Raw genomic sequence first — 204,438 nt, 5'->3', positions numbered from 1 at the left:
TCTCCACGTATTTTTTTTTTCTGGATTTTAGTTGCCCATTAACAAGTTTCTATCCAGTAGTCTGGGAACAAAATAAAGAATTAGGATAGACTAAAAATGGACTTTTTAAAATGGACTTTAAAATTGACTTTTTTTAAATCATAAATGCAAAATGGAAAATAGAAAAGTCAGCATTTGAATAATTGACCCAGCTTGTATTGCAATATTTTGTTATGAACAAACAAAACTATATCAGGTTGGAACCTCAGTATGGTTTTAATACTAACTAGGAGTATATGAAAATCACTGTGCCATTAGATTTAAAACTTCAACACATGCCCTTCAATCTGGAAGAATGTATTAAAGGAATGGTTAAATCAGGAACAGCTATTAATACAAACCAATTAGTTACTTCTTATAATATTATGTTATAAACACCTTGGAGAAGAAAATAAACATGATTCTAGCCCTTCTGTGCATTGTCATCAGGTTAATGGACAATAACAGTACCCAAGTAGGAAAAAGATAAAGTAAAGCAGGCATTTTGCCATTTATTCCCCCGAACACCTCCTTACAATTGGCCTCTTTTTTAAATGTAGCTAACTGGCATTTGTGAGTGGCACAAGACAGCCATTTAGCTGGCTAGGAGCAAAGATAAAATATCACGTAAAAACTTATCTTTGATAAATGTACACACTGTTCGGCTTGGAACAATAGCCATACAGGTCCTGTACAAGGGCATGCCTAAGCACAGGAAAGCACCTAGTCATCACTATATAGAAACGTAGATCCTTGGACTGCTATAAATCAACACCTTATTTATACATGGAGACAGCTAGTGTTGAGCTTTTTGTGACAAGTGTTTTACTTTATAAATGTTGCCAAAGGTCTAAAAAGCCAGAGGACATTGTGTTAGTTACAATGTGGAATGAAACAGGACATAAGAAAGAAAAGGATCTGAGATTTCTTAGTGCATGGTCAACTCACCTGCCACAAAACTTAGTGTTTATATGCCTATAACACCATTTATTGAAGCAACTAGAAGCATTCAAAAATAACGATGGCACTTTTACCATGCTCCTACAAGTACATATTACAGGCACTTCTACAGATGAGACTGAATCATAGGAAATAATTCTTGCTTCAGGTCATCCAGGAAGTCTGTTGCAAGGATGTGAGTAAAAGTACTCAAATCTCAGCATCCACTACCTGCAGTTTTCCACTTCCCAGCTCTGATAAGTGTCCTTCAGACTCAGAACCAGGGCCACTCACTCTCAGGCCCTTTATCACTCCAAAATAATTTTATAATCCTTGGGTCTAGTCTCAAGAGCCATTAATGGACTGATTGAATTGCTGAGCACCTGCTGTAAGATGTACCTTTTTTTTATGAAGTATAACACTCAGCACGTGTGAAATATTGCACCCAACTGGAACACAACCTGCCTGATAGAAAAGAGTTACTTTCTGTAGGATTTTGGCATCTCTTCAGTACCAGGCCACCAAAAATACCATTTGCTATCCCATACCAGGGTTAGGCAGGTGGTACACCAGGAAGACGGCATTAATAAATCTCCCAAGGAAATCTGGAAACAAAGTATTTCAAGGTGAAATAGAGCAAAGGTATTAGAAAGTAACCCAAACAAGTCCCTGGAGCTTTTCAGCAAAAACAGAGGGTACGTTCACCAGCATGAAAGCAATCTGGGAAGACAACATATACCCTCACTGCAGAGGCTAGATAAACATCTGCATCTCATTAAAGGATGCCAAAAAGATTTTATGATTTGTTAATTTGCTGAAGAACAAGGACACTTTTTTTTTTTTTTTTTTAAAAAAAAAAGGTTGTCCTCTGTAACCTTTCTTACCTGGCCTCATATGCCATAAACAAAAACATTTACTGGCTTCCCTATTTATTTTGCTTGAGATGAAAGTGGTTTCAAAGTAACAGACTAGCAGAAGGGTGTTTTGTTCTTATTGATGTGGTGATTCTTACAAAGGAAACATTTCTTCCAGGTACCCACAGAGTGTCAGGGTGGATCTTCACCAAGCTGTAGTGGTTCATTTTGAATTTGTGACAACAGAGGTTGAACAGAAAAGCAGTGTTGACTTCAGAGGGTCTCAGGCACACAGCAAGGCAGCAGGGAGAGCACCTGACCCTCTGTCAGGAGATTCAGACAGGAACTATTTTTTATTTTGACTAGATATGCCTTCCTAAAGGCATCACACCGGGAGGTCTGTTCTGTTACAGCTGGATTCTTCTATGTTTGCATATCTGACAGGAAACACCAACTCTGAAGATAATACCCAGCTGTCTTTTCTCTTCCCAGCATATTTTCATTGCCTGGAAAGACTGTCAAATTCAGGACAAACTTTCCAGCTTTCAGTTTGAATGAGGAATCTAGATTTCCAAGGAAGGCCAATTAAAGCAGTTTCATGTTCTGTGATGCATTTTTACACTTCCCTATAACCATAACAACTATTCTTGTGTATGCCACTCACTACTTTTTGCTCTCATTTTGAATGAAAGCTTTTTTTAGGCCAGTTTGTTAGATTCTGCTGGTCTCCCACAGCAAAGGTACAGTTTATTGATAAAAAAAAAAAAAGGTTTTTTTTTTTTTTTTTTGGCAAGGCATTGTATTTAACTCTGCCGTTAGGTACAATAACAACTGCTTCACTCTTTGTAAAGCACTGCTATATACTAGGCTCTTCACAGCTGAGGTAGCCATCTGCCCACAACCCACACATCGGATTGTGGCCTACCTCACTTGGTGATGTGCATCAGATAAGACTTACCAGCTCTCCTACCATGTCTATTCTATCCTTTGAACTCTGACAATTTCTGAAGAGTAGATATCAGAATTGGACACAGTATTTTAACAAAGCTTTACCTTTTTTTAAAAAAAATGAAATAAGATCCTTGCTGCTTTCGAGAAATTCTTTCTGAAATGCCTTGCTTTGACATAGCACTACGCTGGGAACGCATGAAGTGCTTTATTCTAAGCCTTCGCCCAGGAAGAGCTTTCTAAAGCAACCACCCATACTTTGGATATAACTGGCACTCTTTGCCTTACACTTGGTTTATGGACTTTAGCACTGGACTGTAGTGGAGTGATCTGTGACTTGTTATACCAATGACCTTACACCAGTAGTTATTATTCTGCTTATCCCTGTGTCAATCATAAACATTGTCAGTAACAATCCTTTAGTACAATCCTGATCATTTAGATCATTGAAGTGATACATGGACTGCTACAAACCATCCTACTCAGTATTATTCCCTTGTTCTAAAATCTGTGGCTTCATTTCATACCCAGTTGTTCAGACCAAGTTAACCGCATATATGTCTTTACAATTAGAATTGCTTTGGCAAAATCCAGATATTTTTCAACTATCTCTATTGGCTGAAGCTTTTATCCTGCCAAAAAGAAGCAAGCTTTATTTGACTGGACCTAATTCCATGAGACCATGCATCTACTGTTCAAAATAAAAGTTATATTCCCTTCCTGTAAATATTTCTTAATATTATCCCAGATAAATCATTCCCTCATTGCAACAAAATTCAGCGATAGAATAACTAGTCCATGGTTTGTTAGATCTAACACACTAACCAAAGCTTGTTCTTTTGAAATGTGGGAACTACCTCAGTATACAGACGAGTGTATCAAAATTTCAACATCAGCCATCTTCCAGTGGAATGAAAATAGGTTAAATAAACCAAACAACTAAAATTCAGAAGACATTATTGAGGTTTACTACAACCAAACAAATCTGACAATCATAAAGTTGAGAAGAAAAACAGCCCATTTGAATAGGCCTTAGGAGGTTGCACACAGTTGAGATAATGTTACTAAACTAAGAGGAAAACCAACAAAGATCTGACACCAGATGATATTTTTAAAAGCAACTGTCCTGAAAAAAGGCACTGTTACCATACTTCAGTGAGACACTAGAAAAAAGGGTGGGACACATTTTGGTAACAGCACAATCTGCCTCTTTGTTTCAGGTTCAGCAATCCAACTTCATTTTGCACCTTTCTGTTAGCACCTTAAGGAGCAAGCAGTCAGTCACTGAACCAGCTCAGCAAGAAGCTTCATTGGCACTATTTCTTCAGAGTGAGAGGAGTGAGAAAGCTCAGAACTGCACTGGTAAGGAATTAAATTTATTCTTAAGATTTTGGTGGTGTGAATTACAAGAGCATGCGATTATAACTTGTTCCTGGTGGAGATGATAGATTTCCTGAGGGACAATTCATGTTGGACAACAGAGAAACTGCTGGACTTAATTTGGTTTTAAGAATGTTAATGCTCAGTGATTACTCACTTTAAAACTCTTCATGAGCTACTTATGCTAAGCACCTGAATTTGAATACTTTATTCTATGCCATAAGACTTAATTTTGCTCAGTCATAAACTAGCTAGGTTTGTTTATCCTTACATTCAATGTAAATTTTGTTTACCCTCCAATGACATTCCTTGCTTTTCTGTACATTTCGTTATCCGAGTTATGCTAAAATGGAGGGCAAATTATTTAGAGAAACATCTTTTGATAAGAAATAAGGACTGAACCTGGAGTTAGATCTGTAGAAAACCAGGAGGCTGAGGTGCTAGTCAATCCATTTACTCACTTGTGTAGTGAATAATTTGCATAGTTAGTTGAATCTGTGGTTAGCTTACTCTAGAGCTTTCCTCAGCATTACTCTGGGAAAGTCTGGGATCTTCAGCAATTGCTCTGGTTGCTGAAAGCAGAAACCTGAAAAGTGACTCAGAAATCTCATAAGCATAGCTGGGTAGGGAGACATCATAGAGCAGACTGTAGAATTTTCCCCTCTGGTTTAGTTTGCAAACTGAGTCGATAAATAAGAGTCACAATAATGTATTACAGTGATTGCAATTCCTGTGTTTAATTGTAATGCCTTTTACTCCTTAGCAAATAATCCCATGTGGTTATGGAGGGAGTCAACAACACATTCATTTGTCAAATGCTGGCATAGAGGTGGTGACAGTTTGTGGGTGGGGATTAGCCTGTACAGAGACTGTGTGTAAACAGCTGGGGGGGCTTTGTTTCTTTTTGCTTTATTAACTGTTTACCAATTATTTGCCTGGTTATTGAAAATAACAAACACCAATGTAAGTTAAGATACTAAAATCTGAAGAGTTTACTTGCTTTGAAAGCTTCACATCAGTTCCAGCTGAACATATTCAAGTCCCCTGCAAATAATATCATGCTCTGGGTAACCCTGGAGGACAGGTTTGCCATAGCAGTTGATCCACATAACCTCATAAAACCAAACTCAAATTCGTTTGTGCTAATTTCCTGAGTAGACTGTGTAAATAAATACTGACCTAGATCACATTGTCATATTTCTCAGTTTCACAGATTACCTAGTCTACGTAGGCAATAGTAGTGTATTTAGCTCTGAAACATAGAAGAATGCATGCACATATACATAGATATTTTTAATCCAAAAAGAAAATGAACATACCAAAACACCATGAGAACCACATTAGAAAACAATAGTCAGGAATAAGAGCTTTATTCAACATAAACTTCTACCCCAAAAAATCTGATGTTAATTCAAATTGCACTTTAGTGATGCAGTTCAGTTGCAGTTTTAAATGTCTCAAAAATAAGGTGAACAGGAGAGTCAAAGTTCACATGTAAGAACTAAAAGATTTGGGGAATTCCAAGCCTTATGTACCACTGAGATACCTCAAAAGGTAAAATTAAATACCTTATTTTAGGGTAGTATCCAATTAAAAGGCTAACATCTGTTATTTTGTCCTGTTTACATTCATCACAATATTAGTCTTTGCTACCTTACCCTGCCACCCTAGGAAAAGCCAGCTCCCACTGTTGTTTCTCATGATGGAGAAGGTTAGTTGATGTGACCCAGATGCCACATGGGCACAGCTACAGAGAGCCTGTCTTCATCTTTGTTTCCTTGTTAATTAAGCTGCAATAAGTCACACACAAATATAGCACTGAAGACAAAAGCATCTCTTTGGCAGACTCTCGGCTGCTGCTCTTCCTCCATCCCACTCCTGGCTGTCCACCAAGCAGCTGCTTAGTATCTGGGATCAGAGTTTTTCTCTGCACAAGATGCCTGGTTTTACTGACTGCAGAGCTATTCTGGGAAACTGGCCAGCTTCTAAACCAGTCTCCTCACCATCACACAGACAGCCTCTGATTTGAGAAGTATTTTGAGCTAGAGCTAGCCTAAATAACTGTAAGCTGTAATGTGACCTAGGCTCCGGGTTAATCCAACTCAGTACTCGCCTGCTTTTCAGGCATCCTAACATCTTCCCACAGTACCCCCTCAAGCAAAGACAAGCTTCCCTGTATTTGTGGCTTTAGATTAAAATACATCAGTACAAAACGCCATGTTACGTATTCCCATACACACATGCAGAAACAGCAAACACTTAAAACCAACACAGCTGTGTTTGGTGGAGGCTCATACCCTGTTTGGATGCAAGTATAGAAAAATTTTTGCTGCTGCTGGTGACATTCTCATATATCACTGCTTGAGTTCAGGGCAAAACTTGGCTTTTGAGCCAGTCCAGTATCTTTGCAAGAGGCTAAGAGGAAGATGCATCGTTCTTCAGCCCATTCTTGGATATGGACAAATGAAAGTGAAAGAAAGATGGAAGAAATAGAAGGGGGAGAACACAGACAGAAGTAATTTAAGGACAAAAGAGGTGTAAACAAATAAAAGCAGAGAAGCTGAAAAGAACCTAATGAAAGTAGATGGAAGAAAGTGGAGAAGAATTCAAAGAGATTTGGAAGAAATCAGACTGAAGCAACATACTTTCTCTCTACAGCATCCAGGAAACAGTTTTTAGTGGTACATAACCACAACAGGAAACCACTTGCACCACTTTCATTCATTTTTCTAGGTATGACTAAGCACAAAACTATTTTACAACAGGTAAAACAACACTTGTTACTTAGTCTTCAGCTATGCTGAGTAGTTAAGCATATCTTTAGGCTATAATTTTGTTTAGAAGTATTAGTCCATAAAATATCTCATGCCAACATAGGAACAGGTAAATCTCCTTTCTAACTAATTTATAATCTAGTTTAGACTAACTCCAAACTGAAATAAATATGGGTGCAAAACATTAAAATTTTCTATTAAAAAGTCCACAGCTTTTAATTAATAATATTTTTACCACAAACTCTGAAATTCTGAAATAACTATTACATTCTAAAATCCCTTACTGATAAAATCCATTGATTTACACATAATATAAAATTAACTCTGTAGAGAAATATGTATGTACACATTACTAACAGCTTTGTAGAACAGATGCTGTTATTGTCCCCTTCTGGGAGATGCCAAATGTTAGTGAAATATCTGCCGACCATGGACTTTTCTCCTTAAGTAGCTTATACAGTCCTTTAACTAGACACCATGGATAACCTAGAGGCACTCCTGTCCCCATTTTCTGTGTTCTGGGAGTGAAAGGACAGACTGTGTCACCAAGAGAGCAGTGAGAGTGCAGGTGATGTACACTGATGATCCCCAGAGTCCACAGCACAATATCCTTTTGGCACCCACTTGTAGGGATGGGAGGTTGGCCTTTGCACTCCCAGTTTCTGCAATTTGCACAGCTGGCTCAGTCTATTCCTCTGTGATTAACAGGGGAGAGCACCATTCAGAGGCAGATTTTAAGAAATAAATCACTAGTGTGACTGATGCACAGCCCCTACATGCAGTTTTGTTTCTAGAGCATCTTTGCCTTCTCTGTAACTCTGACCCTCACACACATCCGTGGGGTTGCTTATAACCCAGACTATATAATCAGCCTGCTGTTTGCATGGGCCAGGAAGAGGAAAGACAATGCCTCTCCCCCACTCTGTCCTGTTCACATGCAGCAAACACATCAAAATGGCAAATCCACTTCACAAAAGAAAATACTGATTTATTTTTACATAAAATAATCATTAAACTAGGTACAGTCCTAACATATTTCAAAAGGTGCATATATAACCTCAATAGGTTTTTATACAGAATATAAGTTTTGAATATATTTATATAGTGGAAAACACCCTCAGAAGTAAGTTTGTTGTGATCTGAAAGACGAAGCCACCAGGAATACATTTGATTCTTCGTATGGCCTTTGACTTGTTTTATTTGTGTTTTGCTCTGAAAAGATGAGTTGTAATTTCTCCAGGCAAGAACAGACATTGAACATTTCAGAGACTGGAAAGTCATGTGTGTCTTGATTAGGCTTTCTTTTTAAACTGCAAGAAAAGATAAGGAAGAAAACTTGAAACTGAAGCAAGTTCCGATAGAGGATGAACACTGGCTCACACACATGCACACAGTAACTTTGTGCAGCTGAACATCCTGTTGTTGCACACAAGTTTCAGCAAAGCAATCACTGTCCTTCCATGTTATTTTTTCCCCCGATTGTTTTCTTGTCCCATGGTATCATCTGAAAATGTCTATAATGCTAAATGCACCATTTATGCTGGACATGGTTTTGGTCTTGCTTTAGGTCTGAATCCGAGATTAAGTGTCCCAAGAAACACAAAGGGAACTTCTCATGTTTTGAGACAGGAGACAAACACAATACAGGGCAATAACATGAATGATCACCACCCTTGTTGGTCATTTCCTGTAATAGGTGATTATCAATAAGGTAAATTCAGTTTAAACTTAGTTGTTTCACTTAGTCTGGCAGATGCAGAACTGCACATTCCTAATGCAAAGGGACCTCAAGAGTGCTCTTCCGTACAGGCCCTCATCAGGATAATGAGAGAGTAGTATAGGCAATCCATGACATTTAATGTATATATGAAACAGTTCCAATCACAGCTAGAGAATGTTCAAAATATTCACACACCTCACAAACCCATTTCCTCTGCTTTTCCTGTAAGAAAAAAACGCTGAATTGTAGAGTCCTTTACCTTCAGATAGTCTTGATAATAAAATACCACTACTAACAAAAAAAAAAAAAAGCAAAGGAAGCAATGCTAACAAAAAAATGTTATGACCTAGTGAGCTTTTCATGGGCTGGCAGCCAGCTGTAAGTTAATGTCTCAGTATTTCCTGTGTGCTCTTTAGCAGCTCAGTGTAAGAGTAATTGGAGAAGGAGAAAGAGTAGCATGGGGGAGAAGAGAAAAAATTCAGAGGATCTGAGTTATCTGTTAAAAGAAACAGAAATGTAATGAATAACCTGTGTAATCATTCCAAAATAAGTCCACGTTCAGAAATGCATTTAACAACAATTTCACTTTCATAAATTTGAAAGTAAATTATATTGATCTGGTCTAAGGAACTCTTTTTTTCCCTCAGAAGGGATACTGCAGGGAACCATTCAGATATAATATCACGCTATAAATTCATAGCCTATGTTAATGTACATATGTGGACCTGTACTTTGTAGCAGGACAAAATTTAAAATTATTGCTGTTATACTTCCAAGTGATTCTGTAGTTGCTGTGTCTTAGTTAATGACCATGGCAACACTGATAATTTGGAGGCTTGGGCCTGATGCATCAGTCCATTTTCCATTGTTCACTAATTGTCACTTAGTTCAACAGAAGCAGACCAGGGTAAGACAGGAGTGAGAACACGGAAGCAGCCGCAGCTTTTGCCTGCTGCAAATCAGCATATCAGGCTTATGCTGTTGTATTTCAGATGCTTCTCTGGATTATTGTGATACGTATTTAATTACTGGATATTTTGCTTCCATGCATGCCAACTTGGCTGGTCTGCCTTCATACTGGCAGCCTGGGTAGCCAGTTGCCCCCCTCACATTCATTTCTAGATGTTCACCAGCACGGTTTTGCTTGAAATTAGACCAAGAACAGACAGGACGGCAAGGCCCAGCACAGGGGAGATTTCCTCTCCTTCCTCCTCTCTTATCTGTGCCCATGAAATATTTATTTGATGAAGCAGCACTGCCTGCTTAACCAATCAAATCTTTCAGAGTTATTTATGAGGGATGACAGAGGGGGTTACATTGGAGAGGAAAACTGATAGACAGCGAAAGTATATTACCATACCAAGATAGCATGCAAAATTATTCTTTGATTATTGAGAAGGGACAGGCCTCTCCTGGCATACATAAACACGTTCCATTATCTGCCGCACCTTCATTGTCCTCCATGCAAGACTAAAGGCTGCTGAGGCAGGGGAATATTATTGCTAATTTGCATTTATTCAGCTTATAAAAGTGCATCTACTAAAGCTCAGAGGTCACAGAAGAATACTTATTTACAAGTCCCTTGGCAGAAATATTTTCTTTTTCATACTATGCACTTCACTGGTAAGCAGTAACAATAGAAGATTTAAACATTTAATCACTTTGAGCATTTAAACCTCTTCCTAATAATTACACTAGCTCAGATACCAGCCAGGTCACTTCCACAGGCTTTCTTGTACTGCTAGATCCAGATCCCCAGCCTCGCCTTGCTCCAGCAGCATCTAGATTTCAGAGGGCATCAAGCAGTCCCCTCTCCCCCCACCCATCTCTTCTGTGTAGCACATAGCTGCTCTCTGGCCCTTCCACCTCTCATCACCCCAGGCCTGGATAGGAACTCAAAAAATCGGGGTTGCTGCAGAGAGCTCTAAAACAGTACTGCAAGTGATGGGTACAGACGTAAAGCCTCAGAATGGGCTCCACTGAGCCCTGCTGGGACACAGAAAATTTTTCATGGTTTGCCAGGAGAGGTAGGTACTTTTGGACAAGAGTCAGGCTTCCTCTACAAGAAATGGAAATGATCAGCTTGGAATGGAGAGGCCCAGGAGTGCAAGTCTCTCATCCCCATTGCCTCACGTGGTGAATGCACTGAGCATCAGCCTTGGAGGCTGTGCTGGTCCACCCATGGGTCTTCAAAAGCCAACACCAAGAAGCAGGTAGCTCCTCCGTGAGCCAGCGCCCATAAGTCAGAAGAGCAAGGCAGTGAGCTCAGGGCAACATGAAGCTCCTGAGGGACAGTGGCACTTGTGTAAGGGTTGGTAGCCCCATTGCTCTGGCCTTGCCAGGACACCTCTGCAGCACCAGCAGGTAGCAAGCCTGACCCTGTACCTTTATGGGTACAACCCAGCCCTCCCAACCACTGGCTCAGGCAACACTGCAGGTCCATCCCTAAAGAACAAGTGCTGGGATTGATGCTGGGGTATCAGCAGCTCTTCCCGCCAGCAACTGCTTGGCACCAGGGCCTCAGAGGGGGGTCACCCAGCATGGTTTCTTCTCCATGGTTTCAAGCTCATTGGCCTGCCAGACCTGTGATGTGCAAGGGAAAGGTGATAATGTATGAGGTTGAAAAGCTATTTGCAGTGTGCATCTGCAGAGAGCATCCTGCTGTGCTGCATCAGGCATGAAAGTCTGGTGGGGAGTTGCATCTCTCTCCTCCTCTGAAGAAAAGCTCCATGGAAATAGCAGGTTAAAAGCTTTTTGTTTTTCCTTCCTGCCATTAATGGCTATTTCGTTTAGCTATTCACCCAAGGTAGACGTCTTTCATGTAACTTAACATACTGCCTAAAAATAATCTGCAAAGCCCATTTCCTTGATGGGTTGATTTAAGGCCCCCATTCAGGGGCAGAGCGTGCCCGTTCATACTTCCACTGCTATGGGCAGTATTTGCTCCCAGGATAACTAGCTTGGGCACAGCACTGCTGATGGGCTTGCTGGGAACGACGTGCCACACTTCCAGCCAGCCAGCCCCTCTAGCCCTTTTCCACCCGACCACCCTGTCACTCATACCTTCCTGGCTGCACCAGATGTCGTGCAGGCGTACCCTTGGACAGCACAGTACCAACCAGTTTGGAAACGATCACTTCAGACTAAGCAGCCAGAAACTGTTTGCTTCAGTTGTGTCCTGGGGACACAGTGACAGCCTTCCTTGCACATGCTGCTGGAGAAACCCCGGTGATGGATGGACCAAGTCAAGAGGTCTGCAGCCACCACCTCAACACAGTGTGCAATAATGCAAGTCAGTTTACCTCTGTGCCCCTGCAAAATTGGAAAGCTCACCCAAGAAACACAGCAGTTTCCCGTGCTCATACACTGAAAGCACCCCGGATTCACCAAGAAGCAGCACGACAGCACTAAGTACGGCTGCTTTGCTAGGTTGGGAAAATCTATTTCTGCATTACCTCCTTCATTTATAGTACTTTGAACATAAAGCACCTACCTATATATTTATAATTAGAACTGCTCAGATATCTAGTTAATATCAGGAATCTGTCTGGAGGTAGCTGGGATCACGCATCTCCACTGTTAATCAGCCGATGACTTTGGCGAGGCTGACATTTTCCTGGCTATTTTTAGAGCATGACTCAGACGCTGTGCTACCGAGCCTGCAGGATCCCTGTAGGCTGATACCACTGCCTCTCAGAGCTGCACCGAAGCATCATGCAAGAAGGGAAAGGAAGTCAAAGAGGGCAAAGGCTTTGTTCACACACCTTCAGGGCTTTCTTGGGGAAAAGTAAACACGGAAAGCAAGGCGTTACGGCAAGGTAGTGGGGTACTAGCAACTGGAAGGGAAACCTTTCTATGTGGCTGTAACAGAAATGTTTTCATAATGCATCAGTGACCTGGTAGAAGCAAAATGGAGCCTTGTGAATGCTGTTTCCAGAAGTGACTGAAAACCCAGAAAAGAAAATGTTGAATTTTCACCCAGTCCTATGGGTAATTGAATCCCCTGCATCCTGTGTGTAGGGGAGTCCACTGCTTGTCTCATCTCATTCCTCACCTGGCCTCCCTGAGAGCTGCTGCCATGGCGAGAAGCCCCCCACACTTTGTTCAGCAGGGTCCAAGAATAGAGGAGCTATTGGGTGTGGGGAGAGGGAAAGCAGGTGCTGGAGAAGGCTGTCTTGTGAACTGGCTTGTTCTCATGCACAGCTTTGGTATGCATCACTTCAGAAAGGGCTGATTGGGATGCCCTTAGCAGATAGGTTTTGTGCAGGTTTACATCACTGTGCACTCTCCAGGACCTGCCTGTTGGAGCAGCACACAGCTGGAGTAGAAGCAGTTCCTTTGCATGGGGTTTCCTCTCCAGAAAAAAATGGTCAGTACCTGAGCCTCCATCAATCAGCTTTAATGAGCTGAAAGTAGTTAAAAACTTCCCAAGAATCCAGTCCCTGCCTCCTGAAGTTCCTGGGTTTTATTTTTAGTTATTTCCCTTTCTGATAGCAGATAGGAGAAGTACATTTGGTCTGAAGTGCAATGGAAACTCTGGCTTTGTACTGGGAAGAAGTCGTCTGAGCAGTCACCCATTGCTTGGCACAAATGCCCCAAGCATGTGTCTGTCACCTTCCCATCTCTCATTCCCCAACTCTCATTCTTGCTCGGCCTGCTAATCTCTCATCTGGGTTTTGCTGGGCTGGGTATTACACATCAATGTATTAACTGGGGTTTGAAATTAAGAAAAATGCTTTTAACTACAGCTCTGTAGCAGATAATAATCAAAATTAGTCATTTACTTAGTGCCATGGTGCCACCAGCTGCCCTGACTGCCTGCAAATTGGTGACACCTGCACCAAGCAGAGGCAGCTCTAAGCCCTCACAGCCAACCTGCCTGCTAGGAGTGGAGGCACCAACAGGAGGAGGGCTGCTAAAAACCCCATCCCTCTTGCTGCCCTGCCAGAGCCCTTCCAGCCTGCCCTGACATTTTATGGGAGTTGAGGCTTCAGGGCCAACTCCCCTATTGCTCAGATTCCCATCTGGTTTATCCTCCCTAGAAGCCATTTTCCTCCATTTATTACCTTGTTTCTTAGATGTCTTTTAATCTTACTGCCTGAACAAGATCCCTGCCAGTGCTCCTGCCCCAAACATGAGTCTGAGAACATGGGTGGGAGCTGGCTGAGCCCGCAGCAGAGGCAGCCCACCTCTGAAGTCAGTCGTACTACATCGATTTACATCAGAGTGAGACATAAAACATTCATAACGCATGTAACTGGGCACCACAGCAAAGTGCATGAATCACAGCAAGCATTTCTTCAGGACCCCACCAGCCAAGAAACAAGCAGTAGAAAGACTTAAGTGTAAGGAGCTTGTGTTTTGGTTTGGTTTCGTCTTATGAAGATTTAAGTTCTAATTAGTAAAGCTACAATGTTATTTGTGGGCCAGTCATCCTAAGCAGCAGTGAAATCCACAGATCGATAGGGCACTGCATTATAGTATTGCCTTTCATTGCTCTTAGGTTTCATCTCTTTCATGCCCTCATTTCAGACAGGAGTGAATAACTACATGATTGCTTTCTACAACAGGATTTTACGCATCTCCTGTACAAGCTTCCTCTACAAACCATACAACAAGTTTTCATATCCACCCTTAATGGCAGTGGTAGGGTGGGGGAAGTGCTTTGTGGCCTACAAAGCTTGCAGCTCTCAGGGTGCTTTTCACAGAAAGCTTCAGGTTTTCTGAGTTCTGACAAGAGGTGCCCAGAGCACTGCAGACACAAGACTTCACACTAGCTAATGTGAATCCTGGTGCTATTTCCAGCACCAGGGGCTCCTAAAAACAGGCCACAGGAGGCACAGCCCTGAAAGTACAGTGATCACCTTCCCTAATATTCATTGCCAGCATGCCTGTTGTATTATGCTTATCGTACAGAACAAACTTCCCCTGCCATCACATTGCCCAGTAACCTTGGTTTCCAGTACTCTGAGCAAGCACACAAGCAGATGATAAATGGAGCTGGGTGACACCCATTAGTGCAGGAGACAGGTGGCTACCAGGTCTGAACTTCTGTAGACATGAACTGAAAAGAGATTGCAGACTTGCCACAGCAAAAAAAAAAAAAAAAAAAAAAAAAAAAAGCTTTCCTGTCAAAGAAAGCCATAAACCAAGAAAAACAACCCATGCACAGGATATGCCTGATACCCTTCAAGCTCATTCATATATGAGCTCCAAATACAGCATAATCATCTCTTCTGCTTCCCTTTTTTTTTTTTATGTGATGAACAAAAACCAGGATAGGGTTGTGAGCATAACCAACAGAGAAAGGTATTGCTATGGAAAATAACCTCATTTATGACCAGAAAGAGAACATCTGAAAGCTTACACTAAAAGGAGAGACAAAAGCAACAGCAAAATGCACCAAAGTAACCGTGCTGCCCTGTGCCAGTGACCTGCTGCAAGCTCTCTGATAGGAGACCTCAGAGGGACAGGCAGAGAGGGCTCCTGCCCTCAGGTTTGATGTACTACCTAAAGTGCTTTCAGATGGCTGCTCCCAGCAGACTAAAAGGGACTGGGAAAGGCTTTGGGAGGCCCACACAGTGCCTGACAAGCCCTGTCGGACAGGTTTGAATGAGGCTTGTGGCAGAGGAGACAAGCAGAAAGTTCCTTCACCAACCCCATCCCAGCTCACACAAATGGCCCCAGGTCATTAATTCCCAGATTCCCAGCTCCACTGGTTTCCATAAAAAAAAATCAGATAAGCCCCCAAAGCCACATACAGTATGCACAGCACTGCATCCTCCTCCAGAAAGCTCAGTACCAAAGATCTTTATAAAAAAAAAAATAAGTGTTTTTACATTTGGCCTTGCAAAGGGAGCTTTTTTTCTATTAAAAAAAATAAAAAGAAAAGGAAGGTCAATGTCACCTTCCTGAAAAGGGTTAAACGGAAGCAGGAATGCTGTTTGAGCTTGAACAACCTTCATACAAGCTCTGAACTACAGTTTGTGCATGTCCTATTTGGCAGCAGAGGACCATGAACCTTACAAAGGATGCAACAAAGTGAGGGAGAAAGGAGAAACCAGAACGACCATATTTACTGCAAAGTATTTTAAGACAAAAGAAAAGCATTCAAGTCCCTGGCTACCAGCAAGCTTTACAAAATCTGAAGAGAAAGACTAATCTCTAATTCCATCCAAAGAAGAGAATGGACAGAAAAGATAATATAACCTAATAACAGCAAGAATAATGGTACTTAGGAAGGTTTCTGGCATTACAATCAAGGGCTGACAAGAGCAAGCTGACACTGTATTTCTAGAAAGAAAAAAAATCATATTTACACACCGCACGGTTTACATTTAATGTGCCTTTTGTGCAAAGTCAGACTTCACATCCTGGAGACGGCCAAGTGCAGTTCTGAATTGCTCTGCTTAACCTCTCAGACACATGAGGAGCGAGATGCAGTAGCGTGGATTTGCTCCTTTGCTGGCCAGACCTACTCTCCAGGGAGATGATCTCACAGCTGCATAAAATTATCTCCAGCACAAAAGAGAGAATCTCTCACGGTCAGATGGAGCTGCTTCACCACTTATGAAGCCTGACAAAACAGGCGTGCAAAGCTCAAGCAATAGCTATCAAAACACCAGGCAATTTACTGCTTACGTGCCCCTCATCTGAGGGTGCTCTCAGTCAGTGACAGCTTCTCTTGAGTGAACACACAGCAATAATATGTTTGCCTGAGGTTCTATGGACCACAAATTGAGGTGGATTTGACATCCTCAGGGCCTTATAATGCTGCTATGCCCATGACAAGCAGTGTCCTGGCTCTCACACCTGCGCCCCAGGACCCTTCCTCTGCAGGGGCTCCCAGGGACAAGGCAGCCAGCAGGGAGTTCCCACCCACAGGTATTTGGGGAAAAAAGTCACATTTTAGTAAGTAGCATGCCCTGAGCCCAGGTGAGACCAAGGGCACTAGGTAGCAGCACACCAGAAGTGCACAAAGAGCAACTTGGGTTGGTTGCTCCAACAGGTGACAACCTACCAAGAAAAAAAAGCACGGCTTCCTACCAGCCAAAGCACAAGCGAGTCCTTCATTGTCATCCCGGAGAACCTCTCCCTGGTGCTGCGCTCAGCCCTTTTCTTCCCCCAGAACAGAGGCAAAAGGAGCCCCTACAACAAGCAAATTCCTTCTGCAGTGTCACTGGGGCTGCTTTATACCTTCAGCCCACAGGTCCTGCAGACGCCTTCCCCCTCCACACACACCAGCAGCACAGCTGACCCGTGCTGGCCATTGCTAACGATGCCTCGCATGCACCTGCATCGGGGAGCCCTGCCAGCTGCTTCTGTTTAGGACCCCACTGAGTGTAGGCAAGGAGAAAAGTTTTTTTTCCCAGTGCTGATGAGCTGTTTCAGAGCACTTTTCTAGCTGAAAGGCTGTGAAATTCAGTGTCTGTCCTCCATAACAAATCCCCCTTCTCTATGCCTTTGGGGCGATTATTACACACAAATAAACAGAAAATCCCAAACCACCACTCTCATCAAAATAACACATTCTTGTGTGATTTTTCTCATTCTTTTCTGGGGTATTTTTCTGGCTCTGAGACCCAAGCCACACTGAGAACAGGACACCAGAGGTACAATGAAGTACTCCACGTGCTGAGGCTGTGCTGACAGCTTGTGTTTTACCTCGTGGGCTTGAAACTTGGCCTGAGCATGGGGCAGATGCTGGGTGAAGGTGGCACTGACGTGCACCTGAATTTTGGCTGGGTTGTGCCGAGGTGAAGGTGTCTGCGATGGCTGCGGCTCGGCACACGGTGCGCGGGGCTGGGAGATGCATTTGCAGGGCGAGGGAGCCTCCTGTTGGGGAAGAGCACTCCTGTTTCGCAGGGACGGGGACGTGCCTGTGTGAGGAGCTCCTCGCAGGGAGAACGGGGCTGAGCGAGGCCTGATGTATTTGGGGCTTTTACCGCCCAATTTTTTCAGCACTTCTCTGTCTCTAAGGCTGCAGCCCCACACGGCGCTGCCTCCCCTCTGCCTCCAGAAGCTGAGGGCTTGCAGGAAACATCAAATACCACAGGCCTTGCCCCCAGCCTGCGTACACTGCAGCCCTGGGCACTGCCGTGCCTGCACGCCGAGCCTTCCTCTTTCTGGCCACGCCACGAAATTCCAGAGGGGCCCACGGGGCTTGGAGAAAGGCGGCGAGGATGTGCCGGTGTCCTGTCCACACAAAACATGACCGAGCGAGCCTGGCCCCTGCAGCCGGGACGTGCAGGATATCTGGAAAACCAGGAGCAACTCAGAGGGGGCGACTGCTTTGGTGCTGTGCCTTCATGGGCATCTGCTCAGAGTCAGATGCAGGCCAGGGCTGTGGGCCAGCGCCAGCACGGCTGCCCCAAGCAGGGCAGGGGAACAACCTCGCCTGAGCTCCGGGCTCTGACAGATGAGCTCTGGGGCTCGGCCAACACGTCTGAGGCGTTACCACTCCCAGCTGTCTGCTCTGTCTCTCTGCCAGGAGCTACCATGCTCCTAGCTAGAGCAGGAGGACAGCTGCCTGGGCTTCAGCTGCCGCTGCTGGCCTCCCTGCACAAGCCTCTCCTTGCGACCTGTCGGGGCAGGCCGGACTGTGAAGGCAGGGTGCTGAGGGGCAGATGTCCATCCAGCAGCATGGCCAGAGGAGCGTGGCGGTGGCCTGCAGCACAGGGTGGCCCAGGCACGTGAGGGTGGTGATGTGTCCCCTGCTTCAGCTGTGGCCAGGGCTTGCTCATTTTGCATGGGGCGCAGAGGCTGAGGAACGAGTGTGCTGCAAAATTGCACCCTCCCTGACTGAGCACTGGCTTCTTGTGGCTGATCTATGGTAGGTATGAATGCACCAACCCATCTGATTTCTTTTGGACCGTAAATCCTCTTATTCCCTATGGGCCTCCCCCAGACCTGCTCACCCCATGTGGCATTGCTGCTTTCTCGGAGCTGTTTTCCTGGGAATCCCCAAGACTCGGTGCAGGAAATGCAGCGTCCCTTAGGGCACCCTCAGATGTGCAGCACAAAGCGTGCTTGCTTTCCTAGCACATTTTGGGTATCATGGGACAGGAGGGACCCTGGGTTGGCTGGCACAGTACAAATCTGGATAATTTCTTTTGAGTCCTGAGTCCTCTCAACTGGCTGTGACAGGTCTGAAGGTCACCTCCTGCAATCACAGGAGCGAGAACAATTTGACTTTGGAGGAAAAAAAAAAAAAGCACAGAGCAGCATAGCTTTATTGCTGCACTTTGACTAGAGACGGAGCCCATACGCAGTGGCGAAGAGTGATGTCACCCCAGCCGTAAGTATGTGCCTGCATCCTGGAATTAATTGCCGCACGCCCCTCGTTATTTATAGCCCTGCTGCCATTCCCAGCAGCCGCGCACTGGCTTACTTCTGCTGCGATACCCGAGCATGCTGTGCCCACACGATCTGCAGCACTGGCAGCAGCTGCGTTGTGTGTGCAGATCCTACAGCAACTCGCTCTGCTGCCTGCCGAGGGAACCGGGCCTGCTCCCTCCTGTGGCCGCCCGGCAAGTACGTGTTCATAGGGAGAAAAGCACAGACCGGGATCCTGGGCTGGTGATACCTCAAATTGCCCTCCGCTCCCAGCCCAGGGGCACCTTTGGGGACGAGTGGGACAGGGAAGAGCAGCCGGACGACTCCTTGCTTGGGCGGTTCAATGCTTTCTGTGGCACGGCAGAGCCGTCGCACCTTAAAGCTATTTTAGCACATGCTGCCCAGGGCCAAGGGTGACCCCAGCTCTTCCTCCAGGATGCGGAGGTGCTCACCTCCCGCACAGCCACCGCTTTCTGACCAAAAGCAGCTGAAGGACGGGGAGAGCAAGGGCAGCAGCTGCGGCTGGAGGCCAGGCTGCAGCTCGGGTCCCTCCTGGCCGGAGCTTCTGCTTTGCATCGGTGCCAAAGGCAGCAGCAGCCATGTTCAGTGAGAAACAATCAGCGACTTTGACGCATCAGGAAATGCCAGCTTTACTGTCTGTTAGAAAATACGTATGACACAGTAATCAGATTCGTTTTATTAAAAAACTTGCAATAAAATTCCTCAGAATTCACAATCTTAACTTTGATAGTTGCAATATTTTACTAGTACATAATAACACAGTCTCACATATTTACATTATAATCTTCTATATAACAAAAATAGCCGTGTTGTACTACTGAATAACGCTTCAAATATTAGCCTTAACATTTTGGTACTTCCCCCAGCTGAGTCACTGTCCATGCTCTTTAGCATTTACAGTATATAACAAAGCAAGATGAAAAAAAAAGTGTGTGCCCCATGATTTCAGGCAAATCCCTTTAAGGTGGTAGCTCTCTGACTCCCACATTTTTCAAGAGATAAAGTGCATTGAAAGGGAAGATGTACACATTACAAAGTATCAGCAAAGAGTTAAACTATATGTGCAATGCTGTACAGAAAGTAATGCTAGAAAAAAAGGCTTGCTTCACAAACTGCTACTGCTCTGTTTTGGCAGCAAATTCACAGGTAGCAGGGATAAAAAGCTAAGGAAAAGAACTGCCTATGCAAATGCTACAGTATGATTTTGCCCTGGTCTTTCTCTAGGTGTTTCCTACACCAAAGTGTAGCAACCTGAAGAAAGGAACTTTATTTTATTCGTGGAGCTGAAGGGTAGTTCCCACCGTCACAAACAGCACAACACGGTCAGGCTACAGAAAGCGCCGGCAGTACCAGCAAGAGCTTCAGCCAAGAACAGGCCCCGGTCCTGACGGACCTGCAGACAACAGAAGATGCAGCGTGCCAGTGAGTTCACACGTGTGTATGTGTGCATGTATGCAACAACCCTGCCACATCCCCCCAGCTTCATCGGGCTGCCAGCCCCACTGGGCAGGGACAGGGCTGAAGCAGAGCCGCTCCTGGTGTCCACAGCTGGACCAACAGCAGCCTGGGAGAATTTCACTGATACAGAACATTGTTTCCTAACTGGAAATTATTTTGGTAAGCTGTATGCTGATGCATATGGCATTTATTTTGTTCTTTTTTTTTTTTTTTCCTTCCCTTTTTAATATTGGCATTTGCTGGTATGGCTGTGCAGTGTGTGAGAGAAGACATTGTTGGAAAAACTTTGGAGCCATCACTGGAAAACAATATTTCTGCTATGTTCATGAACTGTGTACAAATGGGACATTGTATTTTATTTTATTTTATTTTTTTGGTTTGCTTATAAACTACTCTAAATAAAAATAATTCTCTTCTGGAAATGGATGGAATGTATATTTGGACAAGTACAAAACCATTTTAAATGCTCGCTAAATACAAGGAACATCTTGCTATAAAAATAACAGACCCTCCCACCCCCTGTCCCCTCTTTACATTTCTAGTTACAAAATGGTACAGTCATTTCAGGTTCCTAAACATGAAACAAGAAGTGAGGGTGGTATTACGTACATACAAAACATTTAGATATTGACATCTATAATAACCTAATAACCGTATACATTCAGAGCAACCAAGCGCCTTGATCTTGTTATTTTTAACACTAAACAGGACTGAAAAATCAGGAAATAAAAAGGGAAAATGCTGTTTCTTCTTTTTGTCTTTTTTTTTTTTTTTTTTTTTTTTTTTTTGGCATTCACTCCAGAAAGAACAAACTTCCACCAATTCACAATTAAAATAGTTGGGAGGGGCAAGATTAATTTCAGATGGAAAACTCATCCGTTGACTTTCCATTCAAACTCCACAACGCCTTTCATTCCTCTCATCTCCTCTGTTTCTCTCTTTGAAATACAGCTTGTGCTCAGAAAGCTTTTATTTATTAATTTTAATTTTTATTTTTTTTTTTTCTCCACAGAACAGAAGTGCCAGGGAAGATAAAGCGCTGGGAGCTGCTCCTGCCTGGTGGGTGGCAGCTGCGCAGCAGAGGGCACCCTTGGCCCTCGCTCGGCGCCCCCAGCTGCTGCACCCGCAGTCAAAAGCCCACCTGGCTCCTCTGCCAGCTGCGGAGCTATCAATTAGTTCAGGTAAGGGCTTATCTGAAGGAAAGGACTGCTTGTCTTCGATCAATTGTCCCTATTCAAAAAGTCTGCTAAAACACCTCCACCTTCATTTTCCCTTTCCCCTAAAATATTTCCTTATGTTGGTGTTTGCTGCTGCTTGAACTGAATTGATTTCTATCTGTCAGACCGGTTGCCCCATATATGCTCAAACGCTGCATCTGTAAACCAAACGAGCCTGTTTGCACTCAGTGCTCCTCAGTGAAGCAGCAGCCCTGCTTACGAAGTGGTTGGGTTCCCCTGAATCTGCCCGAAGCCCAGGGCCTGCCTCTTCCTCAGCCCCCACACTGAGCCGTACTGCAGGACATTTATCCGTGAGCCCTTCTACGCTACCAGGGTGATGCACGGGGCGCACCCGAAGGCGCTGATCCTCTGCACTGCGGCTGCCTCCCTCCGGCTGGGCGCTACACGAGGTCAGTGTGAAGTTACCAGAGAGGTGCGAGGGTAGGATCTGCACAGCCTTAGTTTGATCCCACTGTTTCCCTTCCCTGCAGCCAAGGCTCACGTTAGCGCAATCCTTCGTGCCTGGGGCTGGCAAGGAACAGGCTGGTTTTCTCTGCCGCTTCAGTCCTGCAAAACGGATGCATCACAAGAGCAAACCAAGTCCTCCTGCTTCTGTTTGGACTCGTCCTGGCCCACAGCTTTAGCAGACCAGTAACTTTCAACCTACAACTGGGCTCTACAAGAACAATGGGTTAAAAAAAAAAAAAATCTCCATTATTGCTAGTGAATTAGAAGGCCATAAATGACTATCAGTTTTCTTGGTTTGCACAGACTGTAAACTCGCACTCCTGGCTTATTTCACACTCTATGCTCATCAGCTTTCTATGGACAATGACCAGGAAGGAACAAGCCTCTTACAAACACAACCTGGGAGCTGCCCGCTGCCCAGGCTGAAAGGCATCTCCTGCTGCTGAACATAACCTGTGTCGTTGTTTCAGTACAGACCAATCATCAGAACAAGGGCTTGCAGCCTAGAGATTATCCATGAAGGCTCGTGCCCTCATCTTTGCCCATTAAGCACTGAATCCCCTCAAGGGGCTGCAGCATACATTCAAAGGAAAAAGTTTGTAAGGCAAAAAAATGGAAAATTCATATGATGACTGCACTCCAGGTTTAACCAGAATGGGAAATGTAACATGTTTTACAGAAAATCTGTCACTGTGTACTGATGACTAAAAGCACGTAGAGGTGTTAAGTGATCTGCAGATACCTGCCATGGCAATTCTTCTGTATGCAAACATCTTCTGAGCTCAACATTTTTCAAGTTGGACAAGTGTTTCTTTTTATTTAGCAAAGGGGAAAAGAGGGTGGATTAACAGGTGCAACAACAAAGACTTCGGATCACAAAATGCATATTCCTTGTGAAACATTGAATTCTGAGCTAGATCTGTCTCCAGTGCTTGGGTTCATTTTGTTAACAAAGTAAGGAGGTATCACAAACCGGGCATTCAACAAGAGACAAAGTATGGACTTTCTTGCAACAGCATTCTCTGGATCTGACCCAGACATCACTAAATTAAAGCAGTGAGATCCTAGGGACCTCTCATAGTATACGATCTCAGTATTTTTTTTCAAGTTACTTCTATAAAGCCTTTTTCTTTATTGCCTGCTTCTCTCACATATGGAAACACTCTAAAAATGGCAGCAGCTTCTGTTTTCACTACAATGCAGTTTCCATAGCTGTATCAATGTACTTGTATATGTGTATGTGGAATCTTAATTCTATAGACTGCTTAAAGAACAAACTGCACGCTACCATTGTCCCTGTCCTGTTTTTGAGGCTTTGATGCAGTTGGGAAAAAAACAAACCTCAAACTCTCAGCAAGTGCCAGACCTGTGCCTGCAGCAGAATGGGTGAGCTGAGGAAGGGAAGCAGCAGAGCTGGTGCCTTGCACATCCACACGCACACATGAGGTTGGTTTTGAGCACAAAACTCTGCCCATGCAACTTTTTACATCTTCTACCTATTGAACGGGCCTTTGGGAAAGCAGTTCAATGAAACCCATGAAAACCAAAGGGAACTCAGGCTCTGCCTGTCCAGCTTTCCTCCTGCAACCCAGCCAGAGTGAAGACAAGCTGGCGCTTTTTCCGCACTGTGCTCACCAACGGGAAATAAGAGAAAAGAGCCTCAGGTGACAGGAACAGGAAGAGTTTACAGAGACACACAATGAGCCTAGTGACAAGAACATTTCTCAGAGCTGTGCTTCCTTCTGGCCACCAGCCCCATGCAGGAGGCGTCCCCCATCCCAGCTGTGCTGTCCGGGCAGCGGCTGCTGCAGCAAAGCCATCCACATCACGGCACGAGTGTGCAGAATTACGCACCTGAACATTTTTTTTTTTTTTTCCCCTCCTGGCTGCATGCTAAAGGCTGCTCTCTGTTCTGAGCAGGCAGGGCTGTGCCCACAGCATCTGAATCCCACCTATTTAATGCCAGAGCCCTGGTGTGGCGGGCAGCAGTACAGAGGAATCACAAAACGTTCAGGAAGGGACCAATCGTGCCCAAACCTGCTGATGAGGAGATTTAGTTTTACCCTAAGAGGAATCACAGGGGAAGGATTCACATAGGCAAAACTGCATGGGCATGAGGGTCTGCAGAGTTAAGGCTTTCGCATGTGTTACAAACATACCTCTGGGGTCTTAATATTCATGAAGCACCTCAAATTGCCAAGGCATTTCACAGGTTATGTATACAAAGGACATTTGAGCCAGGACCTGCCTTAGGAAAACATTTCCATTTGACCCAGTCTTAAATATGCTATAGAAGACCTGTTGAAAATAACGTGATTTCAGAGCAAGTCCAACATTAGCCTTAAGTGCTTTTCTGAACAAGGACGGATTAAAACATTTACTTAAGTGCTTTCCTAAGTTCTGCCCTCAGCGCTGTGTAACCTGGCCTTGCACTTGTTATCACATAACAGCACTCACAGCTACACAACACCTGAGGAGAGAGACAGAAACATCTTTCCTGAGCAAAACTGCAGAATTTGGAAAACAAAAGCTGAAAGTCTCCTGACCCAGATTTGCTAGGATGACTCTTCTGAAAGACCATAATATGGTGGTGCACAAAATCATCTCACCCAGCCTAGCACTCCGTCCCTGGCCAGCCTTGGCCCCTTAAGGACCAGGTCTAGGATGGGATACTTACAGCAACAGCATGCAGAGTGTGATCCCTCCCCAAAACCCCTTCCCAGCTTCTAGAGATATGGGGAGGGTCGTAGTTACAGTCTGTGTGCTGTCCTGTTGCGCACAGCTCCCTTTAAGGATTTTGCCTGCAAACGACCCACTTCAGCATCACCTCCTGCCTTGCTTTTTTTTTTTGCTTTTTTTTTTTTTTTTTTTTTCCCTCCAGCCTCTTGTGCAAACTCAGACCTCGCTTGCTCTGCTGTGCTGTGGGGGACTCCGTCAGTTTGTCCATTAAGTTAATTCAGCTTGTAAAACAAAATGAAGACTTTGTGACAGGTCCTCTGCAACCCAAATGATTCAGCCAGGAGTTCTGTTTTCGTGCTGGGTGCTGCGGGCGGATGTTAGAGGATCACTGACAACTTGGACATCGTGTTCGTGATGTTCCTGTGACATGTAGCACCCAGGCTCCAGCGCTAGGGAAGAAACTGTGCCGGTGTGTGTTCTTTCCGTAGGGAGCCCTGACTGGGTATATAACCAGCTTCTCTTTCCCCTGAAGTCACTCGCAATGAATTTCCCTCCTATGTGGAGGGCCAGTATGAGGTATAAGCACCACTTAAATCCTACTTCAGCATTACTTCCAGAGCTTAAGTGGAGCTGATGTGATCGGTACCTTGTCTGAACTCTTGTGAAGGGGTAAATTTCAGCATCGGTTCCCCTGACAGTGTGGGCCTTTCCCAGGGTGGCAGGGAACAGAGGAGGTATTAAAGAATAAGGAAAATGTGATAACAGAACCACAACTATTGGCGAGAGTGACTCAGCCGCGCCCTCCGGAACAGTCTCTAACTTCCTTTTTACAACAGATTTCCAGCTGCTTGCATCTCTTTAATTAAAAAGAGATGTTCTTTTGAATGGCATATAAAAATGTAACAGCACATGTCTGGATCATGGTTTCGAAGCCTCAAACATACCCCGCAATTTAGGGACTGAGAACATCACAAAAAACAAGCTATAAAATGAACTGAACCAAAAGTATGGAGGATAATTCTTCCTTCTTCCTGTAATAAAAATGCAAGTTGTCCAAAATGTTGGGGATGGTTCTAACTGCATTTGTTCCTGAACAAGCTCTGATAAAATGAATTTTGGGTGGGAGCTGTTTTCCACAGCTAATGAATAAATCCACAAGGAAGATTAAATATAGCAAGAACGCTAACAGTTGCGTTTTGAGATGCTGCTGTGACTCAAGCGGAGATGTTTGACCTCTCCATGAAATTTCGATATAAGACAAATCATTGATTCTGCTGACCTACTCGGGAGCCAGTAATGTGATTCAAATCATCTGACTATCAACAGAAAGCATTTACTCTTGTAAAACAGTTAGCTAAGAGTGCTTTTTCACAGTTGAATATTTTGAAAAATGAAATCATAGGTTGAACAAGTAAAAAAAAGCTTTTTTTCCTGGAAAGCATAATTCAGTATGGACTAATAATAATCACAGATCATTATTATTTAGACATTTTGATTTGCGTTACTTCTCCTTATTTACAAATTCCTTCCTCCCTACCCAAAATGTTTTGGTATACATACTTATATAAATTGCAAGTATTCTGTTATGCTTGCAGCAATGTTAACAGGGACTGTGGACGGCAATGAACCACCTGAACTCTTGTGTTGGGTAACAAGCAGGCAAAAGCTGCAGTTAAAAAAAAAAAAAAAAAAAAAAAAAAAAAAAAAAAAGGAGAAACGCAGAAAGAAAAAAACAAAACCAAAAACAAAGCGGTAAGTAAACATTTCATCCAGCTGCCTCCTGCTTCATCAACAACTTCTGACACTGATATCAGCATCTCCAGACCCCTTCTAAGAACATTTTTTTTGTCTGCATAATGCACAGCTGTTAACAAGCACCCTCTGGAAATCCCTCAGACACTCTTCCATCTGATCTACTGGTCAGATCTGGTCTGCAAAATTAAGCAAAGATGCGATGCTACACTAGATCTTTTCCTGCTGTAGCCCTGTAACTTGAAGGAAGGCTGTCAATGTACTGACCGCTACTGGTAGTATACATCTAGCATAGGGTGAAGCTTAATGCTTTTCTTTCCTTCCCTCCACACTGCACCATACTTGTCTCAAATAGAGCTCTATGTAAAAGTCAACATAATGCTGTTTTAAACCAAATCTCTGCAATCTTTGTTATTTCAGAGCTCTCTTACAGATAAAGGCCTTCAGAATACACAGTTTCAAAGGCTCCACTTAATGAAAGCAGGCTTCACATTATTACAGGGTGCTGGTGCACCATCCTTCTGAAGCCCTGTGTACTTCATGAAGAAGCAACAGGCAATGACACGTCCTGGAGTTGGATCACGAAGTGACCAGTGAACAGGAATTCAGGTTTCTGGATTGAACTCTTGAAAAAGCTGGGCGTCAGTCAACAAAAACGGGTGTGTCTATCCATAACAAACTATAAACAAACAAATGTAACAAACGTACGTCTTTCCCCCCCCGAAAAAAAAAGGAAACAAAAACCCGAGCGAACAAGTGTAGAAAACACTCAAGCTGTCATTTCAGTTGCGTATTTATGAGCCATGAAGAGTTACATGACTGCTCTCAAGCACGTGGGTAAACTGGAAGTGTTCATCTCCCATGTGAACAAACCAAACGTATGTAAGATGACGGAACTGCATCCAGGCAGACACAACTGTTGCTATTGCTTTTCGTGACCATCTCAGAATGGAGTGTGCAGGAGTGACAGTGCTCTGGAGGCATGTGCATGACTGGTCCAAATCCTAGGAAGCTGACTCGGTCCCTCCCTGTGACCCTCCCCTGTAGTTTAGTGTCGGAGCTCTGTTTGTTTTTCAAGACTTCACCTCTTCGCAGTCTTGATCAGTAGAAAGCTCCACATCGGAGAGTCCAACCTCCATTGCCATAATCAGTGAAATATCTGAATCACTGCTGACTGCTGGCTCCTGTTCATCTGTGAGGGTAGAAAAGACAGGAAAAAGGCATTATGTTCGCATCTTGCTTACATGTCAAAGGATTACCATTTTTCAGGTTTGCAGATAGGACCCAAAGGCAGATCGAGGTTTCTCCACAGCTGAGGTTGTGCTCAGTTTCCAAACTTTGCTCTTACTCAATATCTAAAACATTTCAAAAACATCACAAATTTGACCCCATCTGTAGAGAGAAACATGATGACAAGGAGCCTGGATGAGTAGTACTTTCTGCCCTTCCTCATCCTCCCAGGGCTCTCCGTTCAGGCCTTTCATCCCCATGACTTTCCTCTCACACACCTGCACACTTCCCTCACCTTCTTCCCCCTCCCCGACCTGCCATCATCCTACTCTCTCCCCCAGAGGCAACAAGGTAAGGACAAAGTCATGGGCACAGTGGAATGGGTTGGTCATCAGGAAAATTTCTAATCAGAAAAAAATCTGCCCAGACCCTCACTAGGTGATAAATTATGTTCTCAGAGGCTTTCACAAGGTTGCTAGGCAAATTGCTGGAAGGACCAACATGGGGATCATTAGTTCTGTCCCAGCACATGAGACCAGGCCACCTCTGATGCCTTCTCTCTCATTTTCAGGCCCCTTTTCTGCCCACCCTCTGCTTTGATTTCCAGGCACCTTGCAGGTTCCTGATCCAGTCCAAACGGACCTACCTTAATCCGCCACGATCCCAAATACAGAAAGAATCAGATTATTGACTTTTGTGAAACTGAAAATCCCATCAAAACTAGAAGTGTGGGAGGAATAACTTATTTTTGTTTTGATCCTGCAGCGCTTACTCTGTATGTATTTAGTAGCAGATAAAAGCAACAGATTTTAAAGGACTAAAAGCTAATTTTATTTCAAGAACACTCAAGAGAAGCAGAGTGCATTGGATCTCTGGGGAGATTTTCAAAGGCACAAAAATCACCTGGGTGGCTGAGTCCCTGAGAGAAGAAGTTGATGGTTTCTGTGTTCAAGCGGTTTAATTACAACGATGGTACTTACACCGTAACAATACAAGGTATTAAAATCTGTGGCAGTTTTTCCTTTGCATATTTATTTTTCAGACAATAGAAGCAGAGCTTGACTGATGCTAAAAAGTCTAGAAGTTGAATATCTAAAAAATAACAAATATGAAAGATTACAGGGAAGCCAGGAAAACAATAACTCCTCACAGTTTATGTATTTACTTGAAGTTAAGTGAGCACAATTAGTCTTCTCTCAAGAGCTACATGATTTTTAAGTCAGTTCCAGAGAAAAAGCATTTATTTATTTGTGCTGTGATTAGACCTCATGTTCTGGAGAGAAAGCTTCAGTGAGGTCTGCATTATTTAAACTGAAAGAACCAGTGTGTTCCTTTAGAACCCTCCCCATTTTTCACCCTGGATTATTTTTATACTTTCTTGATTGCAAGATAAATAATTAATACACACAGCCTCTCTATAACTGTGCATTTTTTCCCCCATCAATATGGCAGTAGCAAAACGCTTCAAGGCATTGCTTCAGACTATAAATATTTCTCCTGGGGGTGGAGTAGGTCCTTACAAACAATGGTACGTCACGCAGACCTCAGTGGGCTCCAATGACATGGAACTGTTGGGTGAACTGCTAGACCCAAGAGTGCAGAAGTGCAACACCACAGCCTAGAGCACCGAGTGCAGTGGTCACAGCTCCCTGAGCCAGAACCATCTGGTTCCAGACCACTGGAACCAGCAGTGATGAACTAGAATTTGTCAGTATAACTAATACAATTCTTAAAAAACAATGACAATAGTGGTTTAAATGTTGACCCAAGAGAAAGTTGACATTCTCCTGACAGCGTCCCCAAGGCATGGCAATGTTAAATAGCTGCTCAGAGTGTTTAGAGAGAAAGGTGATTCTCATCTGAATGAGAGCTGTGCAGGAAAGAATGGGCTGAATGGTGGGAGCGAGCCACGTGCATGCTGAATGGGCAGTCCGAGTGGCCAACACCAAGTGTCAGAGAGCCAAGGGAGAAGTGTTTGTGGTGCTGAAATGTTATTACAAGATCTGCCATTCCTTCCAGGGCTGCACAGCAGAAAAAGATCTCAACTGCCTTCAAAATGGACAGAACAAAGCAGATCTACAGCTTGCCTACCAACTTTCTAACCCACCTACGTACAGAAGCACAAGCTTTTCAAAATAGCAAACTTGAATTTTACATTAAAAACTTTATATAATTACAGCAATTCTTCCTTCTTAGTCCTACAGGCTCTGCAGTTTATTTTCTTTGCGACTGAAGTGCAGGTCAGTAAGAAAAACGAACAAAGGATCCTAAACATGTCCATGTGCTGGCATTGCTTCTCCAGTTCTGCAGAAGCGCCCAGAAATGTGGACGCTCCATCTCCCTCGCTTGCTAACAGTACAGTTGTTCAACATCCTAAAGCTGCAGCCCGCTGCTTCAGCAGAGCGAGGAGAAAAACTTGGACATCACCACTCCTCACTCCTTTCCCTTCTGCAGAATCAACGCTGACATTTCTTTGGCAGATGCAGGCAAGACAAGGAAATTAATGCATCCCTCAGCATTACGTGCTCGGTCCTGTAAATAGAGTCCTACTACCGACCGCAACACACACATGATGGATCTCAGGGAGGCTGCTGAGGTTACACCATCTGCTGGGATCTTTGGGTGCAGATCTGGCTGCAAGTCTTCAAACTGCTCTGCTCTGCCTCCCCCACACAGCACAGGCTTTCTAGACCGGTGAGAGGGTTTTTGTTGGCCAGCTGCTCAGTAAAGTGAGCCAGCACAGTTAGGGACCTTTGTTAAAGGTAAGCAAACTGCAAGTGCCAGGAGCTTGGCCTGCATTTTGCATCCCTGGCTTTTAGCTCCCATTTACATTGACAAAGCTTACACAGTCGCACGGCTTCTCCAGAGCATGCCTGCCTCACTGCTGAGAACTTTTATCACATTTTTACTAGTTTTGTAAAATTTATTGTCTGTCTTAGAGCTCTGAAGTAAGGTGAGGATCTCAACTTTTTCAGTGAAGGTCTCAGCTTTTGCTTAAAAATAAATAAATCTTGAGAAGCAAAAAGGAATTTATTTATTTATTTTTTAATTCCAAATATTTACACATTTTTATTTTGTATCACTTGTAATTTTGGATGTTTAATATTGACAGCCCTGCCTAATAACAAATACTATATAATACTTCCACCGTGTTTTATAGCATTTCATGCCACAGGCATAAAGCCTTTTGCTTAATGAAGCAAAAGGCACATCCCAATCTGCTTCTCAGCCTGAGTGCTAGCGCCTACAGCCAGCAACTGTAGACCTCCCTGCCACATTCCTCTCGTGTCAGCGAAACGCAATACACCACAGCATGCTGCCTACTTCCAGACAGACTTTTTCCACTTACTTACATGCCTTGACACACATTCATTTGAGAGAGGCACAATAAAGCAAACTCTTTCTCTAGTCAGTGTTACTTCAAACTTATTTTTGCTAACATGGGAAGAATGTTACCCCATGGATGTGGAACTGCCCTATGCAACAGTAGTAAAGCCTCACTTGCTGCAAAGTTCATTAAGGAATGTTTATATTGGAGTATAACTGCAATCGAACAAGGATGAAAATAGCTAATTACCCGGGTGCTTTAAAACAGTAAGACTTCACACTAGTGATGGTTATCTACTGCTGCTGCTACTCCTAACGCTGAGTAAGTGTGTAGCTGTCACAGACTAATGAATATGCCAAAAGAAAAAAGTTAGGCTGTAGTTTCTAAGAATTTGACACTGTTTGCAAGAGTCTTGGGAAGGACTTAAGCATTCAGCACTGAGTGAAAAGTGCATTTACAAAAATGCCACATGCTGCACGTAAACATACAGGCATTAGCACAAACCGAGATGTAATTGTAATGACCTAAGCAAGGATGAGGAGTAAAACTGTGGTGGGTTTTGCACTCACTGAGGCCCCACTCCTGTTCCCCACTGTGCTCCTTCCAAGGAGGCTGCATCTGACTGCACTCTGACATCCCTAGGACATGGGCTGTGCAGTGGGGCTCTCCTAAAATTGCTCTTCCTTGCCCCAGATGCTGAGATTCCCTACATGCTCACAGGGCTGGTAAAGCTGCAGAACCCGCTGGCTGGGCTGAGAGGTCTGCAATCAATCTGCATCCAGGAAATCGACAGAAAAAAAAATACAATAAAATGTTATTCAGCTAAAGCTGCTCAGCATTGAATGCTTGTAAGGTTTGCCTAAGATGACAGACTTCTTTCCTCCTCTAGACCTCCAGGTAGCTCTCTGCTATTACATCCTTTGGGGAGTAAGGGAAGTATTGATTATTACATGTCAAATGAGAGCTGTCACCAAATGTGTAATTCATCTACTGAAAGTGTAACTAAAGGCAGCAATCTCCTATTCTTGTGGATTAAAAACATGGGCCACAGCAATGAACTATTCAGCTGGGAGTCAGCCTCCCTTCCCTCATCTATTATCAGCGCTCCGTGAACTAATTCAGCATACTAAGAGCTCAGTCTTGCGCTGCATGCAATTAAACCACTGCACAGAGCGGTGCAGCTGCTAATGATTTTCTTCATCTTATGTCAGGAACCAGAGAGCACGAAAAAGCTGCTATCGTGCTACTGACTGAGGTGTAACCTATTTGCCTATCTTTAAAGCTCAGCATTTAGCTCAGTCTTATTTCTCCCCAGACCCTCCATTCCTGACAGTAGATGCCCAGCTTTGAGGAGAAATGAACAATTATTGATTTCTTCATCTAATTAAATACTTTGAAAAAAATACATTATTAGTTATTACCTCATCTCTAGGTGGCTGAAATTGCAGAACAGACAATGGGACTCCAAAACCTGGTTCTGACAATAAATATACGGCAAAAAATTGGCTTTATTTCATTACTCATTTCACACTTTCACTACTGTGAAATATATCCAATTTCATACCACTTCATCTTCTGAAGGTAGAACCAAGCCAATTCACACAATCTTGGGTGACAGGTATGCCCTCAGGTATAGAAAAATATCTAAAATTTACGTGGTGGCATAAACCTTATCCTAGTCCAGTGCTCGCTTCTATTAAAAAAACATTGTCCCCAGTCAGATGTGTCTCGAAGCATTTTGCTCCAGAAGAAAACAGGAATGTGACCATCAGCTGGAGCTCTGAGGACACGAGAAGAAAATACATCCAGGGTCAGTAGAGGCATCAATAAGGGACCTTTACAAAAACAGATTCTGGTCAGGACAACGCCACAGTGACCTGCCAAGGCAAGCAGTGTTTTTCAGACTTTGCTTCCAGTGTAACAACCCGAACACGCTATCCATCACATTTGAGTTATGACAGGAGAGAGGAGACATTTCTAGAGCCCTCATTTTTCTTTGCCCAAGCACGCACTTCACTATTACAGAGCTTATTGCTCCCCCTCAGCGCGACCTTGCCACAGCATCGCTTTGCTGCTTATGATCCACAAGAAAAAGAGCACGGTCCTATTAAGTTAGCACCTCAAATGGCAACTAGTTCCACAACAGTACCAATCATACTTCTTTTATTGCTACAACCGTCTTCTGTAAAAACACTATTGATTCTTAAAATTATTCTCGAATTAATCATCCAACACTTTTTATTGGATCATTTTATAAAATAAGTGCCAAATTCCTTCCATATCATCCTGATAATCATAACACTTTAGATCAGGCCATAACAGCACCAACAAAACAACTGAAATAAAAGGCACTAAAAATGCCTATAAAATCTCTAATGCAAAAGAAGCAGTGGGAATATGTTTGAGTGGAGAGGGTTATAAAAAACCTGTTACTAACACGGTTCTTTTGTACACAGAGGCTAATAAAATGGATGAAGAAGTCTGGCTGGCTGCAGCTGAGAACATAGTCCTGGGGAAGTGTTTTATTGGTATTCCCTAGCACTGCAGACAAACTTGTCTGCACAGCAAGGGGAAAAGTACTTGAGCATAGTAAGTCTTTTTGGAAGAAAAGGTTAGAGTCTGTTCCACAGACAACAAGCCAGAGCTCTGTGACTGTACTAATGGCAACATTGCTTCATCCTGAGGATAATGCAGACAGCATCTGAAGAACATTGCGAAGACTATCCAAATATCAGCACACCAGAAAGAACCAAACGCTGTGACCTGGCAAGATTCAGTAAGAAATCGTTTCAAGAATGTGTTTAACTGGATCTAAGCAGCTGAGGGCCTTCATAGGTGGGCCTGGACATGACATAAAACACAAATATCATTTGCAAAGCCAATTTGTGTTGTGTTAATGAGTGAAAGGGTAACAAGCTTTCTTTAATCTTTCCATAGGAGATACATCTTTGGAGAAAATACAGCATCTTTTCATGGAAAACAGCCAAAGATGCAGTTCCTCATCTTCAAACACCCTGTGGTATGAAGGGGTAGCATCGCCATCATTCTAGAAATGAGCTACTGAGAGGGAGAAGCGTCACTGTTCAAAGTATTCACCAACTCTGGGTGCCCAAACGAAACATGCTACAACTGATTTTCAGCTACAGCATTAACCTGCACATTGTATGCCCCAGGCATATCTTCTGCGACCTTCAGGTACAGCTGTAAGTACTCAGCACTTCTGGAAATCATATCCAGGTATCTCAAGTCAAGCATCAAAACAAACAAAAAAAAGGTGGGCGGCACGTTATTAGTAATGTAACCAATTTTCTGAAGCCTAAATTTGGAACATGTTATACTTTGGCAATAAACTTTAATACCAGTTACCTGAGGAGACATCTTGTGCGTTGGCAAGACCAGGAAACTCACTTTAATAAACAGCATGGAAAGTGTCACCACCCAAATGTTCTATCCAAAAAGGGTAAATAAATAAATAAATAAATACAGATGATATAAAACACATGGAACAGATAGCAAACACATTTGCTTCCTAGCTCAGCAAACAGGGCAGAACATATACCAGATGTTATTGCATGGTGACACTTGGACCTGATAGGCTGGAAGATATATATTTTTTTCATTTTATTAATGTATATACATTTTAATGAGCACATACTACCTCTCTGGAATTTTGTCTGTGAATCAATATACAAGTCTTTGAAATTCACAGCACATAGTAAAATCATTTTAGGAGTCAACACTTTGATTTGTCTTCTGCCTATAAGAAACTGGCTGACATTTTGGGAACTCTTGATCAGCTGTCTCAGGGGGGAGCTGCCAGCCCTCTTTGTGGTACAATGAACATGCCTCTTCCAAGTATGGCATGAGAAAACCTAGAATTTTTGCTTCTGGTATGCTTTCCTCTTTCTCCTTACTCTTATGGGTCATGCTCATTATGTTCCTGCCCTTGGACCAGCAGGGAAACTCCTTCTGTGGTCTAGTTACCGCAATATCATTTTCTCTCTCCCCATGCCTTGGGTCTTTCCTCTTGTCGCTTGGAAACTCAGTCAAAATATAATAAGAGAAATTATCTGAATAGTTGATGCAGTCATCACACTAAGGTCCCTTGCACTGCCCTCTATTCTCTCATACCAGCTAATCCCCATGTTTGATTGCCAGACAAGACCCATGCTGCTTCCTTTGCAGCAGGGTGTCCAGCCTCTTAAACCTTTTTCAAAGCTGCTTTTCCCTTCCTCCTTGAACCCTCCTGCTGTCTGGAAGGTGAGAGCAGCAGTGGGATGCTGCTGCACGCCCTTCTTACCATTTACCACCAGACACTGTCAGTGCCAACATGCCACACCAGCTGTAACTCTGGTCAGGAGAGCATGTTCATCTGATGACCACGGTAAATTTTAGAAATAAATGTTAAAAATAATTATTATTTAGAACACATGAAATTATTCAGGCATTGATTCAAAATCAGAAAATAAGATCTCTCATAAAAAAGATTCAGAAATACCAAAGAACTGTGCTGCAACCACATGGCAGTTTTGATCTTAAGGACCTTAGTGATTTAAAGGTTTTCAATCGTGAAAGATTTTAGCTGCTTTTGGTAACATCCTGACATCTCCTACACTTCTCTAAGAATCTTAAGAAACATTAAATTAAATTTTCCATTTCACGTTAAACAAAAAGCCTAATTCAACTCTTGACCAAATTACAATAAGTCTCTTAGGCTCAGACTGAACTATACTCCCTATTATCACACACTCCCAAGCACTGCTATGAATACATCATGTGCAGGCATTATTCTTTGATCATTTCTGTTACTCTTCTGTTTCATTTCTCTGCATGCAGACCTAGTTTCTGAGGTAGCTGAACTATAGCTTTGTGTACCGGCAGCATGGCAGATCCGAGCAGCGAGGCCCAGCTCCCCTGCCTTAGTTTGCCCTCCTGACATCTACCCTGAAGTCAGCCCTGCCATTCCTTTGGTTGGCCAGGAAGTTAATTTACAAAAAATGGCTGAAAAATAACTTAAAGAAAGGTTTTCTAGGTTAGCAGCTGAAGAGGCTGGCTCAGTCACAGGGCAAGTATTGCAGCCAACTTCAGGAGAGAAGCATCCTGAGGTAGAGACGGGAAGGGGCGCTCCCTGCCTTTCAACATCTGCAGGCTGTCCCTGCTGCACCACGATGCTGAACCTATAAACTGCCAGGTGAGCCCTGGAGACCACTTTTTTACTTCGTTTCTTGGCAGCTGCTGAATGACCAGGGCTCCTTGGTGATGCTGCAAAACAAACAGCATTAAGTGATGAAGTTAAAAATGATCATGCTTGTTCATGTCAATAGGACGTAAGAAATATTGCAAGGACTTTTCCAGTAGCTGAGGTGAGAAGTGTGTAACACCAGCACTTGTTACATGCTCTACGTCCTATTGGCAGGCTGGCATAATAAAGGGACGTTACATACAAGAAGCATAATCACACAATCTAACTGTATATCACAGTTTCCGTGGGCTATATACTGGTGACTGCTGCTGTCACTGAACTTTTCTGTTTATATTTTAAGAGCACATGTCAGCAGTGCACTCTGCTTCCTGCAAGCCTGAAAGCAGAAGGAAATTACAGTCTGACTCAGACGCATAATGCACTAGATTCAATGAACAAGCACCTAATGGTAAGAGAAACTTCAGTTCTGTTCTTTTCTTAACGAGCACAAGGAGGAAACATCCTTTCAGAATGATATAGAGACATCCTGGCCAACGCCACACAAATCCCACACCACAGAGGTATTGCAGTCCCCCCAGGCACAATACAACATCAAAGCAGAAGGCTCACTGTGAGCTAGGGGTTTCCAAAACCTTTTTCTTGGTCTGATCGTGACCTCTCCTTGGGGAACTCCTTGGCAGCTGTGGCTGCACAGAGCTGAGGTCGTTCCTTCTCATTGCTGGTCCCTACTGAGCACACCTGCACAGCAGCTCTGCTGTGCTCTGCTGCTCTGTGCCCTGCTCCTGGCTGGAAGGAGTGAGGGAAGGGATGCTCGCCCCACGGGCACCCTCCTCCCTGCTGCAGCAGCTGAAGAGCCTGTCCCAGAGCACCTGTAGAGATGGGTGTTGGCTGGGGCTCCGCAGCATCTGCTGGTCCAGACGGACCTGGGGGAAATTGCAGCCTATTGCTACGAGCTGTGCCCAATGGTTTCGGCACTGCTGGATCCTGCAAAGACAGCCAGAGCCATGGCACGCCTGGGAATGCCACCTCTGGCACTCAGGGGAACGCGTGAAGCAGGGTTTAGTGCCTGGAGAAGCAAACCAAAAGCACAAGACTACGGCATCAAAGGGGGCCTGCAGAGCCAGATCTGGTGAGGCTGTTTTAAGCGAGATCAGTTTATTGCAGCTTTTCTTCAAGGACGCCAGAAGCTTCTCACTCTCACTTCAGCTCATGTACAAGGTGGCTACTAGCCAGCAAAAATCTGCATGGGGGCAATTAATTGTGAGAACCTGTTGTCAAACGTAGGCTGCTGTGACAAGCAGAAAAAAAAACATTTCTGCTTAATCACCATGAACTGCTTCCTCAACAACAAGTATGCACACAGCTGTAAGAGAAAACGACAGCTTGCTTTAAAGTGAACTCCTGTTAATTCTTGAATGAGGGGGTTCAACAAGCTCATGTGAGTCTGGCTGAGCTTGCTCACCATGGCATCACGTGTGCAATTTTCAAATCTGCCTCTTTAAATACCATTTACTGCATAAGCTCTCCAAAACGTGAGGCCACTAGCAAACCATCACACTGATGAATCATAGACTGAACTTTCAAGAGCAGTTACAACAAACAGCCCTGTGCAAAGGCATCACAAAAATGGCTGTGCATGTATATTAGAAGATTTAATGAGAAAACACACACAAGGAGATTGCTGAAAAGCCCAGCGGTGGTGGGGTTACTTGAACAAAATGCATGCACATCATCTTTCCTACTGTCTCTCCTGCCTTCTTTCCAACAGGTTCCACCTGGGATCTCAGGACATTTCCAGGATAAAGGGACAAGTCATTACCCCAGCACTTCTCAGGCTCTTGAATTTTGTGTGTGTCAGTACAGATTGCTTTCTCACCATCCATGTTGGTGATGATGATCCTTGGCTGAAATTTCAATCCGTTAGAAATGTCCATAATAAAAACTCCACCCAGGGATGTCTTCTCATTAAATATGAAAAAATCCACATGGTAATGAAGGCAAAAGAGAAAAAAAAGCACCAACAAAACACAGTCATGGTGGAAGAACCAATGTATGGGATGTCATCTTTACTCCTACGCAAAATACAGCTTTTAGCAGTGTAAGTTGTACCTTAAGGGGAAAGAGTCTTCTTTCCTGCCTAGTATAAGGGAACAACACGCCTGAGAATGGGGCTGGCTCTGCTGCAGCAACAGCTCCAGTGCCTAAGGCAGGGCACAGCTGTGGGACTGCTCTGCCTGCCAAGTCTGGGCAGATTAGGATGGCATTCAGTGGGCATCTGCCCACAAGGTCCAGCACCTCTGCCTACCCAAGGGCTGCCAACAAACAGCAGACACACACAGGGACTGTAACGTTTTGTGTCACGCTTCCTCTGCTGCTGCCTTTTCCTCTGACACCACGCAGTGAAAGCAGTGTTTTGCCTTCCACCAGCCACACGTGGACTTGCAGGATTTGACCATCTCCAGTCCCCACCATGTGCTCATGCCCCTGTAGGACTGTCAGACACATGCCCCCAAAACACTGGGACACATTTGACCAAAGTATTTTGCTCAGGTTAAAGATCAATTCTGTAAGTCCATAAAAATGGAGAACACATCACAGGAACAGCACAACAACCCAGGGAAAATATGTTCTTGAACTCTACAGGACAGTCTAACCTGATTTGAATTGGACAGCTCAATTATATGTTTTGTTAGAGGCCATGGCTTATCTACTTACTGTAGCTCAAAAGATAAACATTGATTTAAGTGCACTTTGGCTGTGCAAGAAATCTCTTGAGAAAAAAACAGAACAGAACCATGGAGCCTCAACTGCACAGTGTCTCGGTGACTCTGTAAGAGGTCCCCTGTCTAAAAGCAATGAGAGCGCTTTCCAGTCTCACCAGCTTCAGAGAGTGGTTGAGGTTGGGAGGACCTCTGGAGGGTGTCTGGCCCAGCTCCCTGCCCCACCATGTGCTGGAAGACGTAGTCATTTCTGAAGACAGGGCATCAGCAGGAATGCCACGTCCTGCAGCTAGCTCTGATACAGGCATTGGAACAAATTAAGAACCTGAACAGACGACTACAGCCATACCCCACAGCTGTACTATTTCTGCAATGCTGCGGTGGGCTCACAGGTAAACAGACGTTCTTCTGAATACATGGGGAGGCCAATCCAATTGATTAACCAAGTGCTTTTGCCTGCATAGAACACTAAAGAATTAATAGGATGATCGATTAAATAAAACATGAACATTCAGCCTTCCATACAGAAGAAACAATTTCATCCATTTATATGTGCATTCTTAATGAAGAAAAATAACGTGACAAGCAAAAGTGTCAGCCCTTAATTTCATTTAAATTGCAGTAGTTTTTTTAAAAATAAATTCTAGATGTTTTCAAAGTAACATATTCTTCTAATTTGAATTTCCTTCCTACAAGTTTCTTACAGCCTTTATACACTTTTGAGGCCCTAAGGACTACTTAAATACTCCACCAGAAAGCTTTAATATTCAGTTTCACAGAATCCTTAGATAGGGAAATTTTACCCTAACTGAGAACAGTCTAAGCTTCATTTCTAGTGCGCTGTGTTCAGATGCATTCTTGATAGGTGCATGTATCCCGTCCTCCCTCGTGCACACACGGAGAGCACAGCCCTGTCCTTCACTGAACACTGGCAAATACTGCAGATGAGTCAGTACCAACTGCTGGAGCTTCCATAAATGTCTCCTTTAAAGCAATGTGAAATGCTTCACTGCTTTCAGATTTTTCATCTTCTCTGGAGTCTAAGTGACGATGTTGTTTTAATAAAATAATAGCAAGAAAGGGCAGATAGCACAGAAATCATGCTTCAAAACAGCTACAGTAGAACAACTTTTTTTTTTTTTTTTTTTTTTTAATGTGGAATATTTCTCTTAACTTAAAGACGAAGCCTTCGGAGACTTACTCTGCAAGGGACGTCCTGGGTAGTTGAGCCTACTCTCCACTATTGTAGTGGCTGCACAATATAATCCCTTTCAGATTTGCTAGGAATTAGTATCATTCACTGTATGAGCTCCCCAGCCTCTTACTTCATGTCTTTGTCAGTGCAGAACTGCAGCCAGATGTCAGTTAAAAGCTATCACACCTACTTTTCAAAAGAACCCGTCATGTAACATCAACCCACAGAGATTAAACTTTTTTTTTTTTTTACATCCTCTGATGACAGATGAGTTCAGCTGCTAACACTCCTTTCTTTTAAACCTAACAAACCTATCAAACCCTGAAACACATATTAGATTCTGGTGTAATTATACAGTTTTTGAACAGAAATTATTCCAGCTCTGATCCTTCCTGCTGCCTACTCAATAGTTTTGCTATCAGCAAGTTTCCACCCATGGCTGTGGCCGTCTCTGCTCTGACTGAGAACTGAATTTGACCCTGGTCACAGACCGCATTCTCCCCAACAAAATGTGAACTTTTGCACTCCATACTTCCCAGAACGAGAGCTTTCCACTGTTCAGATGGTTTACATACCATGAAGGTCCCTGTGTGCCACAGGGCACTTGTAAGCAGTACATGACTTGTGCCAGGCCGTGGGCTGCCACTTAGCATGGGATGCAAAATGGCTCAAATTGTTGTGGACACCTATGGACTGACAGGCAGGGTATGACACTCTCAGCGGTGGTTTAATCTATAAATCTTGTATAACTGAGACTGAGTACTAGTAGGATGAGAATAGTAGACTTACATAGCTGAAAACAGTCCAGAGTATCCAGCAGAAATGCTTGCCAGGACTGCCTGTCAGCCTAAATAATTGAATCTCATTTAATTTGTATATACAGAGCTGTCTTTGGAAGAAATGTGGCTCTTTCCATTAGTTTAGGAATCAGGAAAAAAAAGGTATGGAGACTGTATCAAACCTACTATTTTTGGACAAGTAAAATCTAAGGCCTGTCGTGTCTCCTTTAAGGTGCTTTCACAGTTTGCTTATAGGATTTAGCAATATTTTTGATGTAACCAAAAGCATTCTATAAGGAAAGAAAACCAAGCATATTTAAATTCATCACAGGCACATGAAGCGTGGATTAAAATATGGCTAAGAGATGTAGAGAACCACCATCTACTTGGAAAAGAAACATCCAAAACGTTCTCTTCTCTTAGCATGGTTAGTGTACCAGATAACATCCCGACAAGCTAGGCTGTGTATATTAATGCACTTTCATATAAAAGTGTACGAGTACAGAACAACAACTGAGAAAAGTGTTCATAAAGAAAAAGGTCAACAGTTTCATTTCTTTGACAACATGTTTGTTTTTTCCTATTAAAAAATAAATCTTTGATCTGCCAGGCCAGGCCTGCTATATTCGAATCTTGTCTGAAAATGCATCCACAAAAAATCACTTATTTAAAGAAAAAAGTCAGCCTTTACATAAACTGAAACCAAACTAACGAGCATATTGAGTTAAAGATTTTTAATTAATTTAATTAACCCCCTTTCTCCTTCCTGCCTATCTCCCTTTCCTAACCCAAATGAGCCTTTACGAACAAGGATATGGCACAATTTAACTTGATCTGACTCCCTGACATGTGTGGCCAACTGTTTTTTCTAATCACCCTGAAGCAAGGGTACAAGCAAACTCCCTCTCCTTTTTCAACCAGCTCCTCTTTGCTTTCCTTGCTCTCCATTCACACAAATAGCATCACAACAAAGCTAGCTCTGCTTAGCTGCTTCCAAAATGCAAGATGTGACAATTAAAACCCAGAGAGAGGCAACCATGCCAATAAGCAGCAAGACTAACACGATCTCACCCAAATGCCACTAGATCCAGCCTCAAGGGCACCTCAGTCCTGGCACCCAGGTTGACTTGTCAGTGGCCAAGTGTCCCTGAAGGCCTGGGGCTGGCTAGCAGGAAACCCAGTAGGAAAATCAATAGGAAACTGGTCTTAGGTTACATAAACCTAGGGCCATTTAAAATTTTCCTTCAAATAAGCTTGCAGTCACAATGTAGTTTCAGGTGAGCAGCTTCTGGCATCAGAACCCTCCTTCCTTGTTTTCATCATGGATTTTTACTGAAATGCTCAAGAGAACAAGAAAAAGGCCAAGACAGAGACATCCATTTCTGGAGTTTCTTCTTTGACCAGTGGAAGGGAAGGTCAATTTAAGTTCTGACAAATTGCAGCTGGAATATTACAATAAAATACGGTCATCAGGTCACTTGGAGATCAAGACCTCCCTAACTCTTCACAAGTACATCTTCAAATTGGAACAGAGCAATTTTCAAACGCTGTTTCCCTGTATGAACATATTTTGTCCATTTCGATCTTGCTGTGAATATATACTCCTATTCCAGCTTCTTTTGAGTTGTGAGAGTTCACACTCTTCAGAGATGTAGAAGAAAGAGATACGCACTGATAGGTACCAGGAAAAGTTAAAATACCAAAGCTGTCTTAAAACCTGGAAACCAACCATAGAACTTCAAAGAATTCAAATGCCTCTGCACTGATTCATTAGTTCTCTTGGGAACACTACTGCAATCAGAGTCAACATTTCATGAAATTAAGTTCAGTTTTAACCCCTTCTGCCCTTCTTTTCCATCCAAATTCTTCAATTTCAACTCCACTCTTCCAGTGGTGGTTCCAGAAGACTATTTAGACCTTGGGAGTTTTGTTTTGTAAACTAAAGGTAAAATATTGTGACATTATTTACGTAGTCTGAAAAGAGGACTGGTAGAAGCTGAATATGAATTTACAGTGTATTTTCTGTTTCTCCAAGAAAAGTGAACTTGCATGTTTCAATCATAATCACAAAGAAACTTTAGGATTCATTTAAGAAAGACAGAAGAAAAAATTACTGCACACAATGTAATTGTTTCCACCCTGTGGAATATGCAGCCATTATGGTAGTTTAACAAGGCACTTTTGAGGGTGAACAACTGAAAATATAGTCTTCCTATCACAGCTTTTCTGAAAAAGTGTTTCTTTTAAAGTGTACCTTTAGGCTGCAGGCTGCTCAGCATCTGGGAATGCACATTACATCTCCCAGAGCAGGTTGCAAAGGGTCATTTTTCTAAAGTATCCTACTCTGAGACTATTTTGGCCTTACAGACTGATAGCTTTTCATGCGTAGAAAGACAATTTTCTGGTGCCACTACCTTTTCAAAAAGCAATTATAAAGAAGTAATAAAGTTTAGCGATGTCTCATCTTCAATATCCCTTGCACATGAGGCAAAACCTGAAGCAAGGTTTGTCATATGTACCTGACATCACATTTGGAGGCTGCCTTCCAAAGAAATGTTAGCAGCTGAAAATATTGCCATATTTACCTAACTGCAAAAGGAACTGGCAGATCTGAAACCTTTTTCGGGTGATTTTTTTTTTCACTGAGATGTTGCAATCTAATAAAGCTATTTTAGCTAAGTGCTTTTCATATTCTGCTATGCTTCTCTGACTTTGCTAGTATTATCTTTGTTCTACACATTTTCAATGCATTCTCCTTGAAGGAATATGGCTCTTCACTGTCTTACAGCACTATGGTACCGAGATAGTGGCAAACATAACAGAAATTCACCACAGAGATCTGCAGATAAGTTGTTTTGCACGTTAATATCTGTATTAACATAGGCTCTAATTATTGTCAAAACAGAGTGTATGTTCTTGTCTGCTCTCTGAGTGCCTCAGATAGATATGTTTGATATGAATTACAGTGAAAAGAACAGTCACGGGTCTGCACTTGCAAAAGACAGTCACAATAACATACCGAGTTGAGTGGATATTCCATCATATATTCTGTGGGTATTCTGGAAGCCCAGATATTCATTAATGCAGCTCTGATGCCCCTGTGCACTATGCTGAGTACAGCCTGAGTATATTCCTCAGGATATTGACCTGGTCAGTGGAGTGGCAAAAATGGCATCTAGTTGGGCTAAAAAACAAGTGTGTGGGTCCTATTTTCAGCATCTGAGAATGTGAAGGCCTACCCACCTCCCTCATCTCCCCAGACTCTGAGGCAGGAGAAAATCCATTCCTAATACTCAGGTCAGTAGCTGGGATATTTCCTTTTGGATGTTGGGCTTCGCCTGTTACCTACATTTCTTCTGGTCATTCATGTTCTCCAAGAACACCCATAAGCCAGTTTCTCCACCTGGCCTATCAGTTTCAAAGCACCAGCTTCAGGAGCTATCTTCGGTCAAAATTGCCCACGCCCGGCACATGAAGATGAGTCAAGTTCCTAAAGATTTAGTGAGAACTCTCTCACCTAGGTGAACTGACTGGTTGCTGGGGTCACCACCCTCAAGCATCTCTGAAGCACCCTGAATTCAGCTGGAATTGGAGGTAAGTAACAAAAGAACGAGCTGTCTCAAAACCACGCTAGGACATGACTGGTCTCCTTCCATGAGCAAATATGACTACCTTTTCTTTTTTGCTGTTCCTACAAGAATCTGGAGAAAACTTAAAGAACATCACTTTTGGATGTTTCTTGCAGGCCAGATATCTCCTGAAAGATTATTTATCTGTCAAACAAAACCACACAGGCATACACACAGCTCTTTCACTTACTCTGTTTCTAAAGGCAACTCATACCTGCTGGTTACAACACATGAAATGCATGTGTAAGCACGCTTGTGATCCCTTAAATGCTTGTGAGAAACCAGATGGTTTCCAGGTGCAAAATGATTTTCTTCCATGTTCACTGACTAGCCTAGATGAATAAGGAGAAAAAAAAAAACAAACAAAAAAACAATGCCTAGAAATAGCACAACAGTAGAGCTTTTGCCTGGCTTACTTCTTCATTTGAGTCACCTTCAAACTTGTCGTGACACTATGAGAGTGCTGAAGCTAATGTATGCTCCATTATGAAGCGATGCAAGCAGCATCAAAGATGACTGCGGCAAATACGGCACTACTTTCTACGAGCAACTCCAGTATGCTCGTAGAAACTCAGCCTCACACTTTCACCCTCCCATAGGCACAGCTGGCTTTTCACTGTCATTCTTTCCCCGCTAAATTTATTAGATTTGTTTGCTTTCTGTATGTGCTATTACCCATGAATTTTTCAGAAGTGGCTCCATCCTTTACTATCTGTATATATAATGACTGCTACAGTAGACCCTGACAGGGGCTTCTGGGGTCTGTGCAGTACACTCAAACATTAATTTTGCTTTGCTTATCTGCCTGAAACAACGGCAGCAACCAGCAGGACTGACCCTGGAAGCTTGCCTTTTCTCTGCCTGCCCAGCTACACGGCTGCTGCTTGGTCTGACTTCTTAATTCTTACTTTCAGGTGCTGATCCCAGCTTGTCCCTTGTGTCTCCCATTTGTCTTTGTTCCTGAATTGATCAGAAAAAAGATTGAGAATCTCTGAAGCACATTGTAACTTAAAAAGCTCTTCCTGATGACTTCAGTGGAGGCTTTTGTGTAAAAACTGATGAGAACAAAAACTCCACAGACATTAGAGATGTGAGATTGAATCCCAAATAATCAAGCAGCTTGCAAGTAAAATGCCGAACATCTCTTGCAAGGCAAGGCTTTCATTCTCCAAGAATAAATCAAAGAGAACAACTAGTATTAAGTCATCTCTCTGCAGTTCAGATTTGTATTTGACTCTACATTGTTTGTCGATTTTTCTTTAAACACGTTGTTGTTCAATGCTTTATCTAGATGCCTGCCTGAGACAGTAAAGTATAAATAAAGACGTAAGCTACCTCACCCCGATCCCAGCCCTCAGATCCCCTTTTCCCCTGTACATATATAATGCACGAGCAGAACAATTGGAAATGGTATTTCTAGGGACATATTTGTGTGCCATCACAATTTTTACAATGACACTTTTCCTTACTAATTGAGTTTCATCATAATAGATAATAAATCCCTTATGTCTTTCATATTCAGAGACTATTAACAAGATGCTTGTACACTCTGGTGTGATTATTCAAATGAAATTTGAAACTTCTTGTTTACTTTGCCTATTTGGTTATTCTGATTTCTGGGCAAAACAGACAGCTGTGTAGGGTCTAGCTGTACTTCTGAGATGCTGAGCTTGTTTTTGGCAATAGCATTATTATAGCTGGCTTATTCGGACCTCTCTTCTCTTGTACTCCACATTTCTTTCCTCCCGTTGTACTGGCACAACTACTTCTGCATCAGGGAACTGATCCAAATGGAAAATAACCCAGGAAAAAAAGGTTAGCTTCTGGATTGGGCTCGCAACATAGCCGCACAGCAGAAGGGTAACACAGAGGCAGGAATAAGTAATCTGTGACAGAGAGAGGCAAGCTGGTAGCTGCCACAGCAACGGTATGCAGAGACATATAAATGGGAGCCTTCACTACTGCAGTACGTTATTTATTTCTTAGGCTCCCCAGCCTTGGCTGCACGGCTGCCACAGAACTGTTTTTGCGATGATTTAAAAACTTGTTGCCCCAGAATTTCATAGACCTCACGATGGGATGCTGATTTTTCTCACAATTATGTCTAAAGCACTAGGCAAAGACCATCACCCTCTTCCAGAAACCAAGTCTAGGCCAGCATCTTCCTCTACCGCTGCCCCGTGGCTTTCTGCAGGAGAGAAGCACAAGTCTTGTAGGCTGAGATGGAGTCACTATCACATGTACTTACTGTACACCCTGATAACGCCACAGGGACAGCTCAGCGTGTTTAAGGGGAATAAGACACATTTGATAAAAAACATAGTTTCCTGCTTGCTCTATATCCAATGACAATGCATATAGCAGATGTGAAACAGAAAACCAAACAAAAAACACCAACAATGAAAAAAAAAGATTTTAAATTGGTCCTTGTTTCACAGCACTTTGAACATCTTTCTGCTATTTGCTGTACAGAAACACTTTGAATTTCATGTCTCAACATATGGAAAAGAAGAGCAGTTTTATAACCAAAAAACTATCCACTCACACAGCCTAGCAGGAGCCTTTAAGGTATACGTAACAATGCAGAAAACATTTTTAATGCCTGCTATGTTTCAACCAGTGACCCTTTCAAACCACTGCTGGCCTTCCAAACCACCAGTGCTATGCTGGCACTGGTGCGAGTCTCAAAATGAATGTGGGACCTCAGCTCACTGGAATTTTCAGTCCATGATAACTATGTAGTGCAACATCCGCACAAGCTTTTAATAGAGCCACCAGGACTTATGTCATACCTCAGACACATGGGACCCAATCTGCTCAGTCTTTAACTAGGTCCCACCAGTATTCTGTCTCCAGGACCATGTTAGGTGCTAATGCAAGTGTTAATAACTTTCCGTATTAACTACTGTCTAGGGACTTTTCCCACCTTTTCCTCCCCCTTTACTTCTGCTTAAAAAAACCCCTATTAATAGCAAAGAAGAACAGTCAAGTGGTGACAAGACAACAGTGGATCAGACTCTTATCATGCACTTTCATCCTCTTCCAAAGGTTGATTATTCTTCACAAAGACATTTTAGACATACACAGATCAAAATAATTACTTGAGAAGCTATATTAATAGATTTAATGAAGAGCTATCGAAGACACTTGAAAGTGTCCTAACAGTCATGACAAGCTACTTGTTGGCAGGGTTTTAAGGAAGGAACAAAATGGGAGGCAGAAAAGGAACTGCTGATATTCCCTGCACTGCCAATGCTGTTCTACAGCCTGCCAAACTCAGCAGACTTTGCAGGTAATGAGACACCTTTGGGGAGAGTTTGTGGTTTTTCATATTAAAACCTCTGCCCATCTTTGCAGTACAATTATTTATGAATTTTACTCCAGCTACAGAGATAGTACTGGTGGGATTTCTGAGGCCTCATGCAGTAATGACAGGACATCACACTGAAGAGAGGATAAAAGCTTGTCTAAATTGAAAATCTAGGGGTATTTACCAACACAGAGCAAAGACTCAGTCAGTGCCTATTATCTACTGCAGAGATTATAAAATACTACATGGACTGAGGGACATTAATGATCATAGATGCTATAAAAGATTAAAAAAAATCTACTTTTTCTCTTGCAAGCATCACACAACTTTTAAAGCATTTAGACGCTACTTTCCCAGTGAACTACATTTTTAAACCATATCATTCAACCCCGGCTGAGCCTGACCCAAATAATATTGCTAAGTATCAAATCCCAAATCCACCTTCCACTCTGCCAAAGCTGGTGCAGCTCAGAACTTCTCAAGTTCAGACCTTAGCCAAGTTAAGCCTTAGTCTAGCTCACACTCACGATGTCTGTAAAGCAGGAAATTCCACCCGTGCTGGATTTTTCAAAGATGTCATATTGACATTTTGTATAACTCAGTACTAAAAAATTGGGCAGCACAAATTGCTATGATGCATTACTGGGGAAAAATATTATCTTCTTTCGTACCATCTTGAAAGTTGAAAATTAATAGACTCATAGAATCATCAAATGGTTTGAGTTGGAAGGGACCTTATACACCATCCAGTTCTATCTCCCCTGCCATGGGCAGGGACACCTCCCACCAGACCAGGTTGCTCAAAGCCCACCCAGCCTGGCCTTGAACACCTGCAGGGATGGGGCATCCACAGCCTGTGCCAGGGCCTCACCCTCACAGTAAAGAACTTCTTCCTTATACATCATCTATGTCTACCTTCTTTTAGTTTAAAACCATTATCCCTTGTCCTGTTACTACATACCCAAGGGTCTCTCTCCATCTTTCTTGTAGGTGCCCTTTATATAGTGAAAGGCTGCAAGAAGTTCTCCCCAGTCTTCTTTTCTCTCGGCCAAACAACCATAACTCTCTCAGCCTCTCTCCATAGGAGAGGTGTTCCAGCCCTCTGGTAATTTTTGTTGCCCTCCTCTGGACCTGCTCTAATAGGTCAAAGCAGGAAACTCTGCTGAGATGAACTCTTATGTATTTCACTCATTTTTTCATGCTCCTTTTTTCCCCCCAATTCCAGTTTTTCATTTTTCCCATCCATCCATTTTCAGCAACTGATTACAGAAATACCACATTTTAAGACGCTATCCCAGGATCCTGCATGAAATCCCACCACAAGGCAGTCACTAAGACTACGTACTGAACAGCCTTTGACCTGTAGACATGCCCATGAGGGCTTGGATCTCGGTAGAAGCCAGCTGAGAGGTACTGCTTGTCCATTTTTTTAGTGCTCAGTGCTATTACACAGGAGAAGCTTGGTTTAGCAAGGAACTCTAGGGACAGGCCCCCCCACGTGAAGACCATCCAGATGTTTGCAGCACACCACATTGCCAAGGGTCCTTTGGAAGCCATCATCTGTTCAGGAGCACGGGGAGAAAAAGGGAGGGAGAGAAGAGGAAATATCTGCTGGGCACACTCACAGACATAAAAAGAAAAGCACCGTCTGAGTTCCAGAAATTAAAAACCATTCCCACTGAAGTAGGTGGGAGCTTTGCCACCAGATTTCAATGGAGACAGAATTTCACCCGATGTGAACAGTATTCTGAAAATATCCTCCCTCCGGACACACTGTGGGAGCCCTTCTGGCTCTGAATGCTCGCTGGAAAGGGAAATTAAAACCAAACCAAGAAAACAATACCAGAATGATTAATCAACAAACCAAAAGGATGCAACAGCAATTAAGCAAAAAGTATTGCAGAAATGGGTGGGAAGAGGCAGCAAGTCCCTTATATCATGGACCACTGAACTTTGCCAGGAAAAAGAAGGGATGCAAAGATGGGTGTTTGTGGTGCTGGGCACAGGCTGCCACGTCAAGACTGCATGGGAGGCAGTCTACAGAGATTCAGAAATGAGGGAAAAAAAATTAGCACAGATTCAGCCTTGGAGTATGTTTCTGTCACCAATGCTATGTAAAGAGGCCAGAATCTAGTAACTTCAGCAAAAATTCCTAGGAGCAATCAGCGTCAGCACGTATGAATTCCCAGGCAGGATAGTTCACAGAAAGGGCATGCTTAGCAAGCTCTGCACTTGTGTAACTATGAGGATTCTGGAAATAAGAAATACAAAGCCTGAATACAATATGCAGCCGCAATGCTTATTAGGTCCCAACTATATGACAGCGATGACCCAGCTATTTAGGCTACAGCTGCCCTCTGATTTAGTTAGTATTTGGTTTCATACCACAACTAGATGGTGGTTCTGGATGCTCGCTTTCACTGGCTTAGAGTTCAGGCTGCCTGAGATGCTAAGCTCTACTTTTCAGAGTGCCTGAACAGCCTCAAAGCCACATATGCCAGCTAGAGGTACAAATTCCCAGCACTGATGGTTGGAAGCTGGGGGCTGATTCCAAGGAGCTCATCTTTACTGTGAGCTCCACTACAAAAAGAGACCAAATGGCTCTGTTGCTGGGAACTACTGCAAATTGCACCACTTTGGATGTGGTGATGACAGCATGTAAACTTCCACACCTACAACTGACTGATATTCAAGTTCTGTATTCCACTGTGAGATGAGAAATCCAGACGAAGATTCCTGGCTACAACATACCAATGATGTGTGAGTGAGCTCTGGGAGCTCTGTGGTTTGTTGCCTCATTACCTGAGCGTCGGGACAGACCCTCTGGCCTTGGTGCAAGTTTCTCATCCATGGACTCTGCTGTCAGCCCTCAGGATTGCCTGGTGTTAGGGACTGTTGCCCAGTGTCATCAAAGGCAAGGAAAAAAGGGAGGGCACGAAGGCAAAATAAAGCATCTGTAGCCCTGTTGTGCTCCTCTGGCTCAAAGCAACTTTTTCAACCAGTTACTTAGCTGGCAACATGGAAAATGAAGAACAAATGTGTTTGGACGGACACTAACACTTTTGCAAACTCTCAAAACAAACCTGGAGGGGGAGAGCACGGCTGGAGAGTTACTGAGCCCTTGTGTTCCCTGGCTGCCTCAACACCATTGTTACCACTGACGACAAACCAAAAGAACTGCTTCTTGACATGCCAAGATCCTGGGATGAAAGGCATGAACTGCCCCTAACGTTGGACTTTAGACCGGGCTGCTGGCTTTTCTCAATTTGGGACATACAGCTGCGGGTGTAAAGGACACACCATGGCCTTTCTTCCCTACCTCAGTACTGGACCTCGTAAAGAACAGTGGGACAAGGGTAGTTATCTGCCAGGGGAGCTGCTGGCCTCAGGAACATTGGGACCAGAGTCTATCTCAGCCTTTAGTAGCATTGTGGCAAAATCTTTCTCTCACAGTTTAAATCAGCCTCAAATGTATTTAAAAACAATTACTGGAAGGAACAAAATAACATCTTGTTTTGAACAGCCCTTGCCAGCACCCAAGGAGGCTTGAGAAAGTCATATCCCACCAGCTGACAGGCTGGCCACAGATCACAGCTGGGTCTATAACCTTGTTGCTCACACCCTTTGCTGGATCCAATATTTTGACCATAAAAGGACCCAAACTGAAACAAGTACCTAATCCACAAAAGACGAGTTTAAAAATCCACTCCTGGGTCACTTATGCCTAAGGTCACAAGTCCGGTATTTCCAGAAGTTATTTTCACTGCCATGACAGTGGCTGCAACATGCAGGAAAATATGATCATTTCAGCCTAGCCCTCTCATGTCTCTCCAATCTTTTACACATCACATTTTTTTTGGTGTCACACCCAGAGTCGGAGTAGTACGTAAAAATGCTTGAAAGTATTGTTTTTTTTCCAGGAGCTGTGTTGGTTACATATACAAGCCTGTATTTTATCACACTCTCCTACCTCCCTTCAAGTATATCTGATGATTTTCTACAATATTCTTGTCAATACTAATGCACCAACTGGTATCAAACAGGTATGTATTTTCTACTGATCTGCTATTTTACCTAAAAGCGAGAATTTTAAACAATCCTCACTCAAAACAACTGACAACCATTCTTTTCAAACTGTCAGAAGTAGATTTTCAACAATGAACATCAGAAACATTAGAAACAGAGCCATGTAGACATTTTGAGGGTTACTAGCTCAAATGGCACCTCTTGAACAAGCAAAAACTACACTGAAAACCTCCAAATTTCTCCTTTTTAGTACAAATCGGCAGCATTATGTCACCATACTCAAGTTTTCAAGTACAGGACCATCAATCTTTATGAAATGAGAAATTCAAGTATGAATAAATAATCAGACAAGCTTCAGCTGGCGTAAGAAGATAAAGAGAAAGGCAAGAACAGAATTCAACATTCTTTTTTTCTTGACCAAAGGCAGTGGAAGTGATTGCTGAGTTTACTATTTATTTTATCATATGCAGGTAATAAATTCCATATGGTCATGTAGCCCGGTGAAGAAAGGCAGGCCAAAGGACATGTAAACAATACCTGAAGGTGACCATAACTTTGTACTTCTTTGTACTGAATGAAATAGCTTGTTCTTCTGTCCATGTGGGGCACTCCAACTAGAGTTTGTTATCCTACACACAGATTCGGACACAGGCTGGGAGTGTTTGCAGTGCAGCAGAATGACAGGGTATTTACATCTACTTACCTTGTAGATTTCCACTTGGCTTAAGGTAAGGTCACTGCTCCAGTAAAAAAGGCCTCAAAGGCCATTTTCCCCCATTAAATATCGGTTTGTGATTCAGGTTTCTAATAATTTCTGTCAGTGCAAATTCTGCCAGAAAGAGGAACTTACTGCTTGTTGTGAAGTTACTCTCCCCAGCCTGGGGAAAGGAGTCTACATCTTGGATGACTTGTAGCACTCCCACAGTCCGTACCGGGGGATCCAGAGCAACAGAGCTCTCGTTCACTGTTATATCGCTGGCTCCTGTTATCTGGTTGGTTGGAGGTCCTCCTATGGATGCTTCCAAGTCCGGAGGTATATCATCCATGCAATCCGCGTTTGGCTAATGGGAAGAGAAAGAAGAAAATTGAGCTTTGATTTTATAAAAACACTTCATTTACTTGCTCCTACTTTTTTAAGCTTTTTCATTTTCTCTTAAACCCACTGCTCCTATTGTCATTTTCTTGATTCCCATGGAACTGCTTATGAACAAGTACTGAAAATGGCAACATAAGATGAATAAACACGCACTGTTTGCTTGCTTAAAACCTATTAATGCAATCTGTTGGAAGAGAGATCCAAAGCATGCATTGGAAATATGCAGTGCTAGACTGTCACTTACAATCTCTAAATATCCTTATTTATACTTCTTAAAGGTTTTGGGAGCATGTAAATTGAAAAAATAGTTCACTTATTGGTATGATCTGCTCAACACAGGCAGATTGCTGAGTCAGATTACAAATGTAAACACAGACAGTAGCTGGAGGGGGATGATTATCATTTATCTCAATATACATTTTATTGAGCTGATATCAGAGCTTTCAGAAATAGGAATTCACGGAACTGCCTGTGGGCGCATCTATGTGTGGGGTGCGAAAATAGAAGCTAAAACTGTTGATAAGACAGTATTTTAACATGAAAAGATCTTTTTCTTTGCTAATGCTGTATTTCCTGCATAAATAAAATGATGAGAAAAGAAACAAACAAACAATATTGGAAAATGGAAGAGTTTTATTTAGATCAGACTCCTTCTCGGTTTGCGATTCAGACATTATGGATACAAGTACTCTGTAATTTCTCCTTTCTTGCAGTTTTATAGTGAACATGACTACCCCTACAGAACGAGCCAAGCTTTTCAAGTCAGGTGCCTGCCTTTCTATTGAGCTTACGGGGAAGCAATGAGAGGGTGTTTTAGTGGGCACCTTTTACACTGCATCCTTAATGTCAAAGCACATATCTGGGGAGAACACTGAGCATTCAAGTGGGCAGGGAGGACTGTTTGTCCAGCAAGACAACTACAGTCAAGCTGGGTGATTAAGAAGTCAACTAATTTCTACCCCTGATTTCTCTAGGCCTGTTTAAAAGTCTGATGCTCCCCTTCACAGAGCAGTGACTTCTATGGAGCTCCCCATAAACACTGGTGTAAAACAGGAGTAAAAGGTTCTTTTTGCTCTCAGAGGAAACAGATTCTTGTGCCATTATCCCGCACAGCTGGGTCTAGTTCTCCCCAAGGCATGGAGAAAACTTTTTTGCGTAACTATTTCAAGATCTGGACTTGAAGTTTTAATGTACCATAACAAAAAGCAAGGATAATTCAGAAACGAGGATACTGTTTGGCAGGTCCAAAATGGCAAAGGGGCATTGCAAGGTTGAGCTGCAATGACGTAGATACATTGTTAAGCTAGGAAACATAAATGTATGTTGTTCACATTTATCATTATTGTCCAGGAGTCAGAAGGCTAATCTGGATCAGTCAGTTGGGCTTCCTCTAATTTCAATAGTCTGAGATAATTTTGCTGTGTGATTCATCCCGCCCTATGGTAAGTGCTATGAATTGCCCTTTCTACCTTCCTACTGCTCACCACTAAACAGAGAGGGGCTTAAGCTGCTAGGCTGGAAATCCAGCATCTGGATGGCTAAAGTCAGACGTGATGAACCTGCTCTGTGGATCTGATTTTTACTACACTCAGGTGTCTCACTTGTTAAGGCATTTCTGAAAATTTTCAGAACCTGTCTGTCTCCAACAGCAGCCATCTAGAAAGTAAGCAAAATATACAGCAAAGACATAAACAGAGGCTTAGCTTTAAGCACAAGGGTAATCCCTTTGAACTCTGGAGGTTACCATATGCTTGCATTTTTTGCAGAAGTAGGACCTTACTGTGTTTTCTCTTTTCCCATATATTCCCTGTCTGATTGCTGCCATCTCCTGAGTATTTTTTTTACAAATGTTCCTAATGAAAAAGACGTGAACTTTACACAATCCTCATATGACTTGTATCCACAAGCTGAAGTTTGGGATAAAAATTACAATTGCCATTGTCTGGCTCCAACCTAATCCCCAGGCAGCGAGAGCTCCTCACAACCGGGATAAAGGCACATCCAGCTACACGTGACTTTAATGAAACCCACCAAACTTGTACTTTTCTGAGTGAAAACACCAATTATTTATCTATAGGCCTTGGATCCAAATCATTCATTAGATCTACCGTTCTTTCCCTCACCCTCAGCTATTATAACAAATGCCTTCAGAATTTCATTTTAAAATTACATTTGACTTTGAGGGCAGTCTATCTTAAAGAAAAAAGACCTGCTTTTTTATTTTGTACTCTAAGAAAAATTATTTTGAATTTTTTTTCAGGGGATCAGTTGTCTGTCCTTTGCTCTGATTCCAGTTATTCCTAGAATGGGGCTTTATCGCTAACTTTTAAATGTTTAAAAATAATTGAAAGCCAAACCAAACATAAAAAAAGATGCTAAAATAACGTTACTTGATATAATTAATCCCTTTACTCCTGAATCATTTTAGTTGGAAAAATATCGCAAATTAGGCAGCATACTATAAAACTAACAATATAAAATACTGATCGAAAAAACTACATTAAGTTTTTTGCTGTCAGGGTGACCCAGATACATTTGCTAAGTTTAATTATATTGGTTTCACTCATTCCCTGCATGTAAGTGCTTTGAGGGCACAATTCCACTAAAGTCAAGGGAAGGCTTTGTATTGACTTCTGAGCGCTTGGCTAAGGCTCTTAGTGAATAGCTTCAAGTCATCCAATCTGCTGCCAAAAATGCAGCTGTCTGCTTATCCAGCAGATATTTGCAGAAAAGAGGGAGAAGCAGAAGGAAACTATTTTATGCGATATGATCTTCCCAAAAGCAATGTAGGTCTTTGAAAGTGAAAGTCACTTGCACTGATAATTCACTTCAAATATTACAGCCAAAAGAGGTAAAGTCTGTGAGCTGGATTCACCAGCACAGAGACGGTGGAAAAGGTTACTCCAAACGTTTGCTGATAGATATTCAGTTAATTATCCTCTGGAGCTGCAGAGTGCCACGGTGAAAGGCTGGGATGTTAGGGTGCTCAGCTACCGTGAAAATCAGTGCAGACAGTTTAGTGCCTCACTGCAGCCTGCAGATCCTGGTTTTAGAGCAGATAATCTGAAGTCGTTGTTACAAATTAAATGGAGAGTTTAGATGTGAAGTGAATTGAAATATTTAGAAATTTCTTTTTTAACCAATCATTTCCTGGAAAATCCCAGGTCTTTCTGCTAAATGAAGCACAATCTATCTACAGTTGCACAAGCCAGCTCTTTAACGAGAACTATAGGACAAGCATTCAGCTGGCAGTAGAAAAACTAATAGTCCTGCTGATGGTAAGATTTCCTCATTCCTCCCATTGTAAAATCTGCAAAGATCCTTGGCAAATTGGTGCTCAAGCTTCCCATCAGAGACTGCTGCCTGCCTAAGGCTTCTTTTCTCTGTGTGGAAATTTCAGCTAAGATGGCTCAGCAAGGCTCAAGAATGTGGTTAGGGAATGGCATTCTGCTTTATCCACTCTACAGAAGCGTTTGCCACCTCTTGCTGAGAAGCCCTAGAGCTTTACAGCTTCTTCCCGGGAAATGTCTTTTCCCACAACAGCCCACTGACATCTGGCTAAATTATGAGCCTCTGAAAAAATCAGTTCATGTGTGCTGATGGAGCCTGGTGGCTTATTAGGGACTGGCAACTGCAGTCTCCAAGGAGAACAGGGCTTTGTGTGGTGCCGGGAAGCTGGCTGTGCCACCAGAAACCACTGCACAGGACCAACACCCTCCCGAGCTGCCCTAAGCTGCTGCCATGGGGCAAGGAGAAGGGTGAGGATGCTCAGTGTCTGTGCAGGTGGAGAAGAGGTCCTGTGAGATGAGCAGGGAGCAGAAGCATGGGCAGTGACACCAGGCAGGAGGGGGCTATGCAGAGAAGCAGCAGGGACAGGAGACAAGGTAGGAGAAGCAGCAGCGGAAGTTAAAGCAGATTTTAAAAAGAGAAAGCAGAGAGAACAGAGCAGGAACTGATAGCAGTACAAGAATTTTAAACCCCCAAGCTACCTGATGCTCTCAGACTCCTGTTCCCTTTGCTGTCATTCAGAGGAAACCCTTGACATGAAGGCTACCATATGTTCCCAGTTCCCATGGACAACCATTCCTACTGTAATTCACCTCAAGGGGTAAAGCTAACACGCAGCTCTTCCCTCTCCCTCCCTAACTTTAACCAATGCCTCATGCACGTGGCAGCCAGTATGCTTTCTCCAAATGATGGAGCGGGCTGTTTTCAGTTTGTCATCTTAGAACATGCTAGGAAAATTTTTACAGAAATTAATAAAATAAAATCCTTTGAACAAACTTGGCTAGTGGAACATTAACACTAAAAATCAAACACTTGGATGTTAAGACAGACCAGTGCTGAGGCTGACTCTGAAATCTTAATTTGACCCAGTTGTGTATGTGGGTTACAACACTATCCTTAATTACAAGATCAGCACAGCTATTTCCACTGAATCTCCGTGTGGAAAGTTCGCACTGAGGAAGCAGAATGGATCCCCCTTCTGCCACACAGCACAGAGACAACATCGGGGCTGTGAGAGCTAAAACGAAGGCTGAGGAAACTGAATGATGCTTTAACTCCTAATCATGGCAGTTAGATTCTATACCTGCTGCTACAGAGCTGTTGATGTATAGTAAAGCCAGTCTTGCAAATCAAAACTTCTGCACAATGTCTGTAGGCATGTTTTTCCTCCCCTTGATGTACCCAGCCTCAGACAACCTGTTTGATTTGCATACATGCTTAGCCTTCAGCAGCTGCCAGTTAAGTCTGAGAGCCATATTCTGGATGTAAATACTGATAGATGGTACTAAACTTGCTGGAAGACCTTAACATCTAGACTAGATGATCTCCAGAGGTCCCTTCCAACCTCAGCCATTCTGTGATTCTGCAATCTATTTTACTTTATACAGCTCTCTCATATGTGAGCTGGCATGTCACCATCTGTAACTGGGGCGGGCATTTATAGCACCTGTTCATGTACTGACCAGGGTTTCAGTACTGAACTTCACTAGCACATGGCACGCCTCACGTGCTGTGAGAAGTGACTCACTTCTTCCTGGAGAAGCCCCTGTTCTCTGGTGATAAGTGCTGGTAGGAAACTACAGCAGACAGGACATACACGATCTGGATAGAAACAAGCAACCTAAAAAGATTTATTTTTAACAAGTTCTAACCACACCTAATTGTATCAAGTACAAAGAGCTTAACCATTTCTCTTTTAGCATGGGGTCTGCCACGTGCTTAGTTACCGGTAGACATCTTCCTAATTGGAATTAGTAGCACAGAGCTTGCTACAGATAGACTTTAAGACAAATCTGACAGAAAAGAGATTTGGCTCCCTAAAATGAGCAATTAGCTGTTCTCACCTGGTATATCAGGGAAATTTTTATCTGTAGACCTTCTGCTTCGATATTTGAATTGAGTGTGGAATTAAAAAAACAAAACAAAACAAACAAACAACAACAAAAAAAAATCCAAAAAACACAAACCAGCCCTGATTTAAAACACAAACAAAAGCTGTACAAAACAATGTATAAATCTGAAACACCAGTAAGCAATCCCTTCTCGATAAGCTGGGCCGGCTTATGTTAGGGACACACAAACCCCAACACCCAACACACATCCTTTCTTGCTAATAGAAGTGGGATGCAGGAGAAAGGTAGAGTCACACATTTCAGCTTGTATTACCCTTAGGAAATTAATTAACAAATCAATAATGTGGCAGGAAGAGAAGAATGGGAACAGACAGGCAAAGGACTGGGGATGCAACCAAGTGGCTGGTGTTTCCCTTCTGCCCCAACCAGATCCTCTGCAACATGCTTACCGGGATCCCTAGAGCTTTTAAAATATTCATTTTACACATAGGGCAGGTACGATGGTCTAGCAGCCAGGGGTCTACACAGGACTTGTGAAAAAGATGCCTGCAATGAGAAACAAGACATTTTAATTCAAATCCACCACAGCACAATTTATCACTTAGTACCAGACACTTCTGTATTCAGTGAAGTGCAAGCATTTCAAATGGTGTGGTTTGTGACCTCTGCAAGGACGGCAAGTCCATATCCTATGCAGACAAAGCTTTAAAATGATTTCTGCAGCATGTCAAGTGCATATACACAGTATTACTCAATTGAGTTTGGAAAAGAAGATGTACACATAAAAAGAATTAGGAAAAATAAACAAAATGCAGTAGCAAAACCCATATTCTTTAAATGTTAAAGACTGTCAGTAAACAGAACCTACTTGCTGGTGAAATCACATTACTGTTTCCTGATGGTTCTGCAGACAAATGGGATTACACTTTACACAAAGGTGAAGCCATTGGAGTTCTGCTTTTATTTTTAAGGATGCACGCATAAGGAAAGCAAGTAAAAAAAATTAAAAAAAAAAAAAAAAGAAAAAAAATGAAAAAGCTACTCTTCATTTAAATGGAAAAATCAGGGTAACATTTTTAAAGTTGAAATCCTACATAATTTCAACAATTTATATTTCAATATAAATCCTAAATAAAATTGAAATCCCTGACCTTCCCTTCTTTAGAATTTGCCCGTCAAAGTGAGCTCCTAAACAACTCCAGCCCTTAAGGGGTTGTTGCTAATCCCATGCTCCATCTGAAGTGACCACCGAGGAACTACCTGAGCCATGTGGCTGCTGGGCCAGTTTTCTTACACATTGTCCAGGCAGAGGAACTGAAAACTCACCTATCTTGGCCTGACACAAGGTGAGACTGAACATAGAAGTATTCAGTGTGCAAACCTGACTGACAGCTGTATTTTCTCTTATGAGCATATTCTGTTATCCTGTGGTTATAGAGGGGGAATGTTGCAAAAATGCAGGAATGTGGGGCTCAGGATTTAAGAAGTGTTGGTGAAGAGGTCAAATAAAGCAGCTAAGGCTCAGCCTAAGGCAGAGAAGTTCCTCTCTCTTGCTTCTTTCTCTTTTCCTTAATCCACAGGTGGCATAAATGGGCTTACAGTAGTGCACCATTGGCTTATCTTGTAGGCAATGCACCTGCTCTCTACTTTTGTGTTCTGTGGCTTGGAATAGTTTGCTTTTGGCTGGCTCCCCTCCTTCTGAAGAAAAGGGAAAATTTCCTACCATATTCATAGCCTCAGAAACTATACTAATACGTAGGAAAATTAGTAATAAATAAATAAATACATAAATAAGTAGTATTTTAAAACATTTTTTAAAAATAAATCTTTTCTAAACAATGAATAACCTAAGCAAAATGGAAATAGGGTATTGTATTCTGGAAAATGAAGGTTTATACACACAAACTTGCCCCGAAAGGTGCACACTCAGACTTCTTTTGAAACAACATATAGATCAGCTCTGACTTTCCTAAGGGAACAGGTGTCCCACATTTTACTTGGCAGAGCCTGAAAGTCACATTTCAGTCTGCTTGAACTTTCACATTTGAGTCATCTCCAGCCTCCGTTTCCCTGTGCTGTCACTGACCCATTTGCACTGCTTGCACAGCCAAGCCATGCAAACCCAGCAGGTAACAGCAGGTGGGCACAGCTCACAGCAGCCCAACGCTCCACCTGGAGCGGGCATATCGCAGCATATGCCAGCCTCCACTAGGAAATGCAATCTCTGAGCGAGCCAGAATCACAGTTAATGTACCAAAATAATTTTAAATATTTAAGTGGTACATATTCAGCTGAATGGGCTGGCTGCTGTACTCTGTCACAGCATCTCTCACATAACAAGATACACATAGCCTTTCAACTTTGGATGGAAGATACTGAGGTGCACTTTTATCGATATCGATTTGCAACCCCAGCTCTTACTAATGTGGTATCAGCCCACATACTAGTTGGCTGGCATACTAGCTGGCTTCAGTCCTAAATAGCGTTAGAAATTCAAAGCCAAAACGAAGTGAAATCTCAGAATTTTATTCTTTTCACTTGAATATTTTTCTCACTACTTCTAGAAGAAGCAGATTCTTTGAGAAACAAAGCTACGTGGCAAATTGTGACATTGCTGTACTTGGTCTGACTTCACACAACTCTGGGAAAGGGCAGATCTGTTCTTGGAAGTTTGACCTACTCTAATTATATTGGTTGGCTGTGATACCAAACTTTGTCACACCACATCTGATCCTGCATGTCAACATGATTGATGCAAACGAAGTATTGTGATATTTTAAGTTCAAACCACTACTCTACTAAGGCTACTACAGTTCACAACCCTCCTCAAAACAAGGCTTGTCTGACCTGAGAAAAACACAGTGCACTAAATTTCCATCTCTGTCCTGCATAACCCTTCCTTTTATCTCAGGAGGCACATATTCAGCACATCATCAGGCAAGCATTTTGGATAGGTGAAAGTACAATGATGTGCAATTTTACATTTAGAAGTCTAACCAACAGAAACTGAATTTGTTAGTTCATGAAGAGTACTGAAAGTCAATGTCTTCCTTTTCAGCTATTTGAAATAACTACACAATTCTTACACAAAGAAAACTAATTGCTATCATCTACTCACATCCATAAACAAATATGCTTAACTGCAAACATGTGAAGCTCATTGTGCCAAAATCCAAAAATATGAAAAAATTGATACCAAAATCTGTTTCAGATAAAAAAAAACGTAGCTTCTATCAAGCCAGGTTACTGTACATTAGAAGGTCCCCTCTTGTTTTCAAATTGTAGCTTTGCAAGCCTCAGTCAAGTTGTGGTTCATATTACAGTGTTTCATCATGCTTGTTAATCACCAAAAGCTTGGAATTTTCATGGCTTAAAGACTTCAAAAACTGAAGGTTAGCATTTTTAAAGTTGGCTTCAAAAAACAATCCTGTAAAGACCCTACCACTGCTGAGTAATTTAAATACATGACAGATCACATCACTTGGCACTTCCCAATACTACGCTGCCACAGTGTATTATGGCTCTATTAATTTTAGATTTAATATGTACAATGAAAGGATGTTGATTATTAGACAAAAATCAACACAAAAATGGAATGCTACTGAAAATCAGATAAAGATTTCAATTTTAAAAGTTTTGTACCACATTATACAATTAGAGAGCTCATATTATCTATTTCCATACATGTAAGCATTTTGTATGGAAAAGCAGCGTTGCAGGTTTTGCAGATTAGGATTTGAAGGTTTATTTTACTCTTTATTAGTTATAACACTATCTACATGGCTTTCAACAAATCCTTGACTGATCAATGTTCTGATAAGCTTACCATCTAAATTCAGCTAAAATAAGGGTCAGCACAAAACAAGATGAGAGTGCAACAACGATATTTCAGTCACACACTAAGACAAAGATGTAAAAAAATCAACTGAAAAAAAAATCCTTCTCTCTCTACATTTCTGACTGATTCAAGTTTTAAAAGGAAGGAGAGGGTAGAAGCACCACAGATGAGTTCAGAAGTAATGATCCATGCAGGGAGACAGCAAGAAAGATGTTTCAGACACAAGCTTGGAACATGGCTTTGATGAAAGTCATAGCTGAAGAAAATATGTGCTTTTTTTTTTTTTTTTTCCTGTTGTGTGCAACCACATGCATTGCAAAACTATGTTGATTTGGATGGGTTGAAAAGTTTCTCAAAAGAACTGTAATTGATTAGTTGAGAAAGAGGAAGGCAAGAAGAGAGATGTTGTAACAATCCTCATACAAGACAAAGTTTTCCATAAGCAGAAAGGAAACAAACTGTTCTTCACCTCTCCTAGGGATAACAGACACGATGATGTGTTCAAACTGCAGCAAGTGAGATTCAGGTTACACAATAGGAAAAGCTTCACCGCTGTCAGGGTGGCAAAGCACTGCAATAAATTATCAGGGGAATTTGCAAAGTCTTCATCCTCAGAGGCTGCAGAGTGTGTTGGAAAAATAACTCCCAAGAATGACACGTGCACAGCCAATGCCCCCGCACCATGGGGGTGGTGGCCTCTTGGGATCCCTCCTGCACTGCTCTGTGGCTGTTACTGCACAGGGCTGTGTAAAGCTCAGAGTCACAAAGTAAGGAAAAGAATCTCAAAATCCCAGAGCATTTCATTTGGTGTTATCTAATTAGCACTCAATATTTTTTTTAACGGGAGATTACATTTGTCTGAAATGCATTTCAATATTCTTTAAAGCTGCAATTTTAAACATACAACAAAAAAATATTTATTTTGGGCTCAGCCCAAAAATAATAATAATAATTTTATCTTTGTAAAACTCTTGTAAAACTTTTGACTTGCTAACAATTATGAGAAGCTTTTTTTTTTTCCAGGGTAAGGGGAACTGCTCTCCTCCCACCTTCCAGTCCTAGTTCCAACTTTCTGAACTGCACGCAAACAAACCTAGCAGTCACACTTTTTTTTTTTTTCTCCAGAAGAAAAATGCAAGCTTAGACAAAAGGAGGCAAAAGCAGAAAGAAAAATACATTCTCAGGGACCCAGACTAAAAGCATCTGTTGCTTGGATTAGAGATGGGACAGCAGCATAGGACTGAAAAGAGTTTTGGTACGAGGCTGAGCAGTACTGTAGTACCTTACAAGAAGGTTTGGGCTTTAGAGGATGTATATATGCTACTATTTATTTGTTTTTAAGGCAGATTAAGGAAGGACAAAGGAATACGATGATGAGGGTAAGTGGGAAAATGGAATAAAAGGGAAGAAGTGTTGTGATGAAATGACTTTCACAGGAGGCCAATGAAAAGAGAGGGAAGGAGTGGAGCACTCTGTGAAATCACAGTTGTTCAGTGGAGGTTCAGAGGAGCTGTGCAAGCTCAAACAGAGTCAGAATGACCATTTGTTGGTGACAGAAATGGAACAATCTGAAAAAGAGGTTATGAAGAAACAAAGTTCTCAGTAGAGATGACGTTGAAAGAATTGTCTTGCCTCTCTGTGGAAGTTTAGTAAAGTTAGGAGAAGTTAAGGAAAAGACAGAAAAAGGGTCTGCCTCTATCAGGAACTTCTCCAAAGAACGTGCAGAAAAGATGAAGGAATTTTGAAGCTGGAGATGGAGAACAAGCGGAAGGAAGTAGGGCTATAGCAAGATGTGTCACTATGGGAACAGTGAACTTGTTTACATTTGATGTTGTGTCAGCGCCCTCATAGATAACTTCAGTGATGCTTGCTACCATTAAACATAAAACCAGCTGCAAGCCAACACTTCCCTCACCATCAAGTGTCAGTATATGTTTATTTAATACACTCTGTAGAGTGAAGTTTATTAATATGGTCAGCTGGGGGAGATGGCTTCCAAAGATGAAAGCATGGAAGAAGCACAAGTTAACTAGAATTCTCCTCCCCGCCCTCCAGCATGGGCTATATTCACAACAGGCTACCCCAGTGCCAGCTCTCTGCCAACTGCAAAAAGAGGAGCTTTGGGGAAACAGCTTAAGTGCTAGTAAACATCTGTCTATATGACTTCAGAGCTCATATGCTGAAATACTGGCCGGTGGATTCTGGTACCAGTTTCTTAGTTAGACTCAGGACTCAGCAGCCTTAAAAAACAACAACAAAACAAACAAACAAACAAAAAACCTGAAAACGTACAGGGCTTCATGCTGAGTGTGTCTGCTAGCAGTGGTTTTCCCAGCACAGCCTGTGGGATAAAGCATCCTCTTTCATTTGCAGATCTTGGAGCACATTTGGCTATGCAGGTAAAAAGTTCTACATCTTGAGCAGCTCCTGGATAGACGACAAACTAAGGTCAGCCAGCACTCATGTCATGGTGTTGGCTTCTGTAAGGCTCAGTGAAATGCCAGCCTCTCATTACAGAGGGCTGACTAATGCAGTTCCCTTACTAAAAACTACAAACGGTTTAACTGAGGATGCTGGAGGAAGAAACCTACAGTGTCTGTAGGTCTTTATCAAGATATAACGATATAACACTCTCCTACTCACTTAACAGACACGGAAAGTGCTTTTGTTTGTTTGTTTGTTTTTTATGAGAAAAGTCTGACAGCAGCAGAAAGAAATCAGTTTCGGAAGTCCAACCCCACGTGAATTAATGTTTAAGATACTGCCCTCACAATCTGGGCAACAGGAAAGCCTGTTGAAGTCTGTGAAGTAGTGGCTTGAGAAAGATCTTTTAGTTTTTATAATTCAAAACTGCTTAGGCTCAAACTGTGAGTATTTTACAAGACAGATCTGCTGCTGCTAACCTTTTAGCATGAGTCATTTTCTAGGCGACCTTTTAAGTCAGCCAAGAACTGAACATCACCTGTTAACTATGTGTTTCCTATTCACTCTGCTTGACTCAACACTGTGCATGACAAAATCTGACTGGAGCCTCACTGAATTATGAGGAGAGACACAAATGAAAGCTAGAGAGTAGACTTTTTTTTGCTGTTGTATAACTGCCTCTGAAAACTGCCTGTCTCTATCATGTACAATTTCCAAACTTTATTATGCTTCTATGAAAACAGGCTTGATGCCAATGCAAGGTTCACATTTTCTGATAATTTCTCATTTTTGTCTGTATTTCTGCTTCATGAAGTGTGTGTTTGCAGAAAAACAAGAGTTCATATGCAATTTGTCATTGTGGGGGATTTAGAGTAGGTCAAATTTATGATTAATCTGTTGCTTTTTGTTTGCCATTTAGTGATGGCGGTAAACAGATTAATGAGTCATATGAATGAACAGAAATGGACAGCTTGTAACATTCAAATATCTACGAGGGAAAAACATAGCAGGAAAAGAAACAAATATTTCAGTTTCTCAAGCCAATGAACATGTATCCAATAGAAGAAACTCCATAAAAATCTATGCTCTATATATACTGCGTTTGAGATCACTCTTTCTAGGGTAAAAAGCACTTGCCCTTGCTCTCTTGGGAGAACCACTGTTCCTAGGAAATTTCCTAAGAAATTGATTTATTTAGAGAAATATTTTGTTAGCTAACACTCCATGGATGACAATAAAATGACACAGAGAGGTGAATACAGCTGTTATAGGTGGCAAAAGGCTGCACTCCTGCATGACATCACTGTGAGTGTGCGTGCAGCACTGGGCATGGTCACGTGAAGGGAAGAAATTAGAAAGAACAACTGTAATAAGCTCTTGTCACCTCTATGTCCTCTATGTCCTACATGCCTATGAATATTTTCATGGCAGCAATAGATAACATGGTCTTTTTCACATTCCCTTTTGGTTTATTGTTTCTACTCCACTTTATTTATTTATTTATATTTTTTGATAGAAGTCATCCCTCTCCTGACACCTGGTCACGACACAGGACAGCAAATGTACTGCTAGTTTCTTTCCATGGGGAGCAGTTAGCCCACTCTATCTCTGGCGCTCAGCCCAGGACTCACCTTGAAGTCAGTGGCAAGTTCTTCTAAAGGCGTTATTTTAGATTAATATTAAACTGTTGAGAAAAATAGAAGAATCAAACTCTTCAGTTTAAAAATCTTACTGATAACTTTGTTAGATATCCAGATCAGACAAAAATTCTGACCATCATGCTAAACTCAGGTTTTCACCACCACTAATGCTACCTTAAATTCAAGTAGATTAAACAGGCATTTCAGATGTCTTTATAGAATAGATCTGGAATAAATCAAAACAATAAACTTTAATTTTTTCCACCAAGCTCTCAGACAATCTCAGAGAGATACTCTGAGAACAGAGCCTATCTTTTGAAGTAGAGACTCTATCAGAGCTTAAAGCATCTTCAGCCTTTAACTTACCTGCAAGGTAAAATTCTGACAACATCATTGGGTTTGTAGCCTTCAATACAAACAGCACAGTTATCAAAGTCTGGCTCAGTTTCCTATAGGAAAGAGAACATTCATCATTTTCATTTTTTTATTTTGTTAGCTAATCTCTTCATACAAGAGCTTATGTGACAAAATAAAACAGTCACTGATGCATGCTGCAAAATCAATCATACATTTCAAGAAAAGCAAGTCAGACTTTTCAACACGCATCCAGTCTGAAAAGCACACAGATTTAGGTAGCATGTTTGCACTTTCAGGATTTTTTGCATCTTCAGATAATTTCACCTCTTCCTCTCCCTACTCCATTCCATCCATAAATTGCTTACCAGTATTGCTCCACCACCTGGAGGACACACACAAGCTTAATAAGCAATTGCCATTTCTCTTTTGCCTCTTTGTCCCAGTGGTCTGAAGGAATACTCCATGCAGACATTCATTTGGTAATGAGCAATTTGAAAAATTACCTTATCACCTTTCCTGATTGTTCTGACTTGCAGCTTGCTGATTGCTTTCTTTGCAGCATCTCCAAGCCGGCGCTGTAATAGAAAATTGGTTCTTAAGCAAAGAGTATCTCTTCATGCAGAATTCATCGCTTTTTTTCCACTAGATTTCTTAATAATTTGAAGCAACTGCACATGAAACAGGACAGTGCTGTATAAATGTAAACAGATGAGGTCAGTCACGCTGTTACTCAGAGTAAGCGCACAGTAGGTATTCTAGGCTTGTTGGTAACCCAGGGCTGATGAGGCAAAGCTATGCTAATGGAGTTCCAGAGGAGACTGCATGAGCCCATTGTGATGACTATGGCACCTATACTATTTAAGTCAGTATAAGTTCATGTAACAAGTCTGCTGCTTGGGAATCCTACTTTTTGCTTCTCCTTTTTTTTAATTATACTTGTAAAAAACGCATTAATAAACAAGGCCTGGGCTGGTAAGCAGAACAAACGCTACACTTAAGATTCAGGAGGTCTTTATACCAGGTCTGGCTCATGATCACCAGCAAAATTTAAGTGCTGCAACTGAGGTGATAACTTGTTAACCACGAAAAACATGAATCATCTCTGCTGTTTTGTTTTCCTGCAATACAGAGCTTGCTTACTTTACAGGAGTAATGCAAGGAAAAAAAGGAGGCTAAAACATCTGCAGTTTCTTACAGATAAAGCACTACGTAGTCCTGCAGTAACATCCTATCCATACATAACCATTCACTTCTTTTCCTCTCTATCTTCCCCTCCAGCAGCCTGTGAATTGCTTACCATGTGACATTTCCGATTGTTCTCACATATTTCCCAAACACTGTTACTGTGCTGACAGGGTCACTGCCACTCAGGACTAAAGCAGGTAACAACAGCCTGATGTAAAACACCCTGTCCTCCACCCTGTGGAGCTACCTCTGCAGCCCGTGCTGTGGAGCCTGTGCCTGTATCAGAGCAGACACAGACTCTCAGGACTTGACTGCTCACTTGTGCTAACGCAACAAGGAGAGCTGGAGACAGACTCACAAGCTGTAAAGGTCTCCCAGAGGTTATGTGCTTCCACCCCCTGCTCAAGGCTGGGTCAACTTCAAAGTCAGAGCTGTGTCCAGTCAAGTCCTGGCTATCTCCAGGAAGGGAGATTTCACAACGTCTGGAGATAATTTGTTCCAGTGCTTCACCGCTCTCACAGCTTTTTTAATTATCATCATATAAAGGGGATTTCCCTTGTTGCAGTCTGTGACTGTTATACTTTCTCTGTGCACCGCTGAGAAGAGCCCGACGCTGCCTCATGCTGCCAAGGGCCGCAGGCAGAGCCCCTCTGCCTCCTCTCCACCCAGCTTAGTAAGCCCAGTTCCCTCCACCTCTTCTCGTTTACTGCATGCTCCTGTCCCCAGACCATATTGGTGACCTCTCCCATTGGGCTCTCTCCCATTTCTTCTTATCTTACAGAGGATCACACAGCAACACCTACCCTGACGCCTTCCTGTCAGTTTTATAACCGTTTATGACACAGTGCACCCCGAGGTGCCACCGATGACAAACTCTTCTTTTCACCTCCCCTGCACCCCGTCCATGTTTCCAGCCATGTGCTGTTAGTTAGGAGGGAGATTCGGGAGCTCTGGTGACTCCGAAGACGTTCAACTTTTTGGGCCGGGAACATTGCCTGTGCCAGAGTTCAGAGGGGCCTGTCAGCGGGAAGGGCTTCCAGCTGGAGGGGGGGAGAGCACGGAGCCAAAACTGGAAGGAAGCTGGATGCTGTTTGTAAATTGGGAGCTAATCATCACCCAGATATGATTAATAAATTACCACGTTGTTCTTTGGGTTCAATTAAAATCGCCAAATTTAATTTAGAGGCTAAGCTTATTAGATTGGAGACATGGAAGACTGACAAAACATGTGCAATACTGACAGCAGTGAGCAATTTCAGGGCTGGCTAAAGAGGTGAAAATGATCTTGGCTATCATATGAGATTCACATACGAGCATTCCGGCACAGCTAATTATTACATGTAGGGGAGTTTTTTGTAGTTGCACAACATCTTTTCTGTGGTACATTTTTGCTCACAGTCTCCCTTCAATAAACAGATCAGACAAGAGCTGGAAACATTTCTTGCCAGCTATTTGTTTCTTTAATGTAAATCAAAGAAAGACTGATAACATGCAGTGAGACAAGAGCCATTGCGTCCTCCTTCAGGAATTGCTTGTGATTCCTTTTTATCATTATTATTACTTAAACTAATGAAATGTCTCAGCTCTTTTTTTTTTGCACATTCTTCAAGGGCATAGGACAAGATTAAAGACTCATGTACATCTTTGATCTGCTTGTTTTCATGTTTGTTTTCTCTTGTCTAGCTTAAATAGACAAGTTCATGACTTAAATGCAAATGAGAATTATTTAATTTTTGAAAAAACAGGAATATCTTGGAGTAAAGTCATACTTTCAAGGATTCTTCTATCTGAATGAAAGGCATGCTATCACTAACCAATCATTGTCCCTAGAAGATAAGAGGCATTACAATAGTTTAGGGGTTTAAAGTGAAGCTTAGAGATTTATAATCATAAATCCCATAATCTCATTACCAAGGCAGCAACATTCAATACTGGACTGGAAGGAGTTAAGCATATAAGATGCAGTGGTCTTGTGGAGATGGCATTACTATTTAAAAAGAAAGGACAGTAGCATGGAAAGCATCACTTGTCTGTTCCTGAGGAAGGAAATGACAGCAGGTGTTGTGGAAGAGAAATTACAAGTGCTCCTCTCTTAATGGCCTTACTAAACTATTACTCTTGGAGGAAGGAGATCACCTTGTGCCTCGAGAAGAACGAGCTATACCATCAGGATGAGGTATCAGACACATTTCCTGTACCGGTACCGCAGATCAAGTTAGCAGACTTCATCATGGGAAGCATCTTCCCAAGCCCGCTTCAAAAATTTCATCTCTCTCTTCAATGGCCCATACCCTCACGCAAAGCCATGACCACCAGTCTTCTTTCTCAGAGAACTGCTTGACCCTCCATACAATGCCTGTCACATACTAAACCAGATCCTTCCCTAGAGGTTATTGGTACCCTAAACCAGGATGCACAGGACCTTCCACAAGCCCTAGTGGGACAACTTCCTGCTTTGGCTTTTGCCATCCTGCAAAAAGCATGAAGCCCACCTGGTTTCAAAATGTTTTTAGAGGAAACTACTTAACAAGAAGCTAATGGGAAGAAACAACATGGAAGAAATCCGGCCAACAGGTCTGGACCTTAAACATCTCCCTCTTGCTGTCTTCCTATCTTGTGGTTCACGGACAACAGAAAGATTTTTTTATTTTTTATTTTTTTTTAAGTCTGTGTCCTGGCTGTTACAGGGCTGAGACAACAAGTCACAGTTTGCTGAATTACCCTGTCATGTAATTCCAAAGCACCTTCGCTCTCTACAGGTACCTCAAGGGAGGCTGTAGCGAGGTGGGGGTTGGCCTGTTCTCCCACGTGCCTGGTGACAGGACGAGGGGGAATGGGCTTAAGTTGAGCCAGGGGAGTTTTAGGTTAGATGTTAGGAAGAACTTCTTCACTGAAAGGGTTGTGAGGCACTGGAACAGGCTGCCCAGGGAAGTGGTGGAGTCACCATCCCTGGAAGTCTTCAAAAGACGTTTAGATGTAGAGCTTAGGGATATGGTTTAGTGGGGACTGCTAGCGTTAGGTCAGAGGTTGGACTCGATGATCTTGAGGTCTCTTCCAACCTAGAAATTCTGTGATTCTGTGATTCTGTGATTCAATTAGCTCCGTAACCTGATGTTGCTTGATGCAAACAAGTCCCACAGTCTTTTGTGGACATACTCTCACATTTTCAGGAGGACTCCAGGAACATGTTGCTGAGGAAGCATGTTGGCTATGCTTTCCTTTCACAAATTCATCATCATAATATCAAAAGGGCATAACATCAGGGCAGCCACCTACTTGCTGGCCATCTTCTTAGGTGAGAAAAGAGGAGAAAAAGTTGTTTTTTTCAGCCGTGTGAATATTACTACCTACCTTTCACTTTCATATGTAACCACAGAGTTGTCTGTGCTAAAGACACTCCTAAAAATTGAACACATCAATCAAAAAAAATATAATCAAAATTGAAATGTAACCATATTTTCTATGACTGTAGGAAGCATGACTGTATCTGTAGCTGACACACTAGCTACAGGTGCACAAGCCCATATTGGAACAACAGTTTTGGAATCCACTGCAGAAATTCCCCACTAAGTTAACATCTACATGAACAGATCAGGGCACGTAGTAGGAAGCCTTGCAGACCTGGTTCTCCATACGCTTAAACCAAGCACCTAGCTGAAGTGAGCTGAGTCTCCCTTCTGGCGCATGAACCTAGATTTTGCACATGTGGTGAAAGAGTGATGGGTGAAGATGTACAAGGTGTATGTCCAGGTTTCACTTCACTGGGGAATCACAGGAGGAATCCAGGAGATTCTTCAGTCCTTCTAGCTGCCTGTCTCGTTAGCAGGACCCACCACTTTCTAGATGGACAATTAAGTTAGCTCTTTCTGGAATTACTGCCTGATCAGCAACTTAAGCTGTGTATAAGATGGGAAGTGGACCTAGAAAGGAGGGTGACAATATAGGAAAAGACAAGGAGGCAGATGTGGTTATGAGGCTTGACCAAAGGATGCACCATATTTTGCAGGAAAGCAAGACATCATTAAAGTGGGTCAGCTTGGAAGAGGCTTGGAAGATGACTTAGGGAGAGGCTTGGAATGACCAATGAAAGATGATCAGAAACCTTGCTCAGCCGTGCTGCAACACCCCTCCTACTTGCAGATAATGACTTTTTTCTGCAGATTGTATTTAGCAGTCAGCCACCCTGTCCCATTCCCTCAGCATAGTGCCAAGACTACGAATTCACAGGAGCCTGAACTGCTCTGGGTAGCAGCCTGGCTATAAAACAGCCTCGGGAAGGGCATGCATGATGGAGGTAAACAGAGGTAAGCAGAGGATCTGCTTTGACACAGACAACACTGACCCTCACAAGACCTTGCTTTAAAACTGCAGGATTTAAAATCATTCAGATGTCAAAATGAATTTAACCTCCTTTTTATTTTTAGAACAGAAATCTAATAAATCAGTTTTTTGCAGTTAGAGAGATGGGCAGTAAGCGCAGTAAGACTTTACTGCGCCATGGGGTAGCAACCGATAGCACTACTTTCACTAAATAGGCCAGCTGGGTCCCTCTTCATCTGAAGCTGTTTGTACAAACATTTCAACCTCACCCATCAGATAAACTTTATCCAGAGTTTATCAAATATAAATAGAAGGAAGCATCTTTCCTAAAGTTGGCCAGCAATGAAGGTCCTTAAAACACCTGCAAGGCTTTCCAACAAGTAAGCTCAATACCTTTACTCAGACACATAAAAGTTAGAATGGCAAAAGCTTTTGAGCAAAATGACAAAAGAACCATGTTCTAAACTATATCCCCAAAAAGCAATAAAAAATGTTTCTCTTGTATTTATCTGAATATCCAAGGACTTTGTCCTCCCATCCTTGTGCTACAAGAAAATGTGTCAAAGAAAAAAAAAGCAGAACTTTAGAGCAAGCAGAGAGAACCCTCATGGAAAGGGCAAGAGCAAGTTGAGCTCTTCTGACAGCTACTTACATTACTCTAGTCCATAGCGAGGACTAAAAAGCTCACTAGCACAAATGGTTGAGATTTATCCAAATGTATCATACACCATTTTTCTTAACAAAAGTAAGAGCTAATTAGAGGAGATGTCAGGCAAAATCATGTGAATAAACTACATAAAGAAATTCTCGTTTGCCCTGTATCATTAATACAGCTTTGGCAAAAAATGACTAATAAATAATTGCCTAGGAGGCCTATTTTCTTATTCTTCTCCAGAACAGAATTGGTATTAATTACAAAGTTATTAAAATCTTTGCACAGGACAATTGGTTGTGCACAAATTAATCTCATTCAAACCTTGGAAAGAAAAGACTGAATAGGAAGTCTGCTTGAACACATAAACCAGTCCATTCCAAACTACCACATATTACCTGAAGGGAGCTTCTTATTTTGCTGGGTTTCATGTTTATGTATGTCTATTTACTCTGCTAATCTGCCTGCACAATTACTTGATTGAAAGCACGCTTACGGTACTCACGTACATAAATTAGGCACACATGTGCTTTTGCAGCCAAAGCATCTAAAAATTATCACAGCCGCTACAGTCACAGTGATTCTGCTGCCAGTGATGTTCAAATTCCAGCTGGGATAGTCTCATTCTTACTATCCAAAATTTCATGGTGTACATTTAAAAGTAAAATATATTCTTTCTGTGTGTAAATACAGAGCAGCTGCTCTCTATCTCAGAAGACGCCTGAATTTCAATGGGGGTAGCGAGGGATCCCTATACGTTCAGGATATTTTAAAGTGCAGCAGTACTTTCCTCTACAAGATGATTAACACTCTGTTTTACTTCTTTCTGCAGAGCAAGCAAGCCAGCCCTCCCCCTGCCCCAACAGGAATTTATTAAGGGTCCAGAAACATCTCTGAATTAAAACCCATTATTTTTCCTGCAGTAAAACGGTTATCTCCTCAGATTTCATACACTGATAATATTTTCTACTGTACCATTAGAATGAAATGTAGAAGCCTCAGCTTCACAGTTCTGCTGATGCCAAGATAGTTGGATCCAGTCCAGAAAAGATTAAATTTGTTATTAACATTGCTATTATTATTCACTGCTGAACAACCATAAAGATGCATGGTGCTTTATAAATCGAGAGGGCCTCAGGACCCAGCACCCATTCCCACAGAATGCTGCTGACTTCTCTTCAGCTCTCTAAGTTTCTGTCTCTTCTGTGGAGCGGAGGGACACGGACAAGATGCCAAAACCAAAAGCAAAGATTTACTAATATTAGTGGCTATCACTACAGCATTAATTAATTGTCCCATTCAGGGACAATTGTCAAATGAACAGGAACACTCCCTTTCAAGCTCAAGGCCCTTCTGAAGAAGCATGAAAATGAAAACACTTCCTGTTCTTTTTAATCTCTCTGCTTACTGTGAGCCCTTGTTTCCCACACAGACATTCACATACCACACTATATTTTTCACATAATTTTGATCTTACGGATTGCTAGTTAATTTATATACATTTCTATGTCACTTGGCTGTGTGTACCAGAGGAATCTTTTTGGTAATAAACATCATGACTCTTTCTGGCTGTTTCCTGTGTGTTTTGTGCAAGCAAAAAAAAAAAAACAACCAACAACCCATAATACATACACTTTATAGTCATTAATTTCTTTTTTCCTCAGCCCCGTCTGTATTGATAGAAGTCCTGGCTTTTCCCATACACAAGCATTTTTAAACCTCCCTTCTTTTCACTATTTCTTCTTCTTTTTTTTCTTTTTCTTTTTAAGCTACACATTTATTTTCCCCAAATTTTACTTTAAAGTTATTTAAAGCTGAATCCCACAAGAGCCATTCCAGCCCTTCTTACCTGATTTCTGTCTCTGGCATTTGCGTAGCGGAATCGCTGGATGTAGTAGAAGACCAGCCATGCCAGCGAAATGATCATCAGCACAATGAAGGAGATGGAGACGAACACCACGGAGGTCCGGCTGACGTACTTCTGCAAGTTGCGTGTCCCGATGGTTATGTACATCATCACAGTGATGTTCCTCTCCAGGAGGCTCACTATCTCTTTTCCTTTGGGTTCAGGAATCATTATTGCTACAACATCATCTAGGCCTGTCGTATAGGAGAGAGAAAAGAAGCTTTAATTAGAACAGGTGAGTATAATAAAATAAAATGGTAAGACGATGAGGCAAGTGGAAAATAAAAAGCAAATCAGTATCAAAAAGTTCCATTTTCTCCTCCTGATTTTCATCCAAAGGTAAGTTGGATGAATCCGGTGAAGTTTTCAACTGGAACCAGTTACACAGTGTGTTTCTATAAACTCACCTCTGTGAGTTAATTAAAATATGTTTCACGGTTTGACAAACACAGGTTCCCAGTTCTGCTGAGGCTCACATAGAAGAATATTGCTGTAACCACTGCAGAAAGGGAGATGTGTTGTAGCCAGCATCCTTCCCTCCAACACCCCAAGCACTTATCATAGCCCATTTTGCATGGCCACGGCTCTGACAGAGTCAGAGAAGCCCCTCCAAACCCCTGCTCAGTCCAAGAACTCTTTCAGTCACAGATCCCCACATGGTTTCATGCTGAATGCACCAAAGCATTGCTGTTTTCACCCAGGACAAGTGATGGGAGAAGGCTGCAGGGACAAGAGCTGAGCCCACACTGAAAGTCAACAGCCTCATTTTGATTCACACACACAAAAAAATGTTACTGCAGCACAAATCAGCCCCTGGCATAGCTGAGGTGGCAAACAGCCATATACTTATCAGCCCCATACAGCTGAAGTGGCAAAGGAGTGCCCATCAATAGGATGGGGCAGGGACTTCCTACCATCCTGTTACCCCTTCTGAAGCCACAGGCTGAGAAGCCAGGCCCTTCAGTGATCTATCAAGCCTTGACTCTGCGTCAGTTTTGCTTTGTGTACAATGCTGTTTTCATTTTATTTGCATTACATGCTATTGAAACTATTTTCCTTTCTTTTATGTGCCCTGTGTAAGCAACACATACAGTCTGAAATTCTCTGGGATGGGGCAGCTTATTAGATGTCTCTTCTAGCTTTATATGTAAGCTCACTCCTTTATGGTTTAATATTAGGGATATTTTTCTTTCACTTCAAAAAAAAAAAAAAAAAAAAAAAAGCGTATACCATTTTTACAGCTAACCCATGTTTTGCAGTGGTCAAATCCTCAATTGTACCAAGCAGCTAAGGACAAAGAAAATAGACTTTAATGTAGAAACACGCCAGATATGATAGCATACACAACAATCATGAACTGGAATTTAGAAAAGAAGGTACAAACTGGGGGTCTTTCAAGTCAGAGAGATGATGCTAAGGTGAGTGTTTCATCAGCTGAAATCCCAGGAGATCAGTTGGCATGTCGTAAACCCCAGTGCTACCTGCATTTTGACTGTGGCAGGAGGACAAAAATCTGCCTGCATTGCCACACTCACTGAGGTGGGACAGGATTGCCTGGCCACGAACAGAGACTGCATTTCTGACAGCATCCTCCTCCAGGCTGAGACCCAACCCAGCCTCCCCCAGAGCAGCACTGTGCCCCAGGTCCTGTGGTCTGGCTCAGATGTTTCTCCACCAAATCCCCCGGGAGGTATAAACCAGCTTTTCAAAGGCATTTAGGTACCAAGAGCTTGCAGGAGGAGTCTAAGAATTTCAGACTTATTGAAGTGGACAGGCGGGTGGCATTCAGTGGAAAATGCTAACTGTGCTGGAATTTCTCTCCAGTTCTGCTGGGTGCCTGGATTGCCTGGAAGTACTGAAATAGCTGTGACAGACTGTTGCTACTCACACACAAAATATGCCGCAAAGCTGGGAACCAAACCCTCCTTTCTCAAGTCTTGGAGCAGAAGTGCAAATTGCACCACATTTACGATGGGAAGTCTCCTGAGAGGAATACTTCCCCGATTATGAATAGGCCAGTCAATGAGCTGGGTGGAATCACTGGTTTAGCTGCGTCAAAAGAATTTTAGATAGCCGTGATAGGAAATTTAACCCTCCTGGAGATACTTGGCTGTAAAGCTTTTATCATTTTCAGATATTTTTTTTTTTTTGGGGGGGGGTCTAAGTAAGGGTTCACCTTCAGCAGGGAAAATAAACCTGCCTTTGCAACACTTCTGATTATTACCAAGGGCTAATGCAAACATTACCCTAACAGCCTAGGGAGAATCTGCCAAGTCTCAAAGTGGCTGAGAAGGGCACTGATGATGTGCCATGCCAGTCAATTTACTAGAGTCAATAAGATAAATTGTCTGGAGCAGTGCTTATGTTTTTCACAACTGTTCAAATGCCTTATTTTGTTCTCTTTCCCTTCTTAAAGAAAAATAACAATTTCAAATCACTCAATGAGAAAAGCAAAGCAACCACCTCACACACAACCACAAAGAACCCCCAGTGAAAAATCCCACAACCAGAAATACTGAAATGAATTCCATCTCTCCTCTCAAAAGCCACCACTCTAATCACTCACTTGTCCAGTATGGCCACCTAACAGTATTTGCAGTACGAGCTGGGACACCGTATGAAAGATGTTACCTGAAAGCCCATACAAATGGGAGAGACAGACAAAAATATTTCCACTAGAAAATACAGGTCCTATCTTAACTGCTTACTTACCTTCAATCTAAAATGTCTTTAAAAACATGCTTTTAGTATCTTTAATTATGTCTAATACAGCTGAATATAGCTCGGTATATTTCTGGACAACCAGATATAATGGACAAAGGCCAGATATGACATGCTACAAATGAAGAATTACATTCAACTGATTCAACTGATTATGGAATTAATCTTTTTTGTAATAATAAAACAAGGATCCCACAGCGTCTCATCTTCTTTCTTTAATATTAAAGTAATGAAAAAGAGGGAGAAAAAAATTATGATCTCCTGGATAAATTTAACCTCATTCCTGTTCTTCATCACCTGCGCTTTCTGATAAAGCTATAGAGCAGCTTTCTGTCTTCAACTCATGATGGAAACATCACTGGGGTCGAACAGGAGTGCAACCACATGCCTACCTTCTCTCTCTCTCTCTCACGGTTAGGATGATCTATTGACACCTTTGGCCTAGGGCCTTTTACAAGATATTACAAAATGCAAGATACTAAGAAAAGACATGGCCAAGTGTATATGCTAAACAAGAAATGCAAAGTCAGAAGACAGCTATTGCAAGAGGCAAGCAGCTGCTGTTATTTATTCAAATACTTAATATATTCAAATTGCAGGCTATCTGGTTATTTTCTTGCAAAACATTACCATTTGTAATGAAGCATTCTTGGAAAAAATAACCAAATCAGCAACAAATAATAATCTGGATGGTGTTTTTATTTTTAGCCCTTTAGTGAGTTTATGATAATTTCTCCAAGGCATTACAGAGAGTGCTATTCAATCAATCAAGCCATTAATCTAATTTTTTAATCTCAAATATGACCAATATTGTGAAGAAAAAAAAGTAATTTACTTCCCTTTCTTCCCTCACATAACAAAATGTCCGTAGTACCTTGTTTTCAGTATCTAATGACACATGGGATGCTCTGACATAGAAGAAAACTATACACATGAAAGAGAAGAAATAATATTAGAGATACATTTCTATGCCCATGTACACATTTATTCAATGGACTTCAAGTATCTGGTAATATGTGCTAAAGATTCTCTTGTGAGTTAAATGCTAACTGTGCCTTTCATTGCACACATCCACAATGGTAACTGCACTTTGTGGCACTCGTTACCTAACACATTTCTTTTCTTTTTCTGGCCAAGATTAATGCAGAGGTTGAAATTAATTTTCAAATAGTTGTCAGGATGAATCAAAGGCTCATAAACCAGAGGTATTCAGGCTGTAGTGAATGGATTTTCTTCCTCTCTGGCTTAAGAAACATTAAACATGTCAATGCTCTCTCCTTACATGCCAATAACAAAACAAATAAAATAGAACTTGCCTGCATTTGGGATGTTTTAACTCACCTCAACTTGCTGAAGCACATTCACCTAACCAAATGTTTCTGGCTGGAGAAGACGTGCAGCTATTCAGGTTCCGTGCTCAGCACCCCATGCACTCGGCAGGACCGCTGTTGGCACGATACCCCTGGGGGCCTGATGGGCCTGGGCACTGCTGGCTCCAGCAGGACGGTGCTGAAGTGCCATGTACTGGCCCAGCTTATTTCCCTGTCACTGGGACAAACTGGTAACCCTGTGACTAATCCATCAATGGCAGAACAGCCCTACCAAGCTGCGTCTGCTTTGTTCACTTAACAAGAGTTGCTCTGGCAATGACACTGAATCACCCAGGCACTACACCATCCTGCGAGGCTCATCCTGAACTCTTCCTCACCCCAGCCTGCAGGCCAAGGAGCAGCAGCTTGCCATGGGCCAATGACAGGAGGAACCACACAGCAAGGAGAGAGGGAGAGGGAGCCTGCAGCAAGCTCCAGCCATCCTCTGCCACCTGCACATGATGGTGCACAGCAGAGGAGCAAGGCAGCGATGAAGTCTGTGTTTTCAATGGCAAGATGTGCAGCTAAGAAAAATACCTGGAAGAGCCTCTCCAAACCTTCCTTCTCCCCACAGCACTTGGCTGCAAAATACAGTTCAGCTGGGATGCTTTTTATGCCAAGTTGCAAACTTTTTCAAGTGTAACAATATATTCAGTGGTGACAGGGAAAAGAAAGACCTCAGTTCTGTAACAGTGGCTTCTGTAGCACTTACATTTCAAGAAATGGACAGATTTCATGAACAGAAGATGAATGTAAGATTTTCTACCTTTGCTACCACAGGCTTTGCTGAGAAACATATGACATTTCTTGATTCCCCTCTGAGAGCTTCAGGGTGATACTAAAACCAGTCCTCTACTCATCTAATTAGCAGTCAGGCCCAGCTGGGGGATGGCTGCTTCTTTAATGCTTTGTCAAGTTTTGATTGAAGCTCTGAGAAGTGGCATGTTTCTGACACATCCTGGAAGATACAATTCTTCATGCTTGGCAACAGCCAGAAGTCAGTCAGAAAAGTAATTAATTGAATTATTTGAATAGAATTCCAATTTGGGAGGGACATAACTCTTCTCCAAGATATCCTATCAATGTGTAAATATGGATTTCTCTTACGTCGTACATCAAAATCCAAATATCTGAAGTATTTCCTTTTACAGATTTTATACCTGCAAACCTGAACAATGTGACAGCCTGGAAGTGCCCAGCTCTGGAGCACCCTCCCAGGGCTCAGCATGAGTCTGAGGGTTCTGGCAGCCCCATGCAGCTCGAGCCATTTCGGCTGTCATGCTTCCCACGAGCTCAGCAGTGCTTGCTCTCTGCACAAGGACTTCATGTGCTGCCAACCATGGGCTTGCTTTCCTGCCATACTCCTGTTGCTGGTGGCATCTGTGTGAATGGATTTTACAATACATTCTGGATTATGTGTAACATTTTAAAGCAAACGTAAAGCAAAGCATGGACTTTATGTTTAAAGAACAGTATTGTTTGTTTCTCCAGAACAATAAACAGCTCAGCCTAGTATCAAAGAGAATGATAACCCATGGTAACAGTGCTGTAGTGACTGTCTGAGCATATAACCAAGACTGGTCTGTTGGATTAGTATAAGACACCACCTTTTGCTACTGACTTTGTTCTCTTTGAAAATAACATTGCTTTACAATCTCGTTTGGTTTCTTCACAGTTAAATTACACGGGAAATAGTATGCATGTTAATGGGATGGCATTTCAATGGAATGTTAACACTAAATAAATTTTACTAATATTTTCTTAGTTGCAACAAGAGTAACAAGTCTCAGAGACCATCCAGTGAGAGTTCAATCCTAGCTTTTCTGTTCTTTATGGTACAATTATAAATTGATCAGAATATCAGCTGATCCCTGTTTTCGTTTTCCTTTAACAATAAACATAGGCTGAAATTACATTTTGTAATTGGAAACCAAAGCAATATTTTTGGAAAAAAAAAACTACACTCATTTCTGTGCTTCAGCTGTTTCAGAAAAGCAGCAGCACAGATAATGTCCCAGAATTTTACGAAGGCTAACCGTGAAGCATTACCTATAAGAAATCAAACTGGGTAAAAGGATAATTCCCTGCAGGAACTCTCTTTTATGGGGCATTCAAGGCATTGGTCTCAAATTGAAGTATCAGAAAATGGGACTACAGAAAAAAATGGCAAAGAGAAGAGCAAGACCCAGTAAGTAGCAGTAATACTCAGGCGTATATCATAAGTGGAATGACTACAAACTGTGATCTACAACCTCTTGCATAAAGCTGTCTCAGTGCCAGAGGACTAGAAAGGACACCAATTTCTAATGAGGTTTCGTAACAGAAATGGACAACTACGGACCAAGTACTGCAAAGTTATTCAGTGAGGTTTCTCACCAAAGGCTCTTAAAGAAGAGAGGCAGTTCTGAATAAAATGGGAAGGCCCTCACATGCAAAAACAAGGGGTTAAGAGACAGTGTCTTGGTGTTGCGAAATGGAGAGCTACCAAATGGCAGAGACACCCAGGAACCACATAATGCTGCAGGCTGGGGAGCCAGGACTAAACATTCACCCCGCTTATACACTTCTCCAGACAGCTACTGCTGTTTTCTTTTATTAGAAACAGGACCACGGGCCAGACGGTCCTGGGTCTGGGTGTGTTTCAGGTACGGAGGCAGTGGGGTGGGCTGGGGGCTGGGTACTACCTGTGAGCATTTAGTGTTCAGCTGCTGCTGGGGCCCAGGAACACCGGAGCAAAGCAGAAAGCAGCAGCAGCAAGACAGGATGCAAGGCTGACCTGGGGCTGCATCACGCCTTATGCTGCATGCAACCCCGTTTTGGTGGACATGCATGAAAACACGAGTTTTCACCCTATGCTCTATTTTCCTAATTACTCTAGAGCCCTTGCTTTGCAGTGATGTGGGTGCTTTCATCTCCTCCCACCCCCATTCTACATTGGTTTCCTATCTCTCCGTTTAAAAGCAGATGGCTATTCCTTCAACTTATCCTCTGCCTCGTTTCTTGCTTCCTCTTGGCACTGCTGGGGCCTTCCTTGGTCCCTCACCCATCTCCCAAAACATTTAACTGTAAATCAGGGCTCCTTAAAAGGCTAAGGAAAAGGGAGTGCCTGCTGGAAAGAGAAGTGACACTTTTTCCTTCCAGCCTTTCCTTTTCCCTGTTACCAGAAGAAGAAAGTTTGACACAAACTCTTCTTTTTTTCCTTAGACAATCTGGTCACGAATCACTTTTCACTGCAGAAGTACAAGTATCTAATAGGATAGTTAAGTGACCTGTAAAGAAAAAAGACCCGCTGATGTTAATGACTGGCTACAGTATTTAAATAACTGATAGGAAAGTTTTCGCTTTCATCCTGAGGTGAACAACAATAACCTCCAGCCGAGCTGCTCTCGCTTCATTTCTTTTGATGCTAAAACCAGGAGAGGCAAGATGCTTCTGGCTGTGATCTTTCCAGCAAAAAGCAGTCGCAGCCACTGTTTATTACTGTTTAGGGACAAAGAAATTTCTGTTCATGTTTTTGTAATCAATGCTGATCTTGCCAAGGCTGTAAGAGCTCAGAATATATTGACTTCCTCTAATTTTATGCAGAAACTGCAGCAAAGGAAAAAGAAGTAAAGAGCTATAAAACTTACAAAATCAAACAGCATGACAGTTGCATTTTTCCTGGGCTCGGTTCCCTTAGCGTCAGCTCATCAGTCTGCTGATATATCCAACGCTAATGAATCAACGTGTTGTTCTTTATTCACACTTAATTACAGAAAAAGGGGTGGTTCTCCGAGAGGTTTCCCCAGACCCCAGCCCAAATCAAGGCACATGCTTTCAAGACTTTGCTATCGTGGCCAGGAAAGTGTTTCATTATAGCTGCTAATCATTTGCACTGAAGATGTCTCCAGAAATCCCTGCTGTTTTCCAGACGTTGTATGGTTTTAATGACACGTGTCACTTGCTATAAGTTCTCTGTTCTGGGACTTGCCTTGCAATGCTTTGTGTTTTTTTCATGTGCAAGGTGGCCAGACAGAATCCTTCAGGCAAGGTCTTACAGCTAGGATAGGCTCCAACTCATAGCAAAACACGCTGCAGGGATAATTTATTAGCAAAACACAACCTTTTCAGGGTTGTTGCAAAACACGCCCACTACCAAAGAGAATCTGCTTTGCTATCTCCGGTGGACTTACGCCAAAAGCAAATATGTCTTGAATAGCATCTGAAGTAGTCAGGATGGAGCACAGTGCAAACACAAGCCAGTCACTGTGCCTGGCGCTCTCAGAGCAGGTATAAATATACAGATGGGGAAGCTAGAGCAAACACGTCGAGTGACTAGACAAAGGCTCCCTGAAGATAAGTGCAGAGCATCCAGATCCCAGCCACATCCCAGACACTCTGCCAGGAAGGAAAGACGAGTAAGCAGAACAGCTGGGGCTGCTCCCATCCTCCTGGGCACTGCCCTGCCTGCCCCTGGTGCCCCCTCCTCCAACAGCAGGGCACTTCGGCAGGAGCTGGTGGATGCTGCCGTCGTCCTGCCCCTTCATGGGGACACACATGCTGAGTTTGTTGCCTTACCCTGCATTTGTGACCGCTCAAGGCCACATCACACTGCACAGGGATGTGCCAGAGGCTGGGAGGGGTGTGAGTTGGTGAAACATGGCCAGAAGTGCAGCTTCCCACTGCAAACACTCGGCCAGCCACCTCCAGCACAGCTAGCTGCAGCACGGACCTGGAATTCCTCTTTCTTTGACCCCATACCTTGACAGTATGTGAGCACATTTGGTAAAAATGAAACCTATGGGCATGCAAAGATCCGTGGAGTACTGAGATAAAACGGGGGAAACAAATAAACGGTGCTGGAAGTAACTGGAGCTGCTGATAGCATAATTAACTAATCTATGTGGAATTATGTCCTGCTAATAGAGTTACGTTCTGCTTGTGCTTTGCGAACTTCATGAGCAAAGACTATTGAAAACACATGTAAAATTGGGAAATAACCACGAGACTATACACAGACAAAAGTAGCCATTACTATGCAGATTAATAACAGCTTTTCTTCTAAATTTAGAGACAGAATCAGTGATTTTTTGGATGCAGTGACCAATCCTGCTCATTTACTCCTAACATCAGAGATGTTAAAAAAATTACTAGTGCCATATGCAAAATAAACAAAATTTGACCCTGGAGAATAAAATATCATTAGAAACTTTCTAAACCTTTAAAAAGGAGAAAAAAGAAAGAGGGAAGAAGGGGGAGGGAAGCGGGAAGAGGGAGAGAGACATGTCTGCAAAAAATCCCATTTCAGCTGAAATGCCTGAGTTCTAAAATGATGTTTCAAGCTATTTTAATATGTCTGAAAATACCTCTTCAGTCCATGAGGCCTCTTCTACAACTCTGGCTGAAAACTATTCATTATAGGAAATAGATGTGGGGGACCAGATGAGTGTTTTTTAATCGCTGTCTCTCATCACTGGTCCCCATGACCAGGACTACATCAGCTCCCAGTTGAAGTCCAGCACATTTTCTGCCTGCACTGTCAAACCTGACCATCAGAGCAGCTTTACAGGACACCCCTCCTTCTGCAGAGAAGACAAAATTGCACAAAAGCAGCCCTCAGGATCCCTTGCCTACTAATCCGACACAGAAACCCCCCAAACCAAGACACTGAAACAACTGTGATCGAAGCCACATGCTCAGTTGGCTCCAAGTGGGCTGGAGCTGTTTGCCATTTTAAAAGCACAGGTGACTGAAAGAGCAAAGAGCTAGGAAACAACACTGTAAATTTGGTGCGGTTCTGAGCATCACTGCTGGGCAAGTTCCAGTTCAAATGACCCCTAATCAGCTGGGCAAGGAACAGGTTCGTAGCAGCAATCCTGGAACTTTGTGAAATTGCCGCAGGGGATTTTCTCTCTCCTTACTCAGATAAAAGTTCCCCAGAGGTGTAAAAGCACTAACTGCTTTCATCACTCTGTGCAGGGTGATGGGATTAAAAATAACTGATAAGAACAGTGAATGAAAATGGAGCAAAAGAATAAAATGTTGGAAATGACTGGTAAAAGTGGAACAAAAGGACAAATAAACCAAATCTGAGCCAGACTATCGCTGACACATTGCCAAAGCCTCCAAAAGCAGTTGAACATCTCTCAGTATCATTGGATTTTTGTGGGAGTTTTGCAGACTTCTGTGATAGGAGCCCTTAGTCATCTCTTTGAATGAGCCCCGTCTCACTCATTCGCTCCTCATATGGAAGCCGTTCCATACCTTCGGACATACTTTTCCATATAGGGGATGGATAGGTTTGATTTATAGTGGCAGGTTTGCCAACACTTTTTCTAGTTGCTGCCATCTTAAAGACAAACTTTCCCAGGAAGAAAAAGTCTTCAGTCATTATGCTCAGTGTAAGTCACGGAGCCTTCATCTTTGTCACCTCACGTTAGTGTCACTGGGCTGACCGATGCCACGAGTCTTTGTGCCTCCTGCAAAGGCGGGTGTCTAGCTTTCATGGAGAATTAGCCCACATTTCTTTTTAATCCGTGTCAACAAAATCATTCTGAAAACTACAAAACAACATTGAAGCTTCCTTATTTCTCAGTTCAAGTACTCCTTGCCCACCCTTGGCCAAACATGTGCTCCTAGGGACCCAGCAAGTTTGACGTGGGACCTGCGCAGCGACCTTCCTGCAGGCCAGCCATGGGAGGCAGACCGACAGGGCACCAGGTCCCAGGGCAGGCCCCCCTGTACGCTGTTCCCTGTCAAATCTCAGCTCACTGGGCTGCTGTGGCCTCAGACACTTCCCAAAACACCAGCTGTATTGCACTGCTGATGTGGCAGCCAGTGCACTCTCCCATCAGACCTCCTGAAGGCTGGACAGAAGTTGAAAAACCCCTCAGAAAGTTCAATGTCACCATGGAGGAAGATCTCCTCTCAGACTTGGTGTTGATGCCATGGGTGGCAAGGAGCCACACCAAGAAAGGGCCTGACAAGGAGCCAGCTGCGTACCTCTTCTGCGGAGCAGGGGAAGGAAAGGAGGGGAAACGTGCAATGCTGTCAGCTGCCTCCCTCGAAATGTCCCCTGACGCAGTCGCAGCGTTTTCCACTGGCCCCAGCCCGGTCAAGGCCATAAACCAATTAGGGGGGGGATTTGTAACCCCTGGCTATTTATGAGCTATTTTAAAAAGTCTGCAAATTTCTGGATGAAGTAAACAAAAATCAAACACACACCTCAAAATAGAGAGGGACATGTCTTATTTTGTTTTACGTCAGATAGAATCAAGAGCAATAAAGTCTGCCTTGTTTTTGCTGGAGAGATGTTGTTTGCTTGAGAGCCTTGCAGAAGAAACCTGCCACCCTGCTGAATCTTTGGACCTTTCTTTTTGGGTGTTATGGTTAAAGGCGTCTAAAAACAAGGGACCTGTTTCCATATACTGAAATCAGAAAGGTAGAACTAGTAAAAATAAAACAAAAATCATGGCTAAGACATATTATTCAGACTGAATGAAATTCACATCCCTCCTCAAGAAATCAATTTTTATTTCATTAGTCTCCCTAATACCATTAGTTTTGCAATTCTCCAGCTGTCCATACAATCCCTTAGGTAAACAACACTTAAAATGTCTAATGTAAAAGGAAAAAAAAAAAAAACACACAACAAGCAGAAGATAAATGTTAGGTCTTTCCTACATTATGAACAGGCATAAGCTTAAATAAAATTGGATTTCGAATTGATATAGTTTAATTCTCTAGGGCAAACCAGTTTAGAATCATTTGTAAGAATATCAACTTCTGAGAACGTAAGAGTACAACAAACTTCCAGTGCTGCTTCATACATCGGGGATAAGGTCTCACAGGCAACAAACTCCATTTTTAACGATGGTATCGGGGTTTTCTGAAGACACAACTCATTTGGTTTGGTTTACATGATAAAAAAAGAACATGAATAGAGATGTAATTGAGAACAACTGACACAAAATTGAGAACAAGACATCTAAAAACATCGATGGGGGAAGGGGATGTTTGCTTAAATGGACTCCTGGATTATTTTTACTGGTTGTTGTTTGGTTATTCCTACCCCGACTAAGCTATCTGGAAGTTGCTAATACTTCTCTGACTGATTCAACTGCCAGCTCTGTAGCCTAGCATAGGGCTGATTTAGCCATGTCTGTGTCTGTTCAATCTAAATAAGTCACCAACCCAAGCCCTGCCTCACATAGCCGAAGAACATGAAGCAGAAGCTAAAATTCTCCGCTTACCACCTTGTCTGCTGAGCTCTGTCTATGCCAGTCTTTAGCAGTACACTGATGAGTTGAACTAAACTGTCTGGTGCCACAGATTCTGCTTTTCTGCATTTGACCCTGTCTAGAAACGATCTTCTAATTCTACCAAAAGGCTGGATGTCATTCCCTGTAGCTGTAACACTGCGGTCCTCTCCAGTGGCTGTAATATATCAGGTAAACTTTATCAGCTGAGAGTAGGGCAAGGTGTCCAAGTCACAGGGAAAGTCAATAGCAGAGCTGGGAACACAGCTCTGGCTTCCCAGCTCACCCACGTGCAGGTCTGTGAATCGCTTTCTTCCACATAAGCACATGGCAGAGCAGCTCGACCTACCAAGGACTTACACTGCAAAATAAGGAACATTTTCTGATACCTCAGCTCCTGAATTTACCTTGTGTGATTCCCAGAACATAACTATCAATGTTCCTGAACAAAATGCAGCCACAAGCCACGCAGAGCTTGTTTCTTATAGGAAATAGTGTAACAAAGCAGACTGACTGCAGGAGAAATGTGCCACAGCTCACCTGATGATCTGGGCGATACACACTGCCAGCATTTGCCTACAACCAAGGTGCTGTTTCTAGGAACCAGGAAGCCAGGCTAGACAAACAATTGAGAGGGGAGAAAAATAGAAATAGAAAAAGAAACAACAACAACAACAACAAGAGGCTGAAATGCGGAAAGCAGTTATTCTGACTGGACAGCCAACCAAAGAAATAAAAGCACCACATCAGGATGGAGTTCAAGGACAACCTTGTGGCAAAGAAGTATGATCCTGGGATTTATAAACAGGAAATAGTAAGCAGAAGCAAAGAGCCACTGAGAGTAAAATAAGAATAATGTGACTGTTCACAGCTGCAGGGAGGCCTGAAGCATGTGCGAGCTCCATTTATTGAAAACAGGACCAGGAGGTGACTTGATTATATGTATCCATTAACGTATCTGTGCACGTGCCCTCAGTGACAGAAAATAATGGGTAGCAATAGGGCCTTTGTCTACCCAGAAAAAAGGCAGAGAGTCAACAGCTGGAGTCTTAAGGTGTGCTTTTCAAATCATAAATAAATCACAAAATGTTCAACTGTGAGAGTGATTAAACAGGGAGAAATGATTTATTTATTTACTGAGCATGTCCTCTGAGCTGAATAATGTGTTCAGCTAGTACATGAGAAACTGACTACCACTTGATGATCTGTACTAAACAGATCAGATTATAAAAATCTAAAAACTCCTCTGCAATTTTCTAAACATGTACCCCAGCTTCTCAGAAGGTTGGCAACCTTGAGGTGGCAAGCTTATGAGGTCTAGTTTCAAACACACTCAGCTACTGCAAGAAGAAAATTTGACAAAATATGAACATTTCTGGGTTTCTTTCCACATGGACCAAAGTCCAAGGAAGCACTGAGGAAGTACTTGGATTCAGGGCAGTCACCGACACCTGCCATTGGAACTGTAAGCCCCAATGGCTTTTGGGCTTAAAGTAACCTGAGTGCTGAGATGAGCCTATTTGACAGGAAGTTCCCCAAAAATTGCCATTCTCATGCAGCAGTCTCACTACAGAATTCATAATAGTCATAGAGCTGGTCCTCCTTGGCTCCGGAGGCAAGACCAGAGGCACAACAAGCAGCGTGCTACCAAACACGTACACCCTCTTGTAAGGTGATGTTCCAACTCCAGCACACAGCAGAAATCCTGATTCAGAAGAAACAAAACAAACTGAAAAGAGAAAAAAAACAACTCTACAACTGAAATACAGGAGAAGTGTTTTTTCAGGCTTGAACTAGACAAATGAACCATGTGAACCGGGGAATAGTTGGCAGTGGTAACGAAACCTCAAGCTCTGCAAGATACACCCGCCCTTAGCTAAAACTACACATCAGGCCTGAAAATGTTTGGAATAAGCAGGCCTCCTCACAGGAGAAAAAAGAAAAACAACCCTCAACAGCATGTGAAAGTCTAAATGTCCCAGAGAAAAATATTTATCCTTCTATAGAGGCAAAATGTTTCTCTATCCTGATCTCACATGGAGAAAGTTGTGGGAATGCTTTCTAATGCAATACAGAGAAACAATTATGCTCCGGGACCTTACACTTGTTAAATTTATGTGGAGCTTGGATACATAGCTTCTTTTAAAAATCTTTATAATGCACGCCTTGCTATGACAGTAATATAAGCATCTCAAAAGCACACTTATAATACATGAAAAGCAAACATCTTAGAAACCTGTTTTCCCCCATTACAACCAGGGAAGACAGCTATGCATTACCATTCAGAAGTCACGCACCTTTTCCCTGCAATGAAATGAAAGCTAAATCCCTCGTTGGCTTATAATGATGCAGGACCAGACCTTTAGTATGTAAGGCCAATTATGTCAGGTACTGAAAAGAAGGAAAAACATAAACTGCTACTGAAAAACAAACAAACAAACAAAAGATGGGCATTATTATTTATGCACTGCCCTTTAGACAACAGGTTTTAACAGACTGGCTTACAGGCCTTATTTTCCTAGCACAGGATATGAGCAATTCCTATTGATTATGTATGGAAGTTACAGACATCCTGGAGAAAGGGAACAGGGCCCCAAATGTCCTGGCAGGTGCAAGAGCAAAACATTTTCTTAACACGCTACAGAACGTCTCGGCGTTTTACAGCTTGTCATTGTTAGTGAAGCAGAGCTGCAGGCTTCACGAAATGCCATTTTAAACAGTGGCTGAACGCATCACTACCAGATACTACCTGGCTAAAACAACTCCACAATCTCATTTCAGAGATGTTATTCCCAAAGAGTTACTTAGAAGAAGTTATGATTATTGAAGAATAAACCCCCCACAGACAAAGAAATCCCTCTTCATCTGCTCAGGGTATTATCCTTTTTCAGCTGTCAAACACGGGCATGATGAGAAGAAAAGGGTTATAGCTCTGATGTGCCTTTCAGATACAATGTCTCTATTTCTCTTTAAAGACACCATTATTTTTATGTCACCATTATCAAATCCTGTGTTTCGTAACTGAATGATACAGAGAAATTAATCTTCTTTATGCTTATACGCAATGCTTCTTAGCCTTTCAAGTATCCTGACTGGAAATGCAGGCTTAAGAAAACACATGGTTCACATCGAGGGAGCTCTCTGACCATGCCAGGTTATGCAGCATCTACACACAACTACATTTTTCTGGTGGTATGTGCCACATTAGGCAATGAAAATCTCATGTTTCTTAAAACCGCTATTTATAACATGAGGGTAGTGAAGAGTAATCTCCCTCGTATCAGCCAACAATTTTATTTCGGGCATTTTTCTTTGCGAACAGCTTTAGTACATTTCTTCCGGAATCGCCTTTATACATCTATATTCTCGGGATATTTACTGCAATAAGGCTGCAAACAAAATAGAGAAATAAAGCATCGTGTCCTGCCCCATGGGGAGTACTCCAGATTGACCAGGCAGTTGTTGTATCACCCCTATCTGCTCTCCAGGGAGCATCCTGGTTTCATGAGGAGAGTCACCATCACACAAAGGGAAGGCCTGCACCTCGTGTCGTACTTGAAAAGCTGTAAGATTTCCAAAGAACATAGACATTTTGTCTGTACTTGATCTGGAAACGTAAAACAAAGTTTTGCAGTAATCCTCTGGGCCTAGGAAAAACCTCAGCATTATTCTTACAGTGAATGCAGCAGAAGGCTCAAAAATATGGGTCTGGGGCTTTTATGACACACAGGAGCACAGCGTGAATGCAAAGCAGGCAGAACTGGGTAACACGTATGCAAGGAATGACAGAAGGAAAGGGCAGCAGAAACAAAGAGCACGCAGCCTCTTTGCATCAAAGCTGCGCCTGCATCAGGTGCCAAAGCTCATGGAAGGGAAAAATGATTTCCCAAGAGACTCTGTTCCCAAAGGATGGTAATTCTGAGAATACAATGACGTACATTGCTTTTTTTTTTAAATGCAAACTCGCTGCATTATGTACACATTTAACAATAATAATGCTGCTGTCTTTGTGCTTGGGTGTTTAAATCTCTGTGTCATGAGACAGCAGCACTGTTATCCCATGGTTTTCCTCCTAAATTTTCTGATTCTGCTTATGTTCAGCATGGCTTTAAAGTAGCACTTCAGTTCCTTATTTCTTGTAAATGTTTTAGAAGTCTTAGTGTTTAGGGCAGTACCTCTCACATTGCCACTTGCTTTGAGTTAAGTTTGAATAAATCCCCTCTCACTTCTCGTTTTGTTTCTGCTCACCCTGTCTTGAAGTAATTCAAGGGCAGCAATTCAGCAAATTTAATGTTATTTATGACACAAAATGAAGGAAGTTCAGAAATAAAACAGGGAAATACCAAAATTTGAAAAGAATGTAGTCAGTAAGTAACACACTATGTTACTAAGCCACAATTTATGTAAAATTACCCCCAGAAGGTGAGCCTGGTAGCCTCAGACATCGGTACGTTAAATGTCAACATGCATAGTTCTTCTACTCCAAAAATATACTTGAAACATTGAAATTTGTACAGCCACTTCCAGAAGTCAGAATAGAAAGAACAAAAGGACCCCCAGACAAATGAAGGTCTTCTCCAATCCAGTCTTTTAGTGGTTATTTTTTTTTAACACTCTTTTAACACACACAGCACTGAAATAACCAACAAAGTGCATGCACAAAGACTTCAGATTTGTTAGTAAATTCTTCTAGACTTCCTTTCCTCCTTGCTGATGGGCTGCTGTTTAGCTATATGAAGCACTGTCAGGTTACTAACAACCTAAGACGGAGCATCATGCATAAGGAGAAATGGTTTCAGACAGTTGTACATCACATGTGCAAGCAAAACAAAGTACACCTAGCTCAGTAAGTGCCATGCCTTTTTAAAATCCTGGTGCATTTTGAAAAGTATTTAAACCACTACAGAAAGGGCACTGGTGTGGTGAGGAAGAGCACTCATGTTAACAAAAACACAAACCAACCTTGTGCCCTGTAAGGACAACAGTTATAGTCGCTTCTGCCTTAAAATGTAGAGAGATGGCCTAAATGACTTTCTGAGGTCTACTTTCAATGCTATTTTTACAAGATTCTCTCAGTTACTACTTTGTAGCACTTACAGGCATCATGGTAATTCCTAAAAATATTCAGCTGGTATGTACTTGCAAAAAAAAAAAAAAAGTAGAAAACCATAGAAACAATGCATTCTGCATTTTACAGATCAGTTGCTTGCGATTTTCATCTCAAAATCTGAACGTGGCAATTTAAATCTTAGAAGAAAGACAAGAAAAACACAGAGAAGTTAAACCTAATACTCTAAACATAGGTTGGATGAGTCCATGCCCAGAAACAGAATTAAAAGGGTGCTCAGGTGTGCTCCCATTGAAATCAATGAGTAGTCTGATTTAAAATCCTAACATGGAATTAATGTCACCTCAACCCAGTTGGTAACAAGCTAGCCATCTCAAGGCTCTTCTTGCAGTTCAAAAAGATGAAATATTCGCCCTTTGCAAATATCCTGCTCTCTTCTTCAATGATAAATGGATCTCACCTGACTCATTCAGATTTGTGGCCTTGCTTTCAGGCAAACTGGGTTTAAAAAAAAAAAAAAAAAAAAAAAAGGATGAATCCCCTCCAAGGCAATTCACTTTCATTAACCAAAATCTGCAGAAGATAGAGGAACTTGATCTCCACACACCAAAGGCTGCTCCTAACCACAAAGCTGTTCATTTCAGTTTACAGTAATTTGTAAAAAGTGGTTATAGAAAGCCCTTAGGGAAGAAGAATGACCACCTTAGTCAGCAACATACTTGTTTACAAGGAGTGAGAGAAAGACCATGAGTGGAATAGTTTTCTTTTTTCTTTCTCTCTTTTTTTTTTTTTTTTTTTTTAAATCTCCTTAATCAGAGGTCATAGCAGAAGTGCATGTTGTTAAAAAGACAGTCTTTGTCAAGGATCCAAAAGGGAGGTCACTAGGCAATTATCTCAGTAAGCTGCAATGACCTGGAGGTTTGAAATCTCTCAGTCCTTTATATTTTCATTCCCCATATGTGTGGAGGTTCAGAGATATCCAGAAACTCCCAAAAAACGCTTGCAAAAACTTAAGGTACTCTTCAGTTGACTCTGTGCGGTATCTTCAGACTTGTTCTAGTAGAACATATTGTGGGGTAGCTTTTAAATCAGTTCGATGTCAGGCAGATTAGCACAAAACAGAGCAGCACAAATAGACAAACAAAGCTGACTTCTACCTAACGCCAGAGAAAGGGGCAGATGAGTTATCCCAAAAAATACAGTCCCATTTCTGACTGGAAGCAGTAGCCTATGCAAGTTGATGATCGCTGCATAAAGCTTGACTAAGAGTACTACCGAAAATGCTAAAGAGCAGAATGACCCTCAAAAAAAAAAAAAAAAAAAAAAAGGGAATTCAGTTCACCTACCACATTGAAGATCTACATCTAGCGATTGGTTATTCCCATGTGTGATTTAGCTGTGGAAAAAAACAAAAGTAACACCTGGGCCAAATAATGCAAAACAACTTCCCTGGATCAATGGTATTACTTCAGATTAGTTCCTCTTTAACTTGGAGCAACCTGCGGTTCACTACAGCTTTTATTACAATGTAAAGTTTGTAGAAATGTCCATTTCTCCAAGCTCTTGGGAAGAAGTCATTATAGAATGAATTAAAATTCTCATATCGCTATTTTCATGTGGGGGGCCTACAGCATCAGTTGAAAATAAGGCAAACAGCAGCAGGTTGTACGCAGGCAAGGCCTCCTGTAGTTATTAACACACGCTGCTAACACACGCTGCTCAGCTGGAGCGCAGGGAGTTAAGACATTCAGTTCTGAAATTCTCTTATCACTACTCCTGAGTGGAAAAGCAAATCCGAAAAGGTTGCATAGATTTGATAAAGGTTTTTTTTTTTTTTTTTTGTGGTTTAGGAACAGAGGACTGGTGTATTATTAACGTGCTTAACCACTGAGATATTACCGATTCCCCATCTTGTTTCTCACTCAGCTATACTTCAGCATTAAATGCAGCATTCTGCACTTGGCTGGAAATACCTGTGTGCAGTAACAAGACATCTGGATTACAGCAAATGCTGCCCTTTTCAGTTTCCTTGTTTATTAAACCCTCAACAGTTTATGTATGTTATGTGAACTCTTCCTAGGGGATTTGGTCTTAAATTATGCATGACTTAACATTTCTAGTCACTAACACAATACTTTCTACATCTTGCAGTAGTTGCTTAATTCCGTAACTCCCCTAAAACCAACTCGGTTACATTAGAAAGCATCAGTTTTACCCCTCGCCGCCCTATATTTTCTTCATTTTTAGACATAAACAGTTGGAAAATTGAACTGTATCTTTCAAAAGCCACCACTTAAAAAAAAAAAGTTATGTGAGCAAATAATAAGTATTTACATACTCATGACATGCAGATCATTAATCTTCAAAATGTCTTTGCTTGGTGTACAGCATTAGCCAAATGCTCCGCTGGCAAAACCTGACTGGTTTTGTTGGAGTTACACGAGTCCAGTTTGAAGAAGCTGGAGAAATTGACCCAAAAAAGGCACAAATCTGGAACTGTAAAGAAAGAAGACTTTTGTAGTCCTGTATCTTGGGCCAATGGAGGCTGATGGTAGGCTTCAAAACGAAACAAAATTGCTGCCTGAACTGCAGATGGCCAAGCAGGCACTTTGTTTTGGTGGGGTCTTCAGAGCAGCTTGCTGAATCAGAGGCAATGAGGGCTGGGGGTGCAGCTGGAGACCTCATGGCACTGTCTGAGGTTTCTCTCCATGCTGAGCCCCTCAGAATGACAGCTGCTGACTTCGAAAGAAACTGATTGACTATGATAACAAAAGAAGGGTGAAAGGGCTACACTTATAACAGGGCAGGAATACAGTCATACATAGTAGAGTCATACATAGGGTGGGCCAGGAAAAAAAAAAAGGAAAAAAGTGAATTCAGGATGAAAAAAAAAAGAAGACTGAAGGACCTTGACTGCTCTAGCTGCCAATGTCTGCCATCCTTTGGAAAAAAACTGCAGAGGTGATGTAGGACCACCACCTTTGAGAGCAGACAGAGAAGGCTCAGTTGTGACACACTTAGCTACTTACCTAGAAGCTAAAAATCCACCTGTATCAAGTCAGTTTCCCAAGGGGCCTCTTTAGTGACTGTGGCAGCTCCCAGATTACTCAGAGCCCTGGAAAATCCTGAAAGCCATCACATTCATAAATGGATACCCTGCCCTCTCCTTCCCCACCAGAATCACAGCTGTACCCAGAGTTTTGTGCTACCAAGTCCTTCCTTTTGAAAGAAAGGCCACGTGGCACCTCTCAATCTATTGCCTTCAGGATCTTCTGAACTCCACGGTGAGAAGTACCATGCAATTTATACACTCACCATGGGCAGAAATACCCAGACGCAAGTTACACAGGTGTGTGGGACAGGCCAATTCCCTACAGCGGTTAGGACAAGTTTGGCAGGTCCAGCTAAGTAAACACAGCACTCCCAAATAAAGTACACGCACTGTGACCCTGTGACTCCACGCTGAGGTTTCCTGTTATCCTGGCAAGATTGTCTAGTCCCTGGCTTGTCCTCTGTGCTGTTATTAGTTCAGCCCTGTCTCTACTGGCTGAAACCTCAACTCTGTGATGGCAAAAGACATTCTTATACCATTTAACTCAGAGACTATACTGAAAGGCAGCTCCAGAAAAGGCAAGGTATCTATAGTTTTAATGCTTATTACCAGGCTCTGATTACCTCTCAGTTTCCCCATAGCACTTGCTGCAGCCTGGGAGCTGCACATTGTCTTAATTTCGTTAAGCTTTTACCTCCCGACACTTGCTACGTGTTAGCTAACATAATTTGTTTTCCCCTTGTGAGGAGGCTTCCTGAAAGCTGGAGCTGCAGTCTGGCTTCACCCTGTGCAAATAGGCTGCAGTAATCTATATAGATAAAGCACTCAGGGTCCGCACCAGGGTGCCCTTGTGATGCGCTCCTCAGCTGCGGCAGTAATATGGATAAGAGACAGCAAAGCCTCTGACAACGCACAGATTCATTCACTCTAATTAGACTTAGATCTTCCCTGCCCTCCTTCGTATCTTGGAAAGAAAGACGGGCAAGTACAGGAGGCTTCAGTATTCAGACATTACACAAACTATCAGCACCACATACACTGATACTCAGGATTCATATCAAGACCTCCAGACCAATGGACTTAACTGAAACAAGGGAAAGCCGATGTAATAAGCATGTTTTCTTTACAAGACGTATTCCCACCTCTCCCCTAAGTCAGGATGAAAGACTTGTTACATAGCTTCCATGTGCATGGTTGCATAGGCTGAGAAACAATCATCGTTTATGGAGAAAGAAAAGAAGTTAAAAGTAGCACACAAGCTCATTTCAGAAGAAACACACACACAAGACAGGTGACAGAACTGTGAATCTAAATACATAGGCTTTGGTCAGCATTAAAAGGTAATGAAGAAGAGTAATCACAGAATTATAAGCTGGTCAAAGGAGGAATGTCATAGTGATAAAGCACGGCTCTTTTTTTTTTTTTTTTTTTTTTTTTTTTCCCATAAGAGAAATTAAGGAGAAAAACTAACGGGATGAACGTGTTGGCTGCTCTTGCCAAATTCCACAGACATCAGCCCGAAATTTAATCCCACGAATCGCTAAAAGGAAAATGTTTGCTTCAAACAGCTTACTCTTAGAAGTGCTCCCCCCTCCTGCCCTGAGCCTGCTCCTGAATGAACTGCTGTCGCTCAGCCCCCTCCCGGAACCAACACAACAGATTAACTGTTAGATAATCTGATTTGGGGAGGGGGGGAAGGCTACCCAGCAGCCATGCCACACGCTGCTAAGAGCACACGGTGTAAAAAGTCACAAATACAAGGCTGCACACCCTGGTCCTCCTACTGCCTTGCACCAAGTTTGGAAGCATTTCTTCTCCAGCCAAAAAAGGCAAAAGGATTTCATATGGCGACAGCTCTTTGCCTGGGATACCACGTAGCACACGGATGCTGCTCTCCGATTTATGAGATTATTCTACAACGATAAGCACTGCAAGTTAAAAAAAACAGCCATTTTTCCTTTAATTGCATAAAACTACTGAACGTATGTTTTTTATGTCCTAAAGTAGACTGCTAAACCCCAGCATGTCGTCTTTTTTATTTTGCCTTCAGCAGTTTTTTATTAATTAAGTCTATTCTTCTCTATCTTTGCAGTGATCCTTTCCATTTGGTTTTACTTCTTGGTGTCAAGTCAATGTAAACGGCTGTTGCTGAATTAGAGATCTGCTTTTCTCCATCTAAAGAAGTGATTTAAATCATAAAGAACCTTCCAGGAAAGAAACAGGCAACGGAGCATAGCAGCTGCTGCTTTTCCAGAGCAGCTGGACAGCAACAAGCTGAAAACATCACAGCATTACACTGGCTTTTCAAAATTAGGACATGAATTTGCTTTCTGTGATTTATCCCTTTACACACTACACTGGTGCAAAGAATCTTGATTTGCTTTGTCGGGGCCTCCACAACAAAACCATTGTTTTATGTGACTAAGTGTTTTATAAGCATTGTAAAGGACTCTAAGGTTTATGCTCTTAAGTGCAAAAGGGAAAGGAGATATATGCAGAGGTACGAGGAAATACATGATGCTGAAATTCATATCCCAGACTATCCCATGACACCTTTCAGAACAGGGGAAATTTTTTATGGATTTAAGCAGTCATTAGAGAGCTATTTAAATCAAACTTTTAGCCTAGTGACTTTTCTTTTAACAACTTGGTTTTCATAATACTGAACTAAGGGTAAGGGCCACTACTTTTAGCTCCCCAAATGTCCTATTTATCACTTTCCCTTACCTGTAGGCAATTTCTTTCTAGGCTTTCTTTTCTAGGTTGTTCTGTTTCACTTTTTAACTGTGTGGAATATCTGCATTATACTATTGAAATTTTTTTTCAAAGGACTGCCTTCGTTGCTACTTCGCACTTGAGCTGTCAGTAAGAGGCTCTGCCCAATTTTCTCTCTGTCATGGGAACTCAAGCACTGATGTCTTCACAGTCCTATATCCCGGCGCTCCAGCTTTAGGAGATCCCTATAGCCAGGAGATACATTGCTATGCAGGTACACAGGAGCCTGCACTGCATGTGCAGGGTGACACTTGCCTCTCCCTGGGCAGCAACATTCACTTGCATATGTGACGTGGGCTCTCCATGCAACAAACCTGCGTGCTCAAAGTCTCCCAAATACCTAGGAAGGCCCTAAATTGGCCAATAGGGACTGTGCAGGTGAGGGAATTTCACTCTGTAAGCATGTTTATCACCCTAGGAACAAAGACAAGGCTTAGCACAGCTACCTTAGCAATTAGTTAAAGGAATGAGATCTGCTCTGAGTGGGCTTGGAAAGGGTATTTGAGGCCTACTCTTTGCAAATTTCATTGCTACACATGGACTGTGGGTTGCAGAGCACCTTCTCCCCAAGCATGCTTCCTTACAGTGGCATGAAATCCACTTAAAACAATAAAAGAATCCACACCTTATATCTTCACTGCAATCTCTTTTTCCTTTGTTTAGGCTGTAACATCACATGCTGGATGGTATGGAAGGCGTCTCAGAATGGAATCACCGAAGTTTTTGAAAAACCGACAAAACAGCTGGCTACACTGTCTAGTACAGAGGAATTTCTAAGTAGAGCCTAAGGAATTGATTTAGTGTATACATCGGACCACTATACTACAGCTGAACAGCACTGGTATCCTGTTCTGTTCATGATGAGCCCAGATGTGTGAAATAAGATAAAATGGAGCTGCAGGAGAAATGACCTTCAAGCTGCAGTACAAAACAACCGCCCGCCAGCACATCATCCGTGCAACATATGTATGGAAAGCCTAGAGAGGGAGGTGAACAGGTGCACATTTGGCACTCATTAAGAGTTACTGCCTACAATTAGTCAGAATCCTTGACCATTAATCCCAGAAAGACCCTGTTACAGAAGACGTTCAGTCATTTGGCCAGATGTTTCTTACACAGCTTTTAAGAGGAACTGCTCTATGTCTGTATCGTAAATATTTGACTGTCTTAGTCATTCAACAATGGAACTTTATTTAGCCAACAGCTTGTTAACAAAAAGACAAACAAACATACAGCTTCCTAGGGATGTTTTGGTTCTTTGCCATACAAAAATTACAGGCAACATTCAATGAAACAATACTGTTTCAGAATTATTATTATTATTTTTTTGGAAAGCCATTAATTTATACTGCCATAAAATAGCTCTGAAATCATAGTAACATTCTCTTTAGTTCTTTTTAGTTCTAGCTAAAGTTGCGTGAATCATTTTCAGTCTGATGCCTTTACTGATTTAGAAATGTACTCTTGCAATTATGTCAGGCAACTAAATAGCTCTTTAAAAATTAACACAATCTCCCCCCAACCCATGTAGCACGTATTTTTACTAGCTATACCACTAACCATTTCAAACAAGCAAAGAAAAAGATTCAGAAAGTGGAAGCAGATATTATACTAAATGGAAAAAAAGTCTCTAACAATGCTTCACAGAGTTCAAAGTCTGTAAGAGACTCGTTTCCAATTTTGAAAGGAAAAACAAAGCAGATCCCATTCTTTTTGGAACAAAAATGCATCAACTTCAATGGAAACAGAATCGAGTTCCACGTGTACAAATTTCTTCCAGTGCAGTTCAGCTAGCAGAAGCCTGGCTGTTTTCTCCATAAGTATGCACTTCAGTTGTTCCTGGCTGCAAAGAACTTTCAGAAATTCATGCACTTCTGTGTTGTTAAAACACAAAATCCAAAGCCAAGTCTTTGGATCCGAACACAACAAACCTCTGAGGACTATGTTTGTTATCTAAGCAAAACAAAAAGATGACAACCAACAGGGCAAGATTTCCAAAGGTACCCCCAACAAAATAAATAAATAATATTAAAAAAAGTCCCAAACAGTCTTTCTTATGGTCAAATGTCTTCTGTAGTAAAGATGTTCTTAGGACATTTTAGACTTATCTGTAGACCCCCCAAAATTTTAGCTGGCTTTCTGATCCAACCTTTTCTTGGTTATGAGAGATTTTTTATGCTAATTTCAGCCTAAAATAGGAGAAAACTTGCATAAACCTCTATTGCATATCTACCATTTCACATATCATGCCTCAGGCATGCATGTTCAGGCATTCTGTACTTTATGATCCATGTCTATGTTGCCATTGCCAAAAACCAGAGGTTGCGCTTTGACTCCCCCGCTTCTGTGTGTGTATGTGTGTGGCCTTCAAGGTTTCCCACAGCAGTTTTTCTTCAAAACATTAGCATACAACTTCTCAGATACTGGTTAAGGAACAGCATTTTTTTCAGTTTGTAAAGTGGTAAATCAGCCAAAACACTCACAACAAAAAATTAGCACTGCCACAGATAAAAAAAAAAAAAAATGCCATCCTCTCTTCTTTTAAGCTACAGAGATTTACTGCATGTGATTCTTCATTCCTCATATAAAGTTACCTTTCCTTTTTAACATGCTATAAAAATCATTTCAATGCAGAGGCTCCTTGTACATAATGTAAACCAATGAAGAAGCAAAAACAGATAGCAAAGAAGTGTGTCCCTTTAATGAGCTCTCAGGGAAAAGTGTTCAAGGCCCTCGCTCTGAGGGCACAGGTTCAGAAGAACAGAGAATTTGGGAGCAGCCTGGTTAGCTTGTCAACCTAATTCTTCAGTTTCCTCCTCCTGTCTATACTGAAGGCAGCTGGACTGAAGGATTTGGACAGCACGTTGTACCAAATGTCTTACCATCACCTTTTGTGGATCCTCCTCATAAGGTACTTCAGTTAATAAATGCATGAGGGAGGAGAAAAAAAAAAGGAAGGAAGGGTGTTGTTTCTTGTGTGCCCAGTAAATCTACAAAGAGCGTGTGTCAATAAATTAAATTTTGTTAAAGTCAGGAAGTGGAAGGGTGGCAGAAGTTCAAAGGTAGAACAGCTGCATTTTGTTACAGACTTGCAAAAGATGCATTCAGTGACATTTTTCATCACCCCATCCTGCACTGTATTACACTATGCTCTCTAAAAACAGACACTGAAAATATTCTATGGTTTTCTGTGTTTCACTTTTTGAATCTTCTTACTGTGCTATTTAGGAATATGGTAATTATTAGGCCCACCACTACCTACAGTGTGGAAAGCCCAAGCACTACACCCAGGAAAGCCTTTCCCAAGTTGGTTTGATAGATAACCTTGATGTTAGGTCAATTTGGCCACTATCGATAGACCTGTTCTGCTCCATAACTGCACATGTATTTGGTGCAGTTTTCAATTGCAATCCTGTATTAAAGTAGACAGTCCAATTATTCTTTCCCATAACAAACAGTTTTCAAGGAAAAGCTTCTGATGTAGGCTGAAAATACCAAACCAATCAGCTTCCATTTAAATCATAATGTTGCAGCTAAACAGAGCATAAGGTTGTCACTCAAACTTTGGGCCTAATCCTGCCACCTCTGCTGTGCTCTGTCAGGAACCTGACAGGATGAATAACTGTTGAGCATGAAGCAGGTGGCAAAATATGACATTTTATGACTAATAAGTAAGAATTTCTTCTACCTTTGTGCTTCTCAGCCTACCACTATTGTTAACTAGAAATGGAAGATAGTTCTGTACGCTTCTATTTTCTTGGACTTACCACACAAACAACAGAAGTCAGCTTTCCAACATTCAGTAAACAACGAACAAAGAGAGGCTGAACACTTCCCATTTCTCCACCTACGTTCATCCCTCCATCCTGTTATGGGCAAGGTTGACTTAACAGGCCTGTTTTCTCTGCTGGGACTAAGCATAAACCAAACATTTCAGTGCTATCCAGGCCTGCAGTCCATTTACAAAGCAAGGCTGCTTGGTAGGGATACAGCTTACTGCACCCATGAAAGACTACAGGAGAAAGAAAACCTTCGCACATTTGGTGGGCATTACTGTACCAACAAGCTGACAGCACGCAATCCCTAACCCAGCTACTGGTACAAATTACACTGCATTACCTTACATCAGAATGACATTCCATATTAATGGAAAACACAGGCATATTCAAGTGAAAACAGCAATTTTTCTCCTAAAGAGTTTTCAAGTATTGGTAATTTTGCTTTTGTTTGATGTTAATGTGCGTACTGCATTTAAACACGAGTAACTTCGTTACAGCTCATCTCAGAAAATTGGTCAGAACTTCTATCACCATCATTAGAGCTGTCTGCTCACAACAGCACTCTGCACTCCTCTCTAAAAAGTAAGAGAAATCTGGTACAAGGATTCTTGGATCTAATAAAGAAAATCAGAGACATCAACCAAAAATTTGTTTCCTGTAGAGTAAGTCACCCACATTAATATAGAATTAAAAAAATCTGTATGTTTATTTATGTTAAAATATTAACTAAACTTTGCTGGAGAATAAAAAACAAGACCTATGAAAATTTTGACAGTGTTCTGCCATTTCCATGCATTTTCCTAAAGAAACCAATCCACATCTGTTGTATGTAAAAGAAAACAATTATGGGAACTGTACTATAATTCTAATGGTAACTACTCACAATTGACATATTATACTCCATATTAAATATTAAAAAAAATAATGGTTCAACACAGAACAATGGTTCTCTGGTGGCAGAATATCTTGCCTGAATCTTGAATCACAATGTATTTCGTTTTCAGTTATGACTTTCCTTCCATGATCACTCTTTAGACTAATAGATAAGTCAGGATACCATCAGAAATGCTACCTTACAGCAAGAAATAAAAACCTTTCAGGTCATTTTTTTTTTCCAGTTGCTCTATTTTTTTTTCCCATTTTAACATAGCATAAAAATACAAGGCATCATAGTGACACAGCAAAGCACAAAGTCTCTTAAGAAATTTTCTAAAAGACTTCTCTGTCATAAAGGAAGCTCTTTTGAAATGAATGCTGTGTTGGAAAGGCTGGTCCCAGCAGCACAACAGAGATTTGAAGTATGCATAGTTATTGCCTTTCTCTCTATTACCATCATTAAGTATCACAGGTTTCTATATGCAGGCACACAAAGCAGGGAATGAGGAAAAAATGAAGACAAATAAGGGAATAAATCAAGAGAAAGGGAACTATAGGCTGGTAAAAAAAAAAAAAAAAAAAAAAAAGTAAAAAAAAGAGCCCAGCTTCTTTTCATGGAACCTTACTTTTTTATATTCATCATGTGCATATATTCACAAGAAGAATTCACCATCCTTCATGCAGGATGCTTATTACCAGTAACTGTGCTTTTGGAGTCAATGGCTTCTGCACTTAAAGCACACTTACAGATCTTTCCAGAATCGTGTATTGTATAGTTAGTGGTGCTTGCTCCCAGGTCTGGATGTATGCAACACTTCTTAGTGAAAAGCAGTACAAAATGAAAGTCTTGGGGAATTCAGGTACTCTTTCCTTTTTTTTTTTTTTTTTCTTCTTATGAGAGCTATGGATGAATAATTCATTAATAATCCACTGGGGAAGAAGAGGAAGAAAAAAAAAATCTTGTACCTTTTCTCTAACAAGTATAAAGTGTGAAAGAGTAAGTTTGCAGAGCAAAAACAACAGCTCATCTTTCAAAGAACACATCCATCCACAGCACAGCAGAACTGTAATAAGTTATTGGTTGACAAAGAGACTATTTCACACTTAATTTGAAAGTTTCATTTCCACAGTGTAAGAGATGGCTTAAAAAAGAAAAGCTTCAAAGAAACACATGAAATGACTGAGAGGAAAATGACAAGGCTGACAATACAGTACAGCTACAGTCTTAAATTTCTCTTAAGACTCTGTAGCGAGCATAGTTAATTTTATGAGCTGGAATCACATTGTGGAAAAAGAATGAAAAACTTGACTGTACCCACAATTTCCGTGTACTGGGCTTGATTAACTTCTCATATACATAGCTGGAAAACCTGACTGCAATGGGAGGCCTGATCGGGGTTGAAAAACTCATGAAAATATTTAACAAGTTGGTGGTTTTGCTTTCTCCCTCCTCACTTTTGTGTATGCCCATGCTTTCTACCTGCAAACATCATCACAAATCAAGCTAGAAGACACACAGCTCTGCAAGTCTTTCCTGAAATATAGCATCATTTGCTTAGCCTCCTGCTTCAGAAGCTGTGCATTCTTGCACCTTGTTGAAGCTCTGTGTAGGACAGCTGACAAAGCACTCAGTGGGTGCAGGACACTGCTGGTGGGGGATGCTGCAGCAACCTCTTACAGTGCCGAGGGCACAGGGTTGGTCCAGAGGTAGTGATGGGGCAGACGGGAAGCCATCCATCTTTCCCCTGAAAACAAGTCCTCACATTAAAGTTGATCTGAATGTCAGGCAGCTAAATGGAAGTGCCAAAGGGCTGAGAGGACACTATGTTCAGGAGGGAAAAAATTAAGTGATTATGTATGAACCTCATCTCTCTTTAAAAGATGTTTCTGGAGCATAGAGCTTTTTCTGGGCAGAAAGAAGAAAATAAGCCTTAAGAAAAAATGAGAAAGCTTAAATGACTACACTTTCAAGTCTTGCACGAGAAAGTGACAAAGGAACAACCTATAGCACTTTTTTCTCTCAGCTTGTGGGTGGGAAAGGGAAGCTTAACTGATAGAATTTGAATGCTGAGTGCTGAAAATACTACACTTTCAAAGACCTGGAGGCCTCAAGTCAAATATGTGAGGACAGAGTAGGTAACGTAGATAAAAGAAATTTTTGAAAAGGATACTTACAATAAAATTCATACCAGGATACTGAAATATGGTGCGTAGGGAAGAGGGGAACATCAAAGAAAAGGCTTTTCACTTTTTCTCCTTTTGCTTTCTGACACCCTCAGTTGTTTTCCATGCATAAGCAATGCTATGCACACAGATACATATTTAGACAAATAAGAGTAATAATCTTATTCAAATGTATGTAAAAAAAAATTGTATCTATTCCCTTTTAAAAAAAATAAATCAAATAAACTTAACTATATGGGAATCAGAACTCTTAATGTATTTTAAGGAGGATTATGTAGTATCACAACTATTTCTTCTGTTTGGGGAGATTTTTCAGCCCTAAAAACTCAGAAGACCGACTGTCCCAACAGTTTTGTCCTCTGCAACACAAATGCTACTTTACAAAAGTCATATTACTATAGTTTCCCTCAGCAGCGATGAGGATGAAAACAGGCTTCTGTAAAGCACTGAAATTGAAAGTTCAAAACTGATGTGAACAGAGTAAAACATACATGAAACAAAATAACAAAACGACAACAAAACAGAAGGAATCCAGAAGGAAAACATCCTCTAAGCAACACTTAAATTTCTCAACACTTAGATTTCTCCATGTGGAAACTGGACAGCTGAATGTTTACTTAACCTATCTGCATGCTTCCCTACCATTAGTATTCATGGTTTGTTTTTTCTTTCATATGTCTAATTGCAACATAAACTTCTCAGGCATGTCTTCGTTCTGTCTCTCTCCTCCTTCCAGCTCAGACTAATGCTCATAAAACTCATGTGAATAAATTCTTAGATGATGAGATAGGAACATATATCACAGGTCTTCTCACCCTACAGCACTGATCAGCAGCAAGCAGACAGATAATACTAATGTTTTAGTAGTGCTAGACTTCATCTCCAGACATCTCCTCTTACGGGCTGTAAATGAGTCTTAATAACTTCACCTTGTCAAGGACAGACACAGAATTTGTAAATGATATTTACTCATGACCGAAATATTAGCCAAGGAAAAAAACTTGAACTTTACAAACGACAGAGTGGAGTGGCAGTGGCACAGAGCTCCTCTGCAAGCGTTTCTCAAAGCAGGGAAGCAAAGGTAACCAGCGAAAAGGATATGCACAGATATAGACTTAGGAAAAGAAAAAAAATGACACCAGGGCCTTGCATAAGCATATTTGGGAGCATAAGCACAAGCATTGCACTAGCTACATCCAGAATGATTGATATGTTTGACAAGAGCCAACAAAGATGCTGGCTGCAGAGGGCTGGACCCAGATGCAGATTTGGGGATTTCTGGAGAGCTCCCAGCCGCTCAGCAACCTCCCATGCAGCTGTCCTGTGCCCACTTACCTCCTAGGTTTGTGGCTGCTAGCACACAACGGTCCTGGATGTGGCACTTGGTGAGGCACTGAGGCACCTGCTCCTGGGCATATCCTGCAGCACCTGGCTGCGAACAGCCGGGGCCACTCACAGAACTAAATGGGTCTATTTTCTTCCTCACTTCTAGATGCCAGAGTAGGAGGACTCTGCTCCCTGTGTGATGGTAGCCCTTGGTGACAGAAAGCACTATTTTTGTGAAAAAGCTGCAAAGCTTCAGGTATGTTATTTTGTAATCAATGGAATAACAAGAAAAAAATACCGAAGAGGTAAAGGGGGACATTAAGGGACATGGCTGTGCTAAGCAGGAAATTTATTTTTACCACCAGCAGAAACAACGCTTAAACAACGTACTCAGTGGTCATCTTTCTTGACAAAGCTTAAAACAGTAACTCAGACGTACTGACCACACATAGCAGTCCTTCACTTGATACCTGGGAGCCGGCTCTGGGCACACTGACAGCCCGCCAGAGACAGCACCAGGCCAGGGCAGGGCAGAGCACAGCGAGCTGTAGCCCGCGGGGACGTGCAGCCAAGCACGGGACCTCCCGTCGTGGCAGCTCCGCACCACGCAGCTGCTGGCCAGCAAGCTGATGTGCTCCCAAACCGTTCTGCCTATGGCCAGTAGTTTAAATGCATGAACTTTTTATTGAAATTCACAATCCTGGCACTCGCTTCTCAGTAGCTTATGCAGATCTCGCTTCCCACTGCAGCATACATATGCTAGATTTCTTTCCATTTGGATTTTTTTTTTTTTATTTTTTTAAGCATGGCCTAGTTAGTGACATCATTGCTAATGACTCCCCAGTCATAGCTCTGCCGCATCTATTTTCTTTACCTCTATTTTTGGCTTTATATTTCCTTGAAAATATCTCCTTATGCCAAGACCAATCTACTTCAAAACAGTTTTGAACCATCAACTCGGTTCATATAAGCCACATAGGGTCTTGACAAATATGTGAGCTTACAGACTGCGAGCCCTTTGGAGGAGATGAATTTTGCCAACAAACCTTCCCCACGGAACAGCAGGCTGTACACAGGAGAAGAGCTCCTGCAAGACAAAGCCAGCCTGCACTACTTCTCTGTTGCTGCAGGAGGAGAGCAGTTAATGTGACTCTGTCAAGAAACACGTCAATTCCTAAAAACCAGGCTACTATATTTTAAGTTTCTTTAATTATCTGCCTGTTCCTCAGCACCTACACTCTTCTTTTTATTTGCCTCACACACGCTCCCCTCGTCACGTGCTCTGGCTGCGCTCTCAGCTCTGCCCAACACTCCTGGCATTTCTTCCAGCAGCTCCCCACTAGAAGCTTCCTTTTGCCACCAAATCTAAGGGCTCAAAGAGAGGTGCCCTGTGCCACTTTAGACTCCTCAGGGTGTAAGAAAAACCCACAGAGGGCCGGCAGGCTTGATGCAGGGCCTCCGGGAGCCCCGAGCACCACTGGGCAGCAGGACACACTACAGTGCCTAAAATGGTACTGGAGATCTATGTTGAAGTGACTGAATCCTGCTCCAAAATTTGTCTGGTTTTATTCTAGACAGTGAAGACTTAATTCACATTTCTGGTATACTTTGTACCTGAGAGTGCATGCCCACCCATCTTTTCTGGAAATACCATGTCCTTCTAACGGCTTGGCACCTGTTTTTTTCACTGTCTGTGCCTTTTCAATACTAGGGAATCATACCTCAGGTAAAGGCTTAGATGCCAGCTTTGATATGAAGTGGCAAAGCAAAGTCTGGCAGAGCACAAAAGCAGGTCCTCTTGGTTCCATGAACAGATGCTGTCCCATCCCACTGGGATCTCTTTTTCAGGTACGTATTGCACAGTCATGCCTAACTCTGGATATCCATCTGGAGCCTTGGGTCTGTATCTCTAAACTAGTTTTGTGTTTCTGTCTAAAGCACGCCAACTGCAAAACACTTGTAATTATTTCAAACTTACTAATTAAAGTGCAGCATTTCCAGATCTGAAGCCTCCTAATTTTCACTCGAGAACATAAATTAGCAAACAAATAGACACGAATCCAAGACAGAGTGCTAGGAAACAAGAGTATATTAGAGGTCTGCTATTAGTTACCAGTAGATATTATTCTCTTAAGAACTGTATTAAAAAAAGCTCATCAAAACACATCTGTTTGTGTTAGACCCTGGGACTGTGGTGGGGACAAATCGCTCATTGACTGGCAGGGCCTGACAGATTCTTTCCCTCATGAATGGGCTGCTGCAATCCTAATGTCTACTGAGGTAGTAGTGACCATGAGCAGAGACATACTGCTTTGTGGGATTCTTGCCTGGGACAAGAAATGGAAAGATGGAAATAGAGGCAAAAGAGGAAGCAGAAATCCTAAGGATCTTCTCGTCTTTCTGCCTCTCTGAAAGGGAATGATGGAGTTCTGGAACTTCAGCATTTCACAACAGTCCTATGAGAAGAGCCTGCATGTGTGTATATGCACGTGTGCGCGAGGAGGGGACAACTTTACAAGGAAAGCACAAAGACTCAGAGAATTCAGACAGCAGAAAAATAAAAGAGAACAGCAACAACAAAAAAGAATAACCTGATAATCTTCAAACAAAATACAACAGTAAAGACTGCTTTCAACCAGTAATCTCACTGGTCCCAGGTAATGTATTATTCAGCTTAGCCTCCTTCTCACTTACTTTTCAAACACCAGTACCGTGGCTTGGAACAACTGCAAAACAGCCTGATTCTTCCAGTCACACAGCTATGAACCTCGTTCTTTCTTCAGACCTTCATGGACTTCATCAGCACATCAACCTGCCTGTGAGATCAGGGCCCAAGTTCCTACTTAGGCATGAAATGAAGAAAACAATTTCTTTGCAAAGGCACAATGAGAACTTGGTTACAAAAGCCATGAGGAAATACCTAGAAATAAACATAATGACTCCCGCTGGAGCAGAGAGGAGAATCACTGTGTGCACAACAGGACTTAATTTTCTGTTTGTACCAACTTGCACTGCCATCCTTCCCCGAATGGGGAGTGGCAGATAGCATGGCCCAGAAACCAGCAAGAAACAGTGAACACTGCCTAGAAGAGCTGCGTTTTGTTTCCAAAAGGCTGCAGGCATATTCCTCATGGAGCTGTTTATCTAAATCTTACACATTGAACAGGAGACCAAATTCTGGGACTGAGACCTGCCTCATTAGTGGAGCTATATATCAAACCACAGAAAAAGCAGCCTCACAGACAGGCACATCAATTATATAAGCAACCTCCTGGCAGCAGTTCACCCTTTGCTGCTTCCTCTGTATTTATATTTGGTTTATTTAAAAACTTCCTGTATATCTATGTATATGGCTCCATGCATTCCTTGTGCGTAACTGTTGTTTGCTTTAGGTTTTTTTTAGCTTTTGCATTCTCTCGCCCATGCCCTGTTTGTTGTTTAAAATGAAATACTTGCAGAGTGTTTAAAGGAGAAACATCTATTCCTGGAAGGGGGGAAACTGCCATGTATGCAAAACAGTACATGACAAATACCTGAAATTATCAGGTGTTCATATTCTTTCCTGTAACTATCTTTGTCTCTAGTTTTTGAAGAAGAGAAGCAGAAAAGAAAGACAACCATTCTACAGATCACTCCCAACAAGAATACAAATGAAACAAAACCAGCTTTAGTAGCCAGGCTTTTCTTACCAAATCCTCTTCTGCTAGCTTTGCCATGCCAATACACAGCTCACACGTCTCTTTCTAAGGCTCCAAGCAGAGGGCATGAGGTCTCTCCACAGCATTCAGTACGGCTGGGAATGGGGAAGAACTAGCACCTCTCTGCCCCTGCAATGGGTCCCTTCAGGTGCCAGGAAACGACCCAGCAGAGTTAGGCAAAAATGTGACTGCAGCTGGCAGAGAGCAGCAAACAAAGCAGGCTCATGGCACGCTGTTTGGAAGGAAGGCAGTTCTCACAGCTTATGTTACTGTCATATTTAGATTAACGATGCATTTTATTTTCTAAACAAGCTAAAATCCCTCCCTCCTTCCTGTTGCGCTTGTACACACATACAGATGCTTCCATCACGCAACTCTGTCTCATTATGTATGACTTAGCTACAGCTCACTGCCAGCCCATCTTTAACACTGAACTGGAGGAGCTGGATCTGAAATAGGTTTCCAAAAAACAGACCAGTACTTTGCCTTTACACCTGCCCCATGCACCTTTGGTCATTGAGCAGCACTACATAACCTCTGCTGAATTCCATCAACTCAGACTAAACATTCATTCAAAGAGAATGGCTTTTTGATGGAAAAGCAGCGCCTTCTTCAACCAAAAACCCCTTTACAAGAATTCAAAAGCCAGGCATGGCTTAAAATATCATATCTGTTTCATAGAACGGGCGAAGGGAAGACTGAAAAGGAGGTCTTTAAAGGGTGATTTAAGAAATATTCCATCCACTACCTAATTGCTGAATAGACAATGAAATCCAAACATTTCCCAACCGCACAGAAGCCCTGGCACAGACATGGAGACCAACCACAGCCAACATTTAAGACTGATGTCCCAGTTCCACAACACAATCTGCTAGGAAAGACTCCTGACTGGATCAGAAACTCTGTGGAAGTCTGTGAGCAGTCAGATGAAAGCAGAGGTCCAGTGTCTGAGCTGCCACTTTACAAATGTTACCCGAATTGGATTTTTGGACTGCAAACCTGCCTAATTCCTGAAACTACAGCTGCAATCCCTTATTTGCCTATGTGCGCATCCTCCCAAAATATTTAGATCCCATGAGCTAAGCAGCACTTAGCTCCAACTGATTCATACGCAGCATTATTTGTCAATAATACAAACAGCAGTGATTTTCTTTTAAACTTAAATGTGAATTAAACCAACCAACAAACTCAAAGCAATACAGAACGCCTCTGGTTTTCCTCCCATTGGCCACCACTCCTGCACACTCACCCCTAGCACCTGGAGAGTGCATGGAGCACATCTGGAAACGGGGAATACCAGCTGCCTTCAGTGCTCCCCTGGGTCTGCATCTCCCTGATTTTTGGTGCCCTGTGAGCTACTGATTACAGCCCACTGCTGTACTGCCCGAACTTTTCAGAGGAAATACCATCAGGCAAAATGAATGGGTATCAAAGAACCTTATGAGGTTTTAATTTTATCCCACTGTGGCTTGCAGTCACTTAGGCACTTTACATTTAACTCAAGTCCTCAGTATGTCCCATTTTAGAGTACTTTCTGCTGCAAAGCCATCACGCTGGAAATTCTCCAAAACTGAATCAATAAGTATTGAGAAGCTCCTGGTATTCAGTCCACCCTGAACGGAAGGCAGATCAATTCATTACCACTGCTAGGATGTTACAAGTGTTCTTAGTATCTAGATCTCCAGGTCTCCATACTAACAAGCCTTGTTACACCTTAAACAAACAAACAAACATACACAACGCTCAGAAATAATAAGGACTTCATGTCCCTTGGAACTGCTAAAGGTCATTTGGTCAATGTGACAGTTTTAAAAAGAGACAATCCAAAGATGCAGAGAGTCCAAAACTTGGTGACTACAGCAACTTTCCACCAGTGACATGCAACTCCTCATGTTCCTTCTCCAACTTTCTCCATCCAAGCTGGTCTTCCGCTGATTCCACTTTTTTTTTTCCAAAGCTTTTTTTTTTTTTTTTTTAAATCTTCTATGTTCTGTGGAGCAGAATCTCATGACTTGGAATAAATAAAAACATCTTTTGTCTGCATATCATCAACCACTTTTGTTTGTATCTTTGGCTTTTAAGTGCCTCTGCATTGATAGACAAATTTTCCTTATTTATAGGTATTTGTATTCTTCTCTGAGCAAGCTGAAATGAAAACTATTCCATTGCTGTAATAATCTCCTCAATAGGCCTGAATCACTGAGCACATCATTATAAATAAGTAGTGATGAGGAAAATAAACTTAGGGATGGGAAAAAGGAGCCATTCAATACAAATGGTGCAAAGGACTAGCTAGAAAAACGTCCAGTTTAAAATGCTTTTGTTGCTCACGGTTTGACATTATTAAACTGAAGGTGATGCTTTCTGGGAGAAAGCAGGCTGGGGTGTGCTATAGCTTTTTCCATGGTCACAATCACTCTGATTGTTGAAGCACTCAAAACTCAATGCTCCTAATTGTACACTGGAGAATTTGCATGGAGATAATCACCTTTATTTTGTCAATAGTTTTGAATTATGGCAAGAAATTGGCTTCTGAGGATCACAGCTACTTTTGAGTAATCTGTCAGCTGCCTTTCAAAAGGCCTGAATATTCACTGTTTCCACTAAAAAAAAAAAAAAAAAAATCATGCTCATAATGCTCATAAAGTTGAATCATGAAAGGACATAGCTGTTACAGCTTTCAATCAAATTATAGCATGCATAATAATGTCAATCATCTCATTAAAACTGAAACAACCTGGAGCAGCGGTATGCAGGAGAACAAATTTACTACGGCTCAACGTGCTTAAAGCAAGCAAATGAAAATTCACACCTATGCAAAAGAACACACATACAAAATGTGTATTTTAAAATTTGTATTTTAGACAATGCTGGAAACACAACACAGAGAAAACTGCCAAACTTTTAATCTGAACTTGGCCACAGCAAAAACAAGCTAATCCAAAGACCTCATTACTAAATTTCTGCTCCATAGGACAGAGCAGTTTGGCAAAAGAGAGTATTCCTGATGACTGAGTTCAGCACTGAACAAAAATAGCATCTATTATCAGTATAAGCAGGTTCAGCCCCCCAAAATGTGCCATTTTGTCACCTGTGGTGAGAGGCTGTGCTGCGTGCATCTTACTGCATATCCTAAGCGATGAGAGACGAACACTGCAGCATCCATTCAGAACAACATGTCCTGGCTGACTCACCACACTCTGTAAGATTCACGAGTAGGCTGCTGCTTCAATGAGAGTTGGTGCAAAAGTGCATCTACAAAAACCTACTGCATAACTAGAAAAAAAATACATTTATGGCACAAAGCAAAGTATACGGTACAGATCCTTTTTTTTTCTTTCCCCCCTCTTGAAGCTATGCTGAGATAACTTACCATATTTTAGATGTTCCAAAAAGACAGCATCAGTTTTCTCCACCTACTCTGTGACACACACAGGATCTGCTTGGCTTTTCCTTTAATGTAATTTCTTGTTCAAATTCTCCAAGTCTGTTTGTTCCTCAAGTTGAGAGCTGCAGTGGCGGGTGGAAGGAAGAGGGCAAGTATGCAAAAGTTTCTGCTGTCAGCTCCACTTGCATTTCTCCTGATAATTTTAGACTGGATGTGAGCACAACACAGTCACATCAGCCATCAATTACTGGGGGACAAGTTAAGCACTTATTTTGTGGGAAAACAAACCTTGTTCTCATATATATATTTCTCTATCAATAATGAGAATGCAGCCATTAGAACAAACAAACAGAAAATCCCCAAGCCCAATTTTAATGCATAAAGGAATAATTTCTCAGACAGAGAAGCCATCAGGCATTCCACATTCTGACTGCTCTAATCTGCAACACTATTTTCTATCTTACTCCATCAGCGAGCATTTTCTCTACATTACAGCAATCAAAAGCAAAGAGACAGACAGGATCTTTTTATGGTAAGGAAGTGAGTGCACTGGCATTCAGACAGTAAAGCTTAATCCAGAATTAAGTCTGCAAGCGTGCTGTAAATGCCACTTCTGCTGTTCATCCACATTATTTTCTCTGATTTTTTTTTCCTCTGAAGCAAATACAACGTGATTTTTAATCGTCTACCAGCACATCAGTGCTAGAGTTAACTGTACTTGTTTTAGGTCAGGTTTTTTGTTGCTGTTAAGATGTGTTCCAATCATTCCATAGCTAACTAGTGAAACTATCCCAAAATAGCACTGTCAAGAGCTTACAAGGGCAGACAGTCATCTCAGCAATAAAAAGGACTTGTTGAAGAGCATTTCTGATTGAAGCAGAATTCTCAATTTATGCTAGACAAGGCACTTACAGTTTGATTTGGAGCCACAGGTGCTTAGCACCTGAAAAATTATGCCCGTTAAGCATGGCAGAAAAAAAAAAAAAGATACTGTGTCTTTCATTACCAGATTAAACGGCATTCAGAAATATATCAACAGTGTTGACAGACTGCTGAATTTCATTTTAGTTCATGATCAAAATATATCCCGCTGTTATTTTTATCACAAAGCCCAGATATGGATTATTTTTTCAAGTCTGAATATGATGAAATGACTGATAGATTAAAATATGCGAGTGTATTAGAGTTACTCTAGAGGTGTATTATTTTATAGGTATTGCATCTCATGTATTTTAAAAAAAGTTATTAGATCATGAAACAGATATTGTATGAAATAAACAATGCTGACCTTTAAAAGAAAATAAAGGAACAGAAAAAAAGAACCACAGACCAACACAAACACACAAGACTGCTAGGTTTTACCAAACACAAGCCCATAGCAGGCACACAGGTTTTTATGTTTTTAAACAAATTGCTTTCTGTTGCTGCTACAAGAGAAGTATATAATAATACTCATCACTACTAACTGCAGTAACAGGCTCTTTTTCATAGACAGTTTTGTTCTACAAGGGATTTTAGAGAATTGAGACCCATGAAAATGTAACTGGTGCTTTTTAATAACTTGCATATTAAATGTTCTTAATCAACAGGTCAAAATAGATCCTATATTTAGAAAATAAGCAAACACACGAGTCAAGCTTTGTTCTAAGCACTAACCACTGGTAAACTTTCAGTACTCTCCAGTCTTCATGTGGACAACCATTCACCACCACTAAAATAGGGACAGGCTTAAGCACAGAGGAGCTGCAGATGAGCTTATTACTAACAGGTAGTAACCATCAGCTATCTTGACCTTCCAAAATCATAGAGAAAATTGCCATAAGCATGAATTCATTTGATTCCATAAAGGGTGGATGTCTTTGGTATAAGATGATACACACCAAAGTTACTTTTCCTGATAAGAGGCTCCCCTTGAAAAGTAAAATTGCATACCTTTTCCTCCATCTTATCTCAGACACCTACTGTTCCACTCCAGGCACCTGTGTATTTCCAGGGCCTATTGGCACTTCCTAAATCTTGGGACTATGTGCAAATGGAGACATAAATAGCATCTTAAAATTGCATAGATTTGAATGCAAAAAATTAGCCCATCTTGCTACAAGGCAACGTTGTTTTTATACAAGTAGTACAGAAATTTGCAGCAGGTTGTAAATACAAATTTATAACCAATGTTAATTGTGATGTCAAACTATCACAAAAAGGAATTAAAATGCAAATGATTTGTTTTAAAGAAATGAATTATTTACAATTTTGAACTGTGATTTTTATCTCTACATGCAATGAGATCCATAAAGCCAGGGAAGAGTTTTATTAGCTTCAATATATGAATGTTCTCTTGTGAGGACCTATTTGCAAAACAGATTTTTCAGGATCCCATCTACAATTTAGGAAACAGTTTGCTGACCCTGCTACCAATTAAATAATTTTTTCAGGAAAGCAATTGCCTTCAGAAATAAAAATGCCAGCTGAAGTTTTATGCTTGCAGTTGTGGATATCAAAATACTTTCATGATTTCACGTGCTCTAATCTCCCAAATTTCAGGCACATTGAAACATGGAACATGGCTATTTTTCTTTAGCTAATGATAAGCCCTCCTTTTTAAAAAACAGTGTCAATAAGCTGGGTAGGACTTTGACCAATTGTCAATGAGAAATTGACTGGACTAAGAATAAGAATGACAAATTGAACCTTAAGAAACACATTAAAAGAACGTTATAAAAACTAACTATAGGGTGGCTAACAGAAGGGTCTTTTCTGCCCTTTCGCACAGCTAGCGTGATGTTGTATTTAGCGCTGTAATTCTACCCCAAAGGCAGAGGAGCTTTTTTTGTGCCACATACCCAATTGCTGTTAAACACATTCACCCAGAGTATGGTAAGAGGAATGGTGAGAGGTTATAATTGGAGTTCTTGTTCACCTAAAATGAGAACCTATTTCACCCTCTTAAATTCTGACAGTGTGGTATTTGTGTGTACAGAGAGGCTTACAGCTGTAGCATTAGAACACATCTCAGAGCCCTGCACCTCTGAAGCATTGTGTGATTACCTTCTTTTCATATTTCATAGGGAAATTCAAACTCATTTTCTTCTTACTAACAAATGGACGCTGTATCTACAAGCACTGCAGAAAACGAGGAGTCTGTGAGTGTCTTTGCCTTGCTCTGGCTTTACTGCCTACCTGAGGAACCATTTCCTGGCGTGAAGCAACAGCGTGAGGATCAGGGAGCAAGCAGGGTGGCTAAGGGAGACCCATGCCCTCCGGCTCTCCTTGGCTGCTGGAGCGGCTGTCTTCAGCCACCCATACTGGGGCAAGCTGCAGAGCTTGCCCAAGGCTAGGTCTCTGCAGCAACATGATATGATGCTTCCTGCTCTTCAGGCTTGGCTCCAGCTGGTGCCCCTCTTTTCCAGGTGAGCACGTCCTAAGCTAGCTCCCGGGACAAAGCTCGGTCCCAATTTATCATCCTGAATTCATTATGTTAGCCTTGTGGCCACAAGTGCAGAGGGGGACTTCATTCCTCAAGGGAAGAACAGATGCTTCTTTTCAGAATGTTGATAAAAACAAACATTTTAAATACTTTTTGTGTTTCAAATATGCTGGACTACCAGCTTTTCTTTTCTACTGAGTGCTACGAAATCTTACAGTAAGACAATCACATATAAGGCTATAAACCTGTGACACTTCTGCTAGCTTATGAGTATTTAGCTGGGAAAATGAGTATAAACGGGAAGTAAAAATCACCTTATCAAATATAATCAAATCACCAAACATTGGAGGAACAGAAATGACCTTAGGAAACGCCATAATCTACTCAAGGCCTGGTGAAAATTCTTATCTTGACTAATATTTCAAACCTTCTTTTTCCTTCTTAAGGATTTTCTACAACTGCACACCCCCACGTATTTCTCTTCTACTTACTTTTGCTATTATCTGGTCTTTCCTGGCATCCTGCATTAGTCTTCTGGTTCTCCAAACATCTGTAGCTTTTTGTCATTTCTGTTTCTATTTCCTCCTCCTCAGCACTCCTCCTGTTTGGAGCTCTGAATAGCCCCGTAGCATACACGCCTGCCTTTTCACAAGATCCTTCTCCTGGCAGTAACAGATGAAGCACAGTGTTGGCAACCAGCCTCTGATGAGTCAATGAAACTGTGCAAAACGATGGCACAGCACATGCAATTTGGAGACAATGAAGGAAACCTGGAAATTTGTTATCAGCTTCTTTCAGAAGGTTCCTTGTTGTAGACCCTGGTACAACAGGGCGCTTGACTACATGCCCAACCTTAGAAACAAGTTGGCTCCTCTGACTTCAGACAGGACAGCTGAGGTGCTCAAAGTTTGCTGCTCCATAGGTAGCCTAAGGTGAGGTATGCATTGGACACTCAGCTGTGTTACTGATTATGTTTCATCACACAAAATAAACAAAAGCCTGAGGTCATAAACTGCTCTCCTGCCAGCAGTTATCAGCACTACTAGCACTGTACATAATGCCTTTGGTGCATATGGCACTGAGAAAACCAATACTGGAAGCAGAAGGGGAGTAAGATCACACTACATTTTAATTACACTCACCTCTTGTCTTTTAATGTGGTAACTGGTTTTGGTTTTGGATCTAGAAGAAAAGGAGAGTGCATTCTTCTTGCATTAAGATATAATTATTGCAGGCTGGTTATATGCTTCATAACAAGATTTTGTGATAGTTGGTGTATTTTTTAGTAGCACTGATTTCTATCTGGCAATGAAAAGCCTCACAATAAGCCTATGCTTACATAAGAGTTTAGTATCAGCTTTTTAACCCTTCATCTATCCTCACTGACCTAAAAGGTAAAGTATTTTTCTCCTAATCTGTACCTAATCTGCATCATTTGATATATTAAAAACAATATTTAATGAAGGCAGCTGCTGTTCTCTGCTGTCTACCAGAGACCTTTTGGTAAATGAAAAAATACCTAGGCTCCTTTTCCCTAATAAACAAAGAGCCCAACTCAAGTGCAGCACAAGCACATATTTTAAATCTAAAGTATGTCCTGGACTCTGTGGGAGACCAAAAGAGCCAAAAAATAATAATCCATGTTTACACAATACCGAGGCCAAGTACATTGATGCTGTACAGATCTTCTGCTTTGCTTGATGTCTCTTCAAAAGAGATGTGGAAGCATATTAAGCTGCATTTTTAGTATATTACATATCCCCTCTGTAGAATAAAATAAAATACTTTTCATTTGCTGAGACAAAATACTACCCACTCTTGGTTGTGGTTAGCGAAAACCTTCACTTTTTATCTTCTCTTTTCAATCACCACAAATTTTCACCAAGCTTGCTAACAAAATTACAGAGAAAATCACGTTAATGAATCAATAGCACATCTGTGACAGGGAGACATCACAGCAGTAAAGATATGGCCTAAAAAAGATTTTAATCATTTAAAATGCATTCTAAGTGTGTCCAGAATCTTAAAGACAGATTTATTCACTGTCTTATTCGAAATTGGATGTTGCTTTAGAACAAGATTTATTTTTCATTTGTGAACATTTAATATTAGTTCTGTAAATTTACAAGTAAACTCATAAATAGAGATGTGAAAAAAGGAGAGAAGCTGTGTACTACCAAGCCAGTGTAATATGGACAAAAATGTAATCAGATAATTCACTGCCATCAGCAAGAGGTGTGCAGCTGGCTACTCGTGTTTGAGGCTGATCAGACATACCCCCGTAAAATAAGGTCTACGTTGATTTTAAAGACAGCCTGCACTATACCCATGCCAGTTCAGGTCTGTGCAATACAGCCAGCCATCAATACCAGGTCACGACTGACCTGGACTCAGACTTTCAGGCAGCTTTTCAAGATCGTGACTTGATTCGCAAAGTTCACTTTCTGCTATCTAAGCAAACTTCTGGTAGGTCTGAAGAGCATCTGATGATCTATAAATAAAGGCTGGTGACTATCCAGGATTGGAGCAAAAAAAACAGAATGGTTCCCTGAAGCTTCACTGGGGAAGCAAGTTGTTACATACACAAAAGAAACACTGAAGACAACTGATCCTGATTTTTCACTGAAGTCATAAAGGACAGAAGGCAGATGCCTACAGGGCAAGATACAACACTTTTTACTTTGATGGGAAAAGCTTACTTTGGAAGAGTTGTGCTTACTATACAGCTCATTCACAGCTCCTCCTCATCTGACTGCGGTATGGATAGGAGATAACCTGACACGCAGCCATGTCACATGAAGCATGAGCATGAACACGTCATTTATACACAATACCTGGAACTAACACCACCACCACCATGAAGAGACAGACAGATTTACCTTGGATGTATTCATACATTTTCCAGCATAACTGCCCTTCCCTGGACTAAGCTACCTTTCTTTGAAAATAGATCTCCATCCCCCAATGTTTTGGATAGAAAGATAGACAGTTTACATATAGCTCTACTGTATGGCAGAACATCATAGCTGTTTCAACAAGCTGCAGCTACTAAAACTGTTTAAGAAGATTAGAAACCACCCTTAGGAAAAACATCGATTAAGCATGATCAGGCATGCACACAGCTAAGAAAAAGCAAATTCATGCCCAGCAACAGTGTGGCACACGACAAAAATCACAGTCAGAAAAGAGACTGAAAGCAAGGATGAACTGGTAACGGGACAGGAGGTCATCGAGGGTATGATAAATGTTCTAGAGGAAGAGACAGCTCTGCTGGCATAGGGAATATCATCAAGCTAGCCAAACTGCAGGGCGTGCCAAGATCTGGGGAGAGGGAAGCTGCAGCTGGTGTGATAGGAGTGCCGTCAGACACAAACAGCATGAACAGCCTAAGGGTGTATATACAGTAGGGAAGGACTATGCCAGCTGCCTGACATTGGGAAGCTGGGGCATATACCCTAAATGGACACAGTCCTACACGCACACGTAACGTGTATGTTATTTACACAAATTCCCCTCCCCTGTTCCTCTAACAAAGCTATCAGCTGTTTTTCTGTAGCCCAAAGCACTTCCAACGACATCTGAATATACAGCAGATTTATGCAGGGGCCTTCCTCTAAGCTGGAAGTTGAAACCAGAAACAGGGGAATCCTTTCTCAACTGACCTCAGATTAGGAAGCCGCTAAGGGGCTTTTGAGCTTTGCCTGCACATTACTGCTCTATTTTGTAGGCAGTGTAATAAACACAGCTGCACTCGATGCTCAACTCAAGATGTAATCCATATGCAGTTCCACTATGCATTTGTTTTGGGAACAAAGCCATTTTTTGAAGTTCCTGGCCCTCCTCAGCAGCAGCTGTTTGTTTCTGCTGCAGCAATACCACTCACCTATTGTTCAGTGGGGCCAACACAGTACTAACGGGCTGCAAGTCTGATGTGACCTAAAAACAATTTTTATTTTTTGTTTTAAGCCATGCTCATTTTGAAACAGCTGAAAGGGCATAAAACTGCAATATGTGAGAGAGAAATATATAGCTTGGAGAAAGACAAGCAAGGAAGTGAGTAAGAGAGGATGGGGAGAGACTGCTAAGGCATCTATGCTTCTGAAGAAATTTAATTACACTGAGTAATTAATTCTCCTGTTGTCTCAGTCCTTCCACAGACAATCTGCAGATCTGCCTGTCTGAAGTGTTCATAAACACAATAAAGCAGACAGTGCCATGGACAGAAGAGCAAGAAAGGCTGAGGAGACTGGTGTAAAACTTCTAACATTCTTAAAGCCCATGATCTGTATTTATGTCTTGGAAAAATTAAAAAATCCATTAAAACAATCTTGCAGATTTTTTTCAAAGGATATTTTCCATTTCAACTGTCTTCTCAGAACAGTGGAAAAACATTTTCTAAAATAAAGGTTATATGACAAATGTAAAGACAGTAAAGACAAAGCCACTGCTGTGAGTGCTATGCCTCAAGAGGAATTATTCTGTTCTCCTCTGGTTCCTGATAGCTTTTAACAACTCCTGAGTTACAGCTAATGAGTTACTATTAGTAAATTACTATTAGCTTACATCTGGCACCTCATCTGGCTACTTACGGAATCAAGTTCTACGCAGTGCACAAGATGCTGCATTAAAACCTGAGATGTTCGTTCACGCTACATAAATATATTCACCTCATCACCATAAATGTGATATGCTGAATTGATGTGCTCAATACTTCTGATCAAGAAGCAGATTTGTAATGCTAATAAATCTTACAGTTCCTTTGATGTAATCCTAATCTAGTAATTTGTCCTGTTAAAAGTAATAGAAAGTAAATCAAAATCACTGTGCCCAAATAAATCATTACATTTACATTTTCAAACATTTTTGAAAGTGACAAACTGCACAAGGGAAGCCAGCCTCCTACCGCTTGCTGCACAGGAGGAAAAAAATAAATAAATAAAAAGCACAAACCCAAAACATTTATAGCCTGGACTCAAAGGGGGTTTTCATTTGTAACCCTCTGAAGACAGCTGCAGACATCCTTACACACATTCATAGTATCTGCCTATGTAAGTTTTAAAATTAGCCATCCTAGATGTGTTCATATGTACCAGATACCCTTCGCAAGTATCAGGATATCAGCAGATGAAATGCCACTCATTAGCTAAAAGCGTCTAAGAAAAGTGTATTAGTCAAATTTTATATTCAACATGAAATCTATTACTTCAATTGGAGTAGAGATGCACGAGGAAATGCATTTGGTCCAACTATAGCTTAACGTAAGCATTATTTGCCTGGCTTATGCTTCCCTTTCACAGCTACAGTGAGATTTTTAGGAGACTTATAGAACTATAAGGTAGTAGCTTGAAAATAATCCTTAGTAGAATTACAGAATATACATTAAAATTATATATATATATATATATATATATATGTTTTAAATAGAATCACAAGAATAGCTCATGGAAGAAATGAATACAAATGGACTCAAGTTACACACCAAGGAAAATTTCAGAGAATCTTGCCTGTAAAAGAAATCCAAATCAACCCTGGTGTGAGTTTAAGCATATGAAAAGTGTAAGCAAAGTGAACCAAAACTGGCAAAGAAAAGGCCTGGAGAAACAAGGTGCTGCAGGGACAAGAATGATCTATTGCTACCGAGAGAAGGGGAGACTGGAAAGTTGGATTCTGCTCCTGATCCACCACATAATTTGGCCACTCCACCCTTTGGGTCAGTTTCGCCATTATTAAAAATGGAGGCTATTTATTTATCCTTGTAAAGAAAGATATACAATTTTTTAAAAAGTGTAATTATATATTATTTTTCAAGTTATATCAGCTACAGATCTTTCTTGCAGAGAGACACCAGTAAAAAAAAAAAAAAATTCATAAGTACTGCATTAACTAATTGTCACACCTATTTAATTAAGTGTATTTGTTTGCTACCTGCTTTCTTGTCCTACATTGTGATCCGCAGTGTGAACTGCTGCTCATACACACAGCCCACTGAAATTTAAGGAGCACCATCTGGGTACAAACATCACTGAGTAAAGGTATAAATAGATCAAGCAAGTTCATTACATGCACGAGGTACTTGCCTGCATGAGCATTTTCAGCATGAGGGCCTAAGATTGTAAAACTGATCTCTGCAGATTTCCTACAAACAACCATGTCTTTTGAGTTGAGAAGCTAAGCACTTTAACAGAATTCTTAGATTTTCTATCTGAGCTTTGTGATGGAATATATATATCCAGATGGAGAAGAACACAGAGACCACTCTGACTCATTTCTAATCAAGCAGTTGGAACAATACGGTAGCAACATTTATTTCATTTTTGTACCCAGAAATTATGAGAAACTCATTTCCAGATGGAGTCTCTTGCTTCTAGTACTCTGAAATGCTAATAGAAGGCAAATTCCCATCCCCATTCTGTGACACCTCTGTATATACAAGCTGCAGGTCTGGACAGCATTGTAAGTTGACTGTGTAACACATTTTATTTAAATTCTAAGACCTGCAAGGTTAAGGACCAGAGATAATTTAGACAGTTTTTCTTCCTCTCTCCCCCCTCCCTGCCCCCAAACCCAGAAAAGAGCACAGAAAAGCAGCTTTGAGAAAGCAGTTTAGAAAATTAAAACAATTTTTTTTTTTCTTTTTCAATTTTTTTCTCATGTTCTACACAACTGCAGCTGAAATGAATCCCAAAGCAACCAGCAGGAGTACTACCACCATCCTGTATGGACATGCAATAGGGCTGTTTCTGCCTACGTTGATCACCCATTGGCAAAATAACTACATCAGATGTCCACAAACCTTAACTCATCTGTGTGTTCAAGATCAGATGCATGTTATCTATTGTAGTCAATCTCCCTGGAAGAAGCTACTATTTATAAATATAAGTGGGTGTGTGAATAAGGACACCTAGATTTACACTCAACCACATCTATGGACAAAGGTTTAATGCTACTGACTCCCAGAAATGGTATTTAGATGCCCAAATGGAAGTTATATGCTTAAATAAGTCGAAACCTGTTTTAAGCAGGCAGAGTTCTTCCCCTGTACTGTTCCTTTTATAGGAACATGCCAATACCATTCAGCCACAAATAAATCCCTCTTAGCACATACTTGTCAGGCAAATTCCTGATGCTCTACTGAAATGATCTCTTCGGAGCATGCTGCAGGTGCTCATATTTCTAAAACAAAGCATTTGGCAGTTCCCTCTCACCGTTTGCAGGCTTCACAGAACAGTCCATTTTTGCCCACGTTACATTTCGTACAGCTGTGACCAATGGTGTTACATGGCTCATTACACCATCTCCACCATTTCTCTTTGAGATTTAGGCAGGCTCTGAGGAGGATGAAAACAACTGCATTTAACATAATGCTGATATCACAGTACATTGCTAATTAGATCTCTTATTTTCAATATTTGAATGCCAGGGCAGGTCTCTTTATAGTACCTGCTGATCATAAGGGTTTTCCATGCTGTATCTATCTATGACAGATAGGGTAAGTGCTGTATTCCTCTACCAAAAACTGATTATCTGAGGATGTACCAGAGCCAGAAATTTCCAATTAGAATTTTAGATCAAATGGGAATTTCATAACTCTTTACATGACTTGAAACAAGAACTTGGTATGAAAGACTTCAGATCTAAGGTGTTCTGAAACCAAATCTTGCAGCAAATTTATCAAACTGTATTACAGAGACACAACTGAAGATGTGAAGGAGATGTAATTAAGTTATGCAGGTGAGTCCAAGGCTTATATTAAGCTGTTAACAAAATTCCTAGTTATTCTCTGAATACGTAACTCAGATGCAGTGCCATACTGTTTCGGACATTTACATGATACGATATGCCTAGTTGCTCCCCCTTAAGAAAAAAAAAACAAAACCTTCCTCTCCACCCCCCAAATAAACAAATAAAAAACCACACCTAGCCTCCCAGGGACAAATCCTAGTGGTAGCTATTGGCAATTTCCTTCCGCCAGCAATATCCCTGCTGCCCGTATATTTCTATGCTCAGACTGCATCAGAGACCAATTCTTCCCATACCGTGAGAGGACAGGAAAGGAGGGTAATTCCCTTTACCCTGGTTCTTGCACCACAGCTTATGCTCTCTCTCTCTTCATTTAGCTTTCGTGCCTTGGATGACTCAGTGCCTGAGTATCAGCAGATCAGAGCTACCAGCTTAAATCATGAACTCCAGCTACCCTGTTATTTCCATGCTGATTCACCTATCAGGATCTCTCCTTTGATTTCTAATAATTTTATGTAATAGTTACATTTCTCTTAGGCATAGCTGTGCATTTGATATCTCTGCCTGCATTTAGCCACCTACAATTAATTTGTATCAAAGAGATCAAAAGGCAAAGCGTGTTTAGGATACAGCAAAGCCTACATTAACTGAGAGAGAGAGCTTTTCACATTAGCAAACATCTCTATTAGCAGATTCACCATAAGGCATGCTGAAGACTTGCAAAGGGGTTAAATAACCACAGACTTCCAAAACGAAGCTATAGTGAACACTGAAAATAAACCATTTACAGTACAAATCACACCATTCAATATTTTGTCATCAGACCCTAAAAACAGAGAGTGATCTGAAGCATGTTATAGGAGCCAAATGAGATTAACATAGCAGTGGTTTTGAAAATCCCGCAAGCTCTCAAAACAGATCAGCATCACTCGAAACACAAGATGCATGGTAGAAGAAAGGCGCTGAAAGTGCCATGCAGTATTTCCTGTGTTGTGGCATCCGCAGCTGAACATTATTTCCAGGAAAATAAAGAAAAAAAGGAAAAAGTCACCAACCAACCAGTCACATATTCTGAGATCTTACGACTACTCCAATCTTCTGTTTGGAACAAACTCGGCCTGCACTAAGTGCCATCTTAATGTGGTCAGATTGGAAACAAGTAAGGAATCGCTTACTTTGCTCGGCTTAATGTGGATAGATTTGTTTCTGTATTTCTGTGGCAACAGTTCACATTTATTCAGCATACAGATGGGTGGCATAAAATGCGGATTCTATTCCTTCCTTGGAGACTGCAAATACTAATTTTGAGCCTTCTCCTAACAACCTAGCAATCAGTGAAGCATTCCTCCCGTGACAAAGCTGTCACCATTCCCATTCCTTCTTAGCATACCAGCTAGTGAAGAAAGGTGTGAAAACGATACTGCTCTCGCCCTCCTGGCACAGGATAGGTCTTTTTGCAGTGTATTCAGCCAGTACCTGCTTGAGATTCAGAAGCTTGTATTTGAACTATGACTTTCGGCAAGCAGTAACATCTCTTGCAGCTGTCGGGAGCTCGGCTGATCCCTTCTCTTGGAGATCAGCTAGCAGCCATCTGAATCCTGCTACCAGGATTGTAAACCAAGCTTTTTAGCCTCTTCCAACAGCACAGCTCTAGCACACACACACACCCTCCCTTGATTCCTTCCATTTCATGGAAAAGCCCTAAGACTTGCAAGAACTAAATGTTAGCTGTCAGTAGGTTTCAAAAAAATAAGTTTTGAAGTTCACTGTCAGAAATATATGTAAGATATTCTCAAGCACTTCAGAAGGTAAGAAAATTAAACTTCTAGCTATGCCATAAATGTAACAATGGCTCGGCAATTTACACAATCACTCAAGGATAGGTGGACCTTTTATTAAATGAGCTGGAGCATGGAAAGTAATACTTCCATCTTCAAGACGCTCTCAGGCTGGCCTGCAATCTTAATGAATTACAAGATGACCTTAATGAAGCCCCAGTATTGTTTGCTGGGCTACTGGAATCCAAGTGATGTGTGCAGATCATATGAAATACAGAGCGTTTCTTCCTAACCCAGGCTGCTGCTACAAGACTGGTGTTATTTCAGTTGGGTCATGATGAAAGGCGTTTTACTGCACTTGACAACAATGTGTTAAACACTATGGAGGCAGCAGAAGATGCATCATGAGTTCAGATATTTATTTTCTTGCTTTAACTACTTAGAAATTAAATCCTTCAGAAGTTTTGGCACTGACTTCAGCAGGGTTAGGATTTCAGAAGCAGAAGTTACAAATTAATGGCATAGGTAAGTGCACTGCTGGCGATCAGCTAACTTACAATGCTTTTTCTAAAGGAAATATTTGGGGGTTGGAATTTTACAGGGTGGCTATTGGCTTTCTCTTCATAACATTTTAAGAAAGTAATAAAATGGAATGAGGACTTGGGAGACTTTTAAAGGGATAGTAGCTAACCTAAAAGTTTGGAAATCCACATCTGAGCTGGCCTAAAAGCAGTCTGCATACACAAAATATGGCTTGTAAAAATTCAGTTTGAAGCCCAATCTAATCCCAAAACCCCAACTAAAAATTATAGAAACCATCATATTGATGTTGGAGATTTTTTTTCCTGTAAACTTCCTGTAACTTTTCCAGCCAAGCAGTGTGCTTCTTCAAAGTAGTTAGAGTAGTTATAAACTTCATACATTATTACAGTTTCAATGACACCAAGTCTGCACAGTATAACATTTTTCCACAAGAAAAAGGCACAATCTCTTTACTGTGAGAGCCTGCATGTGCTTAAATGCTGTGTATATTATTCCTTTTAATAACAGGGTCATTATCATTATTAAAGATGGAAAACAAAAACGATTTTTTTCAGCTGTCTGAATATTGTGTACTTGACTAAAAACCTAACGCATTCTCAGATCCCAAAAGTTTGCCTGTGCCAGTAGGTGGAGATGACTGTTGGATAATGGCATCAACGTCAGCCTTATTTTAAAATCAATCAAGCCTGCAATAACTCTCTGCTGGATGGATTACAATTCTGCTGTTTTAGACAAGGAGAAGCATGAGAAGTTAAACTAATGCCCAGGCCAGTGAAAAGCATAGCACCCACAGACAGACACAACCAGCCCCACTGCTACCGATGTCCATTCACATTGAGATACCTGAGGGTGTTTGAGGCTTGTGCTGATGAATACAGATTTGCAGAGCACTGAAGACTACCGAGGCACCTCAGGTATTCATTAATACTTGTATACTATATGTGAATATTTGTTGGGTCCGGCAAGCCTTACGCTGCTGTTAACACAGTTGTCTTGGAGCACCCTTACTTCTTTAAAGGTTATTAAGAATTATTAATTTTTTTAAGACTGTATTATTTCGAGACAGATTTCTGTAACTAAAAACGGCACTTAACTCGTTAGGAATATCTGTTAATTTTACACTTTCTTCCTCAGCAGTTACAGTTTCCCATCCTCTCACCATATCCCAAACAATCGTGCAAGTGGCTGTGAGTGCTGTTCAAAATTGACATGTACCATTGGGAACAGTAAGAAACCTCTCCTGAGTTTCTCAAAACAAAATGAAGCTGACAGACTGATAAGGCCACAAGGGAGGATGAAGAACTTTATCTACTGGAACCAAATCTGTAAAACATTGCAATAATTATTCCCAAACTGGAATAGGCGTAGGGTATAGTGCTGCAGTGTATCTGATAGGCCTCAGATATGTATGTAGTTGGAAATTAGGCAGCTCCCTGACTAGCAAGAAATACATGTGGCTATTCTAAATTACACAAGCTTCTCTCTCTAGTTCAACTAGCCAGTAGAATTGACTGGTTAATGTAAATCTCTAAGCAATCTGCAAATAACTAAGAAGCTGTCCACACTTCTCACAACTTTGATTGTTTCTCTGCGTGCACTGGTAACAGACATCAAATAAAAATGGAGTTAAGAAGAGACAGCAACCAGGTTCTGAAGAGTTTGGGTGGCCAACTCTTCCCCAGTCAGAAGGGAAAGAGCGCCACTGGAAGCTGAGAGGCACCTCTGCTTCTCAGGGTGATGCAGACAGAAAGCAGAAGCTAATCAATGTGGAGAAATGAAAAGTAATTAAAACATCCGTTTTATTAGGTGTTTATAAAACACCTGCTTCATACATATTTCACATGTACATATTATTAAAAAAAACATTCTGTTGTAAGGCCGTTGACTATTCACAATGCAGTGTTACAGGAGGCAATAAGAACCACAAGATTACCCCAGTACTGCTCTTAGTAACAAACCTCTGGGCTACATCGGACACTTCTGCCAATTTCACAGGTGACATTTTCCCATAAAACCACTTTCAGCCACACTTAGTCAAGGCGCTCAACTTCTGGCTTGTTCTTTGCAAGAACTAAATGCAAGCTTAGTGATAAGCATTTATGTAAACCTTGTCCTCAATTGGGACATGAAGCATTCTCCAAATTACCTTAATGTAATGTAGGTATCGGAAATAATGTCTTTGCTAAATTTTAAAATAGCTACCAGTGAGTTTTATGACAGCAAAATCACCATCTTAGCAAAGTGAGAAGTGATTTTTAAGTATGTCTCATTTGTGAATAAGAGGTTTTAGAAGTTGTCATATTGATCTATGTACAGGGTGAGACACAGTTACACTTTCTGCCCTGCTAACATTACTACTAAAGTGTCTGGTGTTTTACATATGCACATTATCCATGTTCTGCAGGCTAATCCAAATATAGATCTGGCTAGGCAATGCCAAAGCCAACAGCTTTCTGACAGAATTAGCAGTTATCTCGGGATTGATGAAAAATATTTCTGGACTACTGACATCAAGTAAGTTGTCCAGAAAGGACCAACATCATTGTGCTGATCCAGCACTTCATTGCTTCAGGACTAAGAACAAATTTGTGTCAAATGTACAAAATAATCAAAAATCTATACTAAAAATTCAGCGCTTGCTTCGTTAGTTTTTGTAAGTCTAATAGCAGAAAGAAGGCTATATAAATCAGCTAATGGGAATGAAACCCTTAATTAAGGGTTTCATGTCCCTTAATTATAAAAAGAACTGAAAGGTCATGCATATTTAGAGACCAGATAATATCAATTCCCTTACCAAAAATTTTATTGAACTACCAACCATTAGAAATTATAAATTCAGAAAAAATAATTATACAGTCCCACTTTTCTCTTAAGAATAGGTCATGGCCTCCCTCATAATTTCCATTTCAGTAGGTTCTGGTTAGTAGAGTAAGACTGAAAAAAAAAAAAAAAAAACAACCAACCACAAAGGCTGTCTGGTAGATAAAGGTAGATAAAGACTAGAGAACATCTCAGGAGAAAAAGGAAAAAAAAAAAAAAAGAAACAACAACAACAAAAATTCTTATGTGGTTTCTTAAGCAGGGGCTAGCAGGCCCTGAGTGGAAAGGAAAGATGAGTTCCCTGAAGAATCAGCATGCACTAGCAGATCCTGCCTGCCTTAGGTGTAGCTTATTACTTTCCCCTACTGTCAAGCTCTTTGGTAGCTTTCTCCAACTCACTTATGGATCCAGCTGGGCAGTAGTCTATGATCAATACAACGCGCAATCCTCAAACACTAGGCAACAAGCAAAACTGCGAATGGCAACTAGAAGATATACAAGCACAAGGCAACCAAGATCCTCATCATCTCAGGAAACATTCACAGCACCTGTCAAGGCAGCAGGGACAAACAGCAACAAGGCAGCAAACAAGAACATGTCAAAGATTGGGGCAGTACCAGTAAGAAATGTGAATCTGTGCAAAGCTGAAAAGGGGATGAAGATACGCCGATTGGTCAAATAAGTTACATGCCCTCTGAGAGGAAGAATATCTCACCTCTGAAGATCTTACAGAGGTGACAAGCTACTTGGATGGCTATTTTCCCATCAACATGACTTCTTCTCTGAGAAAAGCTGATTAAAATGTAACATATCATCAAAAAAAGGAAAGGAAAACCAAACCATATCCGAACCTGAATTTCTTAGACACCAAGTATTTACTAAAATGAAATCTTTCTTCAAATTTAAAACTGTAAGATCCTTTCTGGAGAGCAAAATCTTTCTGAAGCATTTTTTTTTTTTTTAATCGAAAGTCCATTTCACTACTAAAGAAAAAACATTCTGCCAGAAAAAGTCCCAGTTAGTTTTCCTAGCACCCAACAGGAGAAACTTCATCTTCTTCCGTAAAAGCATGAAAGAGCAGGATCTGCCTCCTCTGTTCACAGAGGAGCAGAATTTAGTCTTTTAAGAATTTGTGAAAAAGACTTACGAGTGTTCAGCACAAAGCCATTCTACGCATAGTAAATGTGCTGTGTCTTACTGGTAGTCTTCCATTCCGAAGCAGCACTGCTGCACCTCCTGACCGCTGGTGTCTCACTCCTCCAGGCCAACCCTGAACAGCAGCCAGCAGATGCTCTTTAAACCCAGAGTTAGCTGCAAAGCAAAAGCAACTGAAAGTGCATAGTCCTGCTCTGCTTTCCTTTATGGCCTTCGGGTATTTTTGTCAACCTGGGAGTATGGGGTAAAAGGTAAGGTTGGAAAAAAAGAAAAGGGAGGGATGTAAAACAAAACAAAACAAAAGGTTAAAAAAAGGTAAGAAGAAAAAAAAAGAAAAAAAGTTTAAAAAATGCATGAGAAGACCAAGGGAAAGACTTATTGTAACCAGGGAAAGTAAAGAAAAAAAAACCGAACACACACGCTAACAAAGGAAAAATAAGTAGAAAATGAAGAGGATTGAAGGAAAAATAAGACAAAAGAAAGACTTCAAAGACAGTATCATAGCAAGACATAAGTGATTTCACTCAGCTCCTCGAATTCCAGCATAAGGAGTCTTGGTATAGTATTTATTAAAGGTACAGGTTTCAGGGACAACCAGATGGTGCTTTAAACACATGGATGTATAAAGAGCGATAGGAGACCAGGCACCAAGATTACACAATCTTGCAAAAGCTGCCTCAGTCAAGGAGCATGATACTGGCAGGTAAAACTAGGAGACAGCAAACACATCATAAAAGCTTAAAAATTCACAAGAGGGAAAAGCATATTCTGTACAAGTATAAGCAGCAATCTTGAATTCACGAATGAGACTGCAGCCTCAGACTGTTCTGTTTCAAAGATTTATTTATTTATTTGAGTACCAACAGACATGCCCCAGAGACATGGCCACAGATTTAACGTTCTCTAACACAGAGATTGCTGAAAGGCCAAAGGAGAAGCAGAAGTACATTTCCATCTTTTAACAGAAAATACTGAAATGGAAAAGGAAAAAGGAATACTAACATTTTACCCAGCTTTGCAGGATGTAAAGCCAGGAAGATCTTTATCAGATATTGTTATCGAACTCTTGTATAACAGGAAAATCCAAGAAATCTTTTACAGTGAAGCTTGTTAGACACCCTGGGTTTTGATCATGAGGAAATAGAATTATTTCGCTAAAATGAGAGTAAAAACTAGGTGTAAAAGCTTCTTATGCGAACAAACCAATTTAAGCAGAAGAATAAAACCATAAAGCTTATTGTACTTGGTCTGAACCCAGGCAACCCACAACACGTGTTAAACTGACAGCTATATATTTTACAGTAATCTGAAGATGAGAAGTGTTAACTGAAGATGAATCCATCTACGAGGCTCGAGTCCAGTCTTAGTGCTGCTCTATAACATCAGACACATTCAACACACGGTAGCAGCGACTGCACTAGAAATGAATACTTTGACTAGGATTGCAAGATCAAGCAGTAAACAGAAGAGCACGGTTTAATGATGTGTGATTTACAACAATGGAAGCTACAGATTAATGTGATGCATAATTCTCCTCATACATCATCTAGAGAGATTCTTACAATGACTTGCAGAAAAGAAGTGCCTTGCATGGAGAGATGCAAACAGTAAGAGCAAAACCAAAGAACATATTAAAAGGCAGGAAGCCCAAGGTATAAAACAAATTATGAGAAAAAAAATAATATTCCGTATCATTAAGCCAATGTTCAGGGACAAATGGTGATGGTTTGTAGACAAGTACGTCAGTAGCAGGGAGCTGACTTGGTAGAAAAGGATACAGAGAACTGCTTCGTTATGGAGTGCCGGTACCGCTGCCTGCTAGGCTAAGCTCTGCTGCCTCTTGGCTTCTCCCTCACTCTGAATTCACCTGCTGTGTGACCTCAGATTGCAAACTGACACGTTACCCAGCGCCAGGGGTCTTCTCTCAGGATAAAGGCTTCTAGACACTATGGATTATAAATTCACTTTTAAAAGCTATGTCTCATTAAGTGTATAGCGCAAGGGACCACTCACCAACCTATTCCATATATCCCTGGAGAAATTATGTTCCTATGCAGATGTAATGCTTCTATCCGTGCTTAAGAAGTACACAAGATAAACTCAAACCAGGTCAGAAGTTACGTTTCTGTGTTTTGGGAACCAGAAAAACAAACATTTCTTCCTTCAGTTTTGTCTTCAACTGAAAATAAATTACAGGTTAAAACAAATGGGCTACCCTCCCAATTTACAGCAGGGAATATTAGATACACACACACAGTTAAACATCAAATTGGAGATCAAAACTCTAACAGACCCTTAGGTCTAGCAGTATAATTGAATATCACTATGATTATACTGTCAGAAATAAATGAACGGGCACTTCAACTTATTGATGTTATTTGTTAGTCACTCTTGAGAAGGGAAAGAAATGAATAATTATTTGAAAAAGCTATTTTATCTGTAAGTAGCAAAGAATAAAAGATGCTAGCTTTTCATATTTCCGTGTAAAATAGCAGTAAAACAAACAGGTTAATCTTTTCATCATCTCCTTCAGCTCTCCTCAGTTCAGTTTCCTAAGGTTTCTCTCAGAATTTATTGAAGAGGAGCCAAATATAAATAATGCCCTTGTTAAGCCTCTCTTGTAAAACACAGCTGCACAGTGTTACTGTTTCATAGGAAAATCAACCTTCACAACCTTTCTCCATCTACTAGACCTGTTGTTAGAAGAGGTATTTCCACATACTCATTTCTGAACTCAAAAGTATTATTTCCATCAGGATGGTAAGTTCACCTAAATCAGTGATTTTCACCCTCTCCCAGCTGGAGATTTATTTCTAATGGGTCCACAAAATGTGTTGAAGAATGGTAAGTCTATTGCTGATGGGTTTGATTTCACACCAACTTCATTAGCCAACACGTAGGTTTATAATGCGTGGGAACCACTAATATAGACAGTCAGTCAGATGGAAGATATAAAACTGGTCGATTTAATACAGTAAATATTAAAAGCTGAGATTTCATCTGAGTGATTTGAGTTTTCTCCTCCAGAAAACCAAAAACCTAGCTCTCAATAGAATTACCTTTTGAGACACAACATCTAAAAGCACTTGTGCACAAGCAGGGTAGCCAGAGAACTCATTGACCCCTGCTCATTCACATTCAAGATCCAGTTAAACTGTGCAGTGGCTGATGTGCCCTGTCCATCTAGGTATCTTTCTCAGAGAAACCAAAACACTGTGGAGTGAAATGAGGAGAGAACTGGGCACTAGTGAAGTCCTGGGTCACATCACTCTGTGGAATCAAGACACAGCAGAATAAGCCTGCCTGGACATACCCAGTTGCAAAATATTTTGCCTCGTCTTTCTTCATGCAGTTGGCGTGTACTTCCCTGAAGTTGTATGGTATGATGGTTAAAGGTTGCCCTTAAACCTTACGTTATAGCTGTTATGCCTCAATTTCCACAGTCATCTCAGCAATGAGATTTAAATATTATTGCAAGATACAGCATTGCTATTTAATATCCTCCTACACATTACTTCTCTTGCCTCAGCACCATGCAGCTGCTCAGAGACTGCGTTTGGTTCTGGTACATCCCAAGACTCCTTTAGCAAGATGCTATGCAAAAAAAAACAAAACACACAAAACCACTGTATCTGGCAATACTGCAGAAAGCAGTCCTGCATTAGTAAGGTGACAGATTACATGGACTACTCAGTCTCTTCCATATCCAATTTCTACGAGTCAATGATTGTATTGTTTCCTCCCTTCTGTATCAAAGAAGTCATCAAGTGACTAGTACTCAAATGCAACTGAAAGGGCAGAAGTGAGGCTTGTCTTGAAATGAATGCTGTTTCTGTGCAGGCCAGCTATGCAGAAGTTATTGGGAAGTGGAGATGTCATTGGACTATCCCTTCATAAAGATCTGACTCTTCATCATCCCAGCTTGTGGTGCTAGGAGGCAGAGGTTACTCGAAACTCGGTCATCTCACATGACAACGCGCAATGAGTTCCATCAAATAAATCTGGCATAATAGTGGGTTCTTTCAGTCCTCTGCTTACATGAGAAAAGTAGAAAGCGTTCCCTTCTCTAACCAGGAAAAGACACCGCTGAACTAACTGCAGGTTTCTCTCCCCTTTTGCTGCAAGTGGTCTTGTGCTCTGTGACTATCATGGAGCATGACAGCACGGAAACATATCTGCATGAATCAGTGAGCTACAACAGAGTTAACACACCAGCCACAGACTGCCACAGTACCCTAATAACCCAAGTTAACAAATGCCATTTTAAAGCCCAAATACCTAGCTAACAGAGACAAAACATCACTTCACCAAGGGCAAACTGTTCTCCTGAGGACAATATACCAAAAAGAGATGCTCCGGATTAACAGGCAGCAGTTAGAATCAATGCTGATGTAGATCCTTTTCTATGGAAACTTTTCTTCTTGCCTTGTCACTTCACTGCAGAGAGCTGAAAACAACTCTTATATGAAAATCATTGTGAACAAACACTGCAGGTAATCAAATGGCACGCAGAAATCTGTTTTTGCAATCAGTACCCTTGGAGGATCAACATGTTTTCAAAGAACCAATACTTCAACAGTTTGGAGGGAAGGCTGTATCTTACAACTTGACCCAAAGCTCAGTGGATTTGCTGTGTTCCCACTGACTGCAACTGGCTCTGAAGGAGACATACATGGATAAGCCAGCCATAAGAAGATGCAAGATGCAACAAGGCAAAAGGTGCATCATCTAGTGACCCAAATCAGTGCCCCAGAACTGAAACAGCTGCCCCACATAGTATTTTGTTCCTGTAGTCCCTGTCTGGTCTCCCCACATCCATTCTTTTGAACTCATCTAAAGCTAAACTAGTCACCCAACATCACAAAGCCCCCAACAACTTGGCATGTCTGAAGACATCTGCAATAGAGAAATCCATAGAACCATGCAACATCCCAAGTTAGAAGGGACCCACAAGGATCACCTCCTGGCTCCACGCAGAACCACCCAAGAATCTGACCCTATGTCTGAGAGCATCGTCCAAATACTTCTTGAACTCCAGCAGGCTTGGTGCCATGACCACTGCCCTGGGGAGCCTGTCCCAGTGCCTGACCACCCTCTGGATGCAGAATCTTTTCCTAACACCCAGCCTGACCCTCCCCTGTCCCAGCTCCATGCCGTTCCCTTGGGTCCTAATGCTGGTCACGAGAGAGCAGATATTGGTGCCTGCCCCTCTTCTCTCCCTTGTGAGGAAACTGTAGGCTGTGATAAGGTGTTTCCTCTTCTCTGGGCTGAACAATCCAAGTGACTTCAGCCACTCCTCATACATCTTCCCCTCTAGAGCCTTCACCATCTTTGTAGCCCTCCTTTGGACACTCTCTGCTAGTTTTATGTCCTTTTTATACTGTAGCATCCAGAACTGCACACGGTTCTCGAGGTGAGGCTGCACCAGCACAGAGCAGAGCAGGACAATCCCTTCCCTCGGCACCCAGGTATGGTTGGCCCTTCTGGCTGCCAGGACACCCTGCTGGCTCGCATTTGACTTGCCATCAACCAGAACACCCAGGTCCCTTTCTGCAGGGCTGCCCTCTGGCCTCTCATCCCCCAGTCTGTACATACAGCCAGGGTTGCTCTGTCTTTGGTGCAGAATCCATCACTTGCTCTTGTTAAACTTCATATTACTGGTGATTGCCAAGCCCTGTTGTCTGTCAAGATCTCTCTGCAAGGCCTCTCTACTCTTGAGGGAGTCAACAGCTCCTCCCAGTTTAGCACTGGTCCAGCACTAAAGCAGAGCAGAACTAGTAGGCAGAAGCGTGACTCACTAGTGAATGCAGTGGGACAGCTTGTCAGCACTGCTGCTGGCTCTAGCCAACATTATAAAACTCCAATTTTGATAACTATCAAGAAGTGGATTTACAAAACCTGCTAAAAGCCAGGTTTACATGATGGATCCAGGAGATCCTGCAAGTCCCTAGGGATGGCTGCACACCTCAACCATGCCCTGAGTACATCAGGACATCAGTATGTCTCTGAGACCTCCCTCCCTCTCCGATTAAGTTAGTTTCTATTAGGAATGAATCCTGGTGCCTGAACAGAAGATTATGGCAGGCCCTGGAAGCCCCAAATCTCCAACCCTTGATTAATTCACAATGATCCATAAATAAATTCAGCGTGAATGCTATCAGCACATTTTCCTCATTAGAATCTAACAAAAGTTTAGGAAAGCAATTGTTTTAGTAAAAGAACAAATAAGGGAGCTACAGCATTGGATTATGCCTGTAAAGAGAAAAATCTTCAACTTCAGTGTTTAATTTGCACATGAGTACAAGTTGTACAGCTACAGAGGAGCCCAAAGCCCAAACTACTAACACCAAATCCCAAAATATGTAAAAAGCAAGGCTAGTCATTGATCAGCGAACAAAAGTCTGAGTACAAAGGAAGAAGCTGTTATTGAACTCAACAGGCATGGATCAAGGCTGGCCATGTGTGGAAGGACACGCTGGGTTTTGTAATGGGATGGCCATGCTCCCCTCATGCAATCTGGTGCACACATGCTGCACTTCAGGGCCAAGGAGGAAGGGAAGAAGTCAGAGAGTCATCTTAGACCACACAGGAGATTCATGTCTCAGAGCTGCATCTGACAGTTGCTGACAGTATGTATGAGCCATCACAAAAAAACAGCGAGGCATCTGCCTCTCATTGAGAACAGCCTGCCATACATGCAGCATGCGGCTGCGAATTTATGATGGCACGCACTGCAAAAGTGGAACACAGAGAATGCACAACTGCCTGACTCGCATCTGACTGTGGTCCAAAGTCCTTAAGATGCAATTTACTCCATATACTAATCATATCCAGTTTGTGAGATACTCTGACGCACTCCAGAACTCAAACTGAATGTTACACATGGTATCGATTAATGCGGATCTGACTTTTACCCACATATGAACTGCGCACCGGGCACAGCTAACATCCCTCCCTAAACCCAAGCACCTCAGTTAGGTGCCTGCGTTAAGAGGTGGTCAGCCTAGGTACCCTCCATAGCTAATGACAGCTGGAGAGAGGGAATCTCCCACCTTCAACTACCTTCTGAAACTGATCCCCCTTCGTGTCTCCGTAGAGCACAGAGGGCATCTGCTAAGACAGGTAGCGAGAACACTTCCAATTAATACGGTATTAAATGCAGACACAGTTGCTAGAGCCTTTTCAAACCTAAATGACAGCTAATTTGTTCCAAATAAGAAAAAATGCCAATCAGAGCCCTGTATGACATTATGGATTATTTTTCTGGAATAAAAAGAACATCTCGTCTTTATTATTAGAAAAATTGATGCAGGAGAAACAGAAAAGGATCTGAAAGAGAAATCCTAGATGTTTTCTTTCCTCCTCTGGTTAAAACCTACTTAGTCAAAAAGCAAACACAGTTGAACCCAAAGCTCCTATACCATACTTCAAGCCTGTAAAAATAAAGATTCACAAAGGCTGTAATCTTATGATGCAGAACCTAAGTGTGTCCGAGCATGAAAACCAGAGAGCTCTGCATTCCCTGCGAACACAGACGTTACAGCTCAACCTCCTTCGTCTGGATGTGCAAGCAGCGATCTAAGAGGCTCCAAGAGAGCAAAGGCTTTCAGCACGGTGAATGAACTGTTTCAGATTGAGCACTTGGTTTGTTCCATCTGGTGCACTATAAATTAATCCTGGGAAGTTGTAGCTAAAGATTTGCATGACGGACTTGTGTATAATACCACCTTGGTTTCCATTTGAGGGGGTGGGGGGCTTAAGGGGCAAAGGGACAACCACCTACAGTCCTTCAAATTGAAGAGAAGTATCTTGCTGCAGATTCCTGCAGATTTTAAGATTAGAAGGTGCATTTTAGCAAAGATTCATTGTAACTGAAAACAGGAAATATAATTGAAGATACAGCTGTTAAGTAAAAATCTTTGGCAGGAGAAAGAGAGCTTTGGGGAAAAGGCAGCAAGGGCAATAGCTTATGAAATAATAGGTGAACGTGCTCAAAAGGGGGAATGAAACACAGGAGTAGATATGAAGAAATAAGCGTGGGGAGAGAGAAAAAGAAAGAGAAACACAAAGAGATAAAATGACGGTAAAGAAAGAAGGCAGAACACATAAAAGAGAATGACGTACATGAGGAAAAGAGACATCTGTCTCTGGAGAACCAGCATTTCTTCATGAGAATGGGAGCCACGTTGTTACGCAACAGGACATAGCATTTTCTATATAACAAGGAGTTTATTAAAGCTTACTTGAAGCCTCAATAAAAAAATCTGTGGGAGAAAAAAAAAAAAAAAGAGTAACATATTTCTTTCAACTTTTAAATCACTTTTTAGGTCATATTTCACCCCCCCTCCCCCTACAAGTATTTTCCAGGATGGAATTTTCTTCTTCCCACTCCAGGATTTGGCGTGGGCAGAGTACCACAGATGCTGCTGAACTCAGAAACCTGATTCATTCTTTCCTTGAATCCTGTGCTATCATTTAGACTGGGTCTGAGCAAACGTCAAAGGCTGCAAGTCAGAAAGACAATTTTACATAGCTTGTATGTTAAATTTGCCCCAGCACAATGGTGGTACAAAAAGAAGAGTGAAGGTAAATCCAGCTCTGAATCTCTGTATGTTTGTCCAATATTTGTTTGAGAATACTTATTTTTCCTTCTGTTCCAGTAGACTTAAGCTCTAAAATTCCTCTCAGTTTTGACTGTATGCAGAGGGCACGTTTTCACTAACACAAGACCACCAACTGTTTCTCCAACTTCGCAGAACAAAAATCCTTAAAATGAAGACAAACTCCTACAATCAGTCAGCAAAGCCCTTCAGTCTGATAGCATTCAACAAGTCCACATTATTTTCTGCAAGTTTCCGTTCATTTCAGCCTCAGCAACTGTACAGTCAATCACACTGCTGGGTATCAATTCGGTACTCAGAAAGGATTCTCAGAATGAGCTGTGAGCAGTCATATGATATAAAAGAAGCTGCCCCCAAGATAAGTGGTACAGTGGTTGGATTTTAGAAAGCTGAGGCCACTTTCACTAAGAAAGATTCCTTGCTTACTTCATTTTAGACTTTAAAATAAACAAAAGCTCTAACATTTAAAAGGTTAGACATTTTTTACTCCCACTGTTCCTTAATAAAACACCATTTGTGTGGGAAAACAGCTTAGTGCATACTTTAAAAATAGGCAAACCATTAATTGATCCAACATGTTGGCAGTTTTAGAGAAATTTACTGGACAAGCACAAGCGACGCATCTGAAGTTTTGAAACAGCCCGAGCTTTACTTTAAATGTGCGAAAGTATGCCAAGTTCCTACTATGTTATACTGCTTAGTAAATAATCTGTCATACTTAAAGTAGCAAGAAGTATTATCTGAACAGCTACTAAACCACATGCAGGTTATAAAGCACAGTTTTAAGAAGCTCAAGAGGTTAGGAGTTCCTTGTCTTACAAAGTCAATGGAAAATACTAAAGAAAATCTTCCACCGATCCCATCAAAGAAATAAGAACGTGCCCAAATAAACAGTTAATCTCTTCAAGAGGCGGCATGCAAGGGGTTCCTTCCAAAAGGAAAAGCACTGCTTTTGCATCAGCAGTATTGTAGCGTTAGTCAGGCAACGAATTGTTTTTCAGCACATCTGTGCTAGCTACTTTGCTAACAGACTTTCAAATGTCATTAGAATAAGAGGCTGTTTTGCAGCCTTTCTGTGTTTCAATTTACCCCCAACTCTGCTAAGATTCAACTGGCATGAAGCAGCTGGGCATGATTAGTTACTGGATGCAAACCAAACTGAAATTTCACAATAGGTGGCATTTTAGTCCCCACAGAACAGGCTGCTGGTATAAAAGAGCAGTGACCCCTGGCACAAAACACCGTCCCTAAATATAAATCCGGTGATCTGTTTTTAAATCTATGCTATTTCAGCTCCTATGCTGTTACAAAAACAGTGGGTTTGTTTGTGGGCAAAACCAGAGGTTCGTGTTGTTTCCGACAACTGGATTTGTGCTGCGTTAGTTGAGGAGCACACATTGGGACCCAAGTACTGGTGTGCTGGCACTGTGAGCACCCCACCAGAGGGCTCACCCAGCGAGTGAAGCCCCCTGAATCCTGGACAAAACATCCCACGTTGTCACCAAATCAAATACTTGAATACTTGGCTTTCCTGCCTGATCCCACGGCTTTTATGCTGTCACAGGTGAGACAGTGGACACTGTGCCCTTACTTTATTGCACCTTCTGATACAAACACACCACAAACACCACCGCTCTCCTCTTGAGGAGGTCCCACTCTCACAGGGCACCTGCCGGAGGACCCAACAAAACACGGGAGCCCCGTGGCGGGCTCAGGGTCCCATCCGTCCCTCCAGTCAACCCAAACTTTGCATCTCCCAAACTTTTTGCCCCCGGAGCTGTGCCGGCAGCACGCCCATTGCTCACCACGGGCACCCACTGCCCGGCAAGGCCTGCAGCCCAGCATGCCACCATCCGGAAGGTGCGAGGCCACCTTCCCTGCGACCGGGGCGAAGCCTCACCTGCGTAGGGCATGGTGATGGTCTCGTTGGCGTTGCTGGAGCCCACGTTGTAGATGACGACGGCCGAGGCGTTCTGGGCGGCGGCGTGGCGGATCTTGTCCTTGTAGGTGCAGTTGCCCCGCGGGATGAGGGCCACCCAGCTCTTGCCCGGCGCCGGGGCGTTGAAGCGGGTGCCGGGGTCGCAGGCGTAGCGGTCAGCGGGCGATGCGGAGAGGGCCACCTGCCCGCGGGCGTCCTGCTTGGGCGACTGGTCGCCGTAGCGCCCGCACTCGCTCTTCTCGCTGCGGAGCTCGGCGCTGCCGCCCGCCGGGTCGGCGTAGGTGATGTTGACGAAGGCCGTGTACCACTCCTCCTTCTCGGCCACGGTGAAGTCCAGGCACAGCAGATGCACGAAACAAAAGGACAGCAGCCATGTTGAGAGAGCCAGGCTGCGGCACGCTTGGATCACAGACATTGCCATCTTCATCTGCCGGCCCCCCCCACCCGCCCGCCCCCCCCGGCAGCCGGCCGGCCCGCCCCCGCTGCCTGCTCCCGGTGTGCGTGTGTGTGTGTGTGGTGTTTGTGATGTGTGTGTATGGTGTGAGTGTGTGGCGTGTGTGTATGGTGTGTGTGTGCCCCGAGCGGGGCGGCGCTGCTCCCGCCGGGCGCCGTGCGGGGGAGGGCGGGGGGCCCCCTCCTTCCCTCCCTCCCTCCCTCCCTCCCCTCTCGCAGCCCGCTGCCTAATTCATAGCGGGGCCGTTTGATTTCCAAGGGCCGCCCCCGCTCTCCTTCCCCTCCGTCCCCTCCCCGCTGCGGGCAGGAGCGGGGCTGTGGCGGCGGTGGGGAGCGGAGGGAGGGAGGGGAGGAAGGGAGGGAGGGAGGGCTTCCAGCCGGCGCCGGGCCCGGCCCCCCCGGAGAACGGGGCGCCGGGGGCCGGGGAGCGGCCCGGCAGCGGCACCTGGCGGGGGCCGGGCGCAGCGCGGCCGTTGGGGACGGGGCTGAGGGGGAGCGCGGCGCCCTGAGGCGGCGGCGGTCGGGGCGCCCCCAGCCCGGTTCCTCCTGAAGGCAGATCCTAAAGACAGATCTAAAGACAGAAACGTCCTGAGGGCACTGCTGTTGCTCTCGCAAACACGAACCTTGTCATGTACAGCAGCAAAACCCACCAGGTTTTTCCCCCAGATAGGGATAGTCACTGGTGTCTCTTCCAAAGTTACATAGATTTAAATGCATGCATACGGGTTATAAAATACAGACAAACTTACTGTGAACATCACGGACAAGCACTTTTACCAAAATCAGGTGAGCTACCGGCATGAGCACAATGTCTAATGCAAAAGCTTCCAAAAATGACAAAGCAGCTCTCTGGAAACACTCAACAGACATGGGCAGAAGAGAACAGCTTAATCCTAGCTCAGCGAAAGCCCAGATTTGTGGATTTTAACATATAAAACGCCCAAAAAGAGTTTTGGCCAAGACTTAAATGCCTTTCATACCAATATGAAACAAGGTCAGATAGCAACTGACTCTGTCCATCTTAGTGCAAGTAAGCAGCAAGAATTCTGCTTTTCCATAACTACCTTCAGTAACAGAAGGACATCTCACAAGATTAACACATATCGCCTATTTTAGCTACCTTGTTTTTAAAATGTGGTGCTAGAAATGGCAAACTCTTTGGCTGAGATGAGATGCATAAGTATCTCGCTAGTGGCAATATTTTCCCGTTTCCAGTTCATGTTCATAGCTGCCATTGATCTAAGCTGGCTTCGGTCGACAGACTTAACCATGTTTTACACACATGCTGCTTTGAATAGGTTATTTCCCCAAAGTTAAAAAAAAAAAAAAAAAAAAAAAAAAGTGGTTTTCTGAGGAAGAGTTACAAAAGTTACAAATATGGGAATAAAACAGAGAAATGTATACGGAAGTATAATGGGTTACCAAAAAGCTGCAAATCTACCAGGAATCAAGAGGACAATTTTGCTTGAAAGCCCATTCCTGGAGAAGAAGTCAGCAATTAAGATGAAAAACGTACCATGTAAAACTAATGTTGAGAAAGGAAAGTAGAGGGCAATCAACATTAATTAAGAAGTGTTGAGATTTCATAAAGGCAGCAAAGTCCAGCAGGGAAAAATCCATGTCTGGCATGGCTAGGGGCAATAAAGCATTTGTGTATTTGGAAGAGTAAGAAGTACTATTAGAAGAGAAGGCAGAAGAGGCATAAATGGGTAATAAATATTTCAGTTTTATATCTGGAAAGAAAAGGAGAATGTATTTCTCAGATCATTGACTCATAAAATAGAGATTAAGAAGCAACTCCTAAGAACATACAAAAACCAGCCAACCCAGAAAAACGGTACACATGAATCCCAAAAGAGTGGGCAGGGGGTGGAGAAAATACCCAACTCTCCAACACTACTTGAAGTAAATCTTGTCATAACAGGAAAATCTTGAAAGATTGACTGCTTAGTTTCCTGAAAAGATCCAGAAAAACAAATTATGGTGGCCACTTAGTTACAGACTGGTCAGTCCAGTGTTAACAAATCCCAAGGAAAAGAAGATAGAAAAAAATCAGTTGTGTAAATGCCAGACAGTGTGTATTTGTTTGTTTTAAGAAAACATGATTTACATGTATGTTTTTGAGAGGAAATATCTGTGTGGTTAGTAAAGTTACACAGCCATGGTCATAACAATTTTTGAAAGGTGTGTTATGTAACAACACATGACATTCTTATTACATACGTAACACATAAAGAACCAGGTAAGATGAGCTTAGTTGAACTAACTCAATACAAAAATATGAATGAAACCACCACTCTCTTGGGAGCAGAACTGGCGTGTGTGTGAAGGAATTGTGCTTTACTCCTAAGGAAAGGAAAGAAAGGGCCTGAAGAGGATGCAGCAATCCTCAGATGTTCCAGAGGAGTAACAAGTAGGAGTAGAGAAGCAATTTTCTTTCTGCATGAAGCATCACTGAGACAGATTCTAGAAGCTGCCCAGTCTTGGTATCTGCATTTTTCAAAGGATATTGAAATACCAGAGAAGGTTAAGAAAGGAAACCTAAAAATGATTTTAAATAATTCCTCTCCAGGGAGAGATTCCAGGTGCCCAATCTATTCATCTTTTCAAGAAAAGAGGCAATATGATCACATTATGGAAGTACCATCACAGGGATATAACAGCAGGTACTAAGAGGCTCTTTAAGCTACGGGTAAAGGCATAACAAGAACCCCAGTTTTAAACTAGACAACGTAACTTGTAGCCAAGGTAGCTGATCAAGGTGGTTATCCATTGGAGAAAACTCTGAAGCGAGACTGTCCTGGGAATTGAAAGACAAGTTCAAATCAAACACAAAAGGTACCCCTGGAAGGAACACTTCATTGAAGTGCAAGTATGAAATTTTTCAGAGTGAACCTACAATCTAGTGGTTGCTTCTCACTTTAAAATGAATCAAAACAACAGACTATTTAATTACTTTTGTTGCCAAAAGCCAAAGTACAATTAACTAGGTTAACCCTCTGATTTCCAGTCACACAGATGGCTGCTGATGGTCCTTCCCTATTTTTTGCTTCTGTTCATAGGAACATCTGAGGTTCTTCCCTTCCCTCAGAGAGCCTGTCTGGCCCAGCACAAGAACACCATACTCTGGATAAACATCCAAGCAGCCGTAACATGTTTCCTCTTAGTCCCCCATGACTTTTGGCACCACCTTACCCTAGTCTATGCTCTTCTTCTTCAGAAAAACAAAACAAAACAAACCCAAACCCTGAGACTTTTGTTCCCCCCCGGTCTCTGCAGACACATAAAAGGCACTCATCCAGCATGATCACACATCACCTAGCCTGGATAACAGTGAAAAGCACAATCTCTATGTTTATGCACTATTGAAGAACATTTTACAGGATCTGTAACACTTTTTTTTTTTTTTTTAAACTCAGGATTTGTAGAGACTTCAAGGAATCACCCCTTGACGGAGATACTGACACTAAGCTCACCTCTGCCTGAGCCTTCTCTCTGAATGGGCCCAACTAATTTGGAATTTAGCAATGTGTGATCAGCTGCTTTTCTGTATGCTTTCCACGCTTTGGTTACAGTGAATTACATTTGCTGTGCTGTTAGATAACTTTCTATCTTGTTTGGTTCCTCTGATGTTCTTCCAGTTTCCTGTGAATAATCTGGACAGTTCTTGCAATGTTACTTCTATTCTTTCTTTACATGTATATAAGGGTATCAATTGTATGTAGAAGGGCAGAGAGAAAGGATTGTTTCCAGGAGAACTCTGGATTCATGACATACAGAACACAGAAGATGGATTTAGGTAACAGCCGATTATGAGTAAATGACAAACTGAAATTCACTACATGACTACCTCTATTATGTACCAAAATAAATACATTGTTAATTTACCCTTTCACAACATAAAATTCATTAGTTTGTATCTCTTTTTGGTTTAAAAGAGAACTTGTTACATTTACATTGTGCTAGACTGTGTCTGTTACACACAAAAATTTCAAGCTGTCTGAAAGGGAATGGCTAGAAATTGCTTCTGTTAAAGGAGAGGAATCTCCTCCAGGCTATTAGGCTGTTGCCCCTCTGTTAGGGGATCCCATGGAGTTTTGTGGACCTCTGTCTCAGCCTGTTTGGACAATCATTGTCAAGAGTTAAAATAGTGAAGGTTTAAAGTAAGGTTAGGCTGTCTAAATTCTGATGAAGTAGGGATTTACCTGGAATTTCAGCATCTTAATGCAGAAGAATGACTGGGCTATACCTGAGGTAGCATTGCCAGCTATTTTTAAGGGTGTGCTGCCACCTAAATCAGGTGCTTTGGCTCCCTTTATCATTAGTGGCAAGCACCTTCAGCAAGCAATTCAGAGTGTGCAAATATGATGCCTTATTGAATACAGGACCTAGATGCACCCAAATGTTGGCGATTCTGTGTTGATTCTGTGCAGGCAAAAGCAAAACCACAGAAAACAGACACTGCAGGGTAGGTGGGAAGTCCCATCAGGCTTCAGCTGGCAGCTCTGTTCCCCCTGCATTAAGCATAGCGAGACCTCACAGGGGTAGGACCCCAACAGGTGTGGGCTCAGAGAGACTTGGGGTTAGAGCTAACTCCAAGGCAGCCTGAAGGCATTTTGATGCTGATGGACAGCTGGAAGAGTTGACTGAAACATGATCTCTACAGGTGCTCAGGGAAATGAGGCCTTTCTCCTTCCCTAGCTATGAAACTGAAATTGATTCTTGCTTACAGCTGGAGAAGCACAGAAGAGATGTTAACACTGGGAAGCCACACAAAGGGTAAAGTGATACCTTCGCCTCACCCATTTGCTGCTAATACTATACTTTGCATTACAGAAAACAACACATTTGTTCATTAAGAGAGTTAATTGAGCAATATATCTTTTCATGACCTAATTGACACTGTTAATACTCCATCCATCTTCCTATTCATATGCTATATAATAGCTATATTGCTTGTCACAGAATCCTGCCTTAGATTTGAATGCTCCTTCATTCTTCTGCAAAATCGTTTGAATTACTATACTAGCTACTGGAGTTCTGGTTTCATTTACTTAGGTCAATTTAATATTTTTCATAACATTCTTATACTCTAAAGAAATATTCAAAGTAAAGCTCCAGAGGGGGAAAAAAAAAAAAAAGTGTTCCAGACAGATAAACTCACTGCAGCTATAGGAAAGGTTTAGTAGAATTTATAGGGAAAGTGACATTTTCATTTAAAAATTATGAAAAGTGTTGAAGGGAGCCTTATCTTGTTTGATCCTTATTAAGTTTTCATAGTGAGATGGTGCTCCTTGTGTCCCAGAGGCAAAATTGCCGTGTCTTATCATATTTGTTTAGCGTCTGCTTTTGTTATAGATATTTTTTGTAAACTACAAGAACCCAGGAGATTGCTGCTGATGAACACCATTCTGCCTGTTTCTTCTTCAGTTATAGCCTCTTAAAAATAAAAACATTTGAAAGAAACATGTCTCTTTTGTGCCATTTCTTTCTCTTCCATGATAGCTCACTCACCTCCCTTAACTTTCAGTATTTTTCCTGTTTATCATTAATTTAATGTACAGGCTTACTCAGCCCTCAGACAAAATACTGTCTTTTCCTTTACAATGTGAAAATATCAGAAGGTTAGCTTTCTTCATCTACTAGGTTATTTTCCTTGCTCTCCTTGAAAGGGAGTCATTTCAGCGAATCACTCAGAGAAAAAGTGAGCTGACATAACCCAGCCCCTGCTTTGCAGAGTAGCCCTGGTGTTAGCACTGGGCTGGCATTGCCTGCCATCCCAACTGGCTGGTTACTCCTGCACTGCACCAGAAACCTCTTGATTTCAAGTGTTCATACTACTGCTCCTTTTCTTCTCAAATGCTACTGTTATTAAGCTTACCACCTTCAGCATAGGCAGATGGGCAGGGACTGCATTACATCTATGTACCTTCATCTTCTTTCTTGAATAGTCAGCCACGTTGACTGGAGGCAGCCTTTAGCTTGTCTGGGGATAAGGATCAAGTTTTTATCTGCCTCTGTGCTAACTGCTCTAGTGCTGACAGGTGTGCAGAGAATGAAATGCAGTCCTGCAGAGGCAGAATTTCTTCACACACACAAATTCAGGCTCCAAAATGGTGCCAGTTCCTAGTGTTTTAATAATCTTCCAGGGGAAATAATGCAAAGAACCTATAAGCAGGTGTAATTTATAATACAGATTCTTTCCAAAAAAAATCCTCCCAAAAAATCAAACTGGAAACATATTAGCCAAAACTGCATAAAAGAGTGGAATTTGCTCTAGAGGTTGCATAGAAATGTGTGATTAGAGATTATCTGTGCTTCTGAATATCTGAATAAAGAGAGAGTCATGCTAAATGCTAATTAGGTGGCTCATAACTTGCATTGTATAATGATAAATCTTGGAAGTACAAGTTGCCAGCTATATGCCATCCTCTAATGACTAAAAGAAATACTCAGTTCAGTCTCTGTGCAGGAAAACACTGATCTTGCCTACTGTGGACAGCATATATTAAATATTAAGGCATTTTTCAATGAATAGCAGATTTCTGCTTAGCAATGTTTTAGAAACTGACAAACATTTCAGTGAATGTGCTGCAAAGGAAGTAATATGTACACAAACAGTCAAAGTTATTCTCACAGACATCTTGCTCCTTTGGCAATCAACAGTAGAAGAGAGTGCAGAGCTACAGCATGCAATGTTCATCTCAGCAGTGCCACACCACAAGCTCTGGGTGGCATAGCGACTGTGAAAGATTTTTCTAGTAAGAGGCCCAGCTTTTGAAAGGACACTTCTAAAATTCTTCTACCTTCGCTGAAATGAAGCTTTTAATTGCCAGCACTGAGGGGACAGGCTACATGTGCACATCCTAGCTATGACTCAGAGATCGCAAGATCGTACAAGTGACACTCCTTTTAGTTTTACATTTCGATGAAGTTAGCACACTTAGACCAAAAGTTGAGCATACCCAGCGACACCGAGTAGTTACTGTTTGTTAAGACTCCCACCTACAAACCTCTGAATGGAATAATGAAGAATAATATACCCAGGATAACTGTGGGAAAGTTTATGTCTCAGTTCAGACATATGCAGAGATTCCCAATCTCACTTGAAAGTGAGGTGGCACATACCTGGATTAATTGGACATGTTTCCACACGGATACTCACAGAATCACAGAATCACAGAATTTTCTAGGTTGGAAGAGACCTCAAGGTCATCGAGTCCAACCTCTGACCTAACGCTAACAGTCCCCACTAAACCATTTCCCTAAGCTCTACATCTAAACGTCTTTTGAAGACTTCCAGGGATGGTGACTCCACCACTTCCCTGGGCAGCCTGTTCCAGTGCCTCACAACCCTTTCAGTGAAGAAGCTCTTCCTAACATCTAACCTAAAACTCCCCTGGCTCAACTTAAGCCCATTCCCCCTCGTCCCGTCACCAGGCACGTGGGAGAACAGACCAACCCCCACCTCGCTACAGCCTCCCTTGAGGTACCCATAGAGAGCGATAAGGTCGCCCCTGAGCCTCCTCTTCTCCAGGCTGAACAAGCCCAGCTCCCTCAGCCGCTCCTCGTCGGACTTGTTCTCCAGGCCCCTCACCAGCTTTGTCGCCCTTCTCTGCACCCGCTCAAGCACCTCGATGTCCTTCTTGTAGCGAGGGGCCCAAAACTGAACACAGTACTCGAGGTGCGGCCTCACCAGAGCTGAGTACAGGGGGACGATCACCTCCCTAGCCCTGCTGGTCACGCTGTTCCTGATACAAGCCAGGATGCCGTTGGCCTTCTTGGCCACCTGAGCACACTGCTGGCTCATATTCAGCCGACTATCCACCATCACTCCCAGGTCCTTCTCTGCCTGGCAGCTCTCCAACCATTCCTCTCCCAGCCTGTAGCTCTGCTTGGGGTTATTGCGCCCCAGGTGCAGGACCCGGCACTTGGCCTTGTTGAACTTCATGCAGTTGACCTCAGCCCATCGGTGCAGCCTATCCAGATCCTCCTGCAGAGCTTTCCTACCCTCAAGCAGATCGACACACGCACCTAACTTGGTGTCATCTGCGAACTTACTGAGGGTGCACTCGATGCCCTCGTCCAGATCATCGATGAAGATATTAAAGAGGACCGGCCCCAGCACCGAGCCCTGGGGGACGCCACTAGTGACTGGCCTCCAACTGGACTTGGCTCCATTCACCACGACTCTTTGGGCCCGGCTATCCAGCCAGTCTCTAACCCAACGAAGCGTGCGCCAGTCCAAGCCAAGAGCAGCCAGTTTCTTGAGGAGAATGCTGTGGGAGACGGTGTCAAAAGCCTTGCTGAAGTCAAGGTAGACCACATCCACAGCCTTTCCCTCATCCACCCAGCGCGTCACTTTGTCATAGAAGGAGATCAGGTTCGTCAGGCATGACCTGCCTTTCATAAACCCATGCTGACTGGGCCTGATCTCCTGCTTGCCCTGCAAGTGCTGCATGATGACTCTCAGGAGGATCTGCTCCATGAGCTTTCCTGGCACTGAGGTCAAACTGACTCCTTGCTACTGAACTTACAGAGAGTATTTACACAATGCCACACAGGTCGCTGCTAGGGGAAAAAGAAAAAGATTTTTAGAGCAAATATAGATATTCGGCTAAATCGAAGATAGTAATATGCTGTGCTGAAAAAGATACGTGGGGTTACTAATGGAGTTTTTTCAAGAGTGAGTCCCGGGATTGATCATCTTTAATATTATCACTAATGGCTGCAGTGCATGCAAACAAAACAGGAAAATGCTAATGAAATTCATTGATGACATAAAATAAGGTGCCATTGGCGATAGAGAGAAAGTCATGTATGGAATACAGAATAATTATATTGATTAGACTGAGAGAGAAATGCAATGAAATTCAATAATGTGTAATGCCAGGTCATGAATTTACAGACTAAAACTACATATTTCTGCTCTTAACTGGAAGCTCGGTAGTTGGGATACTGGTTCATTAGGACAGCAATGTCACAAAGACTCCATTAAAAAAAAAACAAAACAAAAAACCTCAAATGCCTTAAAGGCCTTGACATGCATTAGGAGACAGTCTGAGCAGTGACGGGGATACAAATCTCCTCACACGCGGCCCTCTCAAAAGCCCGCCGGATGTCACCCGTGCTGGCCTGCCTAAGAGGAACTGCAGTTGGAGAAGATACATAAAAGGGTGACTGGGAGAGCAAGGGAATGAAAAATTGTTTTTGGAAGAAAGTTTAAGACTTCACAGCAAGGGGAAAACCAAAGGGACTAAAGCTGCTAATGGGTAGTACATCCAGAGGGCTAAACACAGAAGAAAACAGCCTGTAAATTGATCATATATAAATGAATACACACACACACACACACAAAAAAAAAAAAAATTCTAATTACCTTTACAAAATACGAATCCTATACCAACTCTATTTACTAATTACTAAACTTATAACAGTGGTATTAAAGACAGAATGATAAACCAACGTGAGGGAATTATTAAATGATTGCCTACAATAACAGGGCTTGGATTAGATGATCCAGGACTTCTGACTCTATATCCAAACTTAATTCAAAAGTTGACAGAATTTTTTTTTTCTCTTTTCCTCCCCCAAAAGCAGCCTAAGTAATACTGGAAGACACCAGATGGTGCTGTCACAGTTTTATACATGCAGTATGCCCAGACTTTCATCTTTACAGGTTATGGCCGAAATGCTGTGTAGCTGTGTCATACTTAGCATATTTTATTATGTTCCTGCATATGCCATTAACGTTTGCTGCTCAAATCTGCAGGTAAATAAGTTCTTAGAAGTCTTCAGAGGAAGCATTTTCAAATGTAGATAATAAATCCTTCTTGAAATGATGTTTTTGTCACTGACTTGAACGAAAATTGAGCTGAATCCTAAGGATGCCAAGCACATGAAAAGGATGAAAGACTGGAAATTTGCCATCTTTTCTCATTTTCTCCCTAGTTTTTCTTTAAATTCAGTGGAAGTGTATTCCTTACTTAGATTGAGATGCAGCCCATGAATGCTTTGAACACACAATTAAAGAAAAAGTACATATAGATGTTATTTAAAATTTGATAGAGCTGAGGTGGGTTTTATTAATTTTGGGCTATCACTTCTCATCCCCTCTGTACTTTAGATATGTTTCCTCCTATAAGACTGGTCTTTAAAAACTGAGTGTTCTGAATTCAACACTCATAGTTCAGACATTTCATTTAGAGTTTAGATAATAGCCCTAGCCATTGTATCATGTTCTCTTATCTCATACATTTATAGGCTGTTTATCACTACAATTAGAATGACAGAGAAGTGGTCCATGTAGGGTAAGAACTGATGAATGATTTATAAGTACTTTTAGCAAAGAAGTAGTTCAAGGAAGTTTGCTCATCAAGTTCTAGTTCTTTCCTTTTTTTTTTTTTTAAATATAAAATTGAGCACAACAGTTTGAAATTATACTGCCTGTTGTGTGACACAATTTAAACTCAAATTGCTCAAATCCCTTTATTACATTGCACCTTTATTTGGCATATGCCTTGGTCAATATCTGGTCTAAAAGCTTTTTTGTGCAAAGAGACTAAAAGTTCTGTTGTCACACAAGTCAATGTAATGGTTCGTTGTAACATCGTCTTGGGAGAGTAAAAGGCTTTTCTGGAGTCAGTATGGGTTTGTTTGTGTTTGTTGCAGACTGCAAAGTCTAATTAGGATTCCTGTAAGAGGGTCCATTATGATCACCTAATCTGATTTTCTATAACACTAATGATATCGTTAACCTTTTGAATTGTTAATATTGTTTTTAATATTAAATATCATTCCTAGGTCCATGTTTTATAAGCCATTAAAAAATAAAAACATTTTTTTCGAATTGTTAGCACTTCACGAATTTGCATTGGAGTTCTACTCCATTATACTTCTAAAACTTTAAAAAATATTTTTTGGTCTTCAAAGTAGATTTGTACGCATTAGTTGACTCCAAAGCTCCCCATGGACATAGGCAAATATTACTTCAATTACAAATCATTTGCCTCTTACTATCCAATCTATCAACAAAAATTAGCAAAATGTTTCAATAGGTGGTAAGGCTGCTCTGCTGAGGTTGTAGACGACAAAAACATCTAACTGCAAAATATGCCTTTGTAGAAGAACCCTAGTTTCTTCATATGCACAGCCTTATTCTGTTTTCTTTACCTTGAACGTTTTTGTCCTAAACAGAGTGTCTGGTTTAGTAATTGACTAAAACTACCAGTTTGTGAGTCTGACACACATAAGGCATCAAACAGAACAAGTTTTCTCCCCAAATGCATGTTTGCTTCTGAATGGTCTGGAGACATCTAGGAGAAATATTCTGTTGTACTTATCTGACATCAAGCTTTTCACAGTCCAGGTCATAGAAAACCAGCTATTGGAAAATGAGCCTTTAGACATGTTTTTGAAAGACAAGAGGCTGAAATGATTTGTCAGGAAGCCCCCAACCCTTCAATCTGTTAGGACCTCCAAAGTCCTCAGAGAAAGCAGAGATCTTCTCTCCAGCCTGAGGCAGGAGAAACCTCACAGCCTCTCCTCACCTCTCAGGTGCAAAGGGAGCAAAGCAAGTCCATGACCAAGAAAAATTACTTTACACTCTTAAGAGTGGTAGAAGACTGTATGCCTGGTGATCTGTGTGTAATTTTCCATAGAGGTAGCTATACTTGTGAATTTTCTGCCATCGTTCTACCATTTGTTTGTTTATTTTCTTTTTATTCCAATCTCTTAGGATCAGGAGGTTCATTTGACAGTTTTTGTGTTACTAAAAGGTCATCTGGATGAGTGTCCTCTCTTTGAGCAGGAATCACCTTTATATCCTCTCTATTTTTTAAAGCATAAGAAAAATCTAACAACATGAAAATGCTCCACTTCCTCTGTAAATATATGTAATGCTTTTAGGGCAGTTATGTGGTACCTGGTAGCTAGCCAATCCCTCTGTACAAGGAAGCATTTGCTAGACATCCTCAGAGTTAATCCGTGGCTGTGGGTCAGCCCCCTGAAGAACTGACTGTTCACATAAGTTGTTTCAGGCTGCTTTACCTGGCCCCAGAGATCTGACCAATATTTGTTTGCTCACAATGTTTTAAAGTAAGCTGGGAGCCTACAAGAACTAACCACAGAACAGCATTTCTCTGCCTTTCTGAACTGGAGGGCTACTGACCCCTGGGGAGGAAAAAGAAAAAAGAAAAAACAAGAAAGGAAATCCCATCATTTGTGCTCAATGTCTGTTGAGCACCTGAAAGTCAGGACAATGGACAAGTGCCTGGCCTTGACATAGATTAGGAATAGACAATGACCACGCTTTCATGTAGCCACTGCTTCATACCTGGTTTACTGTGTAGTAATGTGCATGTGCAGTTGTTTACAAAGTCATTTTTCCTTGCAGACCTTCTGGTGTCCTGTGCACCTTAATTAGCCTTGGACAGCAGGTTGGGTAATGCTATAATATTGTGCCCACTAGACATGGAGATACAGCCATGAGGGTAGGTGGACGATAAACATATGGTGTGCTGCAATGCCATAGATAGTTCAATCTGTTCATTTTTTTCTGATACGCAACCTAGTGATTTACTTATGGGACCTTGGAAATGGATGTATTTTAGCAGCCATACAGTCTATGTGGAATAGCATCCCACTTGTGAATGGTAATGCACTGGAAGATACAAAAAGTCCTACGATAAGCCAGTGTGAGGTGTCTTTTCCTCTCCTTGTTGCTTCCTGCTTATATTATACTGCCTTGCATAACGAAAGGCTTAAATATTGAAGGCCAAGACTTTTGTTTTGTGCTAGCATCAGCCACCAGAAAGAGGTGCCTTGATATACCTCACAGTCCAGTCTCTGAGTTTTGCAATACCCACAGTTACAGTGACATCTCATGGTAATGAAGTCTGGATGTATGCTTCTAACCAAGAGTTTCTTCCCAAGAATATTGAGAGGCTTAGATGTGCTTCTTTACTGACACACTGAGATTAAAAATTTTTGAGATTAGAATTTTTCTGCCTAGCAGAGGCAGAAAGGAATTCTAGTTATGATTTTGATACTATACAAACGTTTCCTTCCTGAAACCCACTGAGAATTTAAACCACAATTCAAGTCAGTCAAAATATTTTTCTTAACTTTCAGACTTTCAGTTGAACACAATTTCAACTTAAAAACTACAAGCTTTTTATATGATTAAAGAGGATTTGGTAACCCTAAGGGAACATTCTAACCATGCAGTTTTGTTAAAAATGCTAGCCAGTGTGAATTAGATTATTTACAAGAGAGTATTTTAGAAATACATTTTTCATCAACCAACTAATGCAGAATGTTTAGTCCCTGTACTTCAGCCGGCAGAGACAGTGAAAATATGGCACTTTTCTGTAGACTAGCACAGTGTCACAATTTTGGGGTTGCACAAATTCAGTAAAAATTCGAACTCTTTCATATGTAGGACAAATGTGAAGCTTAATCATGCGACCACAAGAGGTCATCGTTGCTCCATGAGAACAGTTTTTGAGCAGTCCAGGGTGAAAAACATTGTTTCTACACGTGCATTTGATTTACTCGATACTTAAACAAGTCAAAGAGCTGAACACAAAACTGAGATTATTTTGTCGTCTTTTTTTTTTTTTCAATAAGAAAAGATGGTAAGATCACAGCACACACACTTAAGACCTTTTGACCACTGTCCTTTGTCCCATTCTCAACTTAAAAACAAACAATACCAATAATAATAATTAAAAAAAAAGTTAAAATATTACAGAAGTGTTTCTCTCTCTACTTTGTAATCTGATACAAAGCTGTGCCACTAGCATAAGGATGTAGAAAAGTTTGAAAACCATTTTATAATCAGAACCCTGCACAGATTATCTTACCCTGATTACATCTGAATCTTGCCAATTGCATTTTGCATAACATTTTGAAAATTATAGACTTTCTTACCCACACCTGCACCTAAAAATTCTTATGTAGGCACACACCTCATGTCATAACAGGAACCTTGCCCATCTCATGTCTTTACAGGAGCTTCCTTTTGTCTTATTCTGGCAAATGCAATATTGCCACATTTAGGTCAGTTTAGAGTACTGTGATAAGAAGGATCATCATCTTATCTTGTCCCTTTCTCCCCTTTTTTCTTATATCCCTCTGCCAGGTCTCCCTTCCTGGTTACACCAAATCATCGCTAACAACTTCTCCTTGAGGGGCATCTCAGGTTTGCCACTGCAGCATCCTCAGCCACCTTGCCACCCCTCTGCCCATGCTGCCAGCCTGTGCTGCCCACTCAGTCACCAAAAATCACTGACACGCTTTTTTCCACCTGCTTCATGCAGCAGAGTGTATCACTTTGTTTTCACTCAAAAGCCTCCTTAAACCCAATGGCAGTTACTGAAATTGCAAAATATCCAACTTGATGTAGAAAGGCAACCAATATGCTTTGGCCACTGCCAGTTCTTACCGCATTCTTTCCCACTCCTCGCAAGGTCACATGTATCCAGCTGCAAGCTCTTTTAAAGGGAACCATCTTCCACACTGTTATGATCCCTCACGCAGCAGGGTCCAACTCCATTCTAAGGGCTCCTATGCAATGAAATCAAATAGGCATGGATTAAGCGTCTGAGTTATGGCTTGCATAACTTATTTATTGTGGAGACATGGGAAGTCTGGGAATGGGTCTGAATGTCAGCAAAGTCCATCTGGGACCTACATGGCTCCCTAGCATGTTTCCAAATCCAGTCATGATAGAGACAACATCAAATTCACTGAAACCAAAAATCAAGATCCCATTCATTTTCAGTAAAGCTGAGATTTTATCCTTGGCTAGGTAGGCAAATCAGAATCACATCAGCACAAAGAAATTATTGTAGTGGCCATAGTCTCATCTGGTGATATCACCATGGAAACCTCATCACAGATCAAAGCTAAGAATCCAGTACCATTCAATTAGCACCAGTGTCATGCTACTCTCATGAGCAGCTAGGAAAATTTACAGTTTATTGAAATACTAAAAGCTTGCAGCACAGATGCCCTGAAAGTGAAGAAAGCTACTTCATTAGTTTCATGGATATATTTCTACATGCAAAGTTTCTAAGTATAGAGTGCATTTGTCGTTGTACGTTAAGATTATTTTTAAATAAAGAATTCCCAAATTAATATTTATTTCTGATTTTATCCATAATAGCCCATAATTTTTCTATCTGGCATTGCTCTCAACTAACATTTGAGAAATAGAGATTCAAACTGAAAAAGAATTATGTTGGAGAAATAAATGTACAGCTGATATACATTTAAGTTGCAATGCAGGCAAAATGTGTTAGATATTCTGAATAATTTTATGCAATATATGAGAAAAGTACAGTATTGTGGATTTAATTTGAAATCAGCAGTGCAATGAGTAGCTCTATCAAACAGATGACTTTCTCCTCATTTAGTGTCTGCTATTTTTTCACACTGTGATTCATAGTCTAACGTTCAAGTACTCTGAATATTCTGCCTACATTACTAGACCTAATGAAATACATTTTTGTTATATTAAGAAAAAAAAGTATAGCATCTATAATTTTCTAACTTTTTAGAGCTACTCCTTGTAGTGTAACAAAACCAGCTCCAATTGTTTACATCTGAACTGTATTTTACATGAAAACTTCAACATACCTTGAACAGGCAAAATGCTCTCAATTCTTATATGTAATATTAGCTTTAACATAAGGTTTCATATCTTTCACTTCCATCAGCTGAACACTGTCTGCTAAGTAATATACATATCACAGATCTTGTTAATTAATGCTCGAGTATTACAAAGCTACACTAGCTTTCTTAACTCTGCTGAATCAATTATTTTAAGCCCAGATGGCTCCCACACAGCTCTGCAATCAGTGGTGAATCCAGGCCCTTGTAGGTAGTTCAAAGTTCATTATCATTCACTTCATGATATGAGGCCAAGTTTGTTTGCTCGAGATGACAGGAGACTGCACACCTCGCCCTCTTCTCTCACACAGTTCCTCCTTAGGGAAGCACCTCCACACCCACCATATTCTGTGGCCTTCCTTCTCTCTCGCCCACAGAGCTGCTTTTGCTCAGTTTTGTTGAACGAGTTACTGCTTCCAAGCAAACAAATAATAATAGGACATATTCAGCAACTGGAATATCTTGCATAGGAAGAATTTCAATTTTACTTTTTCTCCTGGTTGCAGGACTCATCTCTGAGATCAGCATGGAAGGCATGAAAAGCTGCAAGGCAAACACAGCTAAGAGCTGGAAATGCAGAAAATAGACAAGTTTCAAAGATCAACAAGTGACTGGTGATTTCCAGGGCCACTGCAATGCTGCAACTCTGTGGGCTGAGAGGAGATGGGAGTGCCACCCTTAGGCCGTGCAAGCAACCTTGCCCACTCGTTCCGGCCAAGGGCTGGAGCAAGGTTACATGGCCATGGACCCACGGCCAGAAGCAGAGACTGAGCTCATGTCCAAGTCCCACGAGCTCAGGACAGAGGCTGGGATGCCAGCCAACAGCATGGCATAGGCTCCACAAGCTCAAGCAGCTGCCTAGCCAGAGGAGGCCCTGCAGGAGGAAGGACTCCTGGGTGCCAGCCACAGCAGGGACACCCCCCGATGACACCCCTGGGCTGGCTGAGAGGTTTTGCTCATCAGTCAACTGCCAACGAGCCTCAGCTAGGGAAAACCTCACAGCCACATCAGTCAGCAGGCAGCAAGGATGGTATCTTTCAGTCAATAATAAGTAAAAGCTTTTGAGTGCTGCTGATGCGCATTAGGCTATAGGAGGTGACATCTTCTGTCAGAGGATGGAAGTGGAAGGCCTGTTTCTGTAAAATTCCCAAAATGAAAGGGAAAAAAAAGTGTTGCAACCCATTTCCAAGCTGGGTAATTGTATTTCATGTTTATCTGCATATATCTCTGCATCCTTATTTTCCAAAGATGCCTGTAGTATTCCCACGTGCTATTTGTTAGCTGCAGCTGCTCCACAAGAGAGAGAGCTGCACGACAGAGATAGGGCAGCAAACTCTCTCCTGATAGTATTTGACTAGCTTTCAGTAACTGCTTTGTTCTTAGATGGGCTGTGCTACATAGAGTTCCCTGTAAGCCTCTCCATGGCTACACAGCAAGGATAAAATACAAACAATAAGAAAATGACTCCAAACTTTACATCAGCTTCACCTCTGATGCAAACAGTGCCATCTGCCAGCCCTCAAGTTCGTGGATGAGATCAGCACCAGGCTGAAAAGCAACTGGTGAAGTTGAATCCAAGGAAGTCTGATGTAATGGCAGATCGAGGTTACCAAAAAGAAAGAATTTATAATTTCTTTAACTTTCAGGACCCCCTTCAGGCCAGACCTTGGCAGGTGGGAGTGATCACATCCAAGAGAAGGAGAAGAAAGGACAGACCTGCACGTGGGCAGACAGTGACACAGATGAACCCCTGGGTCCCGTTAGGACGTAGGGGCAGACCCTGGGAGCATCTCGCTGGAAATGCCAGACTCGGCAGGGCTGCATGAAAACACAGCTAGGTGGAGCGCAACGTTAACACATGCTCAACGAGTGAACTCTCTCCCTTGCATTCTCCCAGTGCCTTCAGCAAATATTTGCAGGCTGTCACTCCTACCTTACACGTACTGTCCTTATTGCCAAGCACCTCCAATCCCCACCCCAGCAGTGGCTGAATGTTACAGCCACCACTCGATGCAGTGCAAAGCTAGACAAGTCCACCAGTGGCCACAGAGACACTTGCTGAGCTTCAGAGCTCCCACAATAGGGGTTGTGTGTTCAGGACTCCGAGTGCATCATTTCTACCTTTCTCACAGCTGATCCTTTTTTTTTTTTTTAAGGATCTTAATTAGGAGTCTCTTTGATTTTCCTGGGAACTTTAAAAGACCTGTGAGAAGCTGTTGGGACACTGAATTTACTTCAGTCCCTGACGTCTCATGAATAAATTAAGCGAGCTATGTTTTTTTGATAATCCAGTTATTTGATAGCCTTGATTAAACCTTTTTAGAATGACTGGAGGCTCTGGATGTTATTTATTCATATTGAGGCACAGAAACAGTCACTCATGCGTAGAGATCCTCAGCAGCTCACAAAATGACGTGCTTACTTATGCATAGCGATCCTCAGGAACTCACACACTGCCACACTCCTGCCCGGACACACTCAGTAACATGCACAGCGACAGCCTGGCCCACAACACTTATTTTAGAAATCCTCAAGGGCTTCCACAAGGGCCTCCTCTTCCTTGCAGCTGAAAGCAAAACTCCCCAGCGGCTCCAGCCCACGCTGCCGAACGCGCTCACCCACCTCCTTCTCTTAGCCCAGCCTTTTCTCACCACCGTGGCATTTCCCTGCTGAGGGTTCCCTAAGGTCACTAATGCACTTCTGAAAGAAGATCTCATTTTCACTACCTTCACATTTTAACGTCTCAGTGCCAAGGAGCTGCTCTTCTGCTTTTTGATTTTTATTCTGTTTTGGTTTGTATAGAAATTTTGCATTAAACAAACATTACTTGATAGTCAGAGGGATGAGAGGGCTCAGGGGATTGGTAATGGGCTGTGAAGCCTTTCCTTTCTAGGCCAGTGCTCCAATTTATTCTAGGCTGTTTTAGCTGGATTTAACATTGGAAAAAAGGTGTGCTCACTTAAACGGTCTGAGTTCTCTGAAACTAATTAGACTTAAAGTGAACTGACCAGTGACAAAAATACCACCATACAAATAAATTTCACCAAGCAGCCACTTGAAAAAACAAAACAACCAAACAAAAATCCAACCCCACCAAACAGAAAGAACATTTTACTTCAGCCAGCTAATGATACAAATGGGAGTGGTCTAGAAACATACTGACTGCCAGGGGCAACTCATCCGTCCTCCAGCCCAAATCTGTTACACAACTAGCTTTTGTGGCATGCCTGGAAGGTCTTCAACCTGGAGTGTGTCAGCCCAAGAGAAGCTGGCAGTGACCAAAAGTTATTGCTATCTAACTTCACTCACTTGTCATCAGGCAAACAGCAAACTCAGCCTGGAGGCCCCGTTCCTTGTAGACAAATATTTAACTTCACATAAAACACAGAACCACATCTCTGCTGAAGATGGCATCATCATTTGATACTTGCCCAGATTCCCAGGCTGGCCGCAAGAGGGATAATAAGACAACCACCCTTCAGACACCCTGATGATACTTCCACTGCACTCAGTGCAAGGAATGCACAGGCACAATGACTTAGAGGGAATTTCCTTTTGTCAAAGAGGGCAATAACCTAGGAGAAATTGGTAAAGAAACTGGATGCCAATCCAGGATGTTATTTTCAGAAACTGCTTGTTTTTCTTTGTAGTCCTTCTGTAGTTTTACCTCAGGTACATCATTGTTGTCATTTTCCAGCAGTGCTTTCAATAATACATAAATACAGCAAAATACTTGAGACAAACCCTTCAATTCCCCCTTATGCTCCCTCAAACAGGCTTTATGATGAATTGGTGCACAATGCTGTTAAAAACACTGGGTGCAATTCTGTTCTTTATCCATAATGTTTTTCAAAAACACAGTCAGGAAAAATAAGAAAGGCCCTGGTTAAGTTTATGAAAGAAATCATGGGAGCTCCCTATAATATCAGGGAAGGGAACTGGTGATGCAAAGCGTCTCTTTCAATCCCATAGATCAACAGCTAAACCCCCTGCATTGTATACCATAAAGTGAACAATCAGTCCTTCAGTTTTCATTAGCTGAATATATTCAGTATTTAATTCAGCCAGTGCTCAGTACCACTGATATTAGACTCATCTAAATGGAGCTATAATTAGACAGCAAAACTATTCAGTTCATATTTGCATAAGTTTTCTACAACTGAATGCTGCTGAAGGAGGAAAAGGCACAATTAAAGGAGAAAGATTGCTATCTGGTAGGAAGTGACACAAGAGGGGAGAATGTCATGCAGCTTGATAACTGAGGGAAAACGTGGAACAGCTGAAATGCAGATTTTTATTTTATTTTTTTTTTTTACCACCAGTTTTTCAGAAGTATGGCAACAAATGGCAAAAAAAATACTCTGCCTCATCTAGGCCATAGCCAAACTGCCTTTGAAGTCAGCAGGATCCTCCTATTCAGTGGACACTGTGTCCTTGCAAGGAGAATTGTTAAGCCTGGGAAAAGGCTGCCCGAAGCGGTTGTGCAATCTCCACCCTTAACAATGTTTAAGGCTCAGCAAGACAAGGCCTGGCCAACCTTATTTGATGTGGAAATTTTCAGCAGGAGAGTTGAGTGGGTGACCTCCAGAGGTCCTTTCCAATCTCATTTCTTCTATTATTCTAATAACATCCATTCTAAATGAGAAGAGAGTTTCTTGTCATCAAGATGTGAGGCTACAGCACAGGTTTTCCAATGCTTAACCACCATCACTCTGAGCAATTTTTTCCATACACCAGTTATAAGTTCCCATGCTGCAGCTTGTGACCATTGCCTCTTGTGCTCTCACAGCTTACCCTTGAGAAGAGTCTGTCTTATCTACAAATTCTCCTAGGTCCTTGAAGACAGCAGTTAGATATTTTCAGCCTTCCCTTCCCCAGATTAAACAACCTCCAATGTCTTCATACATCACACTCTACAGTCCTTGAATTTTGACACTCTCCCATTGTTGTTCTGTCTCTTGTACCGTGTGGTCCCAGGCTGTAAAGTTTCATACCCATTTGTTCTCGTGACAGAACAATCTTTTTGCTCCCTCCCCCTTACTTGGGGCATTGACTGATTGATTACAAGCCACCCTTCCCCATTTTTCCTGTACCTTGCATTTTGCAAGGTACAGGACATTTTTTTAGCCTCCTCCCATGTGACATGCTTCTTAACTGCTTGATCACCTTGGCAAAGTTTCCTTCCACTTGTCCATATGAATTCTTTTTCTCAACAGAGGATAAATGGATATTAGCTAGTACACACACACAGTGGGACTTACGGGAGGCCTACAGAAACTTGAGTCCCTCTTTCTTCTCTGCTTCAGCATCCAACAGTGCAACACATCTTTTATCTTATCTCCATTTTAGATCAGGGCTGAACAATGGTACATAACAGTACTAGAGATTATAGGTAATGTCTTGTAAGACATTTTTAATACCACTAACTCTTCCCTAGGTCTGTTGGAAACACCACCTTCAGCACGCCCTAGGACCTCACTTCCTTTGGCACCAGCAGCCAGTAGGCACCCTGGACAGGTTTCACAGGCCCTACCTTTAGCTGTCTGAACAGAGCCATCGTCCCATCCTTAGAGAAATGACTGACCTCCTTCAGGTGCCCATCTTTTTCTGCCGATTAGTGGGAGAGCCTGGGCAACAAGCTCAGACTGGCGAGCTCATCATTAGACAGCTGAAGCTAGGTGAATTAATCTCATATCCTGTGACCAATTAAAACATTCACATCCTTCATTTTCCTCTGTCACTTCCATCTTACAAGCCTCCAGCACCGAGGCAGAAATTCCTGTCATTAGTCATCCAGCCAGACCTTGAATTTTTATTTCACTTCTCCCATTTCTGTCACACAGGTGCTCCTGTTTATTTCTAACAGGTATCTCCCTCCTCTTCTTCACTCCCAAAGCCTCCTGGAATCACATATGCAGAAAATTCATCATCATGTGCCAGCCTTTAGATGGGGTCAGATGGAAGAGAAGCAAGATTATTTATGGCATTACAATCTCATCAGAGAAACAATACTAATAACTTGCCACCAGCCAAGTTCATATCCCATCACAAATTATTATTGCTTACCCCTTTTGTTAGAAAATGGGTAACCGATTAGTATTGCACTATTCCCTCACCCCAATGTTAATTAACCTATGATAATTAACATATGATACCATATTAAATGTTTTACAGAAATCCCAGCAAGTTAAGCTTTACTTCATTACCTTCATATTCAAAAAGGAAAAAAAAAAAAAAAAAAGGAAAAAGAAACCAACAAACTACCATGATAAAATGCCATTCAGTTATTTGTTGAAGTGATCTGAGAAATGTAGAAGTGTGCAACTTGACTATCATAGGAAAGATTAATAGATTTTAACAAAGAAGTGACAGCTGAGTGGGCTCCCTGAACAAGGACGCTAATCATTTAACAGCAAAGTCTCTTTGTCTTTTCTCTCCTGTTTTTTTTTTTCTTCCTTTTTTCTCCCCATTAAATTTCAAATTTGACCAGACAAAATAACCATTTAGAAAACTTATTGGGAAATAATTTTTCCAGGGGTAAGATTAATGATTATAAGCATCAGGTACAATGAAAGGGGCAGGGGAGTGGAACACCTACAAAAAAATCTTTCCAGCACCTGAATCAAGAAGGCCTGTTTTAAAATATGGTATTTGAACATGCCAATTCACTCTACATCAATAAAAATTTTTGCCTCAAGCTCTTTTATTTGTTTCCTTTTTCTTTATATAGTTAAATCAGCATGGATACATATCTACAGACAAAACTATCTTAGATCAAACAAATATTGACGTGACTTTTAAGGTCAGTTGCTGCGAGGCCAGGATTCAAAAACAAATTAAATCTGATGTATGCTGTTTCAAAGGTCAGTTAGAAACGTATAGGCTGCACCCATTTTACAACGCAACCCCCAGGGAAGTGAACATATTGAATGCTGCAAGGAGACATTGTGATAATGAAGATAATTAGGGTAATAGGTAGGTAGGTAATAGGGGCTTAATTAGATCACAACAAGCATGTTATTTAGAGGAAAAAGAAATCACAGTGCATTAAAGTAAAAGTAAATTACAACAATTCAGGTCAGTATTTATTTCAAGTCGATAGTTAATGTGCATTATTGTATCTTTAAAGGGACTGAAATATTACAGCAAAATGCCGTAAAAATCTTTCATTCTCACCAAGCTACAGTCCAGCGTCACTGCATACAAAGGTCCTATCTCCCCCAGAATATTGCTACCCTGATACAGGCTGTACAAGCACTTCATTTCCTGATTTTCCTCTCTGATCTCAATAATTTTCAATAGTAGAAGCAAGATGGCAGGAACCCTTTGTTATTACCTGAGTAGCTTACGGAATAAATAAGCATTCATCCCCAAAACCAGCTCTCACTGGTTTTGGGAGAGACACGAGTTTTATGAGAAGAGCAGATGAGGGAGTGATGGCAGTTCTGAAGTTGGTACACCATCACCATGCTGCAGTGGTGCTATCCAGCTTCATCTATGCAAAAAGCAACCCCCACCTTCCCCCAGCCAACAGTTCCCAACACTTACTTTTAATTTTTGCTGAATTATTCCAGTTTGAAATTTGTGAATTTATTGTCTAAAAACCATCAATCTGACCAACAGTCAGTATGTAAACCACATTTTGCTCTGCTCTGTCAGACCCTAAAAAGGTAAATGAAAAAGGGAGTGAGATGGGAAGAGATTGTCTCAAATTTGGCCGTTCTGCACGCTGGACAAAAATTTTTCTTGCAGGGATTCTGATTTGCTAGCATGCTGTGGCCTTTTGCATAGGTTAAAATATCTTTTTGAGATGCATGGCACTGTAGTAGGGTAAAACAGAAGTGAAAAACAATGGATGCTGCCGGGACACCTTTAACAGGTTAATACCAACCAGGACCAGCTGTGCTGTCCCTGCATCATTTAGTTTACCAGAGTGACTTCCTCTGCACATTTTCACTAGCGTTTACTCTGCAGGTAGCACGTCCTAGGGTTAAAGCAGTCACTATCACTTGTATTGTCCCGCAAGCTGTAGACTGCAGAAATACCTGTGTCAGGCAACACAGGGAGGCCCTCACAGAGTCTTGTCCTATTTTCCCAGCTAGACAGGCAGTAGCTGCTAACTGATGTACGACAAAGTAATCTACATATTTTGATTCTCTGTAGGATAACAGGGAATGAAGATGTTCAGTTCAGACAGATGCACACTCTCCTTCCGTGGCTGCTCACACAGAAGTCGCTGAAAACACCTTTTAATATGGGGGTGACTCACTACTTTCTGCACATATCTTTGGAAAAAAAAAAGTCTGCAATATTCTCACATATTATTTTATTACATGCAAGTTCCCCAGAGAGTAGCCCAGTATTGCTAATGGAAATTGCATGAGCTCTAAATTGGCTATCCTCATCTAATTTTCTCTTATTCACTTGTATTACAGCCCTGGGCCACTTCTACCTGTTCTGAAAATAAGATGTTTTACCATTCATGATTGAAGTGACCGACTCCTGCCATCTAGAGGGTGATTCGTGAAACATAAGCAAGGCAGGTACAGTTTCCCAGAATAAAATAAAGCTACTTAAAAGCCACTTATATGAAACTAACATAGAAATCTTAGTGGCAGCGTACCTCCCTGTTACGTTTCCCTTTTTTTTTTTCCCCCTATCTTTTTTCCTCCTTTTCATTCATATGTTTGCTTATATAAAAAATGCACATTCAAATGGAAGGACAACTGTAATTTCCATGGATGTATCTGCAAGTCCTTTCTTCAGCAGCTCCATTCATTCATGAAAGTGGATTAGCAGCCTAGAATAGTTATTCTAAAAGAGATTAAAACTTTGCCTTTTTTTTTTTTCCCCCTCCCCAATGCTTTATCAGTTATTCTCACTGTGTTCTTGCATCCATGGCTGCTTAAAACAAACTGGAATGGTCACAACCAGAATAAAAGTATACTAATGATTCATGGCATTCATTAAGAAAAGTGAGGGCATTCATTAGAAAAGCGAGAAAGACACGAAAAGCTCTAAGGCCTTGCAAGAGATCACATTTTCTGCTTAAGGTGTTAATTAAATAATATGCAGCCATGGTTACTGACAATAATTAAAAAATATTTCTCCACATACTTTCTTATAATGAGAAATGTCCAGTTAAGTGATCATCATGAATTTTTATCTTAAACAATAACACAGTTTTCTGTGCATCCCAATAACCTGGTGTTATTGGAAAAGTGTGACAAGCACGTAAATTGTTATGTGATACAACCCTGAGCTCCCCAAAGTTACAAGAATCTTGATGGGATGGCAGTGGTGCCCACCAAATACCCGTCTCTCTCTTTAGGATCACATACCTCACTAGCAGCCAACGTCCAGTAAGAAATGCATGACCAAGCCCAGTGTGGAGCAATTCAACTAACCCACCTGAATGGATGATCAAAGAATGCTAGAAATACAGCAGTGCCCTAAGACTAATGCGTATGAAATATGTACCATACCCTTCTCATCCTGGGCAGAAGACTATAAATGAATTATATTGCAGTGTAACTGCTCTCTGATCCTTCCACTCGTCTTCATTTAAATAACTATCAGATACATCGTGTAATGATTTCCACATGGGGTTTCTATGCAAAATGCACAAGAACAATAAATATGCATGTAGGAAGAACTTACAATATTAAAAGGAATCAAAGACATCCTTGGTCCTTTCTGTTTCTACTGTGTTGTATGCTGATTATGATGAGGAGTTAAGCAAAGCCTCGTGGTACATAAAAATAAAGGGCTGCAGCAAGCCCACAGAGCCATCCTCACCCCAAACTTCGTACCCTTCTCACCTTGGGCAGACATCTTCCAGGTGCTCCAGGCAAAGCAAGCTCCAGAGCTGGCCATGGTGGCAGAAATCAAGCAGGCACCACAAGGTCACAGGCCTCCTGGCAGCTCAGTGAGGACAGGAGTGGAAAACGCTGAGGAACAGACCCGGATCCAGACCCCAAAGGCAGGCTGGTCTGCGGCAAGGGCTTTGGTGGTAATGGGATTGATCACATCCCTGCTTGCTGCGTTGTATGCCTGCTGTTAGATTAGGCAAGGCTTTATTTTGAAAAAATACAGAGTTACTAATGAAGGTTTTCGGAGAGAACTTTCCAGGTGCCAACCTTAAGGGGCTACAATCACAAGTAATGGTTGCAATTAGCGTGTCCTAACAGTTGGTTTTTCTTCAGTGAAAGTGTAAGGACAATTGCCATGAAGCGCACGGGCATTAGTGATGGGGTGACACCGAGCAATGCCACCCGCACAAACACTTTGCGAGGACCTTTCAGCGAGGACAGAGCCGCAGGCACACCCCGGGCACATCCCCAGCGAGGAGAAAGCCGCCGGAATGCCGAGGGAACGTTCCCAGGGAGGAGAAACGTTACGTTACATAGGGCCGGCAAAAAAAGCAACCCTCTTTTAAGACGTTTTTTTTTTTTCCTCATTTCTCTTCAGGACACGGACACCCATGTGGAGGCAGCAGCTCTTTGTGTGCATGTGCGTGTGTCCGAGGAGGCGCAAGCCCGGAGAAGCTGCGTTACGCGGCCCTGAGGCGGGCTGGGCCCCAACGGCCCCCACCAACCGCCCTAACGGCCGTAACGGCCCTAACGGCGGCTGGAGCGGAACCTTCGTGCCTCGGCGCGGGGCCGGGCCGGGCCGAGGAGCGCTGCCGGCTTCCTCCCGCTGCCGGGGGCCGCCGCCGGGAGCCGGGGGAGCGGCGGGCAGCGGCTGCCGGGCGGCGCCCAGGCGCAGGTGGGCAGCGGGCGGCGGGCGGGGGCCGGGCGCGGGGTGTGCGGGGCGGCTCCGGGCGGCTCGCCCCGGGCTGAGGCGTGCTGCTGGGGCGCCCTGCCCGGCCGGGGCCTGCGGGCGGGGCCCTGAGAGACGGAGCGGTGGTTCAGGACCTGGTTGCGGGTCAGGAGCTCTGTAGGTCGGCAGGTTCGTGCCTCCTTGGGCTGAGGAGGCATCCAGGCGTGGACCTGCTGTGTCCCGGGTGGTTTCTCTGGCATCTCTAGATGGAAAGAAGCAGGGTACACGCACACGCAGCGTGGCAGATAGTGCTGTGCATTTCGCATTTCCAGTCCAAACATCAGGTAACAGTGCTGTGGTGCCTGAATCCGCCAGGGTCATCCACCAGCCTCAGATTACAGGATTGTCAAAACCGTAGGCACAACATCCTGCGTAGGAACTTTAAATACTAATCAACACTTTTGATAGGTACAGTACCCTGATTGGAAAAGAATTGCAGGTAAACAACATTTTTTACTTTCGTAATTTTTGACATCATAACACTATTGTGCTGTAGTCAGAAAATTAAAAGATGGCCAGTTCCCTAAAAATCCATAATTTAGGGCAAAGACAAACATCTTACATGGAAGCTCAGAGGGAAAGAGTGATAGAATATTGATCTGTGGGGTGGTGGTGTTTATTGTTTGGTGTTCGAGAGCCTGGATTAATTTAATAGCTTTGTTAAAAGAACCTGACATTGCATTTTTGTTGTTGATAGCACAGCTTTCTAAAGAACTCCTGTCTTTGACATTTCTCATAATCTGTGTCCTCAGTAGTCATTGAGAGACTGTTTCTTATGAAGGTGGTTTGTCTTCTCAGTGCTTTCGATTATGAGGTAATGTGAAGAAGTCAAGGTATAAATACTAACAATTCGATTCTATTGTTAAATCAGCATTCAAGCAGCTTGAAAATTAGCGTGCAAGCTCATATTGGACTCCCAGTGTCAGAAATGTCATGCTCCAGAATAATGACAGTTGCCAGCAGGCAGCTTAGCAATACCATTTTGACTACATAATATGACACTAATAGAACATAAACGGGGTGCGGAATGCTACAGCTGAGCAAACTGATTTATGTGTGCTATCAAAAACAAATCTTAATATTTGGTCAGGACTATATATTTCTTTGTTCCAGAAAGTTAGGATTGTTGGGTTTATTTCATAAGACCTTTTGAAAAGATACCAATTTTTCTTCTAAGTTTAAGCTGCTACAGTTCACTGCCTGTTGATGCTGCAGCTGTCCTTGCAGATGCCAGCACACATTCCTACATGTCAGCTGGGAGGTAGGGATGAGGCTGGGGAGAGCAGGTACCTCTGGTTCCCTCTCACACCAGTGGCCCCTGTAGCCACCTGGAGACCTACTGGAATCAGCAGAACTTTGCTTTGGCAGAGCTGTCCCATCATGTGGGCCGATTGCTGCCAAGCCCAAAATCTATAGTGATTTTCTTAAAATTCCATAAGTGGAAATGAAGGTTTTGAGATGACAAGTTGGAGTTGCCTCTCTTTCTATCACTGCAAGTCCACAGAGTTCACTGTGGAGATGACGAGCACCGCGGTCTGATCAACTTACCAACAGTCTCACCACTGCATTGCCTTGGCTCCCTCCTGGAAAGTTAAAACAGACACATCCGACCAGATGCAATTAAATTAGCATAAACCCTTCTTGGGAATCAGTGGCATCTTTAGAGCAGTGCATGCTCATCTCATTATTACTAATGTGCTAGAATGATAAATTTGCAGTTCAAACATCCCTTTGTCATAGCTCTTAAGTCTAGAATAGTGACATTTTGCTTCCTAAGCTTTCACAAAGCTTGAAATTTGCATGTTTGCAGTACACTGTGACTCACTCACCTGAAGAATGCTTTTTAACTGATTTTAGTAGTTAGTGAGTATGAGAAGAGAGAAGCAAGAATGAGCTGAATATTGTCCTTATTAAACAGGCAACAAGGTGATCTTAAAACAGAGGCCCATTGCAAACAGTTATACAAAGCATAACATTATTTCAAAGGCAAAGCACTTCAAAGACAGTTAAGCACAAAGGGTAGGACAGCAAAAGTTCTTTTCAGATCACAAGGTTCTTCATGGTTCAACACATGACTCTTCCAAGGGACTGGACCCTTATTCTACATTTGAAAAGAAACTCTGAAAAGGAAGTGAATGGAGATGAAACATAGTTAACAGATGGTAACTCCAAGATTCAGATTTTGTGCTGGATGTGTCATCCGTATCCGTGCATTAACATGTATTGTATATTGTACATGTTGTGTGTGTTCACTACATACCTTTTTCTATCCCACAGACGGTGAAAAATGCCTAAAAAGAAGACTGGAGCGCGTAAGAAAGCTGAGAACCGTCGTGAACGTGAAAAGCAGATAAGGGCTTCAAAAGCCAACATAGATTTAGCCAAACATCCTTGTAATGCTTCAATGGTAAAATAACTTAAAATTTTATATTACAATACTGGATTTTATATTACATAAAACCAGTGATAGTACATTAACTGTATTTAATACCTCTGGAATACCATTCTTCCTCTACATTTAAAATTACATTTGCATCAGAGGTATAATACTTGAATAAAAAGTTTGGTTTCTAATCAGAATTTAATTCAGAGTTCCTGAGGGGTCTGTACATTTTATGCTCATACAGAATAAAAATACTAATAATTATTTCTTTTTTTTTTTTTTTTTTTTTTTTTTAGGAATGTGATAAGTGCCAAAGGTAAATATTTTCCCCTTCTAAAACCATCAGTTTAGCATTAACTGGTTTCAAACATTTTGCAAGTCTTGTTTAATGCTCCTTTTTTTTTTTTTTTCCATGTGCCTAGACGACAGAAGAATAGAGCTTTTTGCTACTTCTGTAACTCTGTTCAAAAATTACCCATTTGTGCACAGTGTGGTAAGTGGAAATAATGAAGGTAAACATACTATTTCACAGTCCCTTTTGTGTTTTTAAACTCTTAGCAGTTATAGTACCTTTCTCTTAAAACACGTTTGCAATTTTTGGAGCAGGTTCTTTTAAACCTGTTGTGAATATCCTCCTTGAGAAGAGGTTCTTGCTTCATCATGCAAACTAATGCATATACCTCTGACCCTCCAGGGTTTGCAAGTCTGGGCCATGGGCTTGTCTTCAGTATTTGATATTTAGAAGAACTTGTCTCACTGCCTTTTGGGACTGAGAACATCTGACTTTTTTTCCCTAGATCTACTATATACAGTATTGTTTCCTAGTGACAACAAAGATTAAAAAGAGCTGACTGCCAAAAAGGCACTAATACATACGGCATTTTGGGGATAATATCATTGATATCAATTAAAGCAACAGTGCATTATTCTCCTTACGTGGTTTTGTAACATAAGCTGTTTGTGTTAACTCTATGTGTTAGAAGAAAGAGAAAGTCTCCTTGTGATAGAACTGGGTTCTGAATCATGCTAAACTGCCCATTTACGTAAACAACTGTTTGCTTGCAGGGGAGGTTAATAATCATTTTAGACTTTGAAGTGATTTTTGTTGTTTTACCGTTTCAACACATCCTCAGAGATTTTCAATTTGTCATTAAGCAATTTGGCTGTTTTGTAGTCTGATGCTCAGCTCAGAGCTGCTGACATTTGCAGCTTCCAGTGCCTTTGTTGGAACCTGCAGATACTGAGCGTGTCTGGAAGCCAGGCTGACTGTGTGCAATGGCAGCGCACCACCCTTCATAAGTCTTCTTTCTGTCATCACGTAGTGAAGTACTAAAAACACATTGTGTATTTTACAGTCTATTATACATCTGAAGTTGACTCCCATATGTTGAATTTATCTTAATCTGCAGGATGTTTCTGAAACAAAAGCATTTTTAATAACCACAAAACAATGCTGAGTCCTCTAGGGTTTGCCAGGACAAAGACCATTAGAACTGTTTGGTGCTTAATCAAGTGTTGTTGACAGGCCCCATAAACAAACATTATCTTTCCTAGAGAAGTCCCTGAGGGATGGGAGCATGGTAGCTATATTGCACTGGCCCAGTCCCAGCAACATCCCCACCACCTCATGTTGACCACTGGTGATCTGATCTGGACATTCCTCAGTGCCATTTGGCATCTGAGACACGATTAAATCAAAACTCTGCTGCTGATGCTGCATACTGGGATTTAATTGCATTTGCAGAGTAGAATTTGGTTTTGTTAGCTCTTCAGTAGGTTTGCAGGGAACATCCTTTTGTTGATTCCTCTAAGGAGGAAATAACAGAGACACCAAAGGGGTCTGCAGCAGCTCAGCTTAAACCTGTGATAAAAATCCCAGTGCAATAACCTGAGCTAATTACATTTTTTTTTTTTTTTTGCTTGCATAACTACATACAGAGTATGGATCTTTGTGGTAGAGCTACTTACATCAGAAGCAAGGATTAAGGAAAAGTTGTCACCCTAGTTGGTTGTGTGTATCAGAATGATTTTGAAGTGCAGACTGTGGCTTTTAGTCCCATCCAATCCCTGCATGTAAAGAGAATTATTTTGCCTAGGAATTCATCTCATATGCTTCAAAAAAAATCATACACACACACGCAAAAAAAAAAGTATCTAAATACTCACGTAATTAAAGCATTTACTTTTTTTTTTTCTTTTTTCTTTCCAGAGGGCATCAGCTATGGCCACATCACTTTTATGGAGGGATAAAGCTGGCAGCAATTTTAAATGCAACTTTTTGAGATATTGTTGCTTGACTTGCACCTTTATTTTTTTTTTTGTTTTGACATTTAAAATTCTTGCCAATATATTCAGCATAGCTCAAAATATACAGCAAGACAACTGATTGCTTCATCTCAGCACTGGGGCAAGAGATTTTGGCTGAAAACAAAACATAATTAATTTGATCTAAAGGTGATACAAGGTTAGGTTACAGTTCACAAACGTTTGTGTTATTTTTACCAAGATATAGAATTAAGTACTGGTGTTTGATTTAATTGCTGCTCTTATGTGAATATTTTTTCTAATTTCTTGATTTTTTTTTTTTTATGTACTCTTCTCCTGGTTGTTTACCACTTTTTTTAAACAGGAAAAACCAAATGCATGATGAAGTCTTCAGACTGTGTCATAAAACATGCTGGTGTGTACAGTACTGGACTAGCAATGGTGGTACGTATACAAAACGACAGCCTTTTTTTTTTTTTTTTTTTTGCAGTATGGGGTTCTTTATTCAAATCTTTCTAAAATAAGATATAACAAATTTATGCAATGATAACATGTACCAAGTGAAGATTTTTCTCTTATCTTACCATTACAAGCTGATTTTTCAATTATGCTGGAAACTCAACCTCATCAATTAGTTTGAATTAGTTTTGTTAGTTTTGTGTGTGTGCATGTACATGGTAGTTCATTACATATGAGGTTTCTTCAACTATACAAAACTAGTATTTAGCTGTAGATCTCACTTTAATTAAAGTGAAAAAATATGATTTTATTTCTGATGAGTAATTTGAACTTTGTGGAGTTTGTGTTCTAATATAGCATGGTTTAAAATCTGAACAAGTGATTTCAGCTATCAGAATATAGGGCTTTATTTTTGAAATTGTATTTTTGCCAGAATATTGCTATAATTTATGAATCTCAGGGTTCAGCTAGAAGACAATCTTCACGTGTAAGATTTAAGTTAGGAAATTTAAAAAGCAAAAACAAAAGGGGGAAAAGCGTTTTTTTCTTGTTATATTTAGTTGTGCACAAATGAGCATCAAACAAAAGAAGATGAACCCTGGAGTGGCTTGATTGGAATACTGATTGTTTCATACTCTCTTGCTCACCTGAAATGAACCCACTGAGAGAACAGATACTTGAATGCATTCAGTGCTATAGAATAAGAGTTTCTCTAGATATCGTAAAAGCCCCAATTATCTTTCTGTAATTGCAGGGCGCAATCTGTGATTTCTGTGAGGCTTGGGTGTGTCACGGGAGGAAGTGTCTCAGCACACATGCGTGCATCTGCCCTCTTGCAGATGCAGAATGTATCGAGTGTGAAAGAACTGTCTGGGATCATGGTAGGTAGCTTACACTTAAACTAACCTATACTTTTCCCTCACATTGCTTAAGTTACTGTACCCCTAACATAGCATTTTTAATCTTCACTGCTGAGTACATTTGATCAAAGCAAAGCATTCTCCCCAGTAGAAAAACAGACCTCATGCAGTGGGGAATATAAATAATGTGCCTGAGAACACACAGTGCTTAAATCAGGGACACTTATGTAATTAACTGTCCTATCAGCTGAATGCTTCACGTAATTAAGCACTGCATCTGGTTGTCAACATGCAATTTGCTGCCATTCTCAATCCTTTCATCTGCACTAGTTCAGGTATTTGGATTCCCAGTTGCTTGGCAAACCATACTAACCTCCATTTGTGGAATCCTTTAAAATGTGTATTTTAGTGGGCATCGGAGGTGAGGGAATGGGAGGGAAGGAGACTGTGGATGAGAGAATGTCTGATACCATTTAAGAATACTCAAATGTCATAGTTGAATAAAAAAGTCTAGGAGTAATACTTGTTTTGTATTTATGTTATCTTGTCTTGTAGGAAACATAGTATTTTTCAGTGTAATAATGGATGCTAGTGTCTAATTTAGAAGTTTTTGTTGAAGCCCGTGATGGAGGGGAGAACTAGGCTTCAGTCAAAACTACATAGAATTGCCTAAATTGTTTGTGGAGCAGAACTTGGAGCCTATGCCTGTTGCTGATTAATTTGCCTTGATAAATCTTTTAGGAGGCAGAATGTTTGCCTGTTCTTTTTGCCACAATTTCCTCTGTGAAGATGATCAGTTTGAACATCAAGCCAGCTGCCAAGTTTTGGAAGCAGAGACATTTAAATGTAAGTTAGTAGTTTGCAGTCCCTTTCTCCCAAGCTAAACAGACTCTCAAATCACTTCCTCTGTGTTCCAGAATACTCTCCAGAGCCTTTTCTAAATAGCCTGCTTTTTGCTCTGGAGGAAACAGCTTTCATTTCTTAAGTGCTTGCTCATGATATCTACACTAGGCTATTGTTCTGTGACCTTTCTCACTATTAGATCATAGGTGGCAGTCTAAAGTTACCCTCTTAACAGTGGCCAGGACTACATCTGAGCACCTGGACCAGCTAATGCTGATTTTTTAGTCCTGAAAGCTCTGCAGGCAAGAAGGAGCTCTTTTCCACAATTCTCACTGTATGATGAGCTACTTTCTAGATACCTGTTTCTCAAAAAAAAAAAAAAAAAGCAGCTGTCCTAATGTCCTGCCATCTGTATCTAGGCTGGCTAAAACATCCCAGATTGCTCTGGATGTACAAAGGATGGTCTGTATATTGGTGAAAAGTTGGCACCTGTAGATTTTGCAAAAGCAGCAAGTCCCAAGGAAAGCCATGACTCAGGAGGCGGTGATCACCAGGTTTACTGGGACAGAGTGAGCATAGAAGGGACAAAATCATGTTTATCCAAAGCCTGAACTCATTGCTAGTTTCTTCTCTGACGAGTGGACTGTGGACATGTATGTCAGCAGATTCATCAAATGTTGACACATGAACACTTCTACAGAGTAAAAAACAGGTAGTTTAAGACTTCTTGTCTCTTGGCCTAATTGATTCTCCCAACTCAGAATATTTGGGAATTTCAGTTTTACAGTCTGTCTTTAGAAATTTCTTATCTCCTTTTTCTCTCTCATCCTTTTTTGTCTGCCAACTATTTTCATGACTGACTTCCTTGATATATTCTGCTAGAATGTCTTCCTGCATAGCAATATTGAAGCAACAACAGCTGTTCCACAAGAATATTTTTTCACTGATTGTTAGAAGCTTTTAATTCACAGAGGTGATGTCACACCCTGAATGGAGAAAGTCCTTTTTGAGGGTTTTCACTGTGTTCTGCATCTTGTGGCACCGTGCAGTCTTGATAGAGGCAGAAATATAAGACATGACCTTTCATAAATCATGTGAACTTTAAATGTGGTCATACAATTGTAGTCTAAAACCCATTCTGGCTATGAAAAAAATCTGTTACTTTACAACACATTTTTTTTTAATGTAGAGATGCTCTAGAAATTTTTAAATATATATGCATTAGCATTTGCAATTCTATCTTTCAATGCATGACAGAGTCCTGACTCCCACAGCTATCCTGCTCATGTGGAAAACTCAGTTCTTTTACTTCAGATTCAAAAGCTTTGTGATCATAGGTGTAAGGTGAGGTGGAGAGATTGAGTATGTGCGCAGAGACTCACAACAATATATGTATTGGTGCTTGTTAAGGAAGAACTCTTCCCCAGCCTCATGCTGCTAGCAATTCCTGTGTAGTTGCCTTTACTATACTCCCTCTAGTGGAATGAAGAAACCAGTTTGAAGCTTCAAGACAAGTTAGATTTTGCAAATGCTGATTCCACTCTTTACAATTCATGTACCAGCTGTCATTTGTTAACACAGGTGCATATTTTTTTTTAATATAAAGTTGTATGCAATAAAGTACATTTCCTGAGGATGTGACTGAAAATACAGAACAAAATAACATTACTAGGTTTGAAATTTGCAAGCTTTAAGTGCCCTCAAGTTTCATTTAAATGAGATAAAGGCTGCTGGAGCATTTTTTTAGATGACTGTAACATGCTAGTGCTCCTCCTTGTGACACTGTGGTACAAGAAAAAGCAAGAAAATCTCTTAACATCAAACTGAATCTGGAACTTCTGTTTTTAAAAATGTGAAAACTCAAGAGCGATTACACTTTCTCCTTCTTCAACTTGTACTCTGTATCAAATTGCTTTATTGCACGGAGGCTTAGATTTGAAAGATCTAGTAAAATAAAGTCAAGGAGGTATTGGATGGTAAAATAAATGATTCATGTTTCCAAAGTGTACTTTTTCAGGGAATTAAAAACAAATGCCCCAAATTGTTGCATTGTTACATATTTTTTCTACAGAACGTTAACAAAAATTACAGATCTGCAGTTTCCAAGTAATGAGTTTTACATGTTGATTTTTTTCTGCAGGTGTTTCCTGTAACAGGCTTGGGCAGCATTCATGCCTGCGTTGTAAGGTAAAGAGTAAAGACAGTTGCAAGTAGCTATGATTGTAGACTTGTTCTCCTTAACTTCCAAGGCCAGTACCAAATCTTGTCATGATTTCCTCTGGATTATTCAAAAACACTCAGTTTTTGTATTAGTTTCTGAAGCTTGGGCATAGACTTATGCAAGTCTTTTATTTGTTTGCTTGTTACCACAAACTGTTGTTGTGCATCCTCATACCAGGTAAGGTGATCTTGACTTAGGCTCTGTGTTTAAACTGGGGCTGTACCATTTTTGGACCTTTTCAAGAAGACAAATCTATGGTCTTAAACAGAATCCAAGGCTTGGAATATGTTTTGGTCTATCATAAAGCTAAGAGAATTTTAAAAGTTTTTGCAAACAGTCAAGTGATGATCTGACCAGAAAACACTGCAGCATGAATCCAAAAAGAATTATCTCCAGTTTTACACATGCACAGGCTAATTTGTTAAAAACAGGTTTTTGTTTTTACACAGTCAGGAGTAATGTTGTATAAAAAGTACCACCTGCTTCACCATCAGCATTGCCCAGATTTCTCCAGGTACTGGTTCATTGCCTGCTCTTATTTTTCTTGCCCTCCATTTTTTTCTTTTTCCTCCAGAGTCGCCATGGCATCAATTTTGTATTCAAATTATTTCTTTCTCCATACATCTTCACTGGCACCCTGGTGCTCAACACATGAAGTTTCGATTTAATTCTTGCCTTCGGGTCGCTGCATATTTATGTTCTGGTGTGCGTATCTGATTGTATTTTATTTAAGCTTGCCAAGGTAAACCAGGAAGTGCCAGGCTCCTTGTGGGCAGCAGTGTAATCCAGTCCTTGAATATGTTACTATTTCTACCTGTTTATCAGCACCTTTTTGCAGTCTCTACCCCAGGTAACCATGAAACAACGTTTAACACGGCAGTTCAGCTCCTAAGTAGTGTGCAGATTCCAGTTCCACTGCAGATAAGAGCTCATTAAAGTTTAATCTCAACCAGAAAATTTTGTTGCTGTTAGACACATTTTTGCCTACTTCTTGCTGAAGATTTTATGATTAGAACATTTAGCCTTTTCATTCTCTTTTCACCCCACAGGCTTGTTTTTGTGACGATCATGTGCGAAGTAAGGTTTTTAAGCAGGAAAAGGGAAAAGAGCCTCCTTGCCCTAAATGCGGCCACGAAACTCAGCAGACAAAGGACCTGAGCATGTCAAGTAAGCCTGCTTCTCTAGCTAACAAGCTGTATAGGTATCACTGGTGACTACTTTTCTGCATGGAAACACTGAGAAAATTCTGGTTACTTTCAGCTGTTTTACAAAGTTTTGTTGTGTTTGTTATGAGAAAAAAATTGTCTCTAGAATTGAGCAGTCATTCTTAATTGTTAGTTGATTCTAACATAGTAAAAGTTTCTGTTTAGCTTGAGATTTTAGATCCCCAGTTAAGCCTTTATTTCATTTATAAACAACAGGCTAATGAATTTAGAAGTGTCATTTGATGACACGTGTAGAATCTATTTCTTAACTACTCTTTAATAAATCAGAATAAGTACTGTGTTCGTGGAGCACATCCAATTACAGGTTTTCTTGGCTGGAGTACTGGAGGTATGTCCTAAAATCTAAATTGTACTCTGGAAGCAGTTATTGATTATACAAACATGACTGCATGGAGAGAGACTGCATGTAGTGGAAAGGTTCTGTTGGAGGATGGATTTAATCTGAAAATGTCAGATTTAGACAAAGGTTGACAGGCATTGTGTGCTCTTAGCTGAGTAGTAAACCAGGATGGAAAAGAAGTGTCAAGACACTGCTCAAATTGGTATTGAGGAGTGAGAGCATGATGGTTTTTCTCTGCCTGCAGCACGCTCTTTGAAGTTCGGCCGCCAGACTGGAGGTGAAGATGCAGATGGAGCTTCTGGTTATGATGCGTACTGGAAGAACCTCTCCTCCAGCAAGGCTGGAGATGCAGGCGATCGTGAGGATGAATATGATGAATACGAAGCAGAAGAGGATGATGAAGATGACAATGATGAGGGAGGGAAGGATTCTGATACAGAGACCGTGGATGTATTCAGCAACTTGAGCTTAGGAAGGACTTATGCTAGTGGGTATGCACATTATGAGGAACCTGAAGATTAATCTCAGCATGCTAGTGGGCTAAAAAGATAGGGAAGGAGCCAAGCAGGTGTTTCACTTATGAGTTGTATACATGCCAGTAGGATAGTTTTATCAGGTACTTACATATCACAGTTTGAGAATGAAGAGTGTGGGACATCTGTAGTAACTCCAAGTGACATTTGTTGGTATAAACCGTTCTTGGGTTTGCGACTTGGGAGAGAAAATGGGAATATTTTTATTCCCCTAACCAGCTGAAGTGGTATTGTCCTTCAGCTACTGAGTGGAACAGTTTAATGCTGTTTACCTCTATCAACATAGGAATGTGGGAGGGCTGTACAACTTGTTTCCATTTGCTCATCAGAAATTAAGTTATTTTTACAATAATTGTTAACTGATTTCATAAGATTAATGTATTGGTGGGTTGTAGACTATTTTTTCTGCACAATAAAAGTCAACTGCATTCTCAAATGAATTGAGATAACTATTGATGACTTCTGAATTGTTGGAAAGCAGCATGCACACAGTGTAAATTGGCATTAAAATAACTTCCTATTCTACGTAGGTAAGGCAGATCAATGGAGTTCCCTCTGTACTTGAACGTTATCCTTCTGGCAATTTTTAGTACAAGATATTAATAATTGGGGCTATATGTAATTATTAAAAATGCACACCCAGATAGCCAGAATTATTATTTCAACACAAATGTTGGTGTATATTCTCTCCCACTAAAATCTATCAATTTCTCATTAGATCAAAAGAAGGCAGGTTTATTCCATGCCAAGCATACAACTCTTCTCTTTGCATATAATATAAAAATATTAAGAAATGTTAGGAAAAAAACCCTGTGTATGAATTGATAAGGTAATGAAAATACAGGTATGCTGGGTTCAGACACTGTTCTGCGCAAATGCACTGGTAAAAGGCAAGTCATCAGCACACCTGAGTGGAGGTGGTGATGCTTGCAGAAGTGTAGGAAGTGATTCTTGATTTGAAACAACATACTCATTACCAATCTACAAATATAGGTAATAGCATTCAGTTTCCTTCTGTAGAGGAACATTGGAAAGATAGTGACTAACAGCAGACAGCCCAAGATGTAAGGACAGTCACCTAAAGTATTACTCCAGTTTTCTAAATGCCACGTTTAATTACAAGAGAGCTATATCTTGTAAACCATCAAATACCTGAACTGATTGTAGAATTATGTACTTTTGTAGTGCTTTTTCTATTGTTGCTCAAGCTGATTAGGGTCATATGTTGGCAGAGCATATCCCATTTGAGGATAATTTTTAATGATGCTAGGGCTGCCAAACAAGTATTCACTAACAAAACAGGAGCAAGGAATCTGGCCTTGATAGTTGTCTCCTAAATGCCTCTCATACCAAATGCATAAAAGACATGAGCTGGAATGTATTCAAGACAAAAACAAATTGACAAACTGGGCAACTTGGTTATGACAACTGCAGGAAACAAACTGCACTGGAGAGTAAGATGACCTTATGAGTGCATTTTAAGTGCTTGCCTTTCAAATCAGAAAAGAACTCAGTTAAAAATATCTGAAAGTCAAATCCTTTTCAAAAAACAAAACTCTAAGGACAACTAGCTTTAAATGCTAGTGAAGACCTATCCGTCTTAAATTCTGTACCTGACAGATGTCTTGATTAGTCTTTTGCATAACCAAACTTGAAGTGAGGGAAGTAGGATGCCTGCCAGTCCAGCAGTGATTACTGATATGTGAAATTGGCACCTGTGATAGAATTTGTGCTGAGCTTCACGTGGTCCAAAAACTTCTACAGTTGAGTCCATCTGTCAGTGATCAGTTCCAGAAACAATCAGTTTTTATCTTGGTTAATATATCGAGCACAAAACAATTATATGTCATTATAAAGTCTTATATAGGATTGAGGAAAGAATGTGCTATTCTGGACCTACTTAAATTACAGCTGCTTGTGTGTCATTTGTTAATATTATTACTTAACTACACAAAATTCCCCTTTAAGGTTCTTGGCTCTTGAATTAGGTTTTTTCCCCCCATGTGAAATCTGCTGCTGTCACTGTTTGTGCCAAAGGCTGCTGACGTAACAGAATTAATCATCATAATCAGAGTAAAGAATTATTCATTTTCTCATTGAAATGTCCTTGCACTGATGGTTTGGTTGCAAGATCAATCCTCCAGAGCTAATGCATGTTCCTAGCACACTGTAGTAGAAGGCCACAGCACTGCCTACACAGATGCTCAGGATATCTGCTGTAATTTAGAGGGTCACTGCTCAGTGGACAGAGGCATTTATTTGCTTTTTCTCTTCGTTCTGGTCTTCATACCACTGAACTTGGAACCTGGCTGGAAACAGGGCCAAGGTATTTGACTCATGATGGCTGGCCTTTGAAAGGTTAGAACAATCAAGTCTAAGCTGCTTTGAAGTGATTTGGTGGACTCAAGCCGGAAAAGACAAACATGACCATGCTTTCTGCTGATGGGGTTGGTAAATTTATGACAGGCAGGATATGCTGCTACAGGTTGCACTTTCTCATCCTCCTTCGCTTACTCAGTGAAGCTAAAAGAGTAACTCAGAGCTTGCACTCACAGGAACTGCATCATTTTAGTTGTCTTATGGTAAAATGTAGGGAAAGGGTGAGACAAAGAACAAACATGCTTTTCTTCATTGCAATTACTTTAAAGTATCTTGGAAGTATCTTGGAGAAATGCTAGTAGGGCACTGATGGGGCTGTAAGCCATCTCCACACCTAACAGATAAATTAATGCTCCATTTATTTGTTCTTTCAAAGTCAGTAGCCAAGTTAGCTGTTGCTGAACCTGAAGGTGAGGATGCTGTGGTACTGGTGGCATACATTTTACATCTCACACGATCTCAAGCTAGTTCAGGCACTGCCACAATCCACCAAGTGTTTTCAGACTACTGCTTAGCTGCTTTTGTCAAAGAGATGATTTCTTCAAGTGACTTCAGCCCAGAACTTAGTGCCTGGGCACACACAACCAACCACGCGTGGCTGCACGTATTTAGGGCTGCGCTAATGCCAAGTGCGCTTCCTGGTGGGGCAAGACGCAGGTAAATACAGTCCTGAGATTGTACGAGACTTTTTCCTTTGAAAACAATGTCACTGGTCAAGGGAAATCCTGAGCTGAGAGGAGGGTAGTATTTAAATACGTAATCAGGAATACTTGAGAGTTACATATGCTACTCCAGAGAATCAAGAGCTTCATAAAGTCTTACACTTCAGTTTTCTCCACATCCTCAATGACCATTTAAATAAAGCATAACTAGATTTTCAGCCAAAGACATATTAGTATTTACTGTGCCTGTGGACCTAAAAAACAAGGGCTCTGGCCACATCTGTAAGCTGTTTCCTGGTGTTACAGTGTTACAGTCTGCTGTAATGGTGACAGCACCAGCTCATTATGAATTCATTGGGTATTTATGTGGATTTAATGCATTTCCATCTGTACTCAGGTGTGATTTAGTACCTGTGACTGGGAGTCATTTGGTCCATCCTGTTGCAGGGATGCTGTCTTTGTTTCCAGCAAATTAATGTGAAGATCATTTTATGTGCTGAACAATTTCAATTGCCAGCTGATAGGGTAGTAGCATGCATGCTGCAGAGAACCAGATGACAAGCTTCAGAAGTGCTTAGAGTCTTATTTGTTGAGGCAGAAAGCATATTAGCATGTCTTACAAGACATTACATGCATCTATCAAGGTCCTGATCCTATCTCCAGAGGAACCAATAGCAAAGCTCTCATTTATCCAAGTGGGAGCAATTTAGTACTCTTTAATATCTGCAGTTCATCTTAAATTGTCAAGAGGTGGTATGGAACAAAACACAAGGATAAGCTTAAATGAGGAAGATGGAACAATGCTTAACAGGAGGATAATGTGGTATTGTTAGCATAAAAACATTAGCCCTAAACTTCAGCAATTCTTATGTAAGGTCTTTTCAAGATTGAAAGAGAAAGCTGTTTGAAGCAGGAAGAGATACAATTCTGCAAAGCATTTAACAAGATGTAGAAATTTAATTATTCATCTGGAAGTCTACATGTATTCCATAAATATTTGCTAAAAGCTCAAGGCAATTATGGGACAAATTTTATCATCTCTGCTTTGTAGGTATGCAAAGAAAAAACACACTACAGTAATTAACAAAATCAGCCCGAGCAATCCAGTTGGCAATAGTCCTCTGCAGCTTGGCCTCTCTATCTCCTACCCAGAAAACACTAGAGTAAAGATATTTTACGACTAATGACACCTCTTTATTAAGTTTGTGTGTACTGCAATTAGCTACCATGCATCTGAATTTTGAAGCAGGGCCTGGTTTTCTTTTAGCTTTCATAGCCAGAATAGACAAAAAAGAATCATCAAGATAATGTCATAGACATGAGAATCATTTCATGAAAAAGCCATTAGTTTCCCTTTGTTGAACAAATGATAGGCTCACAAGCCTGTACTTTATCTTCTGCAGCGATTTACTTGATTAGATACTGATGCAATATGGAGGGAAAAAATAAAATCACATTTCAGCCTCTCAACAAATGAAGCTACCAATAAGCACACAGTTTTGCTGTTAGTTTACAATCATCTAATTTTTGAGTACCACACTGAATGTTTTCTGAAGAGAAACAACTATGAAGCAAGAGAAAGCCTTTTGTATCTATGTACACCCATCCTTCTTCAATAAAAACGCACACTAAAATGTTTGCTGCATTCTTCTTAACTCCTGTTTTGAAGCCAGAGCGATTCCTCCACACTATTCACAAACTTAACAGGAATTGGAAATTCACTTCTGTTTCTTTCTGAAATAAGAAGTACTGAATACCTACAGGGCCTAAGTAATCTCAACTTCATCATGATGTTACATGACATCTACCATAAGTTTTCAGATTGATTTTCACCTTACAAAGCCACTGAGTAAATTTTATTTTAATTTTTTATTGCAGGGTTAGAATGTCAGACCCACAAAATTTCTTCAGCAGATACTGCAAATATTTTCCTGCTATAGTTGCCCAATGCTCTTCCTGCTGTTTTATTTTTGGCATAAAGAGGTTAATTCTTTTGAAAGCGAATCACTGTTAGCCAGGCACATAACCCTTGGACTACCTCCAACCCGATTTAAATTCAGCACCTTATTCTGACAGCAGAGACAAGATGATCCCCTTTGAGATTTTCCCACCAGCAGGAGAGATGCGCAAAGGACCTCACCCTTGATGGCAGCATCAATTCAAAACACTGTGCTCTCCTGCTGGTTTGTGGCAGTAACAACTGGAATGTGACCTTTCACTAGACTGCTCTGGAAGCCAGCAGAAACCCAAGTGCTGCAGCCTCTACCTGCCTTTTAATGTGTCTTGGCTGGAAAAACAGTTCCTACAGAGCTGAATCCTACAAAAATGGTATTTTTCACTCTACTTCTGCCTTAGGGACAACAGATCGCATCTGCAGGTTTATAAAGAAGTCATTATCAATGCTTTTTCTTATTGAAAAAAAAAAAATAAATCTGTTGAGTGTGGATTTATGTGAGAAAAAGAAACAGCAACAAGAAGGTAAATAAAGATGTTACAATATCAACAGCTGAAAACCAAAGCCGTGCTGCTGAGCGCTTGGGAACAGAGGGATGCAGAGACAATACCATATGCTTGCAATTGGCTTCTCCTGCACCATCCTCTTAAGTCTGGAAGCAGAGGCCAAGGGAGCATTACACAGAGCTTAACCTCAGGGCTTTTGTTTGCCAAAGCACTAACAGTTCCATGAGAAATTCACAAGGAGCATTATCCAGTTTCTTATGAGACACTTATTGCAGACAAGCACTGCAACTGGATTTGGAACATAAATAATTATTTTGAAGCTAGATGATAAATTACATTCCTTGCATATTTTCCCCACTTGCTTGACATTACAAATATTTCAAAGTAAGATCCCATCATGACATTTACCGCTAATGCTGCACAAAAACACTCCTCTGATCTGCCATCAGAACTGGTTTCTAACCAGATAGTGCCAACATAAATCAGAGCAGGTACTATCTAGGCTTATCACATCTTCAGAGGGACACAGCTCCTGTTTTATCAAAGAATTCACAAAGCCATCAGCAAATTAACAGTTGAAGAAACCTTTCCAGCAAGCAGCATTTCTGACCATGGTTTAAGCAACTGAGGGCGGTCCCATGTCCAAAGCAGCGCTGATACTAGAGTGCAAATGTATGCCTGCTATTCCTGGGCTCCTCTGGGGCTGCTGCACCACAGGATGCTCAAACCTCACCCCAAGCTCATCTCTGGGATGCCAGACACAGAAACAATAACCTCACACAGTCCCACACAGCTGTCCTCGAAGCGCAGAGCTCACTGCCAGGGGAGAGCACTCTCCACTGCTGGCTTTCCCCCTGCTCTCCATGCCCATGAAACATCTCTGCTCATTGCCACCAGCTGCACCCGGCCATCATATTCCCCCTATAGATGGAGCTAAAACAGCACTCACCATGGGGAAAACAGCTCTGGAGCAGGATCCCAGCCAATGCCCCTCTGCATCAGAGGGCTGGTAGCTCCCCTACTGCCCACTCCCCTGTTTATAACCTCCCCCTCCAGCTGTGGCCCTTTAGCAGGTCCCCACCAGCCCCACCCTGATGGGCCAGGTGAGCATGGCTGCTCTGCAGCTTGCCTTCAGCATCAGCAAGCACCGTAATTACCACAGCCTTTGCCTGTTGCTGTCAGATGAGCTGCTGTGGCCCCCCTGCGCATTTGCAGATGCTGTGTGATCAAATAAGAGTCCTGCTGCACCTTCCTGCTGCTTCTTACCTCAGAAGAAAAAGTGTTGCAGCATGAAGTATAAATAATGTTTGTCCTATTTAAAATGTGACAGACCCCTTACACTATGCTATTTCATTGTATCTAAAATGAATTTACAGATTACCTATATTTTCTACTGACCCTAGGTGTTTTATCATTAAAATACTAGCACTCTTGATACAATACCTTTATAATATACTAATAAGACTATCTCGGTTTTTAGAAAACTAAAATGTAACCCTGGTCTTTTTAGATACTGCAATTTGTCTTTGGGTATTATTAAAATAAACGTTACAGCTGTATCAAATTATTAACAGCAAAAAACGAGCCACAGCCCCTATAGTGCCATTTAAACATATCTGAAAATCTTTGCCCTGTTGGAGATTTTTGGTTCTCACATAATCAGCTTGCTTCCAGCTTCATACAGAAAGTTAAGAGGTCTTCCCACTTGCTCTGTTGCTGGTCTTGTAAGCTGCAGCCCAGTAGGAGAGCACATCCTGGGGCGACAGGCGCTGCAGGAGCTGACACAGAAGTGCCATTCGCACCAGTCAGGGATCTGACCCGCGAAGCCACAGGGCATGGTATTCTTTTTCCATCCAGGCTCAGGTCCTTTGGTGAAATATCCTAAAGAGAAAACAAAAGCCAGATAATCTGTCGTGTTCTTTACGGGACTAATTGTAGCATCTGCATTTTGAGTTACAAGAAATATTGTAAAACCACATTTAATAAATTTGCAGGATGGGTATTGTGTAGGTTTTCATGAACCTGTCCGTTGCAGCCCACCAGCTCCCTGCCCTGTGGCACTCCGTAGATTTCAGTCCTCATCCCATCCCTGCACCTTCACCTGCTGCCAAAGACCCCACTGCTGCCTACTCCCCGTTAGGTTCAGTTGGACAGCTACCTGCTTCCCAGTAAACCTTGGCTGTGTTCAGATGAGCTGGGTGTCACTGAAATGCAGCTTGTGGACTGGGTGAACATGGTCTTTGGGCAACCTCCTCTTTGGCTGGGCCATCAGGACCTGCTGGGGTGTCTGCTGCCTCCCAGCTGGGGCTCAGACACCTCTCAGCTTCAGCAGGGGTCGCACTGTTGGGTTGCCCTTTCTGGCACGTCAGTGTTCCTTCTGGCACCAACAGCAATCTCTTAGCACATGAGATCCAATATGTGAAGCCCCGTAAGCTGATTTTGTGCTGTGGTTAAGTGACGCAGAGTCCAAGTAGAGCTTACTTTTATTTACACATTGCTGGCAGCTGGGAACGGCAGAAGGCGATTCCTATCTCGGCAGTCTCAGCCTAGCACCAGTGGCTGGTTTCCAGGAGCAATTTCTGCCTGAAGGATGGGGTCTAATCAGGGACCGAGGCAGAGAGCACACGCTCCTGCTGCTCACAGAGCTTGCACTCCCTCAAGCAGCACCTCTGCACAGAGCCTCACACACCAAAGCGAATGGCACACCGCGTTTCTCTCTGAAGCTGAACAGAAAGACCAGCACAGAAAGCCATTTGCATGCTCTGGGTTTCTTTTAACAAAAAACAGAACTTGTCACATCCTGAGATTCAAAATCATTGAATATGCACAAAGATAGAATCAGCAGGCTATGGTTTAAAAAAACCTCTCTTAAGTTTCTGGTCAGATAGTCTCTGTGTTTAGTGCGGGGAAGAAGTAAATGACAACCACCTGTCCTTTAAATGAAGGAAATTGTGCAATTAATGTGGGAAAGTTTGAAATGCGATCAAGATATCAAGTATGATCTTCCAATCGTTACTTCACGAACAACAAAATATATCAGTTCTAAGTGCCCAGTCTGGAAGCAGTTCTTCCACACTCAGCCGCCCTCTATTGTCATCTTCATCGGACATTTCTGGCAGCCTGGCTGAGCTGTTTGCTGCTGCAGCCATGTTCTGCAGGGAAGAGGGAACTGATACAAGACTTGGTGGAAAAAAATGCCTTTTAGTGATGTGGGAGGTTAAGGAGGGGTGCCAGGGGAAGGATTTCCCAGGTCTACTGTGTAGTGAGATACATGCTGAGGTGTGGGAAGTGTGTGCTTTTCACAGTCACATGGATTAATCCTGAAATGGGACTGCGCCAGAGGTTCCTGGTCTTTATTCTTATTCCTGCCATGGACAGAGAGTCTTTCGTTTCACTCTTGCATTTTGTTAGCCACCGTGAAATGTTTCATCATGGCCGAAAGGCTGAAAGCTGTTTTTCCATCTGTGCTTGTAAGCCATGAAAGCACTAAGTTTTGATATAAATAAGCCTGATTTCAAGATCCAGCAGATTCACAGAATTTTCTGCTTTTACCAATGCCACTAATCCAGACAAGAGGTTTCCAGGCTTATCCCACTGCACCTTAATCAGCAGATTTATGATTTATGCTCCTAAATATTACAGAACTTACACTGGGAGGAAAAAAGCCGCTTCTGTCACTTGTCCAATTTTCAGGGCAAACAGTTACTTGGTACATAAACTGTGTTTCTGGCCAGTTGAAAGAGCTAGCACAGCGTTAATCCAGTTTCAAATGCACCCAAGCGATTACATGATAACTCAGGTATTAAGCTACCTTTGTGATTTCAATTACCTAGTCTTTATATGCCTGGAAAGTAACTATAAAGTTATCAGCATAAACCTAATAAAGCAGAGAGTTCTATAAAAGTGGCAAGTGAGTTATTGCAGTTGCTCTAGGCAATGTAACCTCCTTCTGCATACAGTCACAGATGGGAAAGGTTTACTCATTGTCTCCATTTTACGTGCCCAGAAAGGAAGGCAAAACACAAAAGCAATCCTGCTTCCTCTCCGAACAATTTCTCCTCTCCCTCACCCCCAGCAGCCAAAAAATCAAATCATTTTCTTTTAAAGGAGAGGGATCTCAATGGGACTGCACTGCAAGGTGAAAGAGAGGTTTATTAACTAAAATTATATTTTGCAGCTTAGGGCAGAATAACGGTCTGAAGATGTAGTGAATATCAGAAAAACAAAATATAGACATTTTAAGATGTATTTTTATATTTGATAGATCAGGCAAATGTATTTCTTTAGAGGTAAGGTGAAAGTTTTCATAACAAGAGATGTTTTCTAGCCACCCTCTGATCTGGTTTAAAAGATGCAGCACCCAAGGGCTCTGCCTGTTTATTAAAAGCATCTGTTTTATTTCCAGAAGAGAAATGAACATAAAATCACCTCAAAACACGCATGACACAATTGTGAAGACAGGGTTACTTTAAGCCTGTTGAACAGCAGGGGGCCCAGCTCTCCCCTCACTGAAGGGGGCTGCTGCTCATGCCCTGCTGCCCCCAACAGCTCCCTTACTGCACCAGAGGCACGGCTGGAGACTGTCAACCACACAGCTCATGCGTGTGGTTTCCACTTGTGCAAATGAACCTGGTCAAGCTGTAAAGTGAGAACAAGACCCTCTATGGTCAGCAGATGAGCCCCTGGCTTCCCAAGCCCCTGGTACCTCAGCAGCAGGCAGCAGCAGGCCGGGTGGCTGGAAGCCCCTTTGGGTATGTCTTGTAGGGTCCTGGAGTACCCAAAGCTGATGGGCTCCTGACTCGTATCTCTGCCGCATTTGCTGCAGTAAGGGTGTCTTACCCCTGCATGTGGCAAGCTGAGATCCAGCCCCGACATGGCAAGGGGTCTGCTAGTCTCCTCCACATGCTGCTGCTTCTCCAGCCTCTGAAGAAGAGGTGATGGGCAGGGCCGAGTGTCTGTGTAGAGCACTTAGAGACCTGTGCAGGAGAAGTTGTTGTAAAAGAGCTGCCTATGGCTGTTCAGCGGTCAGATGTGGTGCTTTCCAGTGGCATTCCCGAATAGACAACATCCTTCATGGATTTCACAGGGGTGGGGGAATAGAAGTAGAGTCCATTTTATCCCCAGGTATGTTATTTCATTCTGCTCCAAACTTTATCCAGCTGGACTCTGAGGAATTGCTTTATTTGTCAGGGATTTCTGAATAGCTGGTGAATCTGTTGCTGATAGAGGGTGCAGTACTTCTGCACAGACTGTGTTGTGCACAGTAAGGCCAACATCATCTCTCAACATCTGGCCTGATGTTGTAAGTCTGGCATCTACTGACAGCTGGATCCAATGCCTTCCCCAAAAAAGCCCAGTCTGTGCTGGACCTGCTGTGCCTCGGTCCCAGTGGGAGAGGAGGGAGGTTGCTGCACCCTGGGAATGTTGGTCTTTGAGCAGGACCGTATGACTGCCTTCCAGGAGTGCCTTGCATGCATCAGTTTTTGGAAGTATCAGACTTGCTGCACCTCTAACGTGGTGGTCACCTGGGTCTCTGCCAGGCTGAAGCACACTGATCTACAAGCTCCTTGCTGGGTTTGGGTAAGACTCCTCAGTAGGGTAAAACTCCTGCTTCATCACATCTCTTTTTGAACTGACAATGAGGAGAGAGCCCATACTATGGGCCACTGTTGCTTAATCATTCATCTGCTTTTTAGATCCCACTATGCCCAGTGTGGAGGGAAAGGTGGAGGGGTACCTAACTGTCTTTAGATGTGTTTCATCTCCCCTGCCATTTTACAAAATATGAAGATGGGATACTATGAAAAGCATATTTGAGGATTGAGTTGCCTTTCTTTTCAACAGCTTACTGTCTGCTTTTATTGTTTACTGAGCTTTTGTCTGTAAAAAATGTATCTGCAGCACATGGCTGAGAGGTTTCTCTTGGTCTGTAGTCACTGTCACAAAGGAATTTATCCTCCAGGCTCCTTTACCTTCCCTTCTGAGCTCCTCAGAGACCTCTTCTGCGGTCCCTGGCAGCAGACCAAGGGAAAAGAGCTTTAGTGAAATCTCCTGTTGTAGCAACAAAACACCATTGATCAGCCGTGCTCAGTGCCAACAGCTTTTTGAACCTGGCATTTTTTAATGCTCGGTTTCTCTTTGCATTCAGGATTCAGGTATCCAGAGTAAAGAAACACCCCTGAGAGTTATTCCTCTTTGTTCCATCCTCCAAGTTGAAACACAATCCTGCAGCTGAGCAGCCCCAAAATCAGCCGTCCAGACCCATCTCGGGCCAAACCTGGCAGGCTCTCCTCCTGCCCTTCAGGTCTGTAGGCAAGGCAGAAGCAAATACACTGGAACACCAGCTGAATAGCTAAACGCCTGGCAGAGAGAGCAGGAACTGCTGAGCAGTGCAGCTACCACACGGGCAGCCGGCAGCTGTAGGAGAAAGGCAGCAACATCAAGACGCATCCCAGGGAAAACTGGTAATTGATCTGTTCTGCCAGGACAGGCTGAAATGCCGTCCTTCAGTGCTGGAGCTGCAGGCAGAGCGTTAATGACTGACTGTTACGAACGCTGTTTGCAGAATGATAACTCAGTGCCCTTTCTCCGGTACATAGTTATCTCTTTTTGTTCAGAGGGTGCAGTCAGAATTAAACAAAACCCACGCAGAAAGTTGCAGTTAACCCTCATCCTGAGCAAGGCATCCCTCACCTGAGATCAGGCAGCCATTCAGGAGAAGTCCCTGATTTGCTGCATTGCCCCTGGCTCTGACTGACATTCTGTGCATACAGGCCAGCGAGATGCCATAGGCTGCTTCAGAGCATTTGGTACATGGGCCCACAGACATCCAAACTGGGGGGACAGGCCCCGGGTTTGTCCTTGATTACATCCGTGTAAAGTCAGTTAATCCCTTTAACTAAACTGGAGATATTCTGGATTTGTACCTGTGTGCTTACTGGCAGAGCTTGACTGGAGATATTCTGGACTTGTAGCTGTGTACTTACTGGCAGAGCTTGGCCTATTGCAGTGAAAGATCCTAATCTTGCTTTCATCCCCATGGGATATTGCCTTCAGCAAAATACTCCATGCTTCATTTCTCAGTGTTGCAAAACAACTTAATGGATCATATACTTAGGGGAGCACTTCCATTAATTTGTAACTTACATTCTCACTCTCACAACACCAAAATGTCAGTGGCTTTAGCCTTTCAAAACATTTCCTCCAAGAGCACACAAGGAAAAAAGAAAGCAACCCCCTGACTTTTATTTATATAAACCCAACCACGTATTACCTTTGAGCATGGAGGAAGAGCTCCACCAAGCCCCTTTCACTCACCTTTTCTCTGAGCACTTACTCCTTGATGACTGACATTTGTTTGTTTAATATGGCCCTGATTCTCTTCTTGCTCGCACATATATCAAGCATGAAGGTTTGCTGTAGCTGACGTCAGTGGCATTTTATCAGCATAAAAGCAGACAGAAGTGTAAGTACAACTGACAGAAGAGGCAGGTTCTGCAAGCAAAAATATGCATTTGCTGTTACCAAAATGAAACATATACTTGTCTATTTGCAGCTATATTCCTTTGAAGCATTACAAAATCCCGTGAAAACCTAGATGTTAGAGACTGTATAATCACTTAGAGAGTTAATGTGCATAAACACATATAAAATGATTGTTTGCATTTTTCTTGCACAGTCTTTTTACTGTATTACTGTATAAATCAGACCTATTTTATTTTCACTTGCTAAGCCTTGTACTCTTTTTGAAGCATCTCAGTGAATGAATACATATTTCCAGACTCTTACAACTTTAAACAAATTTACTTGTATTTTCACAGAAATGCCTTCAAGATTTTTTTTCTACAAAGCATATTATTCAAGATATGACTGGAGGATTTAATGGCTCAGGATATGATTCCCAACTTGTATGATGCATGGCAAATCTGAGTGCAAAAGGGCATGTCACAGAAGAACATGAGTCTTAACAGGAAAACTCAAAGCTCTTATAGGTGCCATACTGTTTTGGTGGCAGATGCAGTTCTCTGAAGATCATAATCTGTCCTGTCTTGCTCCTGCTGGTACTCAAGAGCATATGGCTTTCCTTGCATGGATGAGACAGCCACAAGTTATACCCATGCAGAAACCAGGAGAAAAATCAGTCTGATCATTCAAAGCATATGGATCCAACGAGGCTTGAAAGCCAGGCTGAGAGGAGGGGTAAGGCACACTCAGCTGGTAGCAGGTGACCCTGTTTCTCCGCAGGGGTGATCCTGCAGAACGTGGGCTGGAAATGGAGACTTCCTCATGCTAGCTGCACGAGAAGGCTGGTTTATTGTGAGAGGAGAAACCAGAGGGAGTGGTATGGGAGATGTTGCCTCAGTATTAAGATCTAAAGTTAGCAGCCTCCCATGGGTTAAAATCACAGGCAGGTTAGGGAAAAGTTGCACAGCAAAGAGATGTGTTTACAAATCTTTTTCATTTAATTACAGAGGCTTCCTGCAAAGCCTTGCTGTACTTCATATTGGGCATCAGAGCAGACAAACGCTGCCCCAAGGACTTTACAAAGCTCTAAAAGGGGCAAAAAGCAGACACAGAAGTTCCTTGTGCAAAGCTAAAGACCAATGGCAAAAGCGGAATATGCACACAGTTTTTGTTCTTGACAGCAAAGCCCTGGCCATGCTGGATGTTGTGCACCCAGACAGCTGCTTTGCAGGCACAATTTTTTATTTTTCTTTTTCCACAGTGATGCCTTTGACTGCAATTAGCATTTGGGACTGATTCTGGCTGGGCAGGTGGGCTAGAGGTACCACCTCTCTCCATGTAAAATGGGGTTTGACAGTTTTTACTTGCTGCATTTTGGGCAGCTGTGGCCCCCTTGTTTGGCCCACGAATGTTTGCATTTTACTACTGGCCCAGCGGCCCCACAGATGGATGTCCTGCCCTCAAAGATCATGTACTGGCGTGAGCACCAGCAGTGTCAGGGAGAAAGGACCCTGCGTTGTCCAAAAGTGATTAGATCTGTTTCCAAAAGGGGAATTCAGAGGGAAAACACATTACAGCCCTTGGTCCCTGCCAATGACACAAAGGCGCTGGCTCTAATGTAGATGTCTGTCTAATGGGCACTGGTCTAAGACCAACAAAATACAATTCATACAGGCCACTGAGCAGCTTCTGATGTTAATGACTTTCGATTACCACTGGCCTGAGTTGCATCTGTATTTTATTAACACTGTTTACAGAGTGAGTAGAATTCCAGATGGAGCATAAAGTACCTTTTTTCTTGTTTTGCCCATAATTGCAAATGCTTAAATTGCACTTGTAGCTGTTTTATGACTTGACATTGACCTTAAACTCTGTGCATTTGCTACAGTGGAACATCACAATTTCTAGGGAGTAGAAAGGTTACACGGAACTGGTCAATGCTCTGTGTGATGCAAATAAAAATAATGTCATGAGTGTTTAAATAAATATTTCTTTCCATTTTGTCTTCAAATATTTATTGCTTCCCCATGTTGCTTGAAATTGTCCTTCACAGTTCAGGCTATGGTTGTTTTACAGACAGCATAAAGACAGTGTTTTAAGATCATTAGAGCCCTGTGACGTTAGAGCAGTCCAGATGATTTGCATTTCTAAGGGAAAGGCTTTCACTTCTGAACCGTTTGACTAATATTGGTCTAAAACTGTGCCCCCCTCCCCTCCGCCCCCCCTTTTCTTTTAGTGTGTGTGAAAATGCCTTGTCCCCAGGATGAGAAACAGACTTCCTTCCAGCCCTGAAGTGTCACCTCTCCACCAGCTCCCTGACCAGCTGCACCTTGGGTGGAAATGATGGCCAAGAAGGAAAGGCTGGTGCCATACTATAGGAAGTGGCTTCCGGGGCTTGGACGTGCCAGCCCTTCCTCCTGAGTGCAGGGAATCTGCCCAGCACTTCTGGGAAATGGCCTTTTGCTGACACACTGGGCTTACTTTTGCAGAACAGGGACACTCACCTCGGTCAAGCCAGTGGCTGAGCTCCTATGTATCCATGTGCCTGGAGGACCCAGGGTGCCATTAGACATCTCCTTTCCTTTCCTGGTGGCGGCCGCCCCCACAGGCACCTTCTGAGGGACCAGGCCAAGCATCAGCCTGGGGGCCGTGGGTGAAGCAGGACTCAGTCCTGAGGGACAAATGAGGGTGTGTGAAAGCAGCACACAGCAGAAGTTGATGGAAAAGACTGCCTCGTCGCTCGTGGATATGTTATTACTTCCTAAGGTGTTTACGAGCAAATAAAATGCATCTACTGCTGGGGAAAAAAAGAGTATTTCCCCCGTGCCCCATGCTCCCCTTCCCACCTCCAAGCGATTGTCTTACTGACTAGAATTTCAACACCGCTTCTCTTTGAAGTACGACCTGTACTTTAGTTATATTATTTCCATTCAAGCTGTGGAAATAAAACTTATGACAGCGTTGATTTCTCAGATCTGCTCTGAGTCTTTGAAATTTGCATTAGATTATTCTAATCACTTAGCCTCGTTGTATATATTTACACAAGCACTTTTGATGTTTAAACAGAGCAGGCTGTAATGAGATGTGTAGGGGGAAATATATACCCCAAAGAAAAGGAATGTTCTTTTTTTCCTTAGACCACATCTTAAACCAGAAGTTTTCAGATAAAACAGTGGGTCAGCACCTCTGGGACTTGAGGGGAATGACGATAAGGCTGGAGGCATGGAGGCATCGATCTGCCTTCAGCTGCAGAGGGCAGAGGGGAGAAGGGCTGGGTCCCCGCGAGTATGAGGAAGCTGGCAAGGAGCTGTCTTGCTGTGCCCTTCATCGCTACTGTAACCTGTGCTCCTGACCATCCTGACGCAAGAAACTGTCCCAGCTGAACCCTTGATGTCAATATCTACAGACACAAGTTTCTGGGGACTGAGCGGCAAGAGCATCTGCCAGCTCCACTGAATGCAGTGTCAGTAGCTGCAGAGACAGCCAAAAAAGTGCTGGGACTGTGGCGCAGTCATGCTCGCTCAGACCCAGGCCACACACTCAAGTTAATTCAGTCTCAGTGCTGACTCCATTAGATCCAGAACAAAAGAGGCAACAGTGGAAACAGAAGCAGCCCTTACAATGCAAACATGCAGGAAAAGGCAGTGGGGCAGACAAGGCAAGGAAGAGACAGATCTCTTAAGAACTGAAGAAGAAAAGGAATTTTTCTGTAAGATGCAGGACATTGCCAGTTATCACATCCAGAATTTAGCTTCACAAAGGTCAGGGCTTATATTTATATTTGCAGGTTAGTACACAAAGAATATTTGCAATTCTTGGTATAGCATAAAGGAGGAATAGTCTGGATGACCTGTTGTTAGCATAATCTTAGAGTGAAATCTACAGCAAATCAGCCATTGTCCAACAAACTACTCTAAAGACTAAAAAACATGGTAAACTGTGTCAACAGAATATTGATTTTTTTTTTTTTTTTTTTTAACTGGAGATAGAGAAACTTGTAAGGATCTTAAAAAAAAAAAAAAAAAAAGATGCTGGTTCCAAGAAGATACACTTCCATAAACTCAGTGACAGATGAGAGCAGACTTTCTATCTCACACATTGAAACTGATCTATCCACTTAGACATGCAAATGTCATTTTGAATAAGTCTAACATTTTGAATTGCCACCAGTGAAAACAGGCTTCTCTGAAGTTGGATTTTTCAGCTATCCTAAGCTTGCAAACCATGTAGCATCAAGGAAAAAAATACAGAAAAAAACTGAAAGATTCTGCTCTACTAGGATTTGGTGACCTAATGAGCTTATTAAGATCACATTTTCTACTTTATAACCTTGTCACAAACAAATATTTCTGGTAGCACTTCTGCCTCCATCCCTCCCTAGAACAGGACAACCGGGGCCTTTAGCCTGGGCTGGCTGAGGAGCGGGCTCATTGTCAGTGCCGCCTGGCCGGGCACCAAGCACACTCCTCCTGCCCTCCATGGCTTCAGCAGGAGAAACACTCCAGGGCTTTCATTCTGGCTGATTTATTTTGTCCTTATTCCTAACTTGCAAGGTACATGCCTCACTGCACTGTTAACTTCTTGAGAGTCTGTGACCCACATGAGGCATGGTCAGAGAATAACGGTCCTTCCTCACCTTAAAGGACATAAATTTGTGAAGCGATCAGAAACACCAGGAGATTCAAAACTTTTCTCCCTCACAAAAGTGTGACAAGACATAGATATTGCACACAGTAGGAATCTTGTTTTTTTCTCTCAGCAGAAACAGCTTTCAACAGCACCATCTTGACTTATGCCAGCAACTGCTTCAGCTCCTTGTCTGTAGAAGGTGAGGGACAAATGTATTTTGCTAGCTATCCAACATGAGCAGAAATCTCCAGTGGTGGACACGTTTGTAGTATACTGGTGTTAATGTCTCCTGCTACAGCTATCCAAAGCTAAATGGGAGAAGTAGCGAGGCTGTGCAGGGACAAAATTAGGAAGGCCAAAGCTCATCTGGAGCTCAATCTGGCTACTGCCGTTAAAGATAACAAAAAACGTTTCTATAAATACATCAACACAAAAAGGAGGACTAAGGAGAATCTCCATCCTTTACTGGATGCGGGGGGAAACTTAGTTACAAGAGATGAGGAAAAGGCGGAGGTGCTCAATGCCTTCTTTGCCTCAGTCTTTAGCGGCAATACCGGTTGTTCTCTGGATACTCAGTACCCTGAGCTGGTGGAAGGGGATGGGGAGCAGGATGTGGCCCTCATTATCCATGAAGAACTGGTTGATGACCTGCTACGGAACTTAGATGTGCACAAGTCGATGGGGTCGGATGGGATCCACCCAAGGGTACTGAGGGAACTGGCAGAGGAGCTGGCCAAGCCACTATCCATCATTTATCAGCAGTCCTGGCTATCGGGGGAGGTCCCAGTCGACTGGCGGCTAGCAAACGTGATGCCCATCTACAAGAAGGGCCGGAGGGCAGACCCGGGAAACTACAGGCCTGTCAGTTTGACCTCAGTGCCAGGAAAGCTCATGGAGCAGATCCTCCTGAGAGTCATCATGCAGCACTTGCAGGGCAAGCAGGAGATCAGGCCCAGTCAGCATGGCTTTATGAAAGGCAGGTCATGCCTGACGAACCTGATCTCCTTCTATGACAAAGTGACGCGCTGGGTGGATGAGGGAAAGGCTGTGGATGTGGTCTACCTTGACTTCAGCAAGGCTTTTGACACCGTCTCCCACAGCATTCTCCTCAAGAAACTGGCTGCTCTTGGCTTGGACTGGCGCACGCTTCGTTGGGTTAGAAACTGGCTGGATAGCCGGGCCCAAAGAGTGGTGGTGAATGGAGCCAAGTCCAGTTGGAGGCCAGTCACTAGTGGCGTCCCCCAGGGCTCGGTGCTGGGGCCGGTCCTCTTTAATATCTTCATCGATGATCTGGACGAGGACACTGAGTGCACCCTCAGTAAGTTTGCAGATGACACCAAGTTAGGTGCGTGTGTCGATCTGCTTGAGGGTAGGAAAGCTCTGCAGGAGGATCTGGATAGGCTGCACCGATGGGCTGAGGTCAACTGCATGAAGTTCAACAAGGCCAAGTGCCGGGTCCTGCACCTGGGGCGCAATAACCCCAAGCAGAGCTACAGGCTGGGAGAGGAATGGTTGGAGAGCTGCCAGGCAGAGAAGGACCTGGGAGAGATGGTGGATAGTCGGCTGAATATGAGCCAGCAGTGTGCTCAGGTGGCCAAGAAGGCCAACGGCATCCTGGCTTGTATCAGAAACAGTGTGACCAGCAGGGCTAGGGAGGTGATCGTCCCCCTGTACTCGGCTCTGGTGAGGCCGCACCTCGAGTACTGTGTTCAGTTTTGGGCCCCTCGCTACAAGAAGGACATGGAGGTGCTTGAGCGGGTGCAGAGAAGGGCGACGAAGCTGGTGAGGGGCCTGGAGAACAAGTCCGACGAGGAGCGGCTGAGGGAGCTGGGCTTGTTCAGCCTGGAGAAGAGGAGGCTCAGGGGCGACCTTATCGCTCTTTTTAGGTACCTCAAGGGAGGCTGTAGCGAGGTGGGGGTTGGCCTGTTCTCCCACGTGCCTGGTGACGGGACGAGGGGGAATGGGCTTAAGTTGAGCCAGGGGAGTTTTAGGTTAGATGTTAGGAAGAACTTCTTCACTGAAAGGGTTGTGAGGCACTGGAACAGGCTGCCCAGGGAAGTGGTGGAGTCACCATCCCTGGAAGTCTTCAAAAGACGTTTAGATGTAGAGCTTAGGGATATGGTTTAGTGGAGGGCTGTTAGCGTTAGGTTGGAGGTTGGACTCGATGACCTTGAGGTCTCTTCCAACCTAGAAAATTCTGTGATTCTGTGATTCCTCTCAGTTCTACCCAGAGGTTTCATGGATGCTTACTGTAGGCTTGCAGCTTCCTTGTAACATTAGATCCATTTTCTATCATGACCACCATGATCCTACTCAGATATTCTAGGTGATGCCTCCTCCTCTCCCCTGAGGGGTAGGTATGTAGCTATGCATTTGGGATAACAAGGGTGGGGTACTCCAAAGCTCACATCCAAAAATAAAAGCAGATTTCAAAGATATTCCTGATTTAAATCCAGAAAATCCAACTAATATTTCTGTGAACTCACACTCCTGATTATTAGCAGAGACCAACAGAGTTCTGTACCTCAGGGAGGGGAACTAAATATTCCTTCACAATTTCTTATAACCTAAAGGAGTAGGAAGACTGCTTTATGTTTTTGTTCAATAGCATACAAAAAGCATACAGAGAAATCTCACCTCACCTTGCAACTTTATCACACTATTATTCTTCTGGGAGATGTTACAGCTTTTTCCTACAGTTAAAACCTACAAGTTGCTAAAATTGCACCCATTGCTGTATGCTACGCAGACATAAAACATGACTATAGTAATCAAAACTGTGCTGTGCAGCCAATGGGTGCAACAGACCTAACTGTGAAGCTCTGGCTCCAGGTTACTTTCTGTAGATGGTTATGGAGAGGATGAAAGAAACATTTATATTAGCAGTACTAGCCTAACCTAGACACGTTAAAATTGAGAATCATTTTCATGTAAAGACCTGTGATAATTAAGTTTTGAGTTCTAATTGACTTTTGTAAGCAAGTTTTGAAAACAATAAATATTTAAGGTGAGGAATAAAAGAAATAGTGAATGGAAAAGTGCCTTGAAACAGCTCCCAAAGTTAGCATCACTCACCTTACTGCTTCCTGATGATGTCTCGGCTAGGGAAGAGTGCATTGAGTGATTTGCTTGAGAAATTTCCAAAAGCGTTGGTACCTTTTCCTAAATCAACCTGAAATGATTAAAAAATAAATAAATAAATAAATAAAATCCCTTTCTTCCTAAAAAGAAACATATCAAACATGCACATTTCAGCATGCTTCCTCCCTGAGGATTTCTCAGTCTAGGAAAAAATTGATGTTTTTTCCAGTTGCTTTCAAAAGGATTGCATCTCTGCCAGGTGGTTTGCATGTGACAGTCAAATGCCACTGATGAGAACCATCAATTCCTTCATGGACTTGAAACCACATCCAATTTGTATTGCAAGTGACTATAAAAGGAGATGACTGCTGCCATTATTTTGTTAGATTTAGTCAAAACATCCCCAGACTAAGCAGGAGGGCATGCTGGTAGCTGTTTGATGAGTCTGCTGCGAAAATAATTATGTGGCCTGCAGTTTGTTCACTTTATCTTCTGTAGCACTTTCTTAGTGCCTTTTGTGTGGTTTGAGCACTCAGCTTTCGGAATTAAAGCATCTTTACTTCTATTGTCTTTCCACCTAATTCCCAGATTATGCAGTCTCAGATGTGCATTCTAGGCTGCTTCTCTCTTACATGAAGTATTATAAAATTAAAATATTTTCTTCAATATTCCCTTTCTTGAGATGAAATTTTCTGCACTGTAACTGTGATTGAACTACAAAGAGCTGCCTCTTCTGATCGTGATGCTTAACACAGACCTTAGTTACATTCATGCTGTAATCCTGCTGCTTTGAGCAGGATGAATGTCAAAGCTTGCAACTTCAACAATATATTTTTTTTTTTTTTTTGGCTAAAATGGCACATATGAACTTTTTATTTATTTCTTTACTTAATTTTGATGTGTTACGGCTTAAAGTTTTCATGAACAACCTAGGTACCAGGGAACCAAAAATCTGTTTCAGTTTGTTTCAATAGCTTTTGAAAAAATAAATGGGTATGAACCCCTGGAAGACAGCATGTGAAAGTATTACCAAAACAGTAATTCTGAGCTGACAGGAAAAATCAAAAGCTATGAAAGGAATCATTAAAAACTAGAAGCTGTGCTTATTCAGCTGACTACAAGGGGTCCATGGCAGCTGTGGGTGCCTTTTATAAGGCAAGGATGAGATAAAAAAGGTGGTAACAGCAAACCTGATCCAGCAATCCACCCTGCCAAGAGCAGCCTGACTGCTCCTCTCTTAATGGGTTCCCTTCTTAGCCACTGTTCCCAATCCATCAGACTGGCCTGTGTGTATCCTAAGCCAGCCTCAGCATCCAGTGTTCTTTGGTGGGTGCAGTATATTGCCTTTTGGCACTCCAGTAGAAAAGCACATACACAGCTGTGCATCTCTCCTTTTAAATAAATTGAGGTGAATACAAAGGAAGGAGGAGAAGAGGAATTAAAGGATGTAAAAATTACCATATCAGAGACTTTTGCTGCTGGATATATGGATAAAAAAGCATTGCTTGTGACTCCAGCGAAATGAGAGTCTGCTGTTAGAGTCTTCTACAATCTATCTTGTTTGTGCTCGTGGGGACTTCAGAAGAACTAACTTTATTGGAATGGAACTGAAAAAAACTGGATCATTGGCCAAGGCTTGAAAAAATCGTTTCCTGGCTATAAAAAGAACATTAGCATCTCACAAAGAAGGTGCCATAGAAACAAGAAACATATTTTTAAAGCAAAACTCCCTTTGATGTGAATCCTGTGTAAAGCACAAAAATATAAAAGGGCCTGTGGGATCCTATTTCCTTTTTTTTTTTTTTTTTTTTTTTTTGGCTAATGGGTCACCTGGGACATGTCTTCTTTCTGGTGACTGAACTAAGATGGGGCAGCAGGGATACAAAGGTTTTCTCAAAGGCATGCATGTGCTGTAACCAGTTTCTCAGAGGGGGGAAATATTTCTGCTTCCTTTACCCCTCTCTTCTCTTTCTGCACCATTTCTGCTTCACCTTGCACTTACTTGCACAGCAGAAGTGTATCTTGAATTACCAGCCAGAACCAGCTCCAGCAATCTGCTCCTGACAGAAGCTAGTGCAGGAGAAAAACCCCAAGAACTTAACTTATTGGCAACAAAGAAATGTCAGGTACATACAGGAAGAGTTTCTCTTCGTCCCATTCATTAGATATTGGACTTAACTCTGAGGCAAGGGAGTTTAAGTATTTAGTAAACTAAGTTAATCCATATCTTTTTGAATACTGAACATATGTCAGAGGTCAATTATGTGCTTTGTGTTTCCCATAAGATTATTTCCTCTTACATTTTTAACTCATCTTTTGAGTTTTTTTTTTCTTTCCATTAAAAAGCCACTATAGCTCAGGATTACATTATTTAAAACTCTAAATTTAATTATCATTGTATCTAACTCTTTTTATATTGAAGCAAGGCTCACTGATCTCCAATTTACAGTGACTAATGAAAGCTCAACAAAAAAAACCTCTAAATACTTAAGTAAATGATATATAACTGTAGCAGGATTGCACATAAAGCTTTTGTTTTGTTCTGTTAGCAAGTTGGATGTTTCATCCTTAACCTCTCCTCTGAATTCTGTTATTCACCACTGTCCAATTTACCAGGTTGTTTTAGTATGTTTTGTACTGATACGTCACTAGCTGCCTTTACCTCAGTTTTATTGCCTAGCAGTCAGCTCTACTTTTAGTTATATCTTTTAATGTGCTTTGGAACTCATCTTTAGAAATTGGGAAACTCTTTGTATACATAAATGTGTCTTCAAGTCAATGTTACATATATATGTTACCAGTAGTTGGAGCTTTATCTTCATTTTAAGCTCACATATTTATGAATTATGACTACTCCTCTTTTTATACTGTTCAGAATTGTTACTACTGAAAAATAACGAATGGCAAAATTTTTCCTGGCAGAAGGAGCATATTAGATAGAAATTGGCTAAATACCTTGCCAGCTGTTCATGTCAGCAGTTTCTCAATATTCTGCAAGAATTTCTGTGCGAGAACTGTCTTTCATAGTCATACTGCTTCACCTGAGCTTTTTCCCTTTTACAGTCTTTTAAGGTTATTACTGCACCTCAGTATTTTTAAGGTTTTTAGACCTCTCTCAGAAAGTCAACCTTCAATTTTCAAGCTTCAAAATTAAGTATACTTTCGTGATATTTTGAGAATTGGGGTTCATAAAGGTTCTTTCCTTGAGTTTCCTTTAGACTCAGTGCTGCATTTTTCTAAAGTACAGCCATGAAAGCCAGAAATGGAGAGAAAACATGCTGGGACTTCACTGAGAGCAGAACATTTTGAAGTCCCAGCTCTGATATTTCAATGAGAGAGTCTTGAAACTTAGGAGCAGCTCAAACAGGTTGGTAGTGTGTTAAGTCCTCTTTACGTTGCTCATAGCAAACCTGTGTAGTCAATGGATGCTTACATGTCTAAGCTTTGTTTAGTTAAAAGGCTCTTGCAGTCCATATTGACTCATTATTTCACAAATCTCTCTGTAGTTAGCTGCATCGGCTGTTTTCTTTTATGTTTTAATGGTCTAGAAATGACAATTTGAAAATATTCAGTGGCACAAAGTTGAGAAAAAAAACAACAAAAAGAAGCATTTGGGGGCAGAATGAGCCTCATTAAAATTATTCAAAATCCTGCTTTTCTGCATATCTCTGTCCTGCTGTTCACTGAAAAGCAGGCCTTGGCTCAAATTTTAAGGAAACATCGTTGATATCTGGGAGATAATGTATTTGTCATTTACCATGTCATTTTTGGAAGGCCAAGGGTAGTAGAAGAAGTATGTTACAAATAAATCCCCTAGTGTGCAAGAATGGTGTTTGAGCCAAGAGCACTGAAGTAAAAATTGCCCCCTGCCAATAGCATTTCGGAATTCAATTGAGATTTATTTTGCAAGCAATGAAGATGTATGCAAGCTGGAATCATTTAAATACAAGAAAATTTGGAGACAAATCAACCAATGAAATGCCCTAAGACCTTTTTTCGATTGTAAATGATATTACGGCAATGAGAATAAAACACTCTCTCTGACCTTGTGCTTTTTCTTGTTACCAAGAAGAAACAAAAAAGCCTTGCAGTTATGTTTGAAAACATGCACCAAAATCTTAAAGATTATTTAAGGCAGAAATCTTATTCAAGCTTATTCAAGGTTAGTTTTAAACAAAAGGACATCTATTTTCTAACAAAAAACAGCCACTGAGTAAATAAGTCAGAGAAGATGATTTTTCATTGTGGTAGAACTTTCACATCTTTGTCCTTCATTGTTTTCTTGATTATTCTCTCATCTGCAGTGAAACTAGAGGAGCACAAGGTCTTTCTCTAGGTATTTCCAAGAGTGAGGGCACAAACAAGAGGGCATTTGGCCTGGCATGAGAAAAAAAAAAAAAGGTAGCAAAGGCTAGCTGCAAAAGTTAAC

The 204,438-nt window shown here is 41.8% G+C and overlaps 2 protein-coding genes and 1 long non-coding RNA gene across 5 annotated transcripts; 1 reads left to right on the top strand and 2 right to left on the bottom strand.

Moving 5' to 3' along the window:
- Window positions 1-20,645: 20,645 nt before the first annotated feature.
- Window positions 20,646-141,682, bottom strand: RNF150 (ring finger protein 150; the record flags this gene model as incomplete). Its single annotated transcript, XM_082758996.1, has 7 exons — window positions 20,646-27,755; window positions 52,834-53,044; window positions 58,889-58,985; window positions 66,708-66,790; window positions 67,202-67,273; window positions 74,705-74,955; window positions 141,217-141,682. The coding sequence occupies 7 exons, from the start codon at window positions 141,680-141,682 to the stop codon at window positions 27,637-27,639; spliced, it is 1,299 nt and encodes a 432-aa protein (XP_082615122.1). The 3' UTR covers window positions 20,646-27,636.
- Window positions 90,474-95,353, bottom strand: LOC309877550. Of its 2 annotated transcripts, none has more exons than XR_014317382.1 (4): window positions 95,187-95,353; window positions 94,496-94,653; window positions 93,504-93,553; window positions 90,474-90,652 (listed from the first exon to the last, which is right to left on the bottom strand). It is a non-coding gene; the product is annotated as an uncharacterized lncRNA (long non-coding RNA). The 2 variants fall into 2 exon arrangements; XR_014317383.1 differs by lacking the exon at window positions 90,474-90,652 and adding an exon at window positions 92,265-92,655.
- Window positions 141,683-168,038: 26,356 nt separating the features above from the next.
- Window positions 168,039-179,783, top strand: ZNF330 (zinc finger protein 330). Of its 2 annotated transcripts, none has more exons than XM_082760240.1 (10): window positions 168,039-168,150; window positions 170,482-170,611; window positions 170,884-170,903; window positions 171,010-171,080; window positions 173,217-173,296; window positions 174,066-174,192; window positions 174,913-175,017; window positions 177,155-177,201; window positions 178,285-178,402; window positions 179,046-179,783. In XM_082760240.1, exons 2-10 carry the CDS (start codon window positions 170,492-170,494, stop codon window positions 179,321-179,323), a joined length of 966 nt encoding a protein of 321 aa, XP_082616366.1. In that variant the 5' UTR covers window positions 168,039-168,150; window positions 170,482-170,491; the 3' UTR covers window positions 179,324-179,783. The 2 variants fall into 2 exon arrangements, with proteins under 2 accessions (XP_082616366.1, XP_082616367.1); XM_082760241.1 differs by lacking the exon at window positions 168,039-168,150 and adding an exon at window positions 168,348-168,643.
- The last annotated feature ends 24,655 nt before the right edge of the window (window positions 179,784-204,438 follow it).

The sequence above is a fragment of the Aythya marila genome (genome assembly GCF_965140915.1).
Source record: "Aythya marila genome assembly, chromosome: 4".
Lineage (NCBI taxonomy): Eukaryota > Metazoa > Chordata > Aves > Anseriformes > Anatidae > Aythya > Aythya marila.
The sequence above is the reverse complement of the archived record's forward strand: the minus strand, read 5'-3'. Positions and strand labels throughout refer to the sequence as shown.

What these genes read in the sequence shown, in the direction of transcription:
- ZNF330 (XM_082760240.1), top strand. Translation starts at nt 170,492, where the DNA reads ATGCCTAAAAAGAAGACTGGAGCGCGTAAGAAAGCTGAGAACCGTCGT. An exon ending in GAATGTGATAAGTGCCAAAG is followed by an intron (nt 170,904 to 171,009) that starts GTAAATATTTTC and finishes CCATGTGCCTAG; the next exon opens with ACGACAGAAGAATAGAGCTT. An exon ending in ACCCATTTGTGCACAGTGTG is followed by an intron (nt 171,081 to 173,216) that starts GTAAGTGGAAAT and finishes TTTTTTAAACAG; the next exon opens with GAAAAACCAAATGCATGATG.